Source organism: Jaculus jaculus, chromosome 4 (assembly GCF_020740685.1).
Source record: "Jaculus jaculus isolate mJacJac1 chromosome 4, mJacJac1.mat.Y.cur, whole genome shotgun sequence".
NCBI classification, from domain to species: Eukaryota; Metazoa; Chordata; class Mammalia; order Rodentia; family Dipodidae; genus Jaculus; species Jaculus jaculus.
In genome coordinates, this window is record NC_059105.1 from 179,584,873 (window position 1) to 179,834,085 (window position 249,213).

At 41.8% G+C, this 249,213-nt stretch overlaps 2 protein-coding genes, 1 non-coding gene and 1 pseudogene across 7 annotated transcripts; 2 read left to right on the forward strand and 2 right to left on the reverse strand.

Annotated features, from left to right (window-relative positions):
• Positions 1-784: 784 nt before the first annotated feature.
• Positions 785-77,346, reverse strand: Slc9c1 (solute carrier family 9 member C1). Its single transcript, XM_045147925.1, has 28 exons — positions 77,164-77,346; positions 75,065-75,165; positions 72,331-72,459; positions 71,225-71,390; positions 68,229-68,357; positions 63,654-63,815; positions 62,903-63,002; positions 60,480-60,623; positions 59,182-59,356; positions 54,800-54,881; positions 53,283-53,449; positions 51,446-51,568; positions 44,525-44,622; positions 41,030-41,149; positions 37,498-37,693; positions 34,391-34,576; positions 31,296-31,445; positions 30,550-30,601; positions 28,901-29,049; positions 26,270-26,395; positions 22,757-22,855; positions 21,796-21,969; positions 15,849-15,980; positions 15,559-15,744; positions 10,479-10,602; positions 5,805-5,863; positions 3,981-4,056; positions 785-928 (listed from the first exon to the last, which is right to left on the reverse strand). Exons 1-27 carry the CDS (start codon positions 77,309-77,311, stop codon positions 4,024-4,026), a joined length of 3,510 nt encoding a protein of 1,169 aa, XP_045003860.1. The 5' UTR covers positions 77,312-77,346; the 3' UTR covers positions 785-928; positions 3,981-4,023.
• Positions 38,686-38,785, forward strand: LOC123460476 (annotated as a pseudogene).
• LOC123460515 lies at positions 41,985-42,118 on the reverse strand. Its single transcript, XR_006637063.1, has one exon. It is a non-coding gene; the product is annotated as a small nucleolar RNA SNORA42/SNORA80 family (small nucleolar RNA).
• Positions 77,347-98,571: 21,225 nt separating the features above from the next.
• Positions 98,572-129,200, forward strand: Cd200 (CD200 molecule). 5 transcript variants are annotated; one of them, XM_045148299.1, is made up of 7 exons: positions 98,572-98,679; positions 107,442-107,523; positions 110,739-111,065; positions 113,466-113,738; positions 115,858-115,965; positions 116,353-116,472; positions 127,804-129,200. In XM_045148299.1, exons 1-6 carry the CDS (start codon positions 98,668-98,670, stop codon positions 116,442-116,444), a joined length of 894 nt encoding a protein of 297 aa, XP_045004234.1. In that variant the 5' UTR covers positions 98,572-98,667; the 3' UTR covers positions 116,445-116,472; positions 127,804-129,200. The 5 variants fall into 5 exon arrangements, with proteins under 5 accessions (XP_045004234.1, XP_045004235.1, XP_045004237.1 ...); XM_045148300.1 differs by lacking the exon at positions 116,353-116,472 and having other exon boundaries at positions 115,858-116,001; XM_045148302.1 differs by lacking the exon at positions 116,353-116,472.
• Positions 129,201-249,213: the final 120,013 nt, after the last annotated feature.

Here is a 249,213-nt window from a genome sequence, read left to right on the forward strand (position 1 = left end):
TTTGGCTTTGTATACCAACACCTTAACCGCTGAGCCATCCCTTCAGCCCCCTTTACTCTAAATAAAGCCTGTTCCAGAGTTCTACCAATTTCTGTCTTCCACACTTGCCTCTGAACTTATTCTTACACCTAGCATATGAAAGCATGCTCTAACTCTTACTTGTTAAGATGCTTTCCCAAAACCATTCAAATTGCATTGCAATCATTATCATGAATGTATTGGTAAAAAGTAAATTTATATGTTTATATGTTTCCATTCCTCCTTATTAAATTTATGTTTCTATGCTTCACTATTAAAACTCTGACAGCTCCCAAGGTGAATGAATTAGGGTGAATGACAATAATCAACAATTGGATCATGAGAAACATTCAAACCCCAATGTCATAACATTTTATTGTTCATAAAATAAATGAAGCCATTATGGCTCTGAGGCAAACTCTTTTCGTAACATGCTTATTTCCTGGCTCTGTGGCTGAAATTTACTCTGGGTTACCTTATGATGTTTTGACATAAATAATAGTGAATATCAAGGGAATTTTGAGAAAAAATATATGATCTTAAGTAACTAGTCAGAAACTCCAGACTTTTATCTTTCTATCTTTCTTTTTTTTCTTTTTCCTTTCTTTTTTTTTTTTTTTTAGGTAGGGTCTCACTTCAGCTCAGGATGACCTGAAATTCACTATGTCTTCTCAGGATGGCCTCGAACTCACGGCGATTCTCCTATCTCTGCCTCCCGAGTGCTGGGATTAGAGGTGTGCACCACCACGCCCAGCTTAAACTTCTTTCTTGCATGGAGGCGGCCCCAGACCACAGGAAGACAGCGGGCTCTTCCCTCCCTTGGGGCAGAGACGGGCTCCAGGTACAGGTGACAGCGGTGACAATTCATGCTTCAGCTTTGTCATGTAAAAGTCTTGTCAGCCGTTTCTAACTTAAGTGGGAAGACAAAAACAAAAACACACAGAGCTGAGGGCTCGGTCAGCATTGCCCTGCACCCGACACACTCAGCTCTTCCTGAGCACGAGGTAGCTGCAGGCTAGCGTGCTCCAGGCTCAGCCGAGAAGCCGGGCGGGTGAGCAGGCATCGCTCACGGCCCAAGCTGCAGCAGCGTGACAAACTGGAAGTCATCCTCGCAGAAGCCACCAGGGCCTGCTGAGCGGGAGGCCCCAGTCATGGTGTTGGGAGTTTGTCTGTCTGCTGGGGCCGTTGCTACTTGATTAGCTTCAGGCCTGGAGACCCACAGCCCCTTTCACAGAATTGCTGAATAGAAAGGTGATGAAAGAAATGGGTAATCCTACATAATTTATATTTCCATAATGCTTGCTAATCATAAGTGGCTTTTGTTGGAATAAGGGAACAAAACTGCTACTTGCCGTCGCCCACACATCTGCACAAGTGTCATGTCAACTTGTCACGCCCAGCCATTTCACATGAAATAACTTCCATTACATGCTGCCTTCCTCTTTGTATTTTCTTTAGACCTTTTACATGATTGGGTCATGCCTTCTTATACGGAGATTCTCTAGTGAGTCTCTGTACTCTTACTATTGGACATTTAGCTCTTGGATTTCTTTTATTGCATTACAAGTAGCAGTTCCCCACTATAGCTATTTGTTCTAAATTGAAACAGTCCCTCCAAAGGCAGGAAGGAAGGAAGGAAGGAAAGAAGGGAGGAGGTAACAGGAATCTTACAAGATTAAAGAGGTCCCTCCTCACGGTTATAAAAGCAGTAACAATTGCTGAGGAGAGGAGACAGGCTGTGCAGGAAGCTCACGGGATGCTGCTGTTGTGAGGCATCGCCTATGTTCCTGTAAGCAACTTCAGCACGCTCACTGATTCACCAAGCTACTCTCAGGTTGCCTTGTTTCCTTGGTCTCCCGTTGGCGCGATATTGGGGGTGGATAGCCAGGAAAAAGTCACACAATAGCCCTGGGCATTGGGTTCATTACTTTGGATGGCCCTCTTTGACTTGAGTCCAAGAACAGAATGTGTAAGCATTTGTATGATTTTTGTCAAAAACTGCTTTATACAGCTATCAATAAAATATGAGAAAACCAGTGCCACTCAACTTTCATTGATTTCAGAGGACATCTATTTTTGCTACTGAATAAACATTTTATGTATTTAAGAAAGAAAAGGTTAGCCCTTTGCTGCTTGATCTTGCATTCTCAATTTATTATACTCACCATCTGCTAGGCATTATTGTCTGTCTGACTTGGATGTTCTCGAGCTTGCCTAGTGCAACTACGGAATTCTCCTACGGATGCGGCACCGTTTTCCATAGAGGAGATTTTGCTTAGACAAGAGCAAATAAATCTTGCAAATACTTTCCATAGTGCATTAATACCCTTTAAGCCAATATTTTGCATGTGCATTGTATACAGTGTGTGTGGATAATTATGTATGTGGTACGTGCAAATGTGTACACACGCACAGTCTATGGTGGGACATCTGGTGTCTTCCTCTAACATGCATCCACGTGTTTCCTTGAGACAGAGTCTCTCACTAATCCTGCAGCTTGCTATTTATCCAAGCTCCACAAAAATCTTCTGACACCCACTCCAGATAGAACTGGGGTGACGGGGTGCAAGGTCATTCCCAGCTACTTACATGGGGGTCAGGGAACTTAACGTGGGCATCTCAGGTCCTTTCAGGCTTTCCAGCTGTGTTGTAAGTGTGCTCACCCAACAAGCCATCTCTCCAGCCTCTAAATCTATTTTCAGTTTAATTAACTAATCAATTTATTTTTGCACTGCTGGGGCCTTGAGCATGCCGGGCAAGAACCTGGCCTCTTATCTCCCTAGTCTTCTAAATCCATTCTTAAATTCCATCTTTGTCATAGAAGGTGACATCCTAGGGCTACATTTATTTAAAGGGGACAAGCCTATTTATCTTACAGCTCTTGTATTTAACCCAGTGATGTAATATATGAGACATAAAGTACACATACACATATTCATTTCCCTGGGACACATTTTGGAAACCAGCTTCTCAGATTACTGGGCTCACTGTCACCAACTGTCTTCGTTTTCTTGTATCCTCTATTCTGTTTTTCAATTCTTTCTTTTTTTAGCCCAGACTGACCTCAGACTTGCTATGTAGCACGATATGACCAACTTCCGAGTATCACTTCCAGCTCCTGAGCACTGGGACCACAGGTGTGGGCCAAGGCAGGGTCTATGCAGCGCAGGAGAATGGACTCAGAGCATTGCGCATTGTAGGCAAGTGCTCTACCAACTGAACCAGCATCCCTGATTCTGAGCACCCTCTTCCTTTTCTCCACAAGGAAGACTGGTTCATTCTTCATAGCCTGCAGTTTCTCTTTTGAACTCCTTTAGGGTCAGCTAGCATTAGGTCTATAGAGTATGTTATCTCCTTGACTAAAGCACTTATGTCAGATTTCTTTTTATATCTTTCAATCATACCACCTTGTCTGAAAACTAACCTGCTGAATTGGGTGCTGCCAAAGGTGTATGTGAGATTAAGTAGCAAGTAGAGACAGAAAACTAGGGGTCTGCGAAGTTTTAGAAATCTAGATAAAGGAATCTCTCTCTCTCTTTATTGAGGTAGGTCTCACTTTGGCTCAGGCTGACCTGGAATTCACTATGTAGTCTCAGACTGACCTCGAACTCATGGTGATCCTCCTACCTCTGCCTCTCAAGTGCTGCAATTAAAGGTGTCTGAATCTTATTTTAGGGTTAATCTTTTCTTGGGGCTGGAGAGATGGCCATTCTCATTCTCTCTCTCTCTCTCCCTCTTTCTCTGTCTGTCTGTCACTCTCAAATAAATAAATAAAAACAAACAAAAAATGTAGAGTTAATCTTTTCTTCAAACTGGAATTTAGGAACACTTTCTTTTTTTAAGGATCAGTTGGCTAATGAGATGTGCTGTAACTCACATGATCACACAAAGAGCTCAGGCATATTGGCGTGTCTTCCTGTTGACATGATCCTGATCATATAGGGGAAAGTGAGGCGGCTTACCTGATGAGTGAGGCTGTCTCCAGGAGACCCCTTACATGTTCGTTTAGTCATCAAAAGTTTCATCAAGCTTTTGGTCCTAGAAATTTAGGAAGGAAACATGAGTCGAATTCTGCTTGTGTGAACAGGGTTAAGTTTCCCGAGGTGGGCTGTGAGAGATGTGATCTTGGGGCAGAGGAATAATGACTCGGGCTCTGGCAACGGCAGCTCTGCCCACTTCATCTTGGGGACCAGCACAAGGTTTGGCTGGATGCTGTGACAGATCTTTGAAGGGGTTATTTCATCTTGTAAAGGAAAAATAAGAATCCTGAGGTAGTAGTGTTGAGGAGGAAGAAGGGAGCTTGCTCAGAAACAGCCAGGATCTAACATTGGGGAGCAAACACACCTATTCAACACCATAGCTTGACAATTTCCTCCACAGCTGGCACTAGCTGGCACTTCTGTTGTGGTTTAATGAACTCATCCATTGCTGCTGTTTTTCGTACTTTTTTTAAAAACAACAATTGTTATGCAGTCAACATCCCCTTGCCTACACCTCCTGTGTACTGTGATTGTAAGAGAGTTCCACAAGAATTTATTTTACTTAATGAATAAGCAACATTTTTTTGGGAGTAGGTACAAAAACTAGCTTGCCTGACTCCTTCTTCTATTTCCCAAAGATACCACAAAGCTGAATTCTATAAGCTTCGCAGCTGGCCAGGTGGTCAGCATGCTCTAGAAATCACTCAATATTTTATTTTTAGTCTAGCATATCATTTTTGGAGGTTTTTTTTTTTGCATGTGTGCATGTGTGTATGTTTGTGTGTGTGCATGCATGTATGCATGAATACATGAGCGTACAGCAGGGTGTCTTGCCACTACAAGTTAATGCTTTATGTGGGTGCTGAGGAATTGAACCTGGATTGGCAAGCTTTTTAGGCAAGCACCTTTAACAGTCAGGCAATCCCTCTGGCCCCTATCTTTATATTTTAAATTTGCAATTTTCCTCTGTTATTCTAAGCATAGGTAGGCTAGTATGGGTGTGCTGAGGTATTTTTCACATTTATTTGCTCAAATTCAACCCAGGGTCCAGGAGTGTTTTTGAACAGGATTCTGGGGCAAAAAGCTGGCTTATTTTATTTTGAAGATCTCAAGCTCATTAAGTAGCTATCCACGTTTCTGGGTGTGTGTGGGGGGGGGTGCATGCATTAGATTAATATTTATGGGGCTTGATGAGTGACTTAGTTGGCCTGCCTTGCTAGAATAGACTAGAACCTTTAATGCTGAACACCTGTGCTCTTCAGGCACTGTGAAAACAGGAGGCAGAATGTCTTTAGGCTGGGATATCCCAGATGCATAGCAGAGCCAGCTGTGAGAGGCTTCAGACCAAGCTGAGTTCAGCACAAAAGTGAAGCGAAAGGGGAGCAGGTATATTATAGCCATATCTGTTCCTAGTGGTGCCTGTATGCTGATGTGATTGGACATAAATAACTAGGAGGTGAGTGTCTTCACAATAATACAAATATACTGGTAGGTTCCATAAACTGCAGACTCCCTTTTACCTTAATATAGCTCTAAAAAAAAAAAAAGACTGGGCTGGAGAGATGGCTTAGTGGTTAAATGCTTGCTTGTGAAGCCTAAGGACCCCGGCTCAAGGCTCGGTTCCCCAGGTCCCACATTAGCCAGATGTACAAGGGGGCACACACGTCTGGAGTTCGTTTGCAGAGGCTGGAAGCCCTGGCGTGCCCATTCTCTCTCCCTCTATCTGTCTTTCTCTCTGTGTCTGTCGCTCTCAAATAAATTAATAATAATAAAAAAAATTTTAAAAAAAGACTGCTCTAAACTTACCTCTTCCTTAAAGCTTTCTTCATCCTGGATGTTAATTTCTGACACCCCAGTTTCATCTGCTTCAAAACAGACAGTGTTATTTCAACCACTAGAATCAGATACTCTCCTAACTAATCTTACTATCATATTAGGTCAGGTTCAAATCAGCACACTCAGGATCTATGATCTGACATCAGTAGGAAGCAGGGCCACTTTTCAAAACAGGTGTAAGTAAACCACTTTTATCATAAATATTATATAACAAATGCATAGAAAGCTTGAAAACTAGGGAGGCAAAAACCATCCATTATCCAAGCAGCCTCAAATTAATATTAATATGTATTGAGATGTTATTAGAAAGCAAAGAGGAGCCACAAGAAAGCAAAAGAATTAGGACCCTCGCCACCATGGAGTTGGTGGAAGGACAAGCTGGCAAACACAAAAACGACAGAACACTGTCTGATAAAATAGCGTGACACGTCCTGGGCTCCAGAGTGCACAGGAGAGTGCCACAGAGGTCTGTGGGTTTGACATGAGCACTGATGACTCACTGGAGACAAAGGAACAAAGGCTCAAAAGACCACATGGGAAAGCTTCCTGCGTGGAGAGACGTGGGCATATGGGGAGATTGAGATAGCTTCAGGCAGAAGGCACATTATGAGCCATGATGCTTCAAGTGCACCATAGGTGGCTGGGTATGTCTAGGTTTTGAGGAGTGAGGAGAAGAGGTCTGGTCAGGCGAAGGCGCAGATGGTGAAGGGCCCGAGACCATAACCTGTAGGTGTTTAAGCTTAAGGTCGGTGGGAACCTACAGGAAAATAGGATTTTACTTCTACATAGTTAAGAACCTACCTAGTTGTAATACAACGAAAAATAAAGTTCATGTAAAGTTATCAATGCAGCATTATCATTGGTAGTTTTACTTGGCATGTATCGTAGGTCTTTTTCCACTTAACATGGAAAATTAATTTTTTTTGAAGCAAGTCCAACAGAGTGGCTTTTTTTTTTTTTTTTTTTTTTTTTAATGAAAGAGAGTGAGTGAGAGAGGATTGGTACACCAGGGCCTCCAGCCACTGTAATCAAACTGCAGATGAGTGTGCCACCTTGTGCATATGTGAGACCTTGTATGCATGCATCACCTTGTGGGTCTGGCTTACATGAGATATTTGATGTAACACTGAGTCATCTTTAAAGCCCAGCCAATTTTGTTGTTATATATCTTTTGCAATAGACATCTAGCAATTATGGTATTTAATCAACATGTATTAAAATTTATGATAGCTTAGTTTATCAGAAAAGTAAGAGGACATATCAGATTACATTTTTTTAGCCAATAATTATTTAAATTCTTCACAGAAAACCTCATTGTGTTGGCTAATCTTCACTGTCAATTTGACTAGATTTGAAATGACCTAGGTTTAACTGAGGAAGGAAAATCCACTTTGAAGATGGGTGGCTCCTCCTCCTCTTGCCAGCATGCATTCCCTGCCATGCTTTTAAAGCTGCTTCTTCTCTGGAGTTTGGACACAGCAGTGAGAGAAGTAGCTGGTATTCTCATTAATGAAGTAGGTCAAATATTTTCCTTCCTTTTCTTCCTCCCTTCTTCCCTCCCTCCCTTCCTTCTTTCCCCGGTCTATGTGGCCTAGGCTGGCCTCAGACTCAGGATCTTCATGTCCCAGCCTCACAACTGTTACGATTATAAGCATGTGCTACTGCATTTGACTGAGTAAAGGCTAAGGAGCTTTCAACTTTTGATAATCCATAAACATTTGCTAAAGTATGGTATTTATAGGCACGGCATGTTAGACTCTGCTGATCCAGAATGCAGACACACTCTGATCACAAGTGTGATCACACTAAGCACACCTGCTCTCTTCAACAGATCTGTGACAGTTTTGTGGGCCCTTAGTGATTCATGTCACAGTCAAGAGGTCAGGCAGGCCTCTGAGGAAATTGGGCACAGAGCATAGCTTAAGGTCAGTCAGCATTTCTAAACAATGCTTGTCAATATTGATCATCTGTGCTGTTCAGACCAAAAATACATCAAGGCAGAGGAAACCTAGTCTCATTGGTTTAAGTGGATGGATTACATTGTTGGACAATTAACTTTCAGGTAAGTTAAACATAAAGAATTTAGCAGAAAAGCTTCTCACAGCAATTATCTCAGAAAAGTTCTTGGTAAGGTACACACAGACTCTTCCCACAGTTCTTTACCAGAGTCCATCCCCATATTTCATCCTTTTCTTTTAAAAATTTTTTTGTTTTATATTTATTTATTTATTTGAAAGTGACAGACATAGAAAGAGGCAGAGAGAGACTGAGAGAGAATGGGCACACCAGGGCCTCCAGCCACTGTAAACGAACTCCAGACACATGTGCCCCCTTGTAAATCTGGCTAACGTGGGTCCTGGGGAATCGAGCCTCTAACCGGGGTCCTGAGGCTTCACAGGCGAGCGCTTAACCACTAAGCCATCTCCCCAGCCCCCATATTTCATTCTTGAAGTGCATTCCTACAGTCTCCACACACAAGCCCGCAGAGGCCAGAGGCGCTGCCAGTTGTCTTCTCTGATGCTCTGCTGTCTATGTCCTTGAGACAGAACCCCTCACACAGCCTGGAGCTCACTGCTTTTTGAGTAGATTGGCTGACCAGCGAGCACCAGTGATCCTCTGCTCTCTTCCCTCCTCACTACCGGGGTTACAGGCATGTGCAGCCATGCTTGGCTTTTTATGTGGGTGCTGGAATTGAACTCAACTTGTGAAGCAAGTGCTCTTACCTACTGGGCCATCACCTTGTCCCAGGCTGGCTATGGATTTAAGAAACTCACAACTGGGCTGGAGAGATGGCTGAGTGGTTAAGTGCTTGCCTGTGAAGCCTAAGGACCCTGGTTCGAGGCTCGATTCCTCAGGACCCACGTTAGCCAGATGCACAAGGGGGCACATGCATCTGGAGTTCGTTTGCAGAGGCTGGAGGCCCTGGCGCACCCATTCTCTCTCTCTCCCTCTATCTGTCTTTCTCTCTGTGTCTGTTGTTCTCAAATAAATAAATAAAAAATTTAAAAAAAAAAGAAACTCACAACTAAGTCTTCAGTTGCTGGGAAGTAGTGATTTAGTAAATAGGTATAAATATTTAGTAAACATGTCATGATACAATTTTTATCACGTGGAATTTACATAAAGAGTGGACTGGAGAGATGGCTTAGCGAGGAAGGTGTTTACCTGCAAAGCCAAAGGACCAAGGTTCGATTCTCTAGGAGCCACGTAAGCTGGATGCACAAGGTAGCGCATGCATCTAGAGTTTGTTTAGAGTTCGAGGCCCTGGTGCACCCATTTTCTCTCTACATATTTATATCTGCCTCTTTCTCTTTCTCTCTCTGCCTCTCTCAGATAAATTAAAAACTAAAAAAAAAATTAAAAGAATGGGTTTTTTGTCAGGGTTAGCCATAAGTTCCTATAATGCATATGATTTCTATTCAGAAGGTACAACCTTATTTTTAACACTCTTATTTAGGGGTGTGTGTGTGTGTGTGTGTGTGTGTGTGTGTGTGTGTGTGTGCTACAGGGTCTCTCACCACTGCAAAGGAATGTCAAATACTTGTGCCAGTTTTGTGTCTGGTTTTTGTGGATGCCTTATGACTTGAACCTTGGCTGGCAGGCTTTACAAGTTAAATAATCTTCCCAGCCCCCTTTATTTTCATTATTATTGCTACATCAAATATTTTAATTTGGAGGATGAACTAGCAATCCTGTCATCAATAATTTCTCATACTATTTTGATTATTATGCAGGTTTATTCTTATAAAATACAAACTTTATTTTAAACATAACTGAGAGCCTCAGTTTGATTTCTTACATTGCATATTGTGATGATTAATCTTAATTACTACCAAATGATGACCCGATTGGATTGAGAGACACCTAGGAAATTAGTCAGATACACCTCTGGGTATGTCGATGAAGGCACTCCTAGAAATGATTAGATCACCTGGGCTCTTGACTCATCAGTGGTTTGATACATTCATGAATTCAATGTTTGAATAGACTTTTAAAAGACTGCAGAACAGTGGGAAATGAGGCATGCTTGGAGGAAGTGGGCTGCTGTATGTTGATGTTTGAGGGGCTGTCTCACTTTGTTCCCTTGTAAACAGCCAGGAGGAGCACAGCCCTCACAATTCACAGGCATCTGCTTCCATAATGTTCTTCCACACCAACAGCTTATAGGAATGGAACAAGGAAGCCTTGAGCTGAAGCTATGAGCTAGAATAAAATTTCCTCTTTTAACTTGTCAGTGTCAGGTATTTTTCATAGTGCTGAAAAGTCTAACTCATCAAATGACGCAGTCAAAAGGATTCCTCAGGGCCTGGAGGGATGGCTTAGTAGTTAAGGTATTTACCTGCAAAGCCAAAGGACCCAGGCTCGACTCCCCGGGACCCACATGAACCAGATGCACAAGAGGGCACACACATCTGGAGTTCATTGGCAGTGGCTGGAGGCCCTGGCATGCCCATTCTCTTTCTACTTGCTTATTTCTGATCTCTCTTACTCTCTCAAATAAATAAATAAAAGTAAAAAATTTTTTAAAAGAAGGATTCCTCAGCACTCCAGGCAGAACACATATATTTATTTGTAAACACATACGTGACTGTTTTATGTAAGAAAACCAAGTCCTTAACAATTGTTCAAGGAACTCTAACTCACTTTTGTCTTTTCGTTCTGAAGTAACTTTACGTAGAGGTACATATTTTCTTACATTCCATCTGAATCGTTTTGTAGCCGTGGTTTGAATCATCATCACTTTTGTAAATGGTTCATTGCCTTGTATCTAAAAGTTGACAGAATACAAGTTAATTTCTTTTCTTTCTTTAATTCTCTTTTTCTTTTCTTTTCTTTTTTTTTTTTTTTTTTTGAGGCAAGTTTTCATTTTAGCCCCGTGTTGCAGTCAGGTTTGCATTGTTGGTTGGAATCACCCAACTAAGAGCAGCTTGTGGGAAAAAGAGGGTTATTTTGGCTTATAGGCTTGAGGGGGAAGCTCCACGATGGTGGGGGAAAATGATGGCATGAGCAGAAGGTGGACATCATCCCCTCACCAACAACAGATGGACAACAGCAATAGGAGGGTGTGCCAAACACTGGCAAGGGGAAACTGGCTATAACACCCATAAGCCAGGCCCCAACAACATAATCCCTCAAGGAGGCTTTGATTACCAAATCTCCATCAGCTGGGGAACCTAGCATTTAGGACACCTCAGTTTGTGGGGGACACATGAATCAAACCACCACACCCAGGTTGACCTGGAATACACTAAGTAGTCTCAGGCTGGCCTCAAATCCACAGTGATCCTCCCACCTTTGCCTCCCTAGTGCTGGGAATAAAGGTGTGTGCCACCACGCCCAGCTCAAGTTAATTTCTTAATATATTTATATGATCCTTTCTAAATATCTAGGACAAAATTGAAAATATTGGTGTATCTGCCCACAGATATCTTAAAATTCCTGCTTCAGTTGTTTCTGTATATATGCTGTCATTGATACTTGAATACTTCCTATTTCTTCCAAATGAGAAAATGAGAGGGTTTCATTATCAATATCATTAAAAATAGTAACTAAAAATTTTCATTATGCATTTAAGTGCAGAGGGAGGAGGACTCACTGTGAAGAATGTCATATCCTTCTTCTCGGGCATCACAGCAACGCTGGCGCTTGCAATGTCTACCTTGAAAATTTTATTTTGATTATTCCCCATCTTAAGGTCCCCCTTCCAACTTTATCACAGCTCACTTCACCCCTCTCTCTGCTGCTCTTTCTTCCCCTTCTTCTCTTTCTCTTTGCTGTCTTTCCTTCCTCTCTTTCCCATGCAACATGTCCCCCCTAGTTTTGGGGCTCAAATCTTAGGGCATGTGCATGTGAGGTAGACACTCTATTACTAACACTGAGACCTTGTTTCCTTTCTCTCTTTGTGTTTTCCTTCATCTCTCCTTTCATTCTTTATTTCCTTTTTGATACAGGGTATCACTACATAGCTCATGCTGGACTTGAATTGTTTATGTGTATCAGGCTAGCCACAAATTCATGATCTTCTTGGCTCTGTCTCCCAATTCCCTGAGTTTGCATGCATTCACGACCATGGCCAGTTAATACTTTTATTTTAGACCTGAAAGAAAAGCCATTTTAGAATCTACTACTAGCAAAGGAGCAATGTTTTGTTACAGCCCAGCACACAACATCCAAAGGAAACAGGCAGGAGACAATTCATGCTGGTGGAATGCCAAATCAGATGCACAGCAGTCTGCAAAGTGAGGGAGGCACAGAGGCATAACAATGGAAACGAAGCACCAGTGTTTCCTAGTATTCCATATGGAGCACATTACAACAAAAATGATAAGCATGCTGATAATTCATATGCTCAAAACACAGTCTTATAATGTCCATTCAGTGGCAAATCAGCTTGAGTTTTTTTTTCTTTTTTTTTTTTTTTTTTTTTGGTTTTTTGAGGTAGGGTCTCACTCTGGTCCAGGCTGACCTGGAATTAACTCTGTCATCTCAGGGTGGCCTTGAACTCATGGCAATCCTCCTACCTCTGCCTCCCGAGTGCTGGGATTAAAGGTGTGCGCCACCACGCCCGGCTAGCTTGAGTATTTTTTGAAGTTATCATTTTAACTCAGGCTTTAAACTCTTTAGACACAAATAATGAATTATTCAGTGCTTTCCCTCTCACACAAAATATACTCCAAGTTTTATTAAAAGCATATTGATCAATATTAAAAATTTAATATTCAGAAATATAAAAACATAGTTTTATTTTTTAAAAACATTTTTATTATTTATTTATTTGACAGAGAAAGAGGGAAAGGAGAGAGAGAGGGAGAGAGAATGGGTGTGCCAGGGCCTCTAGCCACTGCAAAAGAACTCTGGATGCAGGCACCCTCTTGTGCATCTGGCTAACATGGGTCCTGGGGAATCAAACCTGGGTCCCTCAGCTTTGCACATAAACGCCTTAACCACTAAGCCATCCCCCCAGCCCAACACCATAGTTTTAAATGATCTAAATATTTACATGAAAAATTGATGGGCTCTAATTGAAAATATAAACACTTCAGGATTGAAACTAATCTTGGAATATTTGAATTATATCAATAAACTCAATATTTTAAAAAGTCTATTGAGCAATGCATGTTGCAAAAGAAACTTCTGATAAACATATCCCCAGACTTTTCTGATGTGCTTGACAGAACTAGTCAATATTTTTATATCACAGAGATGTGATTCAATTCAGCATGTGTGGCACTGGGGAGATGACTTAGGCAAGTGTTTGCCAATATGAGCATGCAAAAGCTGGATGCGTTCTGTGCGTGATCACAGCGCTGGGAAGGTTCCCTTGGACCAGCTGGGTAGCTTGTTAGCCAAGTTTGTAAACTCTGGGTTCAATGAGAAACCTTGTCTCAAAAAAAAAAAAAAAAAAAAAAGACAGAAGGTGGAAGGCATGTGACATTAACCATCATGTGTACATGCACATATGTGCACAGGAACTGGCACATTCACATGCGCCCATAAGTATACAAACATATGCACATGCACATACCACATACACATGCTAAGAATAAAAATATGGCACTAAGCAATTTTTTTAAAAAATAGCAATTTAACCTTAAATATTATATAATGGTACAGATTAAATTTACTTTTTTGTATTATTTCCATACTCACTTTTTTTTTCAGGTAGGGCTTTGCTATGTAGCCCAGGCTGGCCTTGAACCCTTAGTATCCTTCTGCCTTGATTACAAGCATCAGCTGACATAACTGGCTCTCCACATACAATGCTACTTTAAGGGACTCACATGAATGCAAACTTTCCGCTTCCATGGAAGATCAAAACTCAGTAATGACTCAGAGCTTCAGCCTCATTTTCTTTGCAAACAACAGCAGTTGCCAGATTTTCTCTTATCTGATTAGTTCTAGATGATTCATTACTGATCACGTAGGTTGAGACATTGCTCAAAGTGAGGTAGCTCAGAGAGGTCCAGCTCACCCTAAGGATATTTGCTATGTGTTCAGCTGTGTTAAGCACAGTCTGTGAATGTCAATTCCACAATAGGGCTTTATTGTGAGCACTAGCTGGCCTTTGCTGAACGACAGCCGACAGATTTTTCATTATGCCCAGCAGTTTCGGGTGGGGAGCCCCGAGGCGAACTGATTTCAACACTCCATGACCTCTCGGAGGAAACCCCACTCCTGCTGCCAATGCCACGGCTCCTGCTTCAGGAGGAACTGATCCAAGGACTACCTCTCTAGACAACTCACATCAGCTTTGCCACGATGTCCCACTCCAGGCCAGAACAGCCTCACCAACCCTGTCATGACCCTGCCCATACTGCAGCTGTACTTCCAGATGACAGGTGGGGAAGTTCCTTCCACTGGCTCAGCAAAAAAAAAAAAAAAAAAAAAAAAAAATCCTTGTGATTGGCAGAATGCAAGGTTTATGATTGAGTCATAGGAGAGATTTGTGATTGGTGCCTGTGCAAGCAAGGCTTGTGATTGATGGAACGGAAAACCCTGCATGTGAAGGCACAGGTGATTGGCGGCATTACTATTCAAGCCAAGCGTGACACCTTCCCTTTTGTAGCTATATAAACAGATGATCTCTCAGCCTCCTAGGTTAGTCCAGTAGGCTTCCCCCATCCTTGTGTGCTAATCCCCAGTGTTGCAACATTAGATCCAACGAAAGCTTCTCCTGGTCTCTTTGCCTACTTGTGGCCTGTCACAGGGTATGGCCAGCTGGGTTAGTTGCATCAAGAGCAGACAAGACCTTGGGGCTTCTGGTGACTGGGCAGTGACAGCAAGGGAGCGAGGAGGAGGCTGGGGGGGTCCAGGCAGAAACTGTATGCAGCTGAGAGGCTCAAGGACGGCCAGAGTACCTAGAACTTAGTGTAAGTACAAGTTTGGTGCAGAGACAGGAGAGACAAGAGAGAGTGGTCAACCACAGCAAAGGGTTTATTCAGAATAATTACCTGCAAAGGGGGTCTCGGGCACAGGATCCCCCAGCTCATGTTCTGTTCAGAGACTGGGGTAGTTATAAGGCCCTTAGGAGGGAGGAAGTAGATTGCTGGGAATAGAAAGTTTTGCAGCTAGCCAGTCCCGGTAGAAGAAGAAATGGTGGCTGTTACTAATCCCATTAGGAGGAAGGAAGTGGAAGTGAAAAGTTTCAGTTTATGCAGGGGGAAAAAAATGTAGATATTTTAGTTCTAGGGATTTTTCCATAGCAAAATGAAAGCTCCCAGACTAACAGTGAGCCGCAGGCAGGAGCTAAAACCTAGTTGGGTTATTTCTACCAGCAATGCAAACCTGACTGCAACACTATGTGAAGTGTAACTGTGGTCAAAAGGCACAGCTTCCCCTGTTTCATTGGCATTGGATGGGAGAGGCTTGTGCAACCAACAAAGTCAATGAACCTATATGGGTGCATGTGAGATGGGGTGAATGGTTATGGGATGTTGAGGTGGAGGAAAGAAGGTGAAAGGAATACATGCATAGCAACAGGGTTTTTTTTTTTTTTTTTTTTTTTTTTTTGAGGTAGGATCTCACTCTAGCTCAGGTTGACCTGGAATTCACTATGTAGTCTCGGCGTGGCCTCGAACTCACGGTGATCCACTTACCTCTGCCTCCCAAGTGCTGGGATTAAAGGCGTGCGCCATCATGCCTGGCTAGCAACAGTTCTTTTGCTGCTAGTGCCTGATTGTCAACAGACACACTGACCCGAAGATGTGACGCAGTATTTCTTTACCTGATGGCATGTTACAGGAATTAGGAAAGGTGCCTTGTAAATCTTGCGTAGCTGACAGTCTTCTGCAGAGCCATGCACGAGGATAACGTGGGTGATGGACTCATCATAGATGTCCGTCTTTGTGTTCAGTGGTATGTCTGTTAAGAAGACGTTGCAGAGCTTTAACTGCAGCTTGTAGTTCCAGTCCTGTAAGAAAAGGAGTTTCGCGTAAACTCGTAGTCAATTTCCGACAACATCTCAGTGCGATTTCATTCCGTGGGAAGAAAGGAGTTTGGGCAGTTGCTGCTTACCTCATAAGACAGGCGCTCCTTGATCTTTTTCACCGTAACACTAAATCCAATTTTTTGCCACATTTTAAGTTTCATGAGAGGGCACCTCATTTCAAAGCCTACTTCCAAGTGATGTTTAGGAATAAAATATGTCTGGAAAAAATTAAAATAGAAATTTGGCATCCATGGTCTAAGAAATAGTTTTCCTTATAAGTAACACTAAAAGGAAGAATTTAAATTAAGATTCAGGGCTGGAGGGATGGGTTAGTGGTTAAGGTGCTTGCCTGCAAAGCCAAAGGGCCAGGTTCAACTCCCTAGGACCCACATTAGCTAGGTGCACATGGTGGCGCACGCATCTGGAATTCATTTGCAGTGGCTGGAGGCCCTGGTGCACCCATTCTCTTTCTCTCTTTCTCTGTCAAATAAATAAATAAATAAAAATAAAATATGAAAATTAAGATTCATGTTGAGACCCCGAAATGTGTACTGGTGAATGTTTTGTGATCTTTTCATATAACAAACTCTGAAAGGCCATACAGCCCAATAGGGGTTCTTTAGTACTGGTTTTTATTTCATTTTAAGTTTTTTAATTTTATTATTTTCATGCATATATGTATATTGTTTGATTTATCAATCATATATATTAATGGGGTATGGTATCATATTTTAGTATATATGTATGCTATAAAATTATATCAAACTAAGTAAAATATATTACTTTACACATTTTCTTTTTGGTTTTTTTTTTTTTTTTTTCAAGATAGGGTCCTGCTCTAGCTCAGGCTGACCTGGAATTCACTGTGTGTGTGTGTGTGTGTGTGTGTGTGTGTGTGTGTGTGTGTGTGTGTGGCCTTGAAGTCACAGCGATCCTCCTACCTCTGTCTCCCAAGTGCTGGGATTAAAGGCCTGTGCCACCACGCCCAGCTCACACACTTACTTATATTGATGCTTTTTAATTGGTAGTAATTATGTAGGGGCTAGAGAGATGACCCAGTGGGTAAAATGTTTACTGCACAAGGAGGAGGACCAAAGTTTGATCTCTAGTGCCCATGTAAACAACAGATGTAGCAGCACTCACATTCACTGGGAAGGTAGAGCCAGGTAGATCCCTAAGGCTTGCTGGCCAGCTCGTCTAGCCAAACGTGAACCACTGGTTCAATGAGAGACTGTCTTAGAACAAAAAATAAGGTGCAGAGCAACCGAAGAAGACACCCTACTCAACCTCTGGCCTACACAAGCATGTGTCCACTTGTGCCTGAACACCCATATACACACATGCACACACACCACACACATACAAATGCAACAAATGTTTAAACATACTTAGGAGACCCAACATGATGTTGCCTCAATCAAACTAATGGACATAACCATTGCCTTCCCAACCTATCGTGGTTTTGTTGTGAGGATATTAAAAAAATATTATTTTATGGGCTGGAGAGATGGCTTAGCAGTTAAGCACTTGCCTGTGAAGCCTAAGGACCCCAGTTTGAGGCCCGATTCCCCAGGACCCACATTAGCCAGATGCACAAGGGGGTGCATGCATCTGGAGTTCATTTGCAATGGCTGCAGGCCCTGGCGCGCCCATTCTCTCTCTCTGCCTCTTTCTGTCTATCACTCTCAAATAAATAAAATAAAAATAAAAACAAAAAAGAAGTTTCTTACTTTCATATTAACCCCTTGTTGGACATATAGTTTTGAAATATTTCATTGCATTCTGTAGGTTGCCTGTACAGCAACTTGTCAGTTTGATATAATGCCTAATTTATTTTTTGCTTTTCTTTCTTATGCTTTTGGGGTGTTCTATAACAGCTACTTGCCAATTCCAATGTCTTAAAGAATATTGGGGGTTTTTTGCAATGGTCCTATAGTTTAGGCTTTTTTTCTTTATTTTCTTTCTTTTTTGGTTTTTCAAGGTAGGGTCTTGCTCTAGCCCAAGCTGACCTTAAATTCACTACGTAGTCTCAAGGGTGGCCTTGAACTCATGGCAACCCCCCACCACTGCCTCTCAAGTGCTTGGATGATAGGCTTTTAAATATAATTGCTTAGTGTGTTATTATTATTATTTTTATTTTTATTTATTTATTTGAGAGTGACAGAGAAAGAGGGAGGGAGAAAGAGAGAGAGAGAGAGAGGAGAGAACAGGTGCACCAGGGCCTCCAGCTACTTACTGCAAACGAGATGCATGTGCCAACTTGTGCATCTGGCTTATGTGGGTCCTGAGGAATAGAGCCTCGAACTGGGGTCCTTAGGCTTTATATTCAAGCACTTAACTGCTAAGCCATCTCTCCAGCTCTAGTGTGTTTTTAGTTGAATTATTAAGATAGGGTGAGATATAGGAGTCTAGTTTCATTCTTATATACATGGATATCCTTCTTTCACCAGTAAATGTTTTCTTAGCCCTTCTATCAAAGGGTAGGTTGGCTGTAGATGTCTTGGTTTACTTCTAGGCTCTCTATTGGGTTCTTTTGGTTTATGCACCTGTTTGTGTTAACACCATGTTGATTCTTTTCTACAATGTTGTTTTGATTAATATAGATTTACAGTATATTTTGCAGTCTGGTAGAATAATTGTTCAATATTGCTTTGGCTATTATTAATGACTCCATGTAAAACTTTAACATGGTTTTCATTTACTTATGTGATGAATATTATTGGTATTTTGATAAGGACTGAATTGCAACCTTGGATCACTTTGGGTGGTATGAATACTTTACATTAATTTTTTCCCCACCCATGAACATGAGGTGCTTTACCATTTTTGGTGTCATCTTCTATTTATTTCATCAATGTTTTGTCATCTTCATATTAGAAATCTTTTACTTCTTTGGTTTTAAATTTATCCCTAAGTATTTTTGTAACCATTATGCAATTATTATCTGGGCTTCTCTTCTAGATTATTCACTATTAGCATATAGCTGCTTATTTTGGCTTGTCAGTTTTATATCCCATAATTGTGTTGAATTTGCTCATGACTACTAATCTTTGTTTGTGTGAACTTAAGGTCTTTTCTCTGTATAAGATCATTTCATCTGAAGGGCCAGTTTGACTTCTACCTTTCAGCTTTCTATTTCTTCCCCTGCCTTGATTGATCTGGCTGAGATTTCAGTACCATGTTGAGTGAAAATGGTCAAAGTGGCATCCTTACCCTGTTGCCCATCTCAGACAGAGAGGCTTAAACATTCAGCCATTCAGTATGTTGTTAGATTTGGGCTTAGCACAGGTGGTCTTTATTATGTTGAGGTAAGTTTCTTCTATACCTACGTCATTGATGATGCATTTTTATGAAATGATTTTTCTGTGTCCACAGAGATAATCAAGTGTTTTTTTATACTTCATTCTGTTGACATGGTAGATCAGGTTTATGAATTTAATGATCTTGAACAATACTTGCATCTTTGAGAGAAATCATACATCAAATTATGGCAAATAATCTTTTTGATGTGCTATTTGCATTTGATCTTCTAGTTTTGTATTGAGGATTTTTTTTAAAATATTTTATTTATTTATTTGAGAGTGACAGACACAGAGAGAAAGACAGATAGAAGGAGAGAGAGAGAATGGGCGCGCCAGGGCTTCCAGCCTCTGCAAATGAACTCCAGATGCATGTGCCCCCTTGTGCATCTGGCTAACGTGGGACCTGGGGAACCGAGCCTCAAACTGGGGTCCTTAGGCTTCACAGGCAAGCACTTAACCGCTAAGCCATCTCTCCAGCCCTGTGTTGAGGATTTTTATGTCTGTATTCATCGTGGATATTGGTTCACAGCATTCAGTTTTTGTTTCACTTGTCTTTCAGTGTTAGGCCAATGCTGGCTCCATAGCATGAGTTTAGAAGAATTCCCTTCTCCCTTACTTTCCTTCCTGTTTCTTCAGTGCATCTTATAATGCTAAAATCATGTGATGTGCTGTGCCATCTCACTTGGCTTTCTTTTGTTTTCTTTTTAGGTTTTTTTTTTTTTTTTTTTTTTTTTTTGAGAGAGAGATTGAGAAAGCAAGAGGGAGGGAGACAGAAGTTGGGTGCACCAGGGCCTTCAGCCACTGCAAACGAACTGCAGATGCACGCATCAGCTTGTGTATCTGACTTTATGTGCCTCCTGGGGAATCAAAGCTAGGTTCTTAGGCTTTGCAGGCTTAACCACTGAGCCATCTCTCCAGCCCTCACTTGGTTTTCTCAGTGCTTATAAAGGCAGTATCATAGCTGTTGAAGTCAGTGTTTCTGAAGGGGATAAAAGTCACTGCAGGCCCCTGTGTTAACACCATCTCGCCAGAAGTCTCCATGCACACATATAAATACTAGACAGCTTACACTAAATCTCCTAGGACCAGTATCTAAACTTTCTATGATTCTTTCAAATGTTAAACTCTATAAAATTTAATTAAAGTCCCTTATGTTTTATAAACACTATGTGTGTTCTCCCCTTTGTACCCTACCTAATCTGAAAAATAAAAAAGTTACTGGACCTTGAGTATTTAATCCAGATTTAAGATACAATGCTCTACCCCCCACACACCTTGAATTTATAGTCTCTTGTGTACTCATAAAAATTTAATTTCTTTACGAAGGCAAGGAACACATGTGTATCCTACAACTATTTTTCCTTCACTACATCCTTCACAATCCCACCTGCTCTATGACTATGATTTACAGCAAACAATTTCTCTATTAAAAATTTCACTTTAGAATCTTTTAAAATTTCCACTAGGTTCTCATGATTTAAAATTGTTTCTTTATATGTAAATGCTTATGAAAATCATCTTGTATTTTATTCAATTTGAGGTTCCCAATTTTGGCGATGGAGTGATGGCTTAGCAGTTAAGGTGCTTGCCTGCAAAACTTAAGGACCCAGGCTTGTTTTCCCAATACCCACCTAAGCCAAATGTACAAAGTGGCACATGTGTCTGCAGTTTGTTTGCAGTGGCTGGAGGCTCTGTCTCTGTCTGCCTCTTTTGTGCTCATAAATAAATAAGTAAGTAAATAAATAAATAAATATTCTCAATTTTTCTCAACTACATCTCCTTGTAATTGGTTTGTTACAACCATAACAATTGTATTGGGGTGTCATTCCTTTAGATAATCTTTAATCATTTTTCCTCTCTTCCTCCCCTTCACCACCTGAATGCCATTCACCTGTTGTTTCATTCCAGGTGAAACCAACCATCCTCTCTTGCTGGTATCACTTAACTTACTTCTTTCCTTGGGTTTCTTGGAAAACAATTTTTATATAGTGTTTCCACCGACAGATTTAAAAAAAAACTTTAGGTTTGCTTTTTTTCCCCCCTGTGATTTCATAGGTGGAAGACATTATTTTGAATTCAAATTAGGTCAGTTATCCCTGAACATTTTGTCCTCAGTCATGTCTAACGCAACTTTGATCTACTTTATTCAACTTTCCTAATAAATTCGAACTCTTGACTTTTCCCCCTTTCTTATATTCCACATTATGTCATTGACAATTAACATATCCCAGCTGACTTCCCTATGAAACTACTTAATGGGCAGATTTTTCTGGTTGAATTGCTCTTTCTTTAAGGTTGGATCACTTTTGCGAGCCATTTTGCCAGGACATTATGTAAGGTGAGTATAATTTTATAAACTAAAGTTTGTTCCTTTTACATTCCTATTTGCATTTTTTTAAATATTCAATTTAATTTAGTTATTTAAGGAGGGGGAAGAGATAGATAAAAAGAGAGAATTGTGCACCAGGGCCTCTAGCTGCTGTAAACAAACAATTTGACACATGCACTACCACGTGCATCTTACGTGGGTCCTGGGAAATCAAACCTGGGTCCTTTGGCTTTGCAGGCAAGTGCCTCATCTGCTAAGGCATCTCTCCAGTCCTGCCATTCCTATTTTTAAAAACATGCATCACTACTAGATTCGACATATGCTAAGCACTGGAAAGACCTGAAGTTGTATTTCCGACATTGAACAGGACACAACAGTAAGACACAGATGAAGTGTTCTGACCTCCACTACAGTTTTGCAGATAGCAGAATATTTCATTGGCTCATCCGTTAAGCAGTTTATCTCTCCAATTATTTCCCCACTGAGCATGCAATCTGTATAAATCTCTGAATAACCTTTTCCCTCTGACTCCAAGGGGGTTCGGTCAATGCCCCATTCAGTCTTTGTTCTTTTAAGCTGTTTAGAAAACAGGAAAATACATATGCCAGTGAATTTATCAGAAGAATCTATGATTTTTCCCATATTTAGTTTTAGCCATTACAATATATCCATATCCTTTTGTAAACACTCCTTTTCAAATGAACTTACTAAGTTTTCAGTGATGTAACACAAAGTATTCTTAGCACTCTGATCTTTCCAATTTATCTTATTTGGCCAACCTATACTCATTTTAAACAGCTAAATCTCCCATTCATATAAACATATGACAAATAACAATTTATACTAGCACTTCCCACCATCAGAGATGACCTCTTTGATATTTCCTTTAATCTATAAGAAAGTATGATTTAAAAAGCAATAGGCATTGTTAGCCATTATGTCTGATCATAAAAACTATCATTTGGGGTTGGAGAGATGGCTCAGTGTTTTCCTGTAAAGCCTAACAACCCAAGTTCTATTCCCCAGTGCCCATATAAAGCCAGATGCACAGAGTGGCACATGCATCTGGAATTTGTTTGCACTGTCTAGAAGGCCAGGTGTGCCCCTTTCTCCCTTTCTCTATTTTGGACAGAGGTAGGAGGATCACTGTGAGGTCAAGGCCATCTTGAAACTGTATAGTGAATTCTAGGTCAACCTGGGCTAGAGTGAGACCCTACCTAAAAAAAAAATAATAATAATTTACATGATACCTTAAGAACGGATATGTTCAGTTCTTAGAATGGAAAGCCATTGGCTCTTAATCTAATTAACTTTTTTAAAGTATGAATGCTCATAAGTATATTAATATATAACTCTGCCTTACCTGGACCATGCCAGAAAGAATTATATAGATTCCTTTGGGCTCATCCCCTTCTTCAAATATATTATTTCCACAATCAAATGTTACAATTTTTGCACCTTCCTAAAAAAGTCACCAATTATATCTTACAAACAATATTCTGCAAGTAGTTGAGAATGTCAATGTTTACATTTTAATAAAACTTTTTCACTTTTTAATCTTATTTTTGCTGAAACATTTTTTAATTCAATTTTTATTTATTCATTCAAAAAAGACATACAGAGAGACAAAGAAGGAGAGAGAGAGAGAGAGAGAGAGAATATGTCAGGACCTCCAGCCACTGCAGATGAATTCCAGACATGTGCGCCCCTTGTGCATCTGGCTAACGTGGGTCCTGGGGAATCGAGCCTCAAACTGGGATCCTTAGGTTTAACAGGCAAGCACTTAACTGTTAAGCCATCTCTCCAGCCCTAAAACGTTTTTTATATTTTGTTTTTTTGCCAAACCAGCTTTTTAAAATTAATTATGAACTTTACTGTGTCAGCAAATTGTGTGTTGGTTCTATTCCTATTGTATTATTCTCGTATATGCCCTCTCCCCTGGCCCCTTTCCACTGAAGGCCCTCCTCAGTGTGGCTACTGGTGTTCACTATATTCAGTAAGAGCTAAGATACTGTGTTGGTAACAAATTTTTAAGAGAAAACAGAAATTATGAATAGCAAAGATATGTCAAATTTTAAATGAAATGTTTATACATGGATGAGAAATAAGAGTTAAATGGGCAACTGAAAATATTTCCTCTACGTGAAAAGTAATGGGGTAGTTGTAGGCTAATGTTCACAGTTCTACACAACTAATGAGGTAAATAAATTCTTCTCTCTAAATTTTTCGTTGGAAATGCAATTGTCTTTTGACATCCTATAGACATAGAAAAGAATAATACTAAGACAAGTTAGTTAACTTGACTTTTTTCCCTGTCATAAGCACTTAGTCAACATGTTCTATGCATTATACACAATGATAGGAGGCAGCTGTTCAAAAGATGGATGAAGCCAGGTATGGCGGCTCATATCTGCATTAACGTATGTGAGAAGCCAAGGCACGAACCAGGACTGTGACTTAAAGCTTGTCTGGGTCACATAGTAAGATCGTATGTCAAAACCACCTCCCTATCCCCCAATATAAAACAGAAATAGAAAAGATAAAAGATTTATGAGCTGAACAGTAGGGATAGAAATAACATAATTGTGTAAAAGTGATTGTGATGTGATGTACTTAATACTGTCACAAAAATGTATATTGCATGCAGTGGTATCATGTATATTATTCCAAGTGAAAGAGCACATGAGGATGTTCAGGTAAGGAAATGGTCTCAGGGTCAGTTTCTCTAACTCTTGTGGGTGTGCTCCCAGAGGGAAACCAAGTGTCCTAGTTACCTTCTCATTGCTGGGAAAAAGCAGCTCACGAAAGGAAAGTATTGATTTTGGCTTACAGTCTCAAGGGGAAGCTTCATGATGGCAGAAAAAAAGGTGCTAGAGGCTGGACGTTACCTCTTTGCCACCATCAAGTGGGCCACAGCAGCAAGAGAGTGAGCCAAAAGAACACTGGCAAGCCAGCACTGACAAACCTCAAGGTCACCTCCAGCAACACATCTCCTCCAGCAAGGCTCTTCCTCCCAAATTCCCATCAGCCAGGGACCAAGTATTCAAAACACATGCGTTAACAGGGGACAGCTGATTGAAACCACTGCACTAAGAGGAGACTGAGACAGATGTGGAATGGAGGGACAGTTCAAGGAAACCAAACAGCACTCACAGGTAGGATTAGAAAACAGCATAGGCTGTGTGGTGCCATGAGCAGTTCAGCATAATAGACGGGGATGTGACAAACAGGAAACAGGAAATGAAGGTGGAAGGTGGGCAAGGGGCAGCTTGTGGGAGGGTTTTGCCACTTAAAGGGATCCTGTTTTAATCTGTAACAGGAATAGTGCTGCAGTCAAGTTCACATTGCTGGCAGAAATCATCCAACCAAGAGCAGCTTGTGGGGATAAAAAGGGTTTGTTTTGGCTTAAAGACTCCAGGGGAAACTCTATGATGGCAGGGGAAAACGATGGCGTGAGCAGAGGGTGGGACATCGCCCCATGGCCAACAGCAGATGGACAACAGTGACAAGAGAGTATGCCAAACACTGGCAAGGGGAAACTGACTATATCACCCCTAAGCCTGCCCCCAATAGCACACTGCCTCCAGGAGGTGTTAATTCCCACATCTCCATCAGCATTTAGAACATCTAAGTTTATGGGGCACAACTAAACCAAGCCACTACATTCTGCCCCTGGCCCCCATAAATTGATAACCATCCATGATGTAAGATGCAATGCATTCAATCCATCTTTAAAAGTCCCCATAGTCCAAGATCTTTTAACTGAGCCATAATTCAAAAAACATTTAAACACACATACTCACACACACACATACAATGCCACAGAATAGACATTCACACTGCAAAAGACCTCATAGCAAAGAAATATTCAGCTAATACAAGATTTAAACAGGGTAAACATCAAACTCTGTAGCTCCAAGTCCAATAACTGTAGCCAATGGCAATTCTCCACGTCTGATAAATCTAACCAGTAACAGTATCTGTAGTTCCAATTCCGCCCCTCCAGCTAAGCTACTCATAGTCCTGGAAAACTTCATCCGGGGCTGTCAGCTTTCCTTAGCAGCCATCTCGTGGTCCCAGCATCTCCACTGGGTCTCCACTGCAACCCACGCTTCATCCCCATGGCCCCATCGGGTCTCCATGCAGGCATCCAGCCAACCTGCTTCACACTGCCTGTGGCTACTTCCAAAACACAAGACCATGTTGCAAATTCAATGACCCTCTCATTTCTGTATTTCTCATACTCCACAATACAAGGTGGGGTGCCATTTTGTTAATTCAGGGGGAATAAAGTGGACTTTTTAAGAATAGGACACTCCTTGAGTAATCAGGTCCCTTCAAAAGAGTATACATTCTTTCTGTTGCCCCAGTGCAGGTCAGCTGGCTCAATCTCAATGTTTATAATCTCTCATATAATTTCAGCTGAATGGGCAGAAGTTTCAGCCCAAAGATTTCATTTCTGTGTCATATCGCTCTGCTCACACCAGTCCATTTCTATGCACTACAACCCTGCACAACTTCTCAGGACACAGGCATAACAGCAAGCTGCTCACATAAACTGCTAGCCCAATCCAAGCAAAGCTCTTTCTCACCCTTATAAGCCAAACCTCACAGTCCATAGTTCTTACTGCAGTCAGGTCTTTCAACTCTGAGCAGAATAGTTCATCAAGACTTATCTTAGGCCAAGGTTTCAAATCTCCACATTCCCCTTGAAAATCAGCTCTAAAAGACCAAAGCCACACAGTCAGGTGTCCAGCAGCAAATGACACCACTCCTCAGTGCTGACCATTAACAGTTTTTGACTAGAAAGTACGAAGGAAGTCCTTATTTAAAAAAAGTTATGTGTTAATATACTATTAAGAAATGATAATCTTACCTGAATAAAGTGTATATAATCCTCATTTTTATCAAGCCATGGAATATGATACAGGATCTCATCAACAGTGAGAGGTTTGATAATGGACTGATAATCAACCACCTTTACTTTTTTGGCCATGATTAACTGAAACCACAAAATTTGCACAAGAAGGTGAAACAAACTAGTGTTGAGGGAACAGTGATAAAAAAAAAAAAACCTAGTTTATTCATTCTAGGGTATCACTCAAATTCCTGTCTGTGGGGGACATTTCTGATCCAAATCACAGCACTGCTATTTCCTTGGCTTGATCTGTTATTTTTCTTCTTCCATAGGAATGGCCAATTTTTCCCCTTTTGTTATTTTTATATACCTTTATATGGTCATGACACTGCAGCTATAGGCTAAGCATTTTCTTCACATTTGTTATTCATTGTAACAATTGTACAAATAGATGCAGTGAATTTCAGTTCAGGATTATATCATGCCTTGATCATGCCCACCCACCCTTGACATCTCTCCCTGCTTCCCTTCAGCCCCCTTTAGTACTTTTACTTTGAAATCACCTTTTGGTCCCACATATAAAAACATAGCATCTTCTGACTCTGTGTTTATGACACTGACTGAACCTTATTCTTTTAAAAATATTTTTATTTATTTATTATTTGCGAGAGAGAAAGAGGGAGAGAGAGAGAGAGAATGAGCACACCAGGGCCTCCAGCCACTGCAAATGAACTCCAGACACATGTGCTACCTTGTGCATCTGGCTTACGTGAGTCCTGAGGAATTGAACCTGGGTCCTTTGGCTTTGCAGGCAAGTGCCTGAACCACTAAGCCATCTCTCCAGCTCCAGAACCTCATTCTTAACAGCTGATAGGTGTGTAGCAGGAAATGAAGTCAGCATACAAGAGAGTTGTACACATCTGTTTACTGAGGAACTTCGCAGTAGCCACGATGCGGAATCAGCCTGAGTGACAGTCAATAAGTGACTGTGAGAGAACACGGTGCATTAGCCATGGTGCCCAGCTGTTAAGAGTGAGGTTCTGCAATCGTCATGAATACAGACTCAGCATTTTAAAGTGAGTGGTTATACTGAACAATAGCCGATGTGTGAAGAGCATACAAGTTGTAAATGCTCACTCAAAGAATACTTGCTGTGTTCTTCTCTAATTTTCAGCCTATGGAAGACAACTACCCTGTTAAATTCTGCTTCAAACTTTCATCTGTGTGACATATACACTGTGTATTTATCTATGTTTGAGTGCAGTCCCTTAAACAACATTTTCTGAGATTCATATGTGACTTCAGCATTCCTCACATAAGCTCTCACAGAAGCAGCCCAGGTGTCAATCAACAGTATACAAAATAAAGCTATGTTATATTCATATGAAATAATACCATACAATGATGAAAATGAAATGAATGATTTTTGGCCCTTAGAAATAATGAAGCCAAGTGATCATAGATTAAAACCTCTGAAACCAGAAGGCAAAACAAATCTTTCCTCCTTTAAGTTGTCCCTCCCCCTTTTCTTTGCATTTTGATACAGTAATCCAAAGTCAATCCTTCATAAACTGAAGCACAGGATTATTAATCAATCCTGCTGAGAAATTTCAAGGGACACTTTAGTAAAAATATCCATGCTGCCTTTAAAATGTATTTAAAATTAGAAAATGCCAAGCCTACTCAACAGAGTCTTGAAGAACAATGCTGGAAAATATAGTCAGATATGAAGATACTAACTTTTCATAATCAGGATAGTGTCCTGATTCAATCAATGAATCATACATCCTATCATTATCAATATCAATCATATCAATGAATAATACAACAAAAAGAACCAGAAACTTATCCACACATGCAATGTCACTAAGTATATAACAGAGGCCACCACAGTGTACTGGAGGTGGCCCTGTCTATAAATGATATTGGATCAGCTGATTAACCCAACACGAGGCATCACCCCTGTGCTAGAAGGTGGAGACAGAACAATCTCTGGGGTTCACTGTCTAGCTAGTCTAATTGAGTTAGTAAATTCTAGGTGAAGTTAGAGACATGGTCTCAAAAATCAAAGGGTAGAATGATTGAGGATGGTACCCAATGTCGACCTCTGGCCTCCACACACATCAGCATATGTTTGGTTTCTCCTTCTTCTTCTTCTCCTCCTCCTTCTCCTTCTTCTTCTTCTTCTTCTTATTATTATTACTTATTTGTGTGTGCATGTGCATGTAGGTGCATGTGCCCCTTGTTATTGCAAATGAATGCACCTCCAACTTTAAATGCCTCAGTCCTTTCAACTTAGCATAACCATAATATAGTCAGTCCTAATCCCACAACAGTGTTCTCATAAATTATAAGCTATTTTGGAAATATTCATTATGTGCTACAGATAATTACCAAGAACACAGGATGAACAGTAGATTCATATAACCCCTAGTTTGGAAGAAAACTATGGTTCTCCACTGAGGACATAATGGAAAGAGAAATTGATTCTGGAGCTGCATGAAGGAGATGCGTGAAAGTGGATCCTTGTCTTTCAATGATTATTTGATATAAAATTTTCATATATCTCAAGAGTGGCTTTTATCAAAAGGAGTCAAAAGTATGAATAGATACATATTAATTTTTTTTTCTGAAAACATTCCCCCTTACCTTATAAATTTCAGCACCTTCCACTTTATGAATAATGCCTTTTGACCTGAGAGTCTTGACAATTTCTCTTGCCATGTTGAGCATGACATGAATCTCCTCCTTGGTTTTCATGGTGATAGTAATTTCTGGGTGATCATACTCCAAGTAGCCTGAAAAAAATGGCAAAATATCTTCAGATGAAATAAGGACATTGCTCTAAATGCTCCATGTGGACAATACCCTAAGTGTTCTCTACTAAGTGTGTAAAGTGCATCTTTCAGCATGGGGACATATATTCCCCCCGCAGGTCCAGTGCCAGTGGTTGTTCGCTAGGGGAGCCTAAGTTTTGTTTCCTGAGCAACAACTCACACTTTTGCCTAAGCTCATGAAAAGGGCAGACAGCCCCAGACCAAGACTAACAGCTTCACTGGGCCACCTGTACTTGGCCTTGGCACGTTGCTTGGACCTTTAGGCCTGGTGTTCATGAGCCACTTTCCTTGTGGATCAGGACTTTTGACTACAGACAGTGAACGCAGAAATGGTTTCTGATTAAATCCTTTCTTCATCCTGGCTCATTGTCCGTATGTCCTTCACGTGAATCTAGAAGGTGGCCTCTGCATTTCTGTGTGACTCATCTGGACTCCCAGGAGCTCGTGCAAATTTCATCCACTTTGCTGTCATCCAGACCCATGGTCTGTCCTGAGAACGATTTGCCACATGCGCTCCCTCAAGCCAGGCCTTTTTACTGTGTCCTTTCAGCCCACCACTTGCTGTTAGTTTCCATATTCCACACGTGGGGCACTCTGCTAGCAAGATGTATGCCCGGCTGTCAGGATTCCTCCCTTGCCAGGAGCATGTTTTGGCAAGACTCGGAGAAAAGGGTCCTGCCAGCTGGGATCACTTCCCACAGACCCCCAGGGCTCTATTCTGATTTCAACCTGTAAAGCCCAAATTCAGGGTCTGTGACAAGCAGAGGGAAGCACGAATTCATTTCTTTGTGTCACTCAGGAGGAAAAAAAGAGTTGATAAGGCTATGAAATGACATGCATAATCATGGCATGCTAATGTGGATCATTTGACCACAAATTAAAAGACCTTCATTGTTGTATCATTCTTGTAGGGACCAAGAATATGAAGTAACATTACACTACGTATATTTATTATATATAATAGCACCTAATGACACATCAATATTATATCTACACTATAAAACACAACCATATGGATTGTTGAAGCTATCCATTTCGTCATTAGGGAGTAGATTTCTTCAGAGTATCAGTTATAAAAACAAATGCTTTTATAAAGTTGTTAGGGTAATATCACCTACCTTGTATCAGTTATAAAAACAAATGCTTTTCTAAAGTTGTTATGGTAATATCACCTATCTTATATCAGTTATATAAAAAAAACACTTTTCTAGAGCTGCTATGGTAATATCACCTACCTTGTATCAGTTATAAAAAAGTGCTTTTCTGGAGTTGTTATGGTAATATCACTTACCTTGTATCAGTTATAAAAAAGTGCTTTTCTGGAGTTGTTATGGTAATATCACCTATCTTGTATCAGTTACAAAAAAAAGTGCTTTTCTGGAGTTGCTATGGTAATATCACCTACCTTGTATCAGTTATAAAAAAGTGCTTTTCTAGAGTTGCTATGGCAATATCACCTACCTAGCTCTTTCATGGCATGCTCCATATTCCTCATCACCCGCTCTAGTAACACCTACAGAAGAAAAAAAATATAAGCACCACTGGAAAAATAAACCACTAAAAATAGTATTTATGTTTCAAACAAATGAATTTTAAGCCTAATTTAATAGCATTATTTATGAACAAGATGAAGTGCTTTCAGGAATCAGAATTGAATTTTGTGCAATGAAAGCTCTCTCCATATTACTTTCCAGGATTTCTTGACAAATCCTGAAGCTTGCATCAGGACAGGACTGACATAGTTTTCACAAGGACAGACAGACACCTTACAAAAGCCTCCCAGCGTGCTAATTTTGGCACAGACATTGCTGTTTTGAGAAGGTATGTAACACAGTAATGTAAGTCCAAACTAGAGGCTCAGAGGGTGGCTGAGCAGCTAAGGGTATTTGCTTGCAAAGACTGCCAGCTCCTGTCCGTTCCTCAGAACCCACTTAAAGTCACATGTCCCAAGTGGCACATGAGTCTGGAGGTTGTTTGAAGTGGCAAGAGGCCCTGGCATCTCCGTGTTTCTCCTCTCTCCTCTCTCTCTCTCTCTCAAACCCTCACACCTCTAAACAAATTAAAATAAATAAATGCAAACTAGTTTAACTTCTTATGAACTTAACTAGCAACCGAGGAGTCAGAGTTGGCACCTGTCTGTAAAGACCAGAACATGATGTGTGGAGGCAAAAGAGGGCTCTTTCCCTAGTACTTAAGGTTTTCCTCACCTGTTTTATTTGTGTGGAATTTGCAATTTGATCAATTATATTCATGACGTCTACTTCCCCTTGGACATATCCTTTCAGTATAGCATATTGAAACGACAGCTCGTGACTCATCCTTTTATCTATTATTTGTAGCAACTTTGGTGTCACAAGCTGAAAAATAAACAGAAGTACCATTTAATAATGATTGCACAGATTTCATTTGTCTATATTCAGCTTAGTTTGGCTAAAATTAATAAAAAGAAGGAATTAGGGCTGGAGAGATGGCTCAGCAGACAAGGTGCTTGCCTTCAAAGACAAATCACATGGGTTTGACTCCCCAGAACCCACATTAGACAGATACACAAGGGGGTGTACATATCTGGAGTTCATTTGCAGGGGCTGGAGGCCCCAATGCAGCCATTCTCTCTCTCTCTACCTGCCTATTTCTCTCTCTCAAATAACTAAAAATTGTACATCTACATATAATCCCTCAAGGCTAACTGTGGTAACCTCTGATTAGGCTCTTATTCATGGCATCTTTATAAGTTCATGACTATAACTACTTCTTTACAAGTAATAATGGTGGGCACCTACTAGTAACTCATAACCTTGATTTTTATGTGTATTTCCCTTATATAGGAGTGGATACTTTGATAAATGGTCTAAATCCTCAAAAAACAATGTGATTATTTGAGGGGGGCGGGGGCAAAATGGATGTCTGTCACATGCTGCCACTTTCATATGCTCTGAGTCCTGCAGAACTTCAGCAGTACACCCATGCTCCCTGTCCGATCCGATGCCTGATTTTTCTGAGTATTTGAACCCGCAGTGTACCCAACTATCATTGTCCAGTCCCCTGACTTCAGCAGATCTGATAGTTCCCTTTTTTTCTTTTTTTAAATATTTTATATTTATTTGACAGAGAAAGAGAGAGAGAGGGAGAGAGAGAGAGAATGGGCGCACTAGGGCCTCCAGCCACTGCAAACCAACTCCAGACGCTTGTGCCCCCTTGTGCATCTGGCTAACATGGGTACTGGGGAATTGAACCTGGATCCTTTGGCTTTGCAGGCAAACGCCTTAACCGCTAAGCCATCCCTCCAGCCTGGACAGTTCCCTTTCTTTTCCTGTCACCTCGCTCTATTCAGCTTCAGCATCACTTAACCAAAGCCCTCGCTTGTCACACCAGCGTTCTGTGTTGACTACTGATTGCCCTATTCCACCGTCTGGTCTTAGGATTTGTAATTACCTGTCACTCCCCCTCTGCATATAATAAGGCCCATAGGGATAGAGGCTATATCTAACTTTTCTTCGTATTTTAAGTCTCTACCATTTGACATAAGGGTTTAGAGTTTTCTGAGTATATAAGCAAACTTTTGTAAGATGCATTAGTAGGTCCTGCATCTACCCAGTAGACTATATTTTCACATCAGAAAGAATTAACTAGACTTCGGAATACCCTAGGTTTAACTGCACATGAGTATTACTTGCCTCAAAGAACACTAAAATGGGAGACTAATAATTGCATACTGTACAGTCTGGTCAATTTATGTCTCTTAGTCATAAAACTATGTTTATGTTTTCTCATGAACATTATACCTTGCTTGCTTAAACTCTAGACAGTTTCATTCATCTTCGTATCTGCCACAGTGTTGCTGTGTGCCTGTCTTGTTTGTGATGAATAGAGAGAGAGAAAAAGATAGAGAGAGAGGGAGAAAGACATTTGTATCTACACATCATTATATGCTGGGTCATGGAATGAGTTTTACATTATCAAAATAATTACATAGGAAATGAGTAAATACCATACACTTGTTATATATTAGGCATGCAATTTTTGAGAGCATGATTCTATAACACTATGAATTTATATAAAGTGGACTTAATGTTTTCCTTAGTTTGAATATACTATTTGCTTTGCCTCTGTGAATATTTTGCATGACTGCTTGTTTTGCTTGTTTCCCTGTTTTTTCTCCCAAGTAACTCTGAAGACAAGTATGACTTTGAGGCTCATTTGTTCTGGTGATATCATGGAATTATTGTCTCTCTTAAAAGAGAAAGCTATGATGAGTATGTCTATACTTCCATGTACTAAAATAATTTAAATATTTTGAGTATTTGATAAATTGAATATTCATAATATAAATAAAATGTCTTAAAAACTGACTGTTGCCGGGCGTGGTGGCACACGCTTTTAAATTTTTTTTCTGTTTTATTTATTTATTTGACAGGGACAGACAGAGAGAGAATGAGGCCAATAGAGAGAGAGAGAGAGAAAGAGAGAGAGAGAGAGAATGGGCGCACCAGGGCCTCTAGCCACTGCAAACGAACTCCAGACGCGTGCGCCCCCTTGTGCATCTGGCTAACGTGGGTCCTGGGAAATTGAGCCTCAAACCGAGGTCTTTAGGCTTCACAGGCAAGCGCTTAACTGCTAAGCCATCTCTCCAGCCCCTAGTTCCCTCGTTTTGTTTTGTTTTTTTTTTCGGTGCTGAGGACCGAACCCAGGGCCTTGCGCTTGCTAGGCAAGCGCTCATCCACTGAGCTAAATCCCCAACCCCGGCACACGCTTTTTAGAATTTTTTTTTTAATTTTTATTTATTTATTTGAGAGCGACAGACACAGAGAGAAAGACAGATAGAGGGAGAGAGAGAGAATGGGCACACCAGGGCCTCCAGCCTCTGCAAAAGAACTCCAGACGCGTGCGCCCCCTTGTGCATCTGGCTAACGTGGGTCCTGGGGAATCAAGCTTCGAACTGGGGTCCTTAGGCTTCACAGGCAAGCGCTTAACCGCTAAGCCATCTCTCCAGCCCCCGGCACATGCTTTTAATCCCAGTACTTGGGAGGCTGAGATGGGAGCATTGCTTTGCATTCTAGGCCTCTTTGAGAGTAATTCTAGGTCAGTTTGGGGTAGAGCAAGACCCTACCTCAAAAAACCAAAAAAAAAAAAAAAAAAGGAAAAGGAAAAAGAAAAATACTGACTGTCCAAGCTGGCTGAAATTTAAAACATAAACATCAGTCCACCAGAAAAATGACTGCATAGAACTAAACTGGTTTGAGTCCACATTTCATTCACGCCGCAGGCAGGGGGACTGAAGTCGTGTGACGTGTCTCTTCTTTACCTTCAAAATGCGCAGGATGCGAAGGAGCCGAACGACTCTCATGAAGATCACCATTCCATTTACATTGGAGTCATAGTTAATGAGACTTATTTCGATCAGTATTACTTCTAAGATGCCAATTAATGTAATTCCCAACTCAAATAGGTTCCAAGCCTGCGAAATAAATGCCTTCCTCATTGCTGCCATCTGTAGATAAGAAAAGACCATCATGTGTCGGCTTTAGTACACCATTTTTCCACAATAACAAACAGCACCAGGCAGGTTTTCTCCTGATCCAACTTAACATTCAACATGTCAGAAATACAAGGAAGACCAAAACTAGCTAAGCAAGCACAATAGGCTGGCTGGCTTCACCCATTAGTGAGTGAACACAGATTTGGGGCTACTTATAAAGCACAGGTATGGATAAAAGACCAGTTCATAAATTGTCATTCGAGAAAAGAGTCAGTAGGTTTTAAGGTAAGGCAAATGCAAGAAAACATCATTTGTCAGGCTCCTTTCATTTCAAATAAACCCCAAATACCACAATAATCTTGAAGCCTGTATTCCATTTATAGTACATGATCGATATTCATACTTGTGCTTCTGAGTAACAAGAAAAACCTAGACTGTTTTTTTTTTTGACATGTGTAATGAACATAGGCAATATTTCATTGAATTAAAAATTTAAAGACTAAGGGGCTGGAGAGCTGGCTCAGCAGTTAAAGGTGCTTGCTTGTGAAGCCTGAAGACTCAGGTTCACATGCATCTGGAGTTCGCTTGCAGTGGCAAGAGGCCCTGGTGCACCCATTCTCTCTTTCTCCTTGCAAATGAAAATATTAAGAAATAAAATTAAAGATTTGTGTATTTATTTTCAGTGTGGGTATGTGTATTTGCATATTCACCAGAACCTCTTGCTACTACAAATGAACACTGGAAGCTTGTGCCACTTTTTGCAGCTGGATTTAAAAATGGGTACTAGAGAATTGAACCCAGGCTGGCAGGATTTGCAAGCTAGTGCCTTTAACCAATGAGCAGTCTCCCTGGCCCCTAAAAGCTATTTTTAATCTTCCCAAATCCTAAGTACATGTAAATATCTTATCAAAAAATTACCTTGGGAATTATACTAACACTTTTATTTCAGTAAACCATCTGTAAAATGAACATAAGACTTCTTCAATAGGCATATAGTCTAATAAATACATTTCAGAAACCAGTTTATCATGTAGGCCCATATTTCCATGCAATAGTAGATGAAATCAAGGTTGAGAAAAGTTCAGTGACTCAAGCAACAGCTTCAGTTTGACAGAGAAAAATAAAATCAAGAGCTGGGTATACTGAATCACAGCTTAGGTTTTTTTCCCCCATTATAATGTATGATAAAGGATTTTAGAGTACCTTTCATCCTCACTTTATACTATGATTAGCTTTACCCTTACTTGTTTCATGCTATTTTTAATTTTATAACACCACTTATGTCCCTTCTGACTAGCTTGAAATTTACTGCATACGTTGTGACTGAATGGAAACCTTCTTCCCACACACATACGGGTGGCAGTAGCTCTGTGGCAATACTTCAGTTTCCCAGTGAAAATCTGAGATTCATGTATTCATGCCAAATGACAAATATGGTTCCTGACAAGTTGTCGATTCATATGACACAGTAGTCATTTTGGGCATGCATTTCCATAACTTAACAACTATGCTAGTGAAATAGCTATTCATACTAAAAATGTCCACATGGCTGCTTGTCTCCCTATTTATCTATTTGGCATAAAAATAATAAAATGCTCAAGCTGGCCATGGTGGTGCACACCTTTAATCCCAGCACTTGGGAAGCAGAGGGTAGGAGGATCACCATGAGTTCGAGGCCAGTCTGAAACTACATAGTGAATTCTAGGCCACCTTGGGCTAGAGTGAGAAAAAAAACAAGCAAACAAAATAAATAAATAAATAACAACAACAATAATAATAATATCCTCAGAACCAGGCTGAGTTTAAGAATATTGTCAATACTGTTTAAACAAATTCCTTGTCCAATTTACCTATATCATTTAACTTATTTTTGTAAATACAGAATAAATGCTTAGATTATACATATTTTCTATTGATTTGTCTTAAGAAGAGAATGATGTCACAACCGTCCCTGAGAAAACTGTCTGTGCACCACAGCCATTGGTCTCGGGATATAGGGAACTAAAGTTGGAGCTGCAATTTCCTTCACGTTGGCTCATGTGCCCAGTGCCAGAAAGTGCTAGGCAGATTTCTGGCAGAGAAAAGTCATTAAGAGTATCACCCAACAGTGAATCCTGCCTTCTACAATACTAATCCATCAGGCAACCTCTGGTGCAATAGTGGCATGTTGTGGGGTAACCTACAGCTCTCTGATGAGATTTGAGACCTGCTCCACAGGGTATTGCAAACGAGGACAAAGCTGTTGCAATCAAGATTATAGTTCTAGGGAAGAGTCAGCTGCAGTTGTATTGATAAGCAGATGTGTTGTCAAGCAAGCTTCTGATTATTTATCTTTATGCCCACACCTCAGCTCTGATCTCAGCCCTGGTTCCTTTTCTCAATAGTGGCAGGCAGTTAATGAAAAGAACCATCATTAGCCAAGGGCTAAAAATGAGTGACTGGTAAGTGCTCAGTCCTTCACAGGACATAGACATCTTCCCCTCCAGAGCTTAAGGAACAACATGGAAGATGAGTTGGGAAAAAAAAAAAAAAAAGAACATAGAAGACGTAGAGTTTGGGGAGAAGCACTGTGAAAGTCTGGTGTTGGAACATGGCAAGGACATTGCACTCATGTGACTGTACTGCTGGCTGTGGTAACTACACAGGACCTACATGTGATGGAGATATGTAACACTGCTATGGATAGGAGAGGCGCTTGAGAGGCCACGCCCATCACTATCAACTAATGACAGAGGTGGGAAGAAGAAACAGTGTAGTGGGATTGAGTGGGGTAAATGTGACTAAAATGCAATATACATGCATTAAAAACGAAAGGAAATAAAAACACACAAAACAAACATTTGTGTTGCAACTTAAAAAAAACTCTACAGCTCCCGTTGAAAGGAGGTTTTCCTCATTAAGCATAACACTCACATGCACATAATCTAGATTACCTTAAAGAGAGCCTCTAGAATATAAAAGGCAAGAAAGTAGTAGTTACAACATTTTAGCTCATGTTGATAGATTTTATTTAACTGGACTATCCAACAGATCATGATAGGATATATGTTCATTAGGAGCACAAGGTTTCCAATGTTCTCAAATTCATCAGTAAATACTATTTTATTGCATACACGAAAAAACCAGTATCTACAAAAAAAGAAAGAAAGGAAGAGTTTTATTGAGAAAGCCATTAAACGAGATGTTTTTCATTATATGCTCAGTTCTATTCCACTTGCCAGTAGCCATACGGCCCTGCTGAATCCTGTACTGCAGCCTCTCTGGCTAATCCAGCCTGGGCTGTTTTACATATTGTGCTCTCCATTGCCTCTCAGACTATTTCCTCTCCCTTCTAATTCACTTCATAAATATGAATTTTTTGGGTATAAAACAGAGAGAATTCAAACTAGGAGTATCTTAAAAACAGAGCATTTAGTTACCCTTCACACCTTCCAATCACTGCACTTCTCAGACATGACTATCACTGGTTTGAATATTATTCCAATCTTATGATGCTTATAAAATCATTAGAAGTTGAGAGCATATCCCAGTAATAGTGTTTATCTACCATACCCAAGGTACTGGTTTGATCTTAAGCACTATGCTTAAAAAAAATAATAATGCCAAATAATTACTTTAGACTGATAGCTGATGTATTTTCCTTTAAACTGCATTGTTTTAATAAAGCAATATAAACATCTTTTGTCAAGGTAGAAAATCGGGTGTCCCAGGATGTGTTATAGTGGGACAGTATAACCCTAAATTTTATCAAAAAAATTACATTAACATGCTCTGAAAATAATTTTCAGGGACTGGAGAGATGGCTTAGCGGTTAAGCACTTGCCTATTAAGCCTAAGGACCCTGGTTCGTTCGAGGCTCGATTCCTTAGGACCCACGTAAGCCAGACACACAAGGTGGCATATGCACTCTTTGCCTCTTCCTCTATCTTTCTATCTCTTAAATAAATAAATTCAAAAAAATCATGCTAAGTATTATTGAGTGGAATTGTGGAGGGGAGTGTTACTTTATTTATATTGTATGCATTGTCGGTTTTTATTGGCATACTTTTTTATATTTCTAATTCTCAGTTTTTCAATTCTTCCAGTAACATAATAATGCATTACTGTTAAAACTCAAATGAGTGCTTGCTTTGGGGCAGCACATGCACTAAAATTGGAAGAAAGTTAGCATGCCTCCTGTGCAAGGATGACATGCCAATTTGTGAAGCGTTCCTTTTTTTTTTTTTTTTTTTTTTTTTTTTTTGCAGAAGAGGGGGTGGAAAGATTGTAAGAGCCACAGGTTGAAACATCATGCCCAGAGGCATTGCCTCCCCACCCCCAAATAACTGCTGTTCCCACAACACATAACCTACAACCTCATGAGGAACAACTGCAACCCCACTGAGGAGGGTCCCCAGTGGAACGGGGGCAGGGATGAGGGAAAACAGGGTAGCAACACATGGTGTATCCATATGAAACATCTTGTTCATAATAATAATAAAAAACTTAAAAAATCTCAAATGAGCCAGGTGTGATGGTACACACCTTTAATCCCAGCACTCGATAGGCAGAGGTAGAAGGATTACCATGAGTTCAAGGCCAGCCTGAAACTACATAGTGAATTCCAGGTCAGCCTGGACTAGAGTAAGACCCTACCTCAAAAAAAAAAAAAAAAAAAAAATCTCAAAAGAGTTGATTGGTCAATAATTACTGATAATTTCCTCATTACTGAGGATAAATTTATATTATGGGTGAGAAGCTGTTTTTTTGTTTGTTTGTTTGTTTGTTTGCTTTTCATCTTGAGACAGGATCTTGCTGAGTTGCTCAAGTTGTCTTTGAGCTCACTTTGTAGTCCATTCATGTCCTCAGTGGGTGATCCTTCCTGTCTCAGCTGGCCAAGTAGCTGGAATTATAGGCCTGGGCCACTAAGCCTGGGTAGGTGGGAAGCTTTTGTCACATGGGGTCCCATTTGAGAAAACAAAGATGAATTTATCACCCTCTAAGGGTATAAATGGAACCATCAACTTTAGTCCTTATTAAGTTGTTGCTGGTGACTCAGCAACCTTTCTCAGTTCTCCCTCCAGACTGTCTTTGTCTCTTGTAGCAACAAAACTGTATGTCTCACAATGCTGTACTCGAGGTACCCTTTGCTTAAGTTGATGTTTGGTTGGCCATGCTCTGACCTGTCTGTGCCCAATGGGTAAACTGAAGAGCATACAATGGGCACTGCAGACAGTTTGTTGAAATTATTAGTGTTTACTCTTAAATTACTTCTGCACAGAACACCATACTGATTCTTATTTGCTACTTTCATTATAAGTTCCACTTGGGCATTTTGACAGAGTGGTTCTTATTCTATAGGTGAGTGGAGGAATCTGCTTAGCCTGATACTTCGTATTTTAACCTCAACTATACTCTTGGTGACTTGAAATAATAACCTCACTGTAAAGTGCTGGTCTCTGCTGAGACAAATAAGTCTAGAAACTTTCTATATTATCTACTCTAAGAGATCCAGTCTAATGTAAGGACCATCATAACCCTTCATGGAAAACAAAAATAAAATGGAAGGATTCATAGTTTCTGATATCTTAATCATTGAGCAGCTATAGAACATAGTTTGATCATTCCTCAAATAATTAAATCAAAAATTTAACTACAGCCTAGCCATTTTATACACTGGAGTACACCCAAAAGAATGAGAGTAGGAATTCAAACAAGTACTTATACATGCATGTTCATGGCCATGTCATTCATAATGGGCCAAAGGTGGAAGCTAATTAAATGTACATCAACTAGTGAATGAACAGATAATGGGGTGGATCCACTGACAGGAATATATTCATACCTAAATGGGTAAACCTTACGTTAATGCTATACACTGTGTTAGTGAGCCACTATGCTATGATGGAAACATTATGCCAAATGGAAGAAGTGGGAAACACAAGGCTGCACAATGATGATTCCTTCTATATGAAAAATTTAGAGTGGGCCAAAGACACAGGTTAATGTTTTCCAGGAGCTGAAGGGAGAGAGGCTCTAAGAAATGTCTGCTAAGTGAGTACTGGTGCACTTTTGAGCCAAAGAAAATGTTACAGAACCTGACAGAGTTGAGGAGTGCCTGCCACTGAATGTACTATTTATCACTTTAAACTTATTTGCAGTTTGTTTTACATCGTGCCCAATTTTTTTTACCTCAATTTTCAAAAAAAGTGCATCAGCTGGAGATTGACCTCAGTGTTATTTTAGCATAACCAAGGCCCTGGGTTTAATCTCCAAAACCAAGCAGACAAACAAACAAACAAACAAAAGCCCCTCAACCCCCAATACAAACAATATTATTATTATACCTTTTCATAAGTCTTTTGTATGTATATAAGTAATTTAATTGTAAGCTACTTCAAAGGTGTTTGCAATGCCTTTAGGTTATAATTTAAAAAAATAAAATTTTCGAATGATTATAATAACATTTATTGCAGGTGTGCTTACCTGGAAGGACTCCCTCTATCTTTTTTAATATTATATGCCCAATTGAGCAGTAATTTTCTCATGAAACTAAGGAATTTTTTGCTTTCAGAGTAATTCCTTATAATCTCAGCACTCACATGTCTGGAGAGCAAATAAGAGAGAGATTTAAATGTGCTTTACATGTTTTGAGATAAGTCTAATGAAATATGGTCAGAGAGCAGGAAGGTATTTTGTGCAGTGGTGACTAAATGTGGTATTTTCATAGTATAGCTCCAAGTCGTGAATGTGTTGATACAAGTGGATCTGCAACAGGGAAGTTATGTTGGAAGTCTCATTCACTAAAATAGAGTACAGATAACTGGAGATAAGATATACTGTATTTGCATTTATTTATTTATTTGAGAAAGAGAGAGAGATTGAGAAATAGGTGTGTGTGGGGAGAACTAGGCAGGGAGAGAGAGAGAGAGAGAGGGAGGGAGGGGGAGAGAGAGGGAGAGAGAGAGAGAGAGAGAGAGAGAGAGAGAGAGAGAGAGAGAGAGAGAGAGAGAGAATAGGTGTGCCAGGGTCTCCAGCCATTGCAAACGAAGTCCAGATATGTGCACCCCTTGTACATCTGGTGTACATGGGTACTGAGGAATTGAACCTGGGTCCTTTGGCTCCTCAGGCAAACTCCTTAACCTCTAAGCCATCTCTCTAGCCTGAAATACACTATATTAAGGAGCTCAAGAACCAGCAAGAAAAAATATACCACGATTCCAATACTTAGCATTCAGCTACATTTGGGTTTTCATTTTGCATTCCCAATTGTCTGGTGTGGCCATAAACAAACTATCTCACCAACACGATTGCTCATCTAGAAAACAGGAGTGAAAATACCTCTGTCAGATTGGGATGATCAAATGAAAAGTATGTATAAAATATCTAGTCAATCTCATACATGTCCCTATCTCAGTTATTTTTTTTTTCTTTCCATTTCCACGGTGCAACCCACTTCAGTGCCAGCAGCCTGCAGGGAAACATCAGACAATGTTTCAGGGCTACAGTTTGCTCTGGCATGGGACACTATGTGAGACCCAGGGGCATAAGCCTTCCAAAAATCCAAACCCAGGCACCCCATCTCTGTTGTTTTAGTCCCCAGGTTAAACTGACTGCAGAAGGGTGAAACTGTTGACATGGAGCTGTCCCGAGACCCAAAGACATTTTGGTAGCTCTTGCCAGAAATTCTCTGTAGATTTGTTTTAATGTTTGGAGAGCAACAGTCAGATCCATGAGCTATGATGTGGTCTTGACTAGCCAGTCCTTTTGTTTTACTAGGAATTCAACATTGCTCATCAGATGCTTTCATCGTCTTCACCAGAAAGATGACAGGGCTCTTACATTTGGGTCTGAAGCCCTTCTTGGTCATTTGGCTTAATAGGAGGACATTGGAAACCCAAGATCAAAGGTAGACTTTATTGTTCCTATCGATTATAATGCCCTTAACCTGAAATTTTGGTGTAATTTTTCTACAGAAAGACTAATTGACATAATTGAGAAGCATGAAGCCATTTAACTCTCCACGATTCAATATAATAATTGCATGGAGAATTTTGAAAGTGCATGGTTTGATATATTCACGAGTAATAACTATTTATTAGACATCTACTGTGGTTGCTAAATGTTGTGGATAAACCATGAGTAGATACTAGCCTCTGTCCTCAAGGCACTAGCAAGCTAGAGGGATACAGCATGCAAGTAAAAACTGCAATGAGGTGTAACAAGTGTTGTGACAGGATAAATAACAGAACAAGCTCCACCTACCAAGGGGACATTTAAAAGAATTCTGGAGAGTTGAGAACCCTTCCTGAAGGAATTGTCTCAGCTGAGATATGGAAATTTCACAGGTTCTTATAATCCTAAAACTCTATGATAACAATCATGCGTGATCACTTACAGTAATTTAGGTTCTTAAATTCCTGTTTTAGAGCTGGTGTGATGGTGCATATCTTTAATCCTAGCTGAGGTAGGAGGATCACTATGAGTTCAAGGCCAGCCTGGGCTACAGAGTGAGCTTCAGATTAGCTTATCAGCTGGGATAGAATGAGAGCTTGCCTCAAAAATTGTTATTTCAGGGTCTGGAGAGATGGCTTAGGAGTTAAGGCACATGCCTACAAAGATGAAGGACCCAGATTTGGTTCTCCATGTCCCACATAAGCCAGATGCACAAGCTGGTACATGTGTTTGGAGTTCGTTTGCAGTGGCTAGAGGCCCTGGCATGCCCATTCTCACTCTCTCACTATCTCTCTCTACCTTCTCTCTCTGTGTCTAATAAATAAATAAAAATAAATCTAAAAAATTGTTATTTCATAGCTGGGAAGATGGTTCAGTGGACAAAACACTTGAGGCTCAAACCTGAGAACACAAGTTCAGATCCCCCGAAACCCATATGAAACCAGATGCTGTAGTGCTAACATTTGTAATCCCTGTGCTGGTATTATAATGAGAATATTTTGGTGCATCTGATGTCTCTCTTTTCATATATACCTTTACCCTTCACTGTCCAAACTGGCACATGGGATAGACACAGGACTGACACATATTTAAGTTTAGGCACATGGACCCTAAAGACCCAGTTTGTTATAGAATGGTGATCCAGGCCTAAGTACTGGCCTAGGTAGATTCTACAAATGAACTTAGGATCATTTAAGCTGCAGATTTGGGTATCACTGCCACCTAAAGTGATGTGTGTAACTAGAAGATATGTCCAGGATTTGGGTGGACACTGTGACAACTGAGTTGCAATTTGACTGTTCCACTGCTCATAGATCATAGTTCCCTAGAAGGTGACCCGAGGGTGCTCCTCTACTCAGCAACTTTGAGATCTCCACTGAAGGAAATCACTACAGGATTACGAGTTCACGCTGCGTATGAAGCGAGGCTGTGTGAGGACCTGTGCAGAGATGAGGGGACACTTGGCCTTGGACCAGGCTTTTAAGTAGTTAGAGAGGAAAAGAAGCTCACCACAACTTAGCTTTGCACTCAGTGATGTGGTGGGAGGTGAAAAAGAAAAAAGGGCTTTAGAGGTGGCCTGGCACTTAAAGCACTTGCCTGCAGAACCTAAGGACTCAGGTTCGATTCTCCAGGACCCACATAAGCCAGATACACTTGGTGACACATGCATGTGGAGTTCGTTTGCAAAGGCCAGAGTCCCTTGGTGTGTCTATTCTCATCCTCTCTCTCTCTCCCTGTATTTAATGAATAAATAAAAACAAAATCTTAAAGAGAGAGAGAGAGAGAGAGAGAGAGAGAAATCAGGTTCTTTTCATAAGAAGACGCAGTTTCTCAAGTGAACACTAGCCAGGAGCCTGAATGAGAAGAGCACGTGTGGGAAACTGACGGTAGGGATTTGATCACGGGCTGCAGAGAAGGAGTTGCTTGTGCACAGATACTGCACAGACTGAGGTCACCAAAAGAGAAAAGCAAGAAAGTTCTACAAGCAGTGTCTCAGGATAGTCCTCCTCCTCACAACATACTTACTCTCCCTTCTTCTCACCAAAACTTCCTGCCGCACCTACCAAGACCTGCACTGCACTTTGGGACAGCGTCTCATTCCTGTATTGCCGCTGGTAACTTGCCTGAAAAGAAACATTAAATCCAAGTTCTACTCAGCACGTGTACAAAGAAAGCTTGTTACCACCCTTACAGAAAGATAATCTGAAAGAGAGGTCAATAATCACTCCCCACCCTGAGAATCAAGTATGCTTATAAAAAGAATCTTTCTATGGAGTGCAGACCATTCATTCAGCATGGAAGGAATATCTCCTTGGCTCTGTAGAAAACTCAGGTAATGCTGCTACTTAAAAGCAGTCTTCCAAAAGATAGCATGCTGGGAGAAACAAGTCCAGGGGATGTTGCACACTATTCCCCATCACAGAAACTCACTATGTATACCAGAATAGTCTGCAGACTGAGAGACACAGGTTAGGACATCATGCCCAGAGTCATTCCCTACCCCCCAAATAACTGACTGCTGCTCTCACAAAACATAAGCCACAACCTGATAGGGAATACCTGCAACCCTGCTGAGGAGCTTCCCCATTGAAATGGGAGCAGGAATGAGGAAGAAGAGGGTACCAATACCAGATGTATTCATATGAAATATGTCGATAGTAATAATAATGCAAACTCCCATAAGATTACATGCACATAAAAATAATAGAATTTTGTTTTAATTATTTAATCCAGTGTCCTCAAACATTTCACAACAGAACTCTGCTGTGTGCACTTTGTTATGATTGTAGAGGGATTCCCACCACACTTTCATTTAGGATGCACACTGAGAATCTCCTCAGCCTTAGGGTCTACATTTATAGCTATGCCTGGCCACAGTGTGCTGAACATGGCTGAGGGTCACTGTGTAGACCAATTTCCTATGCTGGAATGTATTACACAAATTAAGATTCCTGTGTTCCACAGCAGGCATTCACTCTACGCAGCCATTTATGAACAGTAAACACGGTTATTCTTGAGAGATAACAGGGGTACCAACTAAATTTGAGAATGAGGGATTAAAAAGTTACTTTTGGGGGATGGGGTATATATCTCAGTGGTTGAGCCCTTGCCTGGCATGCAAAAGACCCCACATTCAATATGTGGCACCATTTTAAAAACTTGCATATGGGGCTGGAGAGATTGCTTAGTGGTTAAGGCACTTGCCTGGGAAGCCTAAAGACCCTGGTTTGATTCCCCAGTACCCGTATAAGCCAGAGGCACAAGGTGGCACATGCTTCTGGACTTTACTTGCAGTGGCTGGAGGCCCTGGCAGGCCCATTCTCTCCCTCCCTCTTTTCCTTTCTCTCTCTTTCTCTTTCTGCTTACAGCTGATATACCCCAGACCTCGGGCTTGTCCCCTATGTGGACTACATGGGATATTTGCTAGCTCCTTTAATGGGGCCTTTCATAATAATTATGCTGGGACTTATGTTAAAATCCTGTGTTCTGAATACTCTGTCCAGGCTCATCCAATCTAGGATGAAATAATTAAAATGCAGGTGATATGGCAGGAGTGCCAGCCATTGCATACAAATGCATAAGGTGTTATGATGATAAAAAGGAGGGAATGTGATAGAAAATAAGGCAAGGGCTAGAGGGACTGCTTAGTGGTCAAGGCGCTTGTCTATGAAGACTTAGGACTCAGGTTCAATTCCCCAGTACCCACATAAGTCAGATGCACAAGGTGGCTCATGCTTCTGGAGTTCATCTGCAATGGCTAGAAGCCCTAGTGTGCCTATTCTCTGTCTCTTTTCTCTTCTCTTCTCTTCTCTTCTCTTCTCTTCTCTTCTCTTCTCTTCTCTTCTCTTCTCTCTCTCTCTCTCTCTCTCTCTCCTTACAAATAGTAAATTTAAAAAATACCAAACATAAGCCAAGTGCCACATGTTCTCCCTCATATGTGGATCCTAGCTGCAGATAATTGGGCTTCTGCATGAGAAGGAAAAAACTTAGTAGCAGAGGCCAGTAAGTTAAAAAGGAGATATAAAGGGAAGAGAAAGGAAGGGGGGAGGGTACTTAATAGGTTGGTATTATATATATGTAAGTAGAATGATTGAGATGGGGAGGGGATATGATGGAGAATGGAATTTCAAAGGGGAAAGTGGGGAGGGAGGGAGGGTATTACCATGGGATATTTTTTATAATCATAGAAAATGTTAATAAAAATTGAGAAAAAAATAAAAGAAAAGAAAAAAGAAAACACACACACACACAAAAGAAAAGAAGCTAAAAGTTAAACTTATTCATTGAGTTACTGTAAGAGTTAATTGCTGAGGAGCTAAACTTATCTTTGTCAACAGATAGAAAAATCCAAAAGAAGGCTGACAAGATGGCTTAGCAGTTAAGGCACTTGCCTGCAAAGTCTAAGGACCCAGGTTCAATTCTCTGGGTCCCATGTTAGCCAGCTGCACATCGTGGTGCATGCAACTGGAGTTCATTTGCAATGGCTAGAGGCCCTGTGCGTCCATTCAATCTCTCTCTCTCTCCTTCTGTCCCTCTGTATCTAATAAATAAATAAACAATTTTTAAAAAATCCAAAAGAGAGAACTGTCCAGAAAGGGCCCAGAGGGACAATGAGAAGGCAAGACAATTTAGGCTAAAACAAAGTAAAATGAAATTCACTGTTAGGGTGGCCTAACTATAGAAAGAATTGATATGTGAATTTCCACATCTTGTTTGTTCACTTACCCCTCCCCTTGGCTATGCAAAGTATGCAATGGAAATAAAATCTCAGCTCGGGGTCAGAGCTTCTTTGGAGGGCGACCTCAAGCTCTTTGGCACCCAGGTAAATAAACTCTACTTTCACTCACAATGGCATTGGAGTGATCTTTCCAGAGAATTTCTGCAACAAAAACAGTTAAATACAAGGACAATGAAAGGATCTTGAAAACAGTTGATTCCTCTAAGTAAGTAGTATTAAGTTAACTAGTCTATATAGGCTTCATAGTCTTGTAACCTCATGAAGAAGCTGTTCTGATCTGTGTTTTACAGAGCTGAATGTGAAGCCTCAAAGACGTTAGTAGTTTTTCCCAAGAAACAACAGAATCTTATTTCTCTGAGTTTAAAGCTTTTCTCTCCAGACCCATAAGGACATGCCACCTGCTCTGTGTGGCTCTCTTGTCAGCCTGTGCTTTTTCTTCTAATGTGCCAAAGACACTTTCTCATCTACCAAGAATTCTCTGAGACTTAAACAGAAGTGCGCATCTCTGGAAGCTGTAATAGGGCAATTACTGATATTGTCAGTAGCTGTGAGCCTTAGAACAGAGATTGCAGAAGCAAAATGGGCAAATGCCACAAACATGTCGCACAAACAAAATGTCACTGAACAGGAAGATGGGCTTACAGCCATGTGAATGAAGCAGGCTGAGGAGATTAACCTAGCTTTAAAAATAGAATTTCTTGACTAAGAAAACACATAGTGCAGAAGTACATCTACAATTGGAGATTTTATAGTAGAAACTGAATATGTGAGGAGAGAAATCAAAAAGGCCCAGAAAAATCTAGTGTGGAAAAATCTAGACTTTGATCAGCAGAAAGAACTGAAGAGGCCATTCAGTGAATGACCCACTGAATACCGAAGAGGTCACTCAGTCAGCACAGGTGTCTGCTTTTGCACACCTGTGAATGAGAATGAGGACTGAAAAGAGCAAGTGAGTGGCACGTGATATGTATTTGCATGTGTGTGTATAGTATGTGCGATGTGGTGTGTATGTGGCACACACATGTAGACACACATTATGGACATACACGCAGAGTAACGGAATTGTTGTAGAATGTCAAAACAAACTAACTGGTCTTGGTATTCCAAGCCACAGGTAAAGGTCTCATATGATATTTTTCTTTCTTCCTTAAAAATGAAACTATAAGAAAAATGAAAAACAGGAGGAGGAAAAAATATTTATTCTGAACTCTTCTATAGTTGGCATTTTTTAATTAGAAAGCTAGAGTTATATGAATAATTATCAACAGTCAAAATAGCTCAGTTGGGAGATCCTTAGGCTGATTAATTATCAATGCTCATTTCATGTCAACATTAGGTACATTTTTGTCTTGCTAGAGAGAAAGAAACAAAAGGCAATAATGGAAATAAAGCATCAAGAGAGGTATGAAAGAAGGCCAAATTTAAGATTTCAGAACAGACCAACATCTTTTTCTTATTATAAATATTATATTATTCAAAAAGGTTTAGAGTAGTTGAGCAAATATTGAGTCCCAACTATATATTACATATTATGCTATTCAATAGTGAGGTATGTGTTAATAAGTCAGTCTTTCGGATGTTACTAGTTTACTAGATTTGTCACCACCACACCCTGTTCCCCGCCCCACGCCTATTGCCACACGTACTTTGAGCATGTATACATGTACACATATACAAGCATACAAAATTTCCCCAGCTTTGAAAAATAACCATGTGTCATTTTACTTACTGATGCCTTTTATACATTGCTTCATTAAATCTTACTTTTTCTGGCCCAATGCCTTAACTATATACATGACCATCACAGCCACAAATTTTACTTTAAAAAATTTTTTTAGTTTATTTTTATTTATTTGTTTGAGAGCAACAGACAGAGAGAGAAAGGGAGAGAGAGAGAATGGGCACGCCAGGGCCTCCAGCCACTGCAAACGAACTCCAGATGCATGCTCCCCCCTTGTGCATCTGGCTAACATGGATCCTGGGGAATCGAGCCTCAAACCGGGGTCCTTAGGTTTCACAGGCACTAAACTGTTTTGATCTGGAGACTTGCAGAGGACTAGAAAGTAAATTCTGTTTCCCCAATTACACAGCAGGTTGCTATACTTTCTATCAGTCTACCACGTTTTTATCATCATGGACTAATTTTACAAACTTCCCTTTCTGCTTTCCTAATCAAAGGGCACGGTGGCTGCGGTTACAAGAGGGCAAGAGGGCTGGAGGGATGTCTTAGTGGTTGAGGCATTTCCTTGCAAAGTCAAAGGACTCAGGTTCTATTTACCAGGACCCACGTTAGCCAGATGTACAAGGTGGTGCATGCATCTGGAGTTTGCAGTGGCTAGAGGCCTTGGCACGCCCATTCTCTCTCTGTCTGTCTCTCTCCCCTTTTCTCTGTCAAATAAATAAAAATAAAATATCTTTGGAAAAAGATGTCAAGGGCAGGAGAGATGGCTTAGAGATTAAGGCGCTTGCCTGTAAAACCAGGGGACCCAGGTTCAATTCCCCAGGACCCAAATAAGCCAGATGCACAAGGTGGTGCATGTGTCTGGAGTTCTTATGCAGTGGTTAGAGCCCCTGGTGCACCCATTTTCTCTCCCTCTTGCTCTTTCTCAAATAAATAAAAAATAAAAATATTTTTAAAAAGATGTCAAGCAGGGCTGGCCAGATCACTTAGTGTTACGCCAGGACCAATGCTACTCCGCCATTTCTAAATTCTCTTCTGCCTTGAAATTGCTTGTCCATTCTTTTCCCTTGTTTCCCATAGACGGATGTTTTCCCCCTTCATTTATCGCACAGCCAGAGTCACATGGGGAAAGTTTCACTCTGTCTCTATCATCGCTGAAAATTGATGCTGCAGAGACCATGGTCTGTGACATAAATGGTCTAAAGCCAGTCTTGGAAGTTTCTAAAACAAAGAGGCAGACTACTGGAATAAGGAAAGCCAGGATAAATGATTCTTAATTTGGGCATGACAAATGAGACGTGGAATATAGTTCCCATGTGGGCCTATGATTCACCCTTCAAGGAACTGCCTTGGGTGCTGAAGGAAGTTGTTCTGGTTCCTGAGAAAGCTGGCTCTGAGACAACTTGTCTGCTAAAGAAAGGACATGAGCATAGTAAGGATGTCCCATTTTCTAAGGCAGGCTGAGCAAGTAGAGTGACTGGCGTCCTGAACAGCGGGCAGAGCTGGGAGACGCCCGCAGCTCCTCCTGCGGAGGGAAGGCCCAGCGTGGCCGCAGGAGAAGGTGAGTCACTGCGAGCAGAGAAGACCAAGCTGGGCTACCACGGCTTCTCAGTGTCTTGCTGAATACTCCACTACAAAAACTCTCCAATTTCTTTTTCTTTTTTTAACTCAAGATTTCAATAAGACTGCTATGCCTTTGTTAGAGGATTTTGTAGAAGGTTCTGCAGAAAAACTAGACTGGACTCAAAGAGGGCAGTGCCAGGAAACTGGGTGCCTAGCATGTCGGAATGCTGTGCCCCCTTGTAATTCCTGTGCTTTTGACCTGTGAACCCCCCAGATCCTCCCCATGAGCCACTTCTTGCTTAAGCTAACTTGAGTTAGCTTTCCTTTTTTTCTTCCTTCCTTCCTTCCTTCCTTCCTTCCTTCCTTCCTTCCTTCCTTCCTTCCTTCCTTCATTCCTTCCTCCCTCCCTCTCTCCCTCTTTTCTTTCTTCCTTCCTTTCTTCCTTCCTCTCTACTTCCCTTCCTCCTACCTTCCTTCCTTCCTTCCTTCCCACTTCCCTCCTTCCCTCCCTCCTTCCTTCCCTCCTTCCCTCCCTCCCTCTCTCTTTCCTTCTCCCCTCCCTCCTTTCCCATTCTCTATGTCTAGTCTCTCTCCTTCTGTCAAGCAGATTCCTCAGATGGTGACAAACACTGCCATTGCAAGCAGTCCATTCAGCTATGTAAGTAAATATAGTCAAACTATATGTATTGGGGCTGGAGGGATGGCTTAGTGGTTAAGGCATTTGCCTGCAAAGCCAAAGGACCCAGGTTCAATTCCCCAGGACCCACATAAGCCAGATACAAAGGGGGCTCATGCATCTGGACTTCTTTTGCAGTGGCTGGAGGCCCTGGCAAGCTCTTTCTCTGTGTGTGTGTCAAATAAATAAATAAAATATTTAAAAAATATATGCATGTACCAAGGGAGAGCTTGCAATGCAACTTTAGGTCCTAAATGCGTCTGGAGGAGTGCAATGGAGAGTACTAACTATTTGTGCTGATAGCAGACGTCTGTTGGCCAGCTCCATGGCTTCAATGTTGAGAGTTTCGTCTATTTCCTTGTTACAGTCTGGACATTTCACCTTCTGATGTTCTGTTATTTCTTGATTCAACTGAGCAAAACAAATGGAAAGAAAATAATCTGTGAATATTAATATGCTGTTTAGCAAAAATCCTTGGGCAATTCTCATACTAGCTTGGTTTGGAAAATGGCAGAAAATCCAAGGCCAGTGCCCCATCTGGAAGGCCCTCTATGTCCACGTCATAAAGAGAACAATGTCACCCTTTGATCACCTGCCTTCTGGAACAGATCAAGGCAAGGGTGGGGGCCTTGGCACTACCCTGCATTAGACTCCGTGTTAGGATTCTTCTAATAATATTTCTAGAAATATGTCAGGATATAAGGAGATGATCCCAGGACCTGCATAGTCAACATCAGAATCTCCAGAATGGAAGTTGGAAGTTCAATCTGTTTAATGTTTTCCAGATGAGTCTATTGCAAGGAGTTCAGCAAAACACCATGCCTAGCTACTGGCTGCTACTGAAAAATTTTTTAGAATTGACTTGGTACTTGTCCACCAAGCAATATTGGTCAAATTATTTATTTTATTTTTATTTATTTATTTTTAATTTTCATTTATTTATTTAAGAAAGATAGAGAGAATGGGCATGCCAGGGCCTGCAGCCACTGTAAATGTACCACCTTAGCATCTGGCTTACATGGGTCCTGGGGAATATAACCTGGTTCCTTTGGCTTTGCAGGCAAGTGTCCTAACTACTAAGCCATCTCTTCAGCCCATTGGGCAAATAATTTAAAGCACTGCATTTGGTTCTGAGTCCCAACTAGAGCTTCAAGCATGGGTTAGTGGGTATGAAATAGACTTGGGGGAATCTGATCTCATAGAAATTAAACCTCTGCACTCCTAGGAATTAGTCCTTCATATTATTTGATACAGAAAAGTAATGCAATAAAAACTGACATGACAGAGGGCGCAGGAAAACAGGATCCCAGGGCAGCTTTATATATAATTTATTTCCTTTATAGAAATCATGACTCATGGGTGTGCCAAGGATTGTTCTTAATTTTGTTTGGTTTGGTTTGGCTTGAGAGAGCATCTCATGCATCCCAGGCTATTTGAGTAGAGTCCTGTTACATGAACTTGTCTGAATGGAGAGATTCTGTGAGAGTCTGAAAGTAATATTTCACTATACCTACATTTATCATGCTGACTTTGAACTCATATTAAAACAATTACTAACTATAAACTAGTCTATAACAAGGCATGGTGGCTTCATGCCTTTAATCCCAGCACTCAGGAGGCAGAGGTAGGAGAATCATCATGAGATCAAGGTCACCTTGAGACTCCATAGTGAGTTCCAGGTCAGCCTGAGTTTGAGTGAGACCCTACCTCGAAAAACCAAACAAACAAAGTGCTTAGCACATGTAAGTAACTAAATAAATAATGAGAAAATAAAAGAACACAAGACTTCCCATTCTTAATCTGGTTTTAACAAAAGTAGACAATTTCTAAGGCTTACTCTCTTCTTTTTGTGGTACTTTTTTGAACATGGCTCTAACATGCTGCTCCCTCTTGTCAGTTACATGTAGTTCTTAAATGGACAAATGGGTTGTGACTAGTGTTGCATTCTCTAATCATCTCAGCATTTCCTAACATTCCCTCCTTACTACTATGTAACATAAGGAATTGCCAGCAAACCTGTCTGTGAATTAAACAATCAAACATTGTGAGTGAATATTTATGACACAATTTATATTTAGTGGCAATCAATTTTACTTTAAGGAATAGAAAGACACTGCACGCTTACTGCATATGGATTCTGAAGTAAAATTGCCTTCTCAACTATGCTCCAGTCAGCGTTGGCAAGATCTTTGTCAAATTTGAGTGTCAAGGCTGTAGATTTGGTTAGCTCTTGAAAGTGTTGAAATGTATAATAAACTGATTTATATTTTGTTGACGTGACATCGTGAAGACCTTTGAGGCAAACAGAACATCTTTTAACAATAGGAACAAGCAGTTTTGATATGAATCAAACTGCTTCCTTTTTGATCTTTATCACCGCCAAGCACTTTTAAACATTGAAGAATGAAATTGTTTAATAATAATACTAATTTTTTTCTATAACTCCTTTCAAAAGCTGAGATTCAACAATAATGGTAATAGCTAATATTTATTGAATGCTTACTGTATTCTGGGAAAACATAATTCAGCATTTTATACATACTAAGTTTTTAGTTATCTTGATCTGCTTTTATGGTGAGTCCTTTCCTTCAGTTTTTGGATTTTTTATTTTTATTAATTTATTTGAGGGAGACAGACAGAGAAAGGGGCTGAGAGAGAGAATGGGCGTACCAGGGCCTCCAGCCACTGAAAATGAACTCCAGACATGTGCGCCCCCTTGTGCATCTGGCTAATGTGGATTCTGGGGAATCAAGCTCTGTACCGGGTCCTTAGGCTTCACAGGCAAGCGCTTAACTGCTAAGCCATCTCTCCAGCCTCCTTTCCTCCAGTTTTGCAGATGAAGAAACAGTAACAGTGATGGCTCTTGTATTTGTCATCTTGACTGAATTACAGGGTGCCTGGCTATTCAGTTAATAAATGTTCTACATGGCCCTGTGAGGGCGATTCTGGGTGAGAATGAGGTGTCAGTTGGGAGGCAGCAAATCAGAGTGCTCCCCTCGTTCTATCTGCAGGCAGCTTGAACAGATGGATGTAAAGGCAGGAAGAGAGAGAACTCACCTTCTCTGCCTGATGGTCTTTGAGCTGCAGCATTGGTCTCCTGCCTGCAGACTTGGACTAGCACTTAAACTGCAGGCGCAATGGTGCAATTACCTACGCTATTCTTCGAGGTTCAAATATCTCAACCCCATTTCTGTCCTGAAGCACTCACAGCTTCCAGCTTCCTTGGGAAATCGGCAGTTGTTCTCATTGCGTTTCACATGTGGCTTTTTTATTTTGATGCGCATATGTACTATTTGCTCCCCCACACACACACACTGTGAGTTCTATTGGCCCAGAAATCTTACCTGGTTGGTGTACTATCAGAATAGTGCCCAGCATCTAAGAGACTCTTTATAAAAGTCTGTTGAATAATTCTATGAGCTTATACAACTAACTATCTCAGTTATGCTAGTTTAATGTAAATGAGTAATCTTTTAAAAATAAGCTTGTCGGCCTGAACCATTAATATGTTTCCCATAGAGGTTCAACTTCCTCTTCAATTCAAAAGCACTGACTTGGATTTAGATGGGTTCTTTCATATGAGGACATTTTTGGCATATTTGGAACCTGTTTTTCTCAAGAGTAGTAAGCAGGAGGGCTTACCTAGTTTGGCAACTGCAGCAGGCAAAATTAGCCTATTGACCATCAAGGTAATTAAGCATACTGACACTCCATGAAATAATATCTAGAAATGAAAAAAAAAATATGTAAGGTAAGTATTAGAAAGATTGAGTGTATTTTACGTTTACCAGTGCAAACTGAGCTGGCTGTGCTATGTTAAAGGATGTTTATGACAAGTGAAGAGTTTGGGTGAGACTCATGATACTGAATCTTCAGTATATTTCTGTATACACCTAATTTCCATAAAACCAGAATCATGATTGTGGCTGCCCTCCAGGGGGTTGCTTTTTCTAGTTGTTGTTGTTGCAGTTTTTCGAAAGACAGAATTAGAGAGAGGGAGGGAGGGAATTGGCACACCAGGGCCTCAGCCACTGAAATCAAGCTCCAGATTCTTGCGCCACCTAGTGGGCATGTGGGACCTTGCACTTGCCTCACTTTTGTGCTCCCGGCTTAAGTAGGATCTGGAGAGTTGAACATGGGTCCTTAGGCTATGCAGTCAAGTGCCTTAACCGCTAAGCCATCTCTCCAGCCCACTTTTTCTATCTCCTCATCCTGAGAAAGCCAGCTACCATATTGAAAATGGCTCCACAGGCAGTCCCAAGTGACAAGGACCCTTGTCTTGGTTTCTGGCCAAGAGCTAGCAAGAGACTGAAGTCTTGTCCAACCACGTGTGGACTGAATCCTGAAACCAACCAGGTGTGTTCGTATGGAAGCATGTTCTCCAGCTCCAGTGAAGCCTTTAACTGGTGTCACTCCAATCTATAGTTCAACAGGAATTTATGAGGAAAGCTGGCTTGGTGGCATGCAGTTCATCTGGACCCTGGTTTCTGATACTGTTATACTGTCACAGACAAGTAATAGATATGTGTTTCAATTTGTTTCCATGTCCTGCTTCTAATGCTATTGTTTATTATTTCATCTCCCTCTCATTCTCTCTCTTACCATCTCCTTATCTCCCACCTCCCTTTCTCCCAGGACTCATCTTATCACTGAGCTACAACTTCTGCCGTTATTTCATATTTCTTTTTTATGTTTTTTTAAAATTTATTTACGAGAGAGAGAGAGATGGAGGGAGGGAGGGAGAGGCAGGTAGAGGGAGAGAGAATGGACACACACAAGGCCTTCTGGACACATGCACCACCTTGTGCATCTGGCTTATGTGGGTCCTGAGGACTCTATCCTGGGTCCTGTGGCTTTGCTCTAACCCCTAAGCCATCTCTCCATCCCTTATTTCACATTTCTAATTATGATATAGACAAACAGTATTGTTTTGTATACTTCATATACATTCCATAATATAACTTAACTCACTCATTAGTTCCAGTAGTTATTTAGACCATGATAACCTTACCATAGCAAAGGCCAGAATTCCACCAGCATTGGCATTTTTTTTTCTAATTGCTACTGAATCATTCTAATGTACAATCCAGGTTCAGGACCATTAGCTGAGTTTAATAATAACAATAATAAGTGCTAACACTTTTACAGTTAGCATATAGTTTAATATCTAGACTTATTTCATTCTCACTACAACTACAAATCTGTAAATTATTTACCCAAGTCATATAACTTGTGTGCAGTAAAGACAGGAACAAAAAGTTAGCATGCCTATGAAGACACAGTTGTTTCCCAAATGCCTTTCTGTATTAGTAAGCTATCAGAAGAGTCTAGCTAGGCAGAAAAGAGTACTGTTTCCTTTCCAAGTAGTTATTACTAGTGTGCTTTTTGTTAATTTTGTTCATTTATTTATTTGAGAGAGCTAGACAGAGAAAGAGGGAGAGAGAGAAAGAGAGACAATGGGCACTCCAGGGCCTCCAGCCACTGCAAACAAACTCCAGACATATGCACCTCCTTGTGCATCTGGCTTACCTGGGTCCTGGGGAATTGAACCTGGATCCTTTGGCTTCACAGGCAAGTGCCATAACTGCTAAATCATCTCTCCAGCCCCAGTGTGGTGTTTTATTAAGTGGTGTATACTAAAGTTTGATTTCAAAGCAGGACTACACGTCAGGTAATCATCACTAACTTATTGTCACACTGGAACTTGTATTTATTGGTCATTTATTACATCACTCTAACCATTTCATGTACAATTTATTTATTTATTTATTTATTTAAGAGTGACAGACAGAGAGAGAAAGAGGCAGATAGAGATAGATAGAGAATGGGCACACCAGGGCCTCCAGCCACTGCAAACGAACTCCAGACATGTGCACCCCTTGTGCTTCTGGCTAATGTGGGTCTTGCGGAGTTGAGCCTTGAACCAGGGTCCTTAGGCTTCACAGGCAAGTGCTTAACTATTAAGCCATCTCTCCAGCCCTATTTTAGTTCTTTTGAGGTCGGGTCTCACTCTAGCCCAGGCTGACCTGGAATTCACTAATGTAGTCTCAGGGTGGCCTTGAACTCACGGTGATCCTCCTACCTCTGCCTCCCAAGTACTGGGATTAAAGCTCTCATGTACAGATTTATTTATCATAACAACACTTTTAAGCCTGACATGGTGGCACACGCCTTTAATCTCAGCACTCTGGAGCAGAGGTAGGAGAATCGCTGTGATTTCGAAGCCAGCCTGGGACTACAGAGTAAGTTCCAGGTCAACATGAGCTAGAATGAAACCCTACCTCAAACAAACAAAATAATAATAACCCTTTTATATAAAATATACACGGTTTGTCTAGCCATGAGAGCCTACCATTAAATTTTCGGGAAGTTTTATGAGCTGGCTGATGTTCCATGGGAGGAAGTGACGACACAACAGACATTGGCAAATACTATGAATCAGCTCTGGCTCCTTCCCCACGAAATTTTACCTGTTCACCGTTTGCTGGCTAACTATTGGCTCTGTGGCTGCCTGTTTGGAGTGATCCCCGGGGCTAGGTGGAATTCAGTAACTTTCTGATGGTGAAAATATCAGAATCTAGATCTGTGTGAAATGTTCATCACACAGACCACGTTGGTTTTTATTATTCGGCAGAGGGAAAAGAGATTAAAAAGAAGAGGAAGTCATTTAACACTGGACAATTTGGGACGGCGCGGGTTCGAGCCTCAGCCCCCTGTGCTCCTGCAGCAGCAGAGCCGAGGGGGACCCGTGGGTGGCGGGTTGGGGAGCCTGAGTGATTGATCTATGAGTGCGTGCTTCCTCAAGGGAGCTGATAAAGAACTTCTTCCCGAAACGCTTAATGCACTCTTAAATGTGAAGTCAAGTGAGACAGAAACTGGCAAGCGCGTCTGTCTACTGGATCTACCAGGCGACATTCTGGGCATCCCTCAAGCCACCCTTGGGGGCACAGCCGCAGGAAGAGGCACGCAGTATCACTCTAACAGTGGGAAAGAAGGGTTAGAACTTTGTTCCCAGTTTGCGTATCTATGTGGAAAAGAAGTGGCTGCTGAAACGCAGGTGTGCTGCAGCTGGGGCTAAACATGGTGCTTATGGGAACAGGCAGGTATGAAGGCTGGATGCCAATGAACCACGCACACACCTAATTGAGTTTTTTAAAAACAATTCCTAAATTACACGGCTGTGTTCCGGTATGAAATGACTTGAACTGTAGTCAGATTTTCTTCCCCGTCTTGAGCACACTCGTCTGCAACATTTTTAGGTAAGAAACTCCTGGATCCCATAAGTTGCTGCGATCTATTAATCGGATGGCCTTGCCTGGTCACCTAAGCCCTGGATTTGTCACCCTGTGACCCTCTGCCCTTCTACTTGAAAGTTGGAAAAATATGATCTTTTCCATAGTCAATGAAGAAAACCACACATGTATTTGGAAGATGACATACATTTTAAACACTTTGTAATAAAGAAATTTGTAATCATAAAAAATTAGATAATTTGGTTGCACACTGGGTGTTGTGGCACATACTTGTAACCCCAGCACTTGGGAGGAAGGGACAGGGGGACCAGAAGTTGGAGGCTAGCTTTGGTCTCACAGTGAGACCCAGGCAAGCTTTGGCTGTAGAAAATCCTATCTTACAAAACAAAAAATTGGTTTTACAGACAGTGAAAATGTTTAGTTTTTAAAGTGTTTGACTATTACTTTCATCTCACACACACAAGGATCCTGCCACACTTTATGCAAAGCTCTTTGTATCTCTTCCCTAGAAATTTAGTGGAGGGAGAGTTAAGCCGGTATGATGTGCTGTTAGGACATCGCAAGCCCATTTTAGGCCTGCAAGGGGAGGCTTTGAATCACTAAGCTGCAAGAGGAAGAAAATTCCCAGATCTTCCAAGTCTTGCCATCATTGCTAAATCCCTCCCATGGGGCCCACATACGATGCGGCTGTATCACCCACAAAAATTCGGAGTTTGAGCGCAACACAACACTTTCATCAATTACTCCATTACGAAAATAAAGTGTGTTTACCTGAGACCTTTCCCGGTCCGAGCTAAGAGAAAGGTCTGAGTAGGCAAACAGCAGAGCCATGGTGATATTGGGCCACCCTTTCATTTCACTCCAGACCATGATGAACGCCGAGCGCCAGGTGAACCCGTGGCCAAGTCGACACAAAATGGGGCTCATTAGTAGAAAGATCAGAAGTCTAAAAATCAAAACAAGTTTTCCAAAGTTATTCTTGCCATGGAAATTTCCCCTGAGTTTTTATTCTATTCTGTTCCAATATATTGCCTGTGGAATTATTAACTATCAAACAAATGAGCCATTTTTTTTTTTTCACACAACACAAGAAGGCAGACAGCATACCCCATAGAGGAATATGCCAAGAAAATAGCATCGTTCTCTAGTTCTTTCCATCAGGTAAGTGGTAGGGCAATTTGGAATCACATTTCACTGGTACTTCCTCAGCTGGAGCAGAAAAGTAACAGATATTTGGTAGATGCAATCTGAACCATTACAAGAAGTAGGACAAACCCAATGAAGAGAAAATGAGAAGAAAATGGCTTTCCTTCTTTCTTTTTTTTGCCCCCACAGATTTTAAACTTGCTAAATTTGCCTGATATGGATCACATCTTTTCCATTTTTTCTTTCAGTCGCTTGACATTTGTAAATTTCATATAAATTTTATCTGATAATTTGGGTCTGTTTTCCATTGGGTTTGCACCAGCAGCATTGATATTAAGCCAACTAATTTTCCTACATGGAAATAGACTGTTAGCTTGGGAGAGGCAGACAGCTGTGAGACTCCAGTCACGGTGGGTTTTCCTAATTGTATGTCATTCCCTTTTCAGATTCTCCTGTCTGATATATTATTTAAATTATTGAAAGCACAAAAATTATTGAAACCTAAAAGGCATTTACAAAGAGAGCTTCCTTATTATTTTTAATAAGCTATTTCCAACTATAATTTTGAATTCGTAGGGATTCTAGTCTAATATTACAGAATCAAAAGATACAACTAACTTATAAAACCTTATAGAGAAATGGAAATGCTGAATGAAATATGCCAAATGTTAACAGTTGTTGCTTCTTAGTAACCTTCATAGAGCATTGAAATTTTTTCTTCTTTCTAATCTTCATATATTTACATTGCTTTGAAATTCAGTTAAAAACTGAGAAAACTATGAGTATTGATTTGCCAATGATTTCTTGAAAGGTTTGAGTTAACTGTTCATTGTGAATTATCATATCAGTTCATCATTTTAAAAGATGGTCTTCAAACACTTAACTTCCTTTGTATAAATAAAAAAGTCAAATACTCTTCTTACCTTAAAACAATCAGTGTGAAGTAAATATTTAATGAATAATATAGATCAGAGAATGATATATATAAATATGTTTGTGTAGGGATTAGAAGTCCAATGAAAGTAAACACCATAAGAAAAGCAACAAATGATAGACAATTCCAGAATCTGCATGTTTTCAGAAAGAAGATTAAAATACAGTTAGTTACAGTTAACATATTTATTACATATTTATTATCTGTGAGACAATGTTATCAACAAAATAGTGATGAATGAGACATTTAACAACACACACTGTAAGTACTAAAATGGAAGAGTAAAGAAAATCCACTAAGCCAACTAAACAATTCTAAATAAATTTAAGTTCATTTGTTTATGTAAGGTAATATCTTTCTTTTTTTCAACTGCATCTGAAAGACACATTTGGAGTATAGTTATGCTCCATGTGACAGCACAAACAATCAGACGTCATGGTTCCCCTAACTTGTAAATATTGTTGTAAACTCACTATTTCTTTAGGAACAGCTAAAAATCATTTATTTTTAAAAGGAATGCTAAAATGCTACTCTGGTTTACAAAGGCAGAATTAAGCTGTTTCCTAAAATCTAGCTAGTGCTCCGGAAATGGGAATGAATCTTTTTCCCTTCCAGCTTTATGGGGAGTGATTATCTATCTATCATCTATCTATCTATCTATCTATCATCTATCTATCTATCTATCTATCTATCTATCTATCTATCTATCTATCCGTAAAATGCACTACACTCAATACTTGTATACATGCTCAGTCTGAATGGGACTGCTTTTCTTCCTGCGTGCTGTGATATAACCAACCAGCATAGCACCATGCTGTTTGGGCCTTGCAACCACCAGAATTATAAACCAAATCAGTGTATATATTTGTCTCCCAACCTTATGGATTGTGCTGTGGTAACACAAGATGGACTAAGACAGTCAGGTATACACTCTTCTGTACTGTTGAGCATGGTTTTTGTCATTATCTTATTGATCTTGACCTATAGTTTCCTTTTACTGTGGCATGGCTGGCTTTGGTGTTACAGTGATGTTAACCATTTTAGATGAGGAAGAATGACGTAGCCAGAGTCTGAATAGATGCAGGGGGTTCTCATGCATGTGTGTGCAGGGTTGCATGTGGATGTGCAACAAGTTAGGCACAGAAAAAGAACTTCTAAATATTTGTTAAAAGTTCTTTGTTTCACTTGGAGATCGTAAGTTGCTCTAATAAATCTAGATCTCTTAAGGATAGCAATTGATCCGAATCCTCTCTTAACATCGGAATCACTTGAGCATATGTGATTACACATAGATATGTGTCTTATTTTTATCCTCCAATGCTACACAGCCAATAGCCTGGGGGAATGCTAATGCACTTAGGAGACATTCATCTGACAGGAGAGAAATATCATGTAAACTGGCAAGGAAGCCATTGTTATTTTGGGAATTTCTTTCTTGCAAGGTGATACATGAATAGAAACAAACGGAAGCAGGACAGCCACTTATACAAAAAAGCCAGAGAAGCACATTCCAAGAATGGTTGCAAGTCCAAACAGGAGAAGACATGAGGCACGAATGGGCAATGGTAATGTTATCAGTGCGGTTAGCCAGGGAAGGTAAGAGTGCAGGTGAGAGAAACGGCACAGAGGCAGAGCGAACACACATCACATCTCGGCCACTCAAACAACTCTGTTCACGGGGAGAGGTGATGAAAAGTCATTCAGGGGTTTTGAAATGCCTGAATATGGAGAAAATCAGCAATATCAGGTAAGTGGAAGGCAACAGGTGATAGGATTAATGTGTTGTCTAGGTGTTTGCAGGTTGCTAGAGCCGAAGGACTAAAGGGCATAAGAAAAAGAGAAGGGAGATGGAGGTGTCTTCTCTCTCAGACAGTAGGATGGACTGGCTATAGGTTGTTGTGGTATATAGTGGGGTTTATCACAATTCTTCTGGATTTCTACCAACTTGGAAAGAAGCTGACACATGCCTTATTTTATACAGATTCTTGAAAGGGGGATTGGGCAGTGGTTGTGTAAGAGGGTGACTGAGGTGAGATTGTGGATTTAGGAGGGGAGAAAGTTCAGAAACCGTAGTCAGGAGAGCAAAAGGATCAGCTGTACGTCCATTTGCATGGCTAAGAATAGTGATGCAGTACTGTTGGAGAGAGTGATAGAGAGACTGGGGCCAAGCTCTTCACAAATGCAGAGTGAAAGTCAGCAGGGTACACAGAATCAATGTGAACTCAAAGCGAGGTTCTGCATTTTGCCACGAATGACAAGATTTGAAGGGCTATGTAGAAGGAACATAAGGGCAGATTTTGATTGGAGTCATTCCTGTGCCAGCATTCTCCCTGAACCATGTAGCTGTGGCTATTATTGTAATTTTATAGTGTCCATTATATGAAACACAGTGAAAGTGTGCTAACTACTCACTCGAGAAGAAGTGCTTCATCTCCTGGTTTAAAACTTGTAGAATTTAGAAAAAGTCCCATGATGGCTAGAGTAAATATCCCAGACATTCCGGTTAACTCACCTATTTTTAAAGGGGAAAAGTAGTGTTAATTTGGACAGAAGCAAGGCCCGAACAGCATGGTGCTATGCTGGTTGGTTATATCACAGCATGCAGGAAGCAAACAGTCCCCTTCAGACTGAGCATGTAAGTGGTTATGCTGTTTTGTTTGGGGAGCAATGATAAGAAAAATCCTGGACATGGCCAATACAGACACATAGTCTATCAATGGCTTCATGGTGGGGAACCTGCAGATGTGGTAACCTATTTTATCTGTAAAGGATATACATTCTGACTTGCGAAGTAAAACTCATTAAGTGACTTATAAACTGATTATATAATTTAATGTTTAAATCTGTTTGTAGTCATAGTTATTTTTGTCCAATTGTTCATGAAATTCTTTCTCTAGGAAAGGCATAATAGCTTTTGTAATTGTGGCTTGGGCAAATTCTTCTTGGTTTCACAATAGTGTTTCTCTCTTAAAACATGGACACATTGTCCTCTATATATAGATATCCACATTTTGTATATTTTGGTAGATTATTCAAATAGAAATATTCTTGTTGAAAAATATTTTTTTTTTACAAACTTTACTGGCAAGTGTTATCCTGGGGCTATTTTTTTTTAACTTGAATATTTCTGTTATTTAATTTTATGTGTGTACCCCTTACTTACAAACATAAAAGATGAAGTACAGAACTGAGAAGATGAGACTTATGTGATTAATATCATCCCCCAAAATGGTAGACACCCACAGTTGAATCAATTTTGTATTTAAAATTCCAAATAAAAAGCTTTGTATACCATATGCCCAAATTGTAGACATGAGATCATGGACTGCAAGAAAAGGGAGAAAAATGAAACAATAATTAATAGAACTTATTTGCCTTTTCATTTTAAGTGATACTCTAGATTAACTTCCCCTTTGTTGTGACTACAATTAGCTCGTTGTGGTATGCATATGTCCTTTCAAAATATTGATTTCAATTTCTGTGGATAGATGCCCAGAAACAAGCTTACTGGAGCATGCATTAGTTCCATATGTAATTTCTTAAGGATCCTTCAGACAGTTTCCCTGGTTGTGTCTACTTACATTTGTGCCCACAGTGCACTAGAATTTTGTCTCCTCTGCATTACACACCAGCACTTGTCACCTCTTCTGTGTTAATAAATCATTCCGGCAGGTACGAGATGATATCTCATTGTGAATTTTGTTTGTATTTCCACAATTGATGATTAGGGGCTGTATATATTTCACATCCCTATTGTACATTTGTATGTGTTCAGATGAGAAATGTCTGTTCAAGTTCTTTACCTGGATTTATTTATTTATTCATTTACTTATTTAAGAGAGAATAAGCCCACCAGCGCCTCTAGACACTGCAAACAAATTTGACACATGTGCCATCCTGTGCATCTGGCTTTATGTGAGTACTGGAGAATCAAACTAGGGTCCTTTGGTTTGACAGGCATACTCCTTAACCACTAAGTTATCTCTCCAGCAGTGGTTTTTCTTTGTTTGCTTGTTTTGTTTTGTTTTTGTTTTCCAAGGTAGGGTCTTGTCTAGTCCAGGCTGACTTGGAATTTACTATGTAGTCCCAGGCGGACTCAAACTTATGGTGATTCTCCCATATCTGTCTAACGAGTGCTAGGATTAAGGGTGTGCACCACCACGACCCTTTACCTATTGTTTTAATTTGAGTGTTTGTTTCTAAGATATCAAGTCAGCCTGAGTGTTCATCAATAGGTAGATAACAAATGTGCTATAGGGTTGGAGAGACAACTTAGCAGCTAACACACTTACCTGCAAAGCCAACAACCCAGGTTCAATTCCCCAGTACCCATGAAAGCCAGATGCACATGGCTTTATTATTATTATTATTATCAAGATATTTCGTATAGATACATCATGTGTCAGTACCCTCTTTTCCCTAATCCCTGCCCCTATTCCACTGGGGAACCCTCCTCTGTGGGGTTGCAGGTATTCTCTATGGGGTTGTGGGTTATGTATTATGGAAGCAGTAGTCAGTCATTTATTTTGGGGAGGTAGGGAATGCCTCTGAGCATGATGTCTCGACCTGTGGCTCCTACGATATTTTCTCCCCTCTTCCGCAAAACTCCATTTGCCAGTAACAGCATCAAAACAAATTCATTATTGTTTCCACTGTTCTTAAATCTCTATCACCCACATTCATTAAGATAAATACTTTCAGTGCAATAACTCTTGTTAATTTTTCCTACTATGGAATATGTGATATCTTCAAAGAGTAACACTATTCAAATAGGTGCATATGATTAAAATATTTACTCTGAAAGCTTAGCAAATATTTTTCTTACATCAGGGTAAATTTTCATACAAAGTCTAACAGTTGAGAAAAGAAGTTGTTCTTTCACCTCCAGCAGAGTGTGTTACTTACCACTTCATTGCTTGTCATCAAGACTACATGGCAAGCTGTAAGAATGGAAAAAAGCTTTGTCTACTGTGTTCGGGGCTTACTGCGTGGTCCTACAATAGGACCTACACATACTTGACATCACTAAACAATTGCTGAATGGACTAATGAACAAACTTCTCCATCAGTGCCTTCTTTTACCCATTTTCCTTTCTACCTCTTTGCAGTGAGTGTCAAAAAGTTTTTTCCTGATTAGACTGTAAGGTATAAATCCCAGAAATCCTCTGGTCAACATGTCAGATTCCCCATGTTACCAGGTAGAACACTGGACTGGGTTTAGAGCTTGTTTAGTTTCCTGATTAGACTGTAAGGTATAAATCCCAGAAATCCTCTGGTCAATATGTCAGATTCCCCATGTTACCAGGTAGAACACTGGACTGGGTTTAGAGCTTGATATTTATTTTTCTGATTATGATGCATGGTTTTTACTTTGGCATATTTCTCAGTTATCACACAGATAGCAAGAGTTTTTAAGATGCTTCTGAATGAAGAATTTTTTCTGTTTCTCACTTCCTTGTCTTCAAGGGAGAATTTATCTGCAGGAAGTTCTACGGCAAAAGCTCTTTTGAGTGATTGATTAAGTTGTTTCCCTACTCTGTTGGCAGATTGTGTGTGGTTTTCACGAAGGGCACAGATGGACAGTTTGAAGTGTGGGAGACTGCTCTGCTTGTTGGAGCTAGACAGGGATTCTAGGTTGACCACAGAAGTTCCAGGCTGCCGAGACCTGGATGAACTGACACTGGATAGGACTCTACCCATTTCCCACTCACAATTCTTGAAGGCTATAAAGCAAGCATTTCTTATACCCAACTGAGGTAGCTGAGGTGAGAGAGGCAATGGTCTCCAGACTGAGTCTTCATAGGAGAGAGCAGTCTTCACCTCTGGGTTTAGACACAAGTTGGTAAACCAGATTAGTTTGAATACTGGTAATCAGAGTTACTGGATACTCGATAAGGAAGTACAATCTTGTATATTGGAACTGTCATCTCCAAGAGGAGAGAGTGGCCAAAGGATCTCACTTCAACAGACCCATCACCTGCACACATTGTCTGTGTATGGCGCTCCCTGGTTTGGAAGCAGCTCTTAAGCACTCTTTTTTTGTTTGTTTGTTTTTCACTCTAGCCCAGGCTGAGCTGGAATTCACTATGTAGCCTCAGGGTAGCCTCAAACTCACAGCGATCCTCCTACTTCTGCCTCCCAAGTGCTGGGATTAAAGGCGTGCACCACCATCCCCAGCTAAACACTCTTCTTCTTTTTTTTTTTTTTTAATTTATTTATTATTTGAGAGCGACAGACACAGAGAGAAAGACAGATAGAGGGAGAGAGAGAGAATGGGCGAGCCAGGGCTTCCAGCCTCTGCAAACGAACTCCAGACGCGTGCACCCCCTTGTGCATCTGGCTAACGTGGGACCTGGGGAACCGAGCCTTGAACCGGGGTCCTTAGGCTTCACAGGCAAGCGCTTAACTGCTAAGCCATCTCTCCAGCCCAACACTCTTCTTTTTAAGACATGGTTTTAGTCCATACCCTGGGTTGGGCTGGAAATCACTATGTAATCCAAATTGGCTTTAAACTTGTGATTTTCCAGAATGTTGGCATTATAGACACAGACCACCATGCCCAACTCTATAAGCATTAATTTTTTCAAGGAGATACATGTGCTGGTTGGATTGAGACAAAATGAGAAGGAGCTCTCATAACCCTGTTCATGGAGTAGTGCATCCCATTAATTTCTTATTTATTTATTTATTAGAGAGAGAGAATGGACATGCCAGGGCCTCCAGTGGCTGCAAATAATCTCCAGGTGTATGTGCCCCTGTGCATCTGGCTTACAGGGGTTCTGGGGAATCAAACTTGGGTCCTTTGGCTTTGCAAGAAAGTGCCTTAACTGCTAAGCCATCTCTCCAGCCTCCATTAATTTCTTAAGAAGATTATGTTCATTATTTTCATAGCAGTATAAATGCTAATACAGTGAAAGATCAGAAACTTCTTTAGTACTGTTACAAAAATATTTTCATTTCATGGATTCTTTTGAAGGGAGCTGTAGACACTGTTCTTCCCCCCCCCCCCGCCCCCACCTAGTGACTCAGAAACTTCACATTGAGAAAAAAAAATCTGGAGGAAGATATGGATGGGGTTTTGACTAGGAAAGTTCACAATATGCTTCTAGGAATGTTGATAATATTAGGGTTCCCCTGTCCTGAAACATACTTTATAGCCCCTCATTATGATGCAGATACATCATTTATTTTATACATGGTAAAGGGAAAGTATGGTGCACGGCTCTCTGGGGAAGGTGAGGGAGTCAGTGAGCACCCGACAGCGCTCTGCTTACAAGCTCTGCCCTGGGCCTTGTCAATGGCCACATGATGCACACTTTCTCTGAGAGGTGACCTCTGTCTGTGTGGTCCATGACATGGCAGACAGTCTAGGGGCACAGAGAAGGGACAGCTGCCTCTTCTTATGACTCCAGGAAGCACTACCGGCTTCCCTTCTAGAAAAGAAAACAATGGCATCAATAACAACCAAGACGCCTCTTCATCCTTGTGAAGCATTTCGTTTCAAGCTTAGGGAATACTACCCTTCTAAACAGCTTCATGGGAACCCCGTCAGTGCTCACAGCAGAGCCATAACCAATGTTAAGTAGGTAACATGTAATAGTGTCATATAAAGGTTAAATCATGCCACTAATATTTGCTATGCATTTATAATCACAGTTTATACTAAGATATTACAAATTCATATGAGCTTTCAGAAAATAACAATTCTTATTTAAGAAATAAAAAAATAGATCCTTACCTATAGTAAGATTCGTCATAGTGTTTCTTTTTGCATTAATGTTTATTACAGTACTATATATGGTTAATGATATAACAGAAGTTATCAGACTTTCTCCATTAATTAAATTTGTGAGGCTTCTAGAAAGACCTACATATATCAAAGAAGGGAGATTCTTTAAGTGAGAAAAACTTCATCACTGAAAAGAATAAAATTATATTAGTTATATTAGGTAGATTTGCACTACTATGAATGATATATGATTTCCTAAATACTTATAGTTATGTTCCAAAACTCCCTTCCAGGGAATTTAACTCTTTGCCCACTAAGTCTAGACTTTAATAATTAGGCATCAAATTAATGGTAGTCCATTATATTTATGTAAATCCGATAATTAACTTGAGACCCCATTCTTTTTTCAAAGAATTGATGAAATTTATTAATTTTAAAAAATAATGATTTGGCTTATATAAGAGGATTCATTAAAAGTCAGGTGTATTTAAGGCAGAACAAAAAGAGATGACTAAAGGGAAAAGCAAATTCATAGGCCAAGGTTTCACTGCATGGAATCTAAATAAATTATTACGATAATTATCTAGGTGATCTAGCTACAGTCAAAAATTCCTTGACCTTCCTATATATTCTTTTCAATGGTGTTTTAGAATTCAGACTCCATGGATGGAGAGCACCTTGACATGATCTACTTCTGTCCTAATTTTATTCTATTTATTAAGGTAGTCAAAGTTTAGATGCCTACCTTGTCCTCTGCTTGTTAAATATGGCAATAGTGGTACAAGTATAACTGAGCATCTTTAGTGGTTTGGAGGTCAGTTTTATTACACAGTAAGAGTCCTTTTGGTAAACCGTGTGCAGTGTAACTGTGATCACAATCACACTGTAGTACATGTGCTGATTGGAAGAAAAGGCAAGGCAGTCTGTTCCTGTGACAGCTCAGCTGACTTCATGACTCTGTTCTTCACTTCCTTGCTATAAGACTGCACCAAAAGATGAAGTCTACTTACTTACCAGATTGAGGACAGCAGCAAGACTTCTGTTTCCTCTTGGCTGGGCCCAAGGCCCCATCATGGCAGCATTCCCTAGCTAGCCTACTGCAGATAGGTGAGAGGAGCATGGAGGAAAGGTGCGTTTTCCCAGGTGAGTCTGTTCTGCACCGCTTGGTCCCCAGACGCTCATCTGCCCACTGACTATAGGTTAGTTAGGGAACCATCCAAGACTGGCCAAACCTGGTCCATCTTATCACAAATGCCACGGACATGAGCCATAACGAACACTTGTCTCTTTAAGCCCTCATTCTTGGGGGTGCTAATTACTTAACAAAACTGTACATTTTACAATTGCTTTCTTTTTTAGAATATAGGACTAGGTTGCAAATATATGACTATTTAAACCTGAGTGAAGAGATTAGGAGGGCACAAGAGTCAAAGAACAAAAAAAGTTCAAGATAATATGAATGCTCTTGTGGTGGACTCTACTGATTTTCCTAAGCTGTAAACCATATATATGTGTGTGTGTGTGTGTGTGTAAAGTATATACACATATATGTACTTTGTAAAAATATTTATATGCTAGCATATAGTTGTAAGTATATATAAATTTGTATATATTTAAGAACCTTTCTTTTCAAACCATGCAAATATTGTTGCTAAGAGGAAAACACTTTTTAAAACCAGTTTTTAAGTGCAAAGAAAGAAGAATAATCATATTTCTTAAAGTAATGGCAAGATGGCCAAAATTAATGAGAATAATTTTGCACAACACCAGTTAGATCATTTAAATTCAACAAAGGCAGGCTAGAAAAATCAAGGGAATACTAGCCTATGAGAGTATGCAGTTAAAAATAGATCTAGAATCAGCCTTCAGATACCATAAAAGTCCCTTAAGTGAGTGGGAACACGTTGGATTGACAAAGGCACAAAAAATTAGGAACTTGAGGAAAAGTGTGGAGAGGAAGAAAGGAATCCACAGTTGGTGGTGAATGATGACTTATTATACTCTGTTTTTGGAGGCAGGTTTTTGCTGGCCTTGAACTCATGGTCTCCTTGCCTCAGCTTCCCAGGTGCTGGGACTGCAGAAGTACATCACCATGCCCAGCTAGGCAGATCCTTTGTGTTTTAAGTCTCACTGGTGATATGAAGCCCAGTGACAGAGCATGGTCATGAATTCCATCCTTCACACCACAAAATAAATGCATGAAATTAAATTAAGCCTCATTTGCATCTTCGTCTCCTTATCTTGGAGACTCAGCATTTCTTCATTCACATGTTCATATTTGACTGTCTCTCACATTGCATTTCTATTTACTACAAGCAGCTGTGTCCCTTTTATGTGGCCATAAAGTAGAAATGAAGTGGAAAAGAATATGCGTCCTCTTAATATACATGTTTGAGGGCTTGTATGAGTATTCCATTTTAATATTCAATTTAAAGGAATTCTTTTCTAGTTCTCATCACGAAAAAGTGAATAAAGGAGAAAATTAGGTTACTATTTTTTCCTATATGAATGTGTGGATTATTTTGCTTTTCTGGGTTAAATTAATTTAGTATTATAACTCTAAATATAAATTTATCCATCCTAAAATAGTAGATACTGAATATACTATATGATTGATAATTATTAGTAATTGTTGTTTTTGACTCTTCAGACTTTTCAATTTAATGGTAATAATGATCCCAAAAGCATTCTTGAAAAATGGCATTATCTTAATGACTGTCTTCAAAGGACTAGAAATACTGAGCAATATATAAACGTCACCATAATATTTCTATCATAGTCAATAACTGGCTATAGTGCTAAGTTCAGATGCAAGATGAGACTATCATTTGCTTTCCCTTCTGCCCTTAATATTGCTTCCAGAATATATGCCAGACTTCCAATACCAGCCCCTTACCACACCCCTTAACATAGTGGAAAAGCTACCACAAACCCAAGATCTTAACACTAAGGTGAATTAGCTGCAAAATATGTTTTCAGTCTCGGAAAAGAAAAGGGATACTTACCAAGGTCTCTTATGGAAGTTGCAGTCAGCATGGGATCTGAACTCACAAGAATAGCTGAAAATAGCAACCATGGGATGGTCTTCAAAACCAATTTATTCACAGAATGGAGATACCAGAGTATTAAGATGTAATTAACTGCAAAGCCAGGAATTGTAATTAAGAGTATCTGCAAAGATATTTTACAGCAGAAATCAGATTGCTTTTGTATTCCAATTTGAAAAGTGGATCCGCAGGCTGAGTAGACACCATGTAGCACTAAAATAACAGGCAGGTAGATGTGGCCATCTCACTTCAGCAGAGGGCTCACAAGTGTCTGGAGGGAGATTACCCACGCCAGCCTAAACTATTCTCACTCCTGTCTGCCTTCTCAAAACTGTTTGTTTCTTTGTGTTTTCTTTTTTGTACTGTTATCCTTTTGTCATCTGTCTGAACTCCATATGCCTGGTTTGGGGCTCAAAGGCATCCTTCTAATCGTCTTGATTCTAGTGAGGTTCAGGTAACAACCTTCTATCTATAAATCTATTTCACTAGTTTTGGAAGACAGATATGTTCTGCACATGATTGGGAATATCTTACCTCCAGGGCTTTCCTTGATGTAGCCCAATTTTCCCACAATAAAAAAAATCAGTATGATTTGGGATTATAGTTGCTTTTGGAGCTTCCCTCTGTACTTAGGCTTTTTTCTCTTCTTCTTCTTCTTTTTTTTTTTTTTTCCTTTTTCTTAGGATGTAGCTTCAAATGGCAGAAACTTAGAACATGATATTTCTTATCAATTTCTTTTTCTCTGGAACTAATATACTTCAAATGACCGCCCTTGCAGATTTCAGAGTTTAAAATTATAATCAGTGCGAAGTTCTGCCAGTCAGAGCCTCAGAATCGTTTTGCTTTTTCTCCATAATTTCTGCCCTCCCCCAAGGTTTCGTATGTTCTGGAAAATTGCCAATCCATGGTTTGTTAGTTGGGTATGAAGCTGAGCTTACATTCTGATAGCCACTACTTTTCTATCCTCTTTATTTCCCATTTTGTAGAAAAAAAAAATGTTTGTAAATTTGAAAATAAACAACATGGTTCTTTATTGTGCAACATTACTTAAAAAGAATACTTACCTGCCACAGTAACTTTCGGAGCATGTATACATCCATGTCAAAGGCAACATTGAAGATAATTACCGGTGTAAAAAGACCAAAAAATAAATGGGGATTCATCCATTGTATAGAATCTACATATCTTTGGACCTAGCAATATAAAAAGGTGTTATTCTCATTTGTATTATGGTAACATAGGATACATATACCAGACACCCTTCTTCTAGCAACACAGAAAATTTTAATGATACCACATAACATATACAAGTACTAAAGTCTTTACTCTGCTCTGTATGTACAACTTTCCATCTGATTCTTACCAATTACAGAGAATTGCAGAGGAAGGTTGATGTACATTCCTAAGGCTTTTTTAAAGAACAGGTATAGCAAACACATTGACATAGATAATAAATAATCTGAAGTAGATCGCCAAGTAGCACAGAAAAAGATTTCAGGTAAGTGGGTTTTCATGGACAAAAATCTGTGAAGCAAGAAAATGGTGATATGGAATTCCAAAAATGACAAATAAATATACAATATATTGATCCATGTGGAGAAAAAACAAGATTAGAAGGAATAAAGAAGAGAAAAGTCAATAATCATTAATGAAATAACTAATCAATGTCATTTAACGTCAAATATTTCATTCATAGTACTGTTGTACATAAGATAAGCATCTATCCAACATTCATTTATTTTTAAATTTCCTTCTTTTAAAAAATATTTTATTTATTTGAGAGAGAAGCAGAGAGAGAGAGAGAGAGAAAGAGAATGGAAGCACCAGGGTCTCCAGCCATTGCAAACAAACTCTGGATGTATGCACCACCTTGTACATCTGGCTTACGTGGGTCCTAGGAAATAGAGGTCTTTAGGCTTTGCAGGCAAGCACCTTAACCACTAAGCCATCTCTCCAGCCCACATTCATTCATTACGCTTGTGTTTCTTCTGCAGTGTGGCCCACTGTGTGTGTAGACGTCACTGGGCCTTCCTTGATACCACCTGTGGGCTTTAGGAGCTCTAAGAATAGGCACAGGGCAATGCTCATACTCTGGTTACTGCTATTGCTGAGAAAGTCCTCTTTCTCCACTCAAGTCCCTTTTTCCAGAACCTTGACATTAATACAGGCTAGCTTATTCACTTGCAAATGGAGTAAAATCTTAGATATTTTAGTTCTTAAGATAGGGTCTCTTCCTTTGGAGGAGTTACTGGAAAATTATAAAAGTTTTTAGAAGTACTTAAAATTACATTTATGTCCAAAAAATATGAATATAAAACTTGTGTGATCAAAATGGCCTGGATATTCATGACCTTACAGTGCCTGACATGATCTACTCAGGACCTTCATAATAGGCGACAAAGATCATGACATCAAAATAAAAGAGAGGCTGATTGAGAGGAGGAAGGGATATGATGGAGAATGGAGTTTCAAAGGGGATTTTGGGGGGAGGGAGGGAATTACCATGGGATTTACAATGATTTGGTTTTGATTCTGACATAAATGTATGCTTTCTATTTTTTTCCTAACATTACTAGCTAAATTTGGGAAAGCATACCAATTACCAACAAAATCTCATATCCAATAGACTGGTTGACTAAGGCAGGCACTGGCCATAGAGCTCTTGAGATAAATGTGGCTCACTGTTAGCTTTGTATGTAAAGTTAAATTGAGACAGAGTTGTGTAACTTTATTTTTTGTGCTGCTTTTTTATTTTTTGTTTTTTATGTCTGCTTTGGGCAGAGTTAAGTTGCTGCAACAAACCATAGTGCCTGCATGATGCAAAATAATTACCCAGTGACATTTTACAAAAGAACTTTGCCACAAACTACTATGTTGAACCATTTAATATGCTCAGCAATGCTTTCTACATACCTTATTATAAGTATGTCTTACACTCACTTATTATTATAAGCAATATAAATATTTGTTTTTTTTTTAATTTATTTGAAGGAGAGAGACAGAGAAAGAGGCAGAGAGAGAGAGAGAGAGAGAGAGATTGAGAATGGGTGCACCAGGGCCTTCAGACACTGCAAATGAACTCCACATGCAGGTGCCCCCTTGTGTGCATGTGTGACATTGCAACCTTGCATCACTATGCATCTGGCTTAAGTGGGACCTGGAGACTTGAACATGAGTTCTTAGGCTTCTCAGGGAAGCTAAGCCATTTCCAGCCTAATATAAGTATTTGTTTGTCTAATTCTAAGTGTCCCTAGCACTGTAGCTGCCTTGACTAAATCTCATTTGCCTTGTTCCTCTCTTGTGATTTCACAAAGAGGTTCAATTTATGTTTCCTGATATAACTTGCCTTAAGTACATTAGAGACTAGCAACTATTCTTATGGAAATCCTATAGGACCTTTTTAATTGAGATAAAAAGATTAGCTCAATACCAGAGTTATTTTTCTACTGGAATTCTACACTAACAACCCAAAGTCCCTATGAACTCTATCTTATTACTCAAGTTCTTGTCTAAACTTTTGAATTATGCTTAAATACTTTTTTGACCACTCATACTTAGTAACTGCATGCAGACTTATTGTGTATTGACTGTGTACTTTCAGACTACAGGCTCTGTTTTAATGACTGTGTCTGAAATCTCACTTTTTTCAGATCTGAATAATTTTCTACACCACAAGCAATCTATAAAAGGGCTGAGCAATGGAGAGATGAACATTTTTGTTTTTCTAAATTTTCTTTACCTTCCTGTTTATTTCTGCAATTCTTTGATATAGTGCCAATATGCATCTAGTATACATACCTGGAAAGATGTGAAACTTAGTGTTTCAAAGCCGCATCCAATTAGAAATAATATCACAGGAAGAGGAATCAGAAAGTCTTTCAAGTGCATGTTCAAAAATGCTGTAAAAATATATTGTTACTGGCAGGCATTGTGGTATCACATCTATGGAATTTTATTTAATATTATATGATTTCTTAATATCAAGGAAATGAAATATTGTCCACTACTAATTTCCTGAGTACCTACAATTAAGACCCTTTCTCATGCCAAAAGCACACAGAATTAGTGAAGTTACTAACTTATCAGCCTCACACTTTACCTCCCTTATGAGGTAAAGTTTTCTTTACCATTTCTTTAGTATTTAATAAACATTTCTTAAAGTAATTGGCTCTCGATTCATTACTGAAATATATGTAGTAGTTGTTGTACACTATTTCAGAGGTTAGTTTAGTTAGCAATTCTGTTAATAAACTATTGAAACCTCCTGGCTGGGAACTATGAGAACCTAGCTATAATTTCCCCAGTGGAAAAATCCTGGTTACATACCATGAGTTACACATTAGACATTAGAAGCCTTACAATACATATTAACTCTGTTTAGCCATATTTATTTTGCTATCAGAGTGTAATAAGAAAATGCAATTAAAATATAATGTTGGGGGACTGAAGAGATGGCTTAGAGTTAAGGTGCTTGCCTGCAAAGCCAAAGGACCTTGGTTCAATTCCCCAGGACCCACATAAGCTAGAAGCACAAGGTGACACATGTGTCTGGAGTACATTTGCAGTGGATGGAGGCCCTGGTGCATCCATTCTCTCTCTCTCTCTCTCTCTGCCTCCTTCCCTCTCTCAAATAAATAAATAAATATTTTAAAAATATCATAATGTTGGGCTGGAGAGATGGCGTAGTGGTTAAGGGGCTTGCTTGCAAAGCCAAAGGACCAAGGTTCAATTCCCCAGGACCCATGTGAGCCACATGCACAAGGTGGTGGTGCATGCATCTGGAGTTTGTTTGTAGCAGCTAGGGGCCCTGGAGTACCCATTCTCTCTTCCTATCTGCATCTTCTTCTCTTTCTCTCAAGTAAATAAATAACTAAAAACAATTTAAAAAGATCAAAAAGTATCACAATGTTTTCTTCTATTTAATTTTTCTGCTTCTTTTAATATGATCCCTAGTCGGTTCAAAGTGAGTAAAGAAAAAAAAATGCTTTTGGTTTCTACAGTCTCATAAAAACTAGGTATAAATTTATCACCTGTGCCACAAAACACTCTATGACTACTATTTTTTTTTTTGAAGTTTAGAAAGATTTAATTATAGAGCTATGAGAAATATAAAAAGGTAGAGCAGGAGGGAGTCCCAGAAAAGGAAAACCAGCTTGGTGACACTGACTGTGGCAGTTACTGGAGGGGGCCTGAGCCGGTCTGTGCAGCCCTCATGCCAGGGACCCAAGTGCTTTGCTGAGTTTCCTAGAGAGAGAGTAATCCCATTTATATTTCTAGGGAAAGGGAACTCTTAACATTTCTAGCCTCCAGCCAGGTGAGGGCTGAGAGGACTTCTCTTAGGGAAAGAAATAAGGAAGACGCAAACTCCACCTTCCAGGCTCAGTGACATTTCTCTGCTGTCAGACACTTTCCGTTTACTTTTAGGAGTGCTGATCACCAAAGCCTGCCTCGGGAGGAGGGAGGATATGAGCCTACATGCTGGCTTGGCAAGCTTGACTTCTGGGATCAGAGAGTAAATCCTTTAGGCTCTCTGGGCTTTGGTGTGAGTAACAGCTGCTGCCTAGGTTAGGAACTAGCAAGAGAGACTGTTTTCCCTGTGCCCAACCTTTGATTCCCTGCCTGTCTGCTTCAGTTCTAAGAGTTGCTGAAATCTAACCCTAACTTTGTCACTCATGTACGCACGTTTTGAACCTGGCAGAAATGAAGCATACTGAAGACAGATGCTGCATTGCCTCTGCTCAGGAACAGGTTACCGATTCCTTCAACTGAAAGAATGGTGATAGACATAGGAATTTAGGAACAAAATTAAAATTTCCTATCATTGCTACTTTCCTTATTTTTATGTGCTAGCATTTACAAGATATACCCATAGCATAAACTCAGAGAGACTGACCTACCTCCAATGATACAGACCAAAGATAATATTAGGATGATTTCAGGGAGGTCCTCGGGAGTATTCATAAACACATCCCTGAAAAGATACAGCCATGTGTTGTTCATTTTGACAGGAGCGGTTGAGCTGAGATTCACCAGCTTTTTATTCATCCTGTTGCGTCTTAAGAGTCTATCAGAAGCTGACTCAATTTCTCTGCAAAATTCAGAGGGTCAAAGTCAAGTAGGGTTTTTCTTCTTGGTAACCTTCTAGTGATTTTCTAAAAGAAGAAAACCTCATTATCTATTCTCTAATGATAGCCCATGGTCTGTAAAACTCAAGGTTGCCCTTCTGTGATACTTTCAACTCAAAACAAAACAGAAGAGGCAGAATCCCAGGTGATAGGGACTAGGAACTCACATTCTCTTATAATGCCAAGTCCAGCTCAGCCATTGTCTATCCCGCATCCAGCTGTCTGAGAGAAAGACCTTCTTTGAGACCTTAGGTTATTTAATCTGGGAATGGACAATTTCGATATATACCCTCAGTTCTTCTGAGTTTCTAGAAGAATGTCCCGGCAAAACTGTTCTAAGAGGGAAGTCGAATGGTAGAATATTTTGATCTCTATTGTTTTGTCAGGCAGGAATTAACAGACTTTGCTGATGTTCAATAAGGATTTTCTTTTATCTCATTTTGAGCACCAGTAGACCATCAGCTGAGGACCTAGAATTCAGAATATATAAGTTTATGGGGGACACCTGAATCAAACCACCACACCCAGGGCACTGTTTATAATGGACTGAAATCACTTATGGCTCTATTTTCTGGAGAATGTCATGGTTTTGTAAAGTACTTGGGCAGATGTACACATTTTTTTTTTTTTTTTGAAGAAACAGCCTTCACTAGGCCTCTAGTGGAGTGGGTGAAAGAATTACTCCCTTCCTATATTCAATAATAAAAGATTGGTGAAGTTCCACTTTTTTTTTTCCATTTGTTTTTTTTTCACAATTGTGATTAACATTTTCTGTGGATTATAAAAAATATCCCATGGTAATACCCTCCCAAGTTCCACTTTTAAACACTATCCTAAATAAACTTGTCCTGAGAAAGTAGTTAAACTAAAATTACCTTATAAATGCTAATATTGCACTGAGCTTCTTGCTAGCTCTGCAGAGGGGTGGCCTGTTGCCTGCCCCCCAGTGCGAGTCACTCACAATGAGTACCAAGCCCCCAAGGATTCGGTCTGTATACCCACACACCCAAGTAGTCATTGCTTCAGTGAGCTTTCTTCCCCCCTCCCCCACCCCCAGCCTGACAAAGACATTATTCATGTGGGTCAGTGAATAGTTTAAAAAGCATTGCTATCAAAAGTATAATGGAGGGGCTGGAGAGAAGGCTTAGAGGTTAAGCGCTTGCCTGTGAAGCCTAAGGACCCCGGTTCGAGGCTTGATTCCCCAGGACCCACATTAGCCAGATGCACAAGGGGGCGCATGCATCTGGAGTTCGTTTGCAGTGGCTGGAGCCCCTGGCGCGCCCATTCTCTCTCTCTCTCTCTCTCTTGCTGCTTCTTTCTCTCTGTTGCTCTCAAATTAATAAATAAACAAAAAAATTTTTTAAGAGGTATAATGGAGGGCTGGAGGGATGACTTAACCGTTCAGGCACTTGCTTGGGAAGCCTAAGGACCCAGGTTCCATACTCCAGGTACCACATAAGCCAAATGCACGTGGTAGCTCATGTGTCTAGAGTCCGTTTGCAGTGGCTGGAGGTCCTGGTTTGTCCATTCTCAAGCGCTCTCTCTCTCCCTCTCCCTCTCTCTCTCTCTCTGTCATAAATAAATAAATAAATAGTGTAATGAAGGTGAAGGGCAGAAATGTACATCAAGGGGCCGTCTGGTCTCAGGGAAAGACCCTGATTACCATAAGAGAATGGCTTCCTCTGTAACGACAAGGCTGCATATGTTCTTCTGGGAGGAGAGGCTGACAAACTTGAGAAACCACTGGAAGACCCACCATGAAGAGCCCAGGAGCATCCCGGGGAGCGTGACAAGCGGGAGGGCCAGATTTCTGCGCTCTCTCGGAAAGGTCAAGACCAACTGCAACCTTGCTGACAGTTACTTGTCCCAAGCCCCGCCCCTGGTCTACAGCAATTGGCCTCAGGCTCATAACCCCTGACTTGATTGGCTGAGGAAAATCAACATCGTTTGCTTGGGGCATTGAAAGCTTTAAAGTCATATGTATATATATACTAGAAAGATCTTTTTTATTTTTATTTATTTATTTTCTCAATTTTTATTAACATTTTCCATGATTATAAAAAATATCCCATGGTAATACCCTCCCCCCGTACATATTTAAAAACAAAAAATCAATAAGCAAGGGTGGAAAGAAACCTCCAGAAACAGGATTATTTATGTTAATGCTGTGGAATAGTGAACTTCTGGTCATGAGCCCATGGGCTCTTGTTTTCTCAGAATTCCAGTCGGAGCAAACTTCCTGGATAGGATAGCGCTCAACCTTCACTTGTTCTCAACACTTTAATGAGTCCCTAGGACCCTACATGCCAGATGCACAGAGTGGCGCACGCATCTAGAGTTTGTCTGCAGTGGCTGGAGGCCCTGGCGTGCTCATTCTCATACCTTCATTTATTCCTATTCTCTCTCTGTCTCTAAATAAATAAATAACACTTTGCCATGGCTCCTGCTGAATGTTCCTGACACCAGCATCATTCATGGACCCACACTTTCCTACTTTCTTGGGCTACAGATCTGCTCTGGACTGCATCTGGGGTTGACTGTGGCTGTACGTCTGTCATTTCTCATGGCTCTGGTCTCCATGCCTCCCTATATTTGGTACGGCTAACTGGCATGATGAGGTCTCTCTCTTAACCTCTCTGTGACTGAAAGTACAACACAATGTCGTTTTTGGAGCAGCTCACTCTGCCTTAACCCAAGGGTTTCAACCTTCTGCAGTTTACTCAGCACTAACAGAGCACAGCCTAGTTGGGGTTGAGCCACGGTGAAGGACCCTGGACATTCTTTCCAACTGTTTTGCTTTTAAAAGTTTCCACCTTTCCTTTCCTCTCCTCTCCTCTCCTCTCCTCTCCTCTCCTCTCCTCTCCTCTCCTCTCCTCTCCTCTCCTCTCCTCTCCTCTCCTCTCCTCTCCTCTCCTCTCCTCTCCTCCCCTCCCCTCCCCTCCCCTCCCCTCCCCTCCCCTCCCCTCCCCTCTCCTCTCCTCTCCTCTCCTCTCCTCTCCTCTCCTCTCCTCCCCTCCCCTCCCCTCCCCTCCCTTCCCCTTCCTTTTCTTTCTGTGGCACAGAAATGTATGTTGTTGTATGTGGTTTTTCACCATCACACACTCTCTAGGGTAGCTGCTCTCCAGGTATCCCTGATTCATTAACCAGAGCTTCTTTCTTCAGTGTGTACATTGGGAAGTCTCTGCCATCTTCCTCTATAAAGTTCTTTTAAGAATATGTGTATTTGCAAGCGGGGGGGGGGGTGGATATGAATGGGCATGTCAGGACCTCTTGCCACTGCCAGCAAGCTCCATTTGTGCATCTAGCTTTATGTGGGTACTGGGGAATAGAAACAAGGCCATCAGGCCTTGTAAACAAGTGCCTTTAACCAATGAGCCATTTCTCCAGCCCTCTAATGTTATTTTCCATTCTCTGTATTTTGTCTTTCTCCAGTCCCATTATTAATTTATTCCAGTGACTCCAAGTATCAAGTAATTGTAGTTCTTCTTTTTTCTTCTAACTTACTTGACTGGAATTCAATAGAAAACAGCAAGTTTACCTGCAGTTGTTTCTAGTATACCTATTCCATTGGTCATTTGCCTTTCCATCTTTAAAAACTTTTTCATAATGCTACCATTATTAAATTTAATTTTTGTAAAATATGCATCGTAAATATTCATTGTTTATGGTGCTATATTCCATAAGAATATACAAGAATATTTAATACATTCAGTAAATATTCCCCTACATTTTTATATAATAATGATGCAGAATTTGGGGGCTCAATGGGGTTCCCCAGACCTGTGAATCTTAACTTCTAGGTTCTTATCCTATTACAAAAATAATGACAAAACAGACTCTGAAAAGGGTAAACTATGAATTGAAAGTTTATATACAGAGAAATTATGAAGTATGAGGTATATTGTAGGGGTAATTAAGATCCAGAGAAGAGGCTAGCTGACAGACTCAAGTCAGAGAATTCTCCTTGTTGCTGGGCTGAAAAGGGAGACAAGGAGACAGAGAAAATCTCCATCACAGAGCAATCACTGAGAGCAACGGGGCCCTGGAGGGGGCACATACACCACTATGTGGAAAGTAAAGCACAAAACTCAAAAGATGAGGCTGGAGGAATGGCTTGGCAGGTAAGGTATTTGTTTGCAAAGCCAAAGGACACGGGTTCAATTCCCCAGGACCCACATAAGCAAGATGCACATGGGGGCACACGCATCTGGAGTTCATTGGCAGTGGCTGGAGGCCCTAGTGCACCCAGTCTCTCTCTCTTTTTCTCTCTCTTTCTCTCTGTCAAATAAATAAATAAAATAAAATTTCAGAAGATCCCCCTTCAAATAAAAGACGAGAGAGGATTAAGAAATAGTGAAGGACTCCGTGGTCAAAGAAAAATCATACACAAGACAATCAAGGTGAGTGAGTGAAAACACCTAGGCTGAGAGAAGAGCTCTCCCCTTCCCAGCCTGGCTGAGAAGAGACAGACTTACATACATGTTCAGGCAAGATCACAGGGAAGAAAAATGAAGGGCCCCAAGTGGCTAACCTTAGGAGGGGCCAAGAACTGATTGGTTTGTGAGCTCAAGTCTGACCCAGAGAAGTTGAGTTGAGGAAGAAGAAGGAGGGCCCTGCTGAGGAGTGTTGCTAGCAGCCATATTGGATGAGACAGGGTCAGGCATGAATTCTGGTTTTACCAGGATGAACAGATGGGCAGAATGGCATCTCCTTGTTCCCTCTGCCTGTAAGCAGTTATCTTACTCCTATTTCTCCTTCATTAAGACTTATTGATGCTTTTTTTTTTTTTTTAATTTTCAAGGTAGGGTCTCACTCTACCCCAGGATGACCTGGAATTCACTATGTAGTCTCAAGATGGCCTAGAACTCACGGTGATTCTCCTGCCTCTGCCTCCTAAGTACTGGGATTAAAGACATGCACTACCATGCCTGGATCCTTGTTGATGCTTTTTGTGTGTAACTTCTTTCATTTTTAACTAATGCCTCTTTTAAAAAGATTTTTTAAAAAATTTATTTATTAGAGTCAGAGAGAGAGAGAGTGAGAATGGGTGTGCCAGAACTTCCAGCCACTGCAAACTAACTCCAGATGCATGTGCCCCCTTGTGCATATGGCCTTAACTGCTAAGCCATTCTTCCAGCCCTAATGCCTCTCTTTTATGATTAAAAAGTTAAACATTATAAGTCATTTACTTCATATTTTAATGAATTGATTAAAAAAATTAATTCCTATACCTTCAGAATTATCTTGGTGCAAAGTGAATGCCACAAGAGTGGCATAGTCCATATACTATCATTATTCAAAAGCAAGTTCATGATCATGGCCACCTGAGATGAGCCACGAAGGCCTTTTAACAATGTACATCCAGTGAAGAAATGAGGAGAGACTACTTTGAAAGATGAAGGTCTTCAGTGGAGGGAAAACAGTGAAAAGAAGCAAAAGAAGATAACATGGGAGCATGATCAAATTATATTATATTCATATAAATTCTCAATAAATAAGAAGACTTTCCTGGGTGAAAAAGAATGAATAGGATCTTATCAACATGGGTATAGGGAATGACAATGAAAAATACTGACAAATGTGAAAGTACCCATTGCTTTGAAAACACTGAATAATCAAATGTGGGTGTGTAATTAAGAAAGTTCTAGACTGGAAATATGGCTTAGCAGTAAAGGCACTTACCTTCAAAGCCAAAGGACCCAGGTTTGGTTCCCCAGGATCCACGAAAACCAGATGCACAAGGTGGCACATGCATCTGGAGCTTGCTGGGGCTGGAGGTCCTGGCGTTACCATTTTCTCTATATATCTGCTTCTCTCTCTCTTAAATAAATAAAAATAAAATAATAAAATAGAAAAAAAGAAAGTATTGAGGGCTGGAAAGATTGCTCAGCAGTTAGGGTGCTTGCTTACAAAACCTAGCTGCCTGGACTTAATTCCCTAGTAACCAATCAAAGCCAGATGCACAAAGTGGTGCATGCATCTGGAGTTCATGTCCAGTGGCAAGAGGCCTTGCTGCACTCATCCTCATTCTCTCCCATTCTCTCTCTCCCTCTCTTTGCAAATAAATTAAAAAAATGTTTTTAAAAAAGAGAGTTGAAAGATGGACCTCAAACTCCCTTTGTATCTGATTAGAGAACTTGTGACAGAGAGAGAGAAATAAGAAAAGAAAGAGATGGGAAATACCAAATCAGGCAAAGAAGTTTAAACAGGATATTCTTTAAGAAAAGGCTAACCCCATTTCTTAAAAATTGTTACCCCATTTCCTTGCCTACATCAAAATATCCATATGCAGATAAAGTGTGAAGATACCATGATGTTCATTTTTCAAAAAAATTAAAGTTGACAGTAATATTCTGGTAAACTAAATTTCTTCAAAAACTGCAGAAAGGAGTTCTACACTGTCAAGTCAGTCCACACTCTGATGAAAACCTAACTCCATCCACGTAGTCCCCTAGATCACCTTCTGAGGTCTGAACCCGAAGGATCCCCAGTTACTCAGCGCGCACTCTTCCCTGACTCCTTTCACTTTTAGTCTTTCTCCCCAACATCTTTATCCAGGGCTTTCTTCCCACACATGCTAATGCACTTTGGGGGTTTCTTAGAGAATAGAGAGGTACCCCAACTGCCACATCCAATGGACCCCTCTCAAATTGAAGAAGCTAGTTTGGTTGTCACTCAATTTCCTAACAGCAGTCACCTCTTCAGAGCAGGGAATGAGGCAGTTTAGTGTAAACACAAGAAGAAATGTCCCTGAACCTGTAAGAGCGTGGTATCTTATATTCATAGTCTATGTATATGATAAAGTGGACAGTAGAGAGACTGCTGTGCTGGGTGAAAACATGACCTTCTTGTGCAATTTGACGACTCTGGCCAGATACTGTTCAAATGACTTGGCAGAAGATCCAAGGCTCCTTGTCACAAAATGTTGACACTTCCCATGCCACAGAGAGCCTCTGCTTGCTGTGGACATCTTATTCTCTTCCAAGCTCTTCCAACTGTACTTGTCTTTTGTTTCTTAAGTATAAATAAACAGGGTAGGGTTTTCCTATGGCATAATCCTAAAAGCAGAGGTCAACTAGATAGAATGTAAACAAGAACTTTCATATCCCATCTAGTAATATTTTAAACTAAAGTAGTTTTTAAATATTAGCATCATTGTGGACAGGCTTTGTTCTTAAACTACCACAGTTTTATTCAGTTTCTATTATTTCATGGGTCCTTTTCTCACTTTTCTGATTTCTTTTGGATTACTCCTTTCGTTTCATTTTCTCCCTCTACTCGTTTGGAAACTATACCTTCTGTTAGTAGCTGAATTATAGATTTCAACCTTATTCCTGCCTTTTTTTTTTTTTTTTTTTTTTTTTTTTTTTGGTGTTCCAAGGTAGGATCTTACTCTAGCCCAGGCCGGCCTGGAATTCACTCTGCACTCTCAGGTGACCTCATGCTCACCACAATTCTCCTCCAGCCTCCCAAGTGCTGGGATTAAAGGTGTGCGCCACCACACTCAGCATAATCCTGATTTACTAAAGTGTAATAAAACACACTACTTTTATTATTTTTCAATAATGCAGTGAGTTCATATCAACTTCTACTCTTGGTGTTATTGTTGTATACCTTCAGTATTTATATATATTTACATATGACACTAGATTTTGTTGTTCCTTTTGCTATTATTTACAGCAATGTCCGAATACTTATACATTTTCTGTCACTTTTTACTGTTTGTTTTTGTTCATACTTTTCCCAGGAACCATTTTTCCTACACATAGTGTCAACACAGCAAACATAGCTGTCACCTAAAATGTAATAAGTGAAGGTTTATCTTGAAACCAAATATGAGTGACCAAAACCCAGGAACATGGCTTTAGGTTATCCCAAATCCCATACTCCAACACAGTAACAATGTCAGGAAGGTTTTATGGTAGCAGAACAAAGAGAGACACAAATTAAAACACATTTCAAATACATGGGTAGGTGATAGGAAAGTTGCAGATAATTGGAGAATTTTCTGCTACAGGCTTTAGATGGTATCTGAAGACATTCTTAGCCTTTGGCTTGGTAGAACCAAGGGGTCTACTTCCACATTCCAGAAGGATTTACTTATCGGTCACAAAGATGTTAGGTCACACACAATGGGGGTGGGAAGCAAATGGCTATGTAAGGGGTGAAAATAATCCAGAATAATCTGGCTCTGGACCTGCAACATTCAAACTCCTCACAACTATTAAAGCGTCACCTTTCTGGGAATGTCAGTTCACAATAGATAATTCTCTTTTGCTTGTTCTTTAACTAAAGCTTGTACATGCCTGTTCTCTTAAAATTTTAGACAAAGAATGCCTTTATTTTATTTTATTTTATTTTATTTTATTTTATTTTATTTTATTTTATTTAAGTCTCATTCTAGCCCAGGCTGACCTGGAATCCACTATGTAGTCTCAGGCTGGGCTTGAATTCACAGCAATCCTCCTACCTCTGCCTCCCGAGTGCTGGGATTAAAGGCATGTGCCATTACGCCTGGCACATGCCTTTGTTTTTGAAAAGCATTTTCACATGATTTTCTTTGGTAGGTTTTGTGATGTCATCAGTTTGATAATGTCATTCACATTTTTTTCTTCATGAACATTTTTGTTGAAAACTGATCTCTCAGTTTCGTTGCTGCATAATACAAATTTGACTGGCTCATATTTCTGGCCAGGAAATCCAGGACTGTGGCCTGCCTGTAATGCAGCACTTATCTCAAATTGGAAGACATCATAAGACAGGAACGTGGAGTTGAACCTCCTTAATGTTTTCACAATGGTCATTCCCACGATAATGACCTCAACCCATCCCCAAGATGACTGCTACAATAACCTAAACCCCCTTAATGGTCACAACTCCCAGAATTGTGGCACTGGCATTTAAGCTATTTTTAAAATGAATTTTGAAACTACTATTACTAAGTATTGGGTTTCCTTATGGTATATATATATATATATATATATATATATATATATATATATATATACACACATTGTAAAAAAAAAAATGTCTTACAGGAGGCTGAAGAGATGGCTCAGCAGTTGAAGGCACTTCCTTGCAAGGCCTGCCAGCTCAGGTTTAATCCTGACCACCCACATAAAACCAGACACAAAGTGGCACATGGGTTTGGAGTTTGTTTTTAGTGAGTGGCAAGAGACCCTGCTTTACAACCCTCCTACCTCTGCCTCACGAGTACTGGGATTAAAGGTATGCGCCGCCGAGCCCAGCAGGATGGCAAGTTTTAAGGCTAGTCTAGACTATGCAGTGAGACCCTGACTTCACATACACAAAACTTTTTTTTGAGGCAGGGTCTCACTATAGCTCAGGCTGACCTGGAATTTACTATATACTCTCAGGGTGTCCTCAAACTAATGGTGATCCCCCTACCTCTGCCTCCTGAGCGTGGGGATTAAAGACACACTGTGCTACCAGGCTTGGCTAACAATTGTTTTTAAAGACAATTCTAGGTAGGTTTTCACCCCACCTATGGTTAGGAAATTCTGATGCTAATGTGTATTATAGAACTAAACACGTATTTATGGTGTGGAAAATATGGGTCAATTCACTGTCCATGAAAGAAGTAAGAAAAATCGAAACCATGTATTGTTGGACTGGAATGAAAAACACCTGCATGAACTTAGGATTCTTAGTAGTAATGACATAAAGAGACACTCGAACGTGTATTTCCGTGCACTATCGTCTAGGGAACAAAGAAACAACTATATGCAATATAATTAACTCATGTGCTATTCATACTTTAGTGTCTAGGTTCCATTCTCCACTAAGAAGGAACAGGAGAGTGTGGTGGTTCGATCTAGGTGTCCCCCATAAACTCAGGTGTTCTGAATGCTAGGCTCCCAGCTGATGGAGATTTGGGAATTAATGCCTCCTGGGGGGAGTGTATTGCTGGGGGTGGGCTTATGGGTATTATAGCCAGTGCCCCCTTGCCAGTGTTTGGCATACTCTCCTGTTGCTATTGTCCACCTTATGTTGGCCAGGGGGTTATGTCCACCCTCTGCTCATGCCATCGTTTTCCCTGCCATTGTGGAGCTTCCCCTCAAGCCAGTATGCCAAAATAAACCTCGTTTACCCACAAGCTGCTCTTTTTTTTTTTTATAATTTTTATTTATTTATTTATTTATTTGAGAGCAACAGACACAGAGAGAAAGACAGATAGAGGGAGAGAGAGAATGGGCGCGCCAGGGCTTCCAGCCTCTGCAAACGAACTCCAGACGCGTGCGCCCCCTTGTGCATCTGGCTAACGTGGGACCTGGGGAACCGAGCCTCGAACCGGGGTCCTTAGGCTTCACAGGCAAGCGCTTAACCGCTAAGCCATCTCTCCAGCCCCACAAGCTGCTCTTGGTTGGGTGATTTCTACCAGCAATGCAAACATGACTGCAACAGTAAAGTGGTACCAGGAGTGGGATTGCTGCTAGACACCTGAGTGTGTGGCTTTGGTCTTTTGGAGCTGATTTTCAAGAGGAATGTGGAAGGATTTGAAACCTTGGCCTAAGAGAAGCCTTGCAGTGCTGTAAGTACAGCTTGATAGACTATTCTGGTCAGAGTTGAAAGACCTGAATGCAGTAAGAACTATGGACGATGAGGATTGGCTTATGAGGATGAGAAAGAGCTTTGCCTGGATTGGGCTAGCATTTTGTGTGGGAAGCTTGCTGTTATGCCTGTGTCCTGAGAAGTTGTGCATGGTTGCTTTATGTAGAAATGAACTGGTGTGGGCAGAGGGATATGACACAGAAAAAATGAAATCCTTGGGCCTAACCTGCAGCCCATTCATCTGTAAATTATTTGAGATCACAACCATTGAAATTGGGCCAGCTGAACTGCACTGGAGCAACAGGAAGAATGTAGAATCTTTTGAAGGGGCCTGAGTGCTCAAGAAGTGTCCTGTTCTTCAAAGTCTGCCTTATTTTCCCTGGATTAACAAATTGTCACCCAGCCTGGTATTGTGGAGTATAAGAAATGCAGGAAAGAGAGGGTCACTGAGTTTGAAACATGGTCTTGTGTTTTGGAAATGGCCATGGGAAGTGTGAAGCAGGTTTGCTGGATGTCTGCATGGAGACCTCATGGGGCCATGAGGATGAACTGTAGATTGCAGTGGAGACCCACTGGAGATGTTGGAACCATGAGATGGCTGCTAAGGAAAGTTGCAGACCCTGGTGAAGTTTTCCAGGACTGTGAGTAGCCTAACTGGAGGGGCGGAATTGGAACTCCAGAGTTGTTGCTGATTAGAATTATCGGACTTGGAGATTTGTCACTGGCTAGAGTTAGTTGTTGGACTTGGAGCTCCAGAGATTGGTGTTTTCCCTGTTTAAGTCATGTATTGCTTGAGTATTTCTTTGCTATGCACAATGCCATATTTTGCAGTGTGAGTGTTTATTCTGTGCCATTGTGGATTTTGGGGTAGAGGCTTGGTATTATGGCTCAGTTAAAAGATCTTGGACTATGGGGATGTATGAACATCATTGGAATTGATAAAAACTATGGGGACTTTTAAAGTTAGATGAATGAATTGCATTTCACATCATGTATGGTTATCAGTTTATGGGGGCTAGGGGCAGAATGTGGTGATTTGATTTAGGTGTCCCCCATAAACTTAGGTGTTCTGAATGCTAGGTTCCCAGCTGATGGACATTTGGGAATTAACACCTCCTAGGGGTGGTGTATTGTTGGGGGTGGGTTTATGGGTGTTATAGACACTGTCCCCTTGCCAGTGTTCAGCACACTCCCCTATGCTACTGTCAACCTTATGTTGGCCAGGGGGTGATGTCCACTGTCTACCCATGCCATCTTTTCCTGGCTATCAGTGGAGCTTTCCCCTCGAGTTTGTAAGCCAAAATAAACCTATTTTTCCCACAAGATGCTCTTGGTTGGGTGATTTCTACCAGCAATGTGAACCGGACTACAACAGAGATTCTTGGAGAAAGACCTCAGTAAAGGTCTGTAGCTTGGAATTTAGGGCTCAGATTGAATCATCATGCTATGCTGGGAAGTTGAGAAGTCCTCACAGGATGGAGTTTCACTTCTAGTATGGCATACCAAGGATCACTTGTAGCCATTACCCCATAAGATGGGACAAAAAAAAAAAAAAAAATTGAAAGTATCTGGAAATGGTCATGCAGGGTCTATATGCCTGTAATCCCAGCCGTGAGCACTAGGTGGAGGTAGAGTTAAAAGCCAGCTTGATATCTATAAGACTGTCTCAAAAACAAAAAAAAAAAAAAAAAAAGGAGAAAAGAAGGTTGGTATAAACAGGGTTAATGACATCTGCATTTCCAGCTTTACCATGAATGTCACCAGGGATGTGTGCAGACCAAAAGGAGGCTTCCCAGGTTACAGTGTGCTCTCAGTAGAGGCACGAGGCGGGCACTGCATCCAGTCCTTCTGTCACAGCTACCTGTGGCACAGGGTCAGCCCCACAAAGCTGTTGCCAGCACGTGGAAGCTTCCTGTTCTTCCATTCAGCTCCAGCTCATGTGATGGAGGCCTGGTGTATTGCTAATACCAAGGTCAAATTACCTTCTGGAGCTCATTCATAAAGCAGAAATCTGATATCAGGAGACACCAAGAGAAGCTCTTGGCCTTCCTCTCCACTAGGAGCTTTTTTAGCTTCTAAAACAGAAGATCCAAGAAGTGAGCCATGGTTCCTGCCCTGGTCTGGGTTGAGTGGGTGTTGGTTGAGTGCAGAGTCAAACTGAGCACAGTGGAGACCTGAGTGAAGGGGGGCGTGCTCCCTCCAGTGTGCGAAGAGAGAACGGGACTTATTTCAAAGTAACGCCCTCCTTGACAAGCCAAGGAGCCTGTACACATTCCAATAGCGGTTGGCCCACCCCTAAACATGCTCTGTCAGACACAAGCAGGCCCGGGTTAAAGCAAGCCTAAGCTATATGACACACTAAGGGCTGCAGGCTGCATGGCGGTCACAGCAGCCTGAACTGCTGGGTACATCTTGGGGACCAGACTGGCAGGGGAGCTACTCTCCCCATTTTCAGGGGTCACAGTGAACCTGGACCCCTACACAAAAATCTCAACCTGAGATTGGCAGGAAGTAGGGCCACTCCCTCTCCAAGCCTGGTACACCTGGACTTCCAGAGAAGACTTAGGCTTTGCTCATAGCCCTGCAACCTTTGGCCAGTTGCCTAGGAATCTCTGTATCAGCCAGCAGCCTTCACACAGCCCATCCCTGAGGCCCTCTTCCCTCCACTACGCAGATCACCTGACTCTTTCCCTATATGCTGCAATGAACATCCCTACCATGTGCAAGCAAACTTGGAACCCACCACTCCCCTTAGGACCCTCTTTCCACTCTCTCTCAACTGCTTATGAAAACTCAATCTCCTTAGGTGGGTGTGGTGGCACACACTTTTAATCCCAGTACTCGGAAGGCAGAAGTAGGAGGATCACCATGAGTTCGAGGCCACCCTAATAGTTAATTACAGGTCAGCCTGGACCAGAGTGAGACCCTACTTAAAAAAAAAAAAAAAAAAAAAAAAAAAAAAAAAAAAAGCTCAGTCTCCTGACAAACAAACGAGCTGTTCTCTGAAGCTTTCTCCCAGGTGTCTCTGGGAAACCCCAGCCCTGAGGATTCAGGGACCCACAATATTCACTGAAAGCAATGGACAGGAATGCCTCTGCATGCGTTCAGCATGCACCATAAAGTTTCATAAAATCAAGGACCCCAAAGGTGTATTGATACAGGATCCTGTCCTCAAGATGCCCCTTCCACTCAGTGGTGTAGCACCACCATCTTCATCCCTGTCACTGATGGTTATGTCCAAGGGGAGAGGCAGGACGCGGGCTGTCCAGGGAAGCCGGCTTCACAAACAAGTGTGAGGAGTTTACCGAAATGGCATTCTCCTGGGTTATTGTGATGAAATGGTATTAAGAGGAGTCTGGTAAGATTTATTAAGGATACGAAATAGAACTGCCAGTTTGGTAGAGGTGGCCAGTGACAGAAAGGAAGAGAAGCCTTGCTGTAATCATATTAGACAAACCCTTGTAAAGCTACGCCCACTCAATTGGGTCAAACTGGAGAGCAAATTACACAGGTCATTGTTGAAATCGATAGAACAGTTAACCAGCAGTCAGTAAGGAAAGGGAGCAGCAAAGCTCACAACGTCGGTCCACATGACCAAGTCTTCACTTTCTGACACTGGAGGCTTTTACACTGAAGGGCATCAACCACAGTAACCCAGACAGTCACCAAGAGGATGAATCTACTCAGTGGCTTGAAAGAGATGCCACTCTAGAGATCTAGCCAGTCGTTAAGGAAGAAAATCGTGAAGATAGTCTGCTGAAGGAGACCAGTATCCAGAGTCTTGTTACTAAATTACCTTAAACAGAAACAGGAAATTCTTATCTACACTTGACAAAAGTAGCAGGCAACATAAATTGCCTGAAGAATAAAGCATACAGTCTAGCCTGGCATGGTGGTGCACTGCCCTTAGTTGCAGCATTTGGGAGGCAGAGGTAGGAGGATCTTGCTGTGAGTTTGAGGCCAGCCTGAGACTACATAGTGAACACCAGGTCAGCCTGGGTCTGAGCAGGATCCTACCTCAAAAAACCAACCAAACAAACATGCATTTCATTTTGATTTATGATAGAGTTGACTAATGACTACCTAAGTCAAACAACCTTCATTATTTTATAGTGTCAAAAGAATTATATATACAATATATATATATATATATATATATATATATATATATATATATATATATATATATATATATATATATGTTTTTTAGGTAGGGTCTCACTCTAGCCCAGGCTGACCTGGAATTCACTATGTAATCTCAAACTCACAGTGATCCTCCTAACTCTGCCTCCCAAGTGCTGGGATTAAAGGTGTGTGCCACCACACCTGACTGATTAATATGATTTTTATTGCTCATTGTTTTGAGTTCTTTGTATTGTCTAGATATACAAAGAACCTATGACAGATGATTAGCTGGTAGAGATTTTTCCCCATTCTGTAGGTTGTCTACTGACTCTGTTAATGATTTTGTTTCTCTGTATAATACTTGTTTAATTTCAAGAGATCCCAATGATTGTTTATTTTAGTCCCTGGGCTACTCGGGTCTTACTCAGAAAGTCTTTCCCTATATTTATGTCTTGGAGTGTGCTTTCTACATTATTTTATTTTTCTTATTTATTTACTCATTTATTTGAGAGACAGAGAGAGAAAGACACAGATAGAGAGAAAATGGGCATACCAAGGCCTCCAGCCAGTGCAAATAAACTCCAGATGCATGTGCCACCTGGTGCACTGTCTTACGTAGGTAATAGGGAATGGAACCTGGGTTCTTAGGCTTCACAGGCAAACGCCTTAATCGCTAAGCCATCTCTCCAGCCCCTGTTCTCTTTTTATTCCAGTCATTTTACAGTTTCAGGTCTTCTGTTGAGGTCTTTAATCTATTTGGAGTTGACTTTTGTACAGGGTAAGTGAAGATGTTCTAGATTCATTCTTTCACATGGGGTTATCCAGTTCCTCCAGAGCAATTAGTTGAAAATGCTGTGTTTTCTCCAGTGTGCATCTCTGTCCTCTTTGCCAAAGACCAGGCCTCTGTGGTTATTGAAACTTATACTTGGGTCTTCTCTTCCATTGATCTATGTGTCTGCTTGGTGACAATGCCATGATGTCTTTATTACTATGGTTTTGGAGTGTATCTTGAAATCAGGTGTGGTGATACCCATCAGTAGTTTTATTTTTTGCTGAGGATATTTTTGGTCATCTTAGGCTTCTTGTGATTCCATATGAATTTGGAGACCATTTCTTTTTTATTTCTGTGAGTCAGGTGGGTGTGGGCTGGTTGGTGGTCTATCCATGTGCCTGGGCTAGACACACTGGAAGCTGAGCAGCCTTCTGGGCACATGGGCACTCGCCACAGGGCTCTGGTTTGGGTGCCCTGGGCACAGTGATCAGTAGGACCAAGGCACATAGGGCCACTGCTCACCTGGAGCCTGGGCAGCCTGCTAAGTGCCTGGGTGCTCTTCATAAATGATAAATGTTGAAGGAGGTAGATGAGTTAGCCCTAATTTGGACTATATTATATCAAAATATCATGCAGCACCCAATAAATATAGCATAATTGAGTTTTATTTTAAATGTATTTATTTGTTGGTTTGTTTGGTTTTTCAAGGTAGGGTCTCACTCTAGCTCAGGCTGACCTGGAATTCACTCTGTTGTCTCAGGGTGGCCTTGGACTCATGGCGATCCTCATACTGGTGCCTCCTGAGTATTGGGATTAAAGGCGTGCACCACCATACCCAGCTATACTTGAGTTTTAAAACAACTAAAAAAAAAAAGTCTGGAGAGTTGGCTTGGTGGTTAAGGTGTATGCCTGTGAAGTCTAAGGACCCAGGTTCGATTCTCTAGGACCCATGAAGCCAGATACACAAAGTGACACATGTCTGGAGTTGGTTTGCAGTGGCACACCCATTCTCTCTCTCTCTCTCTCTCCCCTCTTCCTCTCTTTCTCAATAAATTAAAAAAATTAAAACCTGCCTGATTGTGGCTGGAGTCATGTTTGGAAGTAAAGGTCGGGGCTGGAACAGGCCCATAGGCCTGGGAAGGGGTTTGGCGCTTTCATCCTCACACTATCAATCCATGGAAGTATGTAAACCAAGGAATGCTGGGAGACTGGTATACACTTGTGAAGGCTCTTCTCTCTCTTCCCCCCCTCTCTGATTTTAAAGAGGGTGCTATAGGAGCAAAGGCGAGAGTTGATAATGGTCTAGATTAGAGTGGTGGAGATGGAGGTAGAGGGAGTAAGGTGCTATTTACAGTGGCAGCTCGTGGAAAAGAAGGGAAGACATCCTAATCATGGCACGCTTTTGTCATGAGGAGAATGTTTATAAATGTGTATGGAATCAGAACAAACTTTGGGGGGAAGATTAAGAATTCTGTTTTGAAGGCTGGCGAGTTGGCTTAGTGGTTAAGGCACATGCCTGCAAAACCAAAGATCCAGGTTCAGTTTGCTAGGTCCCATGTAAGCCAGACGCACATGGTGACACATGCATCTGGAGTTTGTTTGCAGTGGCTGGAGGCCCTGGTGCACTCATTCTCTCTCTTCCTCCCTCTCTCTGTCTCTAATAAATAGACAAATACATGTTTAAAAACATTTTTAAAATTCTGGTTTTAACATGTTAATTTTGAAATGTCTGTTTTTTACCCAAGGTAATATGGTAATGACCTATCTACATCTATAAGTCTGGGATTTCTGGAGCTGTTAATAAGGTTCAGAAGCATTTTAGGAAATGTAGTAGGATATGATTAGCAAGGGGACACATCCTACGTTATTGCTCTAGCTAATACAGAGTAGAAATAATATACAAGTTCTGTAATTAAAGCATTCTTATTCTGAGATGAACATTTAAACACATGCTTTATTTGAACAAGAGAATTTGAGCCTAAGTATCTCAAATTTTAATTCCTAGTGTACTCTTCCAGTGCACTTCCAGGAGGGGGAGCATTTGGTCTGTGATCATATTATATACGTAGCAATGTCATTACTTCTCCAGCTAAGAACATGTGTGAACCATCACCAACCCACAAGGAGATCTTAATCAGTCATTGTCATCTGACATAGACATCATTGATAGTATTTGATTGGGGTTTTTTTTTTTTTGCTGTTATTTTGCATCTTTTTAAATTTAAGACTTATCCTTCCAAATAAAATCATGCATTTGATAGCAGCAATTCCACTGAGTGTGTGTGTGTGTGTATTTTATTTTTATGTATGAGAGAGAAAGAGAAAGAATGGACATGCCAGGGTTTCCAGCCACTGCAAACAAACTCCAGATGTATGTGCCTCCTTGTGTATCTGGCTTACATGGGTACTGGGGAATCAAATCGAGGTCTTTTGGCTTTGCAAACAAGTGCCTTAACCATAAAGCATCTCTCCAGCCCCATATTTCACATTTTTATCAGCAGGTGCTGAATATATAAATTATTCCCATTTCCTGACTAGTGGGACTGCAATGTTGTCTGAGCCTTGGTGGTCAAAATAGGAATCTGATTTAGTGTCACTTTTTCTATAGCCTTTGAATCTCTGTTTTGGTGGGATTTGAGTGAGCATAGCATCTGTCACCATCTCCCTGGAACTGGTTTTCAGGCTAGCCATGAGAGCGGTGTTCATGTCACTGCTTCTTCTGTAATGACTTCTGGGCCAGGGCAGATGAGGTGGAGGTGACTCTCCTCATGGTAGACAGTCGGCTCTCTGTTCTTGATGTATTGACATATGCATGTTCTCCCCAGTATTCTCCACCATCTGTAAGATAGAACAGATTCTCCAAACAAAGGCGAGAGCAGGTAGAATTAAAGGGGATAGTCTGGTTATGAGAGAGACTTACTGATGTGTGTGTCCACTTTTCTTAGAGAGCAGTGCAGGTTCTCTCTGGAGCCTACTGGTTTCCTGTTCTAGAGAATCTGCCTTGGTTCCTAGAGCCACATCAAGTTCATCCCCACTGAAGGTCTTACGTCCAATCCGTGAGCAGTTGGTTACCCGCATCTGCTGTGTGCCGCTATCGTGGGTGCCTCTTGCTTGGCTGGTTGAATTTTGTATCTGGCAGGATTGCTTGCTTATCCAATCTGCAGGAAACTGTGATTTTCCAGCCACTCTCAGAGCACTTTCAGCACCGTGAGGGCTAGCAGGGAAGGAACGGAGTTCCCGCTCAATTCCAGCATGCTCACCTGATGTCCTGTGATGCCTTCAGCAATAGGGACTTACCTTTTAGCTCTTGCATGCAAATTAGTGCTTTGGCAATGACCTGTATTACTCTGGGGACCTTGGGTCTCCCAGACCAGCAGCTCTCTATGTGTGGATGGGGAAGGGGGGCAACTTGGGCCCTAGGAATTACCAGCCAGAGCCCATTGTTTTAGGGCTGTGCTTTCTCCACCTCTTACGAAGGTATTCTGTTCGGGTCCCCTCCCACTTATTGAAAATAATGACTGGTAGAAAAGGATCCAGGAAGATAGTTTCTGTGATGATTCTTGTTGCCATTAGTTTTATGTATTCCCCACATCTCCCTTCCTCTGCCTTCAAGGACTTTTCACCTTTTTTCCTTCCTTCCCTCCCTTCCTTCCTTCCTTCCTTCCTTCCTTCCTTCCTTCCTTCCTTCCTTCCTTCCTCCCTTCTTTCCTTCTCTCTCTCTCTCTTTACTTTCCACTTGTTGCCCAGTAGCCCTTCCTCCCCTCCCCCCCCCCGTTTCCCCTTTTCCCAGCTTCATTCCAGTACCATGTCCCTACTGTTGGCATCCATAACTGCTTATAATTAAGGGATGTTGGTCCCAGTTAGGAGCCACATAGGACAGAGGACGTGAGACATTTGTCTTTATGAGCCTGTGTGACTCTACTTAGTATGATTTCTTTTTCCAAGTCCCTCCATTTTCCTGCAAAATTGACTACTTCCTTTTTCCTTACTGCTGAGTGGAATGCCACTGTGTAAGTGTGCCACATCATCACTGACCATTCATTTGTTGTGGGGTGTCTCAGCCAATTCCACTTCCCGACTACTGTGAGGACTTCCACACTGGCTGTTCAAGTATGCATTCCCACCAGCAGCAGGTGAAGGTTCCTCTTTCCCCACACCCCTGCCAGCCCATGCTGTCATTTGCATTTTTGATGGTTGTCATTCTGATTGGGATGAGATGGAATCTCATAGTCATTTTAGTTTGCATTTCCCTGATGTGTACAGATATACAATGAAAACAGAAAAGCCTTTGAGGGGGAGATTGCTCAATGGTCAAGGCACTTACATACAAGGCCTAATAACCTGGGTTTGATTCCCCAGTGCCCATGTAAAGCCAGATGCACAAAGTGGTACATCCATCTAGAGTTCATTTGCAGTGGCTGGAGGACCTGTCTCTCTGTCTTGCTGTGCTTACAAATAAACAAATAAAAATATTTTTAATTTAATTTATTTATTTGAGAGAGAAGCAGAGAAGGAGAGAGAGAGAGGGAGAGAATGGGCAAACCAGCGCCTCCAGCTGCTGCAAATGAATTCCAGAATCATGCACCACCTTGTGCATCTGGCTTATGTGGGTCCTGGGGATTCAAACCTGAGTACTTTGGCTTTGCAGGCAAGTGCCTTAACTACTAAGCCATGTCTCCAGCCCAATAAAATTGTTTTTTCTTTAAAAAAAAAAAAAACATAAGAACTTTGAAGAAAGAATTGAAGGAAGACATGAGAAGATGGAACGCCTTCCGTGCTCATGGAGTGGAAGAACTAATATTGTTAAAATGGCCATCCTACCAAAAGCAATATACAGATTCCATGCAATCAAAATCCCAGCAACATTCTTCACAAACTTAGAAAAATACAGTCTCAAACTTCATATGGAAGCACAAAACAACCCCAGATAGCCAAAAATGTACTCAGCAAAAGGAATACCTCTGATGGCATCACCATACCTGATTTCAAGTTATCCTGTATATATATATAGTTATACCATATATATATATATATTATAAACACTGTCTGGCACTGCCATAAAAACAGACACACAGGTCAACGGAATAGAAGACCCAGGTACGAATGAGTTCACGTAACTACAGCTACCTGATCTTTGAAAAACTGGCCAAAAAATGCTCAGTGGAGCAAAACCAACATCGTCAGCAAATGTTGCTGGAGAAACGGGATAGCCACATGTGGAAGACTGAATTGTGAACTTCTCCCCTCACTTTCCACAAAAATACAACTCCACGTGGAGCAAGGACCTCAAAATGAGACCCGAAACTTTCAATCAACCAGAAGAGAAAGTGAGGAGACCACCCCAAGTTATAGGTGCAGAGAAAGACTTTCTGAATAAGCCTCCAGGAGCCCAGGGAATCCGGCAAACACTCAACAACCTGGACCTCCCGAAAATATAACCCTGTCTTTCCGATAAGCAAACCATCAACAATGTCAACAGACAACCTACTAAATGGGAGAAAAATCTTCTCCGACATAGGCACTCAAAAACCTAAATAATAATAATTAATAATAATAATAGTAATAATAATAAATCAAACACCCCACTCAAAGAAGAAGAAAATCGAGGCAGGGAATTGAACAGAGGTTTCAAAGAAAGAAATGCAAATGACCCCAGAAGACCTGGAAGAGGACGTTCACCAAGCATGAGACATTTCACACTCCGGCGGGGCGGGGCATAGGCGGGATTGGCGGGGGACGCGGAGACACTCACACCGCCGAGCTCGGGCGCGCGTCGGTCGCTGGCAGCTGCTGTGCTCCGAGCGAGGATGGACAAGCCGGTGAGCCGGCCCGGGCCCGGCCGGGGCTGGGAGAGAGGGCTCGGGCTGTGCACGCGGAGCCGTGGGGGTGTGGCGGGGGGCTGGGGTCCCGGGGAGGGCGGCGGGGGCTTGGCGGCTCCGGGCGTCGTCCCGGAGGCAGGGTGCCACCCGCCGGGGCGCTGCTCGCCCTGGACCTGGGCTCTGGCGAAGCTCAGAAGCCACGCCCGCCCATCTGCGGGGCCTCGGCACCTCGGGTCCCCGGCTTGGGCTCCCAAGGCCGGGATGCGAGGCCGCGGCCACACTGCTCCACGAGAAAGGATGGGGGGCTGCGGGGGGCCGCCGGGATGCGGGCTCCGCACCGGGCGCTCTCCGGCCCGGCAGCAGGCATCCTTCTTCTTGGCGCTGGGGCACGGCAGCATCCGTGGGACAGCGGTTCATCCGCTTAGAGAGCTGACGCCCTGGAAGGGTTAAAAACCCGGGATATCCAGGGAGACGGACATTTTGTGGACTCGGGATCCTCCTGCCTGTTAGAAATGAAACGGGAAGGTGTTCACGCGCCCCGTTGCCCTGGTAGAATTGGGTTAAAAACCCAAAGGCAGTTAAATGCCCCACGGATAACGCACTGGCAAGAGGGACCGTGCCGGTTATTTGGTTACGTTTCTTAACAAAGGAGAATGGTGGTCTGTGAGCTTGCCTCTCCGCCCCAGCAAGAGGCTCAGTCCAAGGAGGGATTGTTACTCTCTTTCAGGAACAAAGAAACAGGCAGGAAGGTTGTTTTTTTCCCAAATCCCCAAGGCTACATGGGGTGAGATGTGAATGAATTTGGATTTAGAAACATTCAGGGGAGGGAGCTCTGATGACACCTGTCAGGTAAAATCCAAGCCATAAAGAGCCTGGCTTGGCCTTCTTGGCAAGAAGAATACATACATACATGCATATATGTATACACACACACACACACACACACATATACATATGTGTGTATGTATATATATGTATGTATATATGTGTGTGTATATATATATACATATATGTGTATGTGTATGTATATATGTGTGTGTGTATATATACACATATATATGTATGTATGTGTATGTATGTATGTGTGTGTATATGTGTGTGTGTGTGTGTGTGTATATATATATATATATATATATATATATATGGTGATGTCCTTGTGTTTCTTGGGTGGGCACCCCGTTTCGTTGATTGATTACTCTTTCAACGTTCACTAAACCTTAAGCCCTGCCCTTCTGATGGTGTTCCTGCAAGATACCAGCTCCACTGGTTTAATGCAGGTTTGCATCAGGCACTACTATTCTAGAAGCTGTAGCCATTACCCACAATGCTTAGGAGCAGAAAGGTTTCAGATTTGGATTTGGGGGTGGGGGGATGGAATATTTGTATGTACATAATGAGACATCTTGGGAATAAGACCCAAGACCAAAACGAAATGCAATCGTGTTTCATGTAGACCACCCACACCCATAGCGTGGACGTTAATTCCCTAAAATCTCTGCCCAGTCCTTTTGTTGTGATTACCATTCTATCACATGAAGTCAGGTGTGGAATTTCCCCCCTACAAGAGGATTCAGCTCTCAGAAGTTTTATATTTTGTACTATTAGGAATTTCAGATATCCCGCCTGTTTCCTCTCAACTTTTTAACCATGAGGTTAGGACTATTCTGTCCCCTGAGTTCCAGAGAGGTTAAATAATTTGGTCTGCTTCATGCGTCTAGTACTCGTTTCACACAAAACTGAACTCAGCCAGAGCCTGTCCTTTTCATGTGCGTAATGCCGGCTTGTTTTCCTGAGAAAGAGAAAGCCTGTTCATTTTCGAATTGTCAGTATTTTCAGTAATTCTGCACAGAAGAAAACTGTATAAAATAAACAATATTTGTTTAATACTGAGAGTTTTCTCTGGATTTGCTTAACTTCAATCTGTATTTAAAAAAAAAAAAAATTTCTGACTCCCAGTCCACAGCCTTCTATTTTTATATGTCTGCTTTTTCCCTAAAACATAGTCTGTTTTTGTTGTTTTTCAGTAAGAAAGCCAATCCTTCCTACATTTCCTTATCACAGCCCCTGCTGTGGTCTGGATTTCCACGTAAGAGAAAGGCATAAAGGTTTTAAAAATGGCCTGGAAGCTAGTGTGCTGTTATCTGCTCCTACAACTTCCTTAGCTAAAGAAAAAACAAAACAAAACAAAAATGGATTGACCCCTGACAGCATAACCTGAGGAAAAACTTAGTAGGATTTTTCCAACTTTTCCATGTGGTAAGAAAGGAAGCAGGAATTCAGACTGCAGAGAGCTTGCTGCTAAAGAAATCTTATAACGCACACCCCCACTCCAAGGCTCAGGGAACATTGCAAAAGAGTGAGCAAAGAAGTTGTAAGGGGGGAAAGGGCACTGTCCCCGCCCACAGAAACTGACGCGTTAATTACGTCATGGGAACACCAGCAACCTACTGAGGAGGACCCTGGGATTGCCGGCAGGGGAGAGAGGATATATAACCTGATAGGACTATGACCAGCAACCCGATAGGGTCAGATAATAATATTCATAACGGAAAATAGTAGAGGGACTTGTTGGAGAAAGGAAGGGGCAGAGAAGGGAGTAAGGGGCACTGGGAAAAGACTGAGAGAGAGGCAAGTATGATCTAAGAACATTTTGCACATACATAAAAATTACCAAAAAATAGAGAAGGGGGCTGGAGAGATGGCTTAGTGGTTAAGGCATTTGCTTGCAAAGCCTAAGGACTCAGGTTTGACTCCCCAGGACCCCCACGTAAGCCAGACACACATGGTGCTGCATGCATCTGGAGTTCGTTTGTGGCTGGAGGCCCTGGTGTGCCCATTCTTTCTTTCTCTCTCTGTCTCTGTCTCTCTCTCTCTCTCTCTCTCTCTCTCACACACACACACACTCACACTCTCTCTCTTTTAAAATTTTTTTATTTATTTATTTGAGAGTGACAGACACAGAGAGAAAGACAGATAGAGGGAGAGAGAGAGAATGGGCGCGCCAGGGCTTCCAGCCTCTGCAAACGAACTCCAGACACGTGCGCCCCCTTGTGCATCTGGCTAACGTGGGACCTGGGGAACCGAGTCTCAAACCGGGGTCCTTAGGCTTCACAGGCAAGCGCTTAACCGCTAAGCCATCTCTCCAGCCCTCTCTCTCTCTCTCTTAATCAATAAAATTTAAACAAGTATAGCAAAGTGGCTATTTGGAAAGAAGGGACTCAGCGGAGGGGGCATGCAAGGGGGAGAGGGAAGATGGTGAGAGGTCACTGTGATCATGGTATATTGCATATATGCATGTTGTCAATAGAAAGCTCATTTAAAAGGCTGGGGTGTGGTGGTGCACGCCTTTAATCCCAGCACTCAGGAGGAGGCAGAGGTAGGAAGATCACCATGAGTTCAAGGCCACCCTGAGACTACATAGTGAATTCCAAGTCAGCTTGAGGTAGAGTAAGACCCTTACCTTGAAAGACCAAAAAGAAAAAACGTTTATTTAAAAATCCACTAAGTAGCTAGGCGTGGTGGCGCACGCCTTTAATCCCAGCACTTGGGAGGCAGAGGTAGGAGGATTGCCATGAGTTCAAGGCCACCCTGAGATGACAGAGTTAATTCCAGGTCAGCCTGGACCAGAGTGAGACCCTACCTCGAAAAACAAACAAACAAAAAAAGTTCCACTAAGTAAAGTTACATTATCATTGTTTTAAACAAAATGAATAAATAAAAGGAAGGAGGCAATCTCAGTAATACTGTGAACTTGCCAGTCATCCCTGAAGCACTTCCAAATGACAGCCCGTAAGAATGTGGTACATGAGAGCGGGGCAAAGGGAGGCAAGGTGAGTAACCTTGTTTAGGCTATGTCCTTTCCAACAGGTTTATCATCTTTGCCTTCCGAAAGGGGAGTGACTTTGTTACAGGCCTTAGACCTCTCAAGACAAGAGACTACGTGCAGTAGGCAAAGCATGGTCACGATGCAGTTGGGTATCGCATACCAAAATAGCTGTTCAAACTGTCATTTGTACCGAGGCCCCCTTGAGTGATATAACTTTAAATACATTGTATTGATTTATTTGGAAGAGAGAGAGAGTGGGAGAGAGAGAGAGAATGGGCGCACCAGGGCCTCCAGCCACTGCAAAAAAAACTCCAGACGCGTGCGCCCCTTGTGCATCTGGCATATGTGGGTCCCGGAGAGTCAAACTGGGATCCTTTGGCTTGGCAGGCAGATACCTTAAGTGCTAAGCCATCTCTGCAGACCTCGGATGATATCATTTTAAATTCCCGTAGCCTGAAGAATACAAGGAAATCCCAACTTAGATGAATGTCAGTGCACACCATAATAACACTCTAACGGGGGTCTAGGCAGAAGGTCTAAGTGACCGGGACTCCCTGCTTGAAGACAGGAAGGCCCTTAGCTCTGAGATTGCTGGAGATGGGCAAGGGAAAGACAGACAGCATTCTTTCCAGGGCCTCCATCCTGAAAGATCATCTGCAACACTGGCCCAGAGACTGTGAGAGGGTCTCCATGTACCCGACAGTTTAGTGATGCTGGCAGAGCCAAGTCTTCACCCAGACTGTACCAGCTTTGGCGCTCACACGGCCACCAGCCTGACGGCCACAGCTCCTTGTTCCATTGTCCATTCCCTATGACCGCAAATTACAGAGCCAGCCCAGGACAATCTGGTATCTCTCCTTATAGTTGTAGCCCAAGGGGAAAAAAAAAAAAGCACTGTTGATATTTACCTGTTTATTTTCTACCTCTTCCTATGAAAGTATGAAATTGGCTGTGAAAACCCAATTACATAATGAAATTAATGTTTGTGAGTCACCAGGTGCATTGTCTGTTTGTCACTTCCTCCGTAGCGTTTCGCCCATTAAGGTTTAGATCATGGCTTTTTCTTTTTCTCCCCAAGAGCACATGTGTTAATCACAACAGGTAAGCCCACAGTGTGAAAAGGAAAGAGGAGAATGCCACTGGGGAAGTCTCATGGGGCAGGGAGAGGAAAGAGAATTGAGTAGCATATGAAAATGATGTTCAAAGACTCTGTTTCCCAGGGGACCAGGTATGGTGGCCCGTATCTGTAATTTCAGCACTCAGGAGGCAGAGAGAAAGGATCAGGAGGAATCGAGGGCCATTGTCAGCTACATAACCGGTTTGAAGAGATAGGAGGCTACATGAAACCCTGTCTCACTCAAATACCTTCTTCCCACCCAAAACAGATCCTACCCAAAACCCACCCCAAACCTCTGATCCTAAGCCCACAGGAAGGTGAATGTCATAAGACAATAGAAATTCTAGGGTGATTAGAGTGACCCACTTCAGAGTGTCGAAGGAAATGACCTCTGGCATACAAGTTATAGCTAAATGGAATGCCAAAAAACTGCCCTAGTAAGGCCCACCTTGAGAGTCCCTCAGGTGACATACCATTCTTAACAATCGTGACTCTAACCCTGAATGAAGGCTGTTTAAATAGCTGTGGTCCGACAGTTTAGAAGTAAGTAGGAACCGAGACCATACAGGTCTGATGACATAGTTATGCAGAACAGGATGCCTTCACTGTTTCTTGTCACAATAAATTGGAGCAAGGAATGACAGGGGCTGCTGGGAATCCACAGAAGGACCACACAGAGTCCAACAAGAGAATGTCTCCACCTAAACAGCTAGCTCATGTCCCAGCTCCAGGAATTCAGTGCTGTCTGAGAACAGTGGTTCCACAATGGACAGACATGCTTTATTTCAAATTCAATTTTCCCCCATTCACAAGGAAGCGGGAACAAAATTCAGCATGGGGTTGGGGTGCAAGAGTGGTTGCCAGCATGTTGGGGACAAAGTCTCAGCTTCTGAGGCATACTGGGTGGGGGGGGGAGGGGCTGCATTTAGGAAAAGGTCCTCTGTCGTGCTGGATAGCAGAATTGTGTGATGGGACAAGATACAGAGCTGTGGGATGGTAGAAGCACTAGCAGGTGTAATAGACCTAAGAAAGAAATGTCAGAGGAAAAAGACCACTGCACCCCAAGATCGGGCCCATGAAAAGGGAAACCCAAGTGAAAGTTCACAGGAGGTAATTTGGATTTAAGCCAAATCAGCAAGGCAGAAAACTGTGGATAGAAATGCTTTATGACTGGCCGAACTTCCAGGCAACCACCCAGTGGCTCTGGGAGATTGCTTGGTTCTGTAAACACTTCATTAAATGTGCCTCGGATACCAGCTTCCCAACTGTAGCTGGGCATGTTATCCGGGGGCGACGAAACAGGGCTTGCCATTTGAGTAAGAGTTTGATCATCCCCTTCCCCCACAACAGTGATTTTGTAATTAAACATAATTTACGTTTATGCATCTAAATCTGGAAGGCAAGACCATTGAATGTATGACGAGAGACAATAACAGGGTGGTGCGGTTATGGTTTTGAACTCTGGAGCTCCGAAACTACTTGCCTTCACATCCTGACTCTTCCATTTCCTGGTGATGAAGGAACCCAGCTTCTCTGACCTCGGGGAAGATAACGTGTTTGGAGACAGAGGAAAGAGAGGGATTGTCTGATGTCTCTGGACAGACAGCAGCTTGCATCATGGGAAGAAGCCTTGCACCCTGCCACCAACAGTGGGGAGAGGAAAATAGGACCTGCACCCAGGTGGTGAGACCCGAGAGAAGAAACTCTCTGGGCCTCCCTCCCCTCAGGGTAACTGGGAGAAGCAGATGCCTGCCCCGCCCCCCATTCACCATGGCAAAGGCACAGGACAACAGAGGGAGGGGCTGAGTGAGTGGGCCCCTGTGCAGAGATTCTTGATGAATTTCCTTTACCCCTGGACAGGGAGAAGCTAGGACAGTGAGGGGTCTGGGGGATGGATCTGCAGTCAAGAGCACCTTGCACTTACGCGTGGGGGCCTGAGTTCTGGTCTTCTGGAACCCTCATCAAAAGTTCAGGTGGGATTGGAGAGATGGCTTAGCAGTTAAGGCATTTGCCTGCAAAGCCAAAGGACCTCAGTTCAACTCCCCAGTACCCATGTAAGCCAGATGTACAAGGTGGTGCATGCATCTGGGATTTGTTTGCAGTAGCTGGAAGTCCTGGCCCGCTCATTCTCTCTCTCTCTCTCTCTCTCTCTCTCTCTCAACCTCCGTGTTTCTCTCTCTCAAATAAATAATTAAATAAAAGCTCAGGTGGTTATGCACATTTCTAACCCTAACCTATGGTAGACAGAGACCAGAGAATCACTGGGGCTTGGACTACTGGCTGGAAACAAGAAAAAGAAAAAGGAAAAAACAAGACAAGTAGCTTCTAGATGAGAGAGAGAGACCACTACCTCAAGGAAATATAAGGGTGAGCCGTAGAGAAGGGCATTCATTCACTGTGGCTGCCATTCACATCTTCACACACATGCACACACCACACCACACGTACTGTACATACAGGTACACACAAGCAAAGGGAGAGGGGGGAGAAAAAGCAAGAGAGGACAGCAGAGCTCAGCAGGAAGAGGTCATTGTTCAAATGCAGGTGCCCATGGTGGTTACCGGGAACACAGCTCTCTCCTTGACCACCGGGTAGGTAAAAGGTTGTGAGGAATGACCAGTAGCCCCATGCTGTGTCTTGGCATGATGTTAGCTCCCTGGATCGCTGTTGCAGGGCCCGAGATGGATGAAGTGGGGGGGGGGGAGGTAGCATGGGCAGAGATGGTGCGACATTGATGGAAGCTTCCACGTCCACTGGAGATGGTGCCATGGAATAAAACTGAAGTTCAGCAAAAGAAAAATACGGAGAAAACTGTCATGACTCACATGTCCTTAGCATAGAAAAGTATGGAAATATAGGAAAATGTTACATTTATTGTGTGCTCCCCTTAGAACGAACATCTAGAGCAAGTGGAGAGGAACATTCACCCGAGCTTCCTGCCTCTTCATTTCACAAGGCAGCACACCAGCTAACATGCCCTCACATAGCAGTGTGGCTTCTAAGGAGGCACAAGGAAGGAGACAAATATAGAAAAAAATTAAGCAATGAAGAAAAAAATGTAAATAAAGTCAATACTGTTTTTTAATGTGCAATTAATACAAAATTTGCTACACATCTACAGGATTCTGCCTCAATAAATCTCCACAGTCACATGGATCTGAAAAGTGTTTTCATCTTTTTAAAAAATATCTTATATATTTATTTATTTGCACACAGAGAAAGAGACAAAAAGAAGAAAGATAGAGAAAGAAAGAATGGGCATGCCAGGGCCTCCAGCCACTGCAAACAAATTCCAGATCCATGTGCCACTTTGTGCATCTGGCTTTCTGTAGCTACTGGGGGTTCAAACCTACGTTGTTAGACTTTGCAGGCAAGGGCCCACAGTGCTGAGCCATTTTTCTAGTGCCTATTTTTCTTTTTTGATGTTATGTTCTCAATATTAACAGATTTGAGTGTATGGGCAGTGGAGGGCATCTCACATTTCTGTTCTCTGCGTTTTCTGTATTAACTTAAGACACTTTGTCCCAGGGATCTTGTGTCCTTAAGACCTTGCTCTTAACAGTGGTGGCTTTGAAGCAACACTCCAAAATGCCAGGGCCAACTGCTGTCATGGAAGGGCCACAATGTGGCCTGTTCCTACCCACATCCTGAGCTCTCTGTTATTTCTTCCATTTATAGCCTGCCTCTGCTTCCACAAAACCCAGGTCCTCTGGTGTGTAAACAGCTCCGTCCTGCCCTGAAGTGCGTATCTGATGGAGGCTCCTTAGGCCTTCTCCAAATGCAACTGCCCCATTTCTGTCCTTTGCTTTCTGTCTTCAGGAATTCAGGAGACCCTTCTGTCACCTGTCCACCTACAGCCTGGTTTGGGGCATGGCTGCAGTGGCGCTGTGCACAGCACAAGGTAAAGATACTCAGTTCCTGCCCCCCACCCCCACGAAGACAATAAACACCACGTGGGGGGAGGGAAGCCTTGGCCACTGATTGTGTCGTGCTGTCTGCATGAATTCTCAAGCATGTAATTAGCTGGGAAGGGTGGGAGAGGTTCGCTCACCGCACCTCTGTTTTCATGGTAGCAGAACCATTTGATGTCCAGAAGCTTTTGCAGTAGATGAACTCCAAATAAAATCCCCCCCCACCTCCAAAGTAAAATACAATGTCACTTTTCAGCCACCCAATTAAAAAGCTCTCAAGAGGGCTGGAGAGATGGCTTAGTGGTTAAGGTGCATGCCCGTGAAGCCTAAGAACCCAGGTTTGATTCTCCAGGTCCCATGTAAGCCAGATGCACAAGGGGGTGCATGCGTCTGGAGTTCGTTTGCAGTGGCTAAAGGCCCTAGTGGGCCCATTCTCACTCTCTTTCTCACTCTCTCTAATAAATAAAAATAAATCATTTTTAAAAAGCTCTTAAGATACCATTCCCTGCATCTTTAAGAACATGGAATGCTTGAGGGAGTAGACAGTTTGTCTGGAGGGCAAGCTGGCAACAAGCCTTAACACTGGACTTGCCTAGTCTTTACAGTAAAACAGAAAAAAATAACCCAAAATACAAGGATTACATAATCATTTATATTGTATCTTGTTTAAAACCCTGTGCTTGTGCCATCCACTATAAATTTCCTCGTTTTCCTGCTCTGTTCCACAGAAGATCACTGCTCATTTGTTTGCTGTATTTTTTTTATAACAGTATCACTCATAGTGTGATGTTGCTCAACACAAGCTTCCTTAGGGAGGGTGATGGGAACACTGGTCTGGATGGCAGGCTTCACACCCATCCACAGCCCTGGCCCACAGTGTCTGTAAAGGGATTTACCAGCTGATGAGCAGAATCTAATTGCCTTCCATTCAAGCAGCAAAGAATTGCAAGCTTTCCATTAAATGTGGTCCTCTAGACTCAAGACCACCACCAACAACATACCCAAAAGCTGACCCCTAGTTTTGATCTCTTTCCCACTCTGTATTCTGAAAGCTGAAATTTCTTCATATCTTTGTGCTGCAAAATCTCAACAAATTCAGGAGACCTCAGCTCCATGGTGGGCTTCAGAAACCTTCTCACCTTCTAAGTGTTGGTCACCAAGTCACGTGCTATGCAGCACTTAGGAGGTCTTGGAGTGGATCTGCCGCTCTGTCCTTGTCCTTCGCTGATGCCATAAGGGAGTAGTGTGAATATCCTTCTTTCTTCTACTTATACTTGACAATATTTCATCTATTTTGTTAAGCTGGAAGAGCAAATATTAGTATTTTTGGCTAAGTCTACATTTGTATAACATTTCATGAACTGGTACCTTCATTCCCATTTGGAGTGGGTGAATAGGAGGTTAGAAGTAAGGTTTGTGTTCAATTTTTAGAACTCTCTTGTTTCCTAAAGAGTGTAATTGGGATTAAATTTCGCTTAGAAATACTTGGCTGGTTTCCACAAGTTTTAACATTATGCTCTGATTTTTACTTAGTTGTAATAATTTATGATTCATGCTATGATATCTGATAAAACGAGAATTAAAAGTAATATGTAAATTTCTAATTGACTGTGGTCAAGGGTATAGGGCAGAAACATTTTTAGGTCAATTTCAAGTGCAATTTTTGATAATCTTTTTTATGTGTGCTTGGAAAAGATCATGTAGCTTTTCTAAAGCATGCATATTTGTCACATGTACATGCATGTAAATATACTTAAATAAGGGTAGTATATTTAAGTTACTTAGAGAAAAGCCCATATGAAATACATTTTCCAATTTTTTAATGTCCACTTAAGATTATTAGGTATGTGAAACATTCATGATGAATATATCTTGTTTTAGATTGCTCCTTTCATTGTTTTTAAAAATAATTCTCCCCTCTTATTGTTCCTTTGTCTTTCCATGTTAAAAGTGATATTGGACTAAGGTTAGGGCATTTAAGCCTATTCACTGACTTTTTCTTTAACCCGCACACAAATTTATCCCTTTGTGTGCATCACGGAAGAATGTCATGGTCAGGCCTTCCTGCCTTCAACTTTACCATGCAGTGTGTCCACTCTGCTAGGTCAGGCAGTCTGTCGAGTCCATGTGTTTCTGTCTGCCCACATCTCTAATCCCTACCATATGTAATGTTGCCATCTCATTACGCTTAGATCACCCATATACTTGTGAAAGTATTTCTTGATTTATGCTGTATGCATAAATTTGCTCAGTATGAGTTCTGGGATTTTCAGTGCATGTTTCATGTATGTCATTTATTACTTTTTTGTAGGGGGTGAGTTAGGGTCTTGCTCTAGCCCAGGCTGAGTACTTGAATTCACAGGGATCCGCCTACCTCAGCCTCCTGAGTGCTGGGATTAAAGGTGTTTGCCACCAAGCTTGGCTATTGCTTTTCTTTTCTTTTTTGTTTTAATTCATGACTCCTCTTTCATTTTGTTAACTTACTCAAATATTTGGCTATTTGCTGTTATGTGGAAGCTACCATTAAATCATCCATCATGATATGCCAGCATTGCCAAGAAGAAATTATTGCCATGGCATTTAATTTAAAAAAGGGTGCGTGTGTAGATTGTCATTTGAGTGTCAAAACATCAGAACCATCTTGGGTATTTCTTGTGTATCATTCCCTTCACCCCCCTGGGTGCTTACAGTTCCTGTTCTCCCTCCTGCTTCCAGAGTCAGAAACGCCTGTGCTGTCCCGTGTGTGTGCGTGTGTGCATGCGTGCGTGTGTGTGTGTGTGTGTGTGTGTAGATATCTTTCATTCTTAAGTTCATCACTCTGCTTGTTATCCTTTGACCCTTTCTTGCTCCTGGCTCGTAACCTCTCCACGCATGACCATGCCTGGTGAAACTCTTGTCCCTGGTAGTTTTCATCTTCAATCTCATTCTACTTATTTTCCAGCTTACAGGGGTTCTTCACAATTTCTGGTCACTGAGCATTTTCTTTCTTGTTATTATACTCTGCTACTCTACTTTTAAAGATTGAACATATATTTCTCTGCCAACATATAGGTATGTAAAGACATTTTGTTTTCTTCTTTGCCCTTTCTCTCTTTTCTGTGGTTGACTTTCATTACATGTTGTTTTGCTATCAGGAAAATGTGTGTGTATGTATGGAATAACATTTTTAAATGTACTTTTTGTGTGTGTGTGTGTGGTTCTATAGTGGAAGTGGTAACCCAGGATGAAAGAATGCTGCTGAATACACCAGCATCCTTACGATGCTCTCTGAAAACGTCCCAGGAAGCCTTGATTGTGACTTGGCAGAAAAAGAAGGCTGTAAGCCCAGAAAACATGGTCACTTACAGCAAGAACCACGGGGTTGTGGTCCAGCCCGCCTATAAGGACAGGGTGAACATCACCGAACTGGGACTCCGGAACTCAACCATCACCTTCTGGAACACGACATTGGAGGACGAGGGCTGTTACATGTGTCTCTTCAATACCTTTGGCTCTGGGAAGATCTCAGGAACATCCTGCCTCACCCTTTATGGTGAGAATCTCTTACAAGACAGTTTTTCTTTGGGGAAATATCATTTAGAACATAGCTGAAGATCCTTAGCTTTGCAGAGTCTTCATCACAGAAGGGCTCACTTGGAGGCAATCTTTCATATCTGCAGGGGTTGTTGCTATCTATACTCTGGGGAGAGCTCACGGTACTGCCATGAAGTCTCTGGTGGGAACTGTCTTCTCTAAGAGTCCTGCTCTCAGAAAAATTGAGAACAATGACGACAGCAAGAAGTTCTCCACAGTAGTGATTTGATTTAGATATGGTCTTTGGACAAATGTGAGATAGATAACCTCTAGGGGACTTCTGGACCTAAGGACAGTGGCAGGTCAGGCGAACCTGGAGCAGTCATGGTGGTTGGTATTTTCCTGTTTCAGGAATAATAAGAGCAAAACACAGCAGAGACTTTTGTTCTGAAATAATGTCAGTGAGGGATATAACACACTCTTATAAAATTCAGTAGGCTTAGTTTGATGTGATTCCTTTCCTCTTTACAGACACATGCTAACATGAAGCATTAGAAACTGGGAACAAGGGATCAATTTGGAGCATGGCACACGTTGGGGGGAGGGTGCTAGGGAGTGTGGAGAAGAGACACTTAGACAGGGTTGTTGGAAATATTGAAATGAGACTTTCAGTCTGCAAAGAAAATTGGGCATGGGAGAGACTTACTGAAGCATCATGAGAGGTATGATAATTACAAGTCTCTTTCACTTATTTTACTGATGATGGGTCCTCTCTGAAGAATATTATGTCAGGCTTTCTTTTTGATTCTTACTACGTGGTTTTTTGTTTCTCTGACTTCCTTATTTTCTTCCTTTAGTCTTCCAGATCTCTCTCATCTTCTTATAAAATTTATTCCATATTTTCTTTCTCTTTCTTTTTTTCTTTCTTTCTTTTTCTTTTTCTTTTTTCTTTTTTTTTTTTTTTTGAGGTAGCATCTCACTCTAGCCCAGGCTGACCTGGATTTCACGATGTATTCTTGGTGGCCTTGAACTCACAGTGATCCTCCTACCTCTGCCTCCCAAGTGCTGGGCTTAAAGGAATGCACCACCATGCCCAGCTAAGCTATATTTTCTCATTTCTGTTGCGTTTTCTTCTCTTCTTTTTCTCTCAATTTTCTTTCTGTCCCTCTGTCTCCCTTACCTTTGATATTTTTGGCCTGATCATCAGACTCATTGGAGTCTTTTAACTCATAATGTTGTTTTTGCCCACACTGACCCTTTGTAGCCATAGCTATAGTTTACACCTAAGCCCTTCTTTGATGTCCCAGAGGGCTCTGATCTGCACTCACGTCACTCCAAAGTCATATTCCTCTTTCTGATGTTCTCTCTCCCAAGGCTTGCTAAAGTTTGGAATTAGGGCCCTCTGCTGCCTTCTTGGTCCCCAACCCCAGCCACTGCCACCCACCTACCTCTTGAACCCAGAGGTCCAGGCCAGCTTTCACTTACAAAGCTCTCTCATTACTCTGTGGGCTCCATAGCCAGCCACAAAATGGTCTGCAATCCATGGCAGAGATGAGCTCTACATCTCAGCCAAAGTGAAGTCATTATTAGGGGAGCTTTTACAAGAGAAACACTTTCAGCTTAGCCAGAAAATTTTTTCTTTCTTTCTTTTTTTTTCTCCTATGCCATTTTCCATTAACTGTGAGGAGATTGTGGGACTTTTGGAAGTGTAATCCTGTGACGTTTTTCTTTCTGGTAGTGGGCTATGAATTTCTAGTTTGCACTTTGGGTATGTTTTCTAAGCAGGGATCTTCCCAAGTCTCCTCTGTGACTCATTTACTGATCCAGTTTTAGATAGGAAATTGTTTGCTCTAAGTGGTGTCCTCTTGATGGCTGGCTATGTCGTGCCTGCCTGGGTTCTGGTGAGGGGACAGGGTTCATGTGTACATATCTGGTGACAGGACAGGGTGCTTGTATACAGGTCTGGTGACAGGACAGGGTGCTTGTGTACAGGTGCTGTTGACAGGGTACATGTATACAGGTACTAATAAGGGTACAGTTGAGCAGTTTGTAAGGAATACTCCAAAGCAGGCACTGGTCGTGTAGAAGGACACAATAATTAGGCATGGACTGTGGGAAAGAACAGGATCATTTGTCTTCTCAGTACTGTCTGTCTATCCAGACTTGTGCGAGAGACAAATTACAGACAGAGCCTTTCTCATCGGAGATTTAGAGCTGTCCACTCTCCGTCCTGTACATCAAAGAATGAGATACAGGATGTGCCAGCCATGCTTCAATGGGAGTGGGATGTGCCACCTTATGGGCTTAGGCTCCTATTGTGTTTCTATAAGGATTTCCCCTCATCCCTGTGAAATAATGCAAAACTCCGATCAGGTGCTTAACTGATGGCAGGCCATATGTTCTTTTTCTCTTGTCCCAGTACAGCCCAAAGTATTCCTTCACTACACCATTTTTGAAGACCACCTAAATATCACCTGCTCTGCCACTGCTCGCCCAGCCCCCGTGATCTCCTGGAAGGGCATTGGGACAGGGATCGAGAATAGTACCGAGAGTCAGTCACATGCAAATGGGACCACATCTGTCACCAGCATCCTCCGCGTCAAAGACCCCAAGAATCAAGTGGGGAAGGAGGTGATCTGCCAGGTGCTATACCTGGGAACTGTGATCGACTACAAGCAAACTCTGGACAAAGGTAAGACACAGCTGGTAAAGCTGGCTGTGGCTGCTTCTGTATTTCCCCAACTGGAAGGTGATAAAGACCTTCACAAACTTTCAACCTCTCAGCAAAGGCCACGGCTGGGGAGAAAATTGGGGGGGGGGGTGGTAAGTGTGGGAAAAGAAACACAGTCAAGGTAACAAATGAAGCGAGTTTTCAATACTCTCCCTGTTGCTGTTCCCTTCACCTTGCTGGCACAAAACACCCAATCAAAAAGAGCTTATGGGAGGTCAAGGTTTATTTTGGCTTAAAGACTTGAGGATGCAACTCCACGATGGCAGGGGAAACCATGGCATGAGCAGAGACTGGACATCACCTTCTGGCCAACATGAGGTGGATGGGGCCAGCAGGAAGAGTTTCTAAATTAGGCATAATAAGAGATTAGCAACAAACACCAATCAAAAAGTACAGCAAGTATAAATAGTTCAATAAACACATTTAGGAAGGGTGCCTGGGAGAAATGAAATCTGTGATTGAAGTTTCTGGATAATCTACACTTGTCCATACAAGGGCCAGTTTGGAAGGTCTTCCTCAATCTTGCAACACAAGGTGCCTCTCATCCATATTTCTCTGGTGGGTCCTTCCAAACAGCACCTTTGAGACTCGTGGATACAGGGTATGAGAATTAGGTGTGAGAGACTAAAGGAAACTTGGGTTTTGAGGTAAGAACTTACAGTGATGTCAGTCAACATTTTCTTCCTCCATAGTTCTGAAGAACTTTCTGGAGGGGACACTCAGGAATAAGCATGCTATAAATATTGTAGCTATTTTTGAAGTGTGTTTTAAGGAAAAAGAAAAACTTGGAAAGTTTCTCTGCACACCCCATTGTAGCTCCAAGAAGCAGCTCCTGCTAACAATACTGGACTCTTTGAAAATTTCAGTTAGTTAGAAAGCAGGTAAATTTGTGAACTGTATTTGAAGATTTGTGAAGAGAGCCTCAGATTTAGTCAAGGCAAAAGATAAATATGCCTGAAAAATTAGAATCCCAAAGGAGCAATTCTTTTCCAGGAGTGCTAAATTTGACTTGCATAGTATAAAGCGTTTAATATGATTTATGTAATATTTGTTTATTCTGTGAACATTTATGAAATATCTCACTCTAATGCATTATGACAAGTTCTATACTATAGCAATGAGACAAATTTGAAGGCTCTTAGTTAAAATTATGATGTGACAAATTCAATAATCCATGAGGAGCTGGATGCTTTCACATCAGGAGCTTTTCCTTTTTAGAAAAATATTGTATTCATTTATTTGAGAGAGAGAGAGAGAGAGAGAGAGAGAGAGAGAGAGAGAGAGAGAGAATGGGCATACTAGTCCTGTAGTCACTGCAAACAAACTCCAGATGCATGTGCCACCTTGTGTGTCTGGCTTTATGTGGGTATTGGGGAATCAAACTGGGGCTCATGGGTTTTACAAGCAAGCACCTTATCCACTGATCTACCTCTCCAGCCCCAGGAGCTTCTCCTGTATTTTCCATTACAAAGTGACACCAATATTTAATCAGGTGGCATTTTCTTGAGTCATGGAAAGAAACTTAATAACAAGACATAGATGAGTAGAGTTGTTCAAAGACCATTGAAATGGGCTGCTTCAGGTGGTTGAGTTCACAAGATTCATGATTGTTTTTCTTGATATTTCTCAGTATTAAATTTTTCTTTAATAAGCTCATGTTACCCTTATGTGCAGTATGGTAACAGGTATTTGTTTCAGAGGCAAATAGACTTCTGACTAAGTCTTGGCTTTTATATTTTCTGTTCTGATTTTTAGCTACCTTAGCTTCCCTGACTCTCAGTTTTAGATTAATAATAACATGTAACTTCCAGAATGTTTTGTGGGTTGAAGTAACACATGTGACAATCTCGTTATGTATAACTGCATAAAACATGTAAGCTATTACTAATATTATCTAAAGGTCATTCAAGTCATACGAAATCATGAATATAGACCTCAATAGGTATGTATCTGAGGATAACTGTATTTGAAGGCTCAACTGTCAATCCAAAGTCATCATAATTGTTGTTTTGGAAATTTCTGCCTTCACAGCTTCATTCTTCTGACTCCATTTTCCCTCTCCTCCCTTCCACACCTGCAGGATTCTGGTTTTCAATTCCACTGTTGCTAAGCATTGTTTCTCTGGTAATTCTTCTGGTCCTAATCTCAATCTTATTATACTGGAAGCGTCACCGGAGTCAGGACCGAGGTGAGTCATCACAGGGGATGCAAAGAATGAAATAAGGTAAATATTTCTCTTTAATAATAATATTTTGGGGGTTATTTTAAGACATAAATAAGGGGATTACAACTGTGTGTTTTGTTTATTGTTTACGGAATACACAAACGTTCATGCTATGTAAAAATGCTTCAAGGTCATTTTCTTGCAACTGGACATTTCTGTGTGTCATCTTCTAAGATATTTTAAAGGCTGATTATTTTATAAGTAGAAAGTAAAGGTTCATGAGTGGAAATGAGGAAAATGTTTAATGGTTCACAATGGAATCACTTAATGGAAAAACCAAAGAAAGAAATCTGGCACCCACATTGGTTCCTCACTTTCTATAAATAAGGCCAGTCTTTTCTCTTTTTACAGCAATCCACAAGCCAGATGCCCATTTAAGAGACTGTGAAATTGTCCAATATGATCACTCACTACACAGCACTTCCTATGTTACACTCCCATGATGCCTCAAACACTATCGGCAAAATTCAGGTGATCCACATGTATAGTAATTGTGTCATGTCATTCTGCCCTTCCAAGTTGGAAGCTTTTCTTTATGTCTCACAACATTTATCACAGTATATTATATAAACTAGGTACTCAGTAAAGGTTAATGACATGAGTGACTGAGTGGCGAATGAATGAATGAATAAATGAAAGGAAGAAAGGGAGAATGAATAGATTCTTAAAGCGATTTTTTTCCTAGTTCCCTTTCTTCTGTTGTAAATTCAGTATGTCATAAATGCTAGTCTAGGACAATGACAAAGGACATCATAAAAGAAAAGTGCTATGAAGCAGGAGAAGGATTACAGAGAGAAGTCAGTCTTTCTGAAGACCATGCACCTTGTTGAGCACAAAGCTGAAACTGCATGAAATAGGAATTTCTGGGCTGAAAGATCACATGGGAGTTTCCGCCCTCTCACTAACTGAAGATGGGGATCAGGAAAGAAAATACTGTAGGTTTTGAGTGTTATTTTATAATTAGATTCAGAATCTTCCTCAAATACTACCATATTTTCCTTTGTGTTTCAAGTCCCACAGACCACTTTTGGTGTGCTGGGTCCCTTGGACCACCTTTCCTGGGCTCAGCTTTGTTATAAACCCAAGATTGTTCATATGCATTTCCCGTTCGAGCAATGAACCTGTGATGCCAGTGGCCCCTTTCGAACGTGGATATGAGGGTTTGTTCTCTCTGGGAGAGTATTGTTCAGGTAGGCCTGTGGCACATGGGCAGAAGCCCACAGAGCTCATACGCTCTCCACAGTGGAGCAAAGGCAAAGTCTCTTGGGTTTGACTTCAGTCAGTCATTTCACCTTTTTAATTAGGGAAAGAAGAGCTCTGAGAAGGAAGTCAGCTTCCTTCCCTAAGGTCAGGCAGTTCCTTACAAGCAGTCTGGGGCTAGTGTGGTCTTTTGACGGCTTCCATGGTATCCTTTTGCTGATTGCTAATGCCCTGGAGTACCGACTTGAAAGAATTATTGTTAGCAATCGCACGTTTCTTAACGTGTCCTCACCTCTTTTGGAAAGTGTAAGCAGAAAAGTATAAAGAATTCAAATTCATTTCGAAGAGTTCTTATTGGACCCCTAGACAGGGACATTTGGGAAGTAACTGTATGTCTTTGCTCATGAAGATAGTATTGAATTTTCTGAGATAGATAATTGTTCAATGACTTATCCAAGTCTTGTAGCAAAACAGGCAGTTTGTTTCTGTGTCCAGGTTTTTCCTCTTGTATAAAATGCTCTGATTTTTGGTGAATCTTGTAAGCACTGGATTGTCACTGAGATTTTTGTTGTTGTTGTTATTTTTTTTATTTATTTATTTGAGAGTGACGGACAGAGTAAGAGGTAGAGAGACAGAGAAAGAGAGAGAGAGAGAGAATGGGTGTGCCAGGGCCTCCAGCCACTGCAAACAAACTCCAGATGCATGTGCCCCTTGTGCATCTGGCTAACGTGGGTCCTGGGGAATCAAGCTTCGAACCAGGGTCCTTAGGCTTCACAGGCAAGTGCTTAACCACTAAGCCATCTCTCCAGCCCTCACTGAGATGTTTTAATGAATGTCTTCATGACATGGCCAATTCACTCATTTATCTGAATGTTCAGTAGCATTTTTGTGAGTGGGGGGAGGGAGGGTTAGCTGTTTTGTTTTTCAAGGTAGGGTCTCACTCTAGCCCAGGCTGACCTGGAATTCACTATGTTGTCTCAGGGTGTCCTTGAACTCATGGCGATCCTCCTACCTCTGCCTCCCAAGTGCTTTGACTAAAGGTGTGTGCCACTATGCCCGGCTTCAATAACATGTTTTGAATGACTTTATTTTTGACTGGTTCAAAAATTGAACAAATTGGACATTTGATTCTGTAACTTTGAGTTAGTAAAAACAGTGTTGATTAGGCTAGAAGCCAAACTATTCGAAGCCAGGTAAATACTACCTCAGGAAGACCAAACATTAAGTTATACAGTGAATTGTGAGAAAGAGAAGACAATCATAGCCTATGTGATATATATTGTATTTTTATTCGGATAGCAAGTTCTGCTCATTAATTTGTGAGGAAGGACATTGGGTACACATTTACCTACCGTTTTCCTTATCTGAATATTGTTTTCTTCCCATTTCCTCTTGAAAACTAAACTTTGGATGGATAGAGAAGCATTAAAAACTCAAACAAGGCTTTTTTACCCAGTGATCTAAGAAATGACGATGTGAACAAGAAGGAGGAAGAGGGAAAGTGTGTGTAAGTGTGTTTATGCATGTGTATGAGTGCATTCGTGTGCATATGTGTGTATGTGTGTTTATGTGTGCATGTATATGCTTGTGTGTATATGTGTGCATGCACACACACATGTTCAGTTTGTAGTGAGATGAGAAGATGAGAAGGATGAGCTCATGTTCATAGAGCTTCCTAGTAACTAGGAAGAAAAACATGTTAAGGTCAACTTTATGTATGATAAATGATCAAAACAATATTTATTTTATATATAACCATGATTCACTACCCCCCCCCAAGTCAAAAAACATTAAGTTCTTCACAGAGAGGCAACCTCTAGAGACTGGTGTTCTGTTTTTCATGAGAGTAGCTTCATGTAACGTCGCTGGCGGTTCTGTAAATCACAGGGTGCCATGCTGTTCCCATTTCAGCTGTGGCGTTGCACTGAGTGAGAAGGTACAAATCAACAGTCCATTTCTTTGCACTGTTCCCAAGGAGATCATTAGTTATTTCTTTGGGGACTACCCCAGTAATACTAATAAACTTTCAAATAATTTTCTTTTTCTTACTTCATGAATTCAGTGTTTTGTTACTGAAGTATAAAGTGAAAAAGAATCCAAATTTCCTAAGAAAATTTTCTACCATCCCATAATTGTTCTACTAAAATTTAATGATGCTGTAAATTCATGCCTTTCTCATACAGGAAAATGAATTTAAAGTTGCAGTTGAAAATAATCTTTCATCTTGACAGCATTTGTCCAACCATATGTATACATTTCTCACAACAATACAAGAAGCTTCAGATTTGTTTTGGAGCTGATCATCACAGACAATCACCTAATTTTTAGAACCCTTTTATTTTATTTTGAATAGCAGTTTTTTTCTTTTTTGCTTGATTGACTCCAGACTGGTTTGGAAACAATAGAAAATTTAGACATTCATTTAAACTGTATATTATTGTAAACTTCACTTTTTCATCAATATATACTTATATTTCATATAAAAGTCTATTTTGCCACATAACACTTGTATGTATCTTTACTTCCTTTATTTCTCAATAACCTTACCTATGAATGGGCTCTTAGCAATATTTAATGGCAATTTCAATAAATCGCTATGTACTGTTTGGGAATATGCACTCTCTACTATTATAAATTTAGCACTATGTCAAGCAACAAAGTGTTCTGGAACAGTTTGTAGTGATGAAGTTAGCCATTACTTGGAAGTTTAATTCAAAGAGCATTCATTATTCTAAGCAAACAAGAACTGTTCCTTTGTCAAATAAGTGCACTCATGTTTCCCAAACAGAAGGGCTACACACACGTGTCTGTCATCCCCACCCTGTCCTAGTTTCCTTACAGTTCAAGAAGAAATATGATGCTTCATGTGCAGAGAAGTGGGGAACCTTTATTAAACTATCCAACTCAAGGATTTCTGGCAATGAATTTATAATTTATAATTTTTGCATGTGTACAGATGCCTTTCCTCGTGTACAAATGGCATGATGTGCCAGGCGTGGTGGCGCACGCCTTTAATCCCAGCACTTGGGAGGCAGAGGTAGGAGGATCCCCATCAGTTCGAGGCCACCCTGAGACTACATAGTGAATCCCAGGTCAGCCTGGGCTAGAGTGAGACCATACATTGAAAAACAAAAAACAAAACAAAACAAAAAAATGCCATGATGTGATTTAATCACAAAGTTCTCTGCCATACTCTTTTTTTTTCTCAATTTTTATTAACATTTTCCACAATTATAAAAAATATCCCATGGTAATACCCTCCCTCCCCCAACTTTCCCCTTTGAAATTCCATTCTCCATCATATATATCCCCTCCCCATTTCAATCAGTCTCCCTTTTATTTTGATGTCATGATCTTTTCCTCCTCTTATGGTGGTCTTCTGTAGGGAGTGTCAGGCACTATGAGGTCATGGATATACAGGCCATTTTGTGTCTGGAGGGAGCACATTGTATGGAGTCCTACTCTTCCTTTGGCTCTTACATTCTTTCCGCCACCTCTTCCGCATTAGACCCTGACCCTTGGAAGGTGTGATCGAGATGTTACTCAGTACTCCAGTCACTTCTTTCCTGTACTATAATACCTTCTCAGTCATCCCAAGGTCACTACCATCTGAAAAGAGAAGATTCTCTACCCAAAGTGAGAGTAGCATTAATATAAGGGTGTGAACATTAACAGGAGTGCTTACTGGGCAGTTTGATAAGCATAGTATATACATAGTATATATATCAGCAGATGTTACACCCCTAGGGCTCATGACTACCCCTGTTTTAAGTTTTCAGTATCAGGGATGTATTCTCTCCCATGGAGTGAGCCTCCAGTTCAATTGGAGGGCAGTTGGTTTCTACCATGACAGACGTGCCACTGTTGCACCCGTTGGCTCATTTGGGCTGACTGGCCAATTATAAGGCTTGCAGTGTCCACTGTTGAGTATCTTCACTGGTGATATCTCTTTCTCCCATTGAACTACATGTATAATGACTTCTTCCAGCTTTCTGTCAACTGGTCTACATGGAGGAGGTTATCAGCTCAGTTCCAGCAGGATTTCTCAGTGGCATTGCAGCCCAAGTATGTGGAGTCTTCAGCAATAGGGTCTTACCATTTATTCCTGGTGGGAAACCAAGGGTCTTGGCAATGGCCTATAATGTTTTGGGGGCATCAGGGACCTCCCTGGCAAACAACTCACTGGAAGGTATCCCATCCCTGGCACTGAAAATTTTCTAGCAATGATCTATGGCTCCTGAGTGTTCCACTGTCCAAAACTGGAGGATTCCATATGATTTATTTATATCCTCTTAGATTTTGATTAGCCCTCCATCCACCTTTCCTTTACTCAATCTCTTCCCCTGACCTCCCTTTGGGCCTTTTCACCCCCATTAATCTATTCTTCTACTTACATATATACAATACCAACCTATTAAGTACCCCCCTTCTTCCTTTCTCTTCCCTTTATATCTCTTTTTTAGCTCACTGGCTTCTGCTTTCTGCCATATTCTTGAACTTCTAGAGTTTTTGCTTGAGGGTCTTCTTTCTAGTCTCCTAATTCCTAAAGCCTTTTGGTTTAAGTGACCCAAATTTTGAGTTTCAGTCTATAGTGGGAACAATTCTCAGAGTAAAGATACCTTGATCTTTTGCCCAGCGATTAAGTGCTAGTTCAGTTCTCTGAAAGAACATTCATCCTGTTGGTTATTTGGCCATGGGGATTTGTAAAGGAGATTACCCATCCATCCACATTAATGTCATTTGTGGAATGATAGTGAGTAAAACAAGAAGATTGAGACAGTCTTGAAGGTGAAGAATCCTCTCGAGCATCAGTCGTTGCTTTTGAGTCCTAGCTTGCATTCTTCCAGGGTCTACTGCCAGCCACTTTGTTTGAAATTGCCATGCCCTTTGCCAGTGCAGCCACATTTGTACCACCAGACCAGGCTCTGAACAGGCCCAAACATTTAGTCCTCATTACTAGAGAAGTCTTCTTTATGTTAATTAATTGGAAAAGTTTGGGTTACTTAAGGAAAGTATTTGACATGACTTAGCTGAGGAGGAAATCATAAACGTCGTTGGTATTTTCTAGTTTCCTTTTCAGGTCATCACAAACATAGAAGCTTGTAGTAATACAAATTAATTTTACCATAGCTCTGAATGACAGATATCCAACATGGGTGACACTGAGCTCAAACTGAGGTGTCTATGGGGTTATATTCTTTTCCGTAAGGCTCCAGGAGAAATTGCTTCTCCTCTTTCCAGCATCTCGAGATCAATCTCATCACTTGCTGTTTATTCCCTTACCTTACAGAGCTGGCACTGACCACTTGGGCCTTTCACACACTGAATTACTCTCACTGACTCTCCTGCCTTGCATTTGACCCCTCGTGATTACCTTAAACCTATCTGTATCTGTGGACTCTTAATCATCACATGGAAAAAAAATTCCCTTTTCCATGTAAGGCAACACAGTCCCAGGTTCAGGGAAACAGGATGTGGGTAATATATGACATCATTATTATGCTGCCATGAATGCTGCACAGGGCTGAGAGTAAGCTTAGAATAGGGACAGTCTTACCTGACCTCCCTGTGTGAACATTCTAGATCTATAATTCCTTAGGCTGGGCTTTGATCAAGGCTATACAGCAAAGAATATCAGAACCTGGTCTGTCATCTTTGCTTTCTCATTCACTTTCTATCTCCTTCTAACAAAGTAAGACTTTATTTTTCAAGATTATGTTATCTCTAAAATCTTTTTTTAAATATTTTTTAATTAATTAATTAATTTATTTATTTATTTTATTTGAGAGTGACAGACACAGAGAGAAAGACAGATAGAGGGAGAGAGAGAGAATGGGCACACCAGGGCTTCCAGCCTCTACAAACGAACTCCAGACGCGTGCGCCCCCTTGTGCATCTGGCTAACGTGGGACCTGGGGAACCGAACCTCGAACCGGGGTCCTTAGGCTTCACAGGCAAGCGCTTAACCGCTAAGCCATCTCTCCAGCCCTAAAATCTTTAATAAAAAGTACAACTTCTGCTTTTCTTACTAGTCATTATTATTAACTGGAGTTTTCTTTTAAAGTCATTTTTTAAATTGAAATTTCAGTATTTCCTGCTTCTCTCTACTCACCCCTCATGGCAGTAAGAAATTCTGAATTCCTGTAATAGCTTAGTCATAAGTAAGTTCAGCTGGATTTGCTGTAAGAGCAAAGCAGGAACATTACACTTAGCACTGTATACAGTGATATTACTCATGACTAAACTGGTCTTTCCCCACTTATCAAAACTTAGTACAATGGAGATTGCTAACTAGACATGGTAGCAGTTGCCCATAATCCCAACACTTGGGAGGTTGAAGCAGAGGGATTGTGGAATCAATTTGAGCGACATACTAAGAAATTGTCTCAACAAAACCATAGAGGTTTCTAAGTCTCTGATAGTGAAAGAAACATACTATGCAACCATTATAAATTTTAGGACCCTCAAGATTTTCTGTATAATTCTTTAAAATCCTCTACCTGTAGACTCTCATTGTTTTCAACAGACCATTTGAAGAAAACGTTCTTCCACTAAATAGTTCTTTTTAAAAAGAAATAATAAGTTACTATGTGTTATACACAGACACATGACTAAATATATGTAGGGAAAATTAATGCTCGTAGTGTTCAGTATAATTTACAGCTCAGTGTTAATGAGAGACAATTTTGGAAGTTTCATGCACAGGAGAAAAACCATAGCAGAGCCTTTTGTCCTTCTTTGTAAACAAACGAGACAGAATTTCACCATGACTGGTCAGAATTCCTGGTTCTGAGAATATTGTTGATCAGATTCATGGTCCCTTTCCATTTTCCAATGTGTAAAAGTGTGCAGATGATGAGAAGGAGGTAAGTTTAATGGCATAAAATGGAGGAAATGTCCTCAGGAATAAAGTACACAATCTTTGAGGAAGAAAATTTCAGAAAATGATTTTTGTTTTTGAGCACAAGGGCAGGGGAATTTGAAGAGGAGAATGCTTATCAAACATTAGTCTTAAGAAAACTTTGAAGTGAAGATATGCTGAGAGGATAAGACAAAATCATAGAGTAACAGAAACCTGCATGTTAGTGGAATGAACTTGTGACACTTTAGAATTGATTTCTTGATATTTGTAATATGTTCAATTTTGAATAAGGGGGATTATTTTGATTAAGATTTTTTTGTGTGTAGGATGATGGGAAGACTAATTATTTATTAAAGTTAGTGCAAGTTTGGGGAAGAACGAGGAAAGTTACTGAAAGTGTGTATGTGAATGGGTTTTCAGGAAATGAAAGCTGCCAGATATTAGAAAATACAGCCGGCTAAAGTTTGTTATAGATGGAAAGCTTCCCTAGGCTGCCTGAGAACACTGGTTTCCATGTGACATCTATCCTTCAATGGCTTGACTTTGCTCTACTATCTCTGTTAAACAGTCTATTCCTCCTTTAGACTTTGTGCCTAAAACATACCACATACTTGCTGTTCCTTCAGAACAGTGGTTCATGGATTATTCTAATCAGAAAAAAAAATACAGAAAGGGTATTATACCTGAACAATTAAAGAGACCATCTGAATCTCTAAGCATGTCTTGAGTATCTGTAAATTAGTCATTATCAGGAGGTCCAGGTAGTCCTTAGGCATCCCAGAGTTCAGGAACATCCTACAAATTCCTGTTTTAGTAAGTGCTAGAAATAGAGTATTGCCCTTTTGGGTGAGGTGTGGTGGTGTATTTACATATTTGTTATGGAAACTATTTTTTAAGAAAAGAAAATGTTTTTGAACCCGCTACAAATATCAGGCCATGAATCATTTCAAATCTGGCTTAGCAGATTTAGAAAAGAACTTTGGAGTATTCATGCTGGCATTGGAAAGACCCTTCTGAATTACAGTTAGTAGCTTGATTATTGACAATTGATCACCCAAAATGAGTCTTACTGCCCAGGAACAAAATTTTTTGATTTCAGAAGAAGATATTGTAGAGGTCAGACCTGGATTGGAGATGAAAGGGTCTTCTTGAATATTTAAGTGGGTAATCATGGGACGAAAGGACTAGACTTTGAGGTGCAATCACTGCATCTGATCTCATGACAATATGAGACAGAAGTTGCTATTTTTATTAGACAGATGATGATCCCAACAAGGCTCACAGAAGTGAAGTGTATTCATTTATTAATTTTAAAACCACTCATTAACAAGTTGTTCACATGCATTTTTATTAGCATGGCTTAGGTTTTAAAGAATAAGACAGGAGATTGCATTCTGGTGGATACAGACCACTAGGAGAGAGAAACCACAAATGAACTATGCTATTACAATATGAAAATGTGTCTATAAGAAAACATGTAGCAAACAATGAAAGGGGAATACTATGAAGAGAGAGCTATGTATTTATAGAAAATAGATTGGCTTGTCTGAGATGTCAGTGTTAAATCAGAGACCTGGAAGAAACAAATAGCTAGGCATGGAAGAGAAAAGTTGGCTTCCAAAAAAATTAAAAAGGTGAAATCTCTCAAGCAGAAAAGTCATTAAGATTTTAGAACAATGCTACACTAAGTATGGTTTAAGGGGAGTTTCCCATTCAAAAACTACTTTTTGGCTGGAAAGATAGCTTAGTGGTTAAGGCACTTGCCTGCAAAGCCTAAGAACTCATTGTGGAATCTCCAGGTCCCACATAAGCCAGACACAGAGTGATGCACGTGCACAATGTCACACATACCCACACGGAGGCACATGCATCTGGAGTTCCTTTGTAGCAGCTGAAGGCAATGGGGTGCCCATTCTATCTCTCTCTCTCTCATAAAATAATTTTTTTAATGCTTTAAAAAACTACTGTTTAGCCAGGCATGGTGGCACATGCCTTTAATCCCAGCACTAGGGAGGCAGAGGTAGGAAGATTGCCAAGAGTTTGAGGCCACCCTGAGACTACAGAGTGAATTCCAGGTCAGCCTGAGCTAGAGTGAGACCCTGCCTTGAAAAACCAAAAAACAACAACAAAAAACCACTACTGTTTACTAATCTAAATTACGAGTATTCGTTGAGATGAAATAATTAATAACAAATAATGAGAGAGTAATGCCATGTCTGTAAAATATAATAATTGAAAATGAGTTGCTGTATATATCTGGCATTTTATTTCCTTTTTCTAATAGTTCATTTATATTAGTTTTGTTTTAAGCATTGAGCCGTACTGTGGAAGTAATAGTACTTCCATGGACCACTGATAGCTGATGTTGGAAATACTGGCATCTAAGAGATGCAGGACTTTGGAGGGTCTAGTAAAGAATTCTCTAAGATTTTTCAGAGGGGAGGGAAGCACCAAGATTAAGTTCTAGCTCTGTTACGCTACTGTTCCCACGACTTGTAGAGGCCCATGTCCTCCTAGTTTATGCACTAGAAGCTCAGTTGTTCTTGAAAGAGACCCTCTCTAACTTCGTGATGATTGCAAACCTGATGTTCAGCAACTTCCTTAGAATCCACAGGAAACAAGGCTCAAGGTCTTCGCAATGGGATACTTTTAGATCATTTGGCATTTTTGACCATGGGTCTTTATTTGTAGACCTGGGTGATTCTTTTTTCTATTATTTCCTAGAATTATCTGTCTTTTAAAAATTTTTTTTAAAAAAGTTATTTACTTACTTATGATAGAGAAAGAGGCAGAGAATGAGAATGGGCATGCCAGGGCCTGTAGCCACTGCATATGAACTCTAGACACATGTGCTACCATGAGCATCTGGCTCACATGGGTTCTAGAGAATCAAACCTGGGTCTTTGGTCTTGGCAGGCAAGTGCCTTAACCACTAAGCTGTCTGTCTAGCCCCCTTTTGAATTTTTAATTTAAATTTATTTATTTTAGAGAGAGAGAAAGGGAGAGACTGGGCATGCCAGGGTTTCCAGCCACTGCACACAAACTCCAGATGCATGTGCCACCTTGTGCATCTGCCTTGTATGGTTACTGGGGGATTGAACCTTGATCCTTTTGTTTTGCAGGCAAGTGCCTTAACCATTACATCATCTCTCCAGCCCTGCCTGTCTCTTGGAAAAGTGATAAAGTCTACTCATATTACAGTGGATTAGAAAGATCTACTTTTAACAGAGCGTGGTGATTTATACCTGTAATCCTCGCTCTTGGGAGGTTAAGATAGGAAGACCATCATAGGTCCAAGGGCAGCCTGGGCTACCCAGTGACTTCTAGGACAAGTTGAGTTACAAAGTGGGATCTTATCTTCTTTTGCTTATTTTTATTTATTTATTTGAGAGTGACAGACAGAGGCAGATATATAGAGAAAGAATGGGTGTGCCAGGGCCTCCAGCCACTGCACATGAACTCCAGATGCATGCACCCCCTTGTGCATGTGGCTAACATGGGTCCTGGGGAATTGAGCCTCAAACTGGGGTCCTTAGGCTTCACAGGCAAGCACTTAACCACTAAGTGATCTCTCCAGCCCGGGATCTGATCTTAAAACAAATAAAAAAAAATGTCTATATTTTTTATTTTTAACCAAGATTTCTGAATTTCTTCATTGTTCTTTTGCTATATGTCTTCTTAAAATATGCTAAGAATTTATCAGTCTTTGAAGTTAATATGGTCATCTTTCTTTTACCCAGAGCCTTAGAGTATACAGAGCGCTGAAAGTTTTTCCCTGGTCTACTTGAATCTGATGTAAAAGGAAAGCAGGAGGTAAAAGGTCATTCTCCAAGGGACCTAATAAAAACAAAAGAAGCGGGAGCAACCGTGTGAAGAATTGGACAAGTTTTCACTGCCACCTATGGTACTCGGTGTTTGAGTTCCAAGAGGAAGTTACATTACCTCTCAAGTCTGTTGTAGGACTTGGTCTTGTAGAGCCACGAGTGTTGTGCTGTGTTGAAAGGCCACTGGACTTAGAAGTTCTGAGCTCACGAGCTGATATGAGCTCCCTTGGTGGGAAATCCGTCAGTCAGTTTACCTCACTGAGCCTCCATGTCCTCACTGAAAATATAAAGGACTTGGGCCACATAATCTGCCATGCTGCTCTGAAAATGAATGGAATTCCAGGAATAAAAAAAAAAAAAAAAGAAAGAAAAAAAAAAACCAAGAAGAGGAATAAGCAAAGGAGGAAGAAGTGAAAAGAAAGAGAAAAGAGAACACAGGAAGGTCCAAAGAACTTCTCTGCAACTACCTGTTGCTTTTCTATTGCTGTTCTCCTCTTCCTTTGGCTGTTAGCTTCATCAGTCTGATTCCAGTCTTGGGGTATCAAGTCTCCTTCCTGCTACGGTTTTGCTAACTGTTGGCCTTGCTAGGATCTCCGATTCTCCTGCCATTCTTCATGTGCTGTGATGAGATTTACCATGACAAAACTAGGGAAGAATTTATTGTGAAATAACATTGTCAACATTAACTTATCTATTTAACTTATTTTTATAGCATCTAGGCAATATGGATAGTCTTAGATAGTAGCTTACTCTTTTTGTTGCTGTTGTTGTTGTTGTTTTAAACAAAGCATGCTTTCCTTGTCAGTTTGTCCCACATTGTCACCCTGTTTTAGGCCATTCTGAACGCAGCCTAGTATAATGAAAATATATTATGAAACAGACATTTAGCGATTTCCTGTGCAGCAGTCAGCTACTTCACCTGACATTTTTTTCTCTGTGAGCTAACATTCCGTTGTTCCAGAGGGGAGGAGGTAAGTATGAACATACAGTCCCCTTGTCCTGCATATATTGTACTCATTAGTGGAATATGGATTCCTCCCCATAAGAGAAAATTAGGAGTTTGTTTGTTTTTTCCCTAGTAACTTTTGGTTTACTGTCTTTAGCCAGTGACCTAGGAATTAAAATGTGAGTTGTTTTCATTGTTGAATCGTATATTTATATATTTAGTAAGCTTTCCATGTGTTATTTAATTCTGTATTCTTATATTTGTATAAAAATACTGAACAATTATATGTGTTAACTCTAAATATTTGATGTATGGCACTTCCGTGGGAGATGTGTAAATAAATAAATAAACTTTTTCTCTGTGCATATAAAATCTCTCCTCTTTTCTTTCTATCTCAAACCTTCTACAGGAGGCAGTTGATTTCTGACAGTTACAGAATCACGAAGCTCCTATAGTTTGGTTACTATGCCCTGTTGATGTGCCCCCACCAAGTATGTGTGCTGTTTTGGTGTTACTTTTAAAAATTATTATTAAGTAGAAAACTTTGTATGGACACATCACTCGTTGGTACCATCATTGCTCTCTGTCCTTGCCCACATTTCTCTAAGGGCCCTCCTCAGTGAGATTTCTGGTATTCACCATGGGGTTGTGGGCTATGAGTTGTGAAAGCAGCAGTCAGTCATTGTGTGTGTGATGGGTCGGGGGGGGCCAGGAGGCAATGCCTCTGGGTATTCCCTACCACCCCATTCTTTCTGCCCTTCCATGAGCCGTGGTGGGTGGGTGTTAAGTCTACTTAGTGTTGAGTCTCGGCAGCTTCCGTGTTTCCTCTTTGGTACATTTTGAGTCTCCTCAGTGTCTGTCTCCATCACCCTGGTGCAGGTTGTCAGGCTCACAGTGGAGGCAGCATTCTTGTTTGTCTCACAGTTCCCCTGTGGTTTCACCTGGGCCCTGGCTAACATGCAGGAGGTGGTTCATCTCCTGCCAGGAAGTCAGCTGTCTTTCCTTGTCTTGTTGATAGATTTTTTTTTTCATAATATATTTTTAAAATTTTTTATTTATGTATTTGAGAGTGACAGACACAGAGAGAAAGACAGATAGAGGGAGAGAGAGAGAATGGGCGCGCCAGGGCCTCCAGCCACTGCAGATGAACTCCAGATGCGTGCGCCCCCTTGTGCATCTGGCTAACGTGGGACCTGGGGAGCCGAGCCTCGAACCAGGGTCCTTAGGCTTCACAGGCGAGCGCTTAACCACTGAGCCATCTCTCCAGCCCTGTTGATAGATTTTGATTGTCCTCAGTTCTTGCTGCCTTCTGAAAAAGAAAAGCATATTCTCCAATGGAGAGTGAGATTATCATAGTTTAAAGGAGATAAGAATTGCTAATTTAGAGAGATTTTAAGTGGATGTAGCCTCCCTTTTGGCCAAAAACTAGTGGGAGCTTCTTGTTGGAGTCTATAATCTTGGTCTTCAAAGGATTCTGACTCAGTTGCCAGTCACAGCTATGGGTTCCTTTCCACAGATCTCATAGCCAACCAGAAAGACACTGATTACCCACCAATGCTGGGTGCCACCATTGCAGAGGTGTGGATGTCTTGTCAGGATGGCTGCTTTCATATAGCAATGCCCCCTGTCTGCTCACAACTTTGCTGGCCATTTCCCCCAGCAGCTCATGTAGCACTTTTCATCACTACACTGGCAGACCATCTGGGAACTGGCTTCCTTCCAGATCCAGCCAGATCTCTTGATGTTCTGTGTCGACATCATGTTGTCTTACTTTTTACCTCAGGTGGGTAATAGAGCTACCAACGGACCCAGCCATTCCTCTACTGGGCATCTACCCAAAAGGCTCCACTCTTCACTGCAGAAGTATTTGCTCAACCATCTTTATAGCTGCTCAATTTACAACAGCTAAGAACTGAAATCAACCCAGATGCCCATCGTTTGATGAATGGATAATGAAGATGTGGCACATTTACACAATGGAATTCTATTCAGCAATAAGGAAAAATGATACAATGAAATTAGTATGAAAATGGATGGGTTTGGAAGAACTCATACTTAAGGGAACTCATGCAAGCACAGAAAGACAAGCCACATGTTCTCCCTCATTTGTGGTTCCTAACCTGAAACAGTTTGAGTGGCAGGTAGACTGGACAGGCAACTTCAGGGACAAATAATATGGATGGGAGGGCTTGGGTGGAGGGGAATGAGAGGGTGAGAGGAGACACACACAAAAGTAAATCCAAAATTAATTGGTACCATGGAAACCTTCCTCCTAGATAGTAAACTAAAAGACATAAGCCTCAATAGAAGTATTGGGGGGGGGGATCATCTGGTAAGAAAGGCCCTGGAGATGGTGGGATGAAGGCTAACCCTAAAACATTTGACCCTGCCTTATAAATCCCAGCACCAGAAATGGGTTACAACCCACACCGAGCTGTTGATCAGAAAGACCCACGAGGTCCCCAAAATATTACAGGCTTCTGTCAAAGCACTTCATTACACCTGAGGTAATGGTTTTACTTTCAAATAACAACCTTTACAAACTCATTATGAACTGGAAACGTTGCAAACTTTTTGACTCACTTACAATAATTCTATCATATGTCTTTCTTTTACTTAAACTTTTAGGAAAATCCCAGGGTGATGGTAAGCCTGCTCAGAAGCAGGGGAAAACTAAAGAATCCTTTGGCCCTTGGCTAAAACTGAAACTGAAGATGAGGCTTGGTTTTTCTAGTTAGGTACTTACCCATTGCTGACAAGAGACTTGTTCACAGATACAGAATCAAAGAGAATAAAATCCACATTACTATTAGGCCCTGTAGGCTTTGGCTAAAAGTAATCGTTATGTAGGGAGTTCAAGGCTAGCCAGGGCTACACAGTGAGATTGAGGCCAGCATGGTGTAGACATGAATGGGTACACTGATACTATAAAATCACCTCTGGTTACTCTTGTGCCAGATCACTAGCATATAATGGTTTATCAAAAATAGACATATGCCGGGCATGGTGGTGCACACTTTTAACCCCAACACATGGGAGGCAGAGGCAGGAAGGTCGCTGTGCATTCAAGGCCAGCCTGGGACTACAGAATGAGTTCCAGGTCAGTGTGTGCTAGAGTGAAACCCTACCTCAAAAGAAAAGAAAAGAAAACAACAACAACAACAACAACAACACACACACACACACACACACACACACACACACACACACAACTAATAAAACCCCTGAAGGACATATTTCTCCCTCTGCGCCTTGGCACTGGACTCTTCTCTCTGCCTGAAATGTTTCTCTTACAGCTTGTCACATTGTCCTGATCCTCTTATCCCCGACAACATACCTTGCCTGTACCTGATTTCTTCTCGATAACTTCTACCCCTGGCTATCATACTATACAGGATAATTGTTTCTTCTGTTTATTATCTTATTTTATTATCCCCTTTCACTAGACGGTAACCTTCTGGGGCAGGGAGCACATATTTTTATTGCTCAATAAATCTGTTTGTTTACTGGGATGGAGCTCAGTTGATAGGAGTACTTGACTACCGTGCACAAAGCCCCAGGTTCGATCCTAGTACTGCGCCACCTGCCTGTTCTCCCAGCACTAGGAAGGTGGAGGCAGAAGGATGATAAATTCAAGGTCATTCGTGACTACCTTGTAAGTTTGAGGTTGGCCTAGAATACCTGAGACCCTCTCTGTAAGTAAATAAATTAATAATCTTACCTTAGCGAAGTATTTTTCTGTTCATACATTATCTGAGGTCGAAATGGCTCATACAACTTTGCTTTGGAGCATTCTTTTTGCCCATGTGGGAGAATAACTGAACTAAAGAATAGATAAGCAACTTTTTAAAAATTTATGAGAGAGAAAGAGGCAGAGATAAGGGAGGGGCAGGGAGAGAAGAGAATGGATGCTCCTGGGCTTTCAGCCACTGCAAATAAACTCCAGAAACATGCGGCACCTTGTGCATCTGGCTTATGTGGGTCCTGGGGAATCAAACCTGGGTCCTTTGGCTTTGCAGGCAAACATTTTAACCACTAAGCCATCCCTCTATCCCAGGAAAGTAACTTAAAAAAAAAAAAAAAGACCCTGCCTTGAAAAAACAGTCATAAGCCAGGTACCAGGTACAGTGGCTCACGCCTTTAATCCCAGCACTAGGAAGGCTGAGGTAGGAGGATTGCCATGGCTTGAAGGCCAGCTGGGATTACGAAGTGACTTCCAGGTCAGCCTGAGCTACAGTGAGACCCTGCCTCAAAAAGTATTAACAATCGTGAGGCATAGAAACAAACATTAGAGCCAAAATAATACCATCCCTGGTATTTAGTGAGTGTGATCATGACCCGGGCACGTAACCCAGTATAAACAATGTGCACTACTTCTGGTATGATCTGAGTGTGAGCCAAGTCTGTCTCACTGGGGGGGCACAAGGTTCTCCAACATGTATGAATTTCTGTGCTGAGTCCTCTCCACTGAGGGGCATCAGACCGCTCACACAAGCCCCCTGGTTCTCACTGGCCTTCTCAGCAGCCCCTCACCCCCACAGTCCACCCAAGCAAGGAGGAAGTGTGAGGCCCGCCTGTGGGAGCTGAGTTCTGACTGAGCAGGGAGTGACTTCAGAAAAAGCAGAAGACCAGGCACGACCAGAATGACTTGCCTTTTCCCTATGAGGATGACAGGGAAAGGACGCACAAAAGCCAAGCAGTGCCAGTTACGGTTAGGCGGGTCTTCCCACTGTAATCACATCATCTGGTGCCTGACAGAGGCACCTAGAGATCTGTCTTCCAGGGGATTCTAGAACCAATCAAGCTGACAACTGGGATTGACCATCACAGTTAGTTGCAGTTTTACTTCTTACTTTCTTTTTTTTTAAAAAAAAAAAACCAAAACAAAACGAACTCAACAAAACAGCATCATATTTTCCTGTGAGTAACCTTCACTATCCAGTGTAATTGCAGAAAGGCACTTGAGCCCAGCTTGAGTCATGCAGTCCAAATACTATATGATTCCTTAACCTTTAAGAAACATGTTGGGCTAGGCATGGTGGTGCATGCCTTTAATCCCAGCACTCGAGAGGCAGAGGTAGGAGGATTGCCATGAGCTCAAGGCTACCCTGAGACTAGAGTGAATTCCAGGTCAGCCTGAGCTAGAGTGAAACCCTACATCAAAAAATCAAAAAAAAAAAACAAAACAACAACAACAAAAAAACCATGTTGGTTTCCCTTAATAAATCAACAACAATATGGTGTCAATCTCGTCGAAAAATGAGCCAGCGGCTGGAGGTGTGGCTTAGCCATTAAGGCACTTATCTGCTGTTCAACTCTCCAGGTCCCATGTAAGCCAGACAGACACACAAGATGACTCCAGCGTGCAAGGAGGCACACACATCTGGAATTCCATTGCAGTGGCTGGAGGCCCTGGTGTGCCAATTCTCTCTCTCTCTCTCTCTCTGTCTTTCTGTCATTCTCTTACATAAAAAAGGCCAGTCTATTGGGCTTGCCTCAAAAAAAAAAAAAAAAAAGTCAGATGGTGGCTTTAATGAAATGCTCATAAGTAAGATATTAAGAGGCCAGATGGCTGAGTTGCAAACACTGGGGAGCCCTAAGTGCTCAGTGATCCAATAAACAGTGAGCAGCCCAAAGGAAGAATGTTGCTTACATAGTGGAAATCAGGGGGGGTAGGACTGATCTAAAGTGTGGGTGACACGTACCCTAAATACAGTCTCCATTTTATTCTCTCTTTCCACTTGTCCCAGTGGCTTTTTATTTTATTTTTTATATTTTATTCATTATTTGCACACTCAGTGGGGAAAGAGAGGGACAGGGAGAAAGAGAGAGAGGGGAATGGGTATTTCAGGGCCTCTTGCCACTGCAAACAAACTCCAGACTCATGGGCCACTTTGTACATCTGGCTTTACAGGGTACTAGGGAATCAAAGGCAGGTCATCAGGCTTTGCAAGCAAGAGCATTTAACTGCTGATCCATCTCTCCAGCCGCCCCCCCCCGCCTCCGTGGGTTTTAAAGAGGCCTGGCCAGCTCAGAGACTATTACAACACAATAGGAGCCACTGCGGGGGCAAGAAGATACTTTTCCTACCGCATCTTGGAGCTCCCCTTAATTTGTAAACCCCACTGGAAGGAGAGAAAGCCATCTTTGAGAGTATTCCAGTCCTGGTAGTTGATACAGTGTTTACTTTGGCCAGATTCTATACCACAATGTCCTCAGTGTTCAGCATGGGATAGACACCCCTCTCAAACAGCAGCTTGAGATTTTAGTGTCACCAAGGTCAGCTGACCCAAAGCTACAGTGTGATGAACTGGAACTTCCTCATGCAAACTAAGAAGCTCTCTGAGCCCCTGTGGAGAGACTGAGAGGCCCAGAAGGGTTTCAGAAGGGGTTTCTTTTCCACATGCAACTGAGATTACATTAGCCTTTTCCAGAACTGAGTAAACGTGCAAGCAGTAGAAACCCCCCTATTCTTACACGGGGTTCTGTCCAAGTCGGGTTTGGTGTCCCAGGTCAGCTGACAAAACCATTTCCCACGCTTATATAACACCAGGAACTCAGGGTTTACTGGAAGCCATTCTTTCTTAAACCACTTCCTTTATGTTGAAGTTCAAAGCTGTTCCCATGAGTAGATTTTGACTTTCTAGCATCTGTGGCAGTGAAAAGGTGCCCAGCAGGCATGATAGAAATTGTGTAGTTGGGGGCTGGAGAGAGATGGCTCAGTGGCTAAAGACGCTTGTAAAGCCCGACGGCCTGGATTTGACTCCCTGGTACACATGTAAAGCCAGATGCACAAAGTGGTGTGGAGAGTGCGTGCCCCAACTGCAAGAGGTCCTGGTGGGTCCTTTCTCATTCTCTCTCGATATATCATTCCCTCTTTGCTTGCAAATAAATAATTTTTTTTAAAAAAAGAAAATATGTAATTTGAACATTATATTTTTTCTGGAGAATAAGTTTTCTGGTGCATGGATTTCTCTTGGGTGGAGTCATCTTGATTGTTTTCGGGAAAGGTGTGTGAGCATTCTTAGCTAGGGAGGGAAAATGTCCATAGATATCAGATTAATAAAATAAATTTAAGAAGAATAAAAACAATTTAAAAATCTCATTAAGCAAAACCCATGAAACCAGACCTGAGTGAGCTTCCATTCCCTTTTTAAAAATATTTTTTTTTAATTTTTGTTTGTTTATTTTTACTTATTTGAGAGCGACAGAGAGAGAGAGAGAGAGAAAGAGGCAGAGAGCGCGAGAGAGAATGGGTGCGCCAGGACCTCCAGCCACTGCAAACGAACTCCAGACGTGTGCACCCCCTTGTGCATCTGGCTAACGTAGGTCCTGGGGAATCAAACCTTGGACCGGGGTCCTTAGGCTTCACAGGCAAGAGCTTAACTGCTAAGCCATTTCTCCAGCCCCTTCCGTTCTCTTTCAAAAGTTCCACATGTCTCAAAGAGCATTTCAACCATGGACAAAAGATGAAGAGACTAGAAGTCCTGATGCCACTCAGAAATTGTGAGTTGGGTTTCATAACGAAACGTGTGAGCAATGTCCATAGACAGTTTCCAGAAGATGATACTACAGTTCTCTTTAGTACTACTTAGTATCTAGGACTATTCATGTAGGTTTCTGTGGTACAGTGGGATCTGCAGTGATCCGAAGAGCAACCTCTGCCCTGTGGTGGTTATCCTGGATCAAGCCAGGCACACACCTCACCTACTAGGGCCTGGTAGGAAGTGCGGACAGAGAAAGGAACTAAGAACACCCTATCGTGGAGAAGTCCAACAATCACAAACAGACAAAATGAACCCACCTGCATGTATTCAGATGAAACCTGTGGAAATCCATGAAGCAATGTCATGAATGCTTAAATAAAAACTAGAAAACCAGATGGAGCATCCCTTACCCAAACTGCTTGAGGTCAGAAGTGTTTTCCACTTGAGTCCTGTTCTCAAGATATTTATCTATATTTATGCAGATGCTGCTAAATCTAAAACATAAGTAAACATGATTAATTTAGGTTTCATATGCATGCTATACACAGACTCTGAATGTAATTTTAGACCATATTTTTGGTGTGCCGCAATTGTAACTTTCCTCATGAGATCAGGAGTGGGAGGATTTTTACTGTGGCATCATGTCATTGCCCAACATGTCTTGACTTTTGGGTCATTTTCAAATTTTCAGATTAAAGATGATCAGCCTGAATATTTATTGTGATTCACTCTGTGCATCGATTCCATGTGTTTAGAAGTGTAATATGATCATGTCTTAAATACAGATGCTAAGAAATTAGATTGGCCATATGTAGGTACTATAGTGTGAATACCACATGTCTGCTATGGCCTCGTGTGTTTGTGATTAAGCCCGATACTCAATCACCACCTGGTGGCAATTTGGAAGGTGGGGCATTGCTGGGGGAGCTACGTTCCTCAGAACAGGTCTTGGGGTGTTACAGCCCAGGTACTCCCCTTGCCAGAGTAAGCACCCTCTTGCTGCTCCCTCCTTGTTGTGGCAAGATTGATGCTCAGTCTGTGCTCTGCCACACTTTCTGTACCATGAGGAGACTTCCCCTTGAGTCTCTACGCTGAACTGAAACCCTTCCTCCCATATGATGCTTTTGGATGGTTGTTTTGTCCCATTAACGTGTAGTAACTGATGTAGTAGGTCATTATGATTTTCTACATTTTGGAAAACTTACAAGTACTGTATTTTGAAGAATACACTTTGGGTCTCATAATTCATAGTTGAGATGAGACTTAGAGACAACTTTTCCATTACCTGGGAACTTGAAAGTGGCCTTTCATCTAAGCAAGAACTCTAGCGTCCCCTCTGCTTCCACACGGTACTCACTCTGCCACCTTTTCATCCAAATGAACTCTTTCAAGTAAAATCTGTCTTCAATAACCCTGAACTCCATCATTCCAGAACTCTACCCATCACAGCAACATCCCAAACACTCTGCACTCCAGCTTTAATCAAAACTTCAATGTGGAAATGACTGTAGAATCACTCTCTTGACATGTGTCATGGTAGAAAACAGTTGACGGAAATCAAGTGCTGACAGGGTGTGGATAAACAGGCAGAATTTAGTGTTAGATTTAGAAGAAAATTGCTATGGTCAGAATACATGACAAAGGAATTATTAGAGTTCCTCTGGTTAACTGGAGTAACTCTCTTGACAAGCTTTATTGAACTGTACAAGATTTCAAACAAAGTTGGAGTGATATGCACTTTAAATTCTTTTAGTCGTATCACTGTCTTCCTCTGTGACCACAGTATAATTTCTTCCATTGTTTGAACTGGAGACAAGCTGAAAATCAACTTTGGGGCCAATTCTGTATGTTATTGCGAACTTTTTTTTTTTTTTTTTTGGTTTTTCGTGGTAGGGTCTCACTCTGGTCCAGGCTGACCTGGAATTAACTCTGTCATCTCAGGGTGGCCTTGAACTCATGGCAATCCTCCTACCTCTGCCTCCCGAGTGCTGGGATTAAAGGCGTGCGCCACCACACCCGGCTTTATTGTGAAATTTTAAACATATACTGAATTTGTCATCCTCAGATGCTCCAAGCTATTACAGCCAACTCAAAAGCTCATCTTAAAAACTCAGTGCTATATTATACCAACTCAGTCTCTCTGCCTCCTTCTGGGCCCTTCTCACAATGATCCTTAGGGATACTTGACGAGGGACACCGAGTCTATAGACCTTATTTTTGGATCATGTGATCTTCATCCATTACACAATCACTTGTCTCTTTGATCTTTTTGGATGATGATATAGGAAGCACTTCTAACCATAGTCAATGTATTTATTAAGATCATAGGTTGTGCTATTTAACCTGTCAAATCACAATCAATACTAGAAAGACTTTCTTTCCTGAAGGAAATGATACAGTCCTTCCTTTCTGATTCTAAGAACATAAATTACTAAGTTTTTCCTCCTACTTGGACTATCAAGAAACCAAAGCATGCTCTTTTTGCTGTGAACTTCCACATCTCTGCTCTGGTAAGCGTCCCAAATCTTAGCTCCCCTGGGCTGAGATGGGGAGAGGGCTCCTCTTCCCCATGGGCTTTTACCTCCTCCTGTCTTCCACATGCCAGGTTCCTCTCTATTTCCTTCTCCTTCCTTCTCTTACTCTAAGGAAGTCTCTCTAAGTCTTTAATGACCTCCACGCCTAATATCTCTCTAACCATCTATCATCTCCTCCTTCAGGAGTTGGGGCTCTAAGTTCATTTAGGAGGTGGGTTTGAACTCACCCTAGCTGCTTCAGGCTGGAGTGGGATGAAGAGAGTTTTTAGGGTCTCTATTCTTATTGACTTTTGGGCCATGGAGGATAATCAAAGGGACCCACATAGATGGAGTTACATCGTAGAAACATCTGAGATGTATAATGGAACCATATGACCCTTCACAAGTATGCTGCTGTCTCTTGGGGCCTGATTTACTTGGAAGTGGCTACCAAAACATTGGCTACCCCTTTAGCTCCAATATTCTCATGAGCTTCGACTTCTAAGTATGCTTATTGAATACCCAGAAGGTCAATTGCACCAGTTTTATAGTTTTGGTTTTCATTTAACATTTAGATAAAGCTTAAACAAACAAACAAATGAACAACTCAAAGCAAAGTTTAAATCTTGATTTTGTTTAAACTCAGTTTCCCAGCAGTTAAAAGTCTGACAGGCATCTTAAAGCCAGGACTTTTCGTTTTTGTTTTTGTTTTTCAAGGTAGGGTCTCACTCTAGCTTAGGCTGACCTGGAACTCACTATGTCGTCTCAGGGTGGCCTCCAGCTCACAGTGATCCTCTTACCACTGCTGGGACTAAAGGCATGCGCCACCACGCCCGGGTTAAAGCCAGTTTTTATAAATGTTATTCTGAGTAGATCAATATTAGTAAAGTGAATTTTAATCTTTGATGTCATGAGACATGACAACATAAACATATTTACCAATTTATTAAAGAGTTGAATCTGAATTACATCCCAGAAAGAGTGTATAAAGACAAGAAAGCTGCCAAAGACTATGGAAAGTAACTAATTTTAGAAGCCATTTAGGCAAGAGAGAAAATACAGAGAGCAAAGTTATTTTGGGGGGGTTAAAATACTTTATTTTTGGGCTGGAGAGATGACTTAGCGGTTCAGCGCTTGCCTGTGAAGCCTAAGGACCCCGGTTCGAGGCTCGATTCTCCAGGACCCATGTTAGCCAGATGCACAAGGGGGTGCACACGTCTGGAGTTCGTTTGCAGTGGCCAGAGGCCCTGGCGTGCCCATTCTCTCTCTCTATCTGCCTCTTTCTCTCTCTGTGTCCATTGCTTTCAAAAAAATAAACAAAAATTAAAAATAAATAAAAATAAATAAATAAAATACTTTATTTTTAAGTGTTTATTAGTATTATTCCCATGTTAACCCTTTCACCACAGGCATCTTCAGTATTTTTATATTGTAAAATAAATAATGGTGATCTATTACATCAAACAATAAATCTTTTCATCTCAATTCCCCTAACCTTCCCTAATATCAACTCTTATAATCATTTTACAACATACCTTTTTACATTTTCATCTCTATCTCTGTTTCCACTTGGAATGATCTTTTATCTTACGAAGTCATGTTTCGTCTAAAAATATGTCCCTTTCTTTTAACCTTCTTTACTAAAACACACTTCATATTTGATTTGCAGTTTACATCTTCTCATCTTTTACTTGATGGTCCCTTTCTGTAACATCTTCACTATTATTGCTGCCCCTATAAAATTTAGAGATTATTTTTAAATAAAAAGCCACAAAGCTAGGTTTGCCAGCATCCAATCCCATAGAGGCTGGGGTAGTTTTAGCCTCTTGACTCAACCTCAGGAGAGGGGTAGTTCTTTTTTGACCCCATTCCATCCTCCTTCAGTTCTACCTCAAGTGTGTCTACAATCTAACTCCATCTATCTGGGTCACTTTGATTGTCTTCCAAGGCCCCAAAAGTCAACAAAAGTAATTACCCTAAAAACACTCTGCATTCCACTTTAGCCTTAAGTAGCTAGGTTGAATTGAAACCCATCTACTAAATGAATTTAGACTCGCAACTCCTGAAGGAGGAAATGATAAATGACTAGACAGGTATTAGGCTTAGAGGTCATTAAAGAATAGACCTGATTTCCTTTTTACATGGCAACGTTAGAAAGAGAAGAGTCCTAACCAGAGGATTGGTTCTGAAGGGAGATATAAAAGATACAATACATATTTCTTTTTTAAAATTTATTTTTGTTTATTATTTATTTATTTGAGAGTGACAGACAGAGAAAGAGGGAGAGAGGGAGAGAATGGGTGTGCCAGGGCTTCCAGCCACTGCAAATGAACTCCAGACGCGTGCGCCCCCTTGTGCATCTGGCTAACGTGGGTCCTGGGGAATCGAGCCTTGAACTGGGGTCCTTAGGCTTCATAGGCAAGCGCCTAACCACTAAGCCATCTCTCCAGCCCTACAATATATATTTCTAAATCAAAAGTTAAATGAAAAGTTTAGATTAAAGGGTATTAAATTTTTGATAAAGGGTATATTTGAGAATTAAACTTGGTTGTCGAATTGCTAAGGTAATTTTTTTTTCTTAAATGTGGTTCTTCTCTTAGTAATATGTACAAATTGGTACATTTTCCCATGAGATAAAGCCTTCATTTTAAATACCTGATTCTCTGTTTACAACAATAGGGTCTCTTATAGTTCTACTCTTACATGCTTTTCCATTGGGTAAAGCCTTTATTTGTTTAATAGAGAACATATTATAGTAGATAAACATTGGTCCTCATTATACAAAATTTCATTGTGCTGAGACTGACAATAATAAACTGCTGAGACTAATCAGCTTTTAACTTTTTCAGCCTGACATACTTTCATTGATTCTTCTAAAGCTATGAAGTTAAAAAAAAAAAAAAACAACTTTAAGCCATCTCTATTAAAGATCATGATTTTAAAAAAGACGTTTAAACTTGATAACCAAAACCATCAAAATTACTTAATTTATTAGTATTATGATGATGATGATGATGATTGGAAAAAGAACATATTTTTCTCAATGTTCCAGAGGGTCTTAACACTACAATTCTTCCTTAGAACTTGCCCAAGTCTTCTGGAAGCAACTCGAACTGCTCTTTACAAATAGCTTGTTTAATTTCCCCAAACCCCCACCCAAACAAACAAACAAAGAAAAAGATTTAAGCCAGGCGTGGTGGCGCACGCCTTAGTCCCAGCACTTGGGAAGTAGAGGTAGGAGGATCATCATGAGTTCAAGGCCACCTGAGGCTACATAGTGAATTCCAGGTCAGCCTGGACCAGAGGGAGGCCCTACCTCAATCCCCGCCCCCCCCCCACAAAAAATACCTTGGTCTCTCCCCATATAATCTTTGTTTTTAGGACCTTCAGACCTTCTCCTTGTGTTAGTTCTGTTCTTTCTTGCTCTTACACATGCCCAGTTCTCTTCTCTGGAGTGCTTGAAATTTTTAATATTTTATTTTTATTTATTTATTTATTTTGGAGAGGGGGAAAAATGGCAGGGAGAGAGAGGGAGAGAATGGGCAGACCAGCGCCTCCACCTGCTGCATATGAACTCCAGACATGTGTGCCCCCTTGTGCATCTGGCTTAAATGGGTCCTGGGGAATCGAACCTGGGTCTTTTGGCTTTATGCAGGCAAGTGCTTTAACTGCTAAGCCATCTCTCCAGCCCAGTGCTTAGGATTTTTTTAAAATGAAAGTAAGTGAGTGAAGTGGTCTCTTCTTGTTACAATGCAGTGAAAGGAAATGTTAATAACTTAGAAGAGAAAAAACATAAACATATAATATTCTTTTGGCACATTTCTGACACATAATGGGTTAATAATTACCCCCTCTATCTGAATTCCAATGATAGCTATTTTCAAACAATGGAAAGAAGTTCTGTGGAAGAGGAAATGCGATGTGTTATTTTTTTGGAGGTTTTATGGGGTAGGAGTGTGGTTGCCAAACTATAGGTTTCCATTGTGGTGTGCAGAATTAACAAATATAACTTTATTTGTACAATGGGTCATGCAGGTATAACTTAAGATGAGGATCTTGAGAGAAGATCTTAAGAATCTGAGGATGTTCTGAAGCCAAACAAAGGCAATGACATACAGAAGGGCTGAGAAAGCAACGTGCTCATGAGAGCAGAGACTGGAGTGATACGATCTCAATCTTAAACATGCCCGCAGACCCCAAAGGCTAAGAAGATGGAAGGAACACCTTTTCCCTCCAGTCTCTGGAGGGAATTCAGTCCTGTCAGAACTGCTTTTGGACTTCTAGCTTCCAGAACTACAAGATAATGAATCTCTGTTGTTTTAGACCACCAAATACGTGAGGATCCTAAGTCATGAAACAAACATTCAGATAGTCGACCAGTGCCTACAGGGAGAACATAAAAGGATAATCTTTCTAGTTACTATCACCACTCAAGAGGGTGAGAGGCTACATGTGCAAGAATTGGGTCCACTATTAAGTGGTGGGAACATCACTAAGTGGTTGGATCATCACTCAGAGTTAATTAACAAGCACTCAATCAACCCCAAGTCAATTGAACTAATTCTGTTTTGCACTTTTGTTAAACTTGATACTTCTGAGCATTATTTTCTGGAATAACCCCTCAGTAATCCCCCAGATTTTACTCTCATTGTGTTTTGTTTTTTCCAGTCTTGGTTAAGAATAATAAAACTATCCAAACAGGAAGGTTAGTTTCCAGAGAAGGAGGAAGTCACTGTTGGTCATGCCAGGAAAATACTGAAAGTATCAGGCAAAGTTTCCTACCAGTGGAGCATGAAACAGATTCATCGAATGATTTCTACATCTGTAGAAGAATAGTTTTTTGTGGACAAATAAAAAATGTCTCCATGTTTATATTGAAAGAATCTCTTGCTTGAACTTAAATATAGATTTAAAAAAAAAAAACCCTTCCCTTCTTTTTTTTGGTTTATTTTTATTTATTTACTTGAGAGCGACAGACAAAGAGAGAAAGGCAGAGAGAGAGAGAGAGAGAGAGAGAGAGGGAGGGAGGGAGAAAGAGAGAGAGAGAATGGGCACGCCAGGGCCTCCAGCCACTGCAAACGAACTCCAGACACATGTACCCCCCTTGTGCATCTGGTTAATGTGGGTCCTGGGGAATCGAGCCTCGAACCAGGGTCCTTAGGCTTCACAGGCAAACACTTAAACGCTAAGCCATCTCTCCAGCCCAATCCTTACCTTCTTAAAGGCACAAAGAATTAAGATTTTGAATCCAGTTTGGTAATCATATGAGATGGCTGTTAGGAAACTATAGGTTGATGGGAATCTGGGCTTTAGAGTATATAAAGATAAAACTCAGGGTCTCTTGAAATCATATGCAAATTTTGGCTTTTTGGACAAATCTATTGGTCTCCATGTTTTGTTTTGTTTTTACCATGTTCAATGAGGTTTTTTTTTGTTTTTGTTTTTTTTTTGCCTCTTCTCTGCATGTTTCACACTAGATTCTCTGTTTTGAAGTTTCACTTCCCATTGTTTAGCATGGTCATACACACTCATTTTCCTCTGATCTTGCCAAGCCATGGTCATATAATTAAGCTTTTAAGTTTTTCAGGTCTTGAAAGATTAGATATAAGCCTTCTCACTTGCTCCTTGTATTCTTCTTCCCTGGGTGGCTTCACTCATCTCCATGTTTGTTTGTTTTTGTTTTTCGAGGTAGGGTCTCACTCTAGCCCAGGCTGACCTGGAATTCACTGTGTACTCTCAGGGTGGCCTCCAACTAATGGTGATACTCCTACCTCTGCCTCCTGAGTGCTGGGATTAAAGGTGTGTGCCACCATGCCCGACTTATCTTCATGGTTTTGATCAAAATCTATACATTCACAACTCCAAAATGACTATATTTCTAACCCAGACTTCTCTGGTGAGTGAGCTCTGTCTCTCCCCCGGCCCTTACATGTGTGTGTATACAACTGTTTACCAAACATCTCTGCTAGATGCCTTAGAGGAAACTGAAATGAAACAAGTTCAAACATGAAGAAGTCTTGTTTTGGTGTTTTTATTTATTTCTTTCAGGTTCCATAAGCGATTCTTCTCCACTTTTTCTCATCACAGTGAATATTGTCATCATCTATTAACAGACAAGCCAGAAATCTTGCACAAGTGTTCCAGACTTACATCTCCATTAGTACCCACCTCCAGTTGGTTAAATTCTTAGTATTGTTGGATTCCTTATATAAAATGTACATCTTAAAAAGACAAATAAATATCCCTGCATAGGCACTACTGTTTTTTTTTTATTTTTATTAGCATTTTCCATGATTATAAAAAAATATCCCATGGTAATTCCCTCCCTCCCCCACCCCCGTTTTTATTTTTGATATCATTATCACTTGGCTATAACATTGCCAATCCTGTATCTCCATGTCCACAGAATTTTTCTAAATGCTAATAATGTTATTTTCTTGCTTCATATCTTTCCATGACATTCTGTTGCTCTTAGAATATAATCTGAGATTTTTCAATGGACTAAAAGTCCCCTGCCTACTTCTCTTGCTTCATCTTACACCATTTCCTCTGACTCTTCATATACTCGGGTCATGTTGACTGTGTCAATTACTAATGTTATTATGCCAAAACCCACCACGTCAGAGACATGTGACTCTCATGCACCTAGGGTAGTTGATTAGAGAGTTCTACATGTTATGATTAGGTTTATTCATGTGTGTGGAAATCAGCTGTAAGTCACCTAGAAATCGAGACAAATTGATTCTCCTCCCCATGTCTCTCGTCCTCCAGCAGGATACACTGGGCACCTTCCTACAACAGCTGGAGGCGATCTGAGCAAAGCAAGTGGAACCACAGGTCTGTAGGAATAAACTCTAAGAATAGACTGTCGCAATCAACTACAGGAAAGAACTGTGGCGAATATTTTATGGACCTTCTAAGTAACTTTTCTGAGAACATTGCCATGAGATACTTTTCGTCTAAGTTCCTGGCTTGTAAATAGCCCTAAAGTTAATCTTAATGGTTTAAAGCAATATGACTAGGTTTCCTCTGCCTTGGGGAAGCACAGATGACCGCTATTGACAAGCAATGTTTAGAGATGTTGACTGATCTTAAGCCAGGCTCTTTTCCTCAATTCTATTTTCCTCAGTGGCCTGGCTGGACTCTTGACCTAGAACAAGTGTGTATGTGTGAGAAGTGGTGACTGTGGCATCGAAGACAGTATGATCCGTAACCAGTTGCCCACAGAACTGCCCCAGATCTTCTGAAGATAACAGGTGGGCTTAATGTGATTGCCTTTGTGAATAGTGTGTGAGTGTGTGTGTGTGTGTGTGTGTGTGTGTGTGTGTGTGTGTGTTCTGGGTCAGCAGAGGCCAGCAGGACATACCTCTAAATCCTTTAACAAATTTTATTTTTAAGGATTGTTCAAGGTCAGCAGTTCCTTGCCTTTTGCCCCTACAGGTTTCAACTTGTTCGCCAGTTGCTAGTTTTTTGACCGTTCTCTATGAACACCAATGAGTGTCTGTCAGCAGGAGCTACAGGCACAGAGACATCAGAGCAGCGGTGACAGGAGAACCAGCAGGTTCCCCCTTGGATTTCAACAACCCCAAGGCTCTGTCTGGGTATCCCTTGCGCTCTGCTCCTAGAGGCAACTAGCCGGTTCTCGGTTAAATGACTCTAAGGGTAACTTTAGCAGCTAGCCTACTCTTGGGAAAACAAATTCAAGAGCTAGTGTCTATAATTTGAGGGCTGTGCCCTCCAGTTGGGCAAAGGTCCAGGCGGAGCTACTACCACCACGTTCTATTCATCAAGGCAGTAAAACCTAACCCAGATTTAAGAGGAATGGATTAAGTTGGCACCTGAAGGCATTTGGAGAAAGATGAAGATGAAGGGCGGAGGAAGGATTTGGGACCATCACCATAATGTATCACCCTTCATTCTACGACTATAAGTGTGTCCTTCTTGCCTTCCAGCGTTTATTCCTACGGGAGCACTTTCCCTAGCTCAGCCTCTCCATTCCATTCTCAAACTAAATTCTACAGATTCCCCACATCTTACCCACGAAATTTTCTGAAAGAAAACTTAGAACTGTCCCTTCCAAGTTCAGCTAGTCACAGTTCTCATCGCATCCTATACACGCCTCTTTTTTGTTTCTTTGTTTTTATTTTTTTTTTAAATAGGGTCCCTCTCTAACCCAGGCTGACCTGGAATTCACTACAGAGTCTCAGGGTAGCCTCAAACTCATGGTGATCCTCCTACCTCTGCCTCCCAAGCGCTGGGATTAAAGGTGTGCACCACCACGCCTGGCTCTACAAGCCTCTTCTTAAATCAATACTTTAAAAAAAATTTTTTGAGGTCTAGTAGCCCAAGAATATCCACAGTCCAGGGACTGAGGAGATAGTTTGTGTGCTTATCATGCAAGCGTGAAGAACTGAATGTGATTTCCCACAATCCATACCGAAAATAAAAAGCTGGACATGGTGGTTCACCCTTGTTATTCCAGGGCTAGGGAGGCAGAGACAGGCAAGTCCCTGGGGCTGGCTGGCCAGGCCAGTCTAACCTCCTTGGGGGGGCTCCAAGCCAGTGGAAGGTATTGTCTCAACAAAGATGGGTGGCAGCCAAGGAATAGCGCCTGTGGTTTTCCTGTGGCTTCAATACACATATGCACACATGTGCTCATGAAAAAAGAGAGAGAGAGGGCTGGAGAGATGGCTTAGTGGTTAAGCGCCTGCCTGTGAAGCCTAAGGACTCCAGTTCGAGGCTCAGTTCCCCAGGTCCCACATAAGCCAGATGCACAGGGGGGCACATGCATCTGGAGTTTGTTTGTAGTGGCTAGAGGCCCTGGTGCTCCCATTCTCCCTCTGTCTCCCCCTCTTTTTCTTTCTGTCGCTCTGAAATAAATAAATAAAAATAATCAAAAAAAAAAGCATTTAAAAGAGAGAGAGAGAGAGAGAGATAGAGAGAGAGAGGTGCACATCCACACAGAGAATATCTGATACCTGGGGTCCTGTCAAGCTTGGGTAGTGATACAGTCAGGAAGCTTCCTCTACCTCCTGTTTTTGCCTCCTTTTCTGTTACTTACTGAGCCACTTTGCAGAATGACATTGTTATTAATTTCCTTAGGAGTTGTAATACTATGAACAGATTATGCAATCAAAATATAGAAGATAACTTCAAAAATAAAATACGTGTTTCTTTTTAAAACGTGGCAGGGGAGGTATGCTTACTATCCCACTGTGAGCCAGACACTGTGCTATGAGCATAGCTTATATTTACGTTATCTTTGAAATGAATGTACAAGGTTGGGTCATTATTTACAGTTTGCAGGAGAATGAAACTGAAGGCCATGGGCTGCAGAGATGAGTCAACGGTGAAAGGCACTTGCCTACAAAGTGTGAGGGACTGAGTTTGAAGTACCTATGTAAAGCCAGATGCACAAGATGGCACGTGCACCTGGAGTTTGTTTACAGTGCCAGGAGGCCCTAGCACACTCATACCCTTTCTGTTTCTCTCTCTCTCTTTCAAATAAATATATTAAAATATTTTTAAAGGACAATCAGATTAAATAAACATAGTTCTTTTTTTTTTTTTTGTTTTGTTTTTTAGTGAGAGAGTCAGGGGGTGGGGCGGGAATTGGCATGCCAGGGCCTTTGCCCCCGCAAACTCCAGATGCTTGCACCACCTAGTGTGCATGTGCGACCTTGTGCTTGTCACCTTTGTGGACCTGGCTTACGTGGGGTCTGCAGAGAGATCTACCCTCTGTCCTTAGGCTCTGCAGACAAGCGCCTGAACCGCTCAGCCATCTCTCCAGCCCTATTTATGGTCCTTAACGGCCGTGGTTTCACCTTCACATACATCACATTTTCAGTTTTCTACTGTTCTGCTATGCTAACAAAATCAGACATAAGTGAGGACCCACAGTCCTAACAGGATCTTCCAAGGAAGGGCATCCTGGCTTGGATTCTACTGAGGCCAAGGCCACTATACCCATCATGTCTGTGTGTTTTTATTTCTGCGTGGCACACATTTTTCCACCTTTTCTTTTCTTTCTTTCTTTCTTTCTTTCTTTTTTTTTTTTTTTCTGAGGTAGGGTCTCATTCTAGTCCAGGCTGACTTGGAATTCACTATGTATTCTTAGGGTGGCCTTGAACTCATGGCGATCCTCCTACCTCTGTCTCCTGAGTGCTGTGATTAAAGGCATGTGCCACCACGCCCGGCTTTTTCCCCCTTTCCTATAGCCTGCCCATCTTTTTGTTTTGTGTCCAGCCTCCATCTCACATCACAGATCTCTCAGACGCTATGGAGGAGGCTTCAGTTCTCTATGCGACTTCCAAAGAACCTTAGGGCTGCTAGCTCCACTCCGCTCTGCTTGCTGAAATAAAACACAGCAACTTCTGCAGTCTGGAGACTGTGAAACGGAGTCTTAACTTTGCCCAGCAAATCCAGTAACCTTGGACATATTTCTTAGCTGTTTTCAGCCTTGAGTGTCTTGCCTAGAGGGAAAAGTGCCAAATATCTTTGTGATGGCAAAATAACCTCAAGTTGGCCCCAATTAAATTGATAGAAGGAGTATGAAGGAGGGAAGCAGAAGAGAAAGTAAGCTGGTAATTTTATCTGAGACGTCTTCCATGGGCCCTGTGAGGAAAGTTCATTGGGAGGGAAAGACTTTGTTTCTGGAGAAAGTGAATTGCAAAAGGAAACATGGGTGGAAATAATGTTCCTGACTGAGACAGTGGAACAGTGGTTGGCTTTCCTCCTATAAAAACTTCATTATTATTATTATTATTTTTTTTTTTTTTTTTTTTTTTCCGAGGCTGGGTCTTGCTGTAGCCCAGGCTGACCGGGAATTCACTACGTAGTCTCAGAGTGGCCTTGAACTCACAGCTATGGATCGTTCTATCTCTAGTGCTGGGATTAAAGATGTACACCACACCAGCTTCCTGTGCTGTGTTTCTCCTCTTAAACAGGGTCTCACTTTGTGCTCTGAAGTCTCTAGGTGCCCAAATAACTTGTTGACAGCTCCCAGCCTGATGAGGCTACAAAAACTTGCCAGAAAGCAAAGCTCAAACCAGCAATTGGAAGAGAATTCTCTCCTTCCCCTCCCCCTTCCTCCCTCCTTCCTCCACACTCTGCTGGTTTTCTTAGAACAAGATCTCATTATGTAGCCCAGAATGACCTCAACCCATTAACAGAGCCCAGTGTGGCCTCGAGCTCACAGTCCTGGTCTCAGCCTCCTTCCCCAGCATAATCAGTGTGTGTGTGTGGGGGGGGATCCCCAATGAGGACGCCATGCCTCTCCCTTCTTAGTGACCCTTCTGGTTTTCCCAGTGGCACAAGGGCAGCCTGGAGATGGTTAACAGTTACTTAGAAGGTAGTCACAGGATACACCGTGTGCCTTTTGAAACGATCATTGTGTCCCAACCAGACTCTCAAGGTGTTTGCTTCCAACTCGAATTCCCAGTGTAGAGATAAATACTTGTGCAACCTATAAGTGGAAAGATTTTTAACGGTCTGTCAACATTCATGGAGACCACGTATGCTCTTTGCTTTCTGGAAGTGTCTAAAGGAGGCTTTCCCTCCCAGTAGGTTGCACATGGTTCTACTGGTAGATTCCTAACCTACCTTCCCCCTTTCCCCCCTCCAGTTGCTGCAAATCCCAGGTGCCCGGTGGTATGCCTCCTTGAGGAATGAAGCGGATTGCCCAGGGAGGGTGAGGGGAGATGGAGGGAGAAAGGAAGAGGGTGCCGTGGGCTGGCCTCCCATAGTCCAGTGGACCTGCTTCTGTGTGGGAAAGCCCCCGCAAGAATTCCTCATTGCTGTCTTCTCCGCCTTTAAGCCCTTCACCTGCACCCCCTTCCTTATATAACCTGCCAAGCTGAGGTTGGACACGTCCCGACGGACATCGAGATCCTGGACACTCGTGGCCATGATCTGGGTTGGTGAGATAATAATTGTTCCTAGCGACTAAAAGGAATATGCCATATATATATATATATATATATATATATATATATATATATATATATGTATATATATATATATAATCCCTACGTAGTAGCCAGAGCTCACTCTTACCACAGACTCTTCCCTTCTCAACTCTGCCAGGAAAGTGCAAGCAGGACAGAAGGAAGCTTTACCTCTTGGGGGGCTTCTCATTTGGTTCTATGTCTTTTCAACATTGACCAGAGGACCTCACAGACTTGATCGTTTTGGGTTGTGCTTTTTTTGTTTGTTTGTTTGTTTGTTTTTTAACTTTAGAGAGACTTTATTAGTTTGAGAGAAGGAAAGAGGTAATACTAGGAAGAGCTCCTGTCCATGAGAAGGCAGGAGGGGCTAAAGACCTGCTTAGAGACCCAAATTGGGGTCCTTTATAGGTTCTGAATGGGGGCTGAGCTTAGGCCACCACAATGCCACGTTCACCGTTAAGCCTTCCAGGAATGATTTTGATTCTAAAACCCAGCTCCTCGCAGGCTGGGAGTTATTTCTTGGTGCGTAGCAAGCACTGGTTCCTCTTACCATAATTCAGCCAAGCGTGTCCTAAATCTCACTAATTCACAAGACATTGCTCCACCAGCCACTCATCTTAAATACGGTATTCTGAAAAACAGCTTACTCGCTAAGTCAAAACTTAAAAAGTTGGTCACAAACCACCTCAGCCACAAGCAGATGTGTTTTGTTTGGCATATAAACTGTTTGAATAAACTTGGAAAATTTCCCATGAAAGTATGAATTCCTTGATTTTTTTTTTAAAGCAAAAACATACTCGAACCTTCCGAAGCTTGGCTAAGTGACCAATTCCTGCACAAACTTCCTTTAGGCATCCTGTGGACCTTGTTTGTGCTACAGCCTGCCACCTGTCCTTGCTTTATCCTTAGCAGGGTAGGGACGTAGGGGAGGCATTCGTTTTGGTTAACTGATCACCCGTGGAGATTCTGGTCTAAAAGAGTTAAATTTGTCTGGATTTCAGGTGTCCCTCCTCCACACACAGCTTTGTGAGACTCACTCCATTCTGTCCCAGGCTTTGACGCTCCTCCACTCATTTCTACCTGCCCTCTTCTTGAATTTGTTTCTCTCCCTTCCAAGCACCTTTAAGCATCTTTCTTTTTTTTTTTGACATTTATTTTGATATCAAGCTTTGTTTTTTATTAGCTATGGACATATTTTGTATGTAAACATCCCATGTTGGTGCCATCCTTTCCCTCCTCCCTGCCCCTTGTCTGAAGAGGCCCTCCTCGTTGGGGATGCAGGTCAACCCCCATGGGGATTGTGGGTCATGCATTGTAGGGGTAGCCATCAGTTATGAAGGAGAGGTAATGTCTCTGTGCAAAATGTCCCAACTTGTGGCTCTAACACTCTTTCTGCCCCCTCTTGGCCAAAATTCCCTGAGCCACGCAATCCACAGAACTTTCAAGCAACTTGAATGCTTTTTAGCACTTCTGAACCTTCAGCCCAGCTACTGTGATGGCTGGCAGATCAGGTCTTTCTAGCTCAGTGTGAGCGCCTCCTTGTCCATCAGATAAGTCAGATCTTTCCAGCTCAGTGTGAACATCTGCTGGTAGACCCTGTGGGAGTCGCTTCCACAATGTTAAGTACTTAGTTTGTCCTGTATGGGGTCAAGTCCATCCATCTTGTGATTCCCTGTGAAGGATATCTGCTGAGGGCTACAGTTAGGCAGCCAGCAGTGAGACAATGCCACAGAATTATTTTTTTTTTTCTAAAATCCAGGAAAGATGACAGATGAGAGATAGGGTCAATTCCAGAGAAAGGTGACAAAGCATTATTTGCATAGACCAAAGTCTGAACGTGGCTCCCCTGCAATAGTAAACAGCCGAACAGAACACACGGGGCCACAGCAGATGCTCTCTGTATAGACAGGTAAGCACGGGGAGGAGGAGGAGCCTCAGTGGAAGAAACGTGTCACTTGGGGAAGGGGGGGGGGGAGCTTAAGTCATCAAAGCCTAGCCTTGCTGGCTGATTTTTCTTTTCTCTCCTCCTTTTTCCCCTCTTCCTCTTCCTCTTTTTTTCTCATCTTTCTTTTTCTCTTCCTCCTCCTTCTTTTGTTTCTCCTTCTCCTTTTTCTTCCTCTTTGGATTTCTTTCTTTCTTTTTTTTTAATCTACTTCACTTATGTCTGAAGGAGATGGAGAGAAAATGGGCACTCCAGGGCCTCCAGTCACTATAATCAAACTCCAGATGCATGCACCCCCTTGTGCATCTGGCTACCGTACATCCTAGAAAGTCGAACAGGGACCCATTGGCTTTGCAGGTAAATGCCTTAGCCGCTAAGCCATCTCTCCAGCCCCTTTTTGGATTTCTTTCTTTCTTTCTTTCTTTCTTTTTTTTTTTTTTTTTTTTTTTTTGGAGGTAGGACATTGCTCTAGCCCAGGAATTAACTATGTAGTCTCAGGGTGGCCTCAAACTCACAATGATCCTCCTACCTCTGCCTCCCAAGTGCTGTGATTAAAGGCGTGCACCACCATGCCTGGCTTCTTTTTATTCTCTCTCTCTCTCTCTTGCTCACTTGCTCACTCGCTCTTTCTTCTCTCTCTCCTGCTAGTATGACAATGTGACACCAGTTTCCCCTGTGGCCTGACACGTCTTCCTCTCCAGCCTTGATGTACTTGTGCCCTCTGGAACTGTAGGCTGAATAAAACCCTCTCTTTCTGTAACATGCTTCTGGGCCGCTATTTCGTCCCAGCAGCCAGAAAGCAACTGAGAGGCCAGAAGAGATACCAGAACCGGAGCTTGAGGCAGCTGGTCCCTTTCAGTGCGCAGTGGAGGAGGGCAGGGTGCTGACTGCCCAGGCTCTGCTCATTTGCATGCGGAGCAGGACCGCAGCCCAAGCAATGGTGCTGCCCACAGTCATGTGGGCCCTCCTTCCCTGAGTAACCTAATCGTGATGATTCCCTCAAAAGCAGGCCCAGAGACCAACAATCCCTCACAAACAAGTTCAGTCCTCTCAAGAGGACAAGCAAGGGCTCATCACAGTGCTCAACATATGTTTGTAGCACAGATTTGTTTCAAATTCAAGATTCTGAACTGAAATTAATTTTTGATGTTTATTATTATTAGTAGTATTTTTAACAAGATTTGTATGGATACATCATGTGTGGGTGCCCCCTTTGCCCTCGTCTCTGCCCCCATTGCATTGGGGAATCCTTCTCGGTAGGGTTGCAGGTATTCCCCATGGGGTTGTAGTTTATGAATTGTGAGAGCAGTAGTCACTTATTTTGGGGGGAAGGGCATGATGTCTCAACCTGTGGCTCTTACAATCTTCTTATGCCCTCTTTTTATTTTTATTTATTTATTTTTATTTGAGAGAGAAGGAAAGAAGGGGCACACCAGGGCCTCTAGCCACTGCAAACGAACTCCAGACACACGTGCCATCTTGAGCATCTGACTTAAGCTGGTTCTAGGGAATTGAACTGGGATCCTCGGGCTTTGCAGGCAATGCAAGTTAACTGCCAAGCTATCTCTCAAGCCCTGAAATATTTTTATTTGACACATGCTGTCTGAGTCACTCAACATGTGGTAGCACCATGTGCTGAATTCATGAATTCATGAAATGCTCAATAAATCCATGCTCTGAGTCATGACTTCTTCCTCTGGGTTATAGGAACGTGTACGAATCATTGTATTTAACTGAGTCATTCAGTATTCACACACTCAGCAGATACTTCAGTATCAATTTTAGTACTTTAGGGGGTTAAAAAATACAAATGTGGGACTGGAGAGGTGGCTTAGCAGCTAAGACACTTCTCTTCAAAGCCTAAGGACCCAAGTTCGATCCCCCAGTACCCAACATAAGCCAGATGCATAGCATGGCACATGCGTCAGGAATTCATTTGCAGTGGCTAGAAGCCCTGATGTGTTTATAAAAAGAAAAAATCAAATGTACATGCCATTTTTAAAATTAATTTATTTAATTTTATTGACACCTTCCATGACTGTAAACAATATCCCATGGTAATGCCTTCCCTACCCCCAATTTCCACTTTGAAACTCCACTCATATCCCCTCCTCCTCTCAATCAGACTCTCTTTTATTTTGATGTCATGATCTTTTCCTCTTAGTATGATGGTCTTGTGTAGGTAGTGTCAGGCACTATGAGGTCATTGCTATCCAAGCCAGTTTGTGTTTGGGAGAGCACATTATAAGGAGTCCTACCCTTCCTTTGGCTCTTACATCCTTTCCTCCAGTTCTTCCACAATAGACTCTGAGCCTTGCAAGGTGTGATAGAGATATTTCAGTGCTGAGCACTCCTCTGTCACTTCTTCCCTGACATGCCTATAAAAAGAAAAATTCAAACGTGCATGCCATTTTGTAACCAATTTGGACCTTAGCCTATTCCTCTGTAGAAAACAATTTTGGACAGTGTGCAGAGACCAGCTGGGGCTGAGAGGTTATATAGACAAAATTACTCTGTGAGCAGTTATTGACCCAGGAGGTGCACAGATGGCTGACAACCAAAGTCCTCCCTCTTCCTCACTAACTGCTATGGTTTGTGTTTGGCTTCTTCCTCAAAGCTTTATGTGCAGTGCTCCAAGTGTGGTGGGGTTTAGGTGCAGAATCTTGAAGTGACTGAGCTTAGTGGAAGGTGTTTATGTCATTAGGCTTGACCTTCATGAGTAGAGAGGTGCTATCTCACGAAAGCAAATTGTTAAAATGTGAGGCTACCTGTACACTTGGGTTTCATGAATGCAGAATACGGGATGCAGAACCATTCTCTTCACTTCTCTACCACATTGTCATTTAGCCTGGGGGGACCTTCATCATCTTTTTGTTTTTTTAGGGCTGGGTCTTGCTCTACTGGCCTGGAATTTACTGGGTAGTCTCAGGCTGGCCTTGAACTCACAGTGATCCTCCTACCTCTGCCTCCCAAGTGCAAAACTCATTATTTTTTTTTTTTTAAATAAAGCATCTGACTTGAGTATTTTTGTGTAGCAACAAAAAGGAACTAAGATAGGAAATTGATACTGAGAAGTGAGTTCGTGGTCTTAGAGATATCTGAAAATGCTTTGGAACTGGGTCATGAGTAGAGGCTGGAGGAACAGGCTATAAAAGGTCAATGTGGCTGTAAACTGAACGTGATAGGTGATTCTGGTGAGAGCTCAGAAGATAAGGAGACTAGGAAGGTGCTAGAATTTCTGAGACAGTGACTAAATGTTCATAACCAGATGGCTGATGGAAATAAATGTCTCTAGCAAAGAACAGAGCATGAAGTACCAGGGGGACACATGTGTGACTCTATGGAAGTTAGAGTAAATGCCACTCCCGCCCCATAATATTGGAAAGGATCTGCCTACAGTGTATCCACGTCCTAGGGATTTATGGAAATGCAATCTTTTTTTTTTTTTTTTTTTTGGTTTTTCAAGGTAGGGTCTCACTCTAGCGAGAAGCGGCCAGAAAACATTTGAGAAGTTTTTCAGCTTGGCCAGGGCAAGGCAGAGCAGAGATATGTAAGGGTGCGCCCAGGATCTGCTTGCTGAAGATTAGCAGGGAGGAAAAGAAGCGGGTGTTCTGCATCACGCCAATGGGAAAAAAATGTGCCAAGGTCATCCTACAGATCTGCAAGGCCACTTCTCCCACCGCACCCAAAAGGCCTTTGAAGCAGAATGAGTTCAGGAAATGGGCCTGGCTTAACTTCCACAGGCTCCCTGTCCAAGGACGCCTGGGGATTTAACCCCCTGCTTTCCTGCAGAGTGCTCTACAGCCCTTCCAGCTGAGAGCCAAGAGGGCCCAGACCTGGCCCAGGCTGTGACCCTCGGGGAGCAAGCAGCAGACCTTGCTTGATGCGTGGTGTGAGTTCTGCAAACATAACAGAAGGCAAGAATGGCGGGGTCCCGGCAACTTCCGTGCTGAGTCCAAACCTGTCTTGGGCAGCCAGGCAGATGCCTGTGGGAGAGGCCTCAGGGACCAGCACCCTAGGGGAGCTGTGCAGGGTAGCTGCATCCAGGACCCCAGGACAGCAGAGCTACCAGAAGGGTGTAGCATGGTGGTACCCACAAAAGCAGCCGCTTCAGCCGGGACAAGCAAAGAGGTGGGAGCCAGACTCCCCAAGACCTTGGGCCTCACCCCAAGTTCCGGTGTGTACAGGATACAAGTCTTACAGCTTTAGAATTTAGTTGACTATTTCCCTGGATGTTGAACTTTTTGGAAGACCATAACTTCTTGCTTTTGTTATAAAAACGTTTACTGGGATGGAAAGATGGCTCAGCAGTTGAGGCTCTTGCTTGCAAAGCTTAGGGACCCAGGTTCAATTCCCCAGCACCCAGATGCACAATGTGGCACATGCATCTGGAGTCATTTGCAGTGGCTGCAGGCCCTGGCATACTTATTCTCTTCCTCTCTCTTTCTCTCTCCCTCTTCCTCTCTCACTCAAATAAATAAAATGAAATGAAAATAAAATAATGAAAAGTTTATCATGGTCCAGTTCCATCATTTTGTCTTGGAAGCCTGTAGTTTCTTTTGTCTTGTTTGTGTTTTGTATTTTGGTTTTTGTTCTTAAACAGGCTCCTGGTTGAAAGGAGTTTGCCATGAATCTTGGGAGAGACTTTGAACTTGAACGTTCATGGAGGATGGCGTTGGGACTATTTGCATGGCAGTAATGCACTTTGTATTGAGAGGAGCACGTGTTTTGAGATTCAGAGATGGGATGCTGTGGGGATTAATCTTGACTGCCATCTTGATGGCCTCTGGAACCAACAAAGAGGTATGTCTCTGGGTGGGTCTGTGAGGGCCTTTCCAGGACTGAGAGGAGAAAACCCTCTCCCAGTGCGGTACAAAATGCTCCAAGGAAGAGCACTGTCGCTTGCTTTCCTGAGTTCACGTCTTTTGGTGACTGTGTTTGGTTTTTGTTGTCCGTGCTCTTGCTACTGCATTCTGTACTGGCATCAGAATCCAATGGTGTGGCCTTCTGGTATGGACTGAAGACCAGCGACTCTCCAGGAATCCTCCAGTTCGGGACTGCTGAGGCACCCAGGGATTGGACTGAGCAGCTACCAGGTATTCAGAGTCTCCAGCGTGCAGACAGACATTGCTGGACTCCTCAGCTCATCGTGTAAGCCAGTCTAATAAACGCCCTTCAGAATGTACAGTCATCATCGCATCTTTTGGCTGGGGTCAGTTGTGCAGTAGGCATTCCCCCTGTCACTTCTGCCCCTCTAAGGAACCCTGACTAACGCAAACACTGCAGTTTGAAGACGGTTTCTCCCCTAACTATTCATTTGCTGGAATCTTGGTTACAGGGTGATGAGGTTGAGGTGGTGAAACCCTTAAGACGTTGAGTCCAGAGGTAAGTAATGAGGTCGTAGGAGCTCCACCTTCATGAGTGGATTGGCTCATCAAAGTAGAGCATTGAAAAGAGAGGTCACCCACCCACACACTTGGTCCTTATGCATGTGGAATCTCGCTTTCCACTTCTCAACCATGTTGTCATGCAGCCTGCGTGGGAGGCAGGGGGAATCGCCAGCATACTAGGCTATGCCTACTAGATGCCTAGCAACCACAACTGGGAGACAGGTAAATCCCCTGCGTTATAAATTGCTCAGCCTCAAGCATTTTGTTATAGCAACACAAAAATGGACTGACACAGCAGCAGAACTGGGTACAAACACAGTTTGGTCAGGTTCCAAAGCCCAAACTCTTATTTCTATATCTCTCTGGCAGAAACTACTTTTTAAAAAAATATATTTTATTTATTTATTTGAGACTGGCAGACATAAAGAGGCAGAAAGAGAGAGAGAGAGAGAGAGAAAGAGAGAGAATGGGTGCTCCAGGGCTTCCAGCCACTGCAAATGAACTCCAGACGCGTGCGCCCCCTTGTGCATCTGGCTAACATGGGACCTGGAGAACCGAGCCTCGAACCGGGGTCCTTAGGCTTCACAGGCAAGTGCTTAACCGCTAAGCCATCTCTCCAGCCCCATTATTGTTTTTGTTGTTGTTGTTGTTGTGATTACTTATTTTTGGTATTATGGCTCTGAACTATGGGAATGTTTGAACATCACTAGGATTATTAAAAACTATGGAGACTTTTAAAGTTGGACTGAATGCATTATTACATCATGGATGGTTAGCAGTTTATGGGGGCCAGGGGCAGAATGTGGTGGGTTGATTCAGGTGTCCCCCGTAAACTTAGGTGTTCTGAATTCTAGGTCCCCATGTGATGGAGATTTGTGAATCAACATGATCAGGAGGCAGTATATTGTTGGGGGCTGGCTTATGAATATTACAGCCAGTTTCCCCTTGCTAATGTTTGACACACTCTCCTGCTGATGTTGTCTACCTTACGTTGGTCAGGAGGTGATGTCCACCCTCTGCTCATGCCATCGTTTTCCCCTGCCATCATGGAGCTTGCCCTCGAGTCGGTAAGCCAAAGTAAACCTTTTTTTTTTTTTTCATAAGGTGCTCTTGGTCAGGTGATTTCTGCCAGCAATGCGAACCTGACTGTAACAAGGGCCTTGTAAAAAAAAAAAAAAGAAAGAAAGAAAAGAAAAAAAAAAGAAATGACTCTGAAGACTCATTATCCAAATTTAATACGGACATCTCAGACTTTGTAGGCTTCTGCAGATCTGTGCTCCCATATCTCTTAAATATACTGGCTCTGTTACCATAACCCAATATGTCAGTGCCTAGAAGAAATGCAGCACTGACTCATCAGAAAACTCTCACTCCTCTAAACATTTATCTTGTTAAGGCTCTGTAGATCCCTTTTTTCTGACTCTGGCTCCTACCAATCCTTAACACCAAAATCTTTTAATTCAACTGTTGGAACTCATTACCAACTGAGCAAACTCTACTGTCTTCTCAACCCCTTTCCTTAGAGATTTTATTTGGTGGTTAAATTTAAAACTATTCCTGCCATACTTGTTTATGTCAGTGGAATGCGGATGGTCTTTCTGATTCCCTAGCCTCTTTCTACCCCTAACCTAGTCCCCTTCCTCAAGAATCTAGCATCATGCCTGTCATCATGTTCTTTGTCCTTATAGAAAGTGACTCGTGATTTAACCTTCACATTTCCCAGTGTCATAGACAACCTCCTATCCAGCCGATTCAGATATCCTTTCTCTCTGGTTCTCTTTAACCTTTTTCTATCATCTAGGGTTCTCAGTTTGAGTGTGAGTTTGACCCCAGTTCTCCCAGAGATACCTAGAAATGTCTAGAGACAGTTATGGTTGTCCCTCCATTGAGGGAGTGCTACTGGCATCCAGTTTGTGAAGGCCAAGGGTACTGGTGAGCATCCTATAGTACACTGCTCAGTCATCCACAATGAGGAATTACCTAGGCAAGTCAGAAAAAGGCTCAAGTTGAAAATCCTATGTAACAATACTAGGTTTCTGTCTTCATGTTATGAATGGAATTGAGTCCTCCAAAATATGATGTGTTCAAGTCTTAACTCATAGTTAGACAGAATAAGATCTAATTTGAAGCTACAGCTATAGCAGATGTAATTAAGATGAAGCCACAGTGGGAGAAAAGGAATCCTTAGTGATTTGTATCCTTATAAAGGGAATACCACATAAATGGTTCTGTTCCATCTAATTTTAAGTGAATATTTTTGTACAACAAAACTGTAAAAAAGAGAAAGAAGTCACAAAATTGATGTTGCTTTGCCTAATTTTTATCCAATTGCAATTTTAAAATTCATTCTTTGCCTTTGTATAGCATTGCATTAAAGATATATAAGAGGGGCTAGCACAACAGACAAATGATTTTAGCTAAAGCTCTAGAAAGTTTTGTCCAATGTGTTTGTAATCAAATTTTAAATAGCTAAAGTAATCTCATTGGATAGATTTTAGAGTTTGCATTGTGCCAGAAAGCACTATGAGAGTGACTGGAGAATAGCAGCTATCAACTGATTGATTGAGCAGGAGATGCTGCCAGATGCAAAATCAACCAGCGTAGCATGAAGTATACACCTCTACAATACTGACACACAGCCATGTAAGTAACCAGCTGCTCACAGACGAATATGAGGCCCACTCAGTGGGGATGAATCCTGAGGACGTAGCCAGTTTCCCTAGAATAGGAAGCCAATAGGCTCCGTGGAGAACCTCCACTGCTCTCTAACTAAGAAGAATGGATGTACACATCAATATATCTTGCTCATGACCAGACTTATCACCTTTTATTCAAACTGTTCTCACTTTTGGTTGGAAAATCTATTCTATTTTACAGATGGAGGAGAATGTGGGAAAGAACAAGAATACATCAATAATGCATCGAGAAGAGAAAGCCAACTGTCTACCAGGAGACAGGTCACCTCCACCTCATCTGCCCAGGCCCAGAAGTCACTACAGGGGAAGGGGTGACACAAATACTGCTCTCATGGCTAGTCTGAAAAGCAGTTCCAGGGAGACGGAGACAGATACTGTGGTCGCTCACACCTCATCAGAAGAGAGACCCAGAGTCGACAGGGAAAGCAACACTAAGTCAGATCTCTGTCTTGCCCATCAGGGCTCAATGAGTATCACGGAAGAGGGGACAGAAAGACTGTAAGAGCCTCAGGGTGGGTGGGAACACCATGTTCCCCCACCTCTGCAGAGTCTTACTGAGGCCTCTTTGTCTCTACACTAAATACCAATATCCCACCAAAGACCCTCAGCAGAATTGGGATGGTGTGGAGGGGATCTATGTATGCAAATTTCTTACAAAAAATTAATAAATTTAAAAATATATATAGTTTAAGTTTTAAGATGTTGAAATGCTTAAGGAAACATAGGAATCTGTGTTTGATTATAGCTGCTCTATAGTTGTGTATATGTTTGAGAAGGTTTTATTCTGGAGATCTGTATATTTTGCTTTTTGAGCTGTTCGAGGTTCTTGAGGAATATATTGATATTGTGATTATAGCAGAAACTATTTACAGGAATGTAATCAGTTTGTATAATACATTTAACTATTCAGATAACTGGGTTTCAACATTCACTTGTTTAATCACATGCATTGTAAGACAAAACAGTTTAAGTTTATATATAATATGAAAAGTCTCTTGCACATTTTGTGAAATGTATAAACTAATCAAACAATATGTACAACCTATGGGCTTGATTTCAATCTGAAGTCTCAGATTTGGAAATTAATTTACTATATTTTTCCTCAAATGTGTTAAATAAAAGCTTAGGAAAGCAAGGTTTTAAATTTATGGCTATAGTACATTGAATGTCAGGGATACCACAAGGTACTGTAAGTACTGTTTTCAGCAAACAAAAGCCTCTATGAGACAAAAACAACAACAAAAATAATCCAAATATGTCAGCCTGGGTTTGATCCAAGAAACCTTTCTGATGAAAATGACACAAAGCTAAAAGTAAGGAATCTGCCAGTGTGGCAGAACAGGGAGGGTCCACGTGGGAGAGAGGTGGATGCTCAGTGGGCAGGAAACATCATTCTTGGAATTTTAAAAATAAGCGGGAATCCCTAGACAGAGAATGCCAAAACTCCTTAACTAGAAAGGTATGCACGAAAGCCAGATGCTTTCTACTTTGAGCAAGCAACACACACACATACACACTATGGTAATGAAAGGCCCAAGAATTCAGAAGCCCAGAAATACTATCACGCTCCAAAGGGAGATTAAGCGGGCCCCTGCATACCTCAAACTCCAGGCTTTACTCTCTGTTGGAAGCAAGTAAAGAATCCCTCTTCTCATTATATCAGAGCCCGCTCCTAATATAAAACTAGGTAAAAAGGGCATGAGATAGCCCTCAAGGATGGGAAATGAGTAATGAAGTGAACCACTTATTTGGTTTCTGTAAATAGCCTGCACCATAAGCCTTAATAGCCCACACTGTAAGCCTTAGTAGCCTGCACCATAAGCTGTAGCAGCCTGCCTCAGACCACCAAGGTCATAGGAGACTGATACCACACTCTGCTACCCCCACCCAAGGACCTGCGCAAATGCTGACCTCCAAGGTCATAGGAGACTGATACCACACTCTGCTACTCCCACCCAAGGACCTGCACAAATGCTGACCACCAAGGTCATAAGAGAATGATTGGTCCATGAGGGGCTTGAACAAATTAAACTAATTGGCTTAGAAACTATGGAGTGGCACAAACTGACTGGCTCGCACCCCGCGGGCTCCTGATATTAAAAAAATGATTGGTCTAATGCACAAGCTTTGTTAGAAACCCTATAAAAACTGTCCCATTCCTGCATTCGGGGCTCTGCAGTCCTCTACCCCTGTGCGGTGTACGACTGTGGGCCCCAGCATGCTTGGAATAAAATCCTCTTGCAGTTTTCATCAAGACCACTTCTCGTGAGTGATTTGGGGTGTCGCCATATCTGGGCAGAGCGTGGGGTCCTCATTTTGGGGGTCTTACAGTAAAAATGAAACCAACTGGCTTCTTCCAGACTTCTCTTCCTGGAGTGCCTTTGGAAGGCAGCGCCGCTTGGGAAACAGGCAGTTGTTCGTGTTTCCTTTGCTAAAGGCTAGAGCCAGCTCTGGGCTCAACAATAAAGGCACCATTGTTTCTCTCTCCTTCATCCTCTCTTTCTAGCTAATATGCCTGAGTCCTGGTGGGTAAGTCAGGCCTCCTCCCCTCCTCCAGTTTCTGTCCACACGCTGCAGTTGGAGTAGCTGTGCTGAGGGTGTAAATGGGAGGAGTGGAAAGCTCTTAGGAAGAGCGATGAGATGAAACTCCTGCTGCGGCTGGCGGTCTCAGGATACAGCCCCGCCAGCTTAAGGACCTAATCCTTCATTTAGGCCTTCGCAGCATTCGTTACTTCCTGTGCCTCAAAATCGCTTCATGTTTCATTGACAATTTTTATACATGTCCATAATGTATTTTGGTTATAATCTCCTCACATTCTTTTTTAAAAAGTTTTTTCTGTTTTATTTATTTATTTGACAGGGACAGACACAGAGAGAATGAGGCCAATAGAGAGAAAGAGAGAGAATGGGCACGCCAGGGCCTCCAGCCACTGCAAATGAACTCCAGATGTGTGCGCCCGGTTGTGCATATGGCTAATGTGGGTCTTGGGGAACTGAGCCTCGAACCAGGGTCCTTAGGCTTCACAGGCAAGCACTTAACCACTATGCCATCTCTCCAGCCCCCCTCCCACTCTTTTCTTTTGTGCCCTCCTTCCCTTTTCTATATAACCCTTTCTTCTTTCCCAACCAGTTCTTCTAGCTTAACGTATTATTTCTACTTTAAAAAATTTTTGCCTTCCTCTATCATCCATGATGACATGTTGACGGATCCAGTATTGGTCAGGTAATGACACCACTGTGAGGTCATGAATGCAATGGCCACTCAGTGTCCAGAAGACAGAGTTCCACAGCATGCCTCCCCACCCTCTTGCCCTTACTTTCTTTCCACCACCTCATTCACACATTTCCTGAGCCCTGATGGCTGTGATACACGTGTCTCAAGTGGTGCTGAGCACTTAACTGTCATTGTTGTCAGCACTTTGATGAGTCCCAAGTCTGCTCAGTGGTTAATGCCATCCACAAAAGAAGATTCCCTGACTCCAAGTGAGAGCAGCACTGATCTATGTACACAAGAAGAAAAAGAACACATCACCTAACTGTTATTGATGATTTGATTTGGGCCAGATAAGAAAATCCAGCAAGGAAAGTGGTAGAAAACATGCCTGGTTGTGAATGTGGATGGTGCCAGGATGACTATCTTAATGTCTGCTCTACAACTGACATTTCTTTAATAATTATCATATTGGCAGTAAATTCTTAAATGCCTCAAAAAATATAATCTTCCCCCTCTTTTTCACCCCATACCTGCCGTGTCCAAGCATCCCTACATGATGGCTCCCTACAGAACACCAGTGGTTACACAAATGAACGGCAAGTTCAAGAATGATCTTTCAATGGTCTCTAGCATTCTGAAGTCTGGTTCACCCATGGGACACCAAGAATCCTAGTGGTCAACACTAAGCTTATATTTGCCTTCTACCCAGGAGAGACTTACCCTGTGTTTGCAGGGTTAATCAACAGGAATCGGGACATTTCTGGGGAGACCACCATGCAAAGCCTTCTAAAACTGCAGTTACCTTCTCTGTAGTCTTTTTCTCTGATGTCAAGTATCTTAGGTTGTGCTGGACCCCACCTATAACAGATAATAAAGGAGTGTCTGATTGGTATGCAAGAGCCTTGGATTAATGTTATTTCTTCTATCACTAGTTCTGTGACCTTGAGGAACACACTGATCTCCTGTGTATATCTGTTTCCTCATGGACAGAATGCCTGTAAAAGCTTCTTCAAATGAGCTGAATAGCATGCTCATATGTGGTGGCAATGAGGAAAAAATATTTACAAAGATTTACTAAATAAGTATATAATCAATTTATGTTAATTATAAATTTTAATTGAAAATTTATTTCTTTATTTTGAGGTAGGTTCTTACTGTGTAGCCCAAGCTCATCCTGAGCTCATGTTCCTCCTGCCTCAGCCTCCCAGTGATGGGTTTGCAAATGTGTACGACCACACCCACCTCCACTCAACTTACAGAACTTAACTAAGAACATTATTATTCATTATAAAATAACTGGTAACTTGGTGAATTTCTTTTCTTTTCTTTTCTTTTTTTTTTGTTTTTTTGTTTTTTTGTTTTTTTGAGGTAGGGTCTCACTCTAGCCCAGGCTCACCTGGAATTCACTAGGAGTCTCAGGTGGACTCAAACTCACGGTGATCCTCCTATCTCTGCCTCCCAAGTGCTGGGATTAAAGGCATGCACCACCATGCCTGGCTGACTTGGTGAATTTCTAACTGTGCTTTGGATGAGTGTAATGTTTCTTAGATTCTACAAAGATTTAGTTGTATTATTTTTAATAGATTTTGTTCTTTGTTTTTGAATGATATTTAAGCTTAGCTATATAGTGAAATGGAGTCAAGACAGAGAAATTTCTCATATCTTCTACAAACACAAGGTTTTTGCTACTAGTGACATCCCATTCAATAGCAATAACTTGTAGTTGAGCCTTCATTGATACATGATTATTACCCAATGTTCATACTATGCATTGGGGTTCACTCTTGGTATTATATATCCTGTGCATTTTGACAAGTGTATAATACAATTGCCCAATCATAAAGAATACTTTTACTCCTTAAAGAGCTTCTGTGTTATGGTGATTCACTCCTTCATTCTCCCTCGCCTTGAAAACCTCGCCTTTTCACTGTCTCCATAACTTTTTTATTTTCCAGAATGTCATATGCTTGAGACTAACATTTGGGCATGGTTTGCGTATGTCTTCCCAAGGATTGGGAACTTGATCCTCAGTATGGCAGTGTGGAGCAGCGGTGTGGAACCTTGAAGAGACGAGATCTAGTGGTAAATATTTAAGTTATTCAGGGCAATGCTCTCAGAATTAATTATATAGCTCCTTTTGGACTTAAGTTGGGTGTTAGGAAAGGATTCTTCTAAAACAGCTAGTTTGACCCCTTTCCCGTTCTATCTCTGGCTTCCTGTTTTATTATATAACCTCTCCCACATACATTCTCAGCATGGTGATACCATCTTTAAAGAGCCAAACCAATGCCAGCAACATACCCTTAAACTTTTAAGACTATGGCCTTAGATAGAGCTCCTTATCTAATACTGTTGGAGTCATACTCAGATTGTCTTGCTTTATGAAACAGTATGCACTTCAGGTTCTTCAATATTTTTCATAGCTTGAGAGTGCATTTATTTCTCTTTAGTGGTGAATAATAATCCATGCAAATGTACCATAGTTGGTTTTACAATTCAACTATTCAATTATATCTCTGTTGATACTGTGTTTGGGCAATTGTGTCAGATGCTCACAATCACAAGAAATTTCCACTGGGTCAGTGGCCTCCAGGTTCTTGTCTTGTGAATTTGAAGAATGAAATCTATAGAACATAGAGGGTAAGGTTTAGAAAGATTATAGAGTTTTGAGGAAAGAAAGAAAGAAAAAAGAAGAGAAAGGAAAGGAAAGCAAAAGAAGAGGAAAGGAGAAAACAAACAGGAGGGGTCCCCAGAAATGAGATATCAATAAAGAAAATTAAGCAGACAGCTCCTGAGTTAGGAAGTGTCATGAGTAAGTAATGAACAAAGTGACTGTGACTTTTTAAAAATAGGAATAATGCCAGCTGGACAGATGGGTTAGCAGTTAAGCATTTGCCTAGGAAGCCTAAGGACCCTTGTTCAAGGCTTGATTCCCCAGGACCCATGTTAGCCAGATGCACAATGGGGCACACATGTCTGTAATTTTTTGGTAGTGGCTGGAGGCTCTGGTGCACCCATTCTCTGTCTCTCTCTATCCCTCTCTTTGCCACTTTCTCTCTTTGTCACTTTCAAATAAATAAATAAAAATTAAAAACATTTTTAAATAGGAATAATGCTGTCAGCCTAGTTCAAGGGCCAGGTGGCCACATGCCTTGCAGACTTAGTCACATCCTTATTTCTGGTATCTAGGAAAGGGATATTCCTTTAGGAAAGAAAGAGATAAGGAAAAATCCAGACACTCTGTTTGACATCACTGGCTTCCAGCAAGGTGGAGGCTGCCGAGAATTCCTTTACAAAAAGAGATAAGAAAATAAGCCAGATCCTTCATTACAGATTAAAGAACATGTCCTGCTTTTTTCTAAGATTAAAAAAAAGCCATGTTACACTAAACTGCATAATCAGTTTCTATCTCTTCTTCTTTATCATATATGTGAAAAAAATGTTTTGATTCATCTGGGTTAATTTCAAAGAGGTATAATTTCTGTATTAAGTGAAAATAATATTTTTAGTTTTGCAAAAACTACCAAGCAGTCTTTAGAATGGGTCTACCATTTTGCATACCCTCTAGTCAAAGAGCCAGGAGAAAGCTAGCTTCTTTGAGGCAGTTAAGCCAGGGGCAGGAGTCCAAAGAATGAACCTGAAGATATCCATCAGCTCTTGGCCTTGGCAGATCTGAACTTGCAACTGAGACTATCTCACCCAAGATGGCTGCCAGCGACACTCCCCCACCCCCCCCCAGCAGGAACTTCCGGCTTCTTCCCAGTCCGCGAACCAATCGGATCTTGGCCTCTCCCTGAGTCCACAAACCAGTCATAATTTGGACCCTCCTGGGTCATCCCCTTGAGTCCATGAGCCAGTTAGGTCTCACTTGACCCATCTGATAACAAGGCTCACACTAACTGACCCCAAGGACTGGACTCCTCCTCTCTCTCTCTGCCCTGTGATTTCACAGGCCCAAATGAGCGTTCCAGTCATGTCTCTCCTCCTCTCAGCCATGCTGGGAAGGGGAGAGCACTTTTCAGCCTGGGTTTGCTCTGCTTGCCTTCTACCTGCATCTCAGTTTGGTATGGCTTTTTACGTTGATTACATGTATAATTTCTCTTTGATCTCTGAGTTCCCCACAATTACTTAATCCTCTCTGGTCTTTGATTTGGAAGGGGTAAAAAGGGTAATTATGGTCTTTTGTCCCTGTCTTCCACATGGGTGGCCTGATCAACCTGTGTTTCTTTCATTTAAATAGTGAGTAAGGGTCTTTCCCCTATCCCAGCCTACTGGGGAGGGTCCCTGTTACCTGTTTACTCTGCTGTTCATTCCACACACATATTCTGATGCCTTTTTCACTTTAATTTTCCTCTACACTCAGGGTCTACTGTGCATGGATTTCTTCTAAAGTCTGGGCCAGCCAAATGTGTGATTCCTGTAAACTCTGGATGTACCACGAGCACATGAACTCTCTTTACTGCTCATTTTTCTGGCGTTGGAATCTCCTGGTCTGTGCATTGGTTCTTTGTGTTTTCCTTCTTTAGGCTCCAAGTCAATCACCACTGAACCTCTTAATTTTCTCCCATCTGAAGATACAGGGCTGACACCTTTTGTTCACGTGTGAGTGTATGAATGTTTTTTGTTTGTTCATTTTTGTTTTTGCTTTTCCTGAATCTTTCAGCATGGACTTCTAGGGCCTGTCTTCCATTTGTATGTGTAACTGCTCTAGCCTCTTCTTAGGTACCAATTTCTCCTAAATAAACCTCCAAACTTAAAATGTCTTCCTAAATAAACACAACAGTTCATATTTATCCTTCTTGAGTAAGTATTTTTATCAATTTTTTGTTAAAATAGGATAAATATTCAGTGTCAAAAAGATGGCTCAGCTGTTAAGGCATTTGCCTAATAATTGGGTTAGGTTAGATTCTCCAGTACCCACATAGAGCCACATGCACAAAGTTCATTTGCAGTGGCTACAGGCTCTGGCATGCCCACTCTCTTCCTCTCTCTCTCTCTCTCTCTCTCTCTCTCTCTCTCTCTCCCTTATTCTCTTTCTCTGATTTCTCTGTCTCTCTCTGCTTGAAAATAAATAAATACAAATATTTTTAAAAGACACAAAAGTTGGGGCTCACAAGCCTAGGGTCTGGGGAAAGCCCAGGAGAGGCTAAGATCTGATCGGTTGGTGGACTCAGGGGCCTGACCCAGAAAGGCTAAGCTGAGGAAGAAGCAGGAAGTTCTTGCTGGGGCCTGTTGCTGGCAGCCATCTTGGATGAGACAGGATTGAACACAAGTTCCACCTCTGTCAAAGCCAGCTGGGTGACACTAACATATCCTCACCAGTGTTGTCAGGGTTTTTCATTTCAGTCTTGTAATTGGTGTGAAGTTGCATCTCATTGTTTTAATTCACGTTTCCTTATTTTCATTTGCTTATATATTTTTATGTGCTTACTCGCCATTATACCTTCTTTCTTAGGTGTCTGTTCAGATCTTTTTATTTGTTTGTTTATTCTTATTTATTTTGAGTGCAACAGAGAAAGAAAGAGGCAGAGAGAGAGAGAGAGAGAGAGAGAGAGAGGGAGGAGAGGGAGAGAATGGGAGCAACAGGGCTTCCAGCCACTGCAAATGAACTCCAGATGTGTGCGCCCCTTTGTGCATCTGGCTAACATGGGTCATGAGGAATCAAGCCTCAAACCGGGGTCCTTAGGCTTCATAGGCAAGCACTTAACTGCTAAGCCATCTCTCCATCCCTGTTCAGATCTTTTGCATATATTTTTAAAATCTGGGTTCCTTTCATTGTTGAGTTTAAAAACTTTTAAATATATCTTGGAGGGCTATACATTGAGCTCCATAAAGACAGTGCCAGGACAAGTGAGAGCTGGACAAGCACTGAGGAACCCTACTCACTGAAGAAGGTGTGGTGGTTTCAGTATAAAATAACCCCCATAGTCTCAAGTGTTTATAATTAAGCCTCCTGCTTAATCCCCAGCTGGTGGTGACTTGCTGGAGGTGGTGACAATGGAGGAATACCTTGAAGTTGATTTGTCTAGTCCACAATGTGTCCAGAGAGAGCTCACCCTTGACCCTTGATTCTCATATAAATTAATTCATATTCCCTCCCTCTCTCTCTCTGTCTCTCTCACACACACACACTGCTGATCTATTAATATGTGAGTCAGTTACCATGCTTTCTCCAACATGATGCTTTCTCCTTCATGCTGAAACTTCTTGAAACTGTAAGCCTGAAATGAACCCTTTCCTCCCGTGAACTACTCCTGTTTGGGTGTTTTGTCCCAGGGAAGAAAAGGCAATTGCTACAAATGGGCAAAGATAATCACAGGAGCCAAAAGGCAAAATGTCTTCATATGCATTCTTTGTACAGACTTTCCAGGAGGGACGACCCACCTAGAGCTTCAGTCAGCTTCCCAGAGTTCTCTACAAAGTGCTTGGAGAGGTGGAAGACCACATCTGCTGAAGAAAAGGAAAACCTTGAAGACATGACCAAGGCCCACAAGGCTCATTATGAGAAAGAAATGAAAACCTATGCTCCTCCTAAAGGGGAAAAAGAAGAGAAGTTCAATGATTCCCACACACCCAAGAGACTCCTTCAGCCTTCTTCTTGTTCTGTTCTGAGCATTGCCCACTGAGGATGTTGCAGAGAAATTGGGAAAGAAGTGAAAGAGCTTTGTGACAAGACTAGCCATCTGGGGAAGAGCATCCTGCTGAGCTGAAGGGAAAGTGTGAAAAGGTTGTTGCTTCCAACAGAGCTAAAGGCAAAACTGATGCAGCAAAATAATGTGTTGTTAAGGCTGCCCAGTAAGCACCTCTCTTAATGCTCATACCCGTATATTAATGCTGCTCTCACTTTTGGTTAGAGAAGCTTCTCTTTTCAGATGGCAATGACCTTGGGATGACTAAAAAAGCACCATGAGGGGCTGGAGAGATGGCTTAGCGGTTAAGCGCTTGTCTGCTAAGCCTAAGAACCCCGGTTCAAGGCTCGATTCCCCAGGACCCACGTTAGCCAGATGCACAAGGGGGTGCACGCGTCTGGAGTTCATTTACAGTGGCTGGAGGCCCTGGCGCACCCATTGTCTCTCTCTCTCTCTCTCTCTCTCTCTGCCTCTTTCTGTCTGTCTGTCGCTCTCAAATAAACAACAACAACAATTTTTTTAAAAAGTACCATGGTGCTGAGAAGAAGTGACAGAGGAGTGCTCAGCACTGCAATATCTCTATCACACCTTCCAAGGCTCAGGGTCCATTGCAGAAGAGATGGCAGAAAGAATGTAGGAGCCAAAGGAAGGGTAGGACTGCTAACAACGTGCTCCCTCCAGACACAAAATGGCCTGGATACCCATGACCTCACAGTGCCTGGCACTACCTACACAAGACCATCATAATAGGAGGAAAAGATCATGACAGCAAAATAAAAGAGAGACTGATTGAGAGGGGAGGGGATATGATGGAGAATGGAGCTTCAAAGTAGAAAGCGGGAGGGGGGGTTGTCCTGGGGAGGGAATTGCTATGGGATATTGTTTATAATCATGGATGTTGTCAATAAAAAATAAATCAATAGTTTTTAAAAGAAAAGAAGGAAAAAGAAGAAAGTTGAAGCTGGCAATGGTCTTGATTGCCCCATTCTAGCACAGTTTCTTTATTGCCTATAAAGTGTTAATCCCATGGAACAAAACTTACTCCGCTTAAAGAACAAAGTGGAAATGTAAAACTGCATAAGATTTATTTTGAAACTGTTCAATGTCTTTTTTGTATAGATTTATTCTTCGACTCCCATTACCATGTAATAGTAGACTTAGCAGTTTCCATGTTGAGGGTGACCTGAGAATATATATCCAAAAAGCATGGGTTTATCATATGACTGCTGTATTAAACTTGTGTTGACACTAGTCCTAGGAAAGGCCATGAAGGTACACACTATGCCTTTATCCCATTTATCTAAATATGGATTGTTTAGGAAATATGAGTTGATTTTAACTAGTTGGGCCAACTTTAAATTTTTATAACACATTTAAAATTAAGATAGAAAATATTTTCCTACATTGTTATCTCTCTTTCATAAATCAGACACAACGAAGACAAATTTTGCACCTTATTAACAATTAACTCAATTTATTTAATTTTTATTTAAAAACCCAAAAATTGTTTATTAGAGTCATATTTATCTACTTAGCAATTAGGGAACTAGTCATTAGTTTTGTGGTTTTGAGATTACTGTTCCCTTAAACAGCTAATGTTTTATTCTGTTTTAGTATATTAATTTTATTTTTGAACACCATTGAGCACAAACTGTACCAATATTTTATAACCTGTTTTTTTTTTCCACATAATCCATTGCAATCATTTCTTCCTATCCTTGAAAGTGCTTTAAGAACAGTATGTTTTGTAACTATTTCCTACTTCACTGTATGGGAACTCATGATTTATTCAATTTCCTATTGTTTGACAGGTTGTTTTGTTATGAATAATAGCAACAGCCTTCTTAAATCTTAGGTCTTTGTTTTAGTTGGCATACAGACATTTAGATATCATATATTATTGCATTTTCAAATGCAGCGTTTTAGTAAATTCCTGTCCCCCCCCTTTTACCCACTCCCCCTCGCCCACCCAATTCTTCTTGCCTCCCTGGTATTCTCCTCCATTCTCTTGCCCTGTCACGTGTGCTCTTTCTCCCTGCCCTCACTCTTCCTCCCACTCATTACACTCCCTCTTGGTTTACACTTTACCTTGATAGGTTTTACCCACATTTTCCCCCTGTACATATTTACATACATACATACAGATGTTATAAGGTAAGACCAGCATATCAGAGAGAACATGTGGATTTGGTCTGAGTTTGGGTCAAAGTGCTAATCTTTTAGTGTTGTAATTTGGCATGCTTTTGTCATGGAATGGCATTTCTTTTGTGCAGTATATACAAATTCATTGTCAAGTACACAAGGTGGTATGGATTTTCCTTTTATCTTCTGGGTCTCTTATAGCTTTGAATTGTATATTTAGTCTACAGTGTACTGGTGCCAAGTTTTGTGAGTTTGTAAGACTTGTGTCTAGAGTTCCCCCCCCCTCCTTTTTTTTTTATATGGATGCCCACTTGTCTCGGCACCATTTATTACACAGATTATATCTTTGTTCCATTATATTTATTTTTGCTTCTTTGTCAAAGGTCAGTTGAATACATGTGGAGCCACTTCTGGCCTCTCTTTTGCATTGCATTGGTCTGTTACTTGTCTGTTCATTTAGCAATAGTCACCATCTTGATGGTAAATTTTGAAGCAAGGGATGTCAGTCCTCTGACTTTGTTCTTCTGTTTCAGTATTATTATGTTGGATATTTTGGATTTTTTCCTTGAGGTGTGAACTTTAAATTATCTTTGTTTACTTTTTATTTATCTATTTGAGAGTGACAGACAGAGAGAGAAAAAGGCAGGGAGAGAGAGAGAGAGAGAGAGAGAGGCGCTAGGGCCTCCAGCCACTGCCAATGAACTCCAGATGAATGTGCCCCCTTGTGCATCTGGCTAACGTGGGTCCTGGGGAATCTAACCTCGAGCCGGGGTCCTTAGGCTTCACAGGCAAGTGCTTAACTGTGAAGCCATCCCTCCAGCCTGAGGTGTGAACTTTAGAATAGTTTTCTGATACTCACAAACCAACCTCCTGCAAGTTTAATTGGTACCAAACTTAAAATCTAGAGATAAAGTTGGGAACTAGTGACATCCCAAAAATATTGTCATTCTCTTGATGAACATAGATTATCTCTGTACTTAGCAACTGCCCTTTTTATTTCTTCAACAGAGTGTTATAATTTCCCACAAATGTAAGTGGTATTGCTTTTATCTCAATTTGGCATCCTCATCACTGGGACATAGGAGAGTAATTAAATTTTTTATACTAACTTTATATAATCACTATAACATCCATAATTTTCAATCTTCTCAGAATGTTCTACAGAAAATATGCTATGAATGAAAACTACTTTATTCTTTTCTGTTCTGTATACATTTGCTTCCCTTCTTTTCATAGTGTGTGAGCTGGGACTTCCTGTATACTGTTGTGTGGGAGTGAGGCAGGAAGGTAGGGTCAGATGTGCATGATTGTGAGTCATGAGAAGGTGAACCCCAGTTTCTAGCAACTGGGAAAGACTGCCTATGGACTGCCCCAGACTGTCACACGACTACTCTGAACCTTCCCTTGGGTTATATAACCTGCTCCAACAAGCAAGCAAACAGGATGTGACCACTGGCAGGCAAGTAGCTCAGCCAGTAACTTTTGGGGGGCAAGAATCCTTTCTATGTCATGTTTCTGTTCAGGTTTTCTCCTTTCAAAACATATTTTTGCCCACAGTGGGTGGGGCCCCGGTTCACTGCGGGTACCATTTCTAATGTCCAGTGAGGAGTGAGATTTCCCTTTAATCACCTTGTTGTAGTCAGCTCCATGCTGTTGAGACAAATATCCAACCAGACACAGCTTCTAGGAGGAAGGAGGCTGACTTCAGGCCCAGAGAGTCCGGGGAAACACCATCATTGGTGGAAGAAACTGGCTCCCACTTGTAGATCCAAGAAGAGAGACATCACCAATAACACCACAAAACTCGAACAGCCAGAGCTCAAACTGCTCTCCACACACCTTTGCACTGGAATGGAGATATGCCCAAAATACACCTTAGGGTTGGACCCTAGGCTCTACCCCCACCCCCACCCCAGTGACAAGCCCCATTGTAGCAGGGATCTGCCTGCTAGGAGCTCAAGTAGGAAATTTATTAAAAAATTACCTAGTCTATGGGACCATACAGTCAAACTACCACCCACCTGAATCTCCTTAATCTCACTAGTCTCTTTAACAATTATAGATGCTTTATAATCTGCAGCCTCCTAGAACTTGAAATTCCCTATCAAGCCTTCCTTCTCTAAACTTTACTTTTTTCATATCTTTTCTTGCCCTCTTTTGCTATAGATCTGAATAAAGGCCATAAGTAACAACCATGGAATAGACTTCATGCTATTTTGCTTGAAATTTCATCCACCAAACACATTAGCCCATTACTTTTAAATTCAGCCTCACTCAAATTCTCAGGACACGCACAGAATGCAGACAGGTTCTTTGCCAGAGTACAATCTTAATGATCTCTATAAGCTCCTGACTGAATCCTAGTCCTTCCTGAAACCACATTAGCTGGACCTTCACAATGTGCATTTCTCTTGGTATTCTGACGTTCCAAACTCCCAGCAGAATGGCACCCTAAACTCTGCATGGAACACTGAGAGCTCCTTCAGCCCAAAGTTCCAAACTTCCCCACACTATCCCATGATCAAGTTTCAACTCCACATAGTCATCCTTATGACAGCAACAACCCCAGTCTCATTACCAAATTTCTGTATTAGTTACTTGTTCTATGTTAGTTATTTCACTTCTTGTTGCTTGACCAAATGCCTAACAAAAAGAAACTTAGGAAAGGGTTTATTTTGGCTTATGTTTCAAGGAATGATATGTCATGGTAGGTGTTGCAGTCAGGTTTGTATTGCTGTCAGAAATCACCTGACCAAAAAAAAAAAGTTTTATTTTAGCTTACAGACTCAAGGGGAAGCTCCATGATGGCAAAGAGAAAATGATGGCATGAGCAGAGGGTGGACATCACCCTCTGGCCAACATAAGGTGGACAATAGCAACAGGAGAATGTGTTTCAGGGAGCCACTGGCTATAACACCCATAAGCCCACCCCCAATATTACACTGCCTCCAGGAGGCGTTAATTTCCAATTGCCATCAGCTGGGAACCTAGCATTCAGAACACCTAAGCTTATGTGGGACCCTTGAATCAAACCACCACAGTGAGGAAGCCATGATGGAAGGAGTGGGAAGCTGGCTGAATTGAATCCACTATCAGGAAGTGAAATCAGGCTATAAAACCTCCAGGCCCACCCCCAGTGACCCCTTTCCTACATCAAGCCAATACCCGCTAAAGGTTTCACAACTTTCCCAAACAGCACCACCAGCTGGGAACCAAGGGTTCAAGCCCCTTGGCCTATAGGAGACATTTTACATTTCAAAAAATATTTTTATTTATTTATTAGAGAGAGAGAGAGAGAGAGAGAGAGAGAGAGAATGGGTGTACCAGGGCCTCTAGCCATTGCAAACAAACTCCAGATGAATGTGCCACCATGTACATCTGGCTTACATGGGTTCTGGGGAGTCAAACCTAGGTCCTTAGGCTTCACAGGCAAGTACCTTAATTGCTAAGCCATCTCTCTAGCCCCCACATTTTACGTTTTTACAAAGTGCAGGCTTAGTATTTCCATCTTTATCTAAAGTTTTAGAGAATTTTTCCCCCCTTGGTACCTGTATCAGTTTCTCACTGTTAGGAGCAAATACCTGACCAGAAGCAGTTTATGGAAGGAAACGGGTTTAATTCAGCTTATAATTTCAAAGGGAATTTCCCTTGTGGTGGAAAGGCGTGGAAGGCCAGAGCTGAATGTGGACATCACAATGCACTGTAGCCGTAAAGCAGTGAGAAAGAGAAGTTACGCCAGGCTGTAAAACCTCAAGTCCTGCTCCCTAGTGACCCACTTTCTCCAGCAAGGCTCCATCTGCTGATGGTGACACAGCCTATGCAAACAGCTCCACCACCTGGGGGACATTTTACATTCCAACCACCATTAATACCTTTTAAAAACATAATAAAATTCTGTGTAAAAAAAAAAAAAAAAAAGAAAGAGAGAGAGAGAGAGAAAGAGAGACCTGTTTGTCACATCAGGAAACAACACATTTACTGCCGAACTTTGATGGGTTTAATATAGTCTATGTGACAATTACTTTGATCCACCCACTCAATAAACATTTCTCACACTTCTGTGACACAGCAGCTGCTTTCCTTTGACTTGAGGTCCTGTAATTGCTTTGATGATTTGCGGTGAGACAGTTCCACAGCGGTGGTCTCTGAGGCTGACCGTAGTTTGCTTTGGGACCTCTGGGAAGACCACTGTATGTCTGGTCTCTCTCTGAAACAAAGCAGACCAGTCTTACAGCCTTTCGAATCTTGGATTGTATGGTCCTTTCCTCTCCAGGCACAAGTATCTAGAACAGTTAAGGGCTGTCATTTTTTTTTTTTTTTTTTTTATGTGAGAGAGCAAAAGCGAGTGTGTGAGAGACAGAGACAGAGAGAGAGAGGGAGAATTGGTGCATCAGGGCCTGCAACCACTACAATCAAACTCCAGAGGCATGTGCCATCTTGTGTGCATGTGTGACCTCGTGCACTTTGTGCATCTGGCTTACTGGCAAGTGTCCTAACTGCCCAGCCATGGCTCCAGGCCAGGGTCTGTCTTTTGAGAAAACATGAGTCATGAAGTCCCTTAATTTTTGGACCTGCTTGGGACAACAGAGTATTTGATTCCCTTTGAATCTAACAGCCATTGTAGTTATACATAACCCCACTAGGTGACGTTTTTACTGCTCTGTTTCATTGTAAAATTATCATATACTTAATTTTGGGGAAGAGGTATCAGAAGAATTTTATAATTCCATTTACCAATATTGCTACAGCTGCTATAGCTCACGAGTCCTAGCTAGCTATCCACATGTTACAGAGCAGCTGGAGAGGTAAGCCATGGGTCTAGGAACGGCTCGCACCTTTCTCAGGTAAGGACCCCCAGTAGTATACCTTGTTATTGGGTCATTTACAGGGAGAGCCCCAAGGCTGTGGCTGACAACGTTAACTTTTTAGCTTTTGAGCATTTCTACCAACACTTATTACTACACAAGTTTATTTAGTGGTCCTGGGTTATTTATTGAGGCAGAGAACAAAGCCCTAGGATTGAGGGGGGAAAAAAATTAATTGTTTTACCTGTCACATCACAAGTCACCCAAGGTACCTCAGTGGTTAAATGCAGTCACTTGAATGGGGTCTTGCCCAGGGAACATTGGTCACCTCCAGCCTTTAAAAGCAGTAGCCATCACTGGGACTGAGAGCCCGTCTTTCCTTTGGAAGGTGAGACACTGTGTCTCTTGTTGCGGTTTCCCTCTTTGGGACAAGGGCAAAGCTCAGTGTTTGAGAGCTGCACTGAGGGCCATGGTGCTGTTTTCCCACAGCTGTGGTAGCATGGCTGCGCTAGAACCCTTCGGGATCTTAGGGATTCTCTGCGATAGCAGGCTCCCACTTGACTGGGGAAGTGGATGATTTCCAGGGCCATGGCTTTTCAATTGGGCTTGCTCTTTTGTCTGTGATCATTTCACCAGGGCCTCTTGCACTGTCTCTATTTTATCTCTGTTGCTAAAAATACCATAAAACAAATCTAAAGGTTAACTTGGAGTTGCTGGAGTACTGCTGTGTGGTCCCTGGCCATCCTGGGGCAGCTGCGCATCTGTCTCCTAGGGGCATCCAGGCAACTGCAGAGCAGAGCCTTGAGTGGCCGTGAGTGTGATAGGAAGAAACAGGGATTGGTTAGTTCAAAGTTCCCACTGATGCCTAATTAGCATGTAGTGACTTTCTAGGTGAGCGGGAAAGGGTCACATGGTCTAAGTAGTGGAAGGAAAAGGTATAGGGTATGGGTCGTAGGGGTATTGGCTGTGTGAAGGCTGCTGGCTGATACCTCATTAACATATAGGTACATTCCAGGCAAGTCGCAAAAGGTCCCAAGGCTCTGGGGAGAGCGGAACATAAGTCTTATCAGGATGTCCAGGCTCCTAGGGCGGGAGGGGAGCAGCCTCCCTCCTGCTGGTCTGGAGGTGAGATTATCAGGGTCTAGGCCTGTGGCAACTTCTGGGGTCCAGGGTCCTTAGTCATGTCTGACAGCTCAGGTCTGCTTAACCCTCCAGTGGCCTGGGGCCCATAACTGTGCTCAACACTATTGCCTTCTTTTGCAGTTTCTCTCCTCCAAATACTAATCAGGACAATCCCACTTAGCTTCTAAGATCAGACAAGAAGAGCCCGTGAGCTCTGGCACATTCAGGTAAATGTGGCTGTAGATTGTAGCTTCTTTCTAATATCTAGAACAGATTCACTTATGGAATAAGTACCCAGCAACATCTGATCTTGGGAAATTGCTTTTCAAATACTTTTATTGGTTTCTTTATTTGAAAGCAGAGAGAGAGAGAGAGAGAGAGAGAGAGATAGACAGAAGAGACATAGACAGACAGAGTGAGTATGCCAGGGCCCCTAGCCACTGCAAACAAAATCCATATGCATGCACCAGTTTGTATATCTGGTTTTATGTGGGGGCTGAGGAATTGAACCTAGGCTGTCAGGCTTTGCAGGCAAATGTCTTAACCACTGAGCTATATCTTCAGCCCTTGTTGGGACTTTTAACAATATTTAGTTGTAGTTAACATAATCAGACCATACTTCTTGTGAAAGCTTTTATGTCTTGTAGATTTTCTGTGGCTTACATCTTTTCGTTTGTTTGTTTGTTTTGGTTTGGTTTGGTTTTTGTTGTTTTCTTTGAGGTAACTCTAGCTCAGGCTGACCTGGAATTCACTATGTAGTCTCAGGGTGGCCTCGAACTCATGGCTATCCACCTACCTTTGCCTCCTAAGTGTTGGTATTAAAGGCATGTCCACCATGCCCGGCATGGCTTACATCTTTAATATGTTCATTTGCTACTTTTGTTTTTTGTTTGCATATTTTCTTTTTGCTAATGATCCTTTATTTTTAATTTTTTATGATTTATTTTTATTTATTTATTAGAGACAGAGGGAGAGAGAGAGTGAGACTGGGCTCATGAGGGCCTCTAGCCACTGCAAATGAATTCCAGACACATGTGCCACCATGTGTATCTGGCTTATGTGGGACCTGGAAAATCGAACCTGGGACCTTAGGCTTCATAGGCAATCGTCTTAACTGCTAAGCCATCTCTCCAGCCCTGTTTGTATATTTTCTTTACAAGGTAGAGTCTAATTCTAGCCTGAGCTAACCTGGAACTCACTCTGAAGCCCCAGGCTGGCCTTGAACTCATAGCAATCCTGGTAACTCTACCTGAGTTCTGGGATTAAAGGCTAACCATGTCTGGCTCCATTGCAAATGTTTTGACAGTGTTTAAACTTCTTATCGAATGTGGGCATTGCAGCAGCATGTCTCCAAACCAGGAAGCTCAAGCAAAGAGGAAGGAGGTGAGGCAGGGAAAACTCTGGTAGTCATTAGTGAAGGGAAACCACTCCAGAGACCCCCGAGGAAACGTGCATACACTTCTTTGTTGTCCTTCCACCTGATGCTGTACCCCAGGGTTAGGCACCAGACAATTAGGATCTCAACTATTTTTTTAAGAACAACTTGTTTTTAAAAATTTAATTCATTTATTTGAGAGCAAGAGAGAGAGAGAGAGAAAGGGGCACACCAGGGCCTCCAGCCACTGCAAATGAACTCCAGATGCATGCTCCCCCTTGTGCATCTGGCTTATGTGGGTCCTGGGGAATTGAGCCTCTAACCGGGGTCCTTAGACTTCACAGGCAAGCGCTTAACTGCTAAGCCATCTGTCCAGCCCAGGATCTCAAGTATTAAAATAGGAAACTTTGCTTTTTATTTCAGACCTTTTCCCCCCTACAATCAATTTCTCTTTCTCTCTCCCTCCTCTCTCTCTCTCTCTCTCTCTCTCTCTCTCTCTCTCTCTCTCTCTCTGTGTGTGTGTGTGTGTGCGTGTGTGTGTGTGTGTATGTAGGTGCACATGCACATGTGTACAAATGCATGTGAAAGCCAGAGACTGACCTTGGGTGACATTCATCAGGTACACTACCCACCTTTTATTTTCTTTTTTTATGACACTGGGTCTCTCCCATGCATGGAATTCACCTCACTGGACTAGACCGTCTGGCCAGCTAGCTCTCTGTGTCTGTGTCTACCTCCCAAACACTCGGATTCTAAGTGAACGCCACCACACTCAGCACTTCACGTGAGTTCTGGGGGTTGACCTCTTTTATTGACTGAGCTATCTCTCCAGCCCCAGGCATACCGATCTGCATCCAACTTTGTGCATCCCACATCTCATACCATCTTAAACCTCCACCCAAGCCTGTGTGTCCCAGCATTATAATAAGCCACTCTGAAGTCTCACTTCACCTGCACTAGCCGTTGTTAGGGTGGTAGGGGGGAAGATGTCCTACTGTCCTCTTTGCTAGCTTGTTCTTTCTTTGTTTTTTAAAATATTTTTTGTTCATTATTTATTTATTTGAGACCAACAGACACAGAAAGAAAGACAGATAGAGGAAGAGAGAGAGAATGGGCGTGCCAGGGCTTCCAGCCACTGCAAACGAACTCCAGACGTGTGCGCCCCATTGTGCATCTAGCTAACGTGGGTCCTGGGGAACCGAGCCTCAAACCAGGGTCCTTAGGCTTCACAGGCAAGCACTTAACCACTAAGCCATCTCTCCAGCCCTCTTTGTTTTTAATAATTTATATTTCATTTTATTTATTTTAGAGCGAGAAAGAGGGAGAGACAGAGAGAGAGAGGGAGAGGATGGGCACACCAGGGCCTTCAGCCACTGGAAATGAAATCCAGACCACCTTGTGCATCTGGCTTATGTGGGTCCTTCCTGGGGAATCGAACCTGTGTTCTTTGGTTTTGCAGGCAAGCACCTTAACTACTAAGCCATCTCTCCAGCCCCCAACTTCTTTGTTTGTTTGTTTTCATATGCTAATTTTTCATCCTTTGTATCACTGTGCTCTCCAAATGTCACTGCATTCTATTCTGTCTGCTGGGTCAATGGCAGCAGGCTTGAAAATCACCGAGCACGGGCCACTCTCTCATAACCAAGCAGCTCCTACAGTCAAGAACAAAGGCTGCAGGAGGGAGATGTAGTCATCATCGCCCTCCTCACTGAACACTGAACTCCACTAGGTGAAAATTCTTCCCAATTTAGCTGAAATTTCACCTTTGGTACCCAACACATAGCAACTGGTTCTCTGAAGTGGGCAGTTGGTACTTGTTCAATGAGTAGATATGAGTTCTTTTTATATTTCAGAACCATGATAAGAACTTACATGTACTGTGGTAGTTTGAATAGATGGTCCCCAATATGTTCAGGATCTTATTAAAGTTTATAACTTAGATCTGCAGCCACCTGGCTGGAGGAGGGGTCACTGTGGGCGGATCCTAGGTTCCAGCCCTACGGTGTGGGGGTGGATCTGGAATTCCAGTCTAAAGATATGGAAAGTGTCTGAGCTTCGCCTGGAGTATGAGGCCTGTGCCTGCTTGTGGTGTTGGTCATGGCTTTTCTCTCTCCATGTGTACCCATGTCAGAGGGGAAGCTTCTCCTGCCATTGTGGAACTCCCCCAGGGTCTGTAAGCGTCAATAAATATTCCTTCCTCCATAAAAAAAAATGCAGGAGGGTTGGGGAAATGGCTTAGAGGTTAATGTGTTTGCCTGCAAAACCTAGGGACACCAGTTCAGTTCCCCAGGTCCCATGTAAGCCAGATACACAAGGGGGCGCATGCGTCTGGAGTTTGTTTTCAGTGGCTGGAGGCCCTGGCACTCTTTTTCTCTTTTTCTTCTCTCTCTCTCTCTCTCTCTCTCCCTCTTCATCTCTCTCTCAAATAAATAGATAAATAAAATATTAAAAAAAAACTGCAGGAGTATAGTGTGATGGGGCCCTGGAGTTCCTATTGACTCAGACTCTATGAAAACAAACTTCAAGTCAGATATTGGAAGAGGTGATCATTTTATTCAAGTCTTCGCAAAATACTATCTCAAAGAAAGGTCCATTTTCCAAAAGGGAAAGGCTGTGCAGGCTTTATGCAGCCGTGGGCAGAAGATCAGCGCATTAGACAGAGCTGTTTGTAGGGGGTGGCACCCTCTCTCTTCCCAGGAATAAGGTTGTGCTACATGGGTAGCACTGGGCAGATGGTGTCCTTAGAGTGTCCACCCAGGTCAAGAGTTATTCTGTACCTGCAAAATGGAATCCAAAACTGCTTGTAAAATGGAATCTCATAGTGTGACACATAATCTTAAAAGCCACTCTTTCACACTGTGTGGAGGAACTCAGAGCCAGCACAGCCTGGTCCTAGTATGCTCTTACTGCCTTGTCATGACTTATTAATGCCTCAGTACCTTGGTATTCATATTATTTATGACTTAAATGATACATGCCAGAAAGACAACCCAAAATGCAAGAGAATGAAAGTATACAAAAAAAAAAAAAAGTGCTGCTGAAGAGATGGCTTAGTGGTTAAGCGCTTGCCTGTGAAGCCTAAGGACCACGGTTAGAGGCTTGGTTCCCCAGGACCCATATAAGCCAGGTGCACAAGGTGGCACATACATCTGGAGTTCGTTTGCAGTGGCTGGAGGCCCTGGTCCACCCATTCTCAGTCTATCTATCTGCCTCTTTCTCTCTCTGTCACTCTCAAATAAATAAATATATAAAAATAAACAACAACAAAAAAAAATGTTGGCCAGTTGTGATGGCACACACCTTTAATCCCAGCACTCAGGAGGCAGAGGTAGGAGGATCGCCATGAGTTCAAGGCCACCCTGAGACTACGTAGTGAATTCCAGCACAGGCTGGGCTAAAGCAAGACCTTACCTCAACACCCCCCAAAATGTATTAAAGGGAATATGTAGCAGGTGGGAAATGAGTACTATGGATTTTTAATCAAATCTCAGTTGAAATCCAAGATCTGCAATGGACTGTGTGATTACAGGTTATCTTTTTTTTTTCAGCCTGGTTGTTCTCATCTGTGAATAACTTTTCACACTGTTTTCAGAATTAAATAAGAAAACAGCAAACTGTAACATTAATTTGCTTTTCTTTCTTCTCTTTTACTTCTTCTTTTTTTACTTTTTTAAAAAATTTTTACTTCTTTTTTTTGTTGTTTGCTTGTTTGTTTTTTGAGGTAGGATCTCACTCTAGCCCAGGCTGACCTGGAATTCACTCTGTATTCTCAGGGTGGCCTCAAACTCAGGTGATCCTCCTACCTCTGCCTCCTGAGTGCTGGGATTAAAGATGTGTGCCACCATGCCCGGCTCTTCTCTTTTACCTCTTGACTTGCTTTCTCAGTCTCCCAAATTCATTAAAACACAAAGATTACCTCAGTGGCTCCAAAGGTGAAACACTGGCGTAAATCAGGTGGACAATAAAAGCCTCTTCTGTGGCAGATGATGCTGGCTGTATTGGGCTCGTGTTCCTGTAATTGCATACCATTTATGTTCTCATAAATTCACAACACCTAGAGGAACAACATTACCCAGATGAGATCAGATTAGCTGGAGAACATTAAGTTGTTCTCACGAGGAAGGACACAGAGCGTGGGAAAACTGCGTGAGGATAACTCTCGCTGTGATGTCATAGATTTTTCTTTTTCCCTGTGCTGGACTTATAAAGATGTACTTCCTCCTGAACTCAACATCTGCAACTCACAGAAGTGATAATTAGGTCTCCTAGTTTCCGTATTTATGGGTTTTATTTGTTTGTTCGTTTTGGTTTTTCGAGGTAGGGTCTCACTCTAACCCATACTAACCTGGAATTCACTATGGAGTCTCAGGGTGGCCTCAAACTTATGGTGATTCTCCTACCTCTGTCTCCCAAATGCTGGAATTAAAGGTGTGTGCCACCACGCCAGGCCATGTTTATGAGTTTTTAGTATGACTGTACCATGAAGAATAGCTCCCCTAAGCAAAGGTAAATTTCTCCAACAAACAAAAATGCTTTCTTTAAATATTTATTTATTTGCAAGCAGAGAGAGAAGAGACAGACAGACACAGAAGAGAGAGAATGGGTGTGCCAGGGTCTCTAACCACTGCAAAAAAAAATTCCAGATGTGTGGACCACTTTGTGCATCTGCATTTATGTAGGTACTCAGGAATAAGCAAGTGCCTTAATGGCTGAGCCATCTCTTCAGCTCCTAAAAATGCTTTCTCAAATACTTTACTTTTTAAATTTTATTTTTATTTATTTATTTCAGAGAGAGAAAGAAAGAGGCAGGGGGGGGGGAAACAGGGGTGCCAGGGCCTATAGCCAGTGCAAACAAACTCCAGACACTTGTGCCACCTTGTGTATCTGGCCTACATGGGTATTAGGGAATTGAACCTGGGTCCTTAGCATTCACAGGCAAGCACCTTAACTGCTAAGCCATCTCTGCAGCCCCTTTCTTAGACATTTTAAACTCACTATGGTAAGAGAATGCCTAGGCAAGCAGAAATTAGAATGTTTTATTAGTTTCCAGATCAGCAACTAAATTTTATTACTTAAATAATGCTTGTACAATTAAAAATTCAATTTTAAGAGGTGGCAGAATGAATGTAAGAGCCAAGGAAGGGTAGGAAAATGTGCTCCTCGAGACACAAAATGGCCTGGATACCCATGACTTCACAGTGCCTGATGCTACTTACACAAGACCATATTAAGAGGAGGAAAAGATGATGACATCAAAATAAAAGAAAGACTGATTGAGGGCTTGAGAGATGGCTTAGCAGTTAAGGTGCCTGCGAAGCCTAAGGACCCAGGTTTGATTCTCCAGGTCCCATGTAAGCCAGATACACATGGTGGCACCTGCATCTGTTGTCCGTTTGCTGTGGCTGGAAGCCCTGGCATGCCCATTCACTCACTCTGTCTCTTTCTCTCTCTCTCTCCCTCTCTGTTGCTAACAAGTAAATAAAAAATAAAAAAAAATCTTAAAAGAGAGATTGATTGAGAGGGAGAGGGGATATGATGGAGAGTGGAGTTTCAAAGGGGTAAGTCAGGGGAGGGAGGGAATTACCATGGGATATGGTCTTCAATTATGGAAATTGTCAATTAAAAAAAAAGGAAAAAAGGGCTGGAGAGATGGCTTAGCGGTTAAGTGCTCGCCTGTGAAGCCTAAGGACACCGGTTCGAGGCTTGATTCCCCAGGTCCCACGTTAGCCAGATGCACAAGGGGGCGCACGCGTCTGGAGTTCGTTTGCAGAGGCTGGAAGCCCTGGCATGCCCATTCTCTCTCTCTCCCTCTATCTGTCTTTCTCTCTGTGTCTGTCGCTCTCAAATAAATAAATAAATAATTTTTTTTAAAAAGGAAAAAAATTGTTTGATTTTATTCATAGTGTTCCAAAAGTAGGTACTAGAAATAAAAGGTGTCTTCTTCAATAAGTGTGCCAGAAAAACTGGATACCCACAGGGAGAAGACCAAAACCAGTACGCATGGCTATACTGAAGGGAACAGGTCCTGGGAAGCCTGGCTTCCTCGGCCACATAAACGTCCTCCCTCTGTGTGACCTCCCCAGGGCAGGATGAGCTACTTCTTCTGGTTTTGCCCAGATGTTTTGACAAAACAGTACAGGACAAACAGGTCCCTTGCCACAAACAATGAGAACAGCCTTCAAGCTCTATCAAGGCTCCTCGTTTTTCTCTCAAGTAAGTTTGGCATCAGGACTGAACTTGGAAGAAATGGGACAACCTGAAGGCAGAAGTGCAGCAAAAGCAACAGCCTGCTTCATGTCTGAGCCAGAGAGGTTTGATCTAAAGGATTCCCAGATAAATACTAATGCCAGGAGGTAAACAGGAACAAGCCCAAGGTATCTCCTATACCTTGCCAAGGTCATCGCATAGCAGTACCGGAGGCCAGAGGTTGTTGGAGGCAGCTTTTACTGTCAGCCATAAAGCTTAGTCCCACAGAATTGTTTGAACAGGCAATTTTGCACACTCCGGCCCCTCTGTGAGAGGGCTCCATTCTGTAAGTAGGACCAATGTGTGTGAATGCTCATGGCATGTTGGAGGTAAGATGCAAAGGGCGATACTAAAAGGACAGACAGAAGCTTTATGTGCTGACAGATGATTCAGTGAGAAGGCTTATCTTGGTTTTGATTCAAATAATAAAATGATAGAACACAATTTGTCACCTTATTTGACATGGATCCAATTGGTCACTTTACTGTTTTTTAAAAAATACTTTTATTTATATATTTATTTATTTGAAAGAGAGAGAGAGAGAGAAGCAAAGATAGAGAATGGGCACACCAGGGCCTCCAGCCACTGCAAACGAACTCCAGACACAGGTGCCACCTTGTGCATCTGGCTTACACGGGTCCTGGGGAATTGAACCTAGGTCCTTTGGTTTTGCCAGCAAGTGCCTTAACTGCTAAGCCATTTCTCCAGCCCTACTGCTTTTTTTTTTTTTTTTTTGAGAGATAGAGAATGCCCGCTTACAACAGAATTGGCATGCCAGGGCCTTTAGCCACTGCCGTGGAACTCCAGATAAGTGCATCCATGCACCCATGCGTCACTCACCTTGTGCCCAGGAGCCCTACATGGGTTCTGGGAAGTCGAACCTGGTCTGTACACTTCTCAGGCAAGGATCTTAACCATTAAGCCATCTCTCCAGTCCCCAGTTGGTCACTTTAGTAGGTAGAGTGACATGAATCTTAAACTGCAAATTTAGAATTGTAGTGAGCATGAAATTCCTTTTTTTAAAAAAATATTTTTTAAAAAATATTTTGTTTATTTGTTTATTTTAGAGATGTAGAGAAAGAGAGTGTGAGGAAGAGGCAAAGAGAGAGAGAGAGAGAATGGGTGTGCCAGAGCCTCCAGCCACTGCAAATGAACTCCAGATGTGTGCACCACCGCGTGCATCTGGCTTGCATGGGTCCTGGGAATCAAACCTAGATCCTTAGGCTTCACAGGAAAGTGTCTTAATCACTAAGCTATCTCTCCAGCCCTGAACACAAATTTTTAATGAAAATTAACTTATCCAACTTTTTCTCCTGCTTAAATTAAAAGGTTATTTTTATCTCACAGAGAAAGAAACTCTGCTTTGAAATAAGGACTAAACTGTATCTTTTTAATGTAAAAAAATATGATTATAATTATAGAAAAAATGGAAACACTCTACAAATGCTAAGTCATAGTTACCCCTAGTCTACATATTAAGCTTTAACAATATTGGGGAGCAGATCATAAGATAAGAAACTACCTATTTTTGAAACTAAATTTTTATATAATTATTCTAATCAGTGATTTTATTTAAACAGTTGGAAATTTAGTTTGATTTTATTAGCCATATGTCAAGAATATATACTGGAAGGACAGACTCTTCAAAAGAAAATAGTGCTGGGAAATTAAATCTCCACATGTAAAAGAATAAAACCAGAACTCAATCTCTCACCCTAGACAAAAACAAACTCAAAATGGAACCAAGCCATTAATGTAAGACCTGAGAGTTGGATGCAGCCAGAGGAAAACGCAGGGGAAACACTTCAAGATCTTAATGCAGGCAATGATTTCCTAGATAGAACTATAAAACCACAAGAGATTACAGCAGGAGTTGACAATAGGACCACATAAAATTAAAATGCTTCTGCACAGCAAAGATAGAGTCAGCAGAGTGAAGTCAGCCAGTAGAATTGAGGAAAATTTTTCCAGCAGTTCATCTATCCAAGGATTAATATCCAGAATATATGAGGGACTCAAAAAACTCAACAAAAACAAGCAATCTAATTAAGCATGTGCAAAATTCTGAATACATACTTCTCAAAATAATAAATACAAATTACTAATAAATATGTGAAAACAAGCTCAATCTTCTTACCTATCAGGGAAGTATATGTCACAATTCCAGTGAGATTCTGTCACATCCCAGTTATAATGGCTATTACCAAAAGAACAAAAAAACAATAAATGCTGGCAAGGATATGGAGAAAAAGCAATGCATATTCCCTGTTGGAAAGAATATAAATTAGAATAGACACTGTGAGAAGAGTATGGGGGTTTCTTACAAAACTGAAAATTGAACTACTAAAGAGTGATCCCACTCCCGTGTGTGTGTGTGTGTGTGTGTGTGTGTGTGTGTGTGTGTATGTGAGTGTGTGTATACACACATTCTGCACATATTTGTTGTGGCACTAATCAGAATGGCCAGCTTATAGAAGTAGAATTAGATGTCTCCCAATGAGTGAATGGGATAAGGAAAGTTAGGGATAAGGTTAATGGGTGAGGTTGGGGAAGTGGTTCAGCAGTTAAAGTTGCTTATTTGCCAAATCTGCTGGCTTGGGTCCCCCAGCACCCATATAAACCCAGATGAAATGTGCTACATGTATCTGTGACCCCAACACTCTCAGGAAGTGGAGGCAGGAGCATCTGAGGCTCCCGGCTCAGTGAGTCTGATGTTTATTTGCAGTCTGACAGTGTCTTTGCAGCAGCAAGAGAACCAGTCTCAAAGAAGGTGGGAATTCTCTCTCTGTGTGTCTCTGTCTCTGTCTAAAATTTAAAAAATTACAAGGGGGCATCTGAAGAAATAGCTTAGTGGTTAAGATGCTTGCCTGCAAAGCCTAAGGACCCATGCTCGGTTCTCCAGGTCCCACGTAAGCCAGATGGACAGACAAAAGATGAGGCAAGCTCAAGTTCGCACATGCCCATTATGTGGCACAAGTGCCTGGAGTTCAACTGCAGTAGCTGAGGCCTTGGTGTTTCAATTTTCTCTCTCTCTCAAATTAAAAAAATAAATAAATAAGAAGGTGGGGCACAGACACCTGGAATTGCCCTTGGACATCTATCCCACCCCACATACACAGGTAAGTACATAATAAAAATTTTGCCATAAAAATAAATAATAAAAGCATTACATGAGTATATGCAATAGTACATATAGTATATATTATATAGTAAGTATATATATAACTATATAAAATTATTATATTATAAAATATATCATGGGTATGACACAAGATACATGTACTATATGTAATATATATTATATTATCATAATAACATAATATATAATGTATGATGGAGTATTAATCTGTACACAAGAGTAATATCTGGTTATTTGCAGAAGAAAAATGGCATGGAACTGGAAGGCATTATATTAAGTGAAATATTCCAAACACAGAAAATCAAGTATAAGTTTTTTCCAAAAGTAGAAATAGGACCATAAGAGACTAGAAAGGGTATCCAGGTGGGTGAGAGAGAAACAAAACAGAGAAAAGGGGGCATGGGTGGGCATGATAAATGTATGACCTATGCATATATAGAAATGACAAAGTAAACCCATTAGTTTGTGCACATGGTACATGCTAGTAATAATTGTAATAAAAATCTAGTGTGGCTTAGTAAGAAAAGTAAAAATCTATAAATAAAAATATATGGTATAACAGAGACAGCAGCAACAAACATATGAATGGAAGTCAAAATAGAGAAATTAGTGTTCCTAATTCAGCACACAGAGTAGTTTCAAGTATGGTTTGGTAGTTTTGGAAATTGACCTGGCATGTTTTGGTAAATGATAGAATGTACATTCATGAGGAGATTTGACTCCTTGAGGCTAAAGAGTGACAGTTTTTGACTGAATCCATGGTCTGGCAATGTAATTGTACCTGGTTGACTCCAGTGAATAGCTCTTTCAGTAGGGGCAAGCAGAAGCAATTATTTGACCACAAACCTCATGCTAAAGCCACATGTGTACTTCAATTAGTTATACCCTCATAAGAGTTGGAAACCAACGAGTATGGATACAGTTAGGATAAATGCAGTGTAAAGCTTTTTACAGATAATAATTAAAAAGCAATAAGAGGGGGCTGGAGAGTTGGCTTAGTGGTTAAGGCACTTGCTTGCAATGCTAAGGACCCAAGTTCAATTCTCCAGGTCCCACATAATCCAGATGCACAAGGTGGCATATGCATCTGGAATTTGTTTGCAGTGGCTAGAGGCCCTGGTAGGCCCATTCTCATTCTATCTCTCTGTCTCTCTCTCTCTGTCTCTAATAGATAAATAATAAATCAGAAAAAAAGCCATTAGAGGAAAGAACAGTGAAAACGAAGGCATCAACTAGGAATGAGCAGAGTCATATATGAGCTGGAGGTTTGACAACTGATAGACAACATGATATGGGAAAAGTGGAGAAAAAAAAGTCATAAGAACCTACCTATTCACTGAAGATGTTAGCTAAAACAAGACAATCAATGAACAAGCAAAAGTGAAAATTCAGCAAAAATAAAGTGAAATAAGATAGAATCAAATTCTGTACCACTTGTCAATATTTCTTCTCTGGTAGAATGAATGCCACCCCCCAGCACTCCACCTTGTCTTTTGCAGCTGTCTCTGTAGGTGGGAAGATGGATGCTAGTGCATCTCTGTAAGAGAAAACAAGGTAGATGAGAATGCCCACCAGCAGATGAACCAGCTCTTCAGAGCACTTCCCAGGCATAAGCGCTGCTGCCCCACTTTGTACCTTGCTCCCTCCCAGCTCCAGCCTTGTCTGCTGTGCTATGGATGGAATTTCCCAAGCCACTTTAGTGTCAAAAATACAATGCTTTCTTTCCAAGAAACTCAAATGAAAAAGCTTACTGAATTTAGTTTTCTTATAAATATATAGTTATCCTACAAATAATAATAATGGAACCCGTAAGGACATTTCTAGTGTAAGTCTAAAGCAAAGATACGAAATTACTTTTTTCTTAAGTTATGCTATTTCAGGGTTCCTCAAACTCCACTGTGTATGTCAATCACCTCCAGGCCGCAGGTTGTGGCACGACAGTAAAATGTCCCCTATGGGCTCCTGTGTTTGAACACGTCCCTATCTGGTGATGCTCTTTGGGAAGGTTGTGGAACCTTCAGGAGGTGGAGACTTGAGGTCTTATAGCCTGGCCCCACCTCCTGTTTATTCAGTTTCCTGACTGAATGCAATGTGATAAGGTGCCACCTGTTCTGGTTGCCATGCCAACCTCACTATGCCTGGAATATTCCCTCAGAACTGTAAACTAGAATAAACCCTTTCCTTCCTCAAGTTGCTTCTGGTCAGCTATTTGTTGTTGTTGTTTTGTTTTTGAGGTAGGGTCTCACTCTAGCCCAGGTTGACCTGGAATTCACTATGTAGTCTCAGGGTGGCCTAGAACTTTCGACAGTCCTCCTACCTCTGCCTCTCAAGTGCTGGGATTAAAAGCGTGTGCCACCACACCTGGCCAGCTTTTTTTTTTTTTTTAATTTTGTTTATTTCTATTTATTTATTTGAAAGTAACAGACAGAGAGAAAGAGGGAGAGAGAGAGAATGGGCGCGCCAGGGCCTCCAGCCATTGCAGGCAAACTCCAGATGTGAGCGCCCCCTTGTGCATCTGGCTAATGTGGGTCCTGGGGAATTGAGCTTCAAACCGGGGTCCTTAGGGTTCACAGGCAAGCGCTTAACCGCTAAGCCAGCTCTCCAGCCCCTGGTCAGCTATATTTTCCCAGCAATGAGGAAGTGACCAACACATCTCATAAATGAGGATTCATCTGAATCTTCAGTGAGGCCTGAGATGCTGCACTGCCACCAACTTCCAAGTGACTCTGTCCCTGACGATGCACAGAGGAGAGTGTGTGTTTTCTACACTTGGAGTGGAAGTCTCACTTGCCTTTACATTCAATCACAGCGTTATTGTTTCAAAACTATTGACTCAATGTCAAGTATAGAAGTCTCCAATGCCCCCCACCAGGTACGTTGTTAGCCTGTTTTATGTTACTATAAGAAAACACCTACAACTATCTAATTTTTAATAAGCAGCTCATTTTGCCTCATACTTCTGAAGGCTGGACTCATCAAGAATATGCAGGGAAGGTGACATCTAGGCACTCTTGCTCGTGACAGCACTGTCTAGTGCTAATTAATCCAGTTGAGTGAGTGCTAATCCAGTTGCAGGGGAAAGAAATTCCTATGTTTTAACGTTTATTTAATTTATTTATTTAATTTTATTTATTTATTAGAGACAGAGAAAGAAAGAGATAGAGAACAGGCATGCCAGGGCCTCTAGCCACTGCAAGTGAACTCCAGACGCATGTGCCACCTTATGCATCTGGCTTACATGGGACCTGGAGAATCAAACCTGGATCATAAGGCTTTGAAAGTAAGTGCCTTAACCACTAAGCCATCTCTCCAGCCCTATTTTAACATTTCTTAAAGACCATGTCTCTCAACGCTGCTGCAATGCCTATGGCAATCAAATTTCAGCATGACCTTCGTTGAGGACGAACTATGTCTCAGCCACAGCAGTGGACATTTTATTGATCTTTTACTTCCTGGATCACAGGTTTTACTACATCATAATGTCAGGCTATTAGTGTGACATATTCCTAGTAGGTCACTTGACACTATCTTAAATATCACAGAATTATGAAATATAAATTAGCCCTGTCCCGAAATCAGGGAAATAAATTTCTGCCAGAATATATCACATTAGCTTGTAACAAGCATAACTTTCCTAACAGGATGTCAAGCTGTAGTAATTATCTTCAGTTTGCTGAGACCAGCCATCCCACCTAAAGCAGTTGATGGGAGGAAAGAGTTTATCTCAGCTTACAGTACTGAGAGGAATCTTCATGATAGCAGGGAGAGGATGGGAGAGCAGAGACGGGGCATTACTTCTTGCCACATCAGCTGACAGAAAGTAGAAGAGAGGGCTGGAGAGATGGCTTAGCAGTTAAAGCACTTGCCTGTAAAGGCTAAGGACCCAAGTCTGATTCCCCAGGACCCATGTCAGCCAGATGGACAAGATGGCACATGCATCTGGAGTTTGTTTGCAGTGGCTAGAGGCCCTGGTGTGCCCATTCTCTCTCTATCTGCACCTTTCTCTCTCAAAATGAATAAATAATTATTTTGGAAAAAAAGAAAGAAGATGAGAATAAGTTGAGCAATAGTTTTGAAACAATAACGCTGTGACACACCTCCTCCTTGACACACCTCCTCCAACAAGCCCCCACTTTCCAAATTGCCACCAGCAGGGGAGCATGAGTTTATGGGGGACATCTGTTCTAAATGATGACACAAGCTATCAGAAAAACTCCCTTCCTGCTGCTTTCAGTTTGTGGTTATTACCTTAGTTGCTGGAGGTTCAGGACAGGTTGGGCCACTGCTTACTGAACACTGTCAAAAAGCAACTAACTATTGTCCATTCTTCTCTCAGGCTGTGAGGTGCTTCAAACAGGATATAGTATGAAATTGAACAAAATAATCAAATTATATGATGACTTATTTAACAACCTAGTGAGTGACATCATCATCAAACTGACAGAGTAGAAGATAACTGCATTAATCTTTTTTTAAAAAAAAATTTTGTTACTTTTTATTTATTTACTTGAGAGCGACAGAGAGAGAAGAAAGCAGGTAGAGAGAGAGAGAATGGGTGCACCAGGGCCTCCAGCCACTGCAAACGAACTCCAGACATGTACGCCCCTTTGTGCATCTGGCTAACATGGGTCCTGGGGAATCGAGCCTCAAACCTGGGTCCTTAGGCTTCACAGGCAAGTGCTTAACCACTAAGCCAGCTCTCCAGCCCCGCATTAATCTTTTTTTTTTTTTTTAATCTTTATTGCTGTGCATAGTGGCTCACACCTTTATTTTTTATTGTTTATTTGACAGAGAGAAAGAGGGAGAGAGAGAGAGAATAGACATGCCAGGGCCTCCAGACATTGCAAACAAACTCCAGATGCATACACCCCCTCATGCATCTGGCTTATGTGAGTCCTGGAGAATCAAACCAGTATCCTTTGGCTTTGTAGGAAAACATCTTAACCACTAAGCCATCTCTCCAGTCCTGCTTTAATCTTATAATATAAAAGAAAGCCACATTTAAAAAAAAAAAGGAAACAAAAAAAAGAGAAGAACTAAACAAAAAAAAAAAAAGAAAGAAATAGACAAATAGACAGAAATCCGCAAACCAAATAGCCCTTAAAGAACTTAAAGAACTTAAAGAATCTACAATAACACAGTGGTGGAAGAAGAAAGAAAGAAAGAAAGAAAGAAAGAAAGAAAGAAAGAAAGAAAGAAAGAAAGAAAGAAAGAAAGAAAGAAAGAAAGAAAGAAAGATAGAAGAAAGAAAGAAAGAGAGAGAGAAAGAGTGAGTGAGTGAGTTGGGCATGGTGGTACACACCTTTCATCCCAGCCCTCAGGAGGCAAAAGTAGGAGGATTGCTGTGAGTTCAAGGCCAGCCTGGGGCTACAGAGTGAGTTCCACATCAGCCTGGGCTAGAGTGAGACTCTACTTCACAATAAATAAGTAAGTAAATAACCACCAGACTATCCTGAGAAGGAAAGGCTGCCAGTGAGCTAAGCACACCTAAAATAGCAGAAGGCAGCTGGAAAGAACAGAGCCCCCTAGAGAGGCTTCCAGCTTCAGTCATGCGCTGGAAACCACTGTGTGGCTCCCTGGTCCACTTCGCAGAAGGTACCAGTATCTCTGGCCAGTAAAATCACCCACAACCCTTCCTGCCTGGGAAGCCTAAAGAGGAGGAAGCGGCTGGCTAACAACCTCCTTCCCCAAGAAGATGCTGCCCTCCAGCCGCGTGTGGCCAGGGCTCACACGCACGTGTGAGCAACCCCGCGCGTGTCCTGAGCCCTGAATGAAGGCTTCCCAGCAGCGTCCACACCCCAGACCCAGGCTCTGGCTGCACCGCTGCGGCCATTGCCATAGCAACTATCAAAAGCCAAGGTCTCTTTGAGCATGCTCATACTCCAGTTGCCATAGAAACTGCGATATCTCTGAGCGTGCAAGCATGCTCATTCTCCGGTTGCCATAGAAACTAAATCTCATGCTGGCTCCAGAGTCACTGGACCTCTGAGCGCCCTGTGCTTCTATTCCTGGCTCTCTGGTGGTTTCATAAGCACTTGTGTGTTCCATGCTGTTAACAGGGTGGCATTTGGGGTGTCAGCTCCTCAGAGGCTAATGCAGTTAGTGCCTCCTCTCCTGTAATCTGACATATTGGCTTCAACTGTGTTTTGATTCAGTGTCATAATTACACTGGATGATTTACTGATGCCACAGCGCTTCAGACATGTAGAATGCATTATTTAAATGCTTTGAGGACACTACAGTCCTGCCCAACCTTGTGAAAAACACTAAACCAAAAACACAAATGGGGGCTGCAGAGATGGCTTAGTGGTTAAGCGCTTGCCTGTGAAGCCTAAGGACCCCTGTTCGAAGCTCGATTCCCCAGGACCCACATTAGCCAGGTGCACAAGGTGGCCCATGCGTCTGGTGTTCGCCTGCAGTGGCTGGAGGCCCAGGTGTGCCCATTCTCTCTCTCTCTCTCTCTCTCTCTCTCTCTGCCTTTCTCTCTCTGTCTGTTATTGGGATACAATCCATTCTAGGGCTGGGGTCTATCCCTAACTTTCAAATGCATGTAGAAAACACACAGCTAGTGTAAGATCACTTTCTCTCTCTCTCTCTCTCCATTCTCTCTGCCTGTTTCTTGCTGTCTTTCTCAAACTGAACTCTACAGCATTTTTCTTCCCTTTGGGGGGATATTTTTTTTTCAAGGCAGGGTCTCACTGTAGCTCAGGATGACCTGGAACTCACTCTATAGCCCCAGGCTGGCCTCAAACTCACAGTAAGCTAACCTCAGCCTCCTGAGTACACCACCATGCCCCGAGTTCAAGCGTTTTTTCTTTTGTTTTATTCTGCATTTAGATCTTGCACAAAAGCCCAATTTTTGCTTCAAAGAAGTATTATGTGTTTCTGTGTTGTCATTATGACCAAGAATATCCTTCAATTAATCACTGAGTTGTATTCTAGAGGAAACTGTTACAATGGCTTATGGAAACGTTTATAATGATGCTATTGATGGGTCATTTCCTGTTTAAATTTAACTCTCATGTTACCCTGAATTCTTTTCTAGAGAAATTTCCAAGACTTTTTTTTTTGTCCAAGTACTGAAAGCAGTCCATTGATATTAGATTCAGATGCCAGTAGAAATCAGGAAAACCAAAGTTAGAAACTGTGGTTGAAAGACACATAATGACTTGAGTCTTAGCGTTATGAAGTCATCATTATATAAATATAAATAGTTGGTGGACTCTGCAGACATAGCCTCTGTCCTCTTCCTTTGTCCCCGTTCCTGCACTGGCAGGCCTCCTACTCCTAAGCCCTGTATCCTTCCTGTTCCTACCCTGCCCCAACCCATGAAGGAGAAAATACTGAGCTAGGTCCTAGCACAATGAGCCTGAACTCTAATCAAAATGCCTGCCATGCAGGGCCAGGGCCAGGGCTGAGAAGAGCTGTGGGAGCTTTGACAGGACAATGGCCATGTTACCCAAATGGCCCAATGGCCATCTAAAGCTCAGGAGATGCTTTGGAGCTGGAAGGCCTGATATGGAAGGAAGAGGCTGCAAAGGCCAATGATTTGCATTAGAGTAGTGAGTATTTAATACTTAGAAGGTTACATTTGATTTGATGTTTCAGAATATGTGTCTGAAATGTATTCTGAATTCTTTTTTAGTTAACGAATTCTAAGCAGTATGTAGAAATGCTGAAACAAATATCTGAGTACTGGCATTGGAATTTTCCATAAATACTATGCTTACTTCTTCAATGTGTCTAAAACCACCCCCAAAGTGATTGCTCCCCAAATTCTTCCTGTCAACCAGAAGCTTCAGTGAAAGGAATTGTCCCCCTTCCCTGTGCTTGTAATCAAACCTTGGGCAGTGAGAACTTAAACCCCATAGGCAGCTTGCTACCAAACCTCAAAACTTTCTCTCTTTGCAATATTTTTGAATCCACCCACACGTCTTCCTTTCTGTGGTCAACATTCTCTCTACCTTGAATGATTTCATTAACACCTTCATTTGCCTCCCTCCGTTCCTGTCGCCTGTCTAATTGTCTACACATGAGCTAGTGGCTTTTTGACCCTCACCCCCCACCCTTCCCTTCCATGAGGAACTAATGGGAGTTGATCTGTTGACAGTTGCTTTATTCTTTTCAGTGGCAAATAAGTTGGTGAGTAGGGGGAAGAAGGGATTCCATGGAAGTAAGGAGATAAAAGAGGAGTTCTATATTATCAAAATATTATATATACATATGTATATATATACATATACATATATACATATGTGTGTATATATATATATATCCAAATAGGTCTGCACACATACATATATATGTTTTGTGTATGTATGTATATATGTTTGTATGAAATTGTCAAAGAAAATAACTAGGGAAGAAAGCCAAGTGTCAAGGAAGTCTTATCACCATACTTACCCCTAGCAAACATCTGTTCAAACACTTAAAGACAGCAAAACTAACCTATTTCTCTGTTGATTCATATTTAGTACAGCCAAAATCCTTAAAATCTTAATGGGAATCTTTTTCAATAGGGAAGTGACATAAGGTAGGTTATCTATTTCAAAACATCTTTCCCTGGTCGTTTGGTAAAGGGCGTGTCTAAAGTGATCAAGGGGGAAAGTTGGAGAGCTGAAAGGCATGTCAGTGGCCTAGACAAGGGTGACAGTGAAGGAGATGGTAGGCAATGGGTGACAAGTATTCGGTTCAGATCAGTACTGGCTGAGGGAGTGAAGGCTCCAGAGGGAGAGGAGAGAAGCCATGGATGCTCCTGACATTTGAGGTGTCACTAAATTGATGGGTGTCATTCACTTAGCAAAGAAAGCAGTAGCTGACACGGAGGAGGAAGCAAATGAAGAGTTTTGCATTACCTATGTCAACTTTTAAATTTATTTCAGACATCTCAATGAAGGAGACCACATATACAGAGTTGGGTCTGTGACCCTAAACAGAGGTTACCATAGACAAGGGCTGGAGAAATATGCTGGGGAGTCATTGGCACACAGAGGGAGCGCCTCAACAAGGACAGACAACAGACTAGAAATTGAATTCCTAGGATAAAGGAATGTACGTATATGTCTCACTGAAGTCATTTCATGTGGAAAAACTATTACAAGGATGCTGCAGGCATTGTTCCTTTACGCGAGGAGTCACAGCTTTAGGTGTCTCCAGCTTCTTTTCAGGGCATTTTGTGACAATTTAATGACACCAGGAGGAGGGCTTGAGCGCTGCAGTTTAGGATGAGGCTAAAGGCAAGTGAATGGATTTACTTTTAAAAAAATACATTTTATTAATTTATTTGAGAGAAAGAGAGACAGAGGAAGAGGCAAATAGAGAGAGAAAATGGGCATGCCAGGGCCTCCAGCCACTGCAAACAAACTCCAGATGTGTGCACCACCTTGTGCATCTGGCTTACGTGGGTCCTGGGGAACTGAACCTGGGTCCTTGGGCTTCTCAGGCAAACGCCTTAACGGCGAAGCCATCTCTCCAGCCCAAAGTAGAATGGATCTACTTTGGTTGGGAGGAAACATGTGTGGATATGGTTCCCACATGTCACACCATCTTATGACCTCAGAAATAGTCCCATTTCATGAGCCCACAGAACACAGGATCATGCCCTCTCACCTGAGGTGGCTTATCTTCTTGCACAACAGGCAGGCATTTTCAAACCTTAAACATGGTTGGCTGCCCATGGATTGTGCTTTCTGTACTTCAGTTTCTAAATTCAGGTTTATTTTTATTCTTTTTTTTTTTATTTATCTTATTTATTTGGGAGAGAGAGAAAGAAGCTGATAAAGAGAGTGAATGGGCAAGCCAGGGCCTTCAGCCACTGCAGATGAAATCTAGACGTTTGTGTGCATCTGGCTTGTGTGGGTCCTGGGGAACTGAACCTAGGCCCTTTGGCTTTGTAGGCAAGCACCTTAACTGCTAAGCCACCCCTCTAGCCCTGAATTCGGATTTAAATAGGCACAGTAAATGTTGATTTCTATTCTAGGCATAAACAAGTGAAAAATAGCTTGTTTAATGTTATCCAAAATGTCTCCCGATCTCATGAAGTCGTGAGAGGAGTAAGGGAGTAGCATTACTAAAGTAATTTTGCCAGATGTTTATGTTCTCATGCTTGCCCAGAACTTGAGCAAATCCTACCTACCTCCTCCCACTGATCTCCCTGGTCAAAACCTCTTCTACTAATTTTTTGAATAAATGTTTAGAAAGCATCTCAGATGTCCTTGGAGATGGATATTCCATGTCAGAGATGCACATTGGGAGCGGTACCATCCCATGATCACTTTCCAAAAAAAATATATTTTGTTTTATTTGTGCTAGACAGATGGCATAGTGGTTAAGGCACTTGCCTGCAAGGCTAAAAGATCCAGGTTTAATTCCCCAGTACCCATGTAAACCAGATGCACAAGATGGCACATGCATCTAGAGTTCATTTGCAGTGGCAAGGGGCCCTAATGTGCCCATTCTCTCTCTTTCTTTCTCTCCTTACAAATAAATAATAAATAAAAATTTTATTTATTTATTTATTTTATTTAAAAGAGTGATAATACCCGGGCCTCTTGCCATTGCGAATAAACTCCAGATGCATACCTCACCTGTGCATATGTATCTGTATGCATACCTCACCTGTGCATCTGTCTGGAAAATTGAACTGGAGCTGTTAGGCTTTGCAAGCAAGCACCTTATCCCCTAAGTCATCTCTCCCATGGTCACTTTTGTCAACATTATTATGAAAAGCAGCATCTCCCCACGTGGGGTGCTTTCTCCTCATGCAAACTTCTGATTGTGACACCAGCCTAGGCGATGCTGGTCTCCTTGCAGTGACTGAGAAGCACAGGGTCGCCCGGCAACAGGTGCATGTTCTAGACACTTCACTGGAACTCCCAAGTGCTTGCAGACCTCACAGCTCGGAATCTAACGCTGGAGGCTTCCCAGCTGTCCCTGGGGCACAGTGGCGTTGGTCTGGTGCTGCCATTCTCACAGAGGAACGCGGAGGAGGGAGTTTACATTCCTGGTTTGGGGGGCCTAGCATCATAACAGCAACATTCAAGCAGAGACCAGCCCCACATTGTTCTCTTCCCGATCTTCCATTCTGCCAGAGGGCACCCTCTTCCCTGTGGCTCACTCCTAACCCCCACCTATCTCTGTTCCCCAGGACATGAGACTCTGTTGACTTCTTTCCCTCGGCCAGCAGATATATTTAATTTGGCTTTTAAAACTATAAATATTTTAAAAATGCAATACAATATAAGCACTATGTAAGATAAACTTAATTCTAAAACATGCACTTGAAATACTATTTGATCATCTATAAGAATTAGTCGCGTTTCAATAGAACACTTGCCACAACAATGATTTTACTTTTGCAGAATTTATCTTTAGGATAGATTTTATTTTTTTAAGTTTTTAAGTAAACTGAAAAGATAGTATAGTGTTCTTATATACCTCACATCCTGTTCTTATAATGTTACATTTTTGTGGCACATTTACACTCAGTGAACCTGGGCTGGTACATCACCACTAGCCAAATCCAAACTTCACTCAGATTTCCTGAGTTTTCACCCAATGTCTTCCTTCTGCTCAGGATACCACATGTCATCTACTTTTTCATGTCTCCTTAGCTTCTGTTGTCTGTGACTATGGTAGTCTTCGATGACCTTGACAGTTTGGGAAATAGTGTGCAGGCATTTTGTAGAATATTCCTTTTTCAGAGATGTGTGTGTATGTGTGTGTGTCTATCTGTCTGTGCATATGTATCTGTATGCTACTGTGTGATCAGAATTCTGCGGCTTCTAGAAGAACACTGCAGAAATAAAATGTCATTTTGTTACCAGTATGACAACACGATTCCCCCCTCCTGGCTTTATTGAGATCTAATGGTTATAGAAAAGGTTTTCATCATTGATGCAAATGCAGGACTTTGTGAGTTTGGATATAGTATATGCTAATGTTAGCATCAAGATAATAAGCATATTCATACACCCAAAAGTTTCCTGTTTCTTTTCCTTCACTTGTGCTTTTGTTTGATGGTAAGAATGCAATACTCAGTTGTTAACCATATGGACTATGTTTGCTAGCAGATCTTTGGACTTACTCATCTGTAACTGTGACCTTTTACCCACTGAACAACGTCCCACATCCACCTGTCTCCAGCCCCTTGAAATCTCTATTTCTCCAGCTCTGATTAGTTTAAATACCTTGTGGAAGAGGAATTGTGCACTATCAGTCCTTCTGTTCTTGTGTTCCATATTCGGTGTACGAGTATGTACCTACGTGTGAGTGCACGTGGAGGCCAGGGGACAGCCTCAGGTGTCATCCTCACAAATGACAGGTGTCTCCTTTGAGTCAGAGTCTCTCATTATCCTGTAACTCAACAATCAAGCTAGTCTGGCTGGCCAGCTTGGCCCAAAACTCTTTCCATCTCTGCCTCCCAGCACCAGGATTTCAGGCACACACCATGGTGCTCATCATTTTTTTTAAATATTTTATTTATTTATTTGAGAGCGACAGAGACAGAGAGAAAGACAGATAGAGGGAAAGAGAGAGAATGGGCGTGCCAGGGCTTCCAGCCTCTGCAAACGAACTCCAGACGCGTGCGCCTCCTTGTGCATCTGGCTAACGTGGGACCTGGGGAACCGAGCCTGGAACCGGGATCCTTAGGCTTCACAGGCGAGCACTTAACCACTAAGCCATCTCTCCAGCCCGATGCTCATCATTTTTAATGTGGGTTCTGTGCATCAAACTCAGTTCCTCAAGCTTGCAAGGCAAGCACATTACTGACTAAGGTATCTCCACAACCTTGTGCTGGGCTCATATGTCTTCTGGCTCATCTATATTCTTTTTAAGGCTGACCATATTCCACTGCATGCATGTATGTGCATATAAGTAAACCTGTACACACATTTCATGCCATTCATTCTTCTGTCAGTAGACACTTAGCTGGTTCCCATATTGGGGATCTTGCAAATAATGCTGCAAAGAAAGTGCAGATATATCTTCAAGATCTCGATTTCACCTTTGGATGTACAATATACCCAGAAGTGGAATTACTGAATCAAATAGTAGTCTATTTTTATCTTTTAAAGAAACTTGGTACTTTTTTTATAGCACTTGCAGCATTTTAAATTCCCACCAAGAATAGAATATAAAAGTGTTCTCATTTCTTCACAACCTCAGTGAGGTGCTATTTTTCATCATAATTTCCAAGTGTGAGTCTTAGTGTGGTTTCTGTTTGCATTAATCTGATGAGTGAACAATATTAAGTATCATTTTATATACCTATTGACAACCTGTACGTCTTCCTGTTAGAGAACCATGTCCTTCAGTCATTTGTCCATTTTAAAACATTACTTCCTTTTGCCTTTTGATGTTGAGTTTTATAACCTTCATCGATGTATGTTGTAAATTAACCCCTTGTCAAATGTATGTTTTGCCAATTTTTTAATCTTGTATTATGGGTTGTTTTTTACCCTGCGGATCATTGCTTTTGCAGTATAGAACTATGTTTATTTGATGGAGTCATGTCTAATTTTACTTGTGTTTGTTATGCTGGTGTAATATCTAAGTAATCACTAAGATCATGTCTACGGCCATACCACACTGAACGTGCCCGATCTCATCTGATCTCGGAAGCTAAGCAGGGTCTGGCCTGGTTAGTACTTGGATGGGAGTGATCACCAAGATCAATATCTAAACAGTCTCCTTATTTTTTTCTGGCATATTCTATCATTTTAGATCTAATGTTCAAATCTTTAATCCATTTTGAGTTTATTTTTGTGAGTGGTAAAAATGAAAGATCTAATATTTATTTGGATGCTGAAATCAAGTTTGTTTCACACCATTTCTGAGCTCTTGGCACCCCTGTCAGAGATCTGCTTATCTTATGGTATGGAGTTAGTTCTGAGCATCTCCCCCCCCCCATTTCATCAATCTATTCTATATTTTACCAGTGCCATACTGTTTTGATTATTTCAGAATTGTAAGATATTTTGAAATCAGAGAGTATGATGCCCACATTTTTGTTCTTATTGGTCAAAATTATTTTGGGCAGTTGAGTTCCTTTACATGTCTGTATGAATATTAAAGTTTATTTTTCTATTTCTCCAAAAAGCAACTGAAATTTTCATAGAAGCTACATTAACAAGGCTGCTAGCTTGAAATGGCTATGAAATGGGCTGATAGCTTGACCCTCTTTCTAGTTTTCCAGCTGGGCTTTCTACTCTGTTGGAGTCACTGTCTGGGATTGTAACTGAATGGGGCCAAATTCAGGCATTCGTGAACAATTGTCTGGTTGAGCAGATCTTCCAGGGAGGATCCTGTCTCGGTAAGGCCTCTGGAGCAGCTGTGCATGTTCTGCACAGACCTATGGTTAGCCTTTGAGGGTCTTTCAGCTCTTCTTTACTTGTAGCTGTCTCCTGTGAGCATAGCTGGGCCAGGTCTCTGACTGTTCCTTGAAACACTAGGAAGTTTGACACCCACTCCGGTCTCAGTTTCCCTACTTTTCTTATTGGGGAAATGCTGGGATGACTGTGCCTTCTCGATGGAGGGAAGTTTAGACAAAGGAAAACTATATCTTTTAGTATTTTAATGTAGAATATCTCAGGCTTTTTTTGCGGGAGGGGGGGCTCTGTTAGAGTGCTGCAATTTCATTTCAGTGACATGGACTTTTAACAAAGGTATACACATCAGCTGTAGTTACTAAATTAGCATTTTTGTGAAGGGATTAGGATTGATGATCCTTTATCCTGTATCTTTCAGTGATTTTCTAGTTTAAAAACAAAATAAAACCTTTAAGAGGATTGCCATGAGACCAGCCTGAGACTACTTAGTGAATTCCAGGTCAGCCTTGGCTAGAGTGAGACCCTGCCTAGAAAAGCTAGAAAAATGAAACTAGACTCCACACATCTTGTCATGCACAAAAATCAAGTCCAAATGGATCAAAGAGCTCAACATAGGACTGGAAACTCTGCTAATACTGGATGAAAAAATAGGAGGAACTTTCCACAATATAGGAATGGGAAAAGACTTCATGAACAAAACCTCAGTAGCTCAGGAAATTAAGCAATCTCTCAACCACTGAGGACCTCATAAGTCTAAAAAGTTTCTTCACAGACAAACATACAATAGGCAGAGCCAATATATTACCCACAGAATGGGAGAAAATCTGCCAGCTATACAACCGACACAGACCTAATTTCAAGAATCTACAAAGAACTAAAAAACCTAAACAATAAAAAATCAAACAACCCACTCACAAAGTGGGGCAGAGAACTGAACAGGGAGTTTTCAGAGGAAGAAATACAAATGGCAAACAGGCATAAAAAAAAATTATTCAACATCCCTAACCATCAGGGAAATGCAAATCAAAACAACTATGAGATTCCACCTTACCCCAGTAAGGACAGAAAACATTAAAAAATCTAACGAAAACAAATGCTGGTGAGGATGTGGAGAAATAGGAACCCTCACTCACTGTTGGTAGGAATGTAAGCTAGTATAACCACTATGGTAAGCAATATGGGGACTCCTAAAAAAAGGTTAGCTATAGAGTTACCCACAGACCCTGTTATCCCCTTACTGGGCATTTACCCTTAAAGCTCCATGCCTCCATTCAGAGATATTTGCTTAACCACATTTATAGATGCTCAATTCATAATAGCTAAGAACTGGAATCAAGCCAGATACCCATCATTGAATGAATGAATAACCAAGATGTGGTATTATCTACATGATAGAATTCTCCTCAGTAGTTAGATAAAAAAGGACACAATGAAATTTGTAGAAAAATGGTCAAACTTGGAACTGATTGTACTCAGTGAACTCACCCAATCACAGAAAGACAATCTTCACGTGGTCTCATTCATCTGCAGCTCCTAACTTGAATCTGCCTTGAGATGCTGCCATTCCTAATAGGCATGTCTAGGACCAGACAATAGAAAGGGTAGGGCTTGAGGAGAGGGTAAGGGTGGGAGAGGGAAACACAAAACTAAATCCAAATGGAATGGGTACCATAAAATCCTATATCCTGGAAGACAAACTAAAAGGTTGAACCCTCATCAGGACCTTAGGGGGCACACCTGAATAAAGGCCCTGGAGAGGGTGAGGTGAAGCCTAACCTTAATTTTCTCCTGTTTCTTTTATTTCCTTCCTTTTTATATACATTTTTTCTTTCTCTTTCTTTTCCCTTGGCTCTGGCTTGTAACTCCTAGTACCAGGATGTGGTTAGCACCCACAGTGAGTTGTTGATCAGAAAAACCAACAAGGTTGCCCAAAAGAATACAGACTTCTGTCAGAACACTTGATTACCCACCAGAGGTTAATGGTAAGACCCTACTGCTAAAGACAGCATATGCTGTTGGTATGGAACATGGAGAGACCTGGCTGGAATCTGGAAGAGAGTCAGTCCCCAGACAGCCCATCTAGTGCCAGAAGGTGCTACATGAGCTACTGGGGGAAAGTGGTCAACATCTGTCTGAGCAACTCATGGTCTAAGCTACTCAGAAGCAAACAACCTGACATGATGCTCACACAAGTGCAATAGTGGCACACAGCCATGGTGGGTAACCAACTGCTCTTGGATTGGCTTACAGATCCATTCAGTGGAAAGGAACCCATATCTGGAACTGGGAAACAAGTCAGAATCATACCAGATAACAAGTTTACTCTCCAATATCAAGCTCTCACCAATCTTGGGCTACAAGAGGGCCTACACTCATTGAATTCTCTCTAAACTAACAATGGTTATCCCATTTGACCTGGTTATCCCATTAACCTCACTCTCCACTGGAGAATCTGCTTCTCTTTTTCAGATGGAAGCAGGATCTGAAGAGGGAAATAGCCCATTGAACCTCACCAGGGCCCCCACTGAAACCATAGAGGAACTGGGAAATGAGCAGGAGTGCTGCTGTCTTTGTGAACTTGATATCAGCACAAGGGTGAAGGAGATAGACACTGAGGACACTCAATTCCTACCAGGCCAGAGATCTAGAGGCTCCTAAGAGCCCATCACTGAAGTAGACCTAAAATGAACCCAACATGGCTCAGGAATTTTGTGTAAGAAGGGGCAAAAACATTGTTAGAGTCACAAGTTGGGATATTACACACAGAGACATCATTGCCTCTTCCCCATAATTGATGGCTGCCTCCACAATGCATGACCCACATTCTCCCCTTGGGAATAAATGGCATAAAGAGGGTCCCTTTGGTGGGGGGGGGGCAGGGATGAGGGTAAGGATGGTACCAACAAGTGCTGCTTATATTATGTCCATAACTAATTTAAAAAAAGAGAAATTAAAAATAAGAAACTTTTAAAAACTGCTTCCATATTACTTGGGGAATGAAGAAGGGTTATTTACTAGCTATTTCTAAATGTATTTCTCTAGCACATGTCAGACAGTTTAGGGTAAACAGGGCCCCTGAAAATAAACTAAAAGTGGCTGAAGGCAACAAATGTTCTTGAGCCTATAGGGGGAACGTCTGGGTTTTCCTCATCTCTTTCCCCCAAAGAAGTACAACTACCACATCACTAGGGTCCAGAAATGCCACAAAGGTCTGCCTGGCCTTCCCTTATCTCTTTCTGCATAAGGGCATTGCATCCCTGAATCTCTTTTATGTTAAACTGTTAAGCCTTATTTCTTCCCTAAATCTCTTCTATAAAGCTGTTCCCTTTCCCTAGAAGAGATAAAGACCAACAGATCATAGATTTCTGGGAAGAGTGCTCACTTTCTCAGAAAACCTAACCCCCTACCTAGAAACCTGGCATGGGGCTGAACTAATCTGGTCAGCCCCCATCCAGTGCCATAAAAGTCCCTAATCAGAGTCTCTAGGCGGGCTTTTCCATTTTCCGGAACCCCTTCTTTGCCTCCTCTAAGGCAAGAACACCAGTTCCCCCTTGTCATAAATTCTATCCATAATAAATAAAAATCTTTCTAAACTTTACCCTATACTGTCTGTAAATGTCATTATTTGATTTCGTAAGACAAGAACCCAGAAACCACTGATTCAGTGGAAGTTTTGCATAACCATGAGCGTCTGGCACCCTAGCTCCTGAATTATTGCCTACAAGAGCTGAAAAAGGCTATGCTGCTCCCACAGACACCTGGAATTCCTATCTCATATCTGCCTCTAAATAATTCTATCCCTGGTGGCAAAGTTTAAGAAGGTCTTTTTTTGGTCTCAGTGATTGCCTTGAAAGTAAATCAGTGTTCTTTGTCACTGTTCTCTGGGGGGGGAAAAAAAAAGTATTTTGGGAATTTTCTTGCTATTTTTTAGTTTCACAGATCATGATTCATATCTGTGTTAGTTTCACTTTTGTCATGTTCATATTCTGCTGTGCAGAAAGACTTTGAAGTAGAGAAATAACTATGTTTACAGTAAATCATGAGTTGTTAATTTACTTCTGTTTTTGTTTGGCAGAATTTTGCAAGTATGTTTTCTAGCCAATCAAATATGCAATATTAAATATTATAGTATAACATAAATATTTAGAGATGTTAATGATTCATGATTTGAAAATTGTTAGTGCTATGATGAAACAATAGCAATGTTTGGGGACTTTAAAACACTATGATCTCCCAGAGAGTAATTTCACTTTATTCTTTAGAATTGGTTGCTTAGATTAAGTCAAGGGAAGTTGCCATTTTTACTCTTATCCATGTCTCTCTGGGGAAATGATGGTGAATTTTTCTCCCTTCTGGGGAAATATTCGAAGGGGGTGGTAGTTAGTGTGTGTCACTGTAATGGAACACAGCTTTTTTCTCTGACATGGAACGGCTTTTGTCTCCATGAGCAGCTCATTTTCTGCCTCCGTGGTGTCAGCTAGCGCACTCATTTCCTTGTCCCATCAAGTCGACCCCAGTGCTCTTTACAGTATTTGACCAGGGGGTTCCTCGTACCAGGTATGTTGTTGATGCAGAGCCCCAACAGAAAGCTCACTCGTGACATCCCCTTGTCACCCTAGAGAGGCCTTCTGTAATCAATTCATCTACCGGATCTCCCTGATACCTTCTCCATCCCATTGGTAACTCAGGGCATTGATTCATTTTTCTCAGTTTCAATGCAAAATTATCTTTTTCCTTTCTATTTATTTATCATTTTCTCTTTGTACCTAGCCTACTGCCCATATTTTCATAAATGTGTCATGAAAGGAGAAACTCTGTCCTTGTCAATTATCCTATTGTTAGTGCCTACACCAAGTCCTAGCCTTCAGGAAATACTTGCTATGTTATCTCTCATATCAGTTGTGATGGGAAAACTTCACATTCATTCTTCTCATCATCTTGTCTCAGCCTTGTCCATCCTTCTCGTCTCTGAGAGCCTTTCACCCCAGTGCCTTCACAGCAAGCAAAGAGTCATTTCCTATGCTTTACCTTCCAAATACAACTCTCAAAAAAGTCATATTTATTTTAATGTGGTATTAATAATTAACAGTAGATTGAATTGTTATCAGTTGATTGGTTTTCACATTGCTTTTTCAATCTTTTAATGAATTTTAATCTAGCCAAATATATCAGTGATCATTCTGCACCTGTGTCTTTATGCAGACTAGTTTTGTTAGTAGACATGTAGGGTCATAAACTTGCCATCTCATTTTCCCTGCATGCCAATGAAATTAGAAAGCATATATTGCTAAAGAAAAGTGGAATTATTTACAATTTGGCAAAAGCAGGCAGAGAAATACTTCTACTCTCTCATTGCCTTTTCTGTACCATAAACAATTTTATAGAAAAGATGAACAAAAGTCAGGAAATTTGCATGTGTCAATTTAACAAGAAAAGGCTGTGAGAACTTTGTGAAATGTCCTCCTTCCAGGCAAGTTCTTCCTCCAGTACCAGGACATTGACCTTTCCCTTCCCTCATCACGGGGAAATTTTTATTTTTTGACATTCATGGTTCTTAAGGTCCCTGTTTTAGTTTACCTACTGTAAGCACATAAATGATCTTTTAAAAATATCCTTAAAGGCCTTATTGGTTTTCCATCACATTGATATTTGATAGTTCCAACTTTTATTTATTTTTTTAAGGAGTTGATGTACATTTTTTTTTTCCCTTATGAACATCCACTGAACTCATACATTTTTCATGACTTGGCCTAGCCAGGGTTTTCATAAACCAATCAAGTCTTCTTTAAAAAAACAAAAAACAAAACAAAACAACAACAACAAAAAAAAATATATATATATATATATTTTTTTAGAAAGAAAAGGAGCAGATGAGAGAGAGAATGGGCATGCCAAGGCCTCCAGCTGCTGCAAATATACTCCAGACGAATGTGCCCCCTTGTGCATCTGGCTTACGTAGGTCCTGAGAAATCAAACCTGGGTCCTTTGGCTTTGTAGGCAAACACCTTAACCAAGCTAAGCCATCTCTCCAGGCCAGGCTTGTCTTTCTTTATTCTGTGTTCTGTGCCATGAGTTACATGTCTATATGTGAGCCAAGCCACACTGGATTAACTAATATTACATGTGAGAATATAATTAATTATAACTTTCAACAGAATCTGATGACCAGTACTGTGAGTCTTTGGGCTTTCTTCTTTTTTCCTCCTCTTCTTCTTCCTCCTTTACTATTTTAATCTTCAGGATTACCTTGGCTATTTCTAAATCTTTGCATTGCATGCAAATTATAGACTTTCAATTGCTACAAAAAAATGCATGCATAAAATCCTTCCAGTACTAAATTGAGATCAACTCAAGGGTTATGGGCCATAATACGGTGGTAGAGATGTGGCCTAGCATGCATGATCTCTAGCATTGCAAGAAAAACAAAAATATTTAGGGTTGGAGAGATGGCTTAGCAGTTAAGGCACATGCCTGCAAAGCCGAAGGACCCAGGTTTGATTCTCCAGGTCCCATGTAAGCCAGATGCACATGGTGGTGCATGCATCTGGAGTTTGTTTCTAGTGACGTCCTAGAACACCCATTCTCTCCTTCTCTCTCTCTCTCCTCTCTCTCTCTCTAATAAATAAAAATAATTTTTAAATCTTTAAATTATAACATATGACAAAATGTTTTGTACCTGCTAAAATTACACATACACATATATGCTCAATTGTTTTAATATTATTAACAATAGCAAATAATACACTAGATATTTTACTTTGATAATTTTATTGAATTTTCATTATAACTATATCAGATATGTACAATAACTCTTAACATTTAAGAGTTAGAGAAATCCAGAAGCCACAGATTGTTATTAGAAAAATACCAGTGCCATGAATGGGGTACCTTTTAAAGAATTATTTGCCAGGTAGGCCCCAGAGACCCCCAAAACATTATAGGTTATTGCCAAGACTCTTGGTTGCCTAGCGGAGCTCGATAGTGAGGAAGACGCCACAGGCTTGGGCTGCAGGTCACTGAGAAATCAAGCTGGAGCTGAGCTGGAAGTCCTATTTACTAGCTGTCAGGATGCTGGACAGACCTATGCAGCATTTGGGAGGAGAAAAGTCACCCATAGTCTTAACCAGCAGGGGACTCTACAAGCTTTATGGCTGGCTGGCCAGCCCAAATGTACAAGCTGCTGCAATGGTGGCATATCTGTTTTGAGGGAAACCAACTGCTCTTTGATTGAATTTGAGGCCAGCAGCACAGGAGGAAATTCATGCATGGTACTGAAAATCTAGTGCAAAGCCTATGGCTGGGAAAGTCATAAGTCCTAGTGGGGAAACGAATACTGTTGTCTGACTAAATGGATATATTATGGCCACTAAACTGCCCTGTAGGTTTATGCTCATATATTAATGCTACTCTTACTTTTGGCTAGAGAAGCTTCTCTTTTCAGGTGGCAATGACCACTGGGGAGACCCGTGAATGGCCAAAGTGTTAAGAGGAAGGGACAGTGGAGTGTTCAGCACTAAATAAGACATCTCTATCACATCCTCCAATGATTGCAGAAGAGGTGCCAGAAAGAATGTAAGAGCCAAAGGAAGGAGAGTGCTTACAATGCTGTTTTCCAGACACAAAGTCTCCTTGATAGACATGACCTCACAGTGGCTGATACTACCTAACAAACAGGAAGCTGAAAATGTCTATTGTTCTCTGTACGTAGCGAGGTTCTACGGCGCTGCTCTTGTGTATCCTACGGTCTATCTGTTCCCTTGTCTCTGCTAGGATTGCTAGTTAAAAATTTCAAATTCAGATAGACAAAAGACTTGATATGTCCCAAATATGTGGACATATAATTCTAATGCTTTCTTGGCCTGTATCTTCATTAATTAGTTCATCGGAACTTCAGAACCTCACACATGAACCCATATCACATGATGTCATATTATGAGCACACAGACAAAGAGTGAGGAAGGTGGAGAGCCTGCCCTTTGGGATTTTTGTGTGTCTGTGGGAAGGGAGAAGCTATAGAAAATCAACACACAGAATGACAGGAATAAATAAAATGGGCCACTTCAACCAGTGTGACCTTAACCTGTTGGGGGAGACTAGAAAGAAAGACAGACACAAAGAATAGAGCGAAAGATGGACTCGGGTGGTGAGCAAGCTCTGACGGACACACTGCACCACCGCCTAACCTGCACTGGTTTGTTTTATACACAGTCAGAAAAGCATCAACAAAACTCTCTTTTATCAAATATAGAAAAAGCATGGGAACTGGAGAGACAAGGTCAGATGATGGAGGAATGAGGCAGCTGCAGACTGTTTTCTGTACATGCTGTCTTCTGCACAAGGGCAGGCCCATACAAAGAGACCAAGAGGAGGAATTAAGGAGGGGCTGTGTCCCACTCTGCTGTCTGCAGTTCAACTGGAGGTAGACATGGGTATGCCTGTGTCAATGGCTTCTACTGGTTGTTAATGGACAATGTGTGCAAAAGTTTATTTGAAGTTTAATAGCCAATAATGTGAAATGAGCCACTGGATGACACCTGAATCAAACCATCATATTCTGTCCCTTGCTCCCATAAACTGATAACCATATATGATATAAAATCAGTGTGTGATTAGAATGGACCTGGTCATAGATTGATCATGTATAAATTTTGAGTATTTAAACATATGTGATAAGAATTAGTCTTATGTCTTGTCCAAATGCTTCATTAGTTACTCAGTGTCAAACAAAGTGTTAATATTGGTAATGGGGCCAAAATATTTCTAATAGACTAAAAATAGCATCTGACTAAGTGGGAGGTCATGGAAACTCAATTGGACTGAGAGTTTGAACTGATTTTCATAATATTTTCCCTTGATACCAAGGCCTTTAAGTCATGAATAAACTTGAGTTAATATATCAATAAAACATTTTCCACAGGAAATTTAAAATTAAAAACATTTCCACTTAGCAAAGAAACATTTTGATGAGATTTCACCATGGAACATATAATCTACATATACATTAAATCTTGCCAACAACAACAGCAAAAAAAAAAAAAAAAAAAAAAAAAAAAACTAAACTAAACTAAAACTGCCCCTTTGGCTCATATTTGACTTGGCTCATTTACAATCTCTAAGTTCCCTGTCTTTTCTCCAGTTATAAAAGCGAAAATATAAATATTTGGTTTATAACTTGCAAGTAAACTTCTGCTGGAATCTGTTCCAGACTACTGGCTTAATTAAAAGCGAGGAAGGCAGGGTTCCAATTGCTGTTGCTGCTGTTTTTGCAGATGATGCACTTGCCATGTTTCCTCAGACCTGGGCCCAGGTGCTGCCTCCCAGAAAGTGGTCTTGCATGGCCCCTGACAAGCCTCACTTACTCAACACAAGGCTGCGGTCAGGATTTCTGCCATGGAAAGCCATTGGAAGAACAAAATAGAAACATGAGTATTCAGCCTCAGAAGTGTTTTGTTTCCACATGTGGTCAGCCTCCTTCTTGTACTGAGAAGACAACAGATAGGCATGCGACAATGAAGAAAGGCCACCTAAATTTTACCTACAGGCTGACGTGAGATCGTCTTCCTTTGATGCCCTGACTCCCCGTGGCCAAGAGTGACTGGCCCAATCAGTTACCTTCATTCCAATCTACAGCCAGTCTCTGAGGTTACTCTATGAAACTAGAACTACTGAGATAAAAAGAGTTACAGTTCTTGGGCTGGAGAAATGGCTTAGCGGTTAAGTGCTTGCCTGTGAAGCTTAAGGACTCTGGTTCAAGGCTCGATTCCCCAGGACCCACGTTAGCCAGATGCACAAGGGGGCACACACGTCTGGAGTTCATTTGCAGAGGCTGGAGGCCCTGGTGCTCCCATTCTCTCTAGCTATCTGCTTCTTTTTCTCTGTGTCACTCTCATATAAATAAACAAAAATAAACAAACAAACAAACAAAAAAGAGTTACAGTTCTTGTCCCAAAGAGCAATGACTTGAAAATGAGGGAATAAACGTGTTTCTCCCTCCCTGGTCTCTCCTCTCTAGAATTGGATGGAATCCCTTAAAGATACAAATCAATGGGATTTAATTCATTGCTTTAACGAACTCTAATCCAAATAATCTCTCAAAATGGAAGATTTGGTACAAAGAACCCCTACCTGAGGAAGTTGACACAATAAGCATGGTGGTTTGCAGGAGCAGCCAAGCTCTCGAGCCCCTGCGCTGTGGCCTCCTCACGAGTACAGCGGTTACTTACAGTAGACAGGAGCACAGGGGGAATTCTGTTGAGTAGTTTCTGGGAATGTTTGACTTTTAATAAGGGGGTCTTCATTCATTTCTTCCAACACCAATCAGCACTTGTCCTCAAATGGAGCACTAAAAACATTATTCTCTTGCTCTGAAATGATCTCATTACAGAAAGAGCATGACTATGCTTCTCCCTAGGATGACAACCCACTTCCAAGTGCCCTTTTCTTCTGCTGTGGTCACTTGCTGCTTCCAGTGACTGCCTTTTGTGATGCACACACTTCACTTTCCCCAAAATTGAATTTTGGAGCTCAACAGATGCAATATTTACTCACAGGAGTAATAACAGCAGCTGTGCCAATGCTTCACTTTGGTGACACCCCGAAGAAGATGTCAGATCATTTCAGACCTCACTCAAGACACACAAAAAAAATTTATTGATATCAAATTAATTAGTGGTTTTTTGTGCTGAGGTCAGTTTTGACAAAAATATAAGTGAGCACATATAGATACACACACACACACACACACACACACACACATATGTTATCCAGGGATATTAAAAATTATCAAAAAATAAGCCGGGCATGGTGGCGCACGTCTTTCATCCCAACACTCAGGAGGCAGAGGTAGGAAGATCGCCATGAGTTCAAGGCCACCCTGAGACTACAGAGTAAATTCCAGGTCAGCCTGAGCTACAGGGAGACCCTATTTTGAAAGCCCCCCAAAAAGATTATCAAAAAATAAAATGAGAAATTTTAAATCCCACTTTAATTATTTTATTTATCATATCAGTTGTTATAGTTTGATTCCTCCCCAGAATTCTGAGTCGTTAGTGTACTTATTAGAAAGGAGAGTTTAGATAATCCCAAAGGTTCCCGTGCAGCATGGCCAACTAAAGCTGGCACCGTGCCTCCCTCTTGTCTAGCACCATCCCCGTTATGCTCTCACGATGCCCTGGCGATGCCCGGTAATCAGTCGCTGCCTCTTCACTTCCAGTGTGCAACCTGTCCCTGCTGCTGGGCACTCCCAAACCCAGTTTTTCCTCAGTCTACTTAGTGCGCTGCCCCAGTACCCAAGGTACATTAGGAGGTATGTTCTATGCTCCTTCCTCCTTTATTCCTTTGAGTCCCACCACTAAAAACAGTGACTCTATGGGCTAGAGAGAAGGCTTAGCAGTTAAGGCACTTGCCTGCCAAGCCAAAGGAACTCAGTTTGATTCTCCAGGACCCGTATAAGCCAGACGCACAAGGAGGCGCATGTGTCTGGAGTTTGTTTTCAGTGGCTGAAGGCCTTGGAGCACCCATTCTCTCTCTTTCTCTCTCAAATAAATTTAAAAAAAAATAATGACTCTACTGCAGGCCTGCTTATTAAACCCTTGAAATGAGCACATCCCCATCCCTCTTCTCAGCTTGCTTCTCCATATGAACAATCGAGCATGTGACTATCACTTATGAGATAAACAGTTGGGTTAGACTTCCCACAAAGAAACTCTTAAGGGATTTTTCTGCACATGATGTGTACTCTTCAGAACGAATCTCTAAGAAAGGGGTAAAACCTAAGAGGGAAGGGAAAGAGATAAACAGGAAATGATCTCATGTACAGAATAATGTAGAAAGTGGACTGGAGGGATGGCTTAGCAGTTAAGGCATTTGGCTGCAAAGCCAAAGGACCCAGGTTCAATTCCCCAGGACCCACGTTAGCCAGATGCACAAGGGGGCGCATGCATCTGGAGTTCGTTTTCAGTGGCTAGAGCCCTGGTTCACCCATCCTCTTTCTCTATCTCCCGCCTCTTTCTCTGTTAAATAAGTAAATACAAATAAAATACTTTAAAAAAAAGAATAATGTGAAAAGAGATAAGCAGGAAGTGATCTCAGGTGTAGAATAACGTTAGACTGACCATCAAGTCTGAAGTTTACACTGCACCACAGAGTTGCCTCCTCCTCCTTGAAGTAAAATGTTGGTTCTTCATACAGCAGTTGTTGGCTGTGGGCTGGGGAGGAGGAGTTGGTAATCTCCCTCAGAGGTGGCTATCATCCCCTGAAAAAGATTCTCCAGGGAAGTGGGTGGACAGGCAGCTGAGATCATTCACTGCCAATGTGATAGCTTTTCTGTTCATTTAGCAGTTTGCAAAAGCAGTTTAGCACAAGGTTCATCTAATACACTTATGATAGCCCAGCTAGAACTGATATGCATAAATAGTCTAACAACTACAGCTACAGATTTGCTACTGAGAAGGCTAAGAGTAGTTTACAAGTGTCGTGATGAAATGACAGGTGTACAGGATGAGGGACGGAGATCGTGTGCTTTGTAAAGTGAAGTGGACTGACTACACCTTGGGTCCCTTCAGACAGGTGAACAGGGAGTGACACTGAGAAGGAAAGTCAGCAATAGGCATGGAGCCCACTCATCAGAATGCAACTTAAAAAACTCTTGTGGCAGAAAAACTGTTGCAAGGTACTTACATAATCTGAACATTTTATCAGCCATGCCTTTTTTTTAATGTTTGAGACAGGGAAAGAGAGATAGAAAATTGGCACGCCAAGGCCTCAGCCATTGTAATGGAAGCCTAAGGACCCATGTTCAACTCTCCAGATCCCACATAAGCCAGACACACAAAAGGTGAGGCAAGCATAAGGTTGCACAGCCATGCCTTTTTAAGTCTTCCAAAAAGGGGGGAGGTTGGCTGTTTTTGAAACATAGTCTCACTATTAAGCTCAGGGTGGTATTGAGCTTGCAATCTGCCTCCTTGAGCCTCCTGATTCCTTGAGGTTACCTCCCCACATCTGGCCAGCCACTCCTTTTGAATAGCCAGTGCAGAAATAATCTTGGATATAAAACCTGAATCCAACCCCTTTCTACATAAAGATGAGAATACGGATCTTCATTCTACGTACTTACTACACACTTGACATGATTTCATCATAACTCCCCTAATGCTCTTGGGCAAATTTGATCCCATGCTTCTCTGTGCCTTGGAAGTCAAGAATATGTCTTGCTGTTTGGTTTTATATTAATTACCAACTTGACAGAAATCACAAACAGGTTATCATACACCACTAACCAAGATAGCTGGTCAAACTCCAACAAGGAGAAAGGAGACAGGGACAGGAGAATTTCCTGAACTTTGTGGATTATTTAGCCTGTCCAACACATGGTTAACAACAATGAGAAAAAATAATGTTACTCAAATGAGGTAGAAGACAAAAACTGACACCCAAAATTGTCCTCTGATCTCCATATACATCCTGTAGCACATGTGTGTATATACAAACACACATACACACACACAAACACCTAAATAAAATAAATAAATAATTTTTTATAAAGAGCTAGTCAGTCAACCCCTTGGAAGACAATTGTATTATTTTCTGAACCAAAGAGTTTAATTCAGTTGGATTACATGAATTTGGGAGTTTGGAGGTTACTTTAAGGCATAATATGAGAATAAATAACTAAAAAAATATGATTGTATTTCACTAAATAGTTCAAATGATCAAAGGTCAGTATACTGAACTCTTCCTTCACAACATTGGTCATGCTCCCTCCTTACCTGACCCTCCACTTGTCAAATTCCAACCCCTACATCATGACACAGAAATAAAGAAGAAAGGAAGTGGGCTGGAGAGATGGCTTAGCAGTTAAGGCGCTTGCCAGTGAAGTCTAAGGACCTCGGTTCAACTCCCCAGAACCCACATAGCCAGATGCACATGATGGCATCTGGAGTTCGTTTGCAGTGGCTGAGGCCCTAGTGTGCCCATTAGTTCTTTTCTTTCTCAAATAAATAAATACTATTTTTTAAAAATCAGAAGGAAGAAAAGAGAAAGTAAAGGCTTGCACTCAGCCAGCTTTACCACTAAGAACCCACACAGGGCTTATTCCATAAAATGGGTACTGCCAAACACAACCAGAGCCAGAAGCAAAAGTGGTGAGGGCAGAGCTTTCTTTAATCTGGGGAAGATCCAATGAACTGAACTCAACTTCTCTAAAACCAAAGGCTGATGATTGTTCACATGCTGAGGCAACTGAGGAAAAGGCTCTGGGAATGTCAGGGGAAACTTGCTCTATGGGATCAGGCCGTCTGAGCTAACTGCTTCCCCAGAGGACAGAGAACCTCTGACTTCTTTACAACTAGATGCAGTAGTGTGGTTAAGAGCAAGGTGACCCCAGAAGCTGAAGTTAGGTCCTATGCTGTCTTGGGGATGGAAGCAGTATCAAAGGGAAAGAGAGAGAGAGTGTGTATGTGTGTGTGTATGTGTATTAGTCTGCTAATGACTATCATAACAAAATGCCAAAGACTGCATTGATTAAACAACAGAAATATATTTTCATGGATCAGAAATCCAAGATCAAGTTTCTGCCTGCCTTGGTTACTTCGTTTCTGGCAAGAGCTGTCTTCCTGGCTTTGAAACGTCCATCGTCCTTCTGTGTGCTCACATGGTCTTTCGTCAGAGGAAGAGCACGGAGAATGAGGTCCAGCTCTAGTATCTTTGTATATAAAGACACCAATCCTATCAGATCAGAGCCCCACTTCAGAAACTCATACAACCAAAAACACTTCCTCAGAAGCCCATCTTCAAATACAGTCATACTGGGGACAAGAGGAGAGATTTTCTTATTCTTTTAGAGAAATTTTTATGCAGCTCTAGGTACATAACATAGGTTCACAAATCAAACATCAAACAGTTACTGATGAAAAACATAAATAAATTTATTTTAAAACAAGCCTTGGGCTGGAGAGATGGCTTAGCAGTTAAGGCGCTAGCCTGCAATGCCAAAGCACCCAGGTTTGATTTCCCAGGGCCAGATGCACAAGGGGGAGCACGCATCTGGAGTTTATTTGCAGTGGCTAGAGGCCCTAGCACACCCATTCTCTCTCCCTCTCTCTCTCAAATAAATAAGTAAAATAATTGTTTTAAAAAACAAGTCTTTGTGCATATAATTTTACCATTTTTTAAGGACAAAGGCAAGTTTGCATATCACTGGGATGGCAAGTCAACAGTGAGTCAGTCCTGGGGCGTGTTGGTAGCGCAGGGTTCAGAGCACCGCTGTCGGGCTTTCTGAGAGCCGATGGATCCCTGGGCAAGCGCAGCTTCACATAGTGCAAAATGGCAACTGGACGTTTAGGGCCATTTCAGAAATGGCTGAAAATTCTGTTCTAATCCAACACCAAAATTTATTTGCTGATCCTTGTTCTGCAAAACTCACAAGCCAGTAAATCAAGTAGCAATTTTTAGGTATTCTATCACAACACAATCCTTAAAATACACTAATTTAATAGACGTCTTTGCTTGCCATATTAAACCACTATGTTTTCAGAAGAGCAGTGGGTTTTGTACGTACACTGCTGCAGTCAGGATCACATTGCTGGCAGAAGTCACTTGACCAAGAGCGGCTTGTGTGGAACAAAGAGGTCTATTCTGGCTTACAGACTTGAGGAGAAGCTCCATGGTGGCGGGGCATGATGACGTGAGGCGAGGGTGGACATCACCTCCCAGCCAACATTAGATGGGCAACAGCAACAGGAGAGTGTGCCAAACACTGGCAAGGGAAAAACTGGCTATAACACTCATAAGCCCACCCCCAACAATACACTGCCTCCAGGAGGCGTTAATTCCCAAACCTCCATCAGCTGGGAGCCTAGCATTCAGAACACCTGAGTTTATGGGGGACACCTGAATCAATCCACAGCCTACAGTAAAGGCACCATAGTTCATAATGCATAGCAGCTTTGGAATTGAGCTGAGGTGTCTGGGCAGCATTCCCCGTGGCATGACAGCACACACAGTGCAAAGTGCCCATGTCGTGTGTTCGGGAAGCCATGCAACATGAGTGAAGGCCGGCAGAAACACCTTACATTCTTTCCATGTCTGACTCTGAGTTTAGGCTTGGTCGCTGCATGTTCAGAAACCTTTCACAGTTGTTAAAATGTCTCGCAACCCCCACGTTGGGTTATGCCGTCCCATGTGAAGTTGCAGCCCACATGGAAAAGTTCGGGAAGCTTGGGACTAGGGTTTCCAGTCATGAAAACAGGAGGAATGAAATTCACTGCACAGCAGTTAAGCTCTCAAATCCTTAAGGAAACAATTAGGGAGTGTAAATTTAGATGTTAAAGAGCCCAGAAATGATTCATAACTGCAGGCTTTCTAAAGAAATGGCCACAAGTCATTCTGGGCCTTGTTTGTCTATTTTTGTATTTTTTTGGCCAGAACGAGCACTAAGTTTTCCTGACAGCACTGACATTTCTCAAGCAGGCATTTTTTAAGGGAAGCTGGAGTCATTACAGGGAGTCCAGAAGCTGCTCGAAGCCATCCCGGAATTTGGTCAATTCTCTTAGTGAAGTTTAGATGGAAACGTACTGACGGTTCTGTGGCGCTCATGCCAGAGGAAGGAATCTTCGAGGCCTGGCAGTGACAGCTGCTCCTTACAAAGATACTTTCCCCCATGGGAGTGACTGAAATGCTGCTTCTACCACTGTAATTAGTTATGTCATTCCTAATGTCTCAGCCTTCTGCGCATTATACGATCTATCATGTGAGACTCATCCAAAAATCCAAAGTGGATGAACAGACAAAGTACGGTGATGATCTATCTGTGAATGTAGTCAGCCACTGTCTGGCCAAATCCTGGTTACTGCTGATAATTCTCTTCCTTTGTTTGTTTTCACTGCTAGGAATTGGGCCCAGGGGCCACACACATGCTGGGCGAGTGCTTTACCATGGAATTGATAACCTAAGCCCTACGATTTTCTTTTGAGACAAGGTCTTCTAAATTACCCAACTTGGCCTTGAACTTACAGTCTTCCTGTCTGTACCTCCTGAGAAGCCAGGATTATAGACCCGAGCCACCAGGCCCAGTTTGGCTGTGGTTTCTTTAGTCAACATTAGTAAGGCAAGGATGGGTCATATTGTATCCAGTCCTGCTAGAGTCTATTTCATCAGGATAAAATGTTAGGTGAGGGCTGGAGAGATGGCTTAGCGGTTAAGCGCTTGCCTGTGAAGCCTAAGGACCCCGGTTCGAGGCTCGGTTCCCCAGGTCCCACGTTAGCCAGATGCACAAGGGGGCGCACGCGTCTGGAGTTCGTTTGCAGAGGCTGGAAGCCCTGGCGCGCCCATTCTCTCTCTCTCCCTCTATCTGTCTTTCTCTCTGTGTCTGTTGCTCTCAAATAAATAAGTAAATAAAAATGAACAAAAAATATTTTAAAAAAATGTTAGGTGAGGCATGGAAGTCAATGAAGGAATGATCAGTGGTTACACTAGGAGCAAGTCCTTAAGATTTCAATCACATTTTTTAATTTTTTTGTTTTTTATTAGTTTTCTATTCAGAAAATACAAGCAGTTTGGTACCATTGTTGGCTCATCCGTGGCCTACCACCTCCCCATTGGCCCCTCCTTGTTGAAGTATATGGGTCATGCATTGTGGAGTTAGCCCACAGTTATTGGTACGATAAATGTCTCTGCATATCAAGACCCAACATGTGGCTCTGACATTCTTTCTGCCCCCATTTCCACAAAATTTCCCTGAGCCATGTTGAGTTTATTTTTGGTCTGCTTCAGTGATAAGGTGTTGGGGGCCTCTGAGGCTCTGGCTCTCTGATTTGGTAGGAGTTGATTTTTCTCTGTGTTGGTCTCCTTCCCCCTTGTGCTGGTATCTGGTTCATCAGGAAAACAGCACCCTTGCTTGTTTCGCCAATTTTCCTTAGTTTCAGTCAGGGCCCTTTTGAGGTATGATGGGGTGGCTCTCTCTTTAGGATCTGCATCTATATGAAAAAGAGAAGCAGATTCTCCAATGGAGAGTAAGTTAGCACCAGGACAAATGAGATAACGCTTACTTTTTTATATAGTTTAATAGGTGTAGGCCCTCTTGTATCCCATGATTGATGGTAGCTTGATATTGGAGAGTGAGCTTATGTTTGGATATGGTTCTGACTTGTTTCTCAGCTCCAGCTATAGGTCCCATACCACTGAGGGGATCAGTTAGCCAAATTAAGAGCAGTTGGTACCCCACCAAGTCTATGTGCCACTATTGCACTTGTGTGGGCATAACAACAGGCTATTTGTTGCTAAGTAGGTTAGACCATGAGTTGCTTGGACAGATATTGGTCATTTCCCCCAGTCGCCCATGTAGCACCTTCTGGCACTAGATATGCTGACTGTCTGGGGAATGACTCTCTCCTGGCTTCCAACCATGCCGTTCCATTTTACGTGTCAGCTGCATATGGTGTCTTCAGCAATAGGGTCCTACCACTGACCTTTGGTGGGTCATCAAGTACTCTGAAAGAAGTCTGTCATTCTTTTAGGAAACCTTGTAGGTTTCTCTGATCAAGAGCTCATTGTGGATGATAGCCCCATGCTGGTACTGGGAATTACAGGTCAGTGCCCACTAAGAAAATGAGGAGAAAGATAACTAATATACAAGAGTTAGAGAGGGGAGAGAGAGAGGGAGGGGGAGAAGGAGGGAGGGAAGATGTAGAAGATTTAGGTTAGACTTGATCCTACCCTCTCCAGTCACCAGGCCGTTACAGGAAACACCTGAACCACAAGACACTGGAGAGGGTAGGATCAAGTCTAACCTAAATCTTCTACATCTTCAATCACATTTGACTCATACCATTGAAAATCCATGGATGTTCAATTTAATAGCTATGATTAAATTCCATAAAAGAGCTTCATTATTAAATATGAATCTTGTTTTTAAGTTCTTTTGTTTTTCTTGAAGTCTCTTATTTATGCCGTCTTGTGTGAATTATGAGGGACTGAATCAGCTAAGATGTTTAGAGGAACTCCTGTCCTGTGCCTAGCTATGTGTGCATGCACGTGCAACATTGACTTTGTTTAACCATACCCCTGTGTGACTACTGAATAGTTTCTGGAAGTTCTGTGGTTGAAGTGTAGCTATTGATGGAGTTGCATTTTAGAGTCAATTTTGTTTTGTTTTGTTTTGTTTTTCAAGGTAGGGTCTCACTGTAGCCCAGGCTGACCTGGAGTTCACTACATAGTCTCAGGGTGGCCTTGAACTCACAATGATCCTCCTACCTCTGTCTCCTGAGTGCTGGAATTAAAGGCGTGCACCACCACGCCCGGTTTAGAGTCAATTTTAAGTTGTCTTTAGTTGAACTATTGTTAACCCGGATTGGCACTGTTATACTATTGCTTACTGGATTGAGAAAGCTGGACATTTTTATGGTGAGGAAATTGGCCTGGCATCTCTGAAGCTCACAGCACCACCTGCAGGCAGCTCAGCTGGCCAGCGTCTTCCAGCTCATGCCTCCACTTGTGTGCACCTCAGTTTCTTCCCAAGTAGTTTTTTTCCCTTTACATCGCCTCTTGCAACTTTTTCCAAGACTTGTTGACTTAAGTCTCTGAAGGTTCCTCCCTCCTCCAGGTGGGAATATTTCAGTTGCTCGGTAACGCTGGCCAATGTTTGCCCTTCAACTGTTTTGTTCATCACTCCCATAACCCTGGGGAGTATTCATAAGAGCTTTTAAGTTTCTGATCTCCTAACTTAACTTTCTGAACCTCCAGGGCCTCCTTCTTCTCTTCAGGAGGAATCTTCTTTGAAATGTGTCAAAAGTCAGTGTCTGCCACTGACTCAGGGGCCGCATGGGCTCATGAAGAAAGTCTGCTTTTCTCAATAACCTTGTAATACTTTGACCTAGTGAGAAAAACTTATTAGTCAGTTTCCTTTTTTTTTTTTTCTGCTAAAAATATATTGGCATTTTGAAAAAAAAAATGCCAGTGCAGAAAGACACGTGTTCTCACTCACACGTGGAAGTTAAAAATAGTTGATTTTGTAGCAGGAGAAAGTGCAGTTGCGGCCACTAGTGATTAGGAAGGAAGAAGTGGAGACAGAAGAAGGTGGATTCATGCAGTTGGATTGCCGGAGTATGAGAGGTCTGATATTTTGCTGTACAGTACATGGACTATATTCCACAATATTTTATAAGTAACTTGAAGGAAGGAGTTTGAAGCTTCTCAACAGAAAGACATGAGATGTCTTCAATGAGAAAAAAATACTAATTACACTGGTTTGATTATTATACTTTGCATACATGTATGAAGTTTATCATACTTTATACAATTATTATGTATCAGCTGAAGTTGTAGAATAGAATATTGTAAGGTTCAGAAGTGACCAAGAGCACACAAATCACTCTGAGGCAAAGATGGAGTTTTTATTTGGGAAAAACACAAGCTGCCAGGACTGACTCTTAAGGGCAGAGCACAGCCAATCTGAGATTCCAGATAGTGCCTTTTATAGGGCTCTTCAGTTGGGGGAAAATGAGGAAGGGAAAAGTTGAAAAAAAAAAAGAAGGTTTCTTTAGGGGAGATCTAAAATAGCCAGGGTGTGATACCAGACAAGATAAGGGGACAGGAAACTATGAAGGGGGGTGGGTATTGTTAGGCAAGGAAGGGACAATGGCCGGGTGGTTTCTTAAGGAAGGTGGATGACTCACTTCCTTGTGTCTGTCCTCATCCTTCTGTCTTTGGTGACTCCATTTTGGGGAGCCCATCCTGACCTAACAAATATAATATGGGATTTTAGAGTTCATGAGGTCCCCCAAATTTATGAACCCTAATTTTGGGTCCTTGTCCTACCTTGAGCACAGAATTGATAAAGGACTAAAGAAGGACAGATGACAACTTATTAAGCTTACTTAGGGAGAAATTACAAATTGTGGGATTAATTTAAGGGAAATTGGGGTCCAGGAAGAGAGCTACAGCATATTCATAGGCGTGTGAGAAGCAGGAAAGAAGCACTCCCACGGAAAACACAGCAAACTCGGTGAAATTCATTCCAGAGCAATGGCTGGGGCAGAGCCATAAACACATGGCAGACAGAATATAGGTGCTTATGTAGGGAGATACAGACAGACCATCCATATCATCCACCTTAAGTTTTCCTATGGAAGGAAGTTAAAAGGGCAAATAGTGGTGGTATAAGGAAAGCAGAGAGAAAATATCAAAGCAGAGACCAAGATACTTGGAGGAGAAAAGAGTAATACAGAGTCACACTCATAGTTACCCCGAGTTTAGAGAAATTACACAGATTATAGGCCTAGACTTGGAGAAAGCACCCATGTGGTAGATCTGGAGTGTAAAGGAAATATGCACATGACAAATTTAAAGACTAGAGGATAATCATACCTGTAATTAAAGTTAGAAGTGATCTAAAACTATAAAGCAGAGGCAAGCAGAAAAGCCACCCAGACTAAGAAGCAGTATTCTCTCCCCCACCCAGCTTGGCTCAGGGAGGGACGAAGCCACACTCAAGGTATCCCTTACCAAAGTGAGGCGATGCAGAGATAGTCAAAGAAGGTTGAAAGCAGCTTTTGTAGTCAATTAAAACTGTATTCTTTGTCAGACTCAGGTATGCAAGGGAAGACCCAATTGGTTTGTAGATTTAAAGGGCAGACACCTGAGGGCAGCCCACCTGGGCAGTGTTCCAGACCGCGGGCAGCAGGGGACCCTGTAGCTGTTGTAAATTAGTCCTGAACAGACACGAGTTTCATTCCTGGCAAGAGTTCCATTCCTGCCAGGGCGAGATGACATCAGTTCTCTCTGGGCTTCAGCTTCTAACTGAAACTGCCTAAAAGAACCTAGATTTCTCCTATTTATTCTGTCAAAAATACATACCAGAATCTCCCATGGGAAAAGCTGAACTTTGTGACCAAGAGTTGGATCTTGTCCCAAGCATTTACACAAAATAATTTTTAAATATTTTTATTTATTTATTTGAGAGTGACAGACAGAGAGAGAAAGAGGCAGAGAGAGACAGAGAATGGGCGCGCGAGGGCCTCCAGCCACTGCAAACGAACTTCAGATGTGTGCGCCCCCTTGTGCATCTGGGTAACGTGGGTCCTGGGGAATTGAGCCTCGAACCGGAGTCCTTAGGCTTCTCAGGCAAGCATTTAATCACTAAGCCATCTCTCCAGCCCACAAAATAATTTTTGAGATAAGTATCAAGCAGCATTTTACGGCCTCAGCATAGACAAGAGTATTGTGGTGATTTGATTCAGGTGTCTCCCATGAACTTAGGTGTTCTGAAGGCTAGGTTCCCAACTGACAGAGATTTGGGAATTAATGCCTCATGGAGGCTATGAAATGTTGGGGGTGGGCTTATGGGTGTTATAGCCAGTGTCCCCTTGCCAGTGTTTGGCATACTCTCCTGTTGCCATTGTCCACCTGATGTTGGTGGGCAGGTGATGTCCACCCTCTGCTCATGCCATCATTTTCCCCTGCCATTATAGATCTTCCTCTTGAGCCTATAAGCTAAAATAAACCTTTTTTTCTCCACAAGCTAGTCTTGGTTGGATGATTTCTGCTAGCAATGCGAACCTGACTGCAACAGATGTCTCGAACAGAACACAAAAGGATTGTAATCCATGAAGGGAAGATTTGAAAAACTAAATTTTAATAAAATTAGCAAACTTCATTCAACAAAAGATTTACTAGAAGACAGAAAAGCTGGCCTCAGAGAGGGTGAAAATGTTCATGATACAAAATTTCAAAATGACTATAGTAAAAGGCATAAGCAGGGGTGGGGAGATGGCGTAGTGGATAAAGTGCTTGCTGCACAAGGGAACCGAGTTTGGACAGCAGAACGCATGCAAACCCAGCCGCTATACTGTCCATATCTGCAGGTGAGAACTGAAGGAGAGACGAGAGAATCAGCCCAGCGCTTGTGGACCAGCCTGCCCGGCGAGAGCAGCAGTGAACCATGGCAGACCTTGCCTCAAGCAAGGTGGAAGGGGAGGACTGACATCAACAAGTTGTCCTCTGAACCCCATGCACCCTGTGGCACTCATTGTCTCACACACACCTCACATGCACCAAAAGTAGAACTCTCTGCATCAAGAAGAGGAAGAAAATGGCATTCAAGAAGCAAAAAGGGGAGCTGGAGAGATGGCTTATCAGTTAAGGTATTTGCCTGGGAAGCTTGAGGACCCGAGTTCAATTCCCCAGCAGCCACATAATCCAGATGCACCTGGTGTCACATGCATCTGGACTTCATTTACAATGGCTGGAGGCCCTGGCAGGCCCATTCTCTCCCTCTCTCTCTCTTTCTTTCTCTCATCTCTTTCTCTGTCTCTCTAATAATTTAAATAAGTAAATTTTAAAAAAAAAAAACAGCAAAAGACATGAAAAGGCCTCGCAAAAAGAAGGTCATCTATGTTCGAAAAACCATGTGGTCAACATCATGAGTCCATTAAAGTAACTGTAAGCCATTCCACACTCATTATCATGGTTATACTTAGAGGCTAACCCCACCAATATTAGTGCAGATGTAGAGAAACTGGAACTTCATGTCCCCTTTGCCCTACCCTCATTCCATGGGGGAGTCTCCTCATTGGGGTTATTGGTATTCACAAAGTCAGCCTTTGGGTGGGGGATTATGCCTCCATACATACCTACCCACCTTGTGGCTCTTAAAATCTTCCCCAACTGTTTCTACAATTTTCCCTGAGCCTTAGTGGGTATGTTTGTTGTCTGATTTAGTGTTGAGATCTCTGCTACCTCAGTATGCCTGCTTTGACAAGTGTCAAGTCACCACTGTTTTGGTTAGCATCTCTCTGGAGCTGATTGTCAGGCCAGTAATAAGAGCAGCTCTTGTGATATCACTGCTTCTGCAATGTCTCCTGGCCCCTGACACAAGTGATAAAGGTGGCACCTCTTGTGGCAGGTGGTCAGCTATCTTTTGTTGTCATAGTGATAGATCTTGGATCTCCCCAGTATTCTCTGCTATGTGTAAAATGAAACAGATTCTCCAACCAAGAGTTTGAACTAAAGAGGATAGGCATAGCTATTTGAGAGACTTTTTTTTATGAGAGAGACAGCTGTTATGCCCAGTTCTTGACACCCCCCCCCCATGACCACCAAGGAGAACCAAACATGTATGCAAGGGCAAGGAGCTTTAATTCGGGCTTAAGCTCAGTCTCTTGACTTCACCAATGCAGTGGGTCTGTATAAGAGCCCCAAGTAGCGGGAGGGTAGGGTTTTTATAGGGATTTGAACATAGAAGAAGGGGTTGGTACATGATTGGTTGATTTAAACAGTAACTATACTTGTACTCTTCTGATTGGCTTAGGATTTTGGCGGGCAAAGTTGGTGGGCTGGGGCTAGGGGAATTGAAGTTATCTATGACTACAGGAATGTATGGCATAATCAGTTTCCAGGAACTATTAAACCCGCCCTTACCAGAAAATAAAAACTTAGACCTTGCTGGGAAACAGAAACTTAGGCCTACTGAGGACTCAGAAGCCTATCATGGCGTCCATCTGGTTCCTGAGTCCTTCAACAGCAAGAGGAGTAAGGGGGAGAATTGGTGCACCAGTGCCTCCAGCCACTGCAATCGAACTCCAGACATATGTGTTACCTTGTGTGTCTGGTGGGTTCTGGGGCATCAAACCTGGGTCCTTGGGCTTTGCAGGCAAGTGCCTTACTGCTTAGGCTGAGAAACTTTCTTTTTAATGTGTACACCTACTTTTCCCAGCCAGAGTGGTAGGGGCTTCTCTCTGGAGTGTATGTGTTTCCTACACATGGGCTTCTGATCTGGTTCTTAGTCAGTACTAAGTATGAGCCCTCTCCCGTTGAGCAGGCCCCATGTCCAATCTGAGAGTGACTGGTTGCCTGCTTAGACCGTGTACCACTATTGCACATGCATGTACTTCTTACCTGGCTGGTTGCTTTTGTAGCTTGCAAGATCCCCTGCTTTTCCATGCTGTGAGGGACCATTACCCCCCCCCAGAAGTTTATATAGCATTTTCCAGTGCTATTGGGGCTATCCAGGAAGGAACTGGCTTCTCTCTCGGTTCCAGTATGGTCTCTTGATGTCCTGTGACTGTACATTGTGGTGTCTTCAGCAATGCGGGTTCTTACACTTTAGCTCAGATGGGTAACCAAGTGCTCTGGCAACAGCCTGACACATGGGTTCCCCTGATCAATATCCTACTGAGGGCTAACCCATCTATGGCCCTGGGATTTATCAGTCTGAGTCCATGGTTTTAGGGTTAATCTTTCTCTTGTTCCTACAGAATACTTCTGACTGGACCATCCTGCTCTCTCTTATTGAGGGTTGTAATGAGTAGAACATTGGCCTGGAGGAAGGTGTCCATGGTACTGATCCATGTTGTCTTTAGTTTGATTAATCCCCCCCCCCATCTTTCTTCCCGCTCCAAGCCCCTTCCACCCCTGATATTTTGTCCCTCACTTAGCCTATCAAGTATCCTTCCCTGTGGGAAGCCATGCTGGCTTCGTCAGGCTTTGCCATGTCAGCTTGTTTACTGCTTTTGTATCCTAATTGTCTGCGCATGAGCACATGATGTTATTCTAATATGGTTGCTCACCCATCCCGATTGGGTGATGCAAAATCATCTGATGAGACTTAAGCCAATCAGACGACGCTATACAATCACATGACCATAAGTATATAAGCTTGGCGCTCCGTAGGGTCGGGGTCCTTCTCTCTTTCAGTTTGGAGCTCCCAATAAAGTGTGCTTGAGAAGAATCCTGTTGTTGTCGTTCTTCCTGCTGGCGGGAGGGGCGCAACAAGTGGTGCCGAAACCCGGGAATTTGTCAGCAAACGGCCAGTTGAGAGGACCCCTGACGATACTTCCGAGGGAGGATTCAGAACTCAACACACGGAGCGGGGGTACCAGTAAGTCCCCTGGTGCTATATGATAAGTTTTTGCCTGTAACTGATCTATAAGTAACGTATATAAGGTTGCAAAATGGGACAACACCACTCTACCTTTTTGGAGCCACTTCAGGAAGTATTAAAACAACGTAAACTTAAGATTTCAGATAAAACTCTTAAAGGGTTTTTGGAAGAAGTGGATATGATAGTGCCTTGGTTTGAGCTGACTGGGGGTTTAAATTTGACCTGCTGGGATAAGTTAGGCAGAGACATCGACCGTGAGTCAGAAACGTGAAAGTTGCGTGCAGGTATACAGCCCTTATGGCGCTTGGTGCGATCATGTTTGGAGGACAAACGTTGTGAAGAAGTGATCAGGGAAGGCCAACGCATATTAGCACATCATCAAGATAGCATGTCAGAGTCTGAAGAAAGTAAAAGGGGACAACAAAAAAAGGTTAAAATGAAAAGTGAACCTAGGTTTCAGATAGAACAGAATAAATGTGCACAGAATAAAAGTAAATCACAAAAGGAAGGGCCACATTCAGGTCCGAAGCTATATCCAGATTTAACGGAACTTGCAAATTTATATATAGAAAGTTCTAGTGAATCTGAGGGAGAAGAATTAACTCCAGAGGAAGAACAGGATTTTGAGGAAGTAGAGACCAAGTATGTTTGGGAATGTTCTAGACCCAGACAAGATGGCGTCTTTACTCTTCCTCCAGCTTATGCCTCTACAAGTAAAAAATGTAAACAACAAGATGGCCGACTTCCGTTCGGGGCGTGTCCTTCGTCCAGATGTAGTTTGATAAAATCAGATACTTGGAGAAAGCTGGCTAGTGCTTATCCAGTTTTTGAGACTCATGATACACATGTTAGATACCATGAACCTATAGGGTATAAGGAGCTCAAGGATCTTGCAGAAGCTGCTAGAACTTATGGGATAAATGCTTCTTTTACTATGGAGTTGTTAGAACGACTTACCAATAGAGCTTTGACCCCAGCAGATTGGTTTGGAGTCTCTACAACTTGGCTGTGTTTCCCAGTATCAACATTTGTGTATTACTCCTTTGCAATTTAATTTTACTGCTTCTTTTAATCAGAGTCGCAAGCTAGCTGAATTTTTGACAGGAAACTGGACACTTGAAGGAGAGCAGCTATCTCGGAAGTTATTGTTCCAGATTGTACAGCTGAATGGAACTCATCTGGAGCCAATCTCTTTGGGAGACTTTACTTCTTGGCTATCTTCTGCATTTTCTTTCTTTAAGGAATGGGTGGGGGTGGCTATGTTTGGAGCAGCCCTTTTGTGTGGTATGGTGTTCTGTCTCTGGCTTATCTGTCGAATCAGATGACAACGTCAGCAGGATAACGTAAAGATTGTTCAGGCACTTATGGCTTTGGATCAAGGAGCATCTCCACAAGTGTGGCTGGCGATCCTGCGAGATGGTTAGTTCCACCCTGCCTACTGTAAGGCCTTTGCACACCAAGTGACCTTGTTGTCATTGCACCTTGGAAGGCTTACATCCCTGCATGAGCAGCCTTTGCACCCCGAAGGGATTTTTCTCATTGCACTCAGGAAGGTGCTTAAGCAAGTTTTTGGTCTTAGGCTCTACCCTCGATCAGACTGGCCATCATGAGGGTTGGTCCTTGATAGGGTATCCTGAGGTTCAAAACAATTTTTTAAAGGGGGAACTGTGGGAAGCCATGCTGGCTTCGTCAGGCTTTGCCATGTCAGCTTGTTTACTGCTTTTGTATCCTAATTGTCTGCGCATGAGCACATGATGTTATTTTAATATGGTTGCTCACCCATCCCGATTGGGTGATGCAAAATCATCTGATGAGACTTAAGCCAATCAGATGACGCTATACAATCACATGACCATAAGTATATAAGCTTGGCGCTCCGTAGGGTCGGGGTCCTTCTCTCTTTCAGTTTGGAGCTCCCAATAAACTGTGCTTGAGAAGAATCCTGTTGTTGTCGTCCTTCCTGCTGGCGGGAGGGGCGCAACACTTCCCTATTTCTACTTTCTCCTAGACTCATTCTAGTTCTGTGCTAAGAGGGCATTTGCTTTCAAAAACGTTCTGAAAGGGCTGGAGAGATGGCTCAGCAGCTAAAGGCACTTGCTTGCAAAGTCTGATGGCCCGGGTTGGATTCCCTGGTATCCACACAAAGCCAGATATACAGAGTGTATTGTGTATTGTGACTGGAGGTCGTTTGCAGAGACATGAGGTACTGGTGCTCCATCTTCTCTCTCGTTCTCTCTCCCATAATCTCTCTCCTTGAAAAGAAATAAAGTTTTTTTTTTTTAATTCAAAATCCAGACTTTGGTTTTTTATTTTTTTAATTTTTTTATTTATTTATTTGAGAGCGACACAGAGAGAAAGACAGATAGAGGGAGAGAGAGAGAATGGGCGCACCAGGGCTTCCAGCCTCTGCAAACGAACTCCAGACGCGTGTGCCCCCTTGTGCATCTGGCTAACGTGGGACCTGGGGAACCGAGCCTCGAACCGGGGTCCTTAGGCTTCACAGGCAAGCGCTTAACTGCTAAGCCATCTCTCCAGCCCCAGATTTTGGTTTTAAAAGCAAACACTCCCTTGGCACAGAACTAGGATGAGTCTAGGAGGAAGTGGAAATAGGGAAGGATACTTGACAGGCTAAGTGAGGGACAAAATATTACGGGTGGAAGGGGCTTGGAGCGGGAAAGCAGTCTGTGGGGATTTGTAAAAGTTGAATATTTTCACATATACTCCAGCAATTGCACTCCTACTTATGTACCCAACAGAAATGCAAACCATCCGGGTGTGATGGCGCACACATTGAGGCCCATCAAGGCCACTCTGAGAATACATAGTGAATTCCAGTAGCTTGGGCCAGAGAAAGACCTTACCTCACAAAAAAGGGGTGGGGGAGAAGAAAGAGAAATGCAAATGTATATGCACACACACAAAAAAATGTTTGGACTGGGGAAATGGCTTAGTAGTTGTAGCATTGGTCTGCAAAACCTAAGGACACGGGTTTGATTCCCCAGGGCCCACGTAAGCCAGATGCACAAGGGAACACATGTCTCTTTCTCTCTATCTGCCTCTTTCTCTCTCATAAATAAATAGAATATTTTTAAAAAACATGTCTGTGTACAAAGTTTCTAAAAGTAATGATATCTATGATAGTCCCAATCTGTAAACAACTCAAAATTCCATTAGTAATACATAGTGCATATGAATTATTATGCATTCACGCATCAGATTACAAGGATTGATGAAATATCAACATATCATGTTGAATTGTTCAAATTCTCAGGAACAGTTTTCCATGAGGCTTACATTTTTCTTCATGCCTTAGGTAACCAGGCACCCACTTCTTTCTTCAAAATTATCTTTTACAGTATATTTGTATAGCAAATAACGTTGAGAGGTATAATGCTTCCCTCCAGAACAAAGGTCAAGGATGTATATTTCTCAGCATAATAGATTCAAGGTCTCCAAGTTTGGCATTTCTCCCTTGGAATGCAAACAAGCAGAGACGCAGGCTTTCTTTCATTCATCCGGGCCATCTGTTTGACCCAGAAATATCCTGCTTTCATCCAGCATCCATGGAGCCGGCAAGCTAACTTGACTACTTACAAGTAGGTTGTGATGGATAATCTTAATTGTCAGTTTGACTGCATTTAGAATCACCATAGAAACATACCTCTCTATGTATCTATGAGGATGCTTCCAGAAAACAAATTACCCTCATCTGAAGATGGTAGGGTTTATTTTTTTTTATTTTCATTTTTCCAGACAGGAAATATCTTTCCTGTCAACAGAGATAATAGTCTTATTTGAGCTTCCAGAAAATGTCTGGGGACAGAGAAATGAGACCCAACACAAGGACAAGGCCATACATATTCAGTCTGGTCTGTAAGTCTGGCTCATTGATATCTTTTCATAAAGCATGTGTGTGTGTGCGTGTGTGTGTGTGCGTGTGTGTGTGTGTGTGTGTGTGTGTGTGTAATGTAGAATATAATCTATGTTGAAACCTTTCATAGCAAATGTTAATTGTACTGAAATTCTTGCTCCTCACTTGGAGAGAGGCTTCAATCAAACTCTAGGGTGAGGGTTTCTTTTCCCTTCCCATGTCCCCCTTGTTTTCCCTTTTTTTTTTTTTTTTTGCTGAGGTAGGGTCTCACTCTAGCTCAGGCTGACCTGGAATTCACTGTGTAGTCTCAGGGTGGCCTCAAACTCATGTCGACCCTCCTACCTCTGCCTCCCAAGTGCTGGGATTAAAGGCATGCACCACCATGCCTGGCTCATTTTTCCTGTCTTCTATCCTGCCTCAAATTCTCTCTCTAAGACCTTGATCCCTTAATCTCAAGAGCTGAATAAGGCCAAAGCTGCTGGCCAAAATCTTCCACATGCTTTTCCACACTAGGTTTTTCTCTCTGTTTCTCTGACGAGCACCCCTATTCCATGAAACTGCTTGCTAACTCCCAACCTCCACTGCTGACCCTGCCTGCTTCCTGGACCCTTACTCAAAAATACTCTCTTCCTAGTAGTCATACCTCTCTCTCTCTCTCTTTCTCTCTCTCTCTCTGTCCCTTTCCCTCCCTCTCCCCCTCTCTCTCTCTCTGCCCAACAGCTTGCGTACTGGGTCATCTTTCTCTTAAGTGCTAATAAAATTGTCCTAAAGCTTTTTTATGAGTCTGTTACTAGGTTACCCCCCCCCCCGCTTTTAAAATTTTTTTTGTTTATTTTTAATTTATTTGAAAGTGACAGAGAGAGGAAGAGGCAGATAGAGCAAGAGAGAGAGAGAATGGGCGCGCCAGGGCCTCCAGCCACTGCAAACCAACTCCAGACACATGCACCCCCTTGTGCATCTGGCTAATTGGGTCCTGGGGAATCGAGCTCCAAACTTGGGTCCTTAGGCTTCACAGGCAAGTGCTTAACAGCTAAGCCATCTCTCCAGCCCTAGGTCCCCCTTTTTATGAAGAGAGAAATGACTAGGATATTTAATGTTTTCTTTTCCCAGGTCATATGAGTCATGAAGTTCCTTAATAACTGCCTTTTTTTTAAATTTACTGATGTTTTTATTAAAAGTTTGCACACATAGACTCTTCTGAGAGTCTTTGATGGGGTTATTGGTATTCACTGTGGAGGTCAAGAGGCCTCAGTCAGTCTCTGCAGAGGTGGGGAAACATGGTGTTCCCACCCACCCTGAGGCTCTTACAGTCTTTCTGTCCCCTCTTCCGTGATACTCATTGAGCCCTGATTGGCAAGACAGAGATCTGACTTAATTAATCTGACTTAGTGTTGCTTTCCCTGTCTGTCGACTCTGGGTCTCTCTTCTGATGAGGTGTGAGCGACCACAGTGTCTGTCTCCGTCTCCCTGGAACTGCTTTTCAGACTAGCCATGAGAGCAGTATTTGTGCCACCTCTCCCCTGTAGTGACTCCTGGGCCCGGGCAGATGAGGTGGAGGTGACCCGTCTCCTGGTGGACAGTCGGCTCTCTCATTGGTATAGTGGTGTGTCCTTGTTCTCCCCAGTACTCTCCTGCATGCCACATGGGCACAGGGTCCCACGCCAGCAGCAGGGAACTTGGACCCAAGGTCTACTGACACCGCACACATGCAGGATCCCCTTAATAACTTTCTTATTGATCCGTTTAGGAGAACGGGAGCTCATTGAACCTATTAGCCATAGCTTCACTGACTGGTCCATTTCTTTTCTGTTTCTGTACAGTATAGACTTACATTCCATATGACTTTTAGACAGTTATTAGAGCCATGTTACCTCAGACTATTAATGTAAGCTGTTATTGTTTGTAAGTATCTTGGCTATCTTAGCTACAGAATTTGGCTGGTTCTTTTATGTGAGGCCTTTCTTCCTGTTGCATATGAGGCAAAAAGGTTTTTCTAGGTCAGAAATTTCCCAGACTAATGCTGACAACAATAACGTCTTTGGTCACTGGCCATTCCCATCAACATTGGTTACAGCACAATTTTGTTTAAAAGAGGGAGGTCCTATGTTAGTGATTAAGACCGAGGGCAATGCACCCATATAAACTCTGCCACATTGAGGAACTAGAAGAAATCATTTTATATGAACTAAAATAGGCTCAGAAAAATAACTTACCATATTTTTCTCTCATATGTGGAAAGTACAGTAAATAAATAAGATAACAATAAAAATAAAATTTCTACTTAAAAATTTCAAAGCAGCAGAGTTAGAGCCCAAGATGATGTAGATTGCCAGAGTAATAAGTTAAAATATATGGATTTATTTATTCACAATTCAAAAAAGGATAAAGAACTGAATATAGTAAAACAAAAACTAATAAAATGGAGATAAGCTTCACAAAGGGAAACAGGAGCAGCAGTGTTTTAGTTCAGATCTCGGAAGCAGGGAAGGGTCATTAAGACACATATTTGTGCATATTGACACTATTTGTAATTTGGAATCCCAAGCATAAAAATAATTTCTACTAATATGTAGTATGAAGAGAGAAAGAAGGGAAAGAAGGAAGGAAGAAAGAAGAAAGAAAGAAAGAAAGAAAGAAAGATAAGGAAACATTAGAAACACAACAAAAATGTGTCAAAATTGGGAAAAAATGTTCTTGAGGCAGACTTTGTTTAGAACAAAATAAAACTAATTATGACATCTTGAAAAGAGAGGAGAAAAAGCTACTCAAGAATTGTGCATTGTCTAGTTACCATCTACATATAAGGAATGAGAAATGAATTCTCAGATGTAGATTTAGAACATATGATTCTTCTGAGCATAAAACTACTAATATTCCAGCTACTTAAGAAATCTAAAGCAATACCCAAGATCAGTGAAATATAGTGGAGAAGATAACAACAAACTGTCAAAACAGCCTGGAATGCTTTTCTTTTAAAAAAAATTATTTATTTATTTATTTATTTATTTGAGAGAGAGAAAGAGAGAGAGAGAGAGAGAGAATGGGCAATCCAGGGCCTCCAGCCACTGCAAATGAGCTCCAGACACATGTGCCACCTTATGCAGCTGGCTTATGTGGGTCCTGAGGAATCAAACTGGGGTCCCTTGGCTTTACAGGCAAATGCCTTACCTGCTAAGCCATCTTCTCCAGTCCTGGAATGCTTTTCTTAATGGGATTATCTCTGACTCAGGGATGTTTACTTAAAGTATGGATCAATTTGGTATTTTCCCTGATATAGTTTTTCATTCCTGTGTTTCCACAGTCCTATGGTAAACCACCACGTCTAAAAGAGAAACGTACCAGGTGAAGAAAGGTTCCTTGTGGGGAACTAGAGAACACACGAGACCTTTTTGGAATCTTTTTCTCCTGCATGATGGGGCTGGAGACCCCATTTTCATTGCTTACCTACTACATACCATGTACAAATAACTGGTGTGACAAAGCCAAGATCAATTTCCAAGAATCATACCTCTTTAAGTTCAGATATTGCATTTGTGTGGGGCTCAGACCTCCAAGGTCACATTCTTCTGACATATATAACCATAAGATTTATGCTAACAATTTCTGTTGTGCTGAGACCTAGGAGAAACATAGAGGGCCCAGAGGAGGATAGCATACACACAGAGTCACCTGCCTTTACCACCCATACATGAGTGTCCTCATAGATTGCAGTAAGTAGATGATTCTAGCCAGGATTTTTTTCATCTAAATCTAATACGTCTGTCCAACAGATTATTTTAGCCTTACAAAATGTAACTCTTTTAACGGAGCAGTTTTTGCAATTCTCTTCCTAAGTGCTTCATTTATTTTATTTGAGAGAAAAAGAGAGGAAGAGGTAGATACAAAGAGAGAGAAAAGGAGAGAGAGACAGAGAGAATGTGCATGCCAAGGCCGTTAGCTGCTACAAAGGAACTCCAGATGCATGTGCCACCTTGTGCATCTGGCTTATGTGGGTCTTAGGGAGTTGAATTTGGGTCCTTGGGCTTTGCAGGCAAGTGCCCTAATAACTAAGCCATCTCTCCATCCCCTAAGTGCTTTTAAAAAAGAGAAAAATCTGTATTTTCCTTTTTGTTTAAAGTGCCAAATAATATGAATACTTTTATGCACACTTTCAAATGTATACTTTTAACAAAGATCAGTTTTGTCTTCTGAAACATTCTCATTTGGTGAAATTTTAGAATTTTGTCTAAATAGTTTGGATATTTGGAGCTGTGTCTTCCACTTGACAAATACGTACCATCCCTTTTATTTCATGCTAGCCATTCTTCCTAGCAATTCATGTTTTCAACAAAGAGGAAACTAGTTATAAAATCAAAAATTTTAGCCAAATACTGTGGAACATGACTATAAGCCAGGCACTTGGGACGCTGGGGCAGGAGAGCCAAGAGTTCAAGGGCAGCTTTGGCTACAGAGTAAGTTCAAGGCTAGTTTGGGTTATATGAGACCGCATCTCAAAAGCAAAACAAAACATGCAAAATAATTGGAATTCTAGAATTGGAAGAGAACCAGGGAGTGATGGAGTACCAGTATGGCATGTTGTTTGTCTTGAAAACAAAAACTTACTGACAAAAGAAGCACCTTGGAATGCTACAGAGTTTGGTATGCAAACAGAAGTGAGGTCATGGGTATAATAAAGAAAAGTGTTTCCATAACTACTGTTTACAAACCTTCATCTTTTCATCTGAAGATTCAGTACTCCCAGATAGATCAAAAATAACATGTTATTCACAAACCATTCAAGAGCTCTCCAGTCCTTGTAAAAGATTATCTGCATTTGACAGTATGTCATTAAGACTCTTCATAGGTTTCATCATGCTTGGGATATAGGACACCTGATACTACATTCATTTTTAATCATTTTTAAGTATAATGATTTAATTACTTAAAAAAAATTTCCTCCAGGGGCTTCATTTCTCTGCCAATTAAAGTCATGGTCCCACACTTAATTTCTTGAATCAGCTTTTCTCCAACACATATGCTGATGGATGAGTTAAGTTGGGGATAACTTGTGGCGATGTAATCTGGAGAATTAAATGGGATGAAGAAGTTAATTTACCATGAAACAAGAGTTAAAACAAAAAAATAATTTTTTAGACAAGGTGAAGGCAGAATGCTGTTTGGACTGTATTTGGTTAGACTTTACATAATCAAGAGTAATTTTAAAATCAAACTTTAGACATTGAGATAATGGACATATAAATTAGAAATAGGGAGTAGGGAAGGGAAAACAGAATAAGTATAATAATTTGATATCCTTGGTAATAATAAATAATGTTGGAAGCATTAAAAAAATTAATCAAATCAGCTGGGTGGGGTGGCACACACCTTTAATCCCAGTACTCCAGAGGCAGAGGTAGGAGGATTGCCGTGAGTTTGAGGCCACCCTGAGACTCCATAGTGAATTCTAGGTCAGCCTGGGCTACAGTGAGACCCTACTTTGAAAAACCAAAATATATACATATATTAATTAAATCAGATTATACTCCATTAAAAATTTTATAATATCTAGAGTTAGAGCAAGATGGTAGCCAAGATCTTCAGGTAATGAATCATTTCCCACAAGCATACCAAATGAACACTTTTCCTCCAGCAAAGGCCATAGTGCTTCAGTTTAATACAACAAAAAGAAAGCACTAATGAAAAAGGAAGGGAGGAGTTTACACATGACCTCTCCTCCAATCCTATGCAGCTCAGAGTAAAACCAGACCTCCAACTTGAGAGAGGTAGAAAAAATAAAGTGTATGCCTTAAGCCTGAAATCCAGTGTCAGGTCTGCAACAGTGAAATGCAGTGATGAGAAAACCTGGAGGGACGCACAAGGGGGCACAAGCATCTGGAGTTCGTTAGCAGTGGCTGGAGGCCCTGGCGCGCCCATTCTCTATCTTCCTCTTTCTCTGTCATTCTCAAATAAATAAATAAAAATAAACAAAAAAATATGTTTTAAATCTTAAAAAAAAGAAATAAACAAATAAAAAGATCCACAGCTGAAAAAAAAATAAGAAAGGAAACCTGGAGGGCTCCGACCTCCACGCCATGGCCTGCAGACCCGCGAACCAGCCCCAAAGGCTGGCTGCCCTACCACCGTCCTCCGGCCTCAGGCAGAAGAGTAAGGAACGTTACTTACTCATTAAGGAGGATGTGAAAGCAAGGTCAGGGCTTTGTCTTGGAACTCAGTACGAAGACCAATGTAGTTGTCAGAGCCTCAGAGCTCGTTCCTCCCATTTCTCCCTCACCACCTGGTCATAGAGAGGGAAGGCCACCATCCGCCAGCCCATACCTCCACACCACCCAAGGACCTGTCCCTGCCTGGAAAGTTGCCTGTCCCCAGGGACATAAAAGTCTCCCCAGACTACTTTCTATCATCAATCTCTCTCTCTCTGGCTCCCTCTCTTGAAGGTGTGTGCCTCTCTATCTCTGTCTGTATCTCTCTGTTTCTCTCCCTCTGTCTAACACTGTCCCCGACTCTCATTTCTTTCTCCCAACATGCACCCTATCCTTGTCTCTTGATTGTATTTCATTCTCTCCTATTTTTCCTTCTCTCTCTCTATTTCAGAGACCTCTCCGCTCTTTCTGCTCCTCCCGCTCTCGCAGTTCCAGCCGTGCTGGCTCCATGAGCGACTGGCACCTCTGCCCCTCTCTCAGGTCTTGCTCCAGCACCAGCTGATCCTCCCAGAGTCTTTCCTCTGCCCTCCTCCCACTAGTCCAACGCATACCTTTGCTTCTGAGCTGGTGACAAAGCACCCACCACTGATTCTCTAGTCCTCCACCTAGTGGGAATGGGCGGCCTTGCGCTTGCCTCATCTTGGCGCATCTGGCTACCGTGGGATGGGGAGTGATGCTTTCTCTCGTCATGAGTCCACAACCTTGGTCTCCACAGCTGCCTGGAATGCCTTCGGGGGAACCGGGGCGGGGCCCCAGAGGACACAGGAACCCACGTCTATGCAAGCATAGAAAGCTCATGGTCTGTGGCCAGTCATGAGTGCTATGGAGCAAGTGGATAGTCCTTGAATACATGCTCTAAAGATAAAACTCGGGTTCAAAAACAATTTTTTAATATGTTTTTAATTAGTGTTGCACTCAGGTTCACATCGCTGGTAGAAATCATCCAACCAAGAGCAGCTTGTGGGAAAAAAAAGGCTTAGTTTGGCTTACAGGCTGGAGGGGGAAGCTCCATGATGGCAGGGGAAATGATGGCATGAGCAGAAGGTGGACATCAGCCCCTAGCCCATTTAAGGTGGCCAAGAGGAACAGGAGAGTGTGCCAAACAATGGCAAAGGAGAACTGGCTATAATACACATAATCCCGCCCCCAACAATACACTGCCTCCAGGAGGCATTAATTCCCAAATCTCCATTAGCTGGGAGCCTAGCATTCAGAACACCTAAATTTATGGGGGACACCTGAATCAAACCACCACAATTAGGAACTGTAATATGTGAATACATCATAAATTGGTCATATTCCATGTAGTTATCTTCTCTCCTGCCAGTGTTCCCCCGACAGCCCCCCTCAGTGGGTTATTGGGAGTCACTGTGAAGTCATGAACGCACCACCAAGTCCTGGCCCCAGAGTGACTACCAACACCCCATTGAAGGGGGGCCCCTTTAATCCATGCTGCTCTCACCTTTGGTTGGAGAAACTGCTTTATCTTACAGATGACAAGGAATATTGAGGTGAGCCGGGCTACATCAATTCAACAAGAAAAAATTACCAACTGCCCACCATGAGACAAGGTCACTTCTACCGCATCTGCTGGGGCCCAGGAGACATTGCAGAGGAAGTAGTGACATGAGTACTGGTCTCAGTGCTAGCCTGAAAACCAGTTCCAGGGCAGTGGCCACAGAAACTATGAGCAAACAAGCCTCATCAAAACAGAAATCCAAAGCTGGCGTGGTGGCGCACGTCTTTAATCCCAGCACTCAGCAGGCAGAGGTAGGAGGATCACTGAGAGTTCGAGGCCATGAGACTACATAGCAAATTCCAGGTCAGCCTGAGCTAGAGTGAGACCCCACCTCAGGGGGAAAAAATGATTTAAAAATAAATAAAACTTAGATGAAAAAATTAAAAAAAAAAAAACAGAAATCCAGAGGCTAGAGAAATTCAACACTAAATCAGATTTTTAACACACACACCAAGGCTCAGCAAACATCGTGGAAGAAGGGTTAGAAAGATTTTGAGATCCACAGGGTGGGAGGGACTATCGTGAGACATACCAACCCCAGACTGACCTAGGCCCTGTTTAGGATCCCATGGTGATACCAATAATGCCACTGAAGAAAGCATTTAGTGGAATGGGATGGGTAAAGGGAATATAAGAGTATAACCTTTTATAAAGAATAAAATAAAAGCCAGGCGTGGTGGTGCATGCCTTTACTCCCAGCACTCGGGAGGCAGAGGTAGGAGGATCACCATGAGTTCAAAGCCACCCTGGGACTGCAGAGTTAATTCCAGGTCAGCCTGGACCAAAGTGAGACCCTATCTCAAAAAAACCAAAAAAAAAAAAAAAAAGAATAAAATAAAATTTTACTTAAAAGAATCAGGTGGTACACTTCTAGATTCTTATGTTTCATTCGAGCAATGACTTTGACTTTGGGGTGTGAAAACAAGTGAGGAAGATAAAGCTGGAAAGAGGTTCAAGCTGGAACCAAATTTCACAGGCTTTAAAATAAGTTCTGCTGAGGAATTAGATGACCTTCATCTAGGTTGATATCTAGGGAAAGTGTTGGACACTAAAGAGTGGGATTAAGGAGCAGGGATAGACAGAGAGGCTGTATGGGTGTTAACAGAATGAGAGAAATGGGAACTTAATGAAATGCACCACAAATTACTTTATCAAAACTCAATGAGGATATTCATCAAGAACTTTGGAGGAATATAGTTATCAGTCAAGATAGAGAATTCAATGGCAAAAGCACTGAGTCTCTGACATTAAATCCAGTCTCATTTAAAACAAATAGTTCTGGACAGGCAAGGAGTGTCCCATGTCAGAGACAAACTCAGCCAGAGCCAAGTTTTGGAATAAAAAACCCTCCCTAAATAAATAAGGCAAGGAGGTCCGGGAAGAGTGCAGCAACAAGAACATGGACTTATCAGAACAAGATGAGTAAATGAACAGTCCACAGAGAGCTGGCAAAAATAATAAGGGAAGGCCTACTTCCTGTTAATTTCCAGAAGTAAAGATGAGAAAGGGTGGGAAAGGAAAATGTTTTTGTGACCAAGAAGTATAGCCAGAGTAGCTTTTCAAATCATGGTATCTTGGTGGTTCGTTGCTGAGTTTGTAAACTCATTTCTCGGATTGAAATTATCTACGGCAATTTTCCAACCCACTTTGGAACACTCCAGGAAATTGTTTCATTGTCTAACTATTCTTGCTGCTCGGGGTGCCAAGGGGTGATGGGATCAGCAGGAATGCTTCAAGCTCACTGTCGAGCGAGGTGGTATGAGGCAGAGGTGGGCTTGTTCAGGCTGGATAGACTATGTCCTTGGCTAAGGCCGTAGCCACCCTGCTCAAGATTCAAGCCATAAACACAGAGGTCTCCTCTCCACTGCTGTGTGTTGATGTGCACAGTTAACATGCGTCACACTCTTCAGAAAAGCTGATCTTCACTGAAACTCATTGTTCTTGAGATTTATTTAAAAATAGCTCAGGGTTGAGGGACACGAAACTGTGAAAGAACCTGGAATTTCACTAGGAACCTTATGAGTCTGAACACCCTTTGCTGCACCCTGTCACCCAGAGTTCTTCTTGAAGGTTCTGCCATCCTCTTTAAGCAGCATCCGCTGTGATTCCTCTGCTGAGTTTCCTCCCATTTTCCATTCCGATTACTTCCCCTGTGAGGCAGCTCCGTGGAACCCATGTGCATAGGCTTGGGCTCAGATTTGCGCTGATTACCAGTTCTCTACTTTGCTGTTAATGACTTACCATTTATTGATGAACAAGCTGTATGCAGCCTCTCTGGCTAACTTCAGCCCTCCTGACAACATAGACCTAAGCCTGCCCTGTTTATAAACATTTTAGGGAGGGACATCTTATAGGCAATAGAAAAACCACAGCATTTTCTAAACAGAAAGCACAATTCCAAGGGAGGATAGGAGAAAGTTAGCTCCTTTATGCAGTTTCAGTTAGAAACTGAATCCCAGATAGAACCAGGAGACACCACCCCACATGCCATCTTGCCCTGACACAAGAACTGAACTCGTGGCAGAAACGGAACTCATGTTTGGTCAAGACTAGTCTTCAGCACCCCCTGATGCCAACAATCCAGTGAGCTACATAGATAGATGGCCCCAGATAGGCTTGCTCATGTGGGCTGGTCCAGGTGGCTGGCTCTGGGATCTGCTTTCCAAATCTACAAACCAACTCAGTCCTCCCCTTGCCTATAAAGGCTGTTCCAGCTGCTCAGCTCAGCTCCAGTCTACTTGTCCAGCTTTACTGGGCTCTGCCTGTCTCTTCTTCTCTTGGCCACAGGGAAATATGTGAGTCTGGCTTTGCCCTCACCCATTGTGGCTGGGGTATGGGAAAACATAATAGTTATTTGGTCTGGAAGAACTTTTCTGCTTGCCTCTGCTTTATAGCCAAGGTAACTTCTAATTTTGATGATATGCACTAATTTTTGGTCTCTGAATCTACCATGTGCCTATTTCTCTTTCACCCCAGATCTACCACGTGGGTGCCTCTCACCAACTGCCACCTGTGTGGTTTCCTTAAACTCGGGGTAGCCATGCGTGTAGCTCTCTTCATTACCCATTTCTCCTCTGAGTTCCTTGGTCTCTGCTTTGATATTTTTCCTTCTACTGTCTTCCATGAGCCTCGGTGTTTGCCCTCGTAACTTCCCTCCACAGGAAAACACAGGATGGAAGCCATATGTGCTCCTTCTAAATCCCTCACACAGCTCCTAAATTCTATACTCGGTATGATTGTGGCTTTACTCCACTCTTTCCCTAAAAACTTCAATTTTTCTTAAGGGGAGCCTCACAAACTATGCAGTGTTTTCCATATGACAGCGTGTTTCCTACTTCCCATGTGTTTATCACTCTGCTTCATCCTTCCTTCCTGGGTCCCAATCTCCCTGAAACAAACCCCACAATTTGTGATTTCTCCCTAAATAAGCTTAATAATTCATGCTTTATCCTTTCTGAGTCAATCTTTATCAATTATTTCTTTTTAAATTTATTTTATTTATTTGCAAGGCACAGAGAGCGAGAGAAGAGAGATAGACAGAGAATGGGAGTTCCAGAGCCTCCAGCCACTGCAAACGAACTCCAGACATGTGTGCCCCCTTGTGCATCTGGTTAACGTGGGTTCTGGGGAATCAAGCCTCAAACCAGAGTCCTTCGGCTTCACAGGCAAGTGCCTAACCGCTAAGCCATCTCTCCAGCCCCAATTATTTCTTAAAGGTAGGATAGAACACAAACTTGGAATTCATAAAGTTGGGGGACCCCTCCTGAGCCTCAAAATCCTGCATCAATTGATGGGATTAGTTTTAGTAAATGAATACATTTCACTGCAGAAGGCAGAATCCACATTTTCACTGAATCGAATGGATCAAGTGATATGGACCATGTGAAGCCCATAGGTGCTGCCTGATACCAGACATTTAGTAAAAGTTAGCTATTTGTTGCCTGTGTGTACAGACTGATGTCCAATAATTTAGAGATTTTTTAACTTTATTAAAAATTTCCATACATATAGATAATATGACATGACCATATGCCCTTCCACTACCCTCCCCTCCCCCCAACTAAATCCCATCTTCTTTCCAACTAGTCTTTCTTCTCTGTTGATGTCATCATTTTTCCCTTCTGATCATGCAGGCTTTTGTAGGTAATATCAGCTATTGTGAGGTCATGAATACCATGGCCCCTTTGTGTCTAGAAGGCAGCATTTCAAAGCATTGCTCTCCATTCTTTCAGCCACCTCTCACAAATGGTCCCTGGGCCCTGGAGGGCGTGATAGAGATGTCTCAGTGTTGAACACACCACTGTCATTTCTTCTCAGCACCTTGGTGAGTTTTGCATCACCCCAGTGGTCTCCACCATCTAAAAAGAGAACCATCTCTAGCCAAAAGTGAGAATATCCTTAATACATGGGCATAAATATAAGTATTTAGTTGGCAGTTTTATGGGCATAATGTATCCATTTAGCCAGACAACAACGGCAGTGGTTTTCCTGCTAGGGCTTATGGCCTCTCCAGCCATAGGCTTTTGAGAAGGTTTTCAGTATCAAGCATGAATTCTGTCCCACGGAGCAGGCTTCCAGTCCCATCAGAGAGCAATTGTTTTCACCCACAACAGACATGTCACCATTGCATCAACTGCTGTATTTTGCCTGGCTGGCCAGCTGTAAGGCTTACAGGTCCACTGCTGGTTAAGAACACTGATGACTGTTCTCCCCCAACAGGATACACAGATCTTTCCAATATCCTGACAGGTAGTCAGCAAAAAGGAGACTCTTAGCTCACCTCCAGCTTGGTTTCTAAGTGACATACAGCCCGAAAATGTTCTTGATCAATAGAGTCTTGTGGGCAACCAAGAGCCTTGGAGATAGCCTGTAGTGTTTTGGGGGCATCAGGGACCTCCCTGATCAACAACTGGTTGGAAGGTATCCTACCCCTGGCACTGAAATTTTTTTTTTATAACAATCTATGGCTTCTGGACACAGCATTATCCACCCCACAGGGTACTTCTGCTCAGACTTTCTCTTTTTTAATATATGTATTATTAGCTAGTGAAAAATTAGGTTTTCATATGGCTTATACATAAGATCTTTAATTTTTTATTTCTTATTTTTAATTTTTTTTAATATTTAATATTTATTTAGGAGAAAGAGAGAGAAAGAGGCAGGAAGTGAAAGAGAGAGAGAGAGAAAGAGAGAGAGGGAGAGAATGGACACGCCAGAGCCTCCAGCCCCTGCAAACAACATTCATTCACATGCACCACCTTGTACATCTGGCTTACTTGGGTCCTGGGGAATTGAACCGGGGTCCTTTTGCTTTTCAGGCAAACACTTTACTGCTAAGCCATGATTCCAGCCCAGATCTTTAATTTTAATTAAAACTCCTCCTATTCCTTTCCCCTCTGCTCCTTCCCCTAACCACACTTAGAACATTTCACCCTCAGTTTTCTGCCTCATTGCTTAACATATCTATTATATCCTCCCCTTAATCCCCTCCCCCACCCTCCCTTCCTCATGGGCCCTTTCTAGCTTCCTGGCCTCTACTACTGACTTTTACTCAAACTTACTAAACGTTTGAAGCCAGTATCCACAGAAAGACCACCGGACTTTCTAAGTCTGATCACCTCACTTAGCACATAGTCTTCGATAGATCAATCCATTTCCCTGAAAATTTCTTAACTTCCTTTTTCATTACAGTTGAATAAAACCCTATTGTGTAAGTTTGCCTCATCTTCATTATCCATTTTTCAGTTGACAGTCATCTAAGCTGGTTCTTGGAAGTATTTTTTAAATTTTTTTCATTTTTATTTATTTATTTGAGAGTGACAGACAGAAAGAGGCACAGACAGAGAGAGAGGGAGGGAGAGAGAGAGAGAGAGAGAGAGAGAGAGAGAGAGAGAGAGAGAGAGAGAATGGGCACAACAGGGCCTCCAGGCACTGCAAATGAACTCCAGATGTGTGCGCCCCCTTGTGCATCTGGTTTACTTGGGTCCTTGGGAATCAAGCCTCGAACCGGGGTCCTTAGGCTTCACAGGCAAGTGCTTAACCGCTAAGCCATCTCTCCAGCCCTTGGAAGTATTTTTTTTTTTTAATTTATTTGAGAGTGACAGACACAGAGAGAAAGACAGATAGAGGAAGAGAGAGAGAATGGGCGCGCCAGGGCTTCCAGCCTCTGCAAACGAACTCCAGATGCGTGCACCCCCTTGTGCATCTGGCTAACGTGGGACCTGGGGAACCGAGCCTCGAACCGGGGTCCTTAGGCTTTACAGGCAAGCGCTTAACCGCTAAGCCATCTCTCCAGCCTGGAAGTATTTTTTTAAAGAATCAGTTTTTGTCTGTAACACAGACTTACTTACCTGTGTTTACAGTTCAGTGATCTTGGATCATATGAGCAAAACTGATCATGGCCAGACTTGTTCATGCCAAAGCCAGATGGATGCTCGTCCTTTGTACACACAGATCCCTCCAGCGAACAAACTCCCATCCTTATTACCACTACTTCAAATGACAGTGAGCTGCTTAGAGCTCCACCGCAGTCACCTTCTGACTGCTGGGACAAAACACTTGGCCAGAAGCAGCTTGAGGGAGGACAGGGTTTATTTCAGGCTAATTTCTAGAGGAAGTGTGATCATGGTGGCAAAAGCATCTCAGAGCAGGCAACAAGCTCATGGCTTCATTTGTCCGATATATTTCATTGTTTTCCTTGTATCCTCACCTTGGCTACAAAATGGAAACTTCCTATGGTCTACTCTGGAGTTCGTTTGCAGTGCCTGGAGGCCCTGTTGTGCCCATTCTCTCTCTCTCTCTCTCTCTCTCTCTCTCTCTCTCTCTCTCTCTCTCTGTATACAGGCATCTCCTTACAAAACTGAACTGACTAAACGAGACAGAGGCTCCTGTCCTTTTGAGTACATTAGTTTCAGGATGAAGCCCTTGAGCTAAAGGCAAGGAAGTTAGCGTCGTACCCCTCCTCTAGCTGCAATCAAAGAAGCTTGAGGCCAGCTGACATCCTCCATAGGGTTGGTGGTGTGTTTCCATAGAGCAACTCTTTCTCTTAATAGGTCCCCAAGTTGGTCAGAATGTAGGTGAAAGGATGGGTCCCAAGTCATTCTAGCCAATCTCGCATTTTTTTTTTCTATTGCTGTTAATAATTACACCTCTCTGACTCCCCTATGTCTTACTTGGTTTAGAACCTATAGAGACAGATAAATGTGGTCAAGTTTGTTTGCAAACTCCTGGAGTCTCGGGAACAAAGTTCTACTAAGGTAGGAAGTCAACTTAATACTTAAGGAATTGGCAGTTGTGTTTACGCAATGCCAAGCATGTATCTGCATGACCTAACCGTTGGATAATCATTTTTTGTTTAGTTCAAACTGAAGTCATTATCACCCATTTGACCTCAGAACCACCTAGGAGGTGCTTATAAATTATATGCAGGTTAAGCAGTGCACATGGAATTTTGCTCATTATGACTTTTGAATAGGCCCTCATTGTTAAAAATATTTTATTTTTATTTATTTATTTGTTTGACAGAGAAAGAGGGAGAGAGAGAAAGAAAGAGAGAGAATGAATGGGCACACCAGAGACTCCAGCCACTGCAAACAAGCTCCAGACGTGCGTGCCCACCTGTGCATCTGGCTAATGTGGGTCTTGGGGAATCAAATCTGGGTCCTTTTGGCTTTACAGGCAAATGCCTTAACTGCTAAGCCATACCTCCAGCCCCTGATTTCTTTTTCTTAAGTCAACATGTCTAACTTGCTTTTGAGGCAGCAAGCTGATTCCTGGCATAGCACTTTGGATTCTCATATTCTCAAGTTAATTCAGTACAAACTTCTACAGAAATCAAGCTTTCTTTCTCACTTGTCATTTTTACCTTGTGGGGAGAGGTAGTAAGGCCCTTCCTGTACCTTCCTAAAAACAGAACTTCGCAAGTCAGCCTGTCTTACAAGTG

Bases quoted from the DNA above. Each gene is read 5' to 3' on its own strand.
- Slc9c1 (XM_045147925.1), bottom strand. From the start codon at position 77,311: ATGAATAAAAAGCTGGTGAATCTCAGCTCAACCGCTCCTGTCAAAATG. The intron at 68,358-71,224 runs GTAAGTATCCCT...TGATATATGTAG, and splicing joins AACTTCCATAAGAGACCTTG to GTCTTTCTAGAAGCCTCACA. The intron at 15,981-21,795 runs GTCAGAACACTT...AATTTTTTCCAG, and splicing joins TCTGCAAAACTGTAGTGGAG to ACATATTTTATTCCTAAACA.
- Cd200 (XM_045148299.1), top strand. The intron at 107,524-110,738 runs GTAAAGATACTC...GTGGTTCTATAG, and splicing joins GGCGCTGTGCACAGCACAAG to TGGAAGTGGTAACCCAGGAT. The intron at 111,066-113,465 runs GTGAGAATCTCT...CTCTTGTCCCAG, and splicing joins ATCCTGCCTCACCCTTTATG to TACAGCCCAAAGTATTCCTT.